The sequence below is a fragment of the Narcine bancroftii genome, chromosome 3 (genome assembly GCF_036971445.1).
Source record: "Narcine bancroftii isolate sNarBan1 chromosome 3, sNarBan1.hap1, whole genome shotgun sequence".
Classification (NCBI taxonomy): domain Eukaryota; kingdom Metazoa; phylum Chordata; class Chondrichthyes; order Torpediniformes; family Narcinidae; genus Narcine; species Narcine bancroftii.
Genome location: NC_091471.1, coordinates 64,005,981 through 64,208,742, shown reverse-complemented (window position 1 = coordinate 64,208,742; position 202,762 = coordinate 64,005,981). Strand labels below are relative to the sequence as shown.

Here is a 202,762-nt window from a genome sequence, read left to right as displayed (position 1 = left end):
TGCTTTTCGACATCCTGCTGTGTTGAAGGTTTTTTATGGCAATTATCAATCTCAATTTTTTGAGAATGATCATGATACATTGGTTTTTGCTAACTCATTACCGGATTTACGTGGTCAGGGAAGAGTCTCGCCGTTGTCGCCTAAAAGAAGGGCCAATGGAAATGGAAATGGACAGAATGGAAAGAATGGGAAAAATGGGAAAGATGGAAAGAAGGAGGTTTTGACATACAGTCTTATTGATGTTGAAGATCCATAGGAACATAGGAACATAGGAAGTAGTAACTGGAGTAGGCCAAAAATGGCCCATCGAGCCTGCTCCGCCATTCAATACGATCATGGCTGATCTAATTTATGACCTAACTCCACCTACCTGCCTTCTCCCCATATCCCCTAATTCCTCTATCATGTAAACATTTATCTAACCGAATTTTAAATATGTTTAATGAGGCAGCCTCAACCACTTCCCTGGTTAGAGAATTCCAAACATTCACTACTCTCTGGGAAGAACTATTTTTCCTCATCTCTGTCCTAAATCTACTCCCCCGAATCTTGAGACTGTGTCCTCTCGTTTTAGTTTCCCCGGCCAGCTCAAAATAAATTCCTACATCTATCCTATCCATACCCTTCATAATCCTATGTTTCCATAAGATCTCCTCTCATTCTTCTGAACTCGAGCGAATACAATCCTAGATGATTTAATCTTTCATCAGAAGTCAACCCCTTCATCCCAGGGATCAACCTAGTAAACCTCCTCTGAACCGTCTCCAAAGCCAGTATATCCTTCCTCAAATATGGAGACCAGAACTGGACACAGTACTCCAGGTGCGGTCTCACCAGTACCTTATACAGTTGCAACATTACCTCCCTACTCCTGAATTCAATTCCTCTAGCGATGAAGGCCAACATTCCATTTGCCTTCTTAATAACCTGCTGCACCTGCAACCTAACTTTTTGTGATTCATGCACAAGCACTCCCAAGTCCCTCTGCACAGCAGCATGCCGTAGTTTTTCACCCTTTAATTTTTCTTGCCAAAGTGGATAATCTCACACTTACTAACATTGTACTCAATCTGCCAGACCTTTGCCCATTCATCCAGCTTAACTATATCCCTCTGCAGACTCTCCACATCCTCATTACAATTTGCTCTTCCACTCAATTTGGTGTCATTCGCAAACTTGGCTACACCACATTTTGTCCCCTCCTCCAAGTCATCAATGTAAATGATGAACAGTTGTGGGCCTAACACTGACCCCTGTGGCACCCCACTTACCACTCTCTGCCAACCTGAAAAACTCCCATTTATCCCGACTCTCTGCCTCCTGTCAGACAACCAATTTTCAATCCAGGCCAATATACTTCCCCGTACTCCACTTTCCTGTAACTTACTCTTGTCTCTTGTGCGGCACCTTATCAAACGCTTTCTGGAAATCCAATATACAACATCAACCTGCTCCCCTCTATCCACCCCACCCATTATATCCTCAAAGAATCCTAACAAGTTTGTCAAACAAGATCTTCCCTTTCTAAAATCATGCTGCGTCTGCCTGATTGAACCCTTACGTTCCAAAAGTTTCACTATTTCATCTTTAATGACGGCTTAAAGCATTTTTCCAACTACAGACATCAAGCTAATTGGCTGATAATTTCCAGTCTTCTGCCTACATCCCTTCTTAAAAAGTGGCGTGACATTTGCTGTCTTCCAGTCTGCCGGGACCTGCCCAGAGTCCAAGGTATTTTGGTATATGACCACCAATGCATGAACTATAACTTCTGCCATTTCCTTCAGAACCCTTGGATGCATATCATCAGGACCAGGTGATTTGTCTGGCTTTAGTCCCATTAGTTTCTCCATCACTACTTCCTTTGTAACAACTATTTTATCAAGGCCTTCCCCAACATTCGCATCCTTAACTCCGCACTTGGGCATGCTGGACGTGTCTTCCACCGTGAAGACTGACACAAAATATTTGTTTAATGCCTCAGCCATTTCCTCATTTTTTGCTACCAGTTTTCCTTTCTCATCCTCCAAGGGTCCTATGTTAACTCTGGCCACCCTCTTCTGTTTTATATATTTATAAAATTTTTTGCTTTCTGTTTTTATATTTTGCGCCAATTTACTTTCATAATCCTTTTTCCCATTTTTTTTACCCGCTTTGTAACCCCTTGTTGTCTCTTAAAGTTTTCCCAATCTTCCAGTTTCCCACTGCTCTTTGCAGCTTTGTGCACCTGCACCTTCAATTTTATACTTTCCTTTATTTCCTTTATGACCACCGCCAGTGGGCTGATATCGCCTCCAACCGTGCATCTTGGCGCCTCACAGTTCGGCGGGCAGCAACCTCCTTTGAAGAAGACTGTAGAGCCCATCTCACTGACAAAAGACAAAGGAGGAAAAACCCAACACCCAACCCCAACCAACCAATTTTCCCTTGCAACCGCTGCAAATGTGCCTGCCTGTCCCACATCGGATGTCAGTCACCAACGAGCCTGCAGCAGACGTGGTCATACCCCTCCATAAATCTTCATCTGCGAAGCCAAGCCAAAGAAGAATCCTACAGAGAAAGATTTTTCTTTTCATTCTTCTCAACGTGATTGATTTTCTAGAATAGATTTTTGTTAATATCGGCACATTTACAAGGCAAGGTATTGCAGGCAGAATATAAGAGTAGAGCTATATCAGTTCATTCTTTAATATTTTTTTCTTATGTAAGTTCAGAGGTAGTACGTTCATCCTATAGATGGAGATTTAATACAATGTTGTTGAAAAAACCTGAGTTTGTTACTTTTGTTAAGGAACAGATTGTTTTTTTTCTTAACCGAAAATGTTAATTCAGTTAAAAGTCATTTTGTGTTATGGGATGTGTTAAAAGCTTATTTAAGATGGCAAATAATTAGTTATACTACCAAAATTAAGAAAGGGTATATGGCTGAAAGTCTTAAATTAGAGAAGCAAATTGATGAACTAGAGAAGGAATTTCAGAAGAGAGTGACAGAAGATCAGAAAATAGCTTTAACTAAATTGAAATTGCAATATAATACGTTACAGACTTATCAATTTGAATGTTTAATTAATCGATCTAAGCAAACATATTATGAGTTGGGTGAGAAGGCACATAAAGTACTTGCATGGCAGTTAAAGAAGGAACAGACTTCACGGGTTATTAATGTTGTTAAAAAGAATTCAACAGTTACCTATAAATCTCAGGAAATTAATGACCAGTTTTATTCATTTTATAAAAAATTATATACTTCTGAGGGGAGATGGATCAATGGATCTATTGATTCTTTTTTATCTACACTAACGTTATTGGCATTAGAAGAAGAGGATATTATAGATTTAGAAGTTCCGTTTACAGATTTAGAAATTAAGACAGCTATGTTGGAAATGCCTAATGGCAAGTCACCAGGCGATGATGGGTTGTCAGTGGAATTTTATAAAGTTTTCTATGAAGATTTATCTTTGGTGTTTGGGGAGGTATTACAATAAGTGACTGAACACTATAAGTTACCAGAATCTTGTTCCAGTGCTCTAATTACTGTAATTCCAAAGAAAGATAGAGACCTGTTAAAGGTGTCTTCATGTAGACCTATTTCTTTATTGAATGTGGATTATAAAATAATAGCTAAAATGTTAGCAAATCGACTTTCTAAATATTTGCCTAAATTGATACATGTAGACCAAACAGGTTTTATTAAAATAGACATAATTCAGATAATATTCTTTGATTAATTAGCTTGGTCAATGCATATTGGTGGTTGCACTTGATGCGGAAAAAGCTTTCGATAGGGTCGATTAGGATTTTTTTATTTAAGGTTTTGCAGAAGTTTAAATTTGGCCCTTTTTTATAGATTGGGTTAAAGCTTTATATACAAACCTGACTGCTAGGGTGGTGACAAATGGCTAAGTTTAATCGTCATTTAAATTGACACGTTCTACCCGACAAGGTTGTCCATTGTCATCAGCCCTGTTTGCATTGACTATTGAACCGTTAGCTCAATTAATAAGGCAAAATGAACAGATACAAGGGATGACAGTTATGGATGAAGAGTATAAGATTAATTTATTTGCAGACGATGTCTTGATATATTTAACAAACCCAGAACAATCTTTGCCACATTTATGGGAATGTTTATTACAGTACGGATCATTATCTGGATATAAAGTTAATTGGGATAAAAGTGAAATTCTACCAGTTGGTGAAGGAGATTATTCAGTATATAAAAATGTTATTAATTTGAAATGGTCGGATAAAATTAAATATTTAGGATAATTGTGAATACTGAGTATCAATCTTTATATTAATTAAATTATGTTCCATTATTGAAAAAGATTAAAGCAGATTTAATTAAGTGGAAGGACCTTCCATTAACTCTAAATGGTCGGGTTAACTGCATTAAAATGAATATCTTTCCACATATTCAATATTTGTTTCAATCAATACCATGTTTTCTTACAAATAACTTTTTTTCAGGACTTAAATAAAGTCTGACAAGGGAAGTCAAAGCCAACATAAAAGCAAAACTGAGGGCATAGAAGGAAGCAAAATGTTAGTGAGAGGATAAAAGATTGGTAAGTTTTTAAAAACTTGCAGAAGGTAACTAAAAAACTCAAATGGAGGGAAAAGATGAAGTATGACAGTAGACTAGCAAATACAGTAAAACATTGAAACATTTTGAATGTTGAAAGACAGAGTAGATATAGAAAGGTTGTTTCCTATGGTGGGAGAGTCTAGGACAAGAGGGCACAACTTGGATTGAATGGCATCCACAGATCAGAGATGTGGAGGAATTTCTTCCACCAGAATGTGGTAAATCTATGGAATTTGTTGCTACGTGTACTTGTGGAGGCCAGGTCATTGGGTGTATTTAAAGCAGAGACTAACAGATTCTTTATTAGCCAGGGCATCAAAGACTAGAGGGAGAAGGCTGGGTCGTGGGGCTGAGTGGGAAAATGGATCAGCTCATGATTAAATGACAGACTGAACTTGATGGGCTGAATAGCCTATTTATAGTCCTATGTCTTATAACAACACCTTGCATTTATTTAGTATTTTTGGTGGAGGAGGGTGGGTGGGGATTTAACTTAGATTTTTTTTCTTTATTATTTTCTTACAGGAAAATCATCAAACATGTGGGCGGCATGGATAGCGTAGCGGTTAGCCAGTGATTGGGAATGGTGTTCAAATCCAGCGATATCTGTAAGGATTTTGTACATTCTCCCCGTGTCTGCATGGATTTTTACGGAAAGGTAAATTACCAAGGGTAGCATTAAGTAAACTTACTTGGAAGTATTCATTAGGTGGATACAATTACCTAATTTTCAGAACTATTATGAAGCAGCCCAACATAAATTTATTAGTGGTTTGATGGATTTGGATCGGCCTCCCAGATGGGCTAAAGTTGACATGGCATGTATTTCTGAAATTGCAAAGCATCAATTTATATTTCAGTGGAATATAAATTTGTTACTGGAGTAAAATATGCCGATATTAAAACATTTATTGATGTTATGGACAAAAAAAATTATAGGATCAAAAGGTAAATTGTCTATTTTAACGCCATTATATAATAATCAGCGTATTCCTTTTTTAATAGTCATTTAAAGAGTTGGGATTCTAAGGGTATAAAAACATTACAGGATTGCTTTGTAGAAAGACAGTTTCTTTCTTTTAATCAATTGAAATAACATTTTGATATTGCAGAAAATTCTTTATTTGTTTATCATCAAATTTGATCTTTGGTGAAAAATATGTATGGAAGAGATGATTTTACCTGTATTGTTGGAATTCGAGTCTTTGATTTCCTCTGTACCAAAAAGTGCTATATTTCTGCTATGTATCAAGTATTACAAAATAATATGGATAAGCCAGAATGGGAGAAATCTAAACTTAAATGGGAAAATGACTTAACTTTTGTATTTCCTGAAGAATATTGGACAGATATGTGTTATGATAGGGTTACTAGATTGACGAGTTCATGGTATGGAACGGTTAATTATAATTTTTTACATTAGTTATATTTAACTCCTGAGAAATTGAAAAAATATGGTTTCAGTAATTCAGATTTCTGTTTTAGATGTGGTACATGTATTGGAACTTTTTTTTTTACATGCTGTTTGGTCTTGTACAACCATTTTGGGAATAAATTAAGCTAATTTTGGAAAAATTTTATGTTTAAGTTACCATTAGATCCATCCATTTTTTTTCATTGGGTTATGTGATTCCTTTAAAGGGATTGGGATTGGATAAATTTCAAATTGCATTTGTATATTTAGCATTGTCCATAGCTTGAAAATGTGTAGCAAGTACATGGAAAGATAATAGTGATTAACATAATGCGATGGCAGAATGAAATGAAAGCTTGCATTGTTATGGAAAAATTACATATGTTTTGCATGGTAATTATTCTTTTTTTGTTAATAAGTGGTTACCATATTTGGAGGAGGGTGGGTGGGGATTTAACTTAGATTTTTTTTCTTTATTATTAATTTTTTTCATATAAAAATGTTGTTATTGTTTGTATTTTGTATTATTACTAACAATTTTTCAAGTAAATAAAGTTTTAAAAAAATGGTTATTTATATACAGTTTGGTTTGATCATGTAACAATTACAGCACTTATTATACATAGTTCCCCATTGCAGGACACCATTATGTTTGGGACATTTGGCTTCACAGGTGTTTGTGATTACTCAAGCATGTTTAATTGCTTCATTGGTTCAGGTATAAGAGAGCTAGGCTTGCTTCTAAACTTTTGATCATCTCTGGAGTCTGTAGTTCTCATTTTTCAAAATGAGGACTAGAGTTGTGCCAATGGAAGCCAAATGTAACAGATGTGTTAATGTTAATATTTAAAGTTAAGTTATAGAATTATATATATATTTTGGATAAGGTTATTATGGGTTTGGAATAAGGTACACAATACACTCAGCATTATGCTGGGAGCTGTTTCAAAACTCAAATACTATTTGAGTGACCTGTACAGACATAGGTGTCATCCACCTATAGTTTTGGACTAAGATGAGGTCAGATGTTTTTGAAGAAGTGCAATGGAATCAGTGATGATGTCAAGTCACATGATTTTGAAAAAGGATATTACTGAACAAATCAGACATTGTGAGTCTGTTGAAAGAAACTGTTCCTCCTATGAATACAGGATTACTTTCTCCATCAAGAGAAGTTTCAACATCCTTTGAAAAGGATGTGTTCTTCTTATTAAAAGAAGGAACATCCAGTGATATTTTAAAAGAAAATAGCCACTCTAATTGCACTTTTAAGAGAGGCAGCCTCATTTGCGTCCAGATGAATGGTCACTTTTGATTAAGAAGTTTGAAATCATCGTGAAAGATTCCGTAACTCTGAAGGAAAATAGGAGGAAGTTTGTGGAAAATCGCTCATATGAATTTAGTTCGTTTGAAGGAACATCGCTTTGAAAACAACTCTACAAAAGAAATTTGAGTTTTAAAGAAGTTTGATGATTTGATGTTTCAAATACTTCATTATTGCTTTTGAGCAACAATTTAAAGAAATCTGATGCTTCACTGTTGCTTCATAATTACTTATGAACCACAGTTAAAAAAAAATAAAGTTCAATGTTCGAAACTGGACTTCAAAATGTACTTTTTTTAATAATCAAGCTTAAACTGTAATAGTTTAGGAAATTCATCACACACACATACATATACACATTTGCGCATAGTGAGGTTAAGGTTCTTTTTCTTTGGCTTGGCTTCGCGGACGAAGATTTATGGAGGGGGTAAAAAGTCCACGTCAGCTGCAGGCTCGTTTGTGGCTGACAAGTCCGATGCGGGACAGGCAGACACGATTGCAGCGGTTGCAGGGGAAAATTGGTGGGTTGGGGTTGGGTGTTGGGTTTTTCCTCCTTTGCCTTTTGTCAGTGAGGTGGGCTCTGCGGTCTTCTTCAAAGGAGGTTGCTGCCCGCCAAACTGTGAGGCGCCAAGATGCACGGTTTGAGGCGATATCAGCCCACTGGCGGTGGTCAATGTGGCAGGCACCAAGAGATTTCTTTAGGCAGTCCTTGTACCTTTTCTTTGGTGCACCTCTGTCACGGTGGCCAGTGGAGAGCTCGCCATATAACACGATCTTGGGAAGGCGATGGTCCTCCATTCTGGAGACGTGACCCATCTAAAAACTATTATGTTATTAATAGTGTAATCCAAACTATTATTTTGAATTTAACATTGTTGCTCCTTCGTTAGTTCATAACACAAAGAAACCATTACGAGGCTGCAAAACAAGAATAAAACAGTAAGAAACATCACCAAAACCTTAGGATTACCAAAATCAATTATTTGGAATATCAGTAACAAGAAAGAGTGTACTGGTGAACTCAGTAAAGCGACTAAATAGGCCAAGGAAGACTTCCAGAACTGATGACAAAAAGAATTCTCATCAGAATGAAGAAAAACCCCAAATGCCTGCCCGAAAGATCAGAAACACTCTTCAGGAGGCAGGTGAGGATACGTCAATGACTACTGTTTGCTGAAGATTTCATGAACAGAAATATAGAGGCTACACTGCAAGATGCAAACAACCAATTAGCTCCAGAAACAGGATGGACAAGGAGTATTTAAGACTCTGCAGAATTCTGGAAAAAGGTCTTGTGGACAGATGAGACCAAAATTAACTTGTATCAGAATGATGGCAAGAGCAAAGTGTGAAGGCTATAGGAACTGTCCACAATCCAATGCATACCAAATCATCTGTGAAACATGGTGATGGGGGTGTTATGGCCTGGGCATGTATGGCTAATGCAGGTACTGGTACACTTGTCTTCATTGATGATGTGACTACTGATGGCAGCAGCAAAGTGAATTTTGAGGTGTATAAAAATCTGTTCAAGTTCAAGCAAATGCCTCCAAACTCATTGGGGCAGCACAGACGGTGAGCAGAGAAGACGCTCAGCACCTGGTGATGTCAATGAATCACAGACTTCAAGCAGTCATTGCATACAAGGGATATACAACAAAGTACTAAACATGACTACTTCAATAATATGGCATTGATATATCTCAAATATTATGGAGTCCTGAAATGAGGGGGCTCCATAGAAAGTGTGGTAATTTTTACATGGTCAAACCAAAAAGTACATAAATACCCTTTATAATATAATCTGGAATGTGCACTTTAATCACATTACAAATTTAAAATTGTGGAGCACAGGGGCAAATAAAGGAAAATAAACACCTTTTTCCCAAATATTATGGAGGACACTGTAGGTTGGCACAACGTTGTGGGGCAAAGGGTCTGTACTGTGCTGTAATGTTCTATGTCATACAATCTCTGGTTCTAGACTGCATTGTCAGTATAATCCAGATAACCAAGGAGGAGATGATTTTGGCTACGATTCAGACAGCTTCAACCACTGAATATGTGAATTTTTTTATTAATTGTACAAAGTTCCCAGCATATTAGTTAACAATACATCAATTATGCCCACAAAAATTATATACAGTACTTGTACTGAGCAAAAGTTACAAGCATTTCATTGTGAAAAACAGCTTTTGGCAGATTACATTGGACAACAATTTTTTTTCAAAAGGTTTCCTTCCTGAAAAGAGATGAAAAATTATGAAAGACAACCAAGTTGAATACAAAGATAATTTCAGATTTTATGTATCATGCAAGAAGTTGAAACATTTATTTAAATTGAATTTAGCATGTTTAATCGCATAATGATGGCGACATTGTTTTAGTTCAAATGACCCAAAAATGTTTTGCTGGTGATTTTCATTTTTACCCAACATCTCGTGTCAGTGTCCAACAATAGTTGGCCTGGATTGATGAATTCCATTGACCCTGATACTGCTTTTCAATGATCGCAATGTCCTGGTGAAAACTTTCACCTTGTTTGTCACTGACTGCACCAAGATCAGCAGGGAAGAAGTCCAAGTGTGAATGCAGAATAAGAATTTTCAATGACATGCTACCCTTCATGGATTTGTATGCTTGAAGTAGACTTAAAATGTCAAAAATCACAAAAAATAGATTATATCTTAAAAAAAAATAGAATGTGATAGGAAATGTTTGATGATTTTGGTGATCAGCAGCCCAAAATCCATAAAATATACCCAATAGTGTTCAGAATGCAAAATCTTCATTATCCAGTGCTTTTGACAACAAAAAAAACTGTTCAAAAAAAATGTGCAAAATACTCCGTGGAATCGTCTTGATTCACATACTGATGCAGATAAACTTGGCATTGTTTTTCAGTAGACAAAAATTAAAAGACATCGTGGTGTGCAGTAAACATATCAAAAATATTATCTCTTCATATGTGTGTGGATGTGTTCTCCAAATCTTCAATCTGAAAGGCAAATATGTAAACTTTAACCTGCTATGTAATTGTGCAGCTTCTAATTTTGCAGCAGGTGCAAAACCAACATTTTTTGCTTGCTGTCCTAAAAGCAAGGGAATTTCCCCCAAGCATCCTGTGTAATGGACCATGGACAATTTTATTTCTGACTAGGGACAGTGACTGACTATACACCAAGATAAAGGAGCACATGTTGTGTGGAGTGCCAGAGCAGCAAGCTGGGAGAATGAACAGTTGTGTGGAGTGCAAGAGCTGCATGCTGAAGCAGGTGGGCTCGCTGAGAGTGCACCCACAGCTGTCCACCCCTTTCCTCCAATCAGGAGTGCTGAAGACATGCACTGCAGCAATTAAACCATCCAGTGCACTGAGGAACAAACTGTCAGTGTGTTCACCCGGCAGCCCCAGCTAAAAGACAGGAGGAGGCTGAGCTGCTCTGTTAGCAGGTGCCAGCACTGCTGTTCTGATGGCAGATTTTACACTCTGATTCCCAGTCTCCTTTCAAGGGCATTGTGTGACAAAAGTCACTTAGTGAAACCCAAGGCAGGGTTTTGGTGGAGAAGACTTTGTGAGACGGAGGGTCACCTGATGCAACCCCAAAGAGTGCTTCGGAGGTGCGGACTTTGTGCTAGTGATGAGGAGGTCACTGTGAGAAACTCCCTTGTGAGAAAACTGAAGGTGGTTGTTACCACACAAGAAACTAAGGCAAGTCTCCTGCATTCACCTGCCAAGTTCGTAAGACTGCTCAGTGGTAACAGTCATCTCTCTCCATGTTCAACTCAAAGACCTGTGCACAACTGAACTAATTATATTATTGACATAAATTTTGAGTTAAACTTAATTCACCTGCTTATGCATCTTTCAATTACTGTTGGTGAGGTGTAACACCTGGACAACAATACCTAGTTAATAATAATGGAAGGTTACGTGACCGACTCGAAAGCACTTTGGGACTTTGAGTAAGACACTGAAAAGCACCATATAAATGCAAATCTTTCATGAAAGGAGGGGAAAAATTCTTAGCATTTTGCATTGTGACAAATTATAGATCAGTTTTTGGGAGATAAATAGGGACAGTTTTTTTTTAAATGTAGGTCACATACAAAGACATTGAAACAGATCTTATTTAAAATACTGGAGGTCTGCTGCTAGACAGGCTGGCTCCAAGAGCCTTTGCAAAAGCTTTGGAGAGTGCCCAAAAGACTTCACTAATGGATTGTTGTTTACAAAAAGGCAACAGAACTCGTCAGAGCCGCAGGCTGTCTGGAGTGGAACTTGCTGTTCTAAGAGGGTCAAGCAGAGAGAGAAAAACAGGCTTTCCTCTGAGAGAGAAGAGAGAGGATTCAGTTCTGCAGTTTTACAGTTCAGCAGCAGCTGGGACTGGAAGATGGGTTGTGAGTGCTTAGATCAGCCTGGTCAAAGTCCTAGTGGTTCATGCAAGAGGAGAAGACTGGCTCCCTAATGTTTCACTTGAAATAAGAAAAACAAAAAGGAACTCTGTGGTGACCTGAAAGAAAGAGGTTATCATCTGTAGAACCCTGAGGGGGCAAGTTTCTTCAGCAAGACACTGAAGTGGAATCAGTTGTGGGTGTCCAGTGTACAACAAATCTCTCTCTGAAAACCAACAAGAACCTTCCAGAGTGGTAACTTGGTGCTTTCAAGCACCAAGGCCTGGTGAAATTCATAATTGTTAAATTATGTGCACGGTATAAAAATTGCCTACAACCAGTGAACTTGATTGGACTGTGAATCAAATAACTTTTCTGAACTTGTATACACATTACATACATGTGTGTCTACACTTAGAAGGGTGTAAGTTAGGTCAGTTAATAGTAATATGTTAAAGTGTGATCCTGTTTTCATGTTTAAAGATAATTAAAAGCAACTTTTGTTCAAGTAACCATTTGTCTTGGTGACTATCTATTGCTGCTGGGTTTTGGGGTCCTCTGGGCTCGTAACAGCATCAGTACCAGAAATTAGTCATGCTGCTTCTGACTGACTGTGATGCTCTGCACCTGTTGCAGCAGACTGGGACATGAATTTTCCATGAGCAAATTAGGCAGCAAAACAATTTATGTCACTCAATACCGATATTGCCATTGCAGTGAACTGATAATGAGGTTATTGTCATATACAGTACACAAGGTACACTAAAATTCTTACTTGCTGCAGCCAAATAGGCAGTTGTAAAATAAATCTATAATTGTAAACTTAATTTATATAGCTTATATTTTTTTAAAATTCAAGTTTAAAAAATCTTAATAATTGGTGCAATTTCTCCTTCACCATTCAAATTGCTTTTCGTTAACTTAATTGGAAAGAGGACAAAACAATGAGGAATTTATCACCTTCACTTTTAGGATGGCACGGTTGGCGTAGCGGTTAGCACAATGCCTTTACAGTGCCAGCGATGGGGACCGGGGTTTGAATTCCGCACTGTCTGCAAGGAGTTTGTACGCTCTCCCCGTGTCTTCATGGGTTTTCCCCAGGGATTCCAGTTTCTTACCACCCTTCGAAACAAACCTGGAGTGTAGGTTAATTGGGTGTAAACTGGGCAGCACAGACTCATGGGCCAAAAGGGCCTGTTATTGTGCTGTATGGCTACATTTAAAATTTAAATTAAAAAAATTAATTTCATATCAGGTACTACTTATTGTAATTTAATAAAACAGAAATGTAAAATTACAGAAAATTGCCTTTAGTCTGTCACAAGGCAGACAAAGCTTCACTATTCACATTAGCATTGCCCAACATCCCTTGCAGTAAGAGAAAGAGAAGCATAAGAGAGTCACCAAGTGTCCATGGATTCACGTCCAGTGTTCCTGCAGCAGTACAAGACTGCAATTCAGTTCAAACCATTGGCAACCCGAGCTCAGATCTAAAACTCCAACATGATGAGGAAGCCTTCAGTGCACAGAGCCCTTCAGGAGCCCGCTTTGCCCTCAACATCCTCTTGAATCTCCCCGTTCCAATACCTGGCTCTCATGAGTGTCAGCCTCCAGCAGCCCACAGTCTGGTGCAAGCCAGCAGCCTGTAACTTGTGTTGGTTCCTCGCCTGCAAGTTGCCAAAGCTCGCCCCCTGCGCACGTCTTTCAGTCGTAGAGCCCTTGGCTGGTCCATGGTTACTGTCCTTGGGGTCATGTCCTCTGCTTTTTTTTCCCCAACAGGTGGCTCTCCCCCAGTGTTTGTAACCCCTTGAGGCTACTGCGGAACATTATGGAGGGCACTGCCATCTTGGGTCCAGACCCTGTAGTCGCAGGATTTTAAATAAAACGTCGTTGGCTTTTAAACAGGCTGTTTAGAGCCTGTACAGAGCCATTGGCAGTACGTGTGGGTGGTAGGACACTGCTGGGGAAGCACTGTGTCTCTGCTCTCCCTGGATCTGCACCAGTAGCAATGCTGCCATACAGCAGCTCTGGCAGCAGTGCCTTTTTTTTTGTAGATTATACATCTTTATCTCCTATGGACTCTGCAGCACCTGCTAAATTTCTTCAGTACTTGGGTATCAACTACAATCATACTGTCTGAAGACTTTTATTCCCCTCAATTCTTGGTGCACATTTCTGCATCTACAGTGCTGCATATGAAAGTTTAGCCTGGTCTCCGTAGTCCAGATCAAAATATTTGCTTTTGATGGTTTTTACCTTTCAACTTGCTTCATCTGCAAACACTTTTTCCCGTGTCTCCAAATACAAATGAAACTCCAACATCTCTCCTATTATTACATTTACTGGTCCTTTTTTATTGTTAGATGTACTTATGCCCTTTCTAGCATTTTGTCTAATTACTGTTTAAAGACAATTGCTTGTATGAACTAGAGAAAGAGATAGAGGTGCATAGAATCATGAGAGGCGTTGATAAGGTGGACAGTCAGAATCTTTTCCCCAGAGCAAAAGTGATGCACATTAGAGGACAGGTGCTAAAGGAGAGGAGGAAGAAGTTTAAGGGAGATGTGTGAATTAAATACTTTACACAACAGTAGGTTCCTGGAATGGGCTGCTGAGAAATGGTGGAAGCAGATACATAGTAGCATTTAAGAGACTTTTAGATGAAGGGAACGGAGATTTTTAGTTTGATTTTTACATCATGTTCCCCAAAGACACATGGGTTTAAGGCCCTGGTCCTGTGCTGTATTATTCTATGTTCCATATAAGAGTTGGATGCAGCTCCCACGTAGGATGAGAAGTTTTGAACATCCATTTTTGATTCATAATTTAAAAAAATAAGACAATTATCCTCTAATTTCACCAACTCTATCATCCATCTTTGCCTTTAGATTTTGACCAACATTCTGGTCACATGCTCAGCCAGTGAGCTAAATTCAACCTTTTATTTACAAACCATTTATTTTGCCATGTAGTATTCAGATGTCGCTCTTTAAACTGCTTTGGAGGGAGTTCTGGCACCTTCTCTCTGCTGTTTGTTTCCTTTTTACATCTCTGTTTCTGTTTAACAAAAAAACATAATGGTCAGACATTAGTTATTCTTTCCAAACGAAAGCTTCACATTACTCAGAAGAATACCCCATTTTAATAAAGAAATTCAGCTAATTAAAAATAGTTAATGTCAATATTTTCTTCAATTTTCCAACATCCCTTGTTAATAGAAATTTAGCAGGCCCAATCAACTTACAGATATGTTACTCAATGGCCATTTTGCATTGTTAAATACATCTGAAAATTTTGAGAAATATTTAAAAAATAAACCTATCTAAAGATAAGTCAATCAAAAAAGTCTTGGAGTTACTGAGACATCTATTATAAAAAAAAAACAATTTATTGATTATATTGATAGCCAGGTATTTCTTTATGCTCAACAGGATTGAAATAGAGAACCAGAGCTTGGCAGCACAGAAAAATGGTCACCTTCTAGTCTGTGCCAAACTAGTTCCATTGACCTGCAGCCAGTCCACAGCCCTCCCTACCCCTCCATCTATGTATCTGTCCAAATTTTTCTTAAATGTGAAAATTGAGCCCACATTCACTACTTCATCTGACAGCTCGTTCCACACTCCCACTATTCTCTGTGAGAAGAAATTCCCCCGAATGTTCCCCCTAAATCCTCTGGTTTGTATCTCACTTGACCTCAGTGGAACAAGACGACATGCATTTACTCTCCCTATACCCCTCATAATTTTGTATACCTCGATCAAATCTTCCTCATTCTTCTATGCTTCAGGGTATCAAATCCAATTCCATTTGACCTTTTCCTGTAACTCAGATTCTCAAGTCCTGGCAACATCCTAGCAAATCTTCTCTGCACTCTTTCTATCTTATTGATTTATTTCCGGTAGTTAGGTGACTAAAATGGAATACAGTACTCTAAATTTGGCCTCACCAATGTCTTTATCTTCAGGTCCCAACTCCTATACTCAATACTTTGATTTATGAAGGCCAATATGCCAAAAAGCTCTCTTTACAACCTTATCTATCTGTGATGTCACTCAGGGAATTATGTATCTGTATTCCCAGATTGCTCTGTTCTACCGCACTCCACAGTGCCCTACTATTTACCATGTAGGTTCTACGTTAGGTTGTCCTTCCAAAATGTAACTCTGTGGTGGCACAGTGGATAGTGTTATCAAGAGAGTTTTTGGCCTTGGAGCGAAGCAGTCCCACTAGTATCGCCACGTTGGCGGGGCAGCTGCAGGAAGATGGCACCATCGGGGCTTACTGATTGCCTCATGGCTTAGGCCACTGCTCATGCCCCGGGCAACATGATGACGTCACCGCTGCATGGGGCAGAACTCCCGTTGGCCTTAAAGGGGCACGTGCGAAATTCAAATAAACAGTTCATCTGAAACCTCCACCGTGTCCTGTGGTGTGTTTCTGTGTGTGTAGCAGCCACTACAACACCTCATTTAAATCTTTGGCTTTTTAAAAAATATACAGTTTAATCAAAAGAATATTTTGTTAAAATTATTTTACTCACAAAACATTATTGCTGAAGTAAAATCTTGAAATTCAGTCATGATGAAAAACAATCAACGTGTCTACATACCTCATGAAGCTGCTGAATTTCTTTCATTGCTAAGCGTATTGATGGGTAAAGTCTTGGGAATGCACGTTCGCTTTCTTGATGCTCATCTTCATACCAGTTCTCTGAATTAATTACACATGTTTCTCCTAATGCAGGAACCTGAGGTTTTCTCTCTGCGATCTTTCTCATGACTGGTGAAACTTGAGGCTGCATTGACAACTGAGATTCAGGTGGTATAAAAAGTTTAGACAACTCATTGTGCACACGATCATGAGTTGAGACATCAGCCCCAGTATCAAAATTTGTAGTTTCTTGTGGTTTGACTTTCACTGAAAAGTGCTTAAGTTCTTCATAATCTGTTTCACTGTCACATTTCTAGAAGAAAATAATAATAGGATTATTGCAAAATCATGAAAACATAAAAAAGATTATCTAAGATAACTTTATAGATGCGATAGGAACACCAATACCCCCCAAGCTCAAAGCCCTGCAAAAGGTAGTGGACACAGCCCAGGACATCTTAGGCAAACCCCTTCCCACTATCAAGAACATAGAGGGGGAACACTGCAATCGAAGAGCAGCAGCGATCATCAAGGATGCACATAATCTGTTCTCACTGCTGCCATTAGGAAGAGATCTAGGTGCCACAAAACTCGCACTACCAGGTTTCCACCATCAGCCTCTTCAACAATAAACTCAATCAGGGACTTATTTAAGATCTCTTACTTTTGTACTTTATTGATTTTTTTTATCTCTGTATTGCACAGCTGTTTACATTTGTTTATGTGTTTACATGTGCATGTTGTGTACAGTTTTGTTTGCACTTCCAATAAGTGGTAATTCTGCCTGGCCCGCAGGAAAAAGAATCTCAGGGTTGTATGTGATGTCATGAATATACTCTGACAATAAATCTGAACCTTAAATGTTAGTCTGAATTGCCTTCAGACTCAGAATATTGACTATGCAATTTCTACTACGAGTGCTAACAATATATAGTGTGACTTTTCATTGCACTACTGTGTAATTGCAGTATGGTTGGAAATGCTAATTAAAAAAAATTATACATAGAGCATGACTCTGTACTGCCCAAATTTCCCAATTATCCTTCAACCCCCATACGTTTTGAACGATGGGAGGAAACTGGAGCACACAGAGGAAACACACATAGGCACAAGGAGAGCAAACAAATTCCTTACAGACAATGCCGAATTCAAACTCAGGTCACTGGCCCTGTAATAGCGGTGCACTAACCACTACACTAACCAGGCTGCCCAAATCTGCCCACTGTTCATTCATTTACTATATATATGGAAATTTACTCAAAATAAATCATATACAATCATGGGCATTATTAATAAATAAAAGAATTACTCTAAACCTATCTGAAACACTATTTGTCCCTAATGCTGAAGTTGTCTCCAATTCCAAACACCAGTGTTTACGAAGTTTGTTATTTGGGGCCGACAAGAGAGACTCATCTTGTGACACACAATGCCTTTCCTCCACCTTGGAAGGATAAATGGATAGGATGGATTTAGGGGGATATGGCCACACGCAAGCAGGTGGGACTGGTGAGGGTAGGACATTTTGGTCCATGTGGACATTGGCCTGAAGGGCCTGTTTCCACACTGTAGGACTATGACCCAACAAGGCAAACTTGAATATAACAGAATATTCTATCTTGGATGTTGTTAAATTTGTTGGAGTTGCACTCATCCAAACAAACAACGCGCTTAATTGGTGCCCCGTCCATCATTCAATCTTCTCCACAACTGGTGCATCGTAGCTGCACTGTGTTGTTGCGACAAAGTGTACTGCAATTACTTAGCCTGGTACACTACAGTCCATCGCGAACACTTAACCTGTACCACTGATGTCAAGGGCAGGCTCCTTTCCAAATCGTACACCATCCTAATCTACCAATATAGCTTTGTCCCTCCGTTGTCACTGGGTTTACCCAGTAGAAGAATCTTCAACTGAAGGTCTAGACCAATGGTTTCCATATTGTCCCCCTAAACTCAAATTCCACCTTAAGCAATCCCTATGCCATAAGAACTCTGAGATTAGTAAGGGATTGCTTAAGGTGGTATGTGAGTGGAAAGAAAAAAGTTTGAAGACCACTACTTTAATTGTACCTCATTGACTTGTTACGTGCACAGTTTCATAACTATAAAGGAAATGGGCCAATGACAAATTTTCTCAAGCAAAATATTTCAGTAACAATTGGATCTAGAGCAGTGGTTCTCAACCTTCGCTTCCCCCTCACATACCATCTTAAGCAATCCCTTACTAATAACAGAGCACTTATGGCATAAGTATTACTTAAGGTGGAATGTGAGTTTAGGGTGCAGTTTGAAAACCACTCGAGCAGTTCGAATGTGGTTCTCCATCATATTTAAGGGTAATTATGGATAGTAAAAAAAAAACATAATTACCATGTCAAGGACAAAGAAAAATAATTCATACTGTTTTTCTTAATATAAAACTATCAAAGTGATGCTTAAAATTTCTTTTCTTTGGCTTGGCTTCGTGGACGAAGATTTATGGAGGGGGTAAAAAGTCCACGTCAGCTGCAGGCTCGTTTGTGGCTGACAAGTCCGATGCGGGACAGGCAGACACGGTTGCAGCGGTTGCAGGGGAAAATTGGTTGGTTGGGGTTGGGTGTTTCCTCCTTTGCCTTTTGTCAGTGAGGTGGGCTCTGCGGTCTTCTTCAAAGGAGGTTGCTGCCCGCCAAACTGTGAGGCGCCAAGATGCACGGTTTGAGGCGTTATCAGCCCACTGGCGGTGGTCAATGTGGCAGGCACCAAGAGATTTCTTTAGGCAGTCCTTGTACCTTTTCTTTGGTGCACCTCTGTCACGGTGGCCAGTGGAGAGCTCGCCATATAACACGATCTTGGGAAGGCGATGGTCCTCCATTCTGGAGACGTGACCCATCCAACGCAGCTGGATCTTCAGCAGCGTGGACTCGATGCTGTCGACCTCTGCCATCTCGAGTACTTCGACGTTAGGGATGAAAGCGCTCCAATGGATGTTGAGGATGGAGCGGAGACAACGCTGGTGGAAGCGTTCTAGGAGCCGTAGGTGGTGCCGGTAGAGGACCCATGATTCGGAGCCGAACAGGAGTGTGGGTATGACAACGGCTCTGTATACGCTTATCTTTGTGAGGTTTTTCAGTTGGTTGTTTTTCCAGACTCTTTTGTGTAGCCTTCCAAAGGCGCTATTTACCTTGGCGAGTCTGTTGTCTATCTCATTGTCGATCCTTGCATCTGATGAAATGGTGCAGCCGAGATAGGTAAACTGGTTGACCGTTTTGAGTTTTGTGTGCCCGATGGAGATGTGGGGGGGCTGGTAGTCATGGTGGGGAGCTGGTAGTCATGGTGGGGAGCTGGCTGATGGAGGACCTCAGTTTTCTTCAGGCTGACTTCCAGGCCAAACATTTTGGCAGTTTCCGCAAAGCAGGACGTCAAGCGCTGAAGAGCTGGCTCTGAATGGGCAACTAAAGCGGCATCGTCTGCAAAGAGTAGTTCACGGACAAGTTTCTCTTGTGTCTTGGTGTGAGCTTGCAGGTGCCTCAGATTGAAGACTGCATCCGTGCGGTACCGGATGTAAACAGCGTCTTCATCGTTGAGGTCTTTCATGGCTTGGTTCAACATCATGCTGAAGAAGATTGAAAAGAGGGTTGGCGCGAGAACACAGCCTTGCTTCACGCCATTGTTAATGGAGAAGGGTTCAGAGAGCTCATTGCTGTATCTGACCCGACCTTGTTGGTTTACGTGCAGTTGGATAATCATGTTGAGGAACTTTGGGAGACATCCGATGCGGTCTAGTATTTGCCAAAGCCCTTTCCTGCTCACGGTGTCGAAGGCTTTGGTGAGGTCAACAAAGGTGATGTAGAGTCCTTTGTTTTGTTCTCTGCACTTTTCTTGGAGCTGTCTGAGGGCAAAGACCATGTCAGTAGTTCCTCTGTTTGCGCGAAAGCCGCACTGTGATTCTGGGAGAATATTCTCGGCGACACTAGGTATTATTCTATTTAGTAGAATCCTAGCGAAGAATCCTAGCTTAAAATTACAGTTTGGACAAACAGAATTTCTCTTCCATGGTTGAAAATGTCTATGATTGGAGGAAACAGGTTTAAAATGCTTAATAGAACAATCAAATGCAAAACATTTGTTTCTCTTTACACAATTTTTTTTAGGATTTAACATATAATATCTGCTTGGGTGTTGGAAACAAATTTAATTGAGCCTGTAGAGGGCCGCCAAACGTGCCATGGCCGAAGCAGCATGGGAGCCCGTGGCCTACACAGCCTATACTCTTTGAACTCAGTGCCCAACTCAGCAGCATGCGGCTGCAGTGCCCCACTCCAAAGGGCTGGCCAGTAGCAGCCAATCGGGTGGAGCTAGGGAAGCAGCCACCCCTAGAGATGAGAGGGGCTCACTGACTGGCCACTCCCCGGATAGCACTAAACAACCAATCCCAGGAAGCGGATCATAATGCCAACAGTTGGGTAGCATGAAGACATCAGAGATGGGGGAGGAGTCACGTGATGGAGTAGTGGCCGGACGGTGAACTCCAGCCCTCTCCAGAAAAGTCGGGAAAAACAAGAGAAAATACAAAGGCACAGAAATACAAGTTAAAGAAAAGTGAGTATAAAGGTGGAAAGAAGATGGAGACAAAAGGAGAAAAATCAAAATCAACGGAAAGAAGAGAGGAAGAGAAGACAACGGAGGAAAAAGGTGAAGGCCTTACCTGTCCGAAGAGGCCCGCTGTGGAGAGAAGACCCCACTACCTCAGGTCGGTAGAAAAAGAACTACAACAATGGCTCACAGAGCCGAGTAAAAGTGCGCAACCGCGCATGTGCGACTGCTCGCGCATGCGCGATGCGCATGAAAAAAAACACACCGACGGGAGGGGGGACCAGCTGGGGAGTCGATCTCCACAGCCGGCAACGACAGCTGCAGAACACCTGCAGCAAGAAGAGACCACAGAAGACAATGGAAACAAGAAAGAAGAGGAGGAAAGGGCATCAAAGAAACAACAGATGGCCAACCCAGAGGAAGAAGAAGAGGAAGAATACAGTGAAATAGATAAAGGGAAAGGCAAGGTAAAGGATATACATGCTCTTGTTAGAGGATACATGGAGTCATTTAAAGAATGGCAAACACAGGAATTCAATGATTTAAGAAGAAGAATAAACAACACAGAAAAGAAAATAAATAAAATGGAGATGACCTTAACAGAAATGGGGAAAAAAATGGACAAGATGGAAGAACGGGCAATAGCAGCAGAAATGGAGGTAGAAGACTTAAAAAAGAAATTGGAGGAATCTAATAAAAAAACTAAAGAGACACAAGAATTACTAGCCCAAAAAATAGATATAATGGAAAATTATAACAGAAGAAATAACATAAAGATAGTGGGCCTTAAGGAAGATGAAGAAGGCAAGAATATGAGGGAGTTTATAAAAGAATGGATCCCTAAGGCCCTAGGATGTCCAGAACTACAGCAAGAAATGGAAATAGAAAGGGCACATAGAGTATTGGCCCCTAAACCACAACCACAACAAAAACCAAGATCTATTGTAGTAAAATTCCTAAGATATACTACAAGAGAAAAGGTACTGGAGAAGACAATGGAAAAAGTAAGAGAGGGCAACAAACCACTGGAGTATAAAGGGCAAAAAATCTTCATTTATCCAGATATAAGCTTTGAACTCCTAAAGAAGAGAAAAGAGTTCAATACAGCAAAAGCGATTTTATGGAAGAAAGGATATAAATTTACACTGAAGCATCCTGCGGTATTGAAAATATTTATTCCAGGACAACAAAACAGACTATTCTCGGATCCAGAAGAAGCACGAAAATTTGCAGAACAATTACAAAAATAGACTGAGGGATGAAGACGGGTAATGAGAGCAAAAATGATCACGATTGATATGTATGTGGGTAAAGACAAAAATAGACTGAGGGATGAAGACGGGTAATGAGGGTAAAAATGACCACGATTGATATGTATGCGGGTAAAGAGGTATAAGAGTGAATAGAGACAATGGGCATATGTGAAAGTATCTGTAATTAGAGGAAAACATAGATAGTATAGACAAGAATTAATAAGGGAAAGTAATGGAATAGAGAGAATAAGGAGGGAATTAAAAGAGTGACCTTTGTGACATATAAAAAGCGAAATCTTTTCTGGGGGGGGCTGGGTGGGGGAAAAGAGCGGTCACTGCAAAATCAGTTGACGCTTGCGAGTGGATTCGCAAATCCAAATGGAGAGGGGAGATGTGGTTGTCCGACAAGGGATAAAGGACAACTCAGGAGGGGAAGGGGAGATTGGGGATAAAGAAAATAGAAATAGGAGAATAAGGAAAATGTTGGATGTTGTAGGAATGTTGTCTGGTAAAGAGTTGAAAATAAGAAAACAGAAATGGAAAAGGAGGAAAGGTAATGATGGAAAAACGGAAAGAGAAGATAAACAAAATATAAAATGGCTACGCTGAACTATATGACTCTAAATATTAATGGAATACATAACCAAATTAAAAGGAAGAAACTACTAAATTTACTGAAAAAGGAAAAAAATAGATATAGCATTTGTCCAAGAAACACACTTAACTGAATTGGAGCACAAGAAATTAAAGAGAGATTGGGTAGGACATGTAACAGCAGCATCGTATAATTCAAAAGCAAGAGGAGTGGCTATATTAATTAGCAAAAATGTGCCATTTAAAATAGAAGAGGAAATAATAGATCCAGCAGGGAGATATGTTATGATAAAATGTCAGATATATTCGGAGCTTTGGAATCTACTTAATATATATTCACCTAACGAAGAAGATCAAAAGTTTATGCAAGATATCTTTTTGAAGGTAGCTAATACGCAAGGGAACATACTAATAGGAGGGGATTTCAATCTGAATTTGGATCCAAATATGGATAAAACGGGGAAAAAAATTAACAGGAAGAACAAAGTAACCAAATTTATAATTAAATCAATGCAAGAAATGAAACTTGTGGACATATGGAGGAAACAAAACCCAAAAGAAAAGGAATACTCATACTACTCGACTAGACATAAAACATACTCAAGGATAGACCTATTCCTGTTATCAGCCCACATTCAAGGGAGAGTTAGGAAAACGGAATATAAAGCTAGACTATTATCGGACCACTCACCCCTGTTATTGGCAATAGAGCTAGAGGACATCCCTCCAAGAATGTATAGATGGAGATTAAACCCCATGCTACTTAAAAGACAGGATTTTAGAGAATTTATTGAAAAACAATTAAAAATGTACTTTGAAGTAAATACGGAATCAGTGGAAGATAAGTTTATACTATGGGACGCAATGAAAGCATTCATTAGAGGGCAAATAATAAGTTATGCAACCAAGATGAAGAAGGACTATAATCAGGAAACAGAGCAGTTGGAAAGGGAAATAATAAACATAGAAAAAAAATTAGCAATAAAGGAAGATACAACCAAAAGAAGAGAATTGGCGGATAAAAAAATAAAATATGAAACATTACAAACATATAAGGTGGAGAAGAATATAATGAAGACAAAACAGAAATATTATGAACTAGGTGAAAAAACACACAAAATCTTAGCATGGCAGCTTAAGACAGAGCAAACTAAGAAAATGGTATTGGCAACAAGGAAAAAAGACAAACAAATTACATATAATCCAAAAGAAATTAAGGAAAACCTCAGAGAATTCTATGAACAATTATACCGAACTGAAAACGAAGGGAAAGAAGGGAAAATAGATGAATTTTTGACTAAAATTGAACTACCAAAACTACAAATAGAGGAACAAAATAAATTAACAGAACCATTTGGAACAGTAGAAATACAAGAGATAATAAAAAATTTACCAAATAATAAGACACCAGGAGAGGATGGACTCCCAATAGAATTCTACAAAACATTTAAAGACCTAATAATACCGCCCCTCCTGGATGTAATCAACCAGATTGATGAGACACAAAACTTACCAGATTCATGTAAAACAGCAATAATTACAGTGATACTAAAACAAGGGAAAGATCCACTCTCACCAGCGTCATATAGACCAATATCTCTGCTAAACACAGATTATAAGATAATAGCTAAACTACTAGCAAACAGATTAGCAGAACAGGTACCGAAAATGGTAAATTTAGACCAAACTGGATTTATCAAAAAAAGACGCACAACAGACAATATTTGTAAATTTATTAACTTAATTCATGCAGTAGAAGGAAATAAAGCACTGGCAGTAGCAGTTGCTTTTGACGCAGAGAAGGCCTTCGACAGAGTAGAATGGAATTACTTGTTCAAAGTATTGCAAAAATTCAGTTTACCGGAGAAGTTTATTAATTGGATTAAAGCATTATATAAGGGACCGTTAGCGAAAGTGACAGTAAATGGACATGTATCAAAGCAATTTAACTTAAGCAGGTCAACGCGGCAGGGATGCCCACTATCACCATTATTGTTTGCGCTAGCTATAGAACCACTAGCAGAATCGATAAGAATAGATAATAATATAAAAGGAATAAAAATAAAAGACAGGGAATATAAAATCAGTCTGTTCGCGGATGATGTGATAGTGTACTTAACAGAACCAGAACTATCAATAAAAGAACTATATAAGAAATTGAAGGAATATGGAGAAGTGTCGGGATACAAGATAAACGTAAATAAAAGTGAAGCAATGCCTATGAATAACGCGGATTTCTCAAAATTTAAGGAAGAATCCCCATTCAGATGGCAAACGCAGGCAATAAGATACCTAGGTGTGCAAATAAACAAAAATCTAGACCAATTATATAAACTCAATTACAATCCACTAATGAAAAAATTACAGGACGATTTAGAGCATTGGAAAGAGCTACCACTAACACTGATAGGAAGGATAAACTGTATTAAAATGAACATTTTTCCAAGGATACTATACTTATTTCAGGCATTGCCAATACAACTGACAGAAAAATTCTTCAAAGAGTTAAAGAAAATAATAAGGAGATTTTTATGGAGAGGGGGGAAACCGAGGATAGCACTAGATAAATTAACAGAATGGTATAAACAAGGAGGCTTACAATTGCCAAACTTCAAAAATTATTATAGAGCCGCACAATTAAGGTACCTATCAGATTTTTATCAAACAAGGGAAAAACCAGACTGGACGAGACTAGAATTAGATAAAATAGGGGAAAAGATACCTGAACACATATTATATAAATGGGACGAAAAATTGGTACAACATAGAACTTCTCCAGTATTACACCATCTCCTCAATATATGGAAGAAGATTCATGTAGAAAGAAATAAAATAAATTACCAAATACCAAAACTAATATTGACGCAAAATAAGCTACTCCCTTTTACAATAGACAACCTTGCCTTTAGAAAATGGGAAAAAAAAGGGATTAAAAGAATAGAAAATTGTTTTTCAGGAAGTAGATTCTTATCCTTTGAACAAATGAGAGATAAGTACAATATAACTGGAGATACAGCGCTGGCATATTACCAACTGAGATCCTACTTGAAAGATAAATTAGGAAGCAATTTGAGTTTACCAGAGGGAAGTAACCTTGAATATGTGATTACAGATACAATGTTAATCAAAAGATTTATAACAAATATGTATATTAAACTGCAAGAAAAGGAGAATGAGGAAACAAATGGTAAAACTAAACAAAAATGGGAACAAGATTTAAATATAAAGATAAAAAAGGAAACATGGGAGAAGTTATGCTCTGGAACGATGAGAAATACAATAAATACGAGGCTGCGTATGATACAATATAATTGGTTACACAGACTATACATTACACCGCAAAAGTTAAATAAATGGGACCCAACAGTATCTGATAGATGTTTTCGATGTAAAAAAGAAAGGGGAACAACAATTCATGCAATCTGGACATGTGAGAGAGTAGAAAAATTTTGGGATGATCTCAATCAGATATTAAATAAAATAACAGAAAACAATATACCAAAGAATCCAGAGATCTTTCTCCTAAGTAACATAAAAAATAAAGAATTTGGAATTGACTTGGAAGATGCACAAAAAAGATTTGTCAAGATAGCCCTAGCCGTAGCAAAAAAATGTATTATGTCAACCTGGAAATTGGAAGATAATTTGAAAATACAACAATGGTATATAGAAATGAATAAATGTATTCCATTAGAAAAAATAACATATAGTTTAAGAAATAATATTGAAATATTCGAACAAGTATGGGAGCCTTACATTAAATACAATAGCGAAAACCTACCGGGAACAAACATTACCTAAGTTGATGGAAGGAGAAGAAAAGAAAAGAATGGACTCAGTAGAATTTCTGGTGTATTTTTGTTGAATGACAACATTGTCTGACTGAATTAATGCAACCTAGATTGTATACCTAAAATGGATGAGAGGGGGGGGGGTGGGGGGGTGGCTTGGGAGGAGTGGGGGGGAGAAAAAGTCACTGTAAATGTGTGGAAAAGAAAAAGTGTATATCATGGCTATTGTGATTTATGGTGTGAAAAATAAAAAATTAAAAAAAAAAAAGACATCAGAGATGGGCTTCTGAGCCCCTTTATAAGCAGAGCTGCCACCAGAATAATCAGTGTTGAATTCACTCCCATAGTGTGTGTCTTTTCTTTGAGCGTAACCTCTTCAGCAGTAGCAGTAGCTACAAGCCAAAAATTTGAGCTGAATACTCACTGAAAAAATGTCAGCACAGACTTGAGCCAATTAACAATGTGCTATGCTGCGATGAAAACAAAACAGGCCAACATGATGGAAAATGTAATAAATAATTGTAAATGTAAATGATTTCCTTCCTGGCAAACTATCACAAGATATAGGAGCAGAAGTTGGCCCAAGTTTTTAGAATTATTATTTCAAATGTTCTTCACATTTGTCCTATTTGTAAAACCCAGAATTGAAGGTTCAGGAGTATAGATTCAAGAACGTGCCTGTTCTTGACTAGCCTGTTAAAGAGAGCCAGTCAATGTTGGAAAGGAAAGAAAAGCTAGATGGGAGGCTTCTCAAACCACTAGTTGGCCTAAAGCCACATTTTTAACTTGTCTCTACCTTGTCCTCTCAAACATGCCGGCTCAACAGATGTAACTGGTGAGTTAAAAAAAAAGAACTGCTGCCTACATTATAAAAACAAAATCACCATTTTTTGGCTATTAGGTTGAACAAACTGGGGCGGCAAGGTTGGCGTAGTGGTTAGTGCAATGTCTTTACGGCACCAGCAATTGAGACAGGGGTTCAAATCCCGCACTGTCTGTAAGGAGCTTGTACGTTCACCTCCGTGTCTAAATGGGTTTCCCCTGGGGGCTCTGGTTTCCTTCCATCCTTCAAAACATATGGGTGGTGTAGGTTAATTGGGTGTGAATTGGGCAGCATGACTTGTGGGCTAAAAAGGCCTGTAACCATGCTGTATGACTAAATTTTTTTTAAATTGTTTGAAAGAACATTTGGATTATTCCACAGGTGATATTACACTGGCAGCTTCTGAAAGTTTTGACGGTGGGAGGGTTTTATTTGGATTGGCTCCAGCAGCCTTCTCTCATCAATCTTCAGGCACTGGCCATACAATTTTCAACAGTACTGAGGGCAACTGTATGTGGGCAGAATTTTTCCTGCATTGAAACCTTAGACATACATATATATAGGCACAACCTATTACTCTCCCTGCCAAATTCTTCAACACTTTTTTCTCATTTCATTCCTCTTCTCACTGTCCACCTCAAACTATCATTCTCACTCCACTGTCCCTCTCTCAGACTCTGCATATCCCAAAAGATTTTCACATCACCCTTCATGTAATCTCTCCTAAACGTTCCTTTCTTGTAAACAATAGCAAATGCTTTCAAAGGCATAGAACGTTTTTCCTCTCTTGTGTCAAGAAAGCTGCGAAGGAAGGAATATGTCATTAAGATGGCTTACAGTGAAATCCCAAGCCTAACTCAAGAAAAGCAGAGGGCAGCAAGGAGTTGGAATTGCCAGAGATAGTTAAAACCACAATTACAACAGGGCTACATGGAGGCCTATAGTTATTAACAATTGCAAAATAATATAAACAGCTGATGGAGCAGCTATCATGACCCAATTTTAGCTTTGCATTGAGGAAATGCTGGAGATTGCTCCCAGCAAAATTATGCCAGACACACAAATAGGCTGGGTACCTCTGTGTGCTATTCATGCAAGGTCATATGACATTGTCCAGGAATCAACTTACAGTTCCGCATATGCCAACACAAGCTGGAACAAAGCTCCCCACCACAGTTGTAGAATAGCATCAGTGGATAGCGCACTATTCCATTGAATTGCTTTTTACACTGAGATCTGATGGGCACCTTCAAAGCTGACAGCAGGCAGCTCAAATACCTTCCAAGGAGCACCAAAGTGTGATAGGATTAACAAGTCCTTTCTCCAGCAATTAGCTGCTGATAAAGCATTCAAAGGGTGCATAGGTGGTGACCACCTCTACATTGCAATTCCCCATGTAGGTGGGGAGTGGATGTTGGGGGTGTACACTGGCATGCCAAGGGATTCTGGGAGGGAGGCAAAGACCCCCGCCTTTCCCCTCCCCATAGCTGTCGCAAAGAGTGTACTCCCAGAGTGGTTACAGAAACATCACAATCTACCTGACCCCTCTGATGAACAAAGTAGCTGCGGGATTAGAAAACAGCCACTTCCAGATGAAGAGGAGCATAGCTCCCAGTGTCTGATTGCCATGTGTTGGACTCTGAAGAGCAGCAGGAGCAAGATGATAGTCACTAGTGGATGCTCCAGTTTAGCAAGTGTAGCCTCAACCCCAGCTGAGTCCATCTTGGAATAGGCTCACATTAAAGAGCACATTATTTGAGAACTGATCTTCATAAGGAGCTGTAAAATTAAATCTGTCAATACAACCCATGAAACCTTCTCCACCCTACAATGCACATCAGCACATTAAATAAACAACCACCTGTAGAACAGTAGAACACTCCAGCACAAAAACAGGCTCTTTGGCCCATTTAGTCCATGCAAAACTATTATTCCGGCTCATCCTATTAACCTGCACTCAGACCATAGCTCTCCATACCCCTCCCATCTATGTAGCTATCTGAATTTTTCTTAAATGTCAAAATCAAGCCCACATTCATCACTTCAGCTGGCAGTTTGTTCTACACTCTCACCACCCTCTATATGAAGAAATTCCCCCTAATATTCCCCTAAGATCTCACCAAATATCTCACCACGCCCTCTTGCTCGTTTCATGTGAGGAAGAAGTCTGCTTGCATTTACTTTATCAATATCCTGCAATTTTAAACACCTCTATCAAATCTCCCCTCATTATTTTCTGATCCAGATAATAAAGTCCAAACCTATTTAACATTTCCCTGGCAACATCTTTGTAAATGAGTTGGTGCCTGAATGACGGACTAAATCCCCTCAATTCCTGCTGTGTACATCAACCTACCATGAATAAAAGACTAATCCCTGTTCCAATCAACTTTTAGGCTTGTTATGATATTTATCTATTCCAGTGGTTTTCAAACTGCCTCCTTAAACTCACATTCCACCTTAAGCAATCCCTATGCCATAAGTGCTCTGTGATTAATAAGGGATTGCTTAAGGTGGTATGTGAGTGACAAGATCAATGTTTTGGGAGGATCTTCACTCTGTAGGTTGAAGCAGTGATGTAGAGATCACTTTGACATTTTTTACAAAATATGACATTTCTTTCAGCTTTGTTTTACTCTCAACCCTGAAGGTGACTGTAGCTGTCTTCTGCCTTCTTACAGTCATGCCATTTAATGAGCTGAGCTGGAGTGTTCCTCTGAGTGAATCTCGGTGCTGTCTCCTTTATAGACTATTCCCTCCACAGTGGCCAAAATAGTGTTGCTGTGTGGCTGCCACAGGCAGTGTGCCTTTAACTGATGGACCCCCAAATTAATAATACTGTTTCAAGGAAATGTTTATGTTAAAAGTATCCATATTTTAACATACCGAAAATATATTCAGTCCAATTACTAAGCAATTATTTTTGAATTTAAGGTTTGTAGAAAGCTTCACTAGTGCATTGTAAGTTTTATTTACTGTACTAAAAATGGATTGTGATTGGAAATCAAGAAGTTGTGTGTCATAACTGTATAGACAGAGCAGACTTTAATCCTAAAATGGATGAAATTTATGCTAAACGCAATCTGCTGGAGGAACTCAGAAGGAGGAGCATCATCAGTGAGAGAAAAAAAAGCAATGGTCGACATTTCAAGCTTTTGAAGTCTTGATAAAGAGCTTTGACTTCAAACATCAACCATTTCCTCCCACTGACACTGTTTGACCTGATGTTCCTTAAGCAGATTGCATTTGGCTTCAGATTCCAGCAACTGCAATCTTTAATGTGCTTGCATGAATTTTATATATATAGTGATGTAGAACATTTGCAAGGAAGATTTTTAAGCAAGTGGTATGAAACCTATGAAAGCAGGCAGCATGCTGTCAAATGATAGGTTAGTGATTATTTTGATGTCGTAGCCCACAAATACAAGGCCTTGCTAAAATCTGACAGGGACAGGTTTCCAGTCCCAGCCTTGTTACAGAGATCTGCTGAAAACTGTAATTAATATTCTATGTGGAATTTGGTTAGATACTAACAAGAATCAATCAGCTCATCAATGAAATAATTACAACATTGCTATGTTTCCTAATTGTTCTCTATCCATGAAATCCACAAAAAACTTAAAATACTTATGTCACCACATAAACTTACAAAATTGCACCAGATGCTTAAGATTCTAACATTTTTTTTTACCTGTCCACAAGGTACTGTGAGGACCTCCATGAATGGCTGAATCCCAACAATTTTATAGTACTCTACCAAGTCTGGTAATGACGAATGGACCCTATCTTCTCCCAGTATCACATACTTTCCATTCGACTGCATTTCAATCATATAGTGTCTGCACCGATCTACACCTCTGGAGTGTTTGGGAGAAAGAAAAAAAAAACTTTTAAGAAGCAGAAGATTTATTACAAAGAGCTCCAGTTTTGATTTAAATAATTCAATCACACAACTGAACTACTCATCTTTCCTCATTTCTTGAATTGTGAATTTACTGAGACTTGTAGTCAGCTTAAAGTTGTAACAATCTTAAACTAGATTACAAGCTGCCAGAGGAAGTTGTTGAAGCAGATACTATTGCAACGTTTAAGAAACATTTGGATGGATAGGCAGATAGGATAGGTTTAGAGGCAAGGTGGGATTCGTGTGGGTGGGACATTTTAGTTGCTGTGAGCAAGTTGGGCCGAAGAGCCTATTTTCAACCTATATGTCTCTATTGCGAGGATGTAGCTTTGTATGTTTCCAGCGTATGGTCTGTGATTTTTGCAATGTCAACATCACTCCCTGACCATGGTGGTTCAATATCAGGTATCCTCCCTTTTCTTTATCATTACTTGCAGTCCCCATATAACTTAGAAATGGAAATAGGCATTTGAGCCCAGGATGTCCATGCTGACCAGGTTGTCAACCCAAGCTCATCCACTTGCCTGAATTTGGCTCATAACCCTCTAAATCTTTCCTATCCTGTCTCAATGACTTTTAAACTTTATAATTCTACTTGCCTCTACCACTTCCTCTGGTAGCTTATTATTTACATTGTGGGAAAAAAGGGCCATTCAGGTCATTTTAGATCCCCTCCCCCACTTACCTTAAATAAATGCCCTCCAATTTTAGTTTTCCCTACCCTGGAAAAAAGGTCATGACTATTTGTCTCATCCATGCCTCTTTACATTATATACCTCCTCCATGGTCAAATGTATTTCTACAGATCAATCCCTCTTTTTAAACCCTCTTCTTTAACCACTTATTTTTCTTGGAGTGCTTCCATGTTTTGATCACATTTTAAGTGAAACACAAGATGTAGATACAAAGCCTCATTTCTAAATCATTTTGATGAGAGAATGGGTACAAGTTGTTCAAAAATCTTAAGTGGTAGTGAATTGTTGCTTTCCATGGAAAGACAGCCGTGGTGGTGGATGGCACGAAGTGAGAAGGAAAACAAAAACCAGGTGTGGTGCTTCCTGTGGTTGTGGCAAAAAAGTGCCACGTGACGGGGGTGGTGTCTGGAGACAGAAAAGTGGACCAGGGTTTAGTGAAGCAAGTGATCCTTACAGAATGCTAAAAGATGGGATCACATGTTTGGTTATGAAATCTTGCTGAAGCTGGCAGGATCTGTGAAAGATGATTCATTGAATGCAGAATCTGATGGCGTGGAAGGTACAGGAACTTTGTTCTTGCTGTTTAGAAGGAGCAAGACAAGTGGTGTGGGAAATAAATGAGACGTGCACTTGGTCGAGGGCAAGCCATAGATAAAGATGTTTCCGAGATAAGTGCTGAGAATATCTTATCACTGGAGCAAATAGAAGAGAAACACAAGAGGAACTGAGAGAATGGAATAGAGTCCTTGTATGGGACTGAAGTGGATGTTGGTGGCTAGCCCATCCCCTAAGATGGAGACAGAGATGTCCAGTGACAGAGGGGCGGGGGGAGGGGGGGGAGCAAGAAATCGCAGAAGGACCAAAATGGCATAAAAATATTTTATAGCTCTCGTGACAATTTGCATAGATTCCTATGATACTCTGTGGCTTCCGAATAATTAGTCAACTAATCTCAATTAGTGTAGTTTAGAACAAACAACTGCCTAACATTATTTCAGAGGTGAGATTCCATTGACCAAATCACTGTGCCATCCACTTTCATCTGGAAATAACATCTTCAACAATCGTTTGTCAAAACCTGTGCAACATATTCAATATTCAACTCTGATTCAACAGAGAAAGGAAAATTTACACTGACACGTAGACCTGGCACTGTTCTGTATTTGCAGAATTTCTTTCAGGTGAGACACCAACTAGCCTACATATTTGGAATCCAAATGTTTTGAGATTTTTACCATGTGATGTTGCTCAAATATGAAGGTCTCAGTTAGTAAAATGGCTGTCATCTTCATGTCATCCACTCTTTGCTGTTTTAACCGTGACTACACTGCATATTGTGCGTGGCTGCAAAACCTTGTGGGGAAGTCCCAAAGGACAAATCAAACCAACATTTTTACTTTTATTTTGACACAACCAATGTCTTTATGTTTTATCTAGATTGTGTTCATATGATCATTTTTCGATAAAAATGTGGTCTAGAAAAGGGTCTGTCAACCTCACCACAATGACTGTTGGATTTCTGTGATAAATGCTCACATTTTTCACATCTGATGAACCAGCATCTATCTGCTAGACTTTAAAAAGAACAGAAAATAACTAAATGATCAGATTGAAGGTTCAGGTGTAAAAAGAATATTTAGACTTTATGCAACTGGAAATCTGAAATGTAACCCCCCCAATATCACTGGGTTTTTGGAAAATTACCTGAGAGCTTTAGACCAAGAGTATTAATGAGCAACTAACATTGGCTAGGTCTCTTACTCATTGTTTACAAGACAACGAGCAAGACACCTAGCCAAAGAAAGGGAAGAGGATTGATCATACAGCAAAATGTTGTTTTTGGGGAAGGAAAGCAGCCGAGAAACTCTGAGGATTCTGCATCTATCTTCATGAAAGGAGATACTGTCAATTCAGAAAAGAACAACAGAAATAATTTAAGGACAAGTATGAAAATTTGGTAGGCGCCACCTTAAATTGTAATAAGCAATATCTTGCACAAAATGAGGAATCATTATTCAAACTGAGAGTAGAGCACCAATCTTCATCTGAAAAAGTTCAGATCAAGTCTCTTTCCAAATCTCTTCTGATCCTAGCCATTGGGACTGAATTTAAGTCCAGTAAATTATTATAAATACATGCTATTTATTAATCAACCATGAAAATAAAATTGTATGTTAAAAAGCAGATCAAGGATCTTAGTATTAGAATTTTGCAGAAAACTTGGACTGAACAAAATGCCTAATTTGTAAATATCTAAAAAAAGTGGCTATTGCAAAGATTAAATTTGGCTAACAATTGTTCAAAAGAAGCTAAATTATTTTGAATAAAAAGATCTTTGAAACTTTGAATACCTTTTCTGTGCCATTCCTTGAAGCCTACATCTACCAAAGATCGATGAAATAGATAGTTATCTAAATTTGGACTCTTGATCCTTCTTGTGAGAAATGTAAAATTTTTGAAGCCTCTCTAATTCCTATGTTCTGGCAATGCCCAAATATAGAGATTCTGGAAAGAGATTTTTCAAACTCAATCAACAATTTTCATGATTAACTTGGAAACCTGTCCATTAATTGCTCAGTTTGGTTTTTCTCAGATGAACCTCTATCAGCATCACAAAAAAAGGTCTTAGATTTTACTATATTGGCAGCCAGATGAGCTATTTTATTGAAATGGAAAGAAGTTGCATCCTCTACTCATATACAGTGGCTATATGATATAATGTCCTATTTAAGTTTAGAGAAAATCAGATATAATATTAAAGATAGAAAGTTTCAATCAAATATATACTTGTTGAGTAGGTAATTTTTTAGGATGAATTGTAGGGGTCAAATTCCCATAGGACCTGATGTTCTTTTTACGGAGTGATATTAAGGTTACAAGGCCAAAATTAAATTTAAATATTTATCAAACTGAATTTGTGTTAATTGCTTTAGCAATTGCTAAGAAATGTATAGCAATATCATGGAAGTCAGAAATAGATTTAGGCACGGAAAGATGGCATGCAGAATTTTGTAATTGTATACAATTATGGAAAATTGCTTATAATTTGCAAGATAAAAACATTTTTTTTGAAAATATGGAGTCCATATTTCCAAAATTTTGGTTTGCACATATGAGTGAATCTCTGAAGACCTCACTTCTTGGTAACCTCCAATAGATTTTTCCGTACAAACTCTTTATTTCTTGGCATTCTGCTGTTTTTTCTGGGAGGGTGGGTTGAAGGGGATGGGAGTATATTACTTCAAATAATAATAATTTTTTACAAAAGTAGTTTACAATTTAATGTAATTTTATTGTGGTTTAAAATTTATAAATAAAGCATCCAAAAAAAAAGTTTTAATTGAAATTATGGGGTCCATTCTTAGAATTAAAAAAAAATATTGGAAGAGTCAATAAGTATTATATACACCGGCAATTCTTTCTTTTCTCTGGGTGCCACCTCATCATTATTGATTTCTTTTTCTTCTCCAAAAAAAAGTAACCTTGATTAGAGAGAGGGAGGGGATTAAATTATTTTAGTCCTTCTGTTTTTTTCTAGAAATCCTTATTATTTTAATATAACGGTCTAATAATGGGTTGGATTGGTGCATATTGAAAGGAACACGAGATTTGGTGACGGCCATAATGGTTCCATTCATTATGTTTATTACTAGATTGAGTTATTAATGTAGATATGCACATTGTATGATTTTTTTTCCCCTTCCTTTGGCATGTATTTGCTTGTGTAATCATCATTTAATATGTATTTAATGTTAAACAATAAAAATAGATTAAAAAGAAAAAAAAAATCGGTAGGCAAAAATTAAAGTGTAATAGGAGGCAGGGCTTCAACTTAAAAAATCCACTCAAGAGATAAAGGAAAATTTAAGCACAGTCTTTCAATCCTGATACAAGGGAGGAGTGCCAGATGATTCTAAAGTAAAGGGAAAATGACAACTGGCCAACTCCTTTATAAAGGTCATTAGAATCAAAAAGAAATGGCGCTATGAAAATGTGTCTCAACAAAAAAAACCCAGCAAGAATTAAAGGCAAATTATATGAATAAATTGAAGGGAAAATTTGCTAGGTCATGGGGAAAAAGGAACAGGACTAAATGGATAGCTCTTTCAAAAAAGTACCCCATGTTTATAATAGGCTGAGAAGCTTTCTGTACTGCAGTACTCTGTAAGTGGTGAGTGATTGATGTGGACAAAGTTTTTTTAAAAAAATCACCTCTTATAGGGATAATAGTGAAAACAATTTAGTACCAGATTGTTGGAAATTATGTGTCCATGATCTTAACTACTCATTAGCAGGGCAGTGACTCCTCCAAGAACTTGGAAATACAATTGTGTGGAGCATTAGATAAAACATTTTTTTAAATTCACTTCTCCATATCCATGTGGTTAAATTAACTCTGACTCCTTACAAAGCTGCAATTAGGAAAATTAAAATTGACATCAGATTGGCAAAATAAAAAAAACCCCACTAAAATCAGATTTTCTACCATGTTATGTGGATTTATTTTATTTTAAACAACAGATTTATTACTCACCTTACCAACCTTGGAAATATTTTCAAAATTTGGTAAATTAAAAACAAAGAAACAAACCTCATTTTATGCAAGTGAAAGCTTTAAAGCTTTTCCTTAATCCACCCACAGACACATCACGCTTCCACCCTCCCCTTCAACTTACAGCAAACAAGTTTGAAAAGCTGATAGCGTTTTTTTTGTCACCCAGAAAGCTCTCAATTTCCACCACCCTCTCCACATGCCTTACAAATGCAGTGCACAGGTTTGATAGGGAAAAGAGTTTGTTGATTGCATTAAAAGCTATGAAGAAGATGATTAATTAGATCTAGTACCAATCACTCTAGCTGGCATTGGTGTTGCTCAATGAAAAATGTGAACAGGACAGGTAACAAAGGAGATTCTGAGCAAACCTCATTACAGGTTGGATTGGTGCATATTGAAAGGAACACGAGATTTGGTGACAGCCATAAACCTATGAAAGGAGCACAGCCAGAGCAGCTAGGGGACTGGGGAAAGGAGTGCACAATGCAAACTGGAGAAAGGAAGAAATACAAGGTGGGCAAGAGAGAGCAAAATACAAGTGCAAGAGATGTACAAGGGAGGGAGAGAGACCATTATTTGAAAGATATGCTCGATTAAGAGTTATCCAGTGGTAAATCTTTGGAATGGGGTGTTTTCAGGCAAAGCTAATGATTTTAAATTACAGGAAAGTCATACCTGAAAGTCAATGTGTACCCTTCCCTGCTTTCACTGACACGTATCAGGAAGCAACCCAAAGGTTGGTTTTCTAATAGATTTTCACTTTCACTGCAATTCAAGGTATAAAAATACATTATTGTGGCATATATTCATGATCAAATAAGAAACATTCAAAATCAGTCAGGATATTAAAAATAACAATGACATTACAACTTCACTAAAGCCTTGCACTAAGCATGGTTAGAAGAAAGTTGGCCGCACATTAGGTCTGCACTTCCCTTTAATGCGTCATCCTATTACCACCTTCTTTCAAAGTTTCACATGAATTATGTGATGAAATGTTTCACAATAGCATGGGATATCTCAAAAAGTTATGCTTACAAAACCAAAAATTGTTTTAGCCTTGTGTTCCTTTATATATCTGGCAGGGTTTCTATTTATTTTGTTGAAACAGAAAATGATACATGCAACATGGGTTTATTCCCCTGGGCTGTTTTAATTATATTTACATATATATTGGATTGCATAATGATTTTTTTTTTTTTTGCATTGCTGTAATGGAGGATTAAAACCATGTGCCCAGATGCTTTTTGCTTATGTGGAACTGATGACACTGGGTCCACACTCAGTTCACCTTACTTTCAGAACTAGCAGATGTAATTAAATTCAGCCATGGGGATTTATCTGAAGATACACTTTGAAATGGAATTCCACTGTGAGGCCCAGGGAAAGCAGTTGTCAAATGCAACACTCTGAAATTGACGAATTGGTCACAACCTGTCTTGCTCGAGAAGTTTTAATAAGTCTTTGTAACTACAAGATAAACCAGGAAATCATAACATCCTGGTTCAATAATAATTAATCTTCTAAATTGTAGAATAGTATGTTCAGTTTTGATTTTGACTGACAAATGTTAGAAGGAGTAGGCGCATGATTAATTGTTTTTGGGGTATACAAGGCTGTGGTCCTGCTGCTGAAGTTTAGACTCTCTGAGAGGTGGGAACATCCCTTGTCAAAAAGGAAGAACAGCCAGAGTCCGAGCAACGTCCCGGTCAGGGGAGGTGGAGAATCTGCTACCGGCGCCCTGTCAACCTACTACAAGTGTGCAGTCGTTGCCTCGCTTCGGCAGTTGGGACCAGTCCAAGCATTGATAAGTATAGTTGGGAAGGGCTTGCATATTGTACTGTGAAATCAGCTTTTGAATTTGTAATAAACATTTGTATAAACTGAACTGCTTGCTCTTGGTGTGTGTGTCTATTTCTTTCGGTAGCTCAAACACTGTGACCAATCTAAAATGAACAAAATGAGAGGTATAAGTTTACCCAAGACAATTGCATATTTCAACTTCAATGAAAAATAAAGTCATGGGAAACTGGGGAACTTGGCACACTGCAAATATGTGATTGGCATTCTATGTCCCCATGTGCCTGACATATAATATATAGGACATGCACAATGACATGGAACACACATCAAGCCCTTCCTTAGATCTCAGCAGCATGTTCACAGCCAGTTTCAGAAACGGAAGTCTTCAAGTGGCAGTTGAATGCTACTTCAACATCGCTGGTACAAGAAATCTCGCTCAAGTCCATCCAATTAGGTCTCTTTTGCCTTGGGCCTCATGAACTGCAGTGGAACTCAAACAACAACAACTGACTAGTTCAATGTTATTGGCATCTTCAAACAGAATCGAATATCTGAACAAATGTTATGTCACTAAAAATCACAGAATGCCACATTTTTCAATAATTGACATGGACTCAGGTATGAGTGACTCCGCATTATGGACTTCCAGGAAATGGAAATTCATCCTTACAGAATTCGCAGATGTTTGAGATATTTGAATAAAATTTGGAGAAAAGGGTTTTCCCACCAACTCTCTTTTCTTGATGCCTATGAAAATGACATAGCACTAGATGGTGGAAAATTTCAATACAGATAATCTTCCCCCTTACCCCCTCAATGGAGGGGTTGCTTGTATTGTAATTATAATCTTACAGGATGGTTCCCACCCAAATTAGCTTAAACTATACTCACCGTCTTGTAATCATCCCATGAAACCAACAGGGGAATGTGCCATTTTGAACTACTTTTCGAGCCTGAGTTTCTTTGAACCATCGAATTGTAGCCCTTTTCTTGTTAATTCGCTGCTCCTTCTCCGCCTGCCCCTGAAGCCACGTGGTGCTCATGTGTTCCCGAGAATTATCAAAGGGAGTTGCCTAAAACAAAGGCTTTGTTTATAGTAGACACCTTAAATCAGTCATAAGGATTCTGTTGACACCGTGGTCAAGTGAAAAAACACACCAATGCTGGAGAAACTCAGCAGGTCAAACAGTGCCTTTATGTAGCAAAGGTGAAGATACATCACCAATGTTTTGGGCTTGAGCCCTAAATCAGTCAGATCTCCCAGCAAATTATTAAACAATGGAAGATACTATCACTGCGCCCAATGCAATGTAGTTGAAAATCAGTGTCTAGAGACTTTTGTGTTTCACTTTCCACAATTAAAATCTGACTAGTTCTTTATTTAATAGAAATATTTGTCACAAATGGAGAACTCACACAATAAACATACAACTTGCTTTAGATAATGAAATTGAGAAAATGGTTGGGAATTCAAAGTAGAAAAACATACCTCTGTTAATTTACTCCGGGGTTTTGGAACAGGAGGCTGGACAGCTTTGTGAAATTTATCTACAGCAACCGAACGAGGTCGAGGGAGTGGCTTCTTTTTCCTTGGAAGTGGAACAGGTGGTGTCACTGGCCCTGCACAGCACAACTTTTGATTAGCAATCTGATTTTTAAAAAATGAATCTGCTTACTGATTTTTCAATGTTTATATTTATTGTAATGAACATGTCATGAAATTTATTGTTTTGTGGCAGCATATCAGTGCAAACATTTATATAAACCACCTTACAAAATAAATAAAAATAGCGCAAGGAAAAGAAAAAGACAAAGTAAGTGGTTCATTGTTCATTTAGAAATCTGATGGCAGAGGGGAAGAAGCTGTCCTTGTGCCACTGAGTGTTCATCTTCAGGCTCCTGTACTTTTTTTCCCAGTGGTCGGCAGCCTTGAGGATAGAGGCTGCTTTCTTAAAACACTGCCTCTTGTAGATGTCCTTGATGGAGTGAAGTCTGGTGCCCGTGATGTCGCAGGCTGAGTTAACAACACTATGGAGTTTTTTCTTGTCCTGAGAGTTGGCACCTCCATACCAGGGAGTGATGCAACCAGTCAGAATACTCTTCACGGTACACATACAGAGGTTTGAGCCTTCAGTGACCTACCAAATCTCCTCAAACTCCTCACAAAGTATAGCTGCTGGGAAGCCTTCTTTATGATTGCTTTGACATGGAGGTTCCAGGACAGAAACTCAGAGATGTTGACACCAGGAATTTGAATTTCCTGTCCCTCTCCCCTCTCCTGACCCCTTGATGAGGACTGGTTCGTGTTCTCTTGACTTCCTCCTGAAGTCCACAATCATCTCCTTGGTTTTGCTAATATTGAGTTCAATTTCATTCTAACAATTAAACTGCTATCATGTGTATACGGTCCTGCTGAACTATTACATTCTTAAAATATTGGTTGCTCAGTGAGATAGTTTGTTATGGCCATAATTAGCCCTGGTGTAAAGACTAAAATGAGTTACATGCTTGCATTTTTCTATAAGTAGTTTTTTTGTTGACAAATTTCTTGATCATAGAGTTCTTGCTAGAAATCAGATAAGCAGTTCAGGTTTTTGTACTGCGAAAACGGAGGGGCTTGAAATGGTCTGAAACCCTTTATTTACAGTTTTAAGCATCATTTTAAGCATCATTTAATCATGTAACAAATTTGTAGTAATGTCATAATTCATATAAGGTTTAATAAACCTTGGAAAGCTCAATTCAACTTTGGTATGGATCTCGTTTGAACGAGTCATAAATAACCACATCATTCTAGTCTCTCCAGGAGAATATAAAGGAAGATAGTTGCAACATTTAGTCAATAAAAGTAGAGTTATTGATTTGTTAGTAAATAAAAGAGGAAATTTAAGACAATAGAAAGTTGGAACGTGGATTTGGAATTCAGATCAATTGGGCTCTGTTTGGAACATTTCGAACAAGGAGGCACGATCATCAACAGCATTACCAAGGCCACTGAAGTAGCAGTAAGCCTTACTAAAGGATTCTTTCTGTGTATTTATTCTGGCTGGTTACATCACTGCCTGGTATGGAGGCTCCAACTCTCAGGACAAGAATAAACTCCAGAGTGCTGTTAATTCGGCCTGTTGACATCATAGACACCAGACTTCACTCCATCAAGGATATCTACATGAGGCAGTGCCCTAAAAAAAGCAGCCTCTATCCTCAAAGACCCCCACCTCCCAGGCCATCACTATGCTACCATCAGGGAATTGTTCAGGAACCTAAAGACCAGCACTCAGCGGCACAAGAACAGCTTCTTCCCCACTGCCATCAGATTCTTGAATAATCAATGAATCAAAGACACTGCCTTACTTTTCGTGTGCTATTATTGTTATTTTGTTTTATTTTATAGTAATGTCGCAAGATTGTTATAATTTGTGAGTTTGCACTATGATTCTGCCACAAACATCAACATTCTTAACTTGTTGATAACAATACTTCCTGATTCTGATTCTGGGTTAGAACACAGTTTGGAGAAACTGCCGCTTGTCTGTTGAGGACTGCTTTGGGTTTGGAGTTATTGTTGTGAATGTTTGAAGTACGAATGCAATGGTCGGCTGAATGGACAAGATAGCAGCCCTCACTGAAGCTTCTGCACTTCAGGAGCTACGTGTTAAGAAGATGAAGGTCACAAACTTAAAGAGAATTGCAAAGGTGACAATTAGATGAAAGTGGAAACAGAATGACTCTTCAAGTACGACTAAAGTGGAAATAGAAAAGTAGAAGGTAGAAGTAGAAGCTGCTGGGGATGCAGATCCCACAGAAGTACTGCGAAAAAAAAAATTAATAGAAACTAAGATCAGCCACAAGGTAATGGCTGAAGCTGAGCCACAAGATGGTGGTGAGGAGGATGGGCAATTCAAAATGGAGACAGTCAGATGTGAAGGTGATATCTGACTTACAGGAAGAAATAGGACCCAAGGATGGTGTGTCAAATGCTGGAATCAGGAGAAGTAAGAGGAGTTTTAGATTAGGCTCCTGAGCTTCAAGTATAGCATCTATGCGTGTAAAGATTCAGGCAGCCATGGCGGCTTTTGAAAGGAAAAAACAATGCTTCAAATTAAACTGGACTTAGAAAAGTGGGAGGAGCAGGTAAGGATAACACAGGAGCAGCTACAAAGAGGAGCAGAAACAGGAGCGGCGACGAAGAGGAGCAGAAACAGGAGCAGGTGAGGATGGAAAAGGAGCTGCAGGAGGAGCAGCTACGAAGGGAGGAAGTACAGTTTAAAAGGCAAATAGAGTTACTGGAACTGGAGAAAAGAAATGTCGTTAATCAGGTTAGGGCAAAGGTACTAGAGGCTCAGTGGTATTTGGTGCCCAAAGTAAATGATATAAAGTGTCAGATTTTGAGGAAGGACAACAGAAAAAGAAATTAATACCAAGGTTAAGCCAATGCTGCAGCCACATGATGTGCTTGTCATGAACTAGACAGGTTAAGGCATGTTGATGCCAGATCTCAAACCCCAATAATGATTCCATTGGACGAAGATGTGAGCTTGATGCCATCTTGCGAAGCAGAATACCACCCACTCCCGGCAGCTAATAGATATCTGGGCAAACAAAGTAACGTACACGCAGGCATGACAAGACAAAATGCAATGGCTGCGTCATTTACAAATTCAGTTACAAACTCTCTCCTCTCTGCCCTAGATTCTAGTTTTTAAATTCCTTGAATTCCAAGCGTTTGTGAAAAGCTTTGAACGTGACAACTGGAGATGTTTTTCCACATTAAATCACCTGAAAAATTCTACTGCATTCAATTATTGAATTTCATGCCCACTTAATTTTTCTTTCTTTAATTTTTTATGTTAAAGATAGGAAATTCAAACTGCTTTTACAAAGCTAACAGAAATAATAGCTGTTCCAACAATTATTATTCCTGACAAATTCAGCCCACTGAATCTGCACCAACAGTCAACTACCCATTTTACTTTTCCATACACTAACTCGTTTGATTTTCCCCACTTTTCTATCAAATGTCCCAGGCTTCATTCATCTCCCCATGAGTGTCAATTTACAGTGCCCGATTAACCTACCACCCCACATTTTTTTGGAATGCCTGAGGAAACAGGAACATACGGTCGAAGCCCAAGCAGTCACGGAGAGAATGCAAAAATCCCACAATGACAGTACCAGAGGCCAGGATCAACCCAGGTCATTGGCGTTCCGAGGTACCTGCACTATTGGACCACTCAACTTAACACTAGTGTTATTCAGTTTCTCTGGAGCAGATGGTGAAAGCTTTGCCAACCCAAAGGCTAAAGAAACTATTTTCTTATTCATTAGTGAATTTTGATTAAGTATATAAACAGAATTGATTTGGAATAACTTCTCGAGAACACTTTCAGAATGTTCTGCAGCCATTGCCTCTGACTGCACTCTCCCAAGGAACCATCAATAATAAATGGAGTAATCAGTTACAAAGCAAGATTTTTTCCCCAGTCGACTCATGCACAATCTGGGTGCTCCTCTGTCTCCTTTGCAGAAATTCATTCTTAAGCCTCTGATGCAGCTACCAACCCCCCACATACTCTCCATAATGTTCTTTACTCTGAATAGTTAAAACTTGATTGGTCAACACTGGGAAATTGTAACACTGCTAATAAATACACCCAAAACCTACTTTCATTTTTCCATTCCATTTCCAGCCTTTTTCTCTCCATTTCTTGCTCTAATTCAATCTGACGCCTTTCTTCAATTTGCCTTTCCAATTCCAGCTGTTGTTGATGCTGTAGTTCGGCCAACAAAACTTTATACTTGCTTTGACAGTGGAATCTTTTATAGTCTGAGGAATAAACAGTGAGGTAAATTTGGCCAATTTAATTACACAGTTTCGCAAGTCAATTATTTTTATTAACATAAAAGTAAAAATCAACAAGAATTATTTGCAGGAGCAGAGAGAAGATCCAACTTTTAACAGGTCCCTTGTATGACTAAACAATGAACCATTTATGTAGAATATTGTTACAGCAACAAACCACTTGCTCAAACCACTGAATCTGTTATTTATGCTCCACTCGAGTATTTTTTCATCCATCCTAAATTTTGGGAAAAGGTGGAAGAACTCATGCTCTGTTTAGGACATAGAACATTGCAGCACAGTACAGGCCCTTCAGCCCACAACCTTTTTTTCAAATAAAAAAAAATTAGACATACAACATGGTAACCAGGCCCTTCCAGCCCATGAGCTGTGCCACCCAATTAACCTACAACACCTGTATGTTTTGAAGGGTTGGTGGAAACTGGAGCAATCGGAGGCTGGGAGAGTGAACAAACTCCTTACAGGTAGTGCTGGATTTGAACCTGGGTCAATAGTGGGGTATTAACATTATGCTCCTTAGAGACTGCTCGGACCCATTTTAAACATTTCCCACTTAATCATCTTCAATCTTTAACCAAAGTGGCTTAAACTTGGTCCCTTCAATATTTAACATCATTGCTTCTGAAAAATGACGACAACCAGAGGTGCAAAAACTGCTAAAAGTGGTAAAGAGGAGACAGCACCTCTGACCACAGACTTCGTTTCAGACATGTTGAAAAAGCAAGCACAGGCAATAGATAACACAAGAAATAACTGCAGCAGTGAAATAAAGCCAATGAGAAATTGACTCTAAGCTTGAAACACTCCTACAATCAATTTCAGCAATTGTGGATCACTTGGAAACTGCGGAAGTTGGTTTGGTGTGTTAATGACTTCATAGATAAATTAGAAACTCAATGTGAAGTATTGTCTGCCAGAAACTCCAAGTTAGACTCGAAGTTGTTTGTTTTGGTGAACAGGGGCTTATGCCAAAACGTTCGGATCTTGGGCTTAAAGGAAGATAGTGAGGAAGGAAAGTTAACTAATTTTTTTACTTGTGGAAGTGTTTGGAAGAAAGTTTTTTGCTACTAAGCCCAAACTCAACAGAGCACACTGGTCTCTGGTTCCCAAGCCAACTTTGGAACATCGTTCACTTTCGGAATTTTTTTGTTTTCATTACTACCAAGAGACGAATTGTGTTATTTGTGAAGCTCATCGGAATAGAAATTTGAACCATCAGGATCAATAAATTAGTATCGTTGAATATTTCTGCTTTGAAGTTATGGAGATGCAGAAAGAATATAGAGATCTTATAACTTAATTATATAATAAAGAATTTAGACCTTTTTTGTTGTATCCAGCCCATCTGCAGATCACCTTGGAAGATGCCCAGAAGAAATTTTTGAATTCAGTGGATGAAGCTTGTAAAGTTTTAGTTGACTCCATCTCAACTTCAAGTGTGTCTGAAGTTGTTCTCATCTTGAATGGGTTTTTTTTTTGTTTGGGAGAAGTCTGACTGGTCTTTTCTGGTGTTAAATGAAGGGTTAATTGACTTAATAATTATGTGTATTTAATTTTAATTTTGTGTATTTAGTTTATTTTGTTTTTCTTTGATGTTAAAAAATTTAAATAGATTCTATTAAAATTACTTTACTAATGTGGACAGTATTGACCTATTTTGATTATTCATTTATTAATATTGCAAGTGATATACTGTATGTAGTTCAGTATTTGACTGTGGGAAAGTAAATATGCACAATGAGTTTATTATATGACCACTGGAAAATGTGGTCAGCTGTCAAATAACATATATGCACTTAATCTATTTTAGGTTTGGAAAATTTTATAATAATCAGATCTATATTTTAGTGTTCATGTTACTGAGCTTGGAAAGTTAAATGTGGATTTTTATAGTTTAAGGAGTTTTTTCTAATTACTAATGATTTCATATTCTGAAGGTTTAAGGTTTAAATGTTTAGATGATGTTAACACATCTGCATATGCATTTTTTATTTTTGCTGATAGTGAGAACAGGATATATTTCTACTGTGCATGTACATATATTGTCTATCTTTACAGCTAACTGAAGTTTTTACTTTGGTTACAGTCCCTTTCTATCAAATACTTTGTTTGCAAAAAAATTTTTTTTAATATAAGGAGCTATATTAAGATTTACAATAGAAGTGCAAAGGTTAAAATGTATATTTTAGAGCTGGTTGCAAATTTGTCTTGCAACTTTCAGAGTTGAGAAGCTTGGGCTGGAGAAGTTTTTGATTGCTTTTTTTGGATTTGCAAGGTTATATTTGTTTCATAGTTTACATATTTTGTGTTACAGCATGGTTTCAAGATGACAGATCTTGGAATGGTGACAGATTCAGTTAGATCATTTTCATAGCAATAATTAACATTAATTAAGACACTAATTAAGCCTAATTAGGCTTGTATTGTGGAATATTCAGGGTATGAATGGTCCAATTAAATGCCATATGCCTTGCTCATATTAGGCATCTAAAGATTGCTTTTCTTCAAGAAACCTATATCATGAATTTTGATATGAGGAGAATTTTTTTTACCCAGAGAGTTGTGGATCTCTGGTTGCCACAGAAGGTAATGGGGGTGAATTCACTGGATCCACTGGATAGATTTAAGAGGGAGTTGGATAAGGCTCTTGTGGGCAGGGGAGTTAAGGGTTATGGGGATAAAGCTGGGATTGGCTATTGAAAGAGAAAGATCAGCTATGATCCGATAAATGGTGGTGCTGGCTCGGTGGGCCAATTGGCCTACTCCAGCACCTATTGTCTATTGATAGGCTCTTTTATAAATCACTTTAACAATCAAGTTAGTTATATTATTCTTTCAGGTAACATAATAAAGTGGTTGTTTTTGCTAATGTATATGCCCTTAACACTGATAAGCAAGTAATCTTTGAAATTTTTTTTCAGCCCTATCTGATTTAAGTCCATACTCACTGGAATTTCTAAGGGGTTGGAAACTTTAATTGTTGGCTAAATCCTGTTCTAGATCACTTCTTCTAAACCTGTTGCTCGAAGTAAATCTACAACTATAATTCGCTCTTTTTTAAAAAACATTTTGGTATTTCAGCTGTTTGGTATTTTTTATATCCTAGCAGCAGAGAATATTCTTTTTTTCCTCTAAATGTGCATTGTAACTATACTTGTATTGATTATTTTTTAATAGATAATCAATTGACCTCACCGACCAATTCATGAGAATATCAAGGAATAGTGATGTCTTATCATGCTTCTGTTATCTTGTATTTGAACTTTCCTGACATTGCTTTTACAAAGAAGCTCTGGCATTTTAATTCTACCTTACTCTCAGATAAAGATTTTTTTGAACTTTATGGAAGAGTAGATTCATTTTGTCTTTACTACAAATTCATCTCCAACAATTTCTAACCTGATTGTTTGGGTTACTATGAAAGTATATCTGAGAAAACAAATTATTTCTTATACAAATAATATAAGGAAGACGAATAAGGAAAAAATAAATTTAATCAGATTAAACAAATTGATTTACAGTATGCACAAGTTAAAAATGCCTATTTATACAAATGAAGAGTTGAACTTAAAACTAAATTTGATCTTTCTACATTGAACAGCAACTTTTGAGATGTAAGAGTCAGTTGTATATTCATAGTGAAAATCTGGCAAGCTTTTAGCTAGCCAATTGAAAGGAATGGCTGCTAAGAGACAAATTAATAAGATTTGGTTGAAGATGGTACACATATCATTCTAAAATTATGATACATCTACAGAATTCTATACCAGACAGTAAACTTCTGAATCTAATAATGATAGTACTTCAATGTCAGATTTTCTGGACTGCCTTAATTTGCCGAAACTTTCTCAGGATAAACATATGAGTCTGGAGGCACCCATATCTCAAGAGGAAATACTTTATGCAATTTCCTCTTTACAATCTGGTAAATCTCCAGGACCTGATGATACCCCGTGGAATTTTATAAATCCTTTTCCAAATTTCTTGTGTCCCAACTAAGATTTGTGCTTAATGACTCATTTAAACAAAGGAATCTTCTATCATCTTTTAATGAAGCTTGTATTTCTCTTACTTTGGGGGAAAAAAGGTTAAAATCCATTTGAATAGGTCTTATAGACCTATTTTTTACTTAATTGGCAATAGATTGGAGAATATTTTACCATTAATCATTTCTGAAGATCAAACCGGTTTTATTAAAAAAAAAAGTTATTCTTATTTTAATATACAGCGTTTATTGAATGCTTTACATTTATATCCTACTCCTGCCACTGAATATGTTCTCTCTTTGGATGCAGAGAAGACTTTTGATCTGGTGGAAGGGGTTATCTATTTGCGACTTTGGAAAAATTGAATTTTGGACCATGTTTTAATAAATGGATTGAATTATTATATTTATGTCCTACTGCCTCAATTCTTACTAATTTACAGCAATCAAAACATTTCAGTCTTCAAGGTTGTCCTTTAAGACCATTATTTTTTGACTTGGTATTAGAACCTCTAGCAGTTGCTTTTCATGAAAGTAGAGATTTTATAGGGATCCATAGGAATGGCATTGAACACAAAGTTTCCTTATATGCAGATGATCTTTTGCTTTTTGTCTTTAATCTAGATGTTTATTTACCAAGCATATTAGCTTTGCTTTCTCATATTAGTCAGTTTTCTGGGTATAAGTTGAATCTGCATAAAAGTGAACTTTTACCTTTAAATGGTTCTTTATCAAGATATTCTAATTTTCCTTTTAAGATTGTGAAGGATCAATTTACCTATCTTGGCATTACAATGAGTTAAAAACATCTTCTCAAGGAAAAAAATTCTACTTTATTTAATCAGGTCAAATTACTGCTATCAAGATGGTCACCTTTATCTATTTCCATGATTGGTCTTATCAATTCTATTAAGATAAACATTTTACCCAAGTTTTTGTATCTTTTCCAATCTATACCAATTTTCATTCCCAAATCCTTTTTTGACTCATTAGATTTGATGATATCTTCCTACATATGGCAATGAAAATATCCCTGCTTAAATAAAGCTCATCTTCAAAAAGCTAAAAGGAATGGTGGACTGGAATTTCCTAATTTTAGAATTTATTATTGAGCAGCCAATATATGTAACTTGTTCTTTTGTTACACTTCAATAATCTACTTGACTGCCCTCCATGGGTAGAATTGGAAGTGAATTTTACTAAAAGTACTTCTATCTTGGCAATTTTAGGGTCTTTTTTTTATCCTCTTCTTTATATAAATTAACTGATCATCTGATAATTAGACATAGTTTGAGAATATGGCACAATTTAGAAGGTTTTATTAGATTTCAGAGTTTTTCTCTTGCCAGCCATTCTTTGCAAGATATTGTCTTTAATAACTGGCATAGATTGGATATTAAATGTTTTAAAGACTTTTTTTTATTTGAAACAATTTTGCTTCCTCTGAGCAATTAGTGGTAAAATTTAATTTACCAAACATCATTTTTTTAAATATTTTGTTCCACCCAGATCCCTGACTTTCCTCAAATTCCCATGGCAAAGATTCTTACTATAGTTTTTGATTTACAACTTTCTCATATCTCTTACTTAATATCTCTTATTTATAACAATTTGCTTGATTTAAGGAAGGCCTCATTCGTTAAAATCAAGAACAATTGGGAACAGGATTTGAATCTTTCATTCTCAGATGAGGTGGGATTCTATTTGCAATCTGATTAATACGACCTCTTCTTGTGCACGACACTGTTGCAATTTAAAGTGGCCCATAGAGCACATAGGTCTAAAGCTAAATTGTCTCATTTTTATTTAGATTTAAATCCTCCAGGTGACAAATGTAAAATTGGTGAATTGGTTCATATGTTTTGGACTTGCACTAGTTTATAAAAAATTTTGAAAGATATCTTTCAAACATTATCGGTGATTCTCAAATTCAAATTAGAACTTTGCCCTTTAATTGCTCTATTCAGATTATTTCAAGAAGATGATTTATGGACTTGCATCATAACCTAAATAATTAGGGTTGTTCTGACATTTTGGTGCTGTGCTGTCCATCTCCAGGTTGTTGTCACTTGATTGCTGCGTTGTTAGCTTTTAACCTTGCTTAGTAGCAGTGGTTGAATTATAAGGGTATTTTTTAAAATTTTTTGAATTGTACATTACAATATATAACTGTACTGTTCAATTTTGCATAATGTAAACATCAAAAGAATAAAAACATTGCACTAACTGTTCCACCTACTGTATATGAACCTAATCAGCCACAATCTAATCCCTTCCTATTTCACACTCATAATCCTTTATTTTGTTTACATTCATGTGCCTATCTAAGAGTCTTTTGTCCCTACTGTACAATTTTCTTTGAAGATGCTTAGGAAGATTTTCAGGGAGCTTGTTTATGCTCCTACTTCATTGTTAGCAAATTGTCAGGAAATGATTCTGACTCTGGCTGGCCATTTCCCTCCATGGATGATGTCTACCATGCAGCTTCTCATTGTTTGTAGAAAATTTGCTCTGATCAAGCTGACACACATCTAGCATGTCCCTGCAGCTGCTCCCATCTGAACAGCTAGCATTCTATCACACTTCTACCTCACAGGTAGCAAGGCTTTGAGGGATCAGGGAGTGAACCACTTGTCATCTAGACTCTACCCTGCTCTTGTATCCTTGATATCACTACAGGTAGACTGATTAAAATTTCTGTTCAATGGTCACTTAGGCGTCGTTGTTAGCAACTTTATTTTTTTTTAAATTAATCTTGTGAATCCCAAGCTGCCTGATTACATCCAATTGGCCTACCAACCCCATGAGTTTTCACTTACTGATGATAATGTCAAGTTGAAAGAGAGTCTGGAATGGTTATTACTTACTGTTTCTGGAGCAAGTTGTCTGTTATTTGTCAACTCACAAATGGTTTCCAGAGGAATTCAGCTTTTGAATTTGGCACCAAGAAGAAAAATTAGATAACATAGATTTCAAATTTATGGGTCTGTGCTTGTTTTCCAGGTGCAAACAGGTCAAAGCACTTAAAGATTTATTCCAAAATCTGAACTGAAATATTGAATATAAAGGAAAGCAAATTGAGAATCTAATTTTAAGGCTTAACTCTGGGCTGCATTTCTGGTAAAGGGACTAAGATAGCAAAAAATGATCAATTCACAGAAGAGACTTGAAAAGATATATGATAGTGGGTTTTAAAATGAATTTCCTTAAGACAACTGGACCACATACTCTTAACTGTTCTAATAACATTAGGTTTGCTATTCATTAGTCGTTTCTTTGATCAGATTATACTATTATTAAAAATTTCAATAAAAGTAAATTCACCCCCAACAAGAATAGCAAATTTTTAAGATTGAAACTGGGATCCTTTTCTTACATTTCTGGATAATTAATGCAGCTTTTTCAAGTTTTTCAATGCACTTTGCTAGTTGATCCTGATGCCAGTATTTAAAGAACAGGCGCGATTTTCTGCACAAAATGGAAAAGAATCCTTAAACCTCATACAACACTAACTAGGTTCACAAACAGACAATTTGTTCACATAATCAGAATCGTCTTACAAGAATGATATATAAATCAAAATTATGATGGGAGAAAGATTTAAATATATAAATTCAGCAGGAAATATGGTCAAAATTGTGTCAAGAGAGTGTTACAAATACAGTTAATGCTAGATATCAAAAGGTTCAATATAATTTTCTTCATCATTTATATTATACTCCACATAAATTGAATGGACTCAATTCTAATTATTTGGATAAGTGTTTTCGATGTACCAAAGAAATAGGGACTTTTTTTTAAACATTCAGTATGGCCCTGTGAGAAAGTAGAATGATTTGAGTGTATTGTTAAGACAAATTATGAAGATAAAGGTACAAAAAGATCCAAGAATATTTTTACTTGGGAATATATATGAAAAAGATATAAAAATGAAATTGGATAAATATCAAGACTTTAAAAAAATGTAGCAATAGCGACTGCAAAGAAATGTATAGCGGTAACATGGAAAACTGAGAGTGTGGTACAATTAGTCAGATGGCATATTGAAATGCAAAATTGTATACCTTTAGAAAAAATTATATATAGTTTAAAGAATCAAATTGAAAACTTTTATAAAATTTGGGAATCATATGGATTTTATGAATAAAATTCCATCCACATCTTCCACCTTACCCACCCCTCTCAATTAGAAATTATAAAAAAGTTAATGAATATTATATATGTTAATAATATTATATATTTAGAACTAAATATTTTGGGAGGGGGTTGGGGAGAAAAATACTTTTTAAAATATCATTTTGTATGATTTATTATAATTACTCTATTATTGAATTTATATTTTGTATTGATGCAAATGATACATAATTTTTTCAAAAAAAGTGATATATAGTTTATTTAAAAAACTTCATTAATATCAGTTCAATAAGAAGAATGAGATTTTTAACACCAGAATTGGAGGAGTCAGGAGAAATCCTCAAAGTGCAAACTATTACCCAGTAAACCCTACATTCAAACTGCAATTTGTCTGTTGCGATTATCCCTACAATAAGACCAAGGGCTACCCTGTGTCAACTCTTCTAGCATTCTGCAACCCCAACATATTTGGACTTCCCATTCGATACCATTCAATCCTCATCATGTGATCTGACCAAGTTCAGAACAAAAGGCTTCATTATCTCATCAGAAGCCCTGCATGATCTCAGCCTAGCACAGACATGGTCTTGTTCTGCAGATTTCTGATTGACAGGTAAGACACTCTCTCAAGTAGGCAGGCTTTCTAATTAGATGAAAGAACATTTCAATAATTCTTGTATGTTCACATTCTCCAACCTCTAACCATTACACCCACTCCTTCCTCTCCCCCTCACTACTTCCTTGCCTCAAAACATTTAGCTCAATGCTTCCTTATTTATTAATATGTCAGAATATGAAGTTGGAAATAAAAAAATATTACCAAGTACTAGTTTAAAAGTTTGGAGACAATGAACATGAGCAAGTAGAGTTTAATGGAGGCCACCTCAATGGAGAGTGAAGGATAGAATACTGATAAAAGGCACTGAAATAATTGCACCTGGAAGATGTCAAAGAAATGACAGAGTCAGGAATGGATTCTAAATGAAAACTAAAAAAAAACCCAGGAAACGGATGGAACAAAACACAAGAACTCTGAACACCAGAAACCTGTACAACAGGAAATTCCACAGCTGGTGATAAAGTATCTGATACAACACAGGGGTATTCTTTGGATTAAACAATAAACAAGGTAGATTAAAGATCAAATGCCAGTAACTTTTAGATCATAATTGAGCTATAATTTATTTTTGTGGATTAGGACATTTTCAATTTAACTGAAATCTGAAGCAGGTAAAGCACTTGGTATCCATGTGATAAAGAACTAATAATATAGAATGCAAATTATGCAAATGTTTAGCCTGTGCTTTCAATACACTCAGTAAAGTTGCCTTTGAATTGCAACTTACCCAGACTTCCAGTCATTCAGGCCTGTAGTTTGAAGAATAGCAAGGCAACTGTGAGTTAAAGAGAAAACTTAATTATGCCATTAAGAATAAACACATTGTACACAAGGATAAGTTTCTAAAGATTATATAAACAAACAAAACCAGAAAATACTTGTCAATCAGACAGCAACTGTGGAAAGAAAACAAAGTTTATGTTTAAGGTTCCATCATCCTTCATTTCCATTTCAAAATGACACCTGCAGTTTTTTAAAACTTTATTTACATTGAATTAAACAGTTTTATGAAACTAAAGATGAGAGGTGTCTGAAAGAGAAGTTCCTACCAACATTGAATGTAACCAGTAATCTGTTTAAATAAAGAAGATAGCAGGAAATCTTGCCATTCTAGAGTAAAATTCCGTGTTTAATTACTCATTACTTATTACACTTGGAGGAGAGGAGAGTAGATTAATTAAAGCACTACTTCTTTTGAACAACAACTTAAAGTGTGTGGTAAAAACACAAGGCTGGAGAAACTCAGCAGGTCAAGCAGTAAATATGTAACCAACATTTTGGGCTGGAGGCCTTCATCAAGGTATGGAAAAATGTCAGCAGGCATCCCAACAAGATGCACGGGGAGGTGTGGTCGCAAAGGCTGGAGCTGATAGGTGGAGAGAGGGAGGGGACGACAGCGATCGAAGGGAGGAGAGTTGGCTCAGAATAGAGGGGGAAGGGAGGGGGGAGAACTTAAAGTGTGTGCTCACTTCTCAGAGATGAACTGGCAACTTGCTAACTCAATTGGGTTTCAGTCTCGATCACATTAAATCCTGCAATGATTAATAATTGGAAATTGTATCATGTTGGCATTTTACTTTTCTAATTTACATCTTTGGTATGTTTGTACATGCGATCACACTATTGCTTGGAGGAGGAAGAGCAAAGATATTATACACTGATTTTCTTGTAGGAGTCAATATAATGTTATTCATTTCTTAAATAACTATAGCTTCTTCAGTCATTTTCATGATTTCTTTATTGTCATGAAATGAAAACAGGTGTGATATTACAAGGACTTTGGCCGGCCATAAGCCAAAGATTTGCCATCAGCAGAAATTGCCTGGCGCCCCCTACAGTCAGAGAAAGTGAGACTCCCCTCCAGAGTCACTGAGTGTCCATGCACCCACACAGACTTCAGTCCAAACCATCAGCAACTGGAACTCCAGATCCAAACCTCCGACATGATCAGGAAGCCTTCAGCGTCCTCGGCACCTTCTCATATCCTGTACCCCTTTAGCTAGTCTCCAGCAGTCCTCAGCGTAATGTGAGTCTTTTGACCTCAGTCGCCAGTAGCTCACAACCTGCATGTGTTCCTCGCCTTGAGTCACCACCAGCCTGCGTTTTCTTCAGCTGCAGAGCCCCTCACTGGTCCTCCTCCTTGGTCACCATCCCATAGTGTAGCCTCCTCTGCTTCTCTCTCTTAAATGGGGTTGGGGGATGTGTTCTCCCTATTTCCTGATGCCCTGCGCCAGTCCTCTGCTTCCCTTGAGTTTGCAACCCCTCGAGGCTTCTGCTGAATAGCTGCCTTCTTGGGTCTAGACCCTGTGGTCACAGTATTTTAAAATAAACCATTATCAGGCCATTTAAAGCTTGTATGGGCTGAGTGTTGGAACTCTGTGGAGGAGCGCTGTGTCAGTTAACTGATTTGATCATTTTACTGATATCAGGCAACTCTTATCTGCTTGGATTCTGTACATATACTTCAGTTTCTCTTATCTTTATCAAAAGGCAGCTGTAGGAAATTCTTAAAATTAGAACATTTTAAATAAATATTTCCTGCAAGTAGAATCTTTATTTAAAATCAAGAATAGACAGGCTGCAAGCTGATTCTGAATGATTCATTTGACTCATCTTTAGTGGGGCCTCAGAAACTTTGTTGAAATGGGAGCAATAGGATGGGAAAAGAGCTAGGAGAATTCATCCGGCACAATTTATCCTTCAGCCTTAAATGACTCAAGACAATGGTACTATCATCGTTAACGGCATCAGGTTGCGTAAAGAACTGATTTGATATGTAATTATCATAAGTTTGTTGCACAAGTGCAATGTACATATGCTCCAAAATCTTGCTTGCTGCAGCTAAACATGTAAGATATACTAAGTACAGTACTGTACATTAAGTAATCCCAGTAGAGAAAGAGATAGTTAATATAAAGGATGGACATAAGTACATGTTCAGTTGTAACGTATGCGCTACATGAAGAATGGTGTAAGAACGACACACATACAGTCGAGTTGAGGTCGAAGACTGATTTATTGCACTGCCAGCTCTGTTTATATTCACTCCCTGCCTCTGATGACAGGAGTGACATTATTACAGCGCAGGCCTCCGACTGGCCGGCATTCTCACTGCGTGGAAGGTCACATGGGGCGAAGGCCATTGGTCCCTGCGGGGCCCTCGCTATTGCTGCGTTTGCCAGCCATTTTGAGAGCCGGGTCCCAACTCTGTTTGCGGGCTGTTACACAGTTAGTTATTACAAGAAAAAAAAAGGTATTTCAAAAGCAAATTAGAAAAAGAAAATATATCTGGCAGAGAGATAACATTGTTCAGCAGTAGTATGGTTCACAAATGCTCAGCTGCATCAACTTTTTTTGCATTTGTTAACATGATACATAGAGTGCTGCACAAACACTTGCATACAAATGCTTGTGCATGCTTGCAGACACTTACATGAACTCTCACTCACTCAAAACAGAGAATGTGAAGAAATTTGACCATGGTGTTGGTTAAGTCAGGACTATCCCATTAAAACCGACTTAGCCAGGAGTAAATCAAATTTGTGGTGGTTTTCATGTCAAATCACAATTAGGAAATTTAATGTGACCTTTACAACTGCAACTGATTTCCACATCAGGGATTGGACAACACGCTCATAAACATACAATGCTGCTCTGGGATACCTGCAGGCATGTGAGAAACTTAACCAAATCACCACACATCTCTTCAACCCAAATAGCAAGAAACCTTGCACTACTCCATCACCTTCTGAGCTCTCACTTGCCCTGACCCCTGGTAAGAGCCACACAGCATGAAAGCAAACTGCACAGTCCCCACGTCCTCATTAATCCCATATAGCCTTCTATATCTAGGTGATTCAAGTGCTCATGTAAACCCTCCTTGAATGGTGCCAGCCACTCTGCTTCCACATCTCTCTAAGACATTCCATATACTTGCCATTCCTTTTGATTATAATTTAGTTTTGTTTTACCTTTCCTTGGTAAGTGGTACATTTGGGGTAATAAGCAATATTCCGTATCTGTGAATAAAATAAACCAATCAGCAGGGTCCATACATCAAAGTTCTTGAACCTCATCTGCATGCTCCTTTATATATATATTTTTTGAACTGTAATATTACAAATAAAATTATAAAAATTCTAATCAGAAAATTTCCTTTAATCAGTAATGGAAATAGAAGAAAAGTTTTGAGTTCAATTCACTGCATTGCTTTCACATCGTTCTGACATCCAAAATTCAGTAAACGGAATACAATAAAAGTTCTAAAATCCAAACTGTTCAGGGATTGGGTTGATCCGGAATTTTGTAATTTCTAGATTCTTTGGCAGCATTTTTAAAATTCAAATTTAAGGAAAATAAAGAGATGAACAGGTAAATGGTGATTGTATTTTATGTGAAGAAAAATGTCGTTAATAATCTACGTACAAAAAAACAAATAGATATTTATTTGTTCATTTCCGCAACTTCAGATTTATTGTCGGAGAACATTGTTAGAGTAATGAAAATGCAATTAGTGTGTTGCATCCAGGAAAGATCCTCTGAGATAGTGAATCCCAAGAATTTAAATTTGCTCACCCTCTCCATCTCTGATCTCTGACTTCTCTGCATCCGTGGCTCCCGGTAAATTTAAAAAGTTTGAGGGATTTTGAGAAGACTGGATTCTGGGTGGTCTGGATTTCTGGCATCCAAATTTTTGGACTTTAATTGTATTAATAATATGCAATTCTTCTTTATCTGTTTTTATTTGCCTTCATTTTACTTGTTGTAGCAACCTTCAATTAACACATCATCAGATTGAAATCATATTCTCACCTACAGAGCCTCCATAGCCTGAACAATATTTGAATCCTCTCTCATCCTTCAGTCCACAACTTTATCCTCTTGAGGATCTCCTTGGCTGCAATATTAACTGCACTGATCCTACAAATGCTGTCAACCTCTTCTTGACTTCTTGCCTGTAAACCTTTTTTTGATTATGCCTTCAATAATTTCTTTCAAATTCAGCACCATTTATTTCTCTCATTTTTGCACACAATATTTAGTAAAATTGATTGCAAAAATTCTACCTTTTTACAAATTCCTCGAAGAATGGTCTCCAAGAATATCCATCTTTGCGAATTCGAGTAGTTTCCAATAATCCATTATATCGCAGCTGAAATAAGTTGGAATCAATGATGTGTGTGAGATACAAAAATCACTGGACAGTATAAACATTACAATAAAGTCACAAGGGTGGCCTCATCTTAATAGTTCACTTTTTTTTCTATCCATCAGTGTGAAGATGGCATCCAAGTCTTCTGCAAGAATCAACAGTGAATACAGAATTTTCTCCAGAATTTCCTCCAATTGATCATTCCAAAATACAGTAAAATCCCTGTTATCTGGGACCTACGGGGATCAGTAAATACCAGATAAGCAAGTTTTCCAGTTGCTTGAGACTCACTCTTGCAATGCCTAAATAATAGACCTGCATTAAAAATAAACAGCTTAAAAGACAAAAAATACTATATTTACACTGAACAAGCTTTACTTGCTTGAATATATAAATCTAAAGGAATTTTACTGTATTTTCAGTCACTTTCTTTGAAAACATTTAACTGTTGCTACATCTGCAGGTTCCTCCCCACCCACGGATCCACCCAAAAGACGAACAATAACTTTATAGATAAGTAATCCTCTCAAGTTTACAGATAAAAACTTACTAATATATATAATATACTAATAAAGATAGTCTCTTACTAAGCAGGGATAAGGAGACACTTTAAGAGAATCATCCCAATGGCGAGTGGCATCAACCAGCCCTTCATCTGGGGCAATGCCATTTTATTCAAACAAAACTTTATTCAACAGCTGCTACAAGCAAAGCATAACTAAGTCACTCCACTGGCTGAATATTTGCTCCCATCTTCATCAAAAGTTTACGTATTACTTCAGAGAACATTTACAATTTTAAGTTTTCACTCAATTTTAAAATTTATTCTTACTTAAATAAAAATATTTCCTTGATTTTTTTTTGCCGATTGCTTGATAACAGGGGTTTATTGTATTCATTTTATAAAGAGAGTGAAGGCTGAGATTTGGACGGAAAGCTACATAGCTGCTTTACTACTGCAAATGAAGAATAAGATTTTTCTTTACATTTCTAATTCCACATTTTATTATTGGTAAAAGTTGATGCACAAAATAATTCAGATCCCTCTGCCCCACTTTGTGAACAAATTTGAGTCTATAACCTGGTCATGATACATTGAGATTTTTAAGCCCATCCTAGGTTATCATTGCAGCAGTTCCTCAGGTGAAGTCTGAGGCCCAAGATGTAAGAATTGGGGATACACAATTTCTTTTGCTTTTCTTCATCAAATGTATCAGTCCATATCTGCACACATCATGGCCTAGGCAATGTTAAGAAATGAGCTGATAAGTGGCAAGAAACATTCACATCACAGATGTGCCATCAAGGACCAGTTCCAACAAGATTGTGGCTAACCATTTACTTTTGACAACACCATGAGCCTACTGTCAAGTTCTGGAAGTCTACACTGACTAGAAAATCAAATGACCCAACATCAAATGATTAAAAATAATAAGAGAAGATTGAAGACTTAGAGAAATGATCAAGCTGCAGTATAACTGCAGGTAGGCAGAGATAGACTGAATGGCTACTTTTAATTTTTCCTCTCAAACACATTTTCCTGCCCACACTCCCATAACCTTTGACACCCTTACTAATCAATAATACATGAACCATTGGTGTAAATTTACTCAATGACTTGGCCTCCTCAGTCATCTGTGGCCACTCCCTGGCTCAAGAAATTCCTCTCTATCTCAGTTCTAAAGTGATATCCTTTTCTTCTGAGGCTGTGCCCCGACCCTTGGAGAGGATGTATCCAGTAAGAAATCCACTCTATCCAGGCCTTTCAATATTCTGCAGGTTTCAGTGAGATTCCCTCCCATATCCTTTGAAACTCCAGTGTATACAAGATCAGAGCTATTAAGTTAACTCACTCATCTCTGGGATCATTCTCACTAACCTCTCTGCACCCTCTGCAACACCAGCACATCTTAAAACTGGTGGAAAGTATGCAGAATTTCATGTTTCACTCAATCATTTTGGGTTTACCTTCATAATCTAACCTAATCTTAATTTGCAATTTACTAAAATGAATGCAAAACTGGAAGACTCACCTGATCCATGAAAACTTTGCTGTCCAGCTGATCAGACAGTTTATTGTTATTTGGTTTCACACATCGAATGAAATGTGGATTTGCTGAAAACATCTTCTCCATCAGCACGGCCAAAGAATGCTTGAAAATAAAAATTGAAGAGAGTGTTCATGACAGTGTTACATTTCAGTGTTATGAGCCCAGAGGACCCATAAACCCAGCAGCAATAGATATTCACCAAGACAAATGGTTACTTAAAAATTGCTTTTAATTATCTTTAAACATGAAAACAGAATCACACTTTAACTTAACACTATTGACTTAACTAACTTTACTTAACCCCCTTCTAATTCTAAGTGCACAAGTTCTCACTTCTCATTCCTCCAAATTCACTGGTTGCAGGCAATTCTTATACTGTGCACAGAATTTAACATTTATAAAGTTCACCAGGCTTTGGTGCTTGAAAGGTAAATGGTTACCACTCAGGAAGGTTCTTGTCAGTTTTCAGAGAGAGATTTGTTGTTCTAGGACACCCACAACTGATTCCTTTTTAATCAGCTACTCCAGTGTCTTGCTGAAGAAACTTGCCCCCTTCAGGGTTCTCCAGATGATGACCTATTTCTTTCAGGTCACCACAGAGTTCCTTCTTGTTTCACTTATTCCATGTGACACATTAGACAGCCAGTCCTCTCCTCTTGCATGAACCACAAGGGCTTTGACCAGGCAGAATCAAGCACTTACAACCAGTCTTCCAAATGGGGTTTCTAGCTTATCCAGTTCCAGTCCCAGCTGCTGGTGCTGGCTGCCACACTGTAGAAGTGATCTCTGTGTGTGTGTCTCTCGCTCTCTTTCTCTCTCTGTGAGACAAAAAGCCTGTTTGACGTTCTCTGCTTGCCAAACCACATGACCCTCTTAGAACAGCTCCAGGCAATCTGCAGCTCTGACAAGATCTTTCATCTGTTGCTTTTTTTGAAAACAACAATCCATTAGTGAAGTCTCTTGGGCACTCTCCAAAGCTCTTGCAAAGGATGTGGGGCCGATATGTCTAGCATTAGCAGAGCTCCAGTATTTAAAATAAGATCTGTTTTAAAGTGTTTTTATGTGGCCTACAACTAACAAACCTTTCCCAATTTATCTTGCAAAAACATATCTATATACTCTGTCTCATCGGGAAAACACTGGGTTTAAACTTACAAAATACCCACTGCAAGACAATTAAACAGACAGCATAAAAACATAATTAACAGGAAAGGAAATTTAAGTAGTGAAACATGAAAGTGTGTGGATGTGGTGATTGTAGTAAAAACAGAAATGCTGGAGGAATTCAGCTGGTCTCGGTAGACAGGTGTTTGAATAAAATACTGGGGAGAGAAAGAACGAAGAATGGGGAGAGGGGAATACAGACCAATAGACAAAAGGCATTAATTGCATATAATGAGAGGAGAGTTAAGAATTGATTTTGGCTCTGAAAAGAGAGGGAAAAGGGAAGAGAGAGACAGACTTGGAGGTAAGGCAATGGGGGAAGAAGATGGTGGGGGGGGGTTGGTTTAAGCAGCACAAGTTAAATTTATTGGAGTATTGAGGGCAATTCTGGTCACCCCTCTACAGGTGAATGCCATTAAGCTGGATAGGGTGCAGAAAAGACTCACGAGGATGCCACTGGGACTAGTGAGCTTGAATTACAGAGAGAGGCTGAATAGCATGGAACTTTTTTCTCTGGACCATAGGAGGCTGATGGGTGACCGGATGGAAGCATACAAATTCATGAAAGGTATAGATAAGGTGAATGGCCAGTAATTTTCCAAGCATTGGCAAGTCCAAAAGAAAGAGCCACAGGTTTAACACAAGAGAAAAATTTAAAAAGGACCCAAGAGGCAACTCTTCACAAAAAGTATGGTGGGTATCTAGAATGAGCTGTCAAAGGAAGATGTGGGAGGTGGGTACTATTACATCCCTTAAAGACATTTAGACAGGTACTGGTACTTGGATAGGAAACCTGCGAGGGATCTAGGCCAAATTCAGGCAAATGGGATGAGCTTGGATGGACAATCTGATTGCGATGGATCACTTGGGCCAAAGACCTGTTGTATAACTTCATGGTTCTACAGAAGGGGATTTTCTAGTTGACAGAGCTGAAGCATGATCCTAACTGCAATGAGATTTCCCAGGATCAATCCATTGGCAAGTGCTGTTACGTTTGACAAAGTAAACATACTTACAAGTGACATGAAATAAATCAACAAATTTAAAGTTGACTCTTCCACTACCAGTTAGCCATAGAATATGTCTCATATTAGTCCACTAACTTGCTTGGTGTGTAGTGAGCTTGTGCATTGCTGCACAGATGGTGCCTGAGCAGAACAAGGTCTTGTAACTTGATGCACATTTGTTTGAAATTAATCCTATCATTCACATGTAAAGAAGACATTTTATTCAGTTGCTCACAAAAATGCCTGGTTGACCCTAACATGTTTCATTTTTAAACTGTTCAACTGATTTTGGCTGTTTCCAATTCTTTTTCATGCTGACTTTCCCCCTCATCCCCCCCAAAAAAATCACTTGTATCAGTGATCAAATCATGCAATTCTGGATTTTAAGAGAATCAAGGGAGAAGAGGATCGTGCAAGAAAATGAAACAGAGGCAGATAATCAGGCAAGAACTCAGTGAATGATAGACCTGCCCCTATCTCTTATGAGCTATGTATACAAAATATGATTCTGGAAAATTCCACGATTATGATTAAAAAAAATTTATTATTCAAAATAATCCAATAGTTCGAGTGGAATATTTACAATTTTTTTGTGCTGACCAATAAATATGTTATTAGAACAAACCCAGATACCAAGCGCATGACCAGGAAAAAAGGGGATAGAAAAGAGAATAAACAATGGACACCGGATGCCAACAGAGATGCAGAACAGAAAGTGAGATCAAAGGTCTTCAATTCAACTTCATTCACAAACCAGAGTGGAGCAAGAATTAAGTTTTCCATCTGAGCCTTACTTCAGCAGAGATCTCAGAGCCACTGACTGTGCCTGGGACCAAAGCAACAAGTTGCTTTATTGTTTAAAAAGGTGTTACATAGTTATGTGTTGTGTATTGGCCTATATGTTGTGTGGTTTTATGTTAAAAAGTGACAGTTTGCCTTTAAGAGCCAAGGTGAGGGTGGACTGCTGAGAGAGTGGAAATCGGACTGAGCATGTGCAGAAAATGATCTAAAAATTCCAGACTTGGACGATAAACCACCAATGGATGGTGCTGTGGGGTGGAAGAAGGCCCAGAGTACGAGTCTGGAGGACAGTTTAGAATGTTGGGATTTCAAAAAGGACGAACATTCCGAAGGCAGCCAGAAAGTTCCGGACCAAGCCATTGTTCCTCTCTCTGCAAGCAACACAAGACAACTTTGAATTTTCTGCTCTCTCTCTCTCTCTCTCTCTCACAAAGATCTTTTGGCTTCAGTTTACCAAACAAACTGAATTTTGTTTATGATCTTTGCTTCGATTGAGATCGAAGTTTTGTGAGTCTTGTGTGTTTTGTGTCTTTAAGTTTTTCTGTGGGCTGGTTGGAAATATGACTTGGACTTTAAATTGTTCATCTTTACCCCTGTGTAATATGCCTTCTTTGTGGTTGCTGGTTTGATCTTGTAACAAAAGGCAACTCTAAACTGCAACTTCCTTGAAACTTAATTACCATGCCACAATTTCTGGCTGACTATAATATTCACAAACCACATGCTGCAATTGATATTTTGATAAAAGACTGGGTGAAGAAGGCTTCACTTTGAGAAGACAGATTGACAAGACTTAATTATTCAAGAAATCCAATGTTTGAACACCATTTTCCCTTTCTCTTAACCTGCCTACATCTCTGCAGATGTGCTCTCCTCATAACTTAGTTTATCAATTCAATATTGGCACCAAACTTGCTGATGAGTGTGGTGCTGTTGTTTCTTGGTGAACACTGCAGAGACAGAACACACACTCTTTGAATCTCTCCCTATAAAAACTCCCAGATAGGTATTGACCTCATTTCCACACAAAATATTCCCTTTTCAGACTCCAGCCTTGCACTCACAACCAAATCCAGTAATTTTTTTCATTCTTTCCAAAATTCGCAAGCAGGATTATCCCAATAGTACCATGTCAAGTCTGTTCCAGTCCCAAATACATTTCTTTGCTTGGCTCTGTTCTTTCTCCCCTTGTATAGTCCTTTCCTGCATGGACCCATGGCACTTCTCGTATCCTTCCACCACTTTTGAGTTTTGCGCTTCCTGGTTCCATTTGCACCACTGCTATCCAACTCAGCTACATCTCTGAGTGGGTTATTTCATAGGTCTAACAAGTCCCCTTCCATGACAATCCTCTTTTGACTGGGAGAACATCTCTTATACCAAACAATTCCTTGAATTCCATTCACTTGTTTTAAATTATAGGTGTTGAAAAGAAAACTGGTATGTTATTCTATGTTTGTCATTTTTGCTGAAACTTGGAACAAACTTTGTTTCAATTCATCTCAGTTCCCCTCATTTATTATTTTCCAATTAAGAGTGACCCACTCTTATATTCCCTACCCCTACCCCCAGTCCACACAGGGTCTCTCTCATCATTCTCCCCTACCTGGTTTTGTCTGCCCATCATCTACATACCTTTTTATCTGGGTCTCTTCTTTTGGTTCACTTTTACTATCCCTGTTCCATCTTTGACACCCTTCCATTATATGCTTCACCCATCACTTATCAACCTCTCTCACAAACCTTCCCCCTCCTCTTCCTTGCCCCACTTCTTCTGCCTATTTTTTTCCTTGTGCTTCCACCATTCACCTACCAGCCCCTGCTTCAGCATTTCCTCCTCCTCTCTCCCACCTGACTCCACCTGCCCATCATCTCCCCCCACCCTCTCCAATCTGGTTCCACCCACCAGCCTCGACCTCACCCCTTCCCTTTATGTGCTGCTCAGTCCTAACGCAACCTCTGGATCTGAAACATTGACCATGGTTTTGCTCTATAGATGGTACTTGATCCCTTGAGGAAACCCATGCAGTCATGAGGAGAATGTACAAACTCCTTACAGACAGTGCGGGATTCAAACCGTGGTCCTGATCGCTGGCGCTGTAAGGTGTTGCGCTAACCGCTACATCAACCTCGTCGCCCTTCTTGCTCTTCAAATTTAAACAATACTTGGATACATACTTGAAGAGTTGGGAACTGTTAAGCTATGGACCTTGTCTCAAATTAAATGGGGGAATTCCTTAATTGGCAGAGACATGTTGAGCCAAATGGCCTCTTCCATTCATAAGTTTTCTATGATTCTAGCTACTTTGAGACACTAAAGGTTCCTTCTTATCAAATGCTAATTGATACCCAAATTAGATTTTGGTCAAGGCTACCATTGCTTTTGGACTCAATTTAAACGAGTTGCAGAATGATGCTTCTTTCTTTTTTAATCTTTTTATTAATTTTCCACAAAAAGAAAAAAAATAAAATACAGAAAACATGAAAAATTAATGTATATTGTCCTTGAATATAACAATCAAGTACTTTCAAATTAATTCAAAATTTCTATACATTGACAGCTACATTGAGTAAGGAAATAAAAACAATGGATAAAACAAAAAAATCAAACTCAGATGCTAAAATACAAAAACATCTGTCATCCATTCTGAAAGAAATTTCAAAAAAGTAGAAAAGAGATTCTTCCAGAGTAAACACAATGCACTTGGAGAAAAAAAAAACAAACGAACAAACTGGAAGTGGTTCAGTTTTGTTTATTAGTTTGAGTCATACGAAAATATTGAATAAATGATCACCAGGTTTTTTCCAAAGTTAAAGGTAGTTTCAAATGTCCATTGAAGTAAAGTCGGTGGATTGCAATCTTTCCATTTGAGTAATAAAGCTCTCCTTGCCATCAATGTTGAAAAGGCTACTATTCTTTGGTCTGAACTAGGTGCAAAGCCTGATCCCAAAAATAGCTGCAAGTTTGGCTGTAAATCTAGGTTCAACATTTTTTAGGTAAAGTTTCAAAAAACACCTTGCCAAAAATGATCTAACTTTGTACAGGACCAAAACATACAAGTCAAAGTGGACTCTTCATATTTACACCTATCACAAAATAGAAGTTATATTTAGAAGAATACTGGCCCATCTGTCCTTAGACATGTGTGCTCTATGCTCTACCTGGAACTGAATCAAAGAGTGACGGGCAAAAATTGAACAAATATTGACAAGTCGAAAAATTCTTCCCCATAAACCATCAGAAAGTTGCTGCTCAAATTCCAGTTCCTAAGCACCTTTAATTTTATCATTGGATATAGGATGTAAATTAAGTAAGCTGTTATAAATACCAGGTATCAATCCTTTTCGGGAAGGATTTAATTGAATGTACCAATCAAATTAGTTGAAAAGGCAACTGGGAAGTTTGGCAGAAAAGAGTGTAGAAAACTCCCAATTTGAAAATAACTATGAAGATTTGGGCAAATGGAACTTTTCAGCTAATTGATCAAATGGCATTAAACAGTTTCCTTCAAACATATCAAGAAAGATTATTATTCCTTTATCTTTCCATAGAGCAAGAGCTTGGTCAAATGATACCTTAAAAAATAATTTGGAATGAATTTAAACTTGACAGAACAAAATGATTTAAATCAAAAAATTTACAAAATCGAAACCAAATCTTTAATGCACGTCTGAGGATTGGATTAAAATTTTGTTTAGATAATGCAAAGGGGAGTACCTAATAGAGAAGTTAAAGAGTATCCTCTAACCACATTCTTCTCCAATTCCACCCATAAAGGGAAATCATGCATCTTAGAATAGCAAGTCCAAAATGTGTATCAATTGCCCAGTAATATAAAACCTGAAAATTGGTTGTTGAATGATTCTTGTTAACAAAACACAGCCTACAAACCTAGCCTAGCTTCTGTGCAGGATTGCATGAAATTATGTTGATTGGTTTTCCACTGCCAATTCTTCTTTGGCTTGGCTTCGCGGACGAAGATTTATGGAGGGGGTAAATGTCCACGTCAGCTGCAGGCTCATTTGTGGCTGACAAGTCCGATGCGGGACAGGCAGACACGGTTGCATACATCTTACATTTGGTAATTAAAACAGCTAATGAATAGGAAAAAAAACATTGATACCTACTCTAAATTGAGCTCCAACAGACTGTTTCCTGGTACTGTTAAAGCTGTCTTCTGTTCTTTGTGCATTCTAATAAAACGAAGATGCAGAGAATTCAAACTTCAGGTCCAAATCAAAACTTTACGACATTTCTCAATACAGTGGCAAATAAGATTCTTGGTGTGAAACATGAAAGTTTGCAGATGTTGTGATTGTAGTGAAAACACAAGAATGCTAGAGGAACTCAGCTGGTCTTTTCAGCATCCAAAAAAAATATTGTTGACGTTTTGGGCCTGAGCTCTTCTTCAAGGAATAAGAAGAATGAGCCAGAAGCAGGAAGTCTCAGAAAGATTCTTGGTGTCAATTCAGCACAGTTGTTAGTTCATGATAGTCAAGGACTGAGTCAAAGATAAATCTAAGACCAATCATTGTTACTTACTCTAACAATCATAGAATTACAAAGATACAGAATGGAAGCCATTCAGTCAATCAAGTTTGTCAATCGAGCAATCTAATTAGCCCGACTTCTATACTCTCTTGCAATTGCCTTATTATTGACTGTCCTTTCAGACTTTCATCTCGAGCCCTTTTGCATCCAATGTAAAACTCAGACCATTCAATTCGGATAAAATGTAGCTGAGAGCAAAGTTTATGAATTCCATATGCACCTGATTTGTCAATGGTTAAAATCTTCTATGGTTCTGCCCCACCTGCCCAAATGCAAGCAACATATGAGCAGTACTTTCAACTTTGCTTTCTTATACATTCACTTCCTATACTTCTGGGATCTGGCCTTAAACTTCTATGTACATGCTGTACTTCTTCGACAAATACTAATGAAATCCAGCCATAACACAAAGCATCTTTGCCCGATCAATTGGCTGTATGACAATAAGTTGCAGGTAATTTAACCTAACAAAAGCAAATTTTAATCCCTGCCATAAAATTTGCCTCCACTGTCACCAGACCCCTCCATTAATCAACTGCTTGGGGTGAAGAAAATTGTATAGAATTTTGGCATCTAATCTGACCCAGTTTTGAGCTTCAATGTGGAAGTAAACATTTTCCTGAACAATCTTGTTGCATGACAAACTTTGGTTTCTAACCTGGAAATGGAACACTTATCTAGGCGCACACAAATTTTTTTTCTTGCTAATCTCACTTCAAACTAACTAACAAAAATCCTACCAGGTCCTACGAAAATCTCTGCTGATCAATAACTTTTTTCTTCATTAATCCTTTTTGGCTCAATATTCTCCAATGCACTAAATTTAAAAGGCTAATTTTCAGTTCTTCCATGCCTCCACACCCCCCTCAATCCTCCTTGATGCCAGTCTTTTTTTGTTTAAAAAAAAACAAGCCTGGCCCCACCTTTGACTTTTACTCCATTTCCAAACTGAATGGTGGGAGCAGTGCCCTCATTTAATGGCATTAATCCCTGCATCCCTCTTTCTAAACTTCAGCCTCTTTTCAGCCATTTAATTGCCTATAAAGACAATAGTTTTCCAAATCAACTTTCAACCAAATTGTGAATTGTATTCCCACTTACAGACGCTGCTATTGATCCATTTAATTTAATACTGTCAAAGCATTACATAAATAAATCTACTTTGGAGTAAGTACACTAGGGGAGCTAATCATACACCAACTTCATCTTTATTTTAAAGGAATGCTGCAGTTTCTTTCACACCTCCTTCATAGATTGAATCAAGCAGAACTCATTATTTTTCAAAATTTCTTCCTTTATGTAATTATTACTCATCTATTCTTGTAGTTCCTAATGACAATTTTAAAGCTCCCATTATTTCTATCCCTCATGCAGGGAGAAAATATCAGCACTGTTTTGAGTTCTATCTCCACTTCTATATTAATATTTTATTCTCACTTGCATATGTCACAGATTCAAAACAAGAAAATGATAGTTCTACAATTTGTTCAAGATTAAAAATATGGAATTACTCAAAATCAAGTACCAATGGTTTGACTGATGGCTGTCCGGTGGCCTAAAGCAATGAGGGTAAGGATTATAGAACATTATAGGACAGAAACAGACCCGTCAACTCATCTAGTCTATACTGAACTATTACACTGCCAAGCTCCTCCATACCCCTCCAATCCATGTACCTAACCAAATTTTTCTTACATGACAAAATTTAGTGGGCATTCACCACTTCAGCTGGCAGCTCTTTCCACACTCTCACCACTCTCTACATGAAGAAGTTCCCTCCAATGTTCCCTTTAAACATTTTACCTTTCATCCTTAATCCATGCCCTCTTATTCTTTTCATCTAACCTCAGTGGAAAAAGCCTGCTTGCCTTTTTAACTCTATCCCTCAATTTTATATTCCTTTATCAAATCTGCCCTTGGATGCTGCCTACTAACCTTCAAAGGTCAAACATCCTGATGTTAAAGCAAATAGGACCAGAATCCCAAATAAGAGCAAAATGTCCACAGACCATCAAGACAGAATTCCAGACTATTAGTACATTCAAGGAGTAAATCAGATTGGAAGGGAGTGAACAATGATGATAAAGTTTGGCTTCAATCAGAAGAATAGGTGCCAGGTCTTGTATCAAATAAAAATAAATTTGTTGTTTACAATTCTGGGAAGGATGTGGAGGCTTTGAAAAGGGTACAGAAGAGATTTACCAAAATGTTGTCTGGATTGGAGGGTATGAATTAAAGATGGACTAAAGGTGCTTGACAAACTCAGGTCGTTTTCTCTGGAACTTCGTGGCCAGAGGGGAGACCTGATATGTTTATAAAATTATAAGAGGTATAAACTGGATGGTTGGACAAAATCTTTTTCCCCCAGGGTAAAAATATGAAATACTAAAGGACATAATCAAGGAATTTTAAGGAGTGGTGCAAGGCATACTTTTTTTAAAAAAAAGAGTGGTAGATGCTTGGAAAAGGCTGCCAGGGGTAATGGTGGAAGCCAGTAGGATAGTAACATTTAAAATAGTTCTAGATGCAGATAATTGAGAGATGTGTATCACAGGAAAGCAGCGATTTAATTTGGCATCATGGATGATGTAAACATCGCAGGTTGAGGGGCCTGTTCAGTACTGTTCTAACCAAATGTAAAGTGTATTTTTGAAATAAAAAAGGAAACAGTACGATTTTTCTGGAAATTGTCAATTGAAGGCAAGATTCAAGAAAAATAAACATGCAAAGCATGAAATCTGAAGAGAACACAAGCATAACCAGAAGAAAGCTTGTCAACAGAAGGGAAAAAGAGACCTGCACACCAGCCAGTTTGTTACTCTGGAGGAACAGGTTGTGTCGATCATCTTTGTTAAGTATTACTTCTTATTTCTGGAACAATCAATTGGCTTGTGGCCAACATACCTGGACCCACAGTAATGTGCTGACACTCATTTCTAAAAGTGAACCAAACTGCAACTTGGCAAATCTTACAAATTTTTGAGTTTGGAGGTCATCAAAGTTTTTCTTATTTTTAAAACTTTACTTCCACACAGTAGAAGCCAATTCTAGCCATTAAGATCCATCACACCCCATTTCACCCAATTAACCTACAACCTCTCATATTTTTGGAGAGTGGGAGGAAACCAGAGCACCTGGGGAAAAGCCTTGCAGGACATCAGAACTTACAAACTCCTTACAGACAGTGCTGGATTCAAACCCGGGTGGCTGGCGCTGTAATAGTGTCCTGCTAATTGTTACCGTGATGCCCACTTGTGCAGACTGGGGAAAAGAACCAAGGTGATGAAATAATGAATATTATTTATTAATCTTGATTCATAATGTAAATAATACTCTGAAGTTACAAGTGAGATTGACATTCCACTGAAGCCTTGGAATGAAAACAAACTCAGCAGTAGGCTGTATCTATGGAGTTTAAAAAAAAACAAAGCTGATATTTCAGATCAGTAGCCTTTTGGAAAAACTGGAATAGTGAGAAAACAAGGGTGTTTTAAATTGTAGAGATGGAAGGATGATGTCTACAATAAAGGGAGGAGACCTAGATTTCCTGTGGTGATACAAATGTTGTTCACAACATCTACAAGATGATTACAAATGCTTGTTAACACATGGTCTTGATGAATGACGGCATAGTTTTGAATGGTCAGATGACCTTATTCTTGCTTCTCTCTTGTATATTCTTAATCATAGCTGATCTGACCGGGGGGAGGAGTTAAATGGAGAGTAACAAGGACACAAGACAGAAACTATGAAATGCAAGAAACAATAGTTGCACTCTACCTTCACCCAGTTCTCTATAGGGGATCCCGACTTTCCATCTATCTACCATTTTAATGCTAGATACTCTCACTTTGATCTCTCTTCAGCCCCTCCACTGTTCCAATGCAGCTCAATGTAAGCTTGAGAAACAGCACCTCAATTTTCACAAAGGCATACTGCAGACACTGAATCTTGATAATGAATCAACAATTTCAGATATCCAGTCATTTTCATTTGTTTCAGAACACAGAAAATACATGCTAATTATTTGTTTTTTGTTAAAATGTGGTCTCCTTATTTGGAGTATATGAATTTGGAAATACTTTGAAATATTCTTTATATTAACTGTATTGTTTTTATATTTGGCTCCCCTTAAGGGAGCTGGCTGAAGGGGTGGGAGGGTTTTTTTTAATATATAAAAATTTGTTCTTCACTTTTCTTTGTTATGTTTAACTGTATTTTGATTAGTTTTTAAATAAAGTTTTTTTTAAAAAAACACAGAACAGTTTCTTTTCCTCCATATTTGTTAATCACTCTACTGAACATTTCTTGCATCCTTTTGTTTCAGATTTCCAGCAATATGGTAATAATAATCATTTTTCTCACCTTTCCATTTCTGATCAATGACCTTTCAGGAGAAACGTTAATTGTTTATCTCTCCACAGATGCTGCCTGACCTGCTGAGGATCTGCACATTATTTAAGATTTCCAGCATTAATATTTGCTTTACTAGTTTTATAACAACTTACCCTTGGTCTTTGATGAGCCATTAATGTTCCTGTTCTTGAGACTGTAGCTGTAATGAAGAATTGATATCAGCATCAAATAAACTAGAATATTTTTTATTTATTTAATCGATCGATGCAAATTTCTTTTGAGAATAATTTCTCCTTTTCCTGGTTTCTGCCATGAATGAAGCTCAATGCAAAGATGGCTCACACACAGCATTGTAAACTGGAATTAAAAAATCTTCAGCACTACGTACAAACAAACCCTCCAGCTCAACAATGCATTGCTATTAAATTTGCTTCTATTTATCTTACTCAAGGTGTCCTGCCAGTACTGACTTTCAGAATCAATAATTCTAATGCTTTTAATCTTGCTGTCCCTCCACTCTTTCAATACAAAGATCCTCCTGTACCTCCATCCCATTCATTTAGCCATGTCTAGATTATTTGTTCTTCCTACCGAAAAGTACCATCTCCTAAAATTAATTTGCCATTACACACAAACTTAAAACATGGAAATCTACAGGACAGCACAGGCTCTTCGGCTCAGTGCTGTGCCAACCCAGTAACATAGTACAGGTCCCTTAGTCCCCGATGTTCCTACCAAAAAGAAATCTAAATCCTTCTATCTCATAATCCTCTATTTTTCTTTCATCCATGTGCCTCTCTAAGAGTCTCTTAAATACCCATAATGTTTCAGCCTCCACCACCATTCCTGCAAGGAATTCTGGGCAACCACAACACCATTAAAAAAATGTACCCCTGATGCCTCCCCTGGTATAGATGTCCCATAGTGTTTGCTATTCCTGTCTGGAGAAAAGGTGCTGGCTTATCTATGTATTTCAGAATTTTATAGACCTCTATCAAGTCTCCTCTCATCTTTTCTCTAAAGAGAAAAGTCCCAGCTCTGTTAACTTCAAATCCAAACTTATTTTCCCTCCAGCCAATATCCTGGAAAATCTCCTTCTGCACCCTCTCCATAGGTTCCATATCCTTCCTGTAATGAAGTGACCAGAACTGAACACAATACTCTAAGTGTAGTTTCACCAGAGATTTGTAAAGTTGCAACATGACCTCTCGACTCTTGAGCTCAATCCCCCTATTAATTAAGCCCAGTTTCCCATAGGCCTACCTAACTATCCTATCAACCTGTGTAGCTACCTTGAGAGATGTATCGATTTGAACCCCAAGGTCTCTCTGTTCCTCCACACTGGTAAGTATCTGACTATTAACCCTATATGGCTTCTGATTTGACCTTCCAAACTGCATCACCACATACTTATCCGATTGAACTCCATCTGCCTCTTTCATGCCAACTCTGCATCCTGTCTATACCTTTTTGTAACTTATGACAACCTTCAGCTCCATCCACAATTCCTCCAACCTTTGTGTTATCCACAAACTTGCTGACCCATCCTTCCACCTCTTCATCCAGGCTATTTATAAAAATCACAAAAAGCAGGTGTCCCAGAACAGATACCTGTGGAATTCCACTAGTCAGTAACCTCCAGGAGAACCACTACCACCACTACTTCTGTGTTTCCTTCATGTAAGCCAATGTTTAATCCACAGAGGCAAAGCTCCAGGGATCCCATGCCTGCTAACTTTCTGAACGAGTCTCTCAAGTGGGATCTTATTGCCCTACCTTCAATTTCTTTGTCACCTCCTCAAAAATCAATTAGGCTTGTGAGGCCTTCCCTTCACAAAGCCATGCAAACTACCCTTGAGAAGACTGTATTTCTCCAAATGCTCATAATTCCTATCCTTAAGAATCCTCTCCAATCATTTGCACACCACTGATGCAAGATTCATCAGACTATAATCCCTAGGATTCTCCCTATTACATTTTTTTAACAAATGGACCACATCTGCCATTCTTCAATCCTCCAGTACCTCTCCTGTGACCAAGGAGGACTCAAAGATCATTGCTACTGCCCCAGCTATTGGTAACCTCACTTCCTCTGGAGCAACTTGGAGTATATCGCGTCTGGCCCTGGGGAGTTATTAGCCTTAATGTTTTTAAGTAGATCCATTACTTCCTCTTCCTTAATCTCAATATTGTCCAGCACATAAGTCTGTTCTATTCCTCCCTTACCCTGATCAAGGTCCTTTTCTTTGGTGTATACTGAAGCGAAGTATTCATTTAGGACTTCCCCAACCTAGTCAGCACCAGGAGCACGCTGCCTCCTTAATGCTTAAGTGGCCTGACTTTCATTCTAATCATCTTTCTTTTCTTCACATACACATAGAACACCTTGGGGTTCTCATTAATCCTACTTGCCCCCTTTGAGTTCTTCCAAGTCCTTTCTTAAGTTCCTTCCTGGCTACCATACAATTCTCATGAGCCCTTCCCGTTTCCTGCTTCTGAAATCTAACTTACTCCAAGTCCCTAGAATTTATTACTGTATAACCCTCCATTTTACTCAGTTCCATGTACCTATCTAGCGGTCTTTTAAAATATCCTACTGTTGCCAGCAGCACATTCTATGTACCCAACACTCTCTATCTGAGGAACTTGCCTCTTACAACCCTTGTACTTACTCCCAAGCACATTAAAACTCCTCAAGCTAGCCATTTCAGCTCTGGGAAAAAGCCCCTGATCATCTACATGAACATGGTCTCACATCATCTTATACACCTCTGTCAGGTCACTCCTCATCCTCCATCGCTCCAAGGAGAAAAGACTAACTTCTCTCAATCTATCCTCATCAGGCATGCTCTCTAATCCAAGCAGCATCCTTGTAAATCTTCTAGGCATCCTCTCTATATCATCCACATCCTTCCTGTAGTGACGTGATCAGAATGGAATACAATATTCAACGTAGGGTTGACAAATTTAATAATTTCCTGCATTTTTTCCACATTATTTTGTACGCCTTTCTCAATTTTGTTGTAACATAGTTTCAAAATTTGCAAGATCAAAGGTCAAATTTACATCTTTATGCTTCAGGCCTCTCATTGACTCATTCTGCCACAAGCCGTAATCCCTGCCACTGCTCACGTAATCACTCCTAACCTTACTTCTAATGATATTGAATTTGCGCCATTAGCACGTGGCAACCAATTCCAATACGCAAACCCATAGCGCACGCGCCAATGAACACACACATGTGCACAGGTAGCAAGATGGTCATGTCCAGCCTAGGGACCCCGGAACGCCACATTTTGCCTCTTACATGCCCTGTATTCCTTTTATAGTTGGTCCAAATACAACATAAACTGCATAAAGTTTATATTATTTCTTATATACATTTTAAAAAAAATTTGGTTGTATATGCGGATGGACGCAAGCCGCATGGGTCGGAAGTCTGTACTACCTGTACTTAGTTTAATTTGGCACCTTAAACAAAGATTTAATTTCCAGCAAAAAGGGATATGGAGCACATTTAGAAGTCTGCATTCCAAACACAGATCCTTAAAATTGGCAGCATTTATTTTTTGATTGGATTGGTGGGAAGGAGTTTGCCAAACAAACTAATTAAAATGGGGAAAAATTCTGAGCTCTGAAGTTGATTTACTGTAGTTCCCGTTATAAGAATATTGTTGTAATAATGGTGTTCTTTAGGAACTTGACCTCTAACTAGGTGAGAACTGTTTTAAAACTTTTAATCAAAACTTCTAATATTTCCTTTTTACTGTGTCCTTTTGTTAGTCTATGTCCAATGAAATACTGTCACAGAGTCAGAGAGAAATACAACACAGATACAGGCTTTTTAGTCCACATTGACCAGAGAGCACCTGTTATACATTCTTTGGCTTGGCTTCGCGGACGAAGATTTATGGAGGGGGTAAAAAGTCCACGTCAGCTGCAGGCTCGTTTGTGGCTGACAAGTCCGATGCGCGACAGGCAGACACGGTTGCAGGGGAAAATTGGTTGGTTGGGGTTGGGTGTTGGGTTTTTCCTCCTTTGCCTTTTGTCAGTGAGGTGGGCTCTGCGGTCTTCTTCAAAGGAGGTTGCTGCCCGCCAAACTGTGAGGCGCCAAGATGCACGGTTTGAGGCGTTAATGCCACATTAATTCCCATCAACTGCCCAACATTTTAACCATTTTCATACATACTATAAGCAAGTTGCATTAGCTAATGTACACGCCTTTGGGATGTGGGAGTAAACTGGAGTACCCAGTGGGAAATCCACGTGGTCACAGGAAGAACTTGCAAACTCCTTGCGACCAGCACCAGAAGTCAGGATTAAACTGGCTCTACTAAGTGTACAAATGTGCTATCCATTTGTTGCAGCAGTTATCTAACAGTCAGAATGCACAAAGTAAAAATGTCTTTGCTAAGTAGTGGAAAGCACAACACTGTTACAGTGCCAGTAACTGGGTCCAGGGTTTGAATCCCATCAAGTCTGCAAGGAGTTTGAACGTTCTCCCCCTGTTCTGCCATGGGTTTTCCCTGGAGGTCTGGTTTCCTCCCACCATTCGAAACATACCGGGAATGTTGGCCACTTGGGTGTAATTGGGTGGCACGGGGTTATGGGCTGAAAGGGACTGTTACCGTGCAGTATGTCTAAATATAAATTTAAAAGGCAAGATGTTACTGCATTTAACTGCTCAGCTTTGTCTAAAATGTTTGCAATGACTTCTACCTGTAAAAAGTACACTTAGCAGTGGAGTGACGCTATGAATAAACAGTCCTCGAATACTTGCTGGAATAGTGTCTCTATTTTTTTCCAAAAAACCAGATGCATTGTATTGGACCTGCAGAAGAAGAAAAAGAAGCAGTCAAAAATTGTTTTACAGGCCCAAGTTGTACCAAAAGCTCAAGCTAATACAAGATTCTTTTGCAAGCAATTCATTTAGTCTTCCCCTTTAGTGACTTAGTTCTAAAATAGTACATGTGCACACACACAAAATTGAAAAGCAAAATAAAGGGATTAGGAATGAGGTAGGTGAAGCATATTGGAGGACAAGGGGATGAGATACAGAAGGAGCCATAGCAAGGGTGGGGGGGGGGGGGGGGGTGGGGTAGATATATAGCAAGAGCCAGAGCCAGGGAGGGAGGGATGTGAGAGATAGGTGGAAAGAGCCAGAGGTGGAGGGAAGCAGTGGGAAATACATGGAAAGAGCCAAACACTGCTAATCATTTTACCAGAAACCACAGCCTTGTATTTTCATCAGATTTGCTTTTATTATAATTACACAACGAACAAGCTGTCAACCATTGTTCTTAAAAAGCAGCTGTGCCAAAGATGAGCATATATTCATATACATATGAATGGGAGACGGTCATGTCAGTATTAGGGCAGTTGAGGGTCTGCTAAGATAGCAATGAAAAATTTATGCCAACTCAGAGGAATGAGGTGAGAATGGAGTGAGTTCAGTGAAGGGTTAAAAACACAGATATTGCTGGAGGTTTCAGGCCTGAAATGTTGGTGATATTTCTTTGCCTACTGCAGATGCTGCGAGACCTGCTGAGTTCTTCCATATGATTTTTACTGAAATCATAGCATTTGCAGATTGTTTTGTTTCCCTCCCCTCAGTGTAGGATTAGTACAATTGGGTGCTCAATGGACAGATATGAGGGCCAAAGGCCTGTCAGGCTGCATGCCTTTATTCTCTCTGGCCCAGGCTTCCCCATCCAGGAGCAACACTGCAGCAACATTTACACATCAAATTTTAACTGGTTGATCTCATGTTCCTTTCGTTTCAAGGCTTCGTGTCGGTTCCGCAGGAAGACTGTCAACAGCCAAATGATCCCTCTATGGCTCCTCTTATGTCCTGTGAACTCCTTTTTGAGGAGGGACAAGAGATGGTGGCCAATCTCCTCCCAAGTCCACGCTATCTAACCATTCCACTGCCTTGCGATGCTTCTCCAGTATGCTGGCCAGACTGCTGAATCCAGCAGTACTTTTGATTGACATCGATACTCTGTCCCCTGTACACATGCGGCCCTTCATTTTTAGCCTTTTGCCAGAACATCACTCTCACCCAATTACCTAGCCGTTCTTCCTTGAACCATTCTCATAGTGTCAATCTGTGGTAGAAAAATGATCAAAGGGTTCAAAAGGTGGCAATCCTCTCTACGTGTCAGTACAAAACGTCGAACTTTATTTACACATGACACCAATACATAACAAGAGACACACATGCACCTGCATGCAAACCAGTAATGTTCTGATGCAAGTTTGAAAAACAATACCGATACTAATTCGTGGGTTCATACAATCAGTACCTTCCACCCGTATCTATCTACAAGTTACAAGGACGAAACAATAGTTGTTTTAAATTTGCAGTGGACTCAATACCCAGAAAGAGGTGTGTGTTTGTTGTATTTGTGGTGTGTGTGTGGTTGGGGGGAGGGGGGGGGAAATGAGGCACTAGAGATGTGGCCTGGAAGCCAAAGGGGTGGCAGCTAGAAAAGGTTTGGGAACCACTGGAGTACTTGAAGCCAGCATGATTTTCTTAAGGGAAAATCTTGCTCGACGAACCTACTGGAATTCTTTGAAGAACAATGAATCACTGACACTGCCTTTGACTTTTCCTTGCATTATTTTTAGTTAATTTGCAAGGTGGTTCTTATAAATATTTGAAATGTGATGCTGCCACAAAACAACAAATTTCGTGACATGCTCATGACAATAAATTCTGATTCTGAAGTGACAAGCAGGCTAGATATATATTCTGTGTACTAGATGTATGAACTCTTACAATAAATCTGGATACTTTGAGGATTCAGCCTCTTGAATGTTCTGTTCACATCTGCCTAAGAAACAGGTGCCAGAATCTATGAGAGCTCACAGTGTTCCTCATTGTTTTTCGTTCCTTGAGCTCGTCCCAAACAGATGCATCAATATTAATGATTTTGCCTATGGGATCTGATGGCATGCAAGCCCTGCATTTGCTGTTGAAAGTCCAGCTGACTGTCTGAGACTCCAGCTTGGTCCAAATTGTCATTTTTGTGTTGTTAAAACTTTCCAGAGGTTACACCTGGTCATTCTGTACATTCCTTAATCTTCTGATTCAAATTCCATTGATCTAATATTCAGTTTACAGATCTCTTGGTTCATTTTTGGCTTCCAATTAGGATACACCCAAAATGGCCCATCAAACCTCTATAGGTGCACTATTGAGAGTATACAGACTGCGAATTTGAATGACCAGGAATGTAGAAGGGCCAAACATAGCCAGATCCATCACAGATATACAACCTCTCATGCACTGCCTCAAATAGGCTTTTAACATCCATAAAAGATCCTCATCACACTGCTACCTTTGGGCAGAAGGTACAGAATCCTGAAGATCAGCACCTCTAGGTTCAAGAAGGGTATCTAACAACTATCAGAATCTTGAACCTCTTGTTACATTCATCATGTACGGCTTCACCAACACAAAAGGATTGTCTACATTACTGCAATGTCACTTTTTTCTTGTGCTTATGGTAATTGTTAACATTATCTATCTTTTGTATTTATTGCTTTTCATTTAATGTATTCTATTGTCATTTTCTTCATGAAGTACCTGTTTGGCTGCAGCAAGTAATAATTTTGATGCATGTGTACATTGTCCAATGTACATGATAGTAAGCTTATTGTTGTCATTAATTCCATAGTAAACACAGCTTTGCTCATGTTATCTCCATCCAGAGATCAAAGTAAAATTTCAGGAGTTTACTGAGTAGGTCAAACAAACACTTGATCATGTGGACTGGGGCCAAATTAATTTTTCCATGTAAAAAGCATTGATAGCATTCACAATAGGTTACAATGTGCAATATCTGTAAATAGCTAATTTTTTTAAATTTGAGAACCAGCAGCATGTTGATGTATTCTGACTTGGATTTTGAAGATAGACTATTTTTGGTTAAAAAAAACTTTCCCTTCGCACCTAATAGAGCTATACACATTTACTGTTCTTTGACTGACTTCCAAGAGGAAATGCAGAAAAGCCATTGTGATAATGACTAGCCAGAAATGCAGACCAGGATTAATATATCAATTAAGATTTTGGCTGCAGATTAGTAACTAATGCCATCTGACAAAGTTAACTAATTGATAATGCCAGAGAAACATTATTCTAAACAGGATGGGTGGGATTAAGCCTTTGAACTAAACATTCTCAAGATATGGGAGATGCCTAATGCCAGCAGTCTTCTATCAATTGCAAACCATATTGCAATGCATTGGCAATAAATGTTCACAGAAGCTGCCAGTTTTCAACAAAATTTGCTCCTGCTAAATTTAATCCATAGAAGCAAAAGAATTTTTACTAAAATATTTTATTTTCCATTTTCACACAATCTTTAAACTTTTATGCAGATTAAGTATACAGTAGTTCCCAGTGTATGACCTCAAGTTGGAGAACTGGGACCTCTGTATACAATATTTTTAATACAATGTACTTGTACAGTCGTTATAATAAATTTTTTTTTTAAATTTGGTCATAAGTGCGGGTGGACATTACTTGCAAAGGTCGGAAGTCGAGGACTACCTGTATTAAATATTTATAAAATCTATGGGATTTTCCGTCCTCATCCCTCAAATACAAAAATATAACTTGACGTACTATTAGAGCTCCCATTTTTCATAATTCTTTTTCGGGGATATCACATTGTTACATACATTGAAGGGTCAAATTTATAACTGCGGCTCTACATAATCCAAGCATGGTTACCCTATCTTAAAGAATGTATTGTAGTGGGAGGCGCACCTTTGGCCAGGGAATGACACCGTGACATCACTTCCGGAAGCTGGCGCACATGTCACCAGAAGTGGGTGTTCCCTTATGTACAGCGTGAGGGATTCAAATAATAAAGTCAATTACTGGTTCACCCTCACACTGCATGGATGTTCTTTATTCCATAGCGCTGCCATAGCAAATGCTGCAGTATCATATTTAATTAAATTGTAAGAAATTTTCTCCATGGGTATACAACTATGTAACTCTGCCGGTCATCAAGCAATAAGAAGGGGAGAGTTGGATTTCCAGGTGATTGCTATACACTTCTTGGCCACAGCTACTTTAAGAAAGCAAATTTGAAATTTAGTCAGTTTGTAGCTCACGTCCATAAGTTTGCCCAGAAGGTACAGCTCTGGGTCGTGTGGGAAGGTCCCTCCTGTTACTCTTATTAGTGTTTTAGCGATATCATGCCACAATGGTCTTACCTTTGCACAAAACCAGGTAGAATGTAAAAAAAAATTAACCAAATTATCTGCTTCAAAGCTAATAACTCCAGGGTGAACATTTCCCAGGATTATATGTGGCACTTTCTTTAAACCTTTGCTTTGTTCTTAAATTTTCCTCCTCTCTCCTCAATTAAAGAGCCAATTGTTAGCACTTCTGCTTGCACCTAGTGTTCATGGTGACAGTTCCTTTTTTTTCTCCTCCCCATCGCCTACATCCATCTGCAAATCTGGGCTCCTCCTCCTTCCTCTTCAACCCCACCTTCTTATTCAGGCATCTGTCCGATTTCAGGCTTTCCTGATGAAAATTTCTGGCCCAAAACTTCAAAATGTCATACTTTGGTAGGTTAAACCAAGACCGAACTTGCACAGCAAATGGTTGGGGCCTGGAGAGTGTTGTAGAATAGAGACAGACACCTAGGGGTACAGGAACATAGTTCCATAAAATTGTGACAGAATGGTGAAGACCTGTTTGGGTTGCTTGCCTTCATCAGCCAGATCGCTGACTACAAGTGAGACATCACGTTACAAGACATTTGTGTGACTGCACTTGGACTATTGTGCACAATTATGGTTGCCCAGCTGTAGGAAAGAGGTCTCAAAGCTGGAATGGATGCAGAAAAGATTCACAGCCACAATACCTGGATTGATGGGCTTGAATTATAAAGAGGCTGGACAGGCTGAGATTTTGTTCCCCAGAGCCAAGGAGACTGGAGGTGGTGTTTGGGGTGGGGGGGGAGGAAGGAGTGTTAGGAAAGTACAAGGGCATACTTAAATCAGCCCTTGCCCTTTCTGGTGGGGTAGAGGCAAAGGGGAGAAGGACAAAGCAAGATGGGGTCATTCGTTTGGTGTTGAAAACCATAAGATTTAGCCACATTTTAAAAATTTGATGCACAGAAGTGCTGGAGAAACTCAGCAGGTCACATGCTTCAGACCCAAAACATTGGTTATATATCCTTGCCCCCTAAGGACTCTGCAGGACCTGCTGAGTTTCTCTGGCACTTTTGTGTTTACTATAATCACAGTATCTGCATACTTTCTTGTTCCACTCGAAAAAAAAAATTGATATTCTGTCAATTATTAATTTCAAAGACCTAATGGATGGCTGGATTGATAACATCTTTGCTTTGAAAATTTTTCTTTAAGTTCTGCAAAAACAGTACTCTCATCAAAAAATTCCTGATTTATACCCTTGACATTCAATTGACTCTAATGTAACTTTAATAACAAGAACAAAAAAAAATACATCCAGGTCACCCAATTAGTATTATCAAGGACCATGTCAAAAAAGTTACAAGATTATTAACACACGCTTTATCTTTGGATGTTAGCAATACCAATTAAACATTTTTTTATTGTAATCTCTTCATTGAAACAAAAGTAACACCCTTACCTTTCCTGCATAGTGTACCACTGTGAATACTAGATTATGACTTCTGCCTATTTTATAATGTGGATTTCCTTTGAAGCTACCATTTAACTTTTCCACAAAGGTCTTGTCAGTGGCCTGCAATGTACAAAAAAGGCATTTGCTTATTTCACAAATATTACCAATGATCATTTTTTGTTAGCAAACATGCCTTAGATTAACATCAAAATAGACTGGTTTCAAATGCAGCAAAACCCCTGTTAATCAGAATTCAAGCAACCAGCAAAAGAAAATTGAGGAAAATAAATAAATAAGTTGGACTACATAAAAAATTAAATAAAAGTTTAAAATTGTAAAAGTAAATGTTCTCTGAAGTAACAAAGCTTTGATGAAGATGGGAGCAAATATTCAGCCAGTGGAGTGACTTGGTCATGTTTTGCTCATAGCAGGTGTTTGAATAAAGTTGCATTTGAATAAAATGGCGTCTAGGATAAAGAGCTGGTTGATGTCACTCGCTGTTGGGGTGTCTCCTTATCCCTGCTTAGTAAGAGTTATCATCTTTATTCGTGTATTATTAAGTAAGGCATTATTTGTAAACTAGGGAGGGGGGGGGTTTAATTATTTATAATGTTATTGTTCATCTTTCAGCCAGCTCCATAGAGGGGATGATATCTGCAGATATAGTTATGGTTAAATGTTTTCAAGGAATGTGATTGAAAATAAAGTAAAATGCTTTAAGGTTAATATATTCATGCAAGTGAAATTTGTTCAGTGTAAGTGCAGTATAAGTATTTTTTGTCTTTTAAATTATTTAAGCAGGGGCAGGAGTTAGGTATTGTAAGAGTGAGTGTCAAGCAACAACCATAAAACTCATTTATCTGGCATCCACTGTTAGGTCTGCTTTGTTCATGAATGAGTGAGACAAACACCAGGCTGAGTCGAAATCAGGGTTCTTTGTTCTTTATTACCGGATTGTAACACTTGCAACTAACCATGTTAGTCGGAGAATGCATTCTGCCGTTATCAGCAAAATGGTGATTTTTTATACCCTTGGATATGTGCTTAGAACATCATCATATCATTACTTGTCCAATGACTAAAACTGTTGCTATCCTTTCCCTGCTAGCTTCCTGCCTCTCAATCCATCAATGTCTCTCTTATCTTGTAAGTACAAGGATGCATTCACATCTTGTTACAGCCCTGTACATTCCCATCTCATGATGTTTTACCTAACAGGAGTACAAGGACACCTCCCCTTCTTGTTACAGCCCTGTACCGGGTAACTCCCTACACATTCCCATCTCATGATGTTTTACCTTACACCACCCATACCTAGAGGTGCCAGATAACTTTTAACGGTATAAAAGTTACCTAAACTTTAAGTCTACAATTCATAATTTTAAAAAAATTATCAATGTAAAATTAACCAGTTAAATGATGAATGATTAAAAGTATCCTCCTAGTTCAAGGTGCATTAATTCCATAATAGTACAGGACGGTAGGGGCCAGAGCATGTGAAGGACTGCAAGCTTAGTGCTGGGTTTGAGGTTTTTAAACATTTTGTTTGGCCTTAATCAGTTCTCGGGCACAGGATTCAGGGCTGAATCCTGTCATCAGTCTATTTTCACTGAGATGCAGATTCCCATACATCATGGGTGTCAAGGGATAGATATTTTGTTCAAGACCCATCTTCTCATGAATTTCAGTGGCAGATTTTGCTCAGCTTGTAGATTAGTACTATAAATTGATGATTAGGGCTAGGCTGATCTTGGTTCTGGAACAGAGAAAAATTTAAACACAATCATGTTAATCCAGTAGGCCAGCTGCAATTTGGCATGAAGCTTTTCAAAGTGAGGTGCATTGTTATAGCCAGGATGATTGAGAAGAAGCTTGTTGTAAAGACACAGCATTTGGGTCTATGGTGGACTTACTGGTTAGGATCATACCTTGGGTGGAATTGCTAGCAAAGACATAATAATAATGACTTTCTGAGGACAGCCAGATTTATGAGAGATTCTTCATAATCACTCAACAGAAGGAGACAAATGACATTAAAAAGACCATATTACTATGGTTGGGACTGCTCAACACTTGGATCTGTTGAACGGGTAAGATTATTTCTATTGTACTTCTTGAGTTACACAGCATAAGAGGAAGGGGATGGAGAAGGGAATTACCTGCACCTTTTTTTTTTAAATGGAAAGGAGCTTCTACTTTGCTTTTTACAAATCATAAAACTGAATTAAATGGGAAGCTTGAATATTTATAGAAACAATGTATTCTGGAAATACTCTACAGGTTAGTCAGTATCTATGGGGACAGATTTAACAGTTTGTTTCATGACCTTTATCAGCAAATTCTGATGAAAGCTCTTTATGTTAAATTCTGCTTTTCTCTCCACATACTGCTTTCCTCACAAAACCAGTCAATTTGCACCTTCATTAAATTTTCAAAAATCTGTTGCATTTTAATTCTGAATAATTATTTTTGTTTTAATGGATTCCTGACAAACCAGTCATGTTTTCTTTATTGTTCAGTTCCTCACCTGTGGAAATGCACTTTGTTCATCCAGTAGGGAAAATAGTCCTAATGGTTTTGCTAAAAACAGATCCTGTAAAGAAAAGATTTATTCTTTAATAAACTGAGGCAACATATTAATAAAGCTAACTAGAAATTAATGCTCTTAAATTTACCAGAATTGATTTGTTGTCTTTAAAAGTTATCGTTTTCCATTCAATTTCTTCTTGCTTATACTCATTCTGTTGCATTAAAAATATGTGCTGCAGGAAAAAAAATAGCATTTCATTTGTGATTTTAATTTCAAAACTATACAACAAGGTCACTACACACACACATGCACACACAGAACAAGGAGGAGAGGGATGTACTGGTAACAGAGATCAAGCAATAATTGCAGTAGGTATTGTTTTGCATATTTGGACTGGCCTTTGAGGCTCTTATTATTTAGAGATAAGCTTGCAGCATGAAACTCTACAAGCCAAAAGCAGAGTGCAGGAAGCTTACTGCTTTCCTCACAAAACCAGTTTCTTTATTTGTAAATTATGGTGGCAAGGAGAACCAATTTAAATACCTTTGTTATTCATTATACAGGATATGGGCATGACTAACAAGGCCAGTCGACACATATCCTTATTTGTTCAGGAGGTGGTGCTGATGAGAGACATGGGTTTGGGAGATACTTACCCAGACAAATAACTGCCATGTATTTTGCAGATGATACAAACTGTCACCATGGAGAGGCCGTGGTTAAAGCATACCATGAAAAAGGCTGCACTTGAATGCTAAGCTTTCCAAGTGACGTTGCAATTGCACACATCTAGAGAATACTCAACATAGCTAGGCTTGTGCCTTGCAGGTACTCACTACAATCTGCCTCATTTCAGAATGCTTTTGATAAACATGTTTATATCGCGAGCCCAGTCAACCTTCTGATCAATTCCAAGAGACCACAGGAAGTTTACTGCTTGAATAATGCAATTATATGTGGACCATAGAGCACTGAAAGAACCTGAACCCACTAAGTCTGCACATCACCCATTTGCATTTATCTTTTTTTTAAATTCTCATCACATTCCCATCAACAACCTCTAGACACCCCCCTCCCTTCCCCAGCCCACCCTCCCCCATGGACCCCCCCCCCCCCCGTGATCTACCGGAATCATTGTCAGAAAAGGGTGTGCAAAACCATTGCGGACCCCTTCCACCCTGCACACAGCATCTTTCAGTGGCTGCTGTCGGGGAAGAGATAGAGGAGGATCAGAGCCAGCATCACCAGGCTGAGGAACAGCTTCTTCCTATAGGCAGTGAGACTGCTGAACGACCAAAGGACCTATTCACATTAACCATCTGACACTCATTTGCACAAAACAATATTATACATATAGCTATAACACTTGTTCTGCATAGGTGTTATTTGTCTGTACATGCGTTATGTCTGGCTGTGTCTCCGCAGCTTTTGGCACCGAGAACCGGAGAACGGTGTTTCGTCAGGTTGTACTTGTACAATCAAATGACAATAAACTTGACTTGACTAGATTGAACCACTCAACCAAACACCAAGGCAATTTAGAATACCAATTCAGCTATCAACCTGCATATCTTTAGGATGTGGAGGAAAATGGGAGAACTTCGAGGAATCACAAACCATCACAGGAAAAACATGCAAGCTCCACAGAGACCACCAACAATCAGGAGTAAACCTTGGTCACTGGAACCATGAAGCAGAATCTCTACTAGCTGAATACTGCACTGCCCATTGATGACTCTCCAAATGCTAATGCTGGAGAGTCATCAATGTCACATTAACGTTAATACTTAGAGTCACTTACGAGAATTTGGGTCTACTGATTAAAAAAATCAACAGAAAGAAAAACAAATTCCTACAGCTCAAAATAAAACAAATATTTTTTCCCTCTTTCCCAAATCTTGAAATATAGAATTAACTAGCATAAAATGTCTTCACATTTTTCAAATGCTAACATTTACCCAACACCAACCTAGTAACTCTAAGTTTACTTACATGGTTAAAGAAATACTGAAGCTGTTCATTTGCCAAATTAATACACATTTGTTCATACCGGTTAACCGCAAAGTTTTCAAATCCAAAAATGTCCAATATACCTAAAAATAAATCAAAATCCAAATCAAGAGTTTTGTTTGCAACTTCATTCAAATTGAGGAGATTTTGATGGGTGGAAACAGCAAAAAAACATAACCATCTAAACTGTCATGTTCCCCATATTCAAAATGACACCTTTTAGAGTATTTCTAAAGGTAAACAAGAGCAAGATGCTGAAAAGCAAATTCATTTTACTTTGCAAACATCTACTATCCTGTGTGCACCAACATTGTTTGAATCTCTGCAGCTTAACTCACATGATTTCGACACTCACAGCATTTGGGTTACATACCGATCTCCCGTAGCTCATCAATATCCATGGCCTCTTTCGCAGCTAGAAGTTGGTTGATTTTGCTGACAATCCATCCGAAAACTCTGCCATAAGCAACCTTTGCAATAGAATCCCTGGCATCTATAATAACATTTAGACAAAATGAGAAAGTCTACACAGAGAGCATTGCAACTCGTTCAGCACCAAATGTGACCTGCACTTTAATCCTCGAGTCCTCATTCTGCAGCTTCTGGATTACATCACAGATGTATCAACAGGGAATCATTCATTTTTATACAATTTAACATTCATGAATCTTCACCAGGCTTTGGTGCTTGAAAGCTAAATGGTTAGTGCTCAGGAAGGCTCTTGCCGGTTTTCAGAGACATGTTGCTCGTTGGACACAAACTGATTCCCTCTGATCAGCCACTTCAGTGTCTTACTAAAGAAACTTGCCCCATCAGGGTTTTCCAGATGATAACATTTCTTTCAGGTCATCTCATTGTTCCTTTTCTGTTTCCCTTATCTCAGGCGAAACACCACACAAACAGCCATCTCCTCTTGTATGGACCACAAGGGCTTTGAATAAGCTGAAATCAGAACACACAACCCATCTTCCAAAATGGGGTTTTGCCACAAGCTTGCCACCTTGTCATGTTCCAGTCCCAGCTACTGCTGCTGGGCTGTAGAACTGAATTCCCCCTTTCTCTGAGAAAGCCACATGACCCTCTTAAGAACAGCAAACTACACTTAAGACAGATCGCGGCACCAGACCAAATCTCTTGAGTCCGTTCATCTGTTACTTTCCAAATCAATAATCAATTACTCCACAGCATGTGCAATTAACACCTACTTGTGAAGTCCTTCAGCAAAGCAATTTCTAAGGCACTGGGAGCCAGACTGTCTGGCTTGAGCAGAGCTCTGGCATTTTAAATGAGATCTGTGTAGTGAAATGTTTGTGTGTGCCTGTGACCTACACCACAATTTATCTCCTTTAACATTATATATATATATATATATATATATTCTTCATTTCTTTGGCTTGGCTTCGCAGACGAAGATTTATGGAGGGGTAATGTCCACGTCAGCTGCAGGCTCGTTTGTGGCTGTCAAGTCTGATGCGGGACGGGCAGACATGGTTGCAGCGGTTGCAAGGGAAAATTGGTTGGTTGGGGTTGGGTGTTGGGTTTTTCCTCCTTTGTCTTTTGACAGTGAAGTGGGCTCTGCGGTCTTCTTCAAAGGAGGTTGCTGCCTGCCGAACTGTGAGGTGCCAAGATGCACGGTTTGAGGTGATATCAGCCCACTGGCGGTGCTCAATGTGGCAGGCACCAAGAGCTTTCTTTAGGCAGTCCTTGTACCTCTTCTTTGGTGCACCTCTGTCTCAGTGGCCAGTGGAGAGCTCGCCATATAACACAAACTTGGCAAGGCGATGATCCTCCATTCTGGAGACGTGACCTACCCAGCGCAGTTTGATCTTCAGCAGCGTGGACTCGATGCTGTCGACCTCTGCCATCTCGAGTACTTCGATGTTGGAGATGAAGTCGCTCCAATGAATGTTGAGGATGGAGCGGAGACAACGCTGGTGGAAGCGTTCTAGGAGCCGTAGGTAATGCCGGTAAAGGACCCATGATTCGGATCCGAACAGGAGTGTGGGTATGACAACGCTAATCTTTGTGAGGTTTTTCAGTTGGTTGTTTTTCCAGACTCTTTTGTGTAGTCTTCCAAAGGTGCTATTTGCCTTGGCGAGTCTGTTGTCTATCTCGTTGTCCATCCTTGCATATATATATACGTGTGTGTGTATATATATATGTATATGTATATATATATATGTGTGTGTGTATATATATGTATATGTATATATGTATATATATACATATACATATATATACACATATATCAACCAGTTTACCTATCTCGGCTGCACCATTTCATCAGATGCAAGGATCAACAATGAGATAGACAACAGACTCGCCAAGGCAAATAGCGCCTTTGGAAGACTACACAAAAGAGTCTGGAAAAACAACCAACTGAAAAACCTCACAAAGATAAGCGTATACAGAGCCGTTGTCATACCCACACTCCTGTTCGGCTCCGAATCATGGGTCCTCTACCGGCACCACCTACGGCTCCTAGAACGCTTCCACCAGCGTTGTCTCCGCTCCATCCTCAACATCCATTGGAGCGCTTACACCCCTAACGTCGAAGTACTCGAGATGGCAGAGGTCGACAGCATCGAGTCCACGCTGCTGAAGATCCAGCTGCGCTGGATGGGTCACGTCTCCAGAATGGAGGACCATCGCCTTCCCAAGATCGTGTTATATGGCGAGCTCTCCACTGGCCACCGTGACAGAGGTGCACCAAAGAAAAGGTACAAGGACTGCCTAAAGAAATCTCTTGGTGCCTGCCACATTGACCGCCACCAGCGGGCTGATAACGCCTCAAACCGTGCATCTTGGCGCCTCACAGTTTGGCGGGCAGCAACCTCCTTTGAAGAAGACCGCAGAGCCCACCTCACTGACAAAAGGCAAAGGAGGAAAAACCCAACACCCAACCCCAACCAACCAATTTTCCCTTGCAACCGCTGCAATCGTGTCTGCCTGTCCCGCATCGGACTTGTCAGCCACAAACGAGCCTGCAGCTGACGTGGACTTTTTACCCCCTCCATAAATCTTCGTCCGCGAAGCCAAGCCAAAGAATATGTGTATATATATGTATATATATATATGTGTATATATATATATATATATATATATATGTGTATATATATATATGTATATGTATATATATATATATGTATATGTGTATATATATATATATGTATATGTGTATATATATATATATGTATGTATATATATATATGTGTATGTATATATATATATATATATATATATATACACACACACACACTAGAAAATATAACAATCTGTCACAATATTAAGTTCTGTAATCCTATAACAAAACCAATGACTAATAGTACAACACTGGCACAGTGCAAACATTTTAAGAAGACATTTGTCCTTTAGGTGGAACAAACATCAAAATAATTTGCTCCTTTCATTTCCCCCCCCAAAGGAAAACTACAAAAGGTTACTAATTCTTCATGGTATCTGTAATAATCAGCCTCCAAGAAACTCCTGCAAACAACCCACAGCAAAACCTGAAAATTTAAAAAAAAATACTTTTAAAAATAGTTCCTTGAACATTGATATTGATAAAAGTATTGGAAGCAAATCTGCTTGACTGGAAGTAAAGGGTTCATCCAATTGAGCCATGGGATCAAAGTTATGAAGAGGATAAAAATAGGTGTTTCACATCTGTGCTGACTGTTGCACCCATCTATATTGTTCTCATTGAGCTGCATTAGACTACACCCTTAGAACAGTGCAGCACAATACAGGCCCTTCTGTTGACAAAGCCTTGGTGACTCAAGATGTTTCTTAAACGTTGAGTGGAAAAACAAATTGTGCAGAGGATACTGAGAGTCTGCAGAGAGATAGAGATAGGTTAAGTGAGTGGGCAAGGGTCTGGCAGATGGAGTACAATGTTGGGAAATGTGAGGTTAGTAACTTTGGAAGGAAAAATGGTAGATGAGATTATTATTTAAAAGGAAAGCAATTGCAGCTGCCAAGCAGAAGGATTTGGGAGTGTTTGTGCATGAATCCAAAAGGTCAGTTTCCAGGTGCAGCAGGTTATCAAGGAGGCAAATGGAATGTTGACCTTCATTGCCAGAGGGATTGAATTTAGGAGCGGGAAAGTTATGCTGAAACTTTACAATGAACTGGTGAGGCCACATCAGGACTACTGTGTGCAGTTTGGTCTCCTTATGCGAGGATGCATGTACTGGCTTTGGAGGCGGTGCAGATGAGGTTTACTAGGTTGATTCCAGAGATGAGCGGGTTAGCCTATGAAGAAAGATAGTTATCTGGGACTGTACTCGCTAGAATTTAGAAGAATGAGAGGGCATCTCATAGAAACATTTAAAATTATGAAAGGCATAGATAAGATTGAGGTAGCCAAGTTGTTTCCATTGGTGGGAGCGACCAGAACTAGGGGACATAGCCTCAAGATTCAGGGTAGTAGATTTAGGACAGAGATGAGGAGGAGCAGCTTTTCCCAGAAGGTGGTGAATCCATGGAATTTGCTGCCCATTTAAGACAAGGTTGGATAGATTTTTAATTTTTTTTTACATAGGAGGGGAATTAAGGGATACAAGGAAAGTGGAGATGAGCCTATCATCAGATCAGCCATGACTCATTGAATGGCGGACCAGATGGCCTACTCCTGCTCCGATTTCTTATTTTCCCTTGAAAGTATCAGCCTTCACCACTTTCTCAGGTAGCCCTTTCCTGATTCTAATCACTGTGTGAAAAAGTTCCCCTCAGATCCTCTTTAAATCTCCTACCTCTTGTCTTAAACCCTTATTGTTTTGTCCTGGACAACTGCACCACGGGAAAATGATTCTTCCTGTCCACATTGTCCTCATTCGGATCACCCCTCAACATTCTCTGCTCCAGTCATTTTGAGCTGGTGAAAATGGTTTGTACACCAAGCTGTAAAAGCTACCAATAACAGAGGTTTGGGATTACTGCAATAGAATTGGGATGGTGACTGATGAAACCTCCAGAAGACAACCAAAAATCCTCACTCATGTGATTGTATTCTGCATTCCTTGGACTGATTTACTGTGAATCCTTTTCCTTAATCCCAATATTGGAAAGTGTGCTTTAAGCCACTGGAGCTCCAATTCTGCTGAAATTTTATCAGCTCTTTCTTCTGCTATAGAACCATCTCCCAAATCTATTTCTGACCATGTTTCTGATCAACTACCACTGATAATATATCCTTCTTTGACTATCAATTTTATTTTTGATTCCATCCATGAAACAATGTGGAAAATTTTTCCACGTTACATTATCACAAAGGCAAGCTGGCATAGCTTTCTACAATGGATTTGCTATAAAATGTTGTGAACAGCAATAGAAATCCTTTTCCACTTTTTTCCCTCTCCCAAACTCAAATAGCTGGAACCAAATTCGCAAGAACAGAAAGAGCCCACCCTCTCTTCCAAGAGATGCACCTACCATTTCCTCAAGCACTCATGTTTCACATTGGTAATGAATTGAGCAGACAGCACCTTCAAGGAGTAAATTTATTCAGCAATCCAGTTCCAAGCATACACCAAAGTACTACCTGATCTGCAGAGGGTTTGAATCATTTTTTTAAAATTTCATTTCAAATTTCCAGCAACTGCAGTATCTTGGCTTGGTCCAATCCATGCAGCACAGACCTCAAGATGCCAAGTAAAAGCCTTTCAATTATTACCAGATTAAATGAGCGTCCATACCTTCAGCTTGCTGTTTGGTGTGGTACCGTTGAATGGATTCTCCTCGAGTTACTGCCATTGTACAAATCAAACATTTTAAAAGTTCTTCTTGCTCAACACCAAACTGACCCTATTGAAATTAACATTAATTAGTATGGCCCAGTGAGTTCCTAACCAATATTTTCAAATATAATATTATCACCATAATATTAAGTGAATTAATTTCTTCCACATCCACATCCATTTTAAAATATTAAGTTTATCTTTTAAATCGCGAATCATACAACATGTCTGTAGGAGTTACAACACTGGTATGGACAAACACTTCCCTGCAATATCACCATGGTGGACAAAACATTTGAATAGTGTCACCAATTCAGCATTGATCAAATGTTCCACTCATACCCAAAATGTCCTGGTCACAGATTCCTTTCTCTCCACTTCTCTGGTCTAATCTCCCTTTGAAGCACAATCTTAATTCTTTATATTTATAATTCCTTAGAATTATTTATAATTTCACACCACTTTAATTATCCCATTTGTGAACCTGGATGATTTAATGCCTGAGCCCATTCCTTCTGCCTCCAACGCAAACTCAGCTTTGTCCTCTCTCCACATATCCTGCTTGGTCTGTGTATTTATACATATCAATTTTTTAATTTCATATTTCCAAAATCTGCTATTTTCTGTCTTTAGTTCTTTTTGCCCACTCTCCTTCCCTCGGTTGCCCTCCATTTACATCTCATATGGACAGATCAGCTGCAATCTTCAAGTCTTCAACACCCTCTCTCACCTGGAACCAACACTATGTTAAGGCATTCTTACTATCAAACACACTACTCTTTTTACCCTTTTCTGAAGCTTAAACTGTCCAGTGCAGAGTACCCCTGTGGAAGTGCCCCTCAGCAACATGTATTCGGCTTTGGATATTGTTGGGGGGAACAGCCTATCAGGGACGAGTCGTGGGGGTCAGGTATCTGGCACAGGGGCTGCCCCTGAGGTTCAGAAGGGAAAGAAGGATAAGAATAGGATTCTTGTAGTTGGGGACTCATTAGTCAGAGGGACAGATAGGAGGTTTGTGGGAAGAGATCGGGGATCCAGTTTGGTCTGTTGCCTCCCTGGTGCCAGGGTCAGGGATATCTCTGATCTAGTACATAGCATTCTGCAAGGGGAAAGAGAACAGCCTGAAGTCGTGGTCCATGTGGGGACCAATGACTTAGTTAGAAGTGGGGATGAGGTCCTGAAACAGGATTATGTAGAATTAGGTAGGAAGTTAAAAAACAGGACCTCCAAGGTAGTAATCTCTGGATTGCTGCCCGTGCCACGAGCTAGTGAGGGTAGAAATAGGAGGATGTGGAGGATGAATGTGTGGCTAAAGAGATGGTGCAGGGGGCAAGAGATAAGATTTCTGGATCATTGGGATCTCTTCTGGGGAAGGTCGGACCTGTACAAGAGGGACGGACTCCACTTGAACTGGAGGGGGACCAATGTGCTGGCAAGTAGATTTGCTAGAGCTGTGGGGGAAGGTTTAAACTAGTTTGGCAGGGGGGTGGGGAACAGAGGGTGAGGAACAGAGGGTGAGAGCAGTGTCCAGGGAGTATGGCCACCTAGCTAGGAATAAAAAAGATAACAAAGGTAGGATGGAGATTAGGGTAGAAGGTTAAAAAAGAGAATATATGTGAGGGTCACTCTCTGAGATGCATATATTTTAATGCAAGAAGCATAGTGAACAAGGTAGATGAGCTGAGAGCATGGATAGATACTTGGGGTCACGATATTGTGGCAATTAGTGAGACCTGGCTACAGTAGGGGCAGGATGGGCAACTTAATGTTCCGGGATACATTTGTTTTAGATGTGATAGATCAGGGGGTAAAAAAGGAAGAGTTGCTCTGCTTGTTAGGGAGGACATTACTGCCGTGAGGTGGCAGGATGGTATGGAGGGATCGACCAGTGAGGCTGTTTGGGTGGAATTGAGGGGTGGAGGAGGCAAGAGGGTGCTAATAGGGGTGTTTTACAGACCACCAAATGGGCCAAGGGAATTAGAGGAACAAATTTGTAGGGAGATAACGTATATGTGTGAAAATCATAGGGTAGTGATCATGGGAGATTTTAACTTCCCACACATTGATTGGAATACCCATACGGTTAGAGGGCTGGATGGGCTGGAGTTCGTTAAATGTGTTCAGGATTGTTTTCTAAATCAGTTAGTAGAAGGACCGACTCGGGATGGTGTAATACTGGATCTCCTGTTAGGGAACGAGCTAGGTCAGGTAACGGACATTAATATTGGAGAACCAATTGGGTCTCATGATCATAATTCTGTTAGTTTTAGGGTAGTTTTAAGGAAGAGCAAGGAGAGGCCTAAAGTTGAGGTTCTGGATTGGAAAAGAGCAAATTTTGAAGGAATAAGAAGGGATTTGGGGAGTATTGAGTGGGACAGGATATTTTCAGGTAAGGATGTCAATGAAAAATGGAGGATATTCAAAAAAGAAATTTTGAGGGTACAGAGTAGTTATGTCCCAGTCTGGATCAAAGGGAAGGCTGGAAGTCATAGGGAGGATTGATTTTCGAGGAATATTGGAAATTTGGTTAGGAGAAAAAGGGAGGTGTACAAGAGGTATAAAGAGCAGGGAGCTGAGAAGTTGAAGGAGGACTACAAGGAGTGTAGAAGGAATCTTAAGAAAGAAATTAGAAAGGCCAAAAAAAGGCATGAAGAGGCTTTGGCTGACAGAGTAAAAATAAATCCAAAGGGTTTCTATAAGTACATTAAAAGTAAAAGATTAGTGAGAAATAAAATTGGACCCCTTGTAGATAGCGAGGGTAGGCTGAGTGAGAAGTCTGAGGAAATGGGGGAAATTTTGAATGATTTCTTTGCCTCGGTATTCACTAGGGAAAAAAATGTTGAACCAGTTGAAGTAAAGAAAAATAGTGGGGAGGTCATGAAGCATATAAGGATAACCGAGGAGATAGAGATGGCTGTGTTAAAAAAGATAAAGGTGGATAAATCTCCCAGAGCGGACAAAATATTCCCTAGGACACTCAGAGAGGCTAGTGGACAGTTAGTGGGGCCATTTGTGAAATAAAAAGCAAATTTTATTAACTGCCAAATAAAAATTTAATGAATTTCTTGAATGCAAACTCCATTTCAAGTGTTAAAATCTCTATTGTTTATAGGCATGCTCACTAGTTGAGGATGATGCATCACTCAGACCTCCACTTGCACACTTTTTTTAATAAACAAGTCACAAATGCTTTCAGTCATTCATCACCTGCATTTTGTTCCAACTTGTTCCACATTTTGTCAACCAATGAAGCAAATTTGTGAGTATAGTTGCAAGAATCAAAAGGAAGTACATAGCACCATTTCTCTTCTCCTTGTCCCCTACCCAAACAATCTCATTGCCCATGTTTTCAAGCTTTGACACACTGGTGATGTCCATTTTCTCATCCTCCTTTGGTTGTAGGCCATTGATATCAACCATCTAGCTCAGGTTCTGAAGTGAACTGCCACTGGTTGCAAAAATATGCATTCGCTTTAGTGCTTGTGTAATTTATACATTTCCTCTGAAATCAAAAGTTCCTTTGCATATGTTATGACAAATAACAGCTTATCTTGATTACACAACTTGAGGAAGAGCCCCGTTTGGAAATGTTGGTTGCCTTTTACTTCCTGACTACCTGAGTTTTTCCAGCACATTTGTATATTGCTTACACAAACAATGAATTATCAATCATAATCAGGAACATTTTGGGTGAAGACTTGATTAGGGCAGTCATCACAACACTGATCCTTTTAAAAAAAATTTCATTCTCATTGCCAGCATAAAGGATGACTATTGGGTGATGAGAAATATTGCATGATATAGTCCACCTATCCTGGTAGGAATCCTAATGCAAAGAGCACCCTACTGTCATAAACAATGTTAATGAGCAAACATTTAAGATGTCACTGGCCACGGGGGTGGTACCAAAGGATTGGAGGGTGGCGCATGTGGTTCCTCTGTTTAAGAAAGGGTCCAAATGCAAACCTGGGAATTATAGGCCTGTAAGTCTGATGTCTGTGGTGGGCAAGTTGATGGAAAGTGTTCTGAGGGATGCTATTTACAAATTTTTGGAGGTACAGGGATTGATAGGGAGTAATCAGCATGGTTTTGTCAGGGGTAGATCATGCTTGACAAACCTGATTAAGTTCTTCGAGGGGGTTACAAAAAAGGTTGATGAAGGGAAAGCTGTGGATGTTGTCTATTTGGACTTTAGTAAAGCTTTTGACAAAGTTCCCCACAGGAGGTTAGGAAAAAAGTGGAGGCATTAGGTATAAATAAGGAGGTAGTGAAATGGATTCAGCAGTGGTTGGATGGAAGGTGTCAGAGAGTAGTGGTAGAAAATTGCTTGTCCAATTGGAGGCCGGTGACTAGTGGAGTTCCTCAGGGTTCGGTCCTGGGTCCACTATTATTTGTTATATATATTAACGATCTGGATGTAGGGGTGGAGAATTGGATAAGCAAGTTTGCGGATGACACAAAGATTGGTGGTGTTGTGGACAGTGAGATAGATTACCGTAGATTAAAAGGTGATTTAGGAAGGCTGGAGGTGTGGGCTGAGAAATGGCTGATGGAATTTAATACAGATAAATGTGAGGTGCTACATTTTGGAAAGGCAAATTTAAATAGGTCATATACATTGAATGGTAGACAATTGAGGAGTGCAGAGCAACAAAGGGATTTAGGAGTTATGGTAAATAGTACTCTCAAGGCTGATACTCAGGTAGATGGTGTGGTGAAAAAGGCATTTGGAATGTTGGCCTTCATAAATCGGAGTATTGAATTCAAGAGTAGGTAGGTTATGATGAAATTGTACAAGGCATTGGTGAGGCCAAATTTGGAGTACTGTGTACAGTTTTGGTCACCAAATTATAGGAAAGATATAAACAAAATAGAGAGAGTGCAGAGAAGGTTCACGAGAATGTTGACAGGATTTCAGGGTCTGAGTTACAGAGAAAGGTTGTGCAGACTGGGGCTTTTTTCTCTGGAGCGTAGAAGATTGAGAGGGGACTTGATAGAGGTGTTTAAGATTTTAAAAGGGACAGACAGAGTAAATGTGGATAGGCTTTTTCAATTAAGAAAGGGGGAGATTCAAACTAGAGGATTTAAGATTGAAGGGGGAAAATTATAAGGGGAACATGAGGGGAAATTTCTTTATGCAGAGGATGGTGGGGATGTGGAATGAGCTTCCGGCAGACGAGGTCGAGGCGGGATCATTGGTTACATTTAAGGAAAGACTGGATCGTTACATGGATAGGAGGGGACTAGAGGGGTATGGACCGGGTGCTGGTCAGTGGGACTAGGAAGGTGGGGATTTGCTACGGCATGGATTAGTAGGGCCGAACTGGCCTGTTCTATGCTGTGTGGTTATATGTTCCAATAATACCAAGTTTTAAAGATCATCAAATGCAATTCGTTTTTCTATGTGCAGATGCCATGCAACTTGTTGAATAGCTCCCGCATTTTGTTTTTATTTCCCATTCCTTAAAAGACCTATAACCTTAGATAAATCACCCAAGGATATGTTACAAACATCCTAGAGATGAGATGATGGCGAGGCTTTCCCAATGCCATCCTGTCTAGTTTCTCCCTTTACAACCTTCATAAAAAAACAAGCCCACTAAAAATTCTGCCACCTATTTAAAGCGTACCATGCTGTGTTCCACCACTAATGTACATGGCCTGATGTTGAAGTAATCTATCAAATACAGTGTATAATTATTATCATGGTTTTCATGACTTTGTCATTCAGTTTCTGATTCCTGACTCAAACCAGCAGAGACATGGGGGATCCTACAATGGGAACTTCCTGCTTGTCTCTACATTCCTGACATTGCCACTGGAAGCTAGGTCTTCCCCTACTTGTGTGGCAGTTTCTCAAATATCCTCCCAAAATATCTCTGCCTCTACTATTTTCATTGCAGAACTGTTCAAATCCTACTGCTCTGACCAAACTCACAGCAACCTTTCATAATCTCACCTGGTTGGCATTAAAATTTGAATTACCTGGGGATATTTTACTCTGTTGGAGGTGCCATACAAATGCAAACTTTGTGGTCTCAGGAAGAGCAAACAGTTGTTTTGCCATTCAAATTTTGCAATTAAAATACTTGCCAAGCAAATTAAGATCAAAGGTTGGAATCAATGTGAATACAAAAAGAGTCATGAGTCATAACCACTTGGCACTGAACAGGCAGTTAAACTTTTTTGGATTTAAAACCATACCATTGGTGTAATCATTTTAACTTTGTTTATTGGTGTCTGATTTTTGTTAGTTTTACCAATGGCATCAGAAAAGTGCAAATATAAATAGAGTGCCCTGAATACATGGTGTTCTTTTATTCATTTCAGTGGTTCACAAGACAACAATTATCAAAAAATTAAAATCAAGGAAGTCGATACAGAATCTGGAATACACACTTTGTCCTTTGCAATAAGGTGTAAATTCTACAGATTTTTTTTGCCAAACATTACACTTGTTTGGCTATATATACTGATGTTATTTAAGGATTGTCTAATCTGCAGTGACAGGAATACAAAAGTTATCTTCATTTCCTCTTGGTGATCACTGAGCTGTCTGCATGCTGCTACCAGCATCAATGAACTGAACTCTCTCCACATATGCTGTTTGAGATGCTGAATGCTCCTAGGATTTTTTTTAATATAAATTAAATTTCCAGCATCTGCAGTTTTTTTTTGTGCAATCTTTTCTTGAAAGAAAGTAGAGGCCAAACTTGCATTTGGACAGAAAGAAATGCAATTAAATGTTGGTTACATGAATGGTAGAAAAGGTAGTGCAACTGTAAGGAATGGGAAATTTGTAAGTACACTTTGATGCAAGTACATTTCACCCAAAATGTTCCTGATTATGATTGATAATTCATTGTTTGTTTAAGCAATATACAAATGTGCTGGAAAAACTCAGGTAGTCAATCAGCATCGAAGAGGAAGTAAAAGGCAACCAACATTTCCAAACGGGGCTCTTCCTCAAGTTGTGTAATCAAGATAAGCTGTTATTTGTCATAACATATTCCTTCATTAGGAAGCATCGCATTTCTAGAAAATTGCTTATATTATGGATTTCCATAACGCAAACTCTTCTATTCTACTAAATCCCATGTTACAAGTGGGGTTGCACCCTATAGCCCCTTTCTCATTTGCAAATGATCCCAGGAATCAAACACCAATCGGCCTCTAAAGTACCTAGTATGAAAGCAAAATCAGCTCAATGCCAGCGTCAGATGACATCATCTCACGCCGAGGATTGATGGCCTCGACCCCTAGTATAATCCCCAGCCTCTGTAGACATTGGTGTTACTATCAGGCAAGTGTGAAACGGGTAACCGCATTGTGGGATTGAAATGACCCAAGTTTTTGCATGAGTGCAGAAGGAAAATTAAAATGAAGGTATAAACTTTTCCATGGGAAAGTTGCAGTGGGAAGAGAGAGAGGAAATAAATAGCAATAGAGACAATTTTTAAGCAGCGTTGGAAAATTGGTAGTGCCATAATGCACAATTTATAAAGACTGTGGGGGGGGAGGGGAAAGTAATGGTGGACCTGACTTCCCAGAAATCCATGCAGCAGAGAAACCCCTCTATGAATGCTCCATGTATGCAGCCAGGCATACAGCCCCTTCTCTGCCGCATTCTGGGAGGGCAGGTCCACCATCACTTTTTTCCCCCACGGTATTTATAAATTGTACACGACAGGGCTACCAACTTTCCCACCCTGTTTAAAAATTGTCCACTTTTGCTATTTATTGCTCACATTTTCCCACAGTCTCTTATAAAGATTTCTATAGGTCAGCCCAACAACAGCAGGGGCTGACGGGCTCATACTGTGCTGTACATAAAGCTTAATTATGTTATAATTAACGATGTATTTAACGATGCATTGTGACATCACCAGTAGAAGGTAGAACAGTCTTAACCCCGGGGATGACTCTTTGCAAGTGTGAAAGCATTCAGTGTCCTAGTTAGGAGTGGTCAAGTGTGAAAAGTCATTCCTATCCCATGACAGTGAATGGCCAATTTAGTGGGATGCAAGTGCAAAAGGGACTTGTGAGAGATTTTCCTCTCAGCAGTAGGTGAGGGAATCCTGGTTGTATTGTAGGTAAAAGAGAAAGAGTTTTTGTTTTAATTAGTTAGAGAATGATGATACAATTGTGCAAAAAGTTTGATTTTAATAAAAGTATATCTTACCAGTTTCTGTATAACCAAAAATAGAAAGAGACCCAAGAGACTGCATATGCTGGAATACATAGCAAGAATCAATCTGCTGGGGGAACTCAGCAGGTCACGCATCATCAATGGGACAAAAAGAATGCCAAAGTTTTGGGTCAGAGCCGTTCGTTAAGTCATGTACAAAACAGAAACACCTTTTTTTTTGTTATTGCAAAAATTCTTTCACAAGCGGGAACTTCACATGCCTTCAATTTCAATAGTTGATTTGAACTACATATTGAAGATATACATACTCCTGCTGCTTTCAGCCATCCTTTTGACTGATCTGTCACTTTAAGGATTCCAGTGTCTTGAGGCTCAAAAAGGATATTGCCCAATGATAGGATTCCTGCTAGTATTGTCATCATGTCAACCTGCTCCTATAAATAACGGCAAAATATGATTTTTTTTAAAATTATGCATTATTATAGGATTAATGCACTCTATAGCCAGAGATAAAAACAGTGTTAAATAATACCATCAATCCATTAGATTATTAGACATTGGTACAGATTATTAGGTTACCTGCAGCTGGAATAAAATGTGGAAAAATCAAATCATTGCCTTTGGTAACATAATAGAAAGACTGAATTTTATTTGAGATGGTGAAAAGTTTAAAGCATTAGTATTTAAGGGGCATAGGGTCACACCTACATAGTGTTACTCTCGTATGCAGCGAGTGAACCGGGGACAGGAAAGCAACTGATGGCATATAGTACAGTCTTAGACGTGGGGAGAACCTTGCACCAGAAGCCCATATCACTTCTGCCCTGCCAGACACAATGGTTAAAGGGAAAGGCCGCGGGTGTTTAAATTATGAGTTTTTGGTTTCGAGTAATTTCCATTGCTCGTTGAGGAACACCACCATATTGGTGACCCTGATGGTTCAAAAGTGCTTGAACCCAAAAAAAAATAAGTGATGCTAACGCAGTTTCACCAAAGCTACCAGTATTCTGGACAACTCAGCCACTGGTATGGTTTCAGCAGGCAGAAGCCCAATTCCGGGTCAGGAACATTCTTGCAGATGAAACCAAGTAGCTTCGATTCGCAAAAGATGAGTTTCAAAGGATGGAGGAAAAGGAGATTGTATGGCGGTCTGTGGGCCTATCCACTCCACATGGTTTCTAAATCCATGGGACGATGAAGGCTGTGCAGGGACTACAGGAGGTTGAACGATGCAACAGCCTCCTATCGATACCCAATCCCTCACATACAAGATTTCATGACAAACTTACAATGAGCGCATATATTCTCGAAAATTGATCTGGTCAGAGGATATCATCAAGACCCGGTTAACCAAGCAGACATTCCATAGACGACTATCTAAGTTCCTTCAAATGCCTTTTGGTCTTAAAAATACAACACAAACCTTCCAGCGCCTCATGGATACTGTAGGGCATATTCATCTAGTTAGATGATATCCTGGTAGCCAGTCGCTCCCACCGGGAACACCTGCGTATTCTCTGCTGCCATGTCAATGATTTTGGACTCAATCAACCCAGCAAAGTGTCAATATGGGCTGTAAACTATCGATTTTACAGGACATCATATCAACCGCCACGGTGCCATACCACTACAGTCTAAGGTGGAAGCCATTCAACAATTCACTCGGCCTGACACATTTAAAGGACTACAGGAATTTGTCAGTATGGTTAATTCCCATCATTGGTTTATTCCATCTGCGGCCCAGATCATGCAACCTCTATTTTACCTGATGTCCACAAAATCCAAAGAGGTTGAGTGGTCAGATGAGACAAATGCCCTGGCCAAAGCTATCTTCCCCATCCACCCACAAGTAAACATCCCTACGGTCCTCACAGTGGATTCCTCTGAAGTGGCAGTAAGCAGCATTCTAGAGCAGTTGGTTGACAGCCAATGAAAGCCACTACCTTTTTCAGCCAGCTTCTGCGACCCCCGGAGAAGAAATACGGTGCATTTGACAGGGAGTTGCTGGCACTGTATCTGGCAATCTGTCATTTTCAGTATTTTCTCAAGAGTAGGGAATTTACGATCTTCAAGGATCATAAAACCCTGATCTTCACATTTGCTGAAGTGTCGGACCCATGGTCTGCTCGCCAGCAATGTCACCTGTCATACAGATCTGAATTCTCTATTACAATCAAGCACACCTCGGGGAACAGCAACATGGTTGCCGATGCACTTTCACCGAGTGCAAACCAGTCAGTGTGCGCCTTGTCGTCAGGAGTGGACTTTACCACTTTAGCGAAGGCACAACAACAGAACAAGGAGATACCTACGTACCACACTCCGGTCAATGGACTCCACTTAAAGGACGTACCCATGGGACCAAGGGGTATTAAAGTTCTGTGTGACGTTTCAACAGGACAACCCTCATCCCATCATTCCTGTTGCCTGAAGACGCCAAGTTTTCGACGCCTTGCACGGGTTAGCCCACCCTTCAAACCAGGCAACTGTCAAAATAATTTCCAGTCACTTTGTGTGGCACAGGGTCTAGAAACCGGTGAGGCGCTGGGCCAGAAAATGCACACACTGCCAAGAGACAAAGGCAAGTAAAAACACCGTTACAGCCTTCAGCCTTTTCAGTCAACACATAGGAGGTTTGATCATGCAGATATCGTTACCAGTGTCCAGAGGATCAAGGTACCTGTTTACGATAGTGAACAGATTTACCAGGTGGTCTGAGGCAGTTCCCATAGCAGACATGATAGCGGGGACATGTGCCAAAATGATCATTGCAACCTGGGTTGCATGATTCGGTCTCCCTGCCCACATTACTTTGGACAGAGGAATTCAATTCATGTCAATCATATGGTCTGCAATAGCACAGCTGCTGGGAACTCAGCTCCACAGGACGATGGCGTACAATTCACAGTCCAATGCCCTGGTGGAATGGTTCCACAGGCACCTAAAATCAGCCCTGATGGCATGACTCCAAGGACCATAGAGTGGAAGAACTCTCCTGGGTCCGCATGGCACCCAAAGAGGATTTGGCGGCATCTTTCGCTGAACTGGTCTATGACACTGCGCTTACCATATTGGGAGAATTCCTTCCAGCATCGTGTAAGACGACGCACCAACAGAGATCCACGCAAAACTCAGGGAGAGGCTAAGGAATTTAGCCCCGATACCCACTTTGCACCATGGAATAGTACCATCGTATGTATCTGACGACCTGCAACGGGGTGGATTAGTGTTTGTTCGCAGAGGTCCACACAGAACACCCCTGCAATGGCCATATGAAGGGCCTTATAAAATAATTCAGCACAACGAGACGACCTGTGTCTTGGACATTGGGAGCTGGGAAGAAACTTCCAAAGTGAACCGCCTCAAGCCAGCACACAGTGATATTTTAGAATTCTGAGAAATATTTCACTTTTTAAAAAAAATGATCTACCAACTTTTCAATACATATCTATATCAGGAAAAAAAAACAAGCATTTTCAAAATCCTATGATTTCTGACAGTTCAAACTGCACTTGCATGCATTGAAGTGCTCCATACTATAATGTCGGAACCCAGTTTGCTCCTATTTTAGCCAGCTTGAAAATTAATTTTTCCTTCCATGCACGGATGTGCATTTTAAATTTATCAAGTTTTCCAGATTGGTCTTCTCATTCCTACTAAGTATTGGAATGGGTGTTCATGATAGGGTGTGGTGAGGATCATGCTTGGGGAATGGAGAACACTTGGTCTGTTATTTCAAATTAGCATTTTCTCTTTCCAGAACTTCCTGATGCAGTAAGTTGACCTTGGAGTTTTTTTTAATTGATAATTGAGAACAAAAGAAATGGAAATACAAACAGGCCATATGGCATATCATTTGTGCTCTTCTGTTCAGAAAGCTCATAGTAAATTTGTATCTTGGCTTTACTTTTCTAGACTAATTCTATATAACAATGGTTCTAATGACAGAACAAAAAGTTGGGATACAGAAGTGCCTGAGGAAGGAAAAGATGAACTTTGAAATGAGATGAGCAAATAATATCAAAAAGGATACCCAAAGCTTTCTAAAAAAAAGTATATTAAGAGTTTTTAAAAAAACCCCAGAGTAGATATAGGACTGATTAAAAAATTACACTAGAGGAATTATAATGGGAGACAAGGAGATGGCAGAAGAACTGAATTAGTTTTTTGCATCAGTCTTCACTGTCGAAGACATTAGCAGTAATACAGGACTTCCAAGGGTGTCAGGGAAGAGACACAGATGCTGTCATGATCAACACAGTTAAGGTGCTTGGGGCATTGAAAGTTCTAAGCATAGATAAATCTCCCAGGATAGATGGAATGCACCCTCAGGTTCTGAAATTAGCAGCTGATTAGAGGCTGATCTTCCAAGAAACAATAGATTCTGGCATGGTTCCAGAGAACTGGAAAATTGTAAAGGTCACTCCACTATTTAAAAAAGCAGAGAGGTGGCAGAATGGCAATTATGACAACAGTGGTTGGGAAGTTGTTGGAATCAATGGTCAAGGATGACTTTATGAAGTACTGGAGGTGCACAGAAATTTTTTTAAAAAGGCCAACGCCAGCATAGTTTCTCCAAGGGAAAATCTTGCTCGATAAACCTCTGAATTCTTCGAAGAAATGTTGGAATTTTTTGAAGAAACGTCAAGCAGGTTGGATAAAGGAAGATGCAGTGGATGCTGTATATTTGGATTTTCAGAAGACCTTTGACAAGGTGCCACACATGGTTAGTGGTGTTCCACAGGGGTGAACTTTTTTGTTGTATATTAATTATTTAGATTATGGAATGAATGGCTTTTTGGCCAAGTTTTCAGATGATATGAAAGTAGGTGGAACAAGTAGCGTTGAAGAAACTAAGAGGCTGCAGAAGGTCATAGACAGATTAGGAGAATGTATTTTATTTGCCACTTCTCTGCCCAATGTCGGAAATGTACGATCATGCAGTTTAATAGAGAGAGGAAAAAAAAAATGGACTATTTACTAAAAGAGGAGAAAATTAAAAACATCTTGATGCAAAAGGAGTCCTCGTCCAGGATAGCCTGAAGAGGAATAGAATACAAGAATATGATGTTGAGGCTTTATAGGGCACTGATGAGAGTTTTGAGCTCCTCATTTAACAATAGATGTGCTGACATTGGAGAGGGTTCACAGGGAACGTTCTGAAAATGAAAAGATCATCATATCAGGAGCCTTTGACAGAGCTTGGCCTGCACTCACAGGAATTTAGGATAATTTGGGGGGAAGGGGGTCTTTTGAAATATTTCAAATGCTGAAAGGTAATGGACAGAGTAGATACAGGAAGATTGTTTCCCCATAGTGAGAATATCAAGGACAAGAGAGCACAACTTCAAGATTGGAGGGCACATGCTTAGAACAGAGATGCGGAGGAATTTCTTTATCCAGACGTTGGTAAATCTGTGGAATTCGTTGCCACAGGCAGCTGTAGAGGCTTTCGATGGGTTTATTTAAGGCAGAGATTGATAAGTTCTTGATTAGCCAGGGCAGTGGGGCTGTGAAAATTTATCAGCTCATGATTAAATCGTAGGGCAGACTCAATGGACTAAATAGCCTTTTTCTGCTCCCGTGTCTTATAGTAATTTTGAAATATTGCTTACAATTGGATGCGTCCAATTACATTGACCCCAAAAATTCATACCTTTACAATGGGAGGTACCAACATATCAGGAAATATCACTGATTTACCTGCTCATGAAATCCAACCATGTCCAGTGCATTGCACACTTCATGGTATTTCTTGTTCCACCGCTGGATGGTTTCATCAGATCCATATTTGTGATTTAGGTACCTTGAAAAGATTAGGTTGCAGCATCACAAATGAATTTCCAGATCTTACATTATACTATTACACAGCAGGTGAAATGAATGTGCAGGTGAAGCCTTTCAAGAGTTATTTAAACATTTAGATGAATGGGTGGTGCAGCTTACAGTGACAAAGAACAACTACAGTAACAGTTCTCTGGGAAAATTGAAGCAAATAAAATAAAGCACAAGTTTCTGGAGCTAGGTTAATGCCTTGCTTTGCCACAATAGGGGACTGCAAGAAAACAAATCTTTGGAACCAAATGGGTGTCAAACATTGGAATGTCTTAATTTTTTTAAAATATTTCTTTGTAGCCTCATTCATAATAGCCTCCCACAACCCCAGTGAGAAGATACGATTATGTTTGTTGAATGGCACTCACTTTTAATTATTTTTATTTTGTTTCCTTTTTAGTTCTCCTGTGCCCGGGGGGGGGGTGGGGGGTGGGGGGTGGGGGGAGGTGCTATTATTTCTTTCTTTTCCTCTTATAACCACATTGTATATTGATCAATATAATTAATCAATGTTAAGTTTAAGAATGTATGTATATTCAATGTGGAAAAATCTATAAATTATAAAAAACATTGGAATGTTTATACACAAGTGGACTTGTGTGTCAAAGATAAACGTTCAATTCACTGACAAACACAAATCTTCAATTTAAAATATAAATGTGAGAAATAACATGATTGATTTATCATTTTCACACAAAAACATGCAAATGATATTCCTAGAGTTGAGAGAGAATAAAAAAATGCAGATCAATAGGACATTTAGCTCCAACATTTTTGTTGACCATTGTGCCTATTTAAACTAAACCCATCTGCCTTTTCATGATCTACATCCTTCCATCCTCTGCCTGTTCATGTGCCTGACTAAATGCTTCTTCCACCTCCCCTGGCAGCATGTTCCAGGCACATATCAACATGTAAAAATAAACTTGCCACACAAATGTCCCTTAAACTGTCCACCTCTCACCTTAAACCTATGCTCTCTTGAACTTGACACAACTTGTCTGGATTAAACTTCATCTGCCATTTTCCTGCCCACATTTTCAAATTTCCTCACCATCCACAACTCTGAAATTATCATGTCATCTGCAAAATCAACTGGCCTACATTTTCATCCAAATCATTTATTTTTACTGTTATGATATTAATGGGAGGACTCTGAGTAGTGTGGACAAACTGAGAGATCTTGGAGTACATGTGCAGAGGGCACTCAAAGCTGCTGCACAGGTTGATAGTGTTGTTAAGGCATGCAGTATGTTGGCCTTCATTAACTATGGAATCAAGTTCAAAAGCTGTGAGGTAATGTTGCAGCTATGCAAGACCCCACTTGGAATGTTGTCCTCTGTTCTGGGCACCTTAATACAGGAAGAATGCAGATTCTAATAGAGGGTGCAGAGGAGATTTACAAGATGCTTCCTGGATTAAAGAGCATGCCATAAGAGGATAGATTGAGTGAACTTGGGTCTTTTCTTCTTGGAAAATGAGGGGTGACCTGATAGAGGTACACAGGATTATGAGGGGCTCAATCAGTGGATGACCAGAGGCTTTTTTCCTCAGAATTGAAACGGGTAGCACCAGGGAGCATAGTTTTAAAGTGCTTGGAAATACAGGGGGATGCAAAAGGCAAGTCTGTCCACAGGGAGTGGTGGGTGCATGGAATGTATTTACAAGATGCTTCCTGGATTAAAGAGCTTGCCGTATGAGGATAGATTGAGTGAACTTGGTCTTTTCTCCTTGGAAAATGAGGGGTGACCTGATAGAGGTACACAGGATTATTAGGGGCTCTGATTCAGTGGATGGCCAGAGGCTTTTTTCCTCAGAACTGAAACGGGTAGCACCAGGGAGCATAGTTTTAAAGTGCTTGGAAATACAGGGGGATGCAAAAGGCAAGTCTGTCCACAGGGAGTGGTGGTGCATGGAATGTATTGCCAGCAATAGTGGTAGAGGCAGGTGAAAAATGATCTTTTAAAGGGATTATTGGATAGGCACATAGAATTCAGAAAAATGAAGGGTTGTGCAGTAGGGAAACTCTAGGCCAGTAGTTCTCAACTGTTTTCTTTCCACTCACATACAACTTTAAGTAATCCCTATGCCATCAGTGCTTTATGATTGGTAAGGGATTGCTTAAGATAGTATGTGAGATGGAAGGGAAAGTTGAGAATCATTGCTTCAGAAAAATTGTCATTGGCCCATTTCCTTTGGAGTTATGAAACCGTGCACATAACGAGTCAATTAGATATGATTAAAATAGTGCCTTTCAGACTTTTTCTTTCCACCCACATACCACCTTAAGCACCTATGCCATAGGGAATACTTAAAGTGGTATGTGAGTGGAAAGAAAAAGGTTGAGAACCACTGCTCTTGACAGTTGTTTGAGTAGGTTATTAGGTCAGCACAACACTATGGGCTGATGGGCTTGTAATGTGCTGTAGATTCCTATATTCTATAATGACAGGAGGTCCATCATTGATCCCTTAAACCTCCAGTCTGAATAACACTCCATCACTATCCTCTGCCTTTATGACCAAGCTAATCTACCAAGTCTCTCATATGTCTTAGTCTTCTGAATTAGCCGACCAGCTGGGACCTTGTAAATGCTTTCCTAAAATGCATGAAGACAACATCCACTACTCTACCGATAATCATCTTAGTCACCACTTCAAATTAAAAACTAAAGTTTAGAGACCATGACATTCCCCACAAAGCCATGCTTTTCCAAATGTAAGTAAATTCTATCCCAAAGTAGCTTCTCCAATAATTTCCTTACAACTGATGCAAAGATCACCAGGCTGTAATTTCCTGATTTGTCCTCATTTCCTTTCTTGAACAATGGAAGAACACTCGCTACTCTCCAGTCCTCTGGGATCTTGCCTATGGCTAAAGAGGACACAAGGATCACAAGTTCCCAGCAGCCTCTTCTCTTGTCTCTCGCAATAACCTGGGATCAATCTCATGAGATCTTGCATATCCTCACATGTACAGAGGTAAAATTAGAGAATGTTGATTTTGCAAGCAGTCCAACAAGTCAACTCATTCATAGCACAGTAATGGAAGTCTTGCTGGGAGCAACATTTAAAATATCACCATGCTCTGGCACCTACTGGAAAAGACATGATGAATAGGGATTCTAATCCTACAGCAAATCTGGCTGGTTGACCAACTCCACGTGGAGTTCAACAATGGAGCAAAGTAACAGCCAACTCTCCCACAATCTACAGCCACTCTGCAAAGTGTAGGATCAACTTGCCTGCCTGCAGCTGAACATCAGGAACCATTGGCAACATTCAGCAAAATTCAGCCTTAATTTTCCTGGAGTAAGCATGCTTTATGCATGCCATTTAACTATGTACTCATATACAAAATTCCTGTCAGGTAATCTGCTATACAATTCTGTTCAGTGGATAATTTTATTTTAGCACCCTGTGGAATTGAAAATTTGATCTCAAATTAAGTTTCTGAAACTTGTTCTTCAACATTTGACATCACTGTAAATATCTATCAAAAGTGGTACCACATAAAGAGGGACATTTCCCTTTAGAATATATTATAAAAAAAATAATTTTCTTTGACAATAAGAACAAGATAAAGATGCATGCAATTAGATCCTGAAATAAAGTTACCTGTAGAACTCTGGCTCCAGAAGCCCATAGACCTCTTGATTAGCAGCAGATATTCCAGCAAACATATAGTAGAATATATGGAAGTTCTTCTCTCCTTCATCCTGATGCACAACTCGCGATTTCTCCAGTAGATACTCATTGAGTTTAGCACTTCTTACTGAATAAAAGCACAAATTTATTCGATGGAATCGTACTGTTGACTATGATGCAGTGTCTCAGCTCGAAATGTGAACAATTTTTTCCCCACCAGAACTTCCCCGTCTCCCACAGATCCTGCTCAACCAGAGTTCTTCCAGCAGTTTTACTGCTCCAGATTCCACCATATGCAGTGTCTGGATTATCATAAACTCATTCTTGAGAGTATATAATTATTATCCTTAAATCCTCACCTCATGAACTGTAAACGGATTCTAAGGAGATCGCAAATGAATTTAAATCACTTCACTAGTTTTGTGTAGTTGAAGATGGAAGGAATAAAGTTACACTGAGGAAACCATGCTGTAGTTTCCATATTGTCATTCAGCGAAGTGATAGAATCTTAGAGTGTTTTAAACATATAATAACTATCATTCAGGAAAAACAGGTTTCTAATTTGCCATCAGCGACACAAATTTTAATGGAAATTAAGTGCAATGTCACATTATAAAATTATGCTCCAGTTGCCTCAAAAGCCTTTGCTTTGGAAAGGTTTTCAATCTCACACAAACCTATCACTGTGGCAACCCACAGATTATTTCCTATCATCTGGTGCGCTTTACTCAATGAGAATTATCGTCAAAATTCATGAGATCAGATTGGCAGAAGTGAAACATTAAAATTCATATGTATACAAGGAAGGTGGTTCACCTGATTCAAACTATGCAATATGCAACCACAGAATTAGCAAGCTTACAGTTGTCCAAAAGGAAAAAGGACAGTAACTTAAAGTTAAGCAAGGAAGTCTGTGGACACTTGGGCTGAGTTCAATACACAATGTGCTAGAGAAACTCAGCATCCATAAGAAGTAAAGCGTAACCACTTTGTACCTCAGCCCTTTGTCAAAGTATGAGTGAAAAAAAGGTGTCTGAATGAAAAAGTAGGGGGTTGGGGGGGTGTGAAGAAGGGGAGAGCAGGGAAGAAGGAGCAGTAGGAAAGAACACAGGATAACAGGAGGTAAGAAGTCATAGGTGCAAGGGTAGAAGAGAAAAAAGCTGAGAAGTGAGAGGGTAGCTCTGGGATACAAGAGAGAAGGCAAGAGGGTGGGGAGCTGGAGAAAAGTAGGGACAGGGAAGGAGAGAAACTCAGGGAAGGGATTTAATAGAAATTGGAGATGTCAATGTTAGTGTCATCTGGTTGGGGAGTTCCCAAACAGAAATCAAGGCACTGTTCCTCCAGATTGCAGGTAGCATCTTTTTGGCAGTGCATCATGCCACAGACGTACATGTTGGCATGGAAATGGTGTGTGAAATTAAAAAGATTGGCCACTGGGATGTCCTTGCTATTGCAGCAGACAGCGAAACAATCTTCCAGTCTACATCAAGTCTTACGTAGTTATCTACCACAAGTTGACAATTCCTACCTTCACACAGGTTACTAGCTATATGGAGAGAAAATGGTGTATACATATACACACACAATAATCACATATACATAATTATAACATTTAAAATAAATACATCTTGGGATGATTTACTTGGTCACATGATACTGTTCATTAATCTTACAGCTGGCAGGAAGAAGCAATTTCCCAGGTGGGAGTCCTGATTTTGATGCTCCTGTACCTCCCCTTTGATGGTAGTGAGTCAAAGTTACAGTGTGCTGGATGGAAAGGATCCTCTATAATTCTTTGAGCTCTATTTTAGCAAAGTTCTTGGTAAATGTAGTCAATAGAGGAAAGGGAGACCCAGTGATCTTTTCAGCCTCTTTGATGGTCCACTGAATTGACCTCCAGCTTGATGCTTTGCAGCTACAAGGCCAGACAATGATGAGGCCAGACAGGACACTCTTAATTGCCTCACACTCCAGACACATTATTATAACACTCCAACTTACTTGTCCTAAAACAGCCTTAGGCAGGAATTATCATCCACTCTGCTCCATTTTTAAATTCAAGTCACATTACTTCAGAACAATCTTGCCAGTAATGATTTAACACCTGCAACCATTGCCCAAACCAGAGCATGAGGAAAAACAAGGATTTTTTTTTAAAAGTTCAGGTTTACACATCTTAAGATATTTTAAACATTGTTGGAGACATTGACCATTTCTTTCCGCAGATGCTGCTGAGTTTACCAGCATGTTCCATTTTTAATTTCAGCTTTCCAGCATATGCAGTTTTTTTAAAGAAAAAAAAGTTATATTTGGTCTTTAAACAATTCGGCAAGAGTAGTTTAACCAAAAGTGCTAGTCCAGATTCTACCTCAACACGACTTCTTAGAAATCAGCATCGATGTAATGATTCCAGTTTGAGGGATTTGGGTTATGTGGTTAGGGTGGAGAAGTTGGGCCTGTTATCCTCAGAATAGAGCAAGATGCATGAAGTTCTGTTAAAAGCATTTAAAATCATGTGGAGATTAAGCACAAGTAATGGAGGAAACTACCCATTACAGAAGAGTCAACAGGGACCCCTGAGAACACAAGACACAGGAGGAGTAAGTTATCTAGCACTCAAGATCGTGACCAATCCTCGACCAGCTTTGATCTCCCAATATCCAGAAATCAACTATTTTGAATGAACATAAGAAACCTGCATGCCCAGATCCAAGATTATCCACAATCAGAAAAAAGTGATTCATCTCAGCTGTAGCCAGCTTACTTTTTTTTAAATTTTGAAAGTGCTCCGAGACTCTACAATGGAAAACACCCTCTCTGCAAACACTGAGTTTTCAAAATCCATTGTAATGATCTAACAGAGGCTTTAACAAGGAGCCTCAGGGACATGCATGTTACTCTTCCAGCATCTGGTCTATTCCGTGTTCAAACACCTGGTTCTTGCAGACATTGGCATCAAAAGCAGAGCGTTGGGCCATAGGGACAAACCATTACAGCATGGAAGACACTAGCTGATCTACAAGCAAGCTTCAGCCCTGCTAGGAATGCTTAGAATAATTTTGTACAGTGCCATACCAGGAACAAATTTCACTTGCAGCTTCTGCCTAGCTTCCTAGAACTCGGGTAAGCTCCCAAAGCAAGGAGGTGTGTGATTTCTCTGTGAATGGGATCATTCCACCCAATCCAAAATGCACCTACCACAGACCTACCAAGTGTCTGGAACAGTCTCAATTGATCCATTGATTACACAGAGCTGAAGTTCTGCAAACCAGTTAGACTTGTTCTTCGAGGACACAGGAACAACTCTACAAAGATAGAATATATGTAACTATCTGGTTTGGGGTATCCCAAACATTCTCCTCCCCAACATGAAGGGGTATATCAAAGACCCATCAGCTTTCACCAGGTACTCTGCAACAGTGAACAAAAGTCAGACCCAGACCAGAAAATATATTTCAAGCTAAAGTGAATAAAATTCTAAAACTGTGCATGTCACCCAACCCTGCTAAATGCCTTCTTTTGGTCTCTGAACAGAAGAACATTGCCATGAATGGACCAGCCCTGCACCACATAGAACTGATCAACATAGATCATATCAATCAGAACATCGCAGCACAGAAACTGGTCCCTTCAACCCTTCTAGTCTGTGCCAAATTATGTTTTTTTTTGGCTAGGCCCATTGACCTGCACCAAGTCAATACCTCTCCTGTCCAAATTCTCCTTAAATGTTAAAATTGAAGCTGCATTGTTCACTTCAGCTGGCAGCTCGTTCCACATTCCCACCACTCTGTGTGAAGACGTTCCTCCTCATGTTTTCCACTTTCATTCTTAATCCATGTCCTTTGGTTTGCATCTCACCTACCCTCAGTAGAAAAAGACTACCAACATTTACTCTATCTATACCCCTCATAATTTTAAATACCTCAATCAAATCTCCCCTCATTTTGCTATGCTACAGGAAATAAAGTCATAACATGTTTAGCCTTTCCCTGTAACACAGTTTCTGAAGACCCGGCAACATCCTAGTAAATCTTCTCTGCATACTTTCCATCTTATTGATATCTTTCCTATAGTTAGCTAATCAAAACTGCACACAATACTCCAAATTTGGCTTCACCAATGCCTTATACAACTTTAACATTACATCTCAACTCCTATACTTAATACTTTGATTTATGGAGGCCAATATGGCAGAAAGTCTCTTTATAACCCTATCAACCTGTGACACCTCTAAGAGAATTGTGTAGCTGTATTCCCAGATCCCTCTGTTCTACCACACCTCAGTGCCCTACCATTTACCATGTATGACCTTTCAAAATGCAACTCCTTACACTTGTCAGGATTAAATTCCATCTGCCATATTTCAGCCCATTTTTCCAGCTGGTCCAGATCCCTCTGCAGGCTTTGAAAACCTTTGCTGTCCAGAACATCTGCACACTTTCTGATCCAATTTACCACATTATCATCCATATCATTGATATAGTTGACAAACAACAATGGTCCCAGCACTGATCCAAGGGACACCACTCGTCACAGGCCTCCACTCTGAGAAGCAATGATTCACTACTACTCTCTGGGTTTTCCTGTCCAGCCATTGTCGAATCCAGTTCATTAAACTCCCCTGTGAGACTTTGTTAAAGGCCTTATTAAAGTCCACGCAGACAACATCCACAGTCTTTCCTTCATCATCTTTCCTGGTAATCTCCTTGAAAAACACTAAGATTAGTTAAACATGACCTACCACATACAAAGCCATGTGGACTATCTCTAATGAGTCCATGGCTATCCAAATAATTGTATATCTGATCTCTTAGAACACCTTCCAATAATTTACCTAAAACTGACATCAGGCTCAATGGCTTATAATTTCCAGGGGTACTTTTGGAGACTTTTTTTAAACAATGTGAGCTACCCTGGGCACCATACCCATGGCCAAGGACATTTTAAATATTTCTGCAAGAGCCCGTGCAATTTCTACACTAGCCTCCCTCAAGACCCGAGGGAATATCTCGTCAAGCCCTGAGGATTTATCCACTGTTATTTGCTTTAAGAAAGCAAGCACTTCCTCCTCTTTAATCTGTATGGGTTCCATGACTTCACTGCTGGTTTTCCTTACTTCTCATGACTCTATGGCCATTTCCTGAGTGAATATTGATGAAAAACATTTAAGACTGTACTCGACATTAAGCTTCGACCTCACAGCGCACCTGATTGCAGACTACTGGGTCTTGGTCAATCTCCTTCCCCACTCTTGGCATAGGAGACAGATGCTAGTCTTGCTCATATCCCACTACTCAATATGGGATGGGAAATAAACTCCTCTCTTCCACACAACATTCATATTCTGTGGACAACAATCTCACAATTTTAAAAATTGTATTTGTGCAAGTGGCCACTGTTACTCAGGTATGCAAGTTAGTCAATGTGGGTGTAATAAGCATTTAAGAAAGAGAGGTCTGAGTTAGGGCATATCAGAGGTTAAAGTGTAAAAAAAAAAATTTAAAAAAAAGCGGGAATCAAAAGCAAACTAGCATCGAGAAGGTTTATTTTTATTGAATGACAACATTGTTTGACTGGTTTAATGTATCCTAGATTTTGTACTTTAAATGGACGAGGGGGGGAGGTAGGGAGGGTGGGATGGGAGGAGGGAGGGGGGAGAAAATGGCACTGTATATATTTGAAAAGGAAAAAGTATGTATCATGGTCAATGTGGTTTATGGTGTGAAAAATAAAAAAAATTTAAAAAAAGACACCTGCCAATTAGTCTGCCTAGGGTTCGAAAACTCACATAAAAAGGAGCTGAGAAGTTAAATATCGCAGAACATTATAGAAAGTGAACTCAAGCTTAAATGCTTTAAAAAAAGTAGAGCAACAGTGCAAATGTAATGACATTTTCAATGAGTGAGAGTAGCTGAATAAAACACAGTTCATTCTGCACAATCTAGGTTTGCCTTTAAGATGCAAGGGAACAGGTTAGCATTAAGAGGATGTGAAAATTCCACTCCATCAAGTTGCAGCACAGAAATGTTAGTATTTTAATGGAGAAAAGCCACAAGGCCGAGTTAGAGAACATTAAACCCAATTAAACCATTTCATTGATACGATATTTTACAAATAAGTGTATGCACGAAATGTATGTAGAGGATCTCAGCATTAAAAATTTGATACTATAATCATTCCATTTTGATTATGTGTCATTGGAGATGACAATTCACATTTCCCGAAAGATCACTGATGTATAGAAAATTATGGTTTTTTTTTTTACCTGTTGTACCATGAAATCTCAGCTGAATATATTTCCCAAATCTGCTACTGTTGTCATTCATCACTGTCTGGGCATTCCCAAACGCTTCCAGAAGTGGATTCACCTGCAAAAGGATATTAAGTTTTCCCTTTAAATAAAATTCTTAAAAATTAAATGCAAGAACAGGAAACCATAACAACAAGGCTTAGAGCTTGATTTAACCTACAGTGCATAGTGGACCAATCCTTACCATATGCTTTTGTCTAATCCATGAAGGATCCGCTGCCTCTGGTGGAAAAAAAGAAAGATCGCAGCAGGGCAAAGTTTGGAACATGACAGACACATGACAGAAGACAGTATTGCCAGGAAGATAGATAATGTATGTTGTAGCCATGACTGCTGAGCCAAAACCTGTCTTTTCCACCAATAAAGAGCTTGGTCTGGAAACATAAACAATTATTTTTCTCCCACCAATGCTGCTTGACCAGCAGAGTTCCGACAACAGACTGTTTGGCTTCAGTCTAGAAATTAGACTCTGATGTTGTGGCAGATGATGTTTGTGTTCATATGCCATCAAGTTGAAATAACAAGACCACAAATGTCAGCCAGCAAAGAGAGAAGCGTTCATTACAGTGTTATCAGGCTTGATATAGACACATAACTTGACTGGCATCATGACATCTGAAGTTTTAACAACCTCATGACGTAGCCACATTGAGTAGGCCAGGGCTTCTCAGTAGACCTACAGGTGCTGCTGAGTACTATGCCTCATGGCTGTAGTGGCTAGTTGCCAATAGATAGGAGGCTGTTGTGTCTAGCTATCACAAGACAGGAGCTGTTAGCGCTGGTTCTGCCCACTTCCGCCAAGTGTACCGCTACAATGTGTTGATTTGAGTAGTTAGTATGTCAGGGGGAGGGTGCAGAGAAAGGAGCTGGGAAATTATAGGGGACAGAGGCTGAGAAAGATGCTCTCTGACACAAGAAGTGAGTGACAGGCAGGGGAAAGAGAAGGAAAGGAATCAGGGTGAGGGAAAACAAAGGGGGGGAGGGGAAAGAAAGGTGTTACCAGAAAATGGAGGTTGATATTAATGCTATCTGGTTAGAGACTGCCCAGACACACAATAAAAGGATGCTGTTCCTTGAATTCACAGATGGTCTCAAACTGGCAGCAAATGAGGCCATGGACACAGTCAGTGTTGGAATGGGATGTGGAATTGAAGTGATGGTCTCTGGGAAGTCGCTGCTGATGCAGTAGTCAGAATGAAGGAGTTGAACGTAGCGATTCCCCAATTGTGCCCAGTCTCTCTGATTCACAGAACGCCACATTGGATGCAATAAATAACCCTGACAGATTCACAAGTATTGCTTCACTTGGAAGACATGTTTGAGGCCCTGAATGTTAGCGAAGGAGGACATTTGGTTGAGAAGGGATGAGTGGACTAGGAAATCACTGGGAGAGACCAATCCCTATGGAAAGCAGAAAGGGAAGGGGACAATTTGTTTGGTGGTGGGATCACATTGTAGTTGGCCACAATTGCAGAGAATAATATGCTGTATGTGAAGGTTTTTGATAGCACCTTGCAAACCCGTGATCTTAACCAGCTAGGAGAAAACCAGCAAAAGGATCTGAATAACATCACCCGGAAAGTTGTCCTCCAAGCCACACCACATCCATTGGCAATATATCATCTGCCAGTGGATCAATATCCTGGAACCTTCCTGAGCAACTTTGTAGCAATACCCACATTTCAAAAACATGGTTTAAGAGGCAGCTCATGGTAATTTCTCAAGCACAATTAGGAATGGGCAGTTAATCCTTGCTCAGCTTGCAAAAAAAATGAAAAGGCTAATATGCCTCACAAGCACCATACTAATTGGATAATAATGATAAAAGCTTTTTGTGATCTATTTTCCCAATCAGCCCTTCTCCCCAGAACCTTTGATGCCCTGTCTAAACAAGAACCAATCAATGTCTGCCTTAAATACACCCAATGTCCTGGCCTCTATCACTGCCTCTGGTTGAAGAAGTTCTGATGCATCTCTACTTTTGAATCCTGAAGTTGTACCCTCTTGTCCTACATTTTCCCACCTTGGGGAAACAACCTTTCAACATCTACTCTGTCCACGCCTTTCAACATTCCAGATGTTTCAATGAGATTTCCCCCCTCAGTCTCCTAAATTCCAAATACAGGCCAAGAGCTGTCGAACACTATTCGTATAACCCTTTCATTCCTTGAATCATGCTAGTGAACCCTCTCCAATTTCAGCACATACTTTCTTAAATGAGGTGCCCAAAACTGCTCACAATACTCCAAGTGTGGTCTCCAGTGCCTTATAGAGCCTCAACATCACATCCCTGCTCTTCTATTTCTCTTTAAACAAATGCCAGCATTGCATTTGCCTTCTTCACCACCATCTCAACCTTCAAGCTATCCTGCATGAGGATTCCCAGGAACACGGAGGTACAATGCACGCAAGCCCCAAAATTCTGACTTGCTCCAGCCAAACAGGTATGACAGCAAAACTCCAATGATCTGAAATCAGATTTTCCAAAATCCTCATTTATCCAAGGTTCAAAATTGAGACTCTGGCGTTGGAAGCTCTGGCAACTGAAGAGACAGGAGCACGCCGACTCATCAGTGAGTGTTCCACCATCCTGGGAAGCCTCCCCGGGGATCAGCAGCAGCAGTGGGGATGTGTCAGGGATTGGGGGCGGAAAAAAATATTAGCAGTGTCCACTGAGAGGTCTTGGTGATCGGCAGCGGCATTGGGTCAAGTGATCTGCTGTTGCTACTGGGCTGTTTTAAAATATGACCAGTTATCCGAAAATAAAACATTTATCCAACAACAGGTCTGGTCCCAACCACTTTGGATAATCGGAGTTGTACTGTACTTCAAGAAGCTTAAAGAGACAGGCATCTGTGTTCAAAGATTGGGGGTAAAACAGGAAGAATGGGAGGAAAGTACAGACCAACAGACAAAAAGTGTTAATTGGATATAAGAGGACAGGAAAGAGGAAGAGAGAGGATGGATTTTGGCTCTGTGAAAGGAGACAGAGCTAGAGGACAGTGGATGTGGGGGAATAGGTGGAGGGGGGGGTCTAACTGAAATTAGAGAAATCAATGTAAATACCATCTGGTTGGAGGGTGCCAAGACTGAATACGAGGTGCTCCTTCTCTAACGTGGGTGATCTTAATCCAGTAGTGACGAGACCATGGACAGACATGCCAGCAAGGGAATGGGGCGGGGAATTCAAATGGTGGCCACCAATACCTCCAAGTAGCAAGCTCTGCTGTACTAGGCTGTGTCCATTGAGAAAATTTACATGGAACACTGCTGCCAGAGAGCAGCAGAAATATTCAAGGATCCACGCCTACCAGGACATGCTCTGTTCTCACTGATGCCATCAAGAAAGAGGTGTAGGTACCATACGACTCATTCCACACTATTGATAATAGAAATTCTGCCTGGCCGCAGGTAAAAGAATCTCAGGGTTTATGTATGCACTCTTGCAATAAATTTGAACTGTACCTCATCAGTGAGTGTTCCACCCCTCTTCCCTGGAACCATCCTACTAAATCTTTTCATCTTTCTTGAGAGCCTTTATCTATAATAGCTAAAATTGGATGGATGGATTGAATAGGAAAGTAACATACAAATTCCTGCTTTGTTTTTGGTCTTTACTTACGAATCTCATAACCTTTACCATCCACGTTCAAAGAAAATGCTTTGTTAGAATAAATTGTAAACAATAAATTAAAAGGGAAAATAATTCAAGTTCTCAAACAGCTGCAGTCAAGCAAGAATAAATACCATGCTCTTTTCTAGTCAGGAGCTTGGCCATGGCCCAAAAGTTGAACAAGCGAATTTGCTTCAGCAAACAATTTGTTACGGTTGATTAAACACCACTAAATAAGCCACATTGACATTAAATTGAATCTAAATCATTAAATTTCTGCCTTGAAAAAAAATATTTGATCAGAAGAAAGTTTTGTGTTTAGCTGACACCAAGACTTTAGGTTTCGGCTCCATATGCAAGGTACAAAAGTATATTTTTAAGAACCTTGATCTGTTGCACCACCAGTTTAGTCTATAGTTAAGAATGTCCTGTTGATAGTGCTGCCTGATCCCAGTGATAGTATTTACAGGATCAGAAAAGAAACCTGCACTGGCAAGTTTTGGATGTTGCTGTGTGAGAAAATAACACTAGATTCATTTTGGCAAAAGCCCTTGAAGTCAGAGCAAGTTTTCCGAAGAAAGCTAGAAACAGACATGAGATACAATCAGATCAGATTCTATTTATTATCATGTAATAAAACAGAAATGTAATTTCAAATTTAGACATACAGCATGATAACAAGACATTTCAGCCCATTTTGTTGCCCAATTAACCGACAACACCCAGTATGTCTCAAACAGTGGGAGGAAAGTGAACACCCAGAGAAAACCCTATGCAAATGTGGGGAAGAACATGCCAAGTCCTTAAACAGCGTAGGATTCAAACCCCAGTCCCGATTGCTGGCATTGTAACAGGGCTGCTCTAATCGCAATGCTAACTGAGCAATATTATTCTAAATTGCCTTTAGTCTGCCATAAGGAAAAGATTTTCCATTAGCTTGTGCTTCTTACAGTCAGAGGAATAGCAAAATGTACTCAGAGTCACAGTGTCCGTGGATTCACCTCCAGCTTCCTCAACCTACGCAGCTGCACATGGATCTGGTTCAGCTCAAACCATCCGCAACCTGAGCCCAGATCCAAACTTCCAACATAATGAGGAAGCTTCAACACCTGGTGAGGAACCCATCTTGCCCTCACCATCCTCTCAAATCCCAGTTCTAATACCAGATTCTCATGAGTCAGTCTCCAGCAGCCCGCAGTTTGGTGTGAGTACTTTGACCGCGAGTAGCCAGCAGCCCACCAGATTAGAACTAGATAAAATAGGGGAGAAGATACCTGAACATATACTATATAAATGGGATGAAAAATTGGTACAACGTAGGAATTCACCGGTATTGCATCATCTGTTCAACATTTGGAAGAAGATTCATGTAGAAAGGAATAAAACAAATTACCAACTACCAAAACTAATATTGACGCAAAATCAGCTAATCCCTTTTACAATAGATAACCTTTCCTTTAGAGAATGGGAGAGAAAAGGGATCAAAAGAATAGAAAATTGTTTTTCGGGAAATAAATTATTATCCTTTGAACAAATGAAGGACAAATATAACTCACGATACAATGTTTGCATACTACCAACTGAAAACCTATTTGAAGGACAAATTGGGAAACAGTCTGAGGTTACCAGAAGGAAGAAATTTTGAATATGTGATTACAGACACAATGATAATCAAAAAATTTGTAACAAACATGTACATCAAACTGCAAGAAAAGGAGAACGAGGAAACAAACGGTAAACCTAAACAAAAATGGGAACAAAATCTAAACATAAAGATAAAGAATGAAACATGGGAGAAGCTATGCTCTGGAACTATGAGAAATACAATAGACATGAGGTTACGCATGATACAATATAACAGGATACACAGGCTATACATCACACCTCAAAAGTTAAATAAATGGGACCCAACAGTGTTGGACAGATGTTTTCGCTGTAAAAAGGAAACGGGAACAACAGTACATGCAATTTGGGCATGTGAGAAAGTGAAAAAATTTTGGGAAGATCTAAACCAGATAGTAAATAAAATCACAAAAAGCAATATACCAAAAAACCCAGAGATCTTCCTTCTAAGTGATATAAGAAATAAAGAATTTGGACTCGATTTGGATGGAGCACAAAAAAGATTTGTTATGATAGCCCTAGCTGTAGCAAAAAAATGTTTTATGTCAACCTGGAAATTAGAAGACAACTTGAGAATACAACAATGGTACATAGAAATGAATAAATGTATTCCATTACAGAAAATAACATATAATTTAAGAAATAACATCACAGTATTCGAACAAATATGGGAGCCATACATGAAACACAATAGAGAAATCCTACCGTGGACATCTACCACCTAAAATGACAGAAGGAGAAGACTACGAAAAGAACTGACTCAGTAAAATTTCTTGTTTATTTTTATTAAGTGACAACATTGTTTAATGGGTTTAATGTATCTTATAGATTGAACTTCAAATAAATGGGGTAGGGGGTGAGGGAGGGAGGGGGAAAAAGGGGGAGAAAACGACAATGTATATATTCAAGAGAAAAATGTCTCTGTATCTTGGTCAATATGGTTTATAGTGTGAAAAATAAAAAATTTTAAAAAAGTTAGCCAGCAGCCCACACCCTGTGTGGGTTCCTCGCCCACACGTGACCAACAACTCACCACCAGTGTGTGCCCTTCATCCACAGAGCACCTCACTGGTCTGCCACCATGGTCACTGCCCTTGGGGTTGCCTCCTCCACTTCTCCTTCTCAATGACAGGAGTTCTCCCTGTTAATGGTGCCCTGCACCAATCCGCTGCTCCCTCAGAGTCTGCAACCCCTCAAAGTTGCTTGGACCCAGACCAGACAGCTGCAGGATTTTAAAATTAAAACACCAACAGTCTGCTCCTTTAACAGGCTGCTTAAAGCTTGCATGGAGCAGTAGGATCCTGCAGGAGAATGCTGTCTCGGCCAGCAGCAGATTTACTACCACTTGGGCCACAGGCTGAGCTTTACTAAGGCCTCCCCTGACCTCACCCCCCTGGTTAGTTGAATAGAATAAAGTGAAATTGTTCCATTTATTAGCCTTTAGGCATGATCACATAGTTAGCCACCGGGTATGTGCTGGGAATAAACCAGTATTAGTGAACCAGTTGGAGGAGGGGAGGAAAAACTTCATTAAAAATAATAAAACAAAACTTTACCTTACAGAAGCCATCTGCTAGCCCCAAATAATTTGAAAAGTCTGTTAGTTACAAAAGGATAAATAAAATCAGTTCTAAAAAAAGTCTCAATACGAAATAACACAGAAGGGAGAATCTTTTTAAAAAAATAAATATCTCATGGAGAAATCCTGCATGAGCAGTGTAAATAGGTTTTGATCCTCTTCAAGGCTGAAAATGAATGCTCACCTGATCATTAAGGACAGAAAAATTCTAAAGCAAATGTATGTATCTGGATACACCTTGTGCAATCAATTTCTAGCAAGAGCTCAATACATCCCAGTGACATCAACAGATTGTCCTTGAATTAACTTCTGAAAGCAGACGAGCTCTTCTACAAGGACCAAGTCAAAGACATTGGATAAACTTGTACGAGTGCATTCACGGCCTTTTTAAGAAAGCCAAATCAGTTGGACACCGATCTATAGGCGTCAGTGCATTTTTAAGCTCTGCTGATAATTTGTCTAAGACCAGTAAATACATATTAATCTTGAAACTTCTCTGGTGAAGTGAAAAATCTGTTGCCTGTGCTTCACTGTTATATCTTGTTAGCCTGGTACTAACTTTTTTCTTCCTTTGTATTTCTTCTTTGTAAACTGATGACCCAGCCTTTGCAATATGCCTTCTTGCTCAAAGACCTCAAATGAGCCATTGCAGGCCTATATCTCAAACCTCAGGACCAAAGACTGCAAAAGTTTCACGCTTTCTTTAGGATCTATTTCTAGCTTTTGTAAATTCACAGAATTTACGTGATGTATTTAGATCTTTGCTACATAAAGGACACTGTTTGACCCGCTGAGCTTCTCCAGCATGTTGTGCTTTGTAAATTCATCGCTGCAAAATTGTAGCACAAACACTGAAAGTATGCCATACTCCAGAGATTCCATTTTGCTCACAAGACCTCTGGCTTCTTGTCACGTGTTTGACTTTTCATCTGGATTGTTAGCAATGCTTTCTGATGCTGATTTCACTTTCTCGTATCCCTGATCTGGGAAGACTGTAACGCTTCTTCACAACTGCAAGGTTCTTTCCAAGCTTGCCCACAAGTATTTCCCACCAAAGACCATTATACTTGCCATTCGTGTTAGAGACGTTGACGTAAGATTGACCTCTGCAGTTCTCTAATTTTTCTTTTTGTAGAAACATTAGAATACTGTTGGCAAGTTGTTCACCACTGACATCTGCAATCAAGAAATTTGATGAATCTTTCAATAGGACCACTCTCACACATCGAAATATGCAGAGGTCAAATCCACAGATATTGAAAAATATTTGGCTTCTTTAATTTCTGAAATAATTTTCTCTAACACTTTCCTCTCCCCCTCCAAGTATTTCATTGAGTTCATCACATACTGTGGATGAAAGGTAGGACACAGAATCTTTACCCTCATTACCATTTTTTTCAATATGTGTTGCCAAAAAATAGAACTGTGCTAACAATTCTCGCATCTCTAGAAAATTGCCATTGTTTGGTGATCTGATACACTAAAGGCTAGTCCTCACTCAGCAAGAAATTTAGTTGTAGCAACAATCCTTTCCAGATGTGCTTTCATGTAATCATGTCCCAACTGGTATTGTCAAGTAATCAAGCCGTTCACACATCCAATACCTCAAAAACCTTGTAATGAAGTTAATGGTTGGATCCCAATGTCCTTGGCTGTTCTCACGACTTTCTAATCTTTGACTTGATTTTTACAGTCAGGGAAACCAAGGCTCAAAATAAGCTTGGCCCTCAGTCAAAAATGGCTTGCAGTTAAAACAGAATGTCCGACCTATGCTTGGGAGAATAACAGGCAATTTCTCCTGATTTTTCTCGCCATTTGTGAGGGAGCGGTAAAACATGGACTTACTATAGTAATATTTCAGATTCCCATCATATTTTATAAATTTCATAATAATGGCATTCATATTTGAACAGGCCTGTTCTTTGACCAGTATGTGCACGTCTTCTCTAATTTTGTCAGGCCACATGCCCATAATCACTCTCGATGACGACGACGACTTGTCTGCGATTTCTCCATGATCGTGTCTAGAATGAACTTCATATTGTGATTCTTCGCCCACATTTTCATCATCCATATCAAGTACTGTTTCTTCTTTTGCTGGCTTCAAAAAGTCAAGCTTTGTAGACTCTCTTGTTCTCTCCTTTTTATTCCTTTGTTTTCCCAATTAGTCTTTTTGCAGAAGAAAAACTGTCAACAATACAAAATACTGGTATGAACATTGGTACATCTCTTTGGCTTGGCTTCGCGGACGAAGATTTATAGAGGGGGTAAAAAGTCCACGTCAGCTGCAGGCTCGTTTGTGGCTGACAAGTCCGATGCGGGACAGGCAGACACGATTGCAGCGGTTGCAAGGGAAAATTGGTTGGTTGGGGTTGGGTGTTGGGTTTTTCCTCCTTTGCCTTTTGTCAGTGAGGTGGGTTCTGCGGTCTTCTTCAAAGGAGGTTGCTGCCCGCCAAACTGTGAGGCGCCAAGATGCACGGTTTGAGGCGTTATCAGCCCACTGGCGGTGGTCAATGTGGCAGGCTGTAATGGAGGATTAAAACCATGTACCCAGATGCTTTTTGCTTATGTGGAACTGACGACACTGGGTCCACACGCAGGTCACCTTACTTTCAGAACTAGCAGATGTAATTAAACTCAGCCATGGGGACTTATCTGAAGATACACTTTGAAATGGAATTCCACTGTGAGGCCCAGGGAAGGCAGTTGTCAAATGCAACACTCTGAAATTGACGAATTGGTCACAACCTGTCTTGCTCGAGAAGTTTTAATAAGTCTTTGTATCTACGAGATAAACCAGGAAATTATAACATCCTGGTTCCATAATAATTAATCTTCTAAATTGTAGAATGTAATGTTCAGTTTTGATTTTGGCTGACAAATATTAGAAGGAGTAGGCGCATGATTAATTGTTTTTGGGGTATATAAGCCTGTGGTCCTGCTGCTGAAGTTTAGATTCTCCGAGGGGTGGGAACACCCCTTGTCAAGAAGGAAGAACAGCCAGAGTCCAAGCAACGTCCCGGTCGGGGGAGGTGGAGAAGCTGCTACCAGCGCCCTGACAACCTACTACAAGTGTGCAGTCGTTGCCTCGCTTCGGCAGTTGGGACCAGTCCAAGCGTTGATAAGTATAGTTGGGAAGGGCTTGCATATTGTAGTGTGAAATCAGCTTTTGAATTAGTAATAAACATTTGTATAAACTGAACTGCTCTCAGTGTGTGTGTCTATTTTCTTTCGGTAGCTCAAACACTGTGACCAATCTAAAATGAACAAAATGAGAGGTATAAGTTTACCCAAGACAATTGGCGCTGCGAGCAGGATTGGTCTCAAGATGTTTCGCCGAAAGAAAGAGGTGAGCCCTGAGCAGTTCTTGATTCCTGGATGGACTTCCAAAGACGATGGGTTTGGCATGTTGGCCAATACCCTGTCTTTGTTGGGACCACCCATTAGTTGGGATGAGAAGTTAGACTCATCAAGTGCACCTCTGGGAGAGCGGGTTGCCACTCTCCTTCGAGAAAATAAATTTCCTGATAAAAAGGGAACGCTGACGAATGGTTTTTGGTTGCTGGCCACAGCATTACGCCACTCCGTTCAGCGTGAAGCAGAATTAATTCAAAGAGAAGTAGAATCTCAGTGCAAAAGAAAGCAATTAGAGGAGGAGCTAGAAGTCCTGCGACAATGCTGTTCCATGATGAGCGAGATTGTTCGCACCAGTCAGGACAGAGCCAAAGAATGGGAAGATAAGCATGTCCAAATGATTTGCCGTAATATTAAACTCCGGCAGCAGCTCTGTGCAGATAAGGAAAGGCATGGAGTAGAACCCGATCCATATCGTATTCATGCCATGATAAGGAATGGTGACGATCCTGATGTAATTGAGGATTGGGATGGGAATATCTGGAATGACAATGGTAATAATGCAGATACTCCTCAGCATGTGTCTAACATACTACCCTCTCCATCTGCTGTTCACGCCCGCCCTATAAGGCAGCAGATTTCCCAAACAGACAGAAGGGGGGATGATGTAAGGGTAGAGATGGAAGGGATAGATACCCCGGTTTCCCATGTGGACCCAGGGGAAAATACCCAAACCCCTGCTTATGCTCTATGGCCTACTCCCTCTGTTGGATGGCCTCCACCTCCTCCCCTAGACTGGGTGGAGGACCCTGTGAGCCTAAGTGGGAACAGGGGTCGGAAGGAGTCAATGATCCGTGATTTCTCTGTAAAAGAGCTGGCTGCCATTGGAGATCGATTTAGGCAAAAAGCAGGGGAACATCATCCCCAGCTGCTGAGTCCTCCTGGCCCAGCTGTGCTTTCTGCTCCCAATGCTGCTTCTATCGAGCTGGCTTCTCCTGCTCCAGTTACTCATGATGAGGTAAAACAATGGGTTAAACAGGCTCTTAAAGATAACAATAGCATGTGGTCCTGGAAGCCCCCAAACCCTTCTGAAGCCTGAAGGTGTGGGCAGGATTCCCGTGTCTACTCCATCGAGACACGGCGCACACACGGGGATCCGCGGCCCTACATACCGTTAACAATCCACTGGGGTGGGGGTAATGATCGCCAATACTTGGCTTTGGTCGACACCGGTGCAGAGCACTCGGTGATTCCTGGTAATCCCGACCTCTGGACTGGACCGGCCTTTCGAATAGAGGGGTTGGGAGGAGCGGTCACCCTGGCAAAGGAAATAAAAGTCTGTGCCATGGTGGGTGATAGCCCTTCCCCTGTCTGGTTACATGCCCTGGTGGCTGCTACTGACGAGTGTATCCTGGGTATTAATATGTTGGCCGGTATGGCCCTTAATACTAGCCAAGGGGGATTTGAATTTGGAATTCGAACTATTACAAAAAAACTAGTAGTGGGTCAGGTTAAGTGGGATCCTGTGATGGTGCCAGCCCCCATGAAACCAGTGTGCATTCCACAATATCGTCTCCCTGGAGGGCAGGAAGAGATTACTGCCACCATCGATGCTCTGCAAGAAGAAGGGGTAGTGAGGCCCGCAACGTCGCCCTTTAATAGCCCTGTTTGGCCGGTCCAGAAGCCGGACGGCTCCTGGAGAATGACAGTTGATTATCGTTTTTTGAACAAACATGCCCCACCACTTGCTTCAGCAGTTCCGGACATTGTCACCCTTATTGAAAACATTGCTACTGGGAACTCAGGAACATGGTATGCTGTCATTGATCTTGCTAACGCCTTCTTCAGTATTCTTATAGCTGAGGACTCACAGGATCAGTTCGCCTTTACCTGGAAGGGGCGCCAGTATACCTTCACCCACCTTCCAGTATCGCCTTCCCTCTCAATTCACCATTATATTGATGATGTGGCCTCCTGGAGCCTCTGGCAGAAACAAGAGGGTCGCCGAGTCCCACTGGGATTCTGGTCACGTACCATGCCTGAGGCTGCCACTCGTTATTCTGCTTTTGAACAACAGTTACTAGCCTGTTACTGGGCCCTGCTAGAGACTGAAAGAATGACAGGCGATGCAGATGTTCAATTGCGACCTACACTTCCTATAATGAATTGGGTCCTGGCTAATGATGCTAATCTAAAGATCGGGCGGGCTCAGCAGTCTTCTATTGTTAAATGGAAGTGGTATATTCAGAGTCGTGCGACCAGAGGGCCTGAAGGGGTGGGCCGCGTACACGAACAGGTGGCTTACCATCCCAGGTCAGGAACTCACTTATCGGAGGAGGGGGATGGTGGCTCCAGTCAGTATGCTGAGTTGAAGGCAGTCACTTTACCACTAGATCCCCATGATCACCCTCTTCGCCTGTTTACTGATTCCTGGGCTTTGGCTAATGGACTTGTGGTATGGATGCCTGATTTGCAAAAGAACAACTGGATGATACATGACCGCCCAGTATGGGGCAAAGAGTTGTGGCAGCTGTTGTGGGATGCTTCCCACCATCGTGAGATAACCGTTTATCACGTTGATGCCCATACCAATATGGCGACTAACATGGCTCAACATAATGCAGTAGCAGATCAGCTTGCCACTATCAGCTGTGCTGATACCGTCCCCCTGGCTCGATGGGCACATGAACAGAGTGGTCATTTGGGGGAGAAGGGATCAGCTATGTGGTCCCGTACACATGCTTTATCCGTCCATCAGGATGATGTCCGCATGGTCGTACGTACATGCCCAGAATGTCAGCTTGTGAAGTTCCATACCGTTCCACCTGGTCCACATGGCCGAATAAAACGGGGTGCTCACTCAGCTGCGGTCTGGCAAATTGATTACATAGGCCCCATGCTAGACTGTATGGGTAAATATTACATCCTAGTAATGGTTGACACCTTTTCGGGCCTGGTTTTTACTTTTCCCACCAAGACGGCTGACCAAGCTAGCACTATCCAAGGACTAAACCATTTGATTTATCGTTATGATGTTCCAGAGGAGATTCACTCTGATAATGGCTCGCACTTCTCCGGGAAAGCAATCTGTGATTGGGCAAATGACAACGGTATTTTATGGGTCCACCATATTCCTTATTACCCGCAGGCTGCCGGGTTAGTTGAACAAATGAACGGCTTACTGAAGGAACAAATTCGTTTGGAAACATCACTGGGGACCCAGAAGGGATGGTGCCATGTGCTGCAGCAGGCAGTCGACAATTTGAATCATCGCCCTTTAAAAGGAGGTACACCTTTCTACCGACTTCTTCACGCTCCTGAATTACAGCCTATTCCAGAGGAATAACAGTCATTGCCCCCCATCCCCGAACTAGAGAATGTTGGACAAAAGGTATGGGTGGCACCACCAGGTAGTGGCCCTCCTGTAAAAGGGGAAATAGTGACACCTGCCCAGGGTAACACTCGGTGGGTAGCTATTGAGGGACAGGATGATTTAGTCTGTTTAAACACTGAACGCTTATGGTATCGTGAGTGACATGTGTCAGGCTTCTTTGTTCCAGGTTCTCCATTTTACACTCATGGTGATCTGGCTTAACAGCTGCTTTGATGCCAGCAATTGGATTTGTAATGTCGAGGACGTTCCAAGGGAGTTCCCCGTGGGAAACACGGTCCGATGCATTACACCAAGGAAGTCCTCAGTCACCAGCCTCAAGTGCAGCTTATATAAATATGTTATTGTTCAGCATGTTTCAAAATCTGTTCGTGAGCTCCAGTACCTGGGTATTGTGGCCAACAAGGATAATTTGAGCCTTGGTTGGAATCCTTTCTCATGGCTAACTGCTACATTTGGGGGAGTGGGCCACACTATCCTCCGTTGGTTGCTCGCGTCATTGCTTATCTTTGTAATTGTTGTTTTGATTTCTCTTTTTTCGCTCCCTCTGTACTCAAATACTGGTTAGGCCTCGCAAATGACAGATTGTGACCAAGGGGTGGAATGTAATGGAGGATTAAAACCATGTACCCAGATGCTTTTTGCTTATGTGGAACTGACGACACTGGGTCCACACGCAGGTCACCTTACTTTCAGAACTAGCAGATGTAATTAAACTCAGCCATGGGGACTTATCTGAAGATACACTTTGAAATGGAATTCCACTGTGAGGCCCAGGGAAGGCAGTTGTCAAATGCAACACTCTGAAATTGACGAATTGGTCACAACCTGTCTTGCTCGAGAAGTTTTAATAAGTCTTTGTATCTACGAGATAAACCAGGAAATTATAACATCCTGGTTCCATAATAATTAATCTTCTAAATTGTAGAATGTAATGTTCAGTTTTGATTTTGGCTGACAAATATTAGAAGGAGTAGGCGCATGATTAATTGTTTTTGGGGTATATAAGCCTGTGGTCCTGCTGCTGAAGTTTAGATTCTCCGAGGGGTGGGAACACCCCTTGTCAAGAAGGAAGAACAGCCAGAGTCCAAGCAACGTCCCGGTCGGGGGAGGTGGAGAAGCTGCTACCAGCGCCCTGACAACCTACTACAAGTGTGCAGTCGTTGCCTCGCTTCGGCAGTTGGGACCAGTCCAAGCGTTGATAAGTATAGTTGGGAAGGGCTTGCATATTGTAGTGTGAAATCAGCTTTTGAATTAGTAATAAACATTTGTATAAACTGAACTGCTCTCAGTGTGTGTGTCTATTTTCTTTCGGTAGCTCAAACACTGTGACCAATCTAAAATGAACAAAATGAGAGGTATAAGTTTACCCAAGACACAGGCACCAAGAGATTTCTTTAGGCAGTCCTTGTACCTTTTCTTTGGTGCACCTCTGTCACGGTGGCCAGTGGAGAGCTCGCCATATAACACGATCTTGGGAAGGCGATGATCCTCCATTCTGGAGACGTGACCCATCCAGCGCAGCTGGATCTTCAGCAGCGTGGACTCGATGGTACATCTAGACGTGTACATAATAACTCATATGTCCAAACAGTTTAAGGGCAGTATAATCCAAATTGGTGCCATTCTTAAATCAGAATTATTTATTTATTTACATACATATAGTAATCAAGAAATAATAAACATTCCATAAAAGAAAAACTAGAAGTTACATACATGATGGTATTTACCCCCCTCCCCAAACCCCCTTCCTCAAAATAACCAATATAAGAAATACAATATAGTTATACAAAGAAAAAGAATCTTTCAGAATTTCACATAGGGATTTCGTCTAACACGCATGTTTAGGGAATTCATTAATACAATTCAGAGGAGATTCATGCAGGTCCAGAGGAATAGGGACCATTTTACAAACTTAAACCTAATATTTGGGTATACGGGTGCCAAATTTGCAGAAACATAGCATATTTATTTCTCAAACTGCATGTAATTTTTTCGAAAGGAATATCACTTTGAATTTCTGCCACAACTAGAGATGTATCTGATTTCCAAGTAACTGCAATACATTTCCTTGCCACCACTAATGCAACTTTAACAAACTCCAATTGATATATTGACAGTTTTAATTTAGGTCTTGTTCCTTCAAAATTTCCTAATAAAAAATAACCTGGATTTTGCAGAAACTTGTTCCACAATTTCCCTAAATCCACCCAAAAAGGTCTTGCCTTTGGCCAAGACTAAGTTGAATGCAAAAAAGTTCCTACATTTTCACCACAACTAAAACATTGGTCTAATAAATCTGATTTCAATCTATTCAATTTCTATGATGTACGAATATAACCAATGTAAAAATTATACTGAACTAATCTATACCTTACATTAAAAGTGTTACATAGATCTGTCCATCTTTGTTCATTATCTACAATGTTCAAATCTGTCTGGATTTATGAACTCCACACTTCGGAGCTCCTATTTGTTGTAAAGAATACATCATAAAAGTAAATTTCTTAACAATTCCTCTCCTAATAAGAAATTCTACTTCAGCACAATTATGCAACAACATGGTTGCTTCTAACTGATCCCTCAAATATGTTCTTAATTGAAAATAAGAAAAAAAAGTGCCATTCTTCAACACCTTTGGAACTTCTTGGTCCCCTCCCTACAAGTCAATTCTATGAACCAGCCTAGTATAGGAATGGGACAGAACTGGGCGATATGGTTGATGGCAAAGGGTCACATAATAAATAACTGCTGGTTAGTACCTGTGTATCACAATAGGGTGAGATGGTTATTTTGTTAGTGATTTATCAGTCACATGCTGCCCCAGATTATTTAATAGATGGTGCTTGTATGGGAAGTGAGCAATTGACACATTGGTGGATAGGTAGTTCAGTGCTGGGTTGTGCGGCTCCTTGTTATTCCAACATCGATTGGAGATTACGGGCAAGAGGATTGGTTGCTCCTGCAGTAGTTAGGTGGGTGGTACATTTCCAGCCTCATTGCCAGTAACCTTGTGTCCCATACCTTTATCCGCTTCTTCACATCTTTACTTAATATTCTCTCATAGTTTTCATTTTTAGCCCCCCCAATAAAAAAACCCGCTTCAACCCCTTTCCTGCATTGTCAGCCTCACATCATGCTCAGCAGTCAGCAGCTCTCCGAAATTGACATTAAAAAATCTAATAGTTTGGTGGGAAGGTGGAGGATTGAGGGGTGGTGGGGGCGAGAACTAAAACAGCTCACCCAGAACTGGAGACAGTTGGTGGTGGGTGCTGTATTGACTCAGAGCCCACTTCACTGTGACAAGGGCAATGATCCAGAACAGAGCGACTGTACATCTCTCCCGAAGAGAGTAATAGTGGCTGCAGAAGCACAGGCAGCAGGACTGACAACATTTGGGTCATCCACTCTGGCACTAGGTACATAGAGAGGGAGAGAGAGTGAGAGAAGGAGAAACCTCTGATAGGGACTTTCAAACTGGAGATCGCTTCCATATCGCTTGTATGCAGCTGTTGCCTGTACGAACTATGAAGCAAGTCCCAAAAAGCATTACTTGTTTACTTCTAAATGTTTAGAGCCGAATTTAGATAAAATAGTATTTGTAATGAAAAAAATATGTACAAAAGTACTGAACTATCTCGGGCGGCCTGGGCCCTTAGGCTACAGCCTCCTCAGCCTAATGGTTAATCTGCCACTGGTGTCCACGCACCACTCTCCCAGAGTCTGTACCAGTGCTGCTGTTACAGTAGAGCCGAGAGCAGCTCCAATTTTTTGTTTGTATGAGTAGACAGCCATTTTTGGAAAAAAAATTCCCAAACCTTACAATTTCATCCACTTCTTCAAGTTTGCTGCATTTTTCTGTAACATGTCATTCTATGCAGCCAATATTAAAGCTATAAATAAACATCCAGTTGGTTCTCACACCAACACATTCAATCCTGTTTAGACAAATGAATTTAATTTTTTATGTTCTTGCTGCTGCCATCAGGAAGGAGGTACATGTGCCACAAGTTCAGGAATAGGTGCTCCCCCTCAACTATCAGACTCGAACAGTAGATTGATTCAGAGACTCATTTAAGGACATGCATGCTCATTATTTAAACTCCAAGATGTAGGAGCAGAAATAGGCCATTCCACCCATCGAACCTGCCCTGCCATTTAATCACCAGCTATCCATTTTCCCACTCAGCCCCACAGCCCAGCCTTCTCCCCATAACCTTTGATGCCTTGGCTTACTGCACATTCTTACATCTGTATTTGCAATTTACTGTTCTTGATGAGTACAATTACCAGTATGGAAATTACTGAGCTGGGCCCACAGAAAGATAGAATTTCAGGGTTCTATGCGATAAATAAATTTGAACTTTGTCAAGGCTAATTACCACTCAAGTTAATAAGAAAATACACAAACTGTTCACTGAAATTTAAAGGAAATACTTTTTTGTACAGCCAATTATTTAGGAGAACCGCATACATCTACTGTTTGCATTCCAATAGTCCTTATTCTCCTCGGAACAGTTTTATTATAAAGTTGTTGGACTACTGCAGGTATCTGTTGGGACAGTTTGATTTATAGGTTGATGTCCAATACAGTCTCTCTTGCAGAATTAACAGAAAGGCAAGACTACCAATTTTGTCATCTCCATAGCAATACAAAAAGTCCATCCTGTTAAATAAATGTTGATGCATACCATCTTTGAGATGCTGATTTCAGCTAAATAAATTCAGATGTTAAATGTTTCGCATTTTACTTCCCAAATCAGATTTTAATTTCAGATAATGAAACTTGTTCTTCTCCTGCATGAAGGAGTCCCTGATTGGGGGAGTGGTGGTGGGGGAGAGAAAGAATGGGTTCTTTTTTCAAAAATCACACGGCAAAGGGATAAAAAAGACAGAAGGATCCCTGGCTGTACTCCCAGATATTTTCACAGATTGAGTGACTCCATGTGGATACTTCCAGATGAGACAACTAGTGTTTCAAATGTTACACACAGCACATTTGGGGGAAAAAAAATGAAAATTTTTATACTTCTCTGTAAACAGGGTCCTAATATTTAATTGGACAGGTTTTGAAGAATTTTATTTTGAGGGGGGTGGAAAGAGAAGATGGGGGTGGAGGATGAAGGACTTGTGGTTGAGATGGAATTCCCCAAACTTGGATGGTATCAAATCAATGTATTTGGATTTTTCCTCCCATGGGTTCCTCACCCATCTGACAGCTTAATTAATGGTCACCAGCCAAACAGACAGGGAAACTGTAGGCAGGATAGCAATGCAAAAATTTAAATGCAAGAGGGATAGAATAGGCTGGGCAGAGGAAATATTCAACCCCATTATACTTAATAAAAAGTTAAAAAAATACTTAACCTCTTAAATAAAGTTTCAATGAGGAACCTGCCTCTTAAAATCAAATGTGTAGGAAATATTACAAGGAAGTGAGTCCAAATCCTTTCAAGCTACACAACTCCTCCCACCCAAGTTCTTGGGTTGGCCTAACTGCATTTGAAATGAAGAAAATTCCTCCACAAATTCTCACTTCTCATTGTTCTGGGGCCTTGCATTAATTTTGGTTTACACTTGAGACAATGCACCATTTTACTCCACAAATCATGCCATAAATGATACGAATGCACCCCAGTGTCAGACCTAGAGACCAAATGAATTTCCATGTTAAATTATTAAAAGGAATTGAGCAGATAACTATCACTGAACAACAGGAATGGAAAAAGTTAGCCCGTCATCTGCATATTTTTGGATTTGGTTCAAAACACAGGTCAGACTTTCATCATGAGAATTATTTCTGGGCTAGGAGCTTCCAGCAGGTTTCCATTTTTGCACAGCCTAAATTACCTCAACTTGTCAAACAATGGATCATAAAACAGAAATGCACCATCAAACTTTGCAAACTTCTCCCACAAATTCATACATTTTGTATTTTATTTAAACTCTTTGAAGACAATTAAAAACTATTAGTAAATATTTTGGGGATTTTTTTTTAAACTTTGAACAGGGCATACTTATTGTTCTATAATTCATGTTTTGATAAGGGAAGAACTGTAAAGGCCTGAAGATTTAAAGATATAATTTTCCATCAAACAATGCATTGTACAATCCCCATTTTAGACCCTTTCACTGTCATCCCCTCACCGAGGCAGAACACTCCCTTGGTTCTCACTTTTCATTCCATCATTCTTAACACTTCTGCAAACTACACAATTTCACTACAAGCTCATCTTTCCCTTCCAACCCCCATTTGATTGGCAGGGATTGCTCTTTTTGTGGTTCCCTGGTTAGCCCTTTCCTCCCCACCCTTCCTTCCATCCCTTCGAACACATACCATTGCAATTGCAAATAGTGTCAGGCTTGTCTTTGGGCCTCTTCACATGCTAAAGTGGCATGTGAATGACCAGTTTGGAAATACTGGTAGGGTCATTCACACTGGACCTCAAGAAAAACCGGTTCCGTGTGCCCTCTCACATTACCAACCTGGTACAGGTATTGGAGAACTAAGGGGAGCCTAACCTCCAGTAGTGACATACGATAGATTTCCCATGGTCTTTTATAAATGTGTATGTCTTATTAAATTGTGCACATGTTTTAATCCCACTATGATTTTCCCATGCCCTTTTATTAATTGTTGTGTGCTAATGAATAACATTTGATAGCAAACTCTTGTGTCTAGACTCATCTCTCAGACCTGACACTTTCTCAACACAATGACCAGTGAGGGGACTGACAGCATTATTGTTGACGTTAGCATTATCTGATTTTAACCTGGCAAATGAGACCACGGGAATATTTTTAAGATAATTTTTGGGGAAACAAGTAGGACTAACATGCTATCAAATACGGCTTGCTGTGTGAAAAGATGCAGTGACACGGCTTTGTTTGTTTCAGTGCGGTCGACCAATGTCAGCATATCGGAGGCTCTTCATAATGGAAAAAAATCACGCAAATTTTGCTCTTTCCATTTCCTGCCTCCAAGAACCTCATCAGCAAGTCACTAATGGGACCCAGCATACTGGGTCACCTGTTCACACTGGAGCCAATTTGAAACAGATAAGCTTTGATACTACCTTCCTAGGGGGTTAATTCCTGGATTGATTTTGGACACCCCCTCTCTCCCCTGGGTTGGGAGCGTTAACACTGGCAGGTGACCCTGTAAATTGCCGGTTAATTCCCACTTTCAAGTGCCAGTGTGATCTTCCCCTCACTCCCATTCAGGGACATTGGCACATGGTCCATGTGAAGCACTTTCAGATGTATTTTAACCAACCTTGCTGACCTCATTTGGTACACTCAATGTGGCCTTCTCTACACTGGAAAGACCAAATGCAGATTGGACGACCACTTTGCTGAGCACCTACCTGCACTCTTCCTTGAGGTGCCGCTTGAAATCACTTTACATCAGTCATATTAATTGCTATCAACATTCTAACTCATCACAGAGCGAGGCCAAATGCAAACTTGAAGAACAGCATGTCATATTTTGCCTGGGTAATCTCAACCCTATCAGTTTCAATTAATTTTCCAATTCCAGTCTTCCCTCACCACAATTTGGTTCCAGAATTTCCATTTGTCCTTTACCTATTCCCATGTTCATCTTTTTCTCAAATTCAAACCAACTTCCTCCCCCCCCCCCAAAAAAAAATTGATGTCTCCTCAGTCTTCTCTCCACACTACCTTCAACTGTCCAATATCCCATCACCTCCTGGCCCCTCCCCACTCTTTCACTCTTTAAAAATCTTGCTATCCCCTTCTGACTAGTCCTAAAAAGAGTCACGACCTAAAATGTTGATTATCCTTCTCTCTCCATATCCTTGCCTGAAATACCGAGTTTTACGTGCTCAAGATTCCAACATCTGCAGTTTAGTGTTTCTTTAATATATTCACTGATTATTCCTAAAACATATCCAATACCAGTCATTTTACTTCCATCCATCATGACAAAAAAAGTTGATTAATATTTCTAATTTTGTAAAGCCAAGAACCAATTTGTTTAGCTGTGCTTTGTATTCCATTATTTGAAATTAAAATCAGATTTTGGAAGCAAGGAGCAAGCATATAACATCCGAATTTATTCAGCAGAGAGGCTTCGGTGAGCAGAGGCTGAGATGGTGGTGCAGGACTTGACGTAAGGCAAAATCAAACTTGTAGAGAAACAAAAGGATTCAGAAAGGAGACACAGATAAGGATGGGTTTTTGTAACTTTTAGTTCTATTTCAGTGCAATGCAGCCAGGGCAGGGACATGCTTCACTGGAGAATGTGGATAGCCCATATCCCTGACGACTTCATCTGTGAGAAGTACATCCAGCTGCAGCTCCTTATAAAGCATTAGGGAATTGGAACTGGATTTAGATAAACTCTGGATCATTCAGGAGTCTGAGGGGGTGAAGGACAGGAGTTACAGGGACAATCACACCTTGGAGTTAAGGGGAAAGTAGCTGCGTGAGAGTCAGAAGAGGGAAAGGGAACAGGCAGTTAGTGCAGGGCACCCATCTCTGATTAGGAGAAAGAACAGTTCAGAGATAGGATATCCCAACAGAAAACTGCCATAATTTAACTTCATACCATACAAAATTGTTTCAAGAACAATAAGGAATAAATTGGAATGTAAAGATCAAGGTAGAGAACATGCCTTCATGAAAACCTTAGCGAGGGAAAGAGTCTCTAACAGGACCCCAAACAAGACTAAATAATTAGCCACAAAAGGTGAATGCAAGGTCATTGTCCTGCAGTAGCAGCAGAATATTTCAAGTACTTCAAATTGACTAGTTAACTTTCTTGAATCTCATATCGTTAATTTGAATGTTTTAGGGAAAGGTTGTGGTTTTGAAAAGTAGGTGTGGTTTAATGTTAAAGAAACCAAGAACACTTTTCCTTTTAGGATCCGCTGAATTTAACAGCAGAACAACGAGCAGGAACAATTGGATCATCAAGTATTTGCTAACATGCGACAATCAAGGGAGTAGAAATAACAGGGATCTGAAAACAACAGCAGAAGCCGAGAGAATGTCAAGATCTGGAGGCTGCAGCCAGCAAATGGAAGAGGTGGGCAAGAACAAGAGAATAAAATGACAGATCAGTGAGAAATTATGGCTCATGGTAGAGCAAAATATAATGGATATTAGGGAGACAAATTTTATGATTTTTTTTCAAAGATCAGCTTGAGGAAAGCACTCATTTCTTCTAGACTAGAAACCGTGCTTGAATGGATCTTAGTTACTGGAATTCAGTGTTTAATCTTCCATTCTATATTGTTCATGTTAGAAAAGTTGAAAGTGAGCAGAAATGCAGTATACATTAGCTGCTGAAAGATCTACAGATCATCACCAATTCTTTTGGTGGTGGAAAAAAAGTTATGATCCCAATTAAAGTTCCTTTCCCAAGCTAAAAAGCTCAGTTATCAATTTTGGCCCTTCCCACATAGTTGGCACCTCCAGAGATGTGATAACACAATACTTCTTCACATTACAAGCCAAGTTTAATAGTATCCCAAAATAGAGCACAGCTCTGAATGTAATATCAGATTTTTAAAAAATCTTTCAACTTTTACAAGACCACAAGATGAAGACTTGCAGCCAATTTTAATGCTATTGTTAGAAAAGGGAAGAAAAGTAATTTCACTTGAGCCCACAAACACTCTTTTATATTTTAAAAGCCTGCACACTATAAACATCCTCGAAACCAGTGGTTTTCAATCTGTCCCCCTAAACTCACATGCCACCTTAAGTAATCCCTATGCCATAAGTGCTCTGTGATTATTAAGGGATTGCTTAAGGTGGTATGTGAGTGGGAAGGGAAGGTTGAGAACCACTGTTCGAGACCCAATTGTTACTGAAATATTTTGCTTGAGAAAAATTGTCATTGGCCCATTTCATTTGGAGTTATGAAACTGTGCACATAACGAATCAATTAGGTTTGATTATAATGGTGGTTTACAAACTTTTTCTTTCCACCCACATACCACCTTAAACAATCCCTTACTAAACACAGAGGAACTATGGCATAGGAAATACTTAAAAAGTAAAAGCTTGAGAACCACTGCTCTAAATTATTAGAGACCCCTGTATATTATTCATTTCAAATCAGGTAATAAGAGGCTTGCAATACTGGTGACAAGTTGAAGGGCACATTCTTTACCAAAGCCAGACATACAGATGTAGCTGTCATGCACATTCCACTGTGGAGATTCTTGTGCAGCATTTCACTCAGAGCAGCCGATGGTCACCTGCATTGACTTAGTCTTATTCCACTTCAAAACTAGTGACTACTTCTGTTGCTCAAGACCCAAGTGTGAAAGAATTGAGTGGTTCCAGAACAACAATTTTGCTTTCAATGTCACCAAGACCAAGGAGCCGATTGTTGATTTTAGGAAGGTGACTGTCTGCACTGATGGGACTGAGGTGGAGAGAGGGTCAGATCCTTTGGAGTTCCAAGGTGTCCACATTTCAGAAGACCTTTCTTAGAACCAGCACATCAAGGCAACCCATCTTCCAAGACCCCTTCCTACTATTCTTTAATACACAAGTTCATTTACATTCACCTGGATGCCAGATTGAGTCAAAGGTATAGACATCAACAATGACCCAATAGCACAGAATTGCTGCAGTACTACACAAAGGTCTACCTTTAAAAAAAATGGGGATTAAATCCACACTTTCCATTTCAGAAAAAAGTGGTATCTGCTGAATAAAAGCCAATGTATGCAAAATATTCAGCTTTAAACAATGATTGTGACAAATACAATATTGAAGGAATACCATGCCTTTCAATCGAAAGCATTCCACAGCAGATGCTAGTTCTAGTTCTCCATAAGGTTCTGCAACACGTGGCTGCTGTGAATACCCACGTTGGACTACCAGTGCTCTACTTTCAAAACCATTGTCCCTCGCAACCTCATCCCCAAACTTCAGGCCTCAACTCCCCCCTTTACAACTGTCTAACAGATTGCATTCAGTGAAGATGGGAGACTACATTTCCTCTATGATCAGTCAACATTGGCACTCAGTCCACTGCTATACATCCTCTACACCCAAGACTCTACAGCTAAATACTGTTCCAATGCCATATTCAAATTTGCTGAAAACTCCACAGTAGATCTAGTATCAATGAAGAGTCCAAATAAAAGGCAACTTCCCTCAATGAAAGATGGAATGATCACCGACTTCAGGAGAGGGGCAAAGTGGACAGAAGCTTCAAGTGCTTAGAAATAAACTTCTCCATCGACTTACCTGTGAGAAGTATATTTGCCCATCATGAAAGGACATCAAAAGCCAAATACAGCACATCTTCCCCACCCCTGAGAAACTCCACATGGTTTCTTTCCTGCAGATATCAGGTTCTTAAGTGAACCTCAAAGCAATGCCATCATGTTGCCCTTGCTTGGGGCCAATTGAATTTTTGTCATTACAATTCTATTCTCTGTAAACAGTCTTTACTTGGCTGTATGAATGTTAGGGATAACCTGTTAGCAGAAAAAGTTCTCATAGCAATAGGTTTTTTTTTACAAACTAATTAAAAACTTAATCTAATATCTCAGGAGGCAGTCTAAGGTTAAGGTATCTTCAAACTATTTAAAATAGCTTGTTTTCCAGTGAATCTAGTATCTCAGGAGGCAGTCTAAGGTTAAGGTATCTTGAAACTATTTAAAATAGCTTGTTTTCCAGTGATCCAGCCAATATCTCTTACAGAAAACACATGAACACACATATACATGAGATTATCTGAGAATTGTAATTGTCGATCTGGCTGGATAAAAGCTGGCTTCTGCACATTTCCCATTTACAGTGTTCATGTTGCAATATTCTTTCAATAGCTGAAAAGCATTTTGTGATTTAGCTGCTTTATGAATCAGTTCTTTCCTTCTGTTATTCATTAAATCACAAGCTTTTGGATGCATGCAAAAAAAAATTTAAAGCTTCAATTCACCAATTTTATCAAGAGCATGCTATTTTCTAGTGGAATAGAAAAAAGTGCTGCTTTAAATACTCTGCAGGTCGCATAGCATCTATAGAAAGTAAAGGGTAATTAACGTTTTGGGCCCGAGCCCTTCAAGGTAATAAACAAAAAGCATGCAGGAAGAAAGCCTTAACTGAAAAGAATTTGGTTGTAGATCTATTGATTAATAGTCTTCTTGCACACTATTTTATCTAGACTACACACAGACTACCATGTGGCAATTGATCTCTGCCCAACTGCATTCGAGGAGAGAGGAAGTTGTTTAAAAAAAAAGCAAACTATTTGCTATTGATACTTCTCTTGAAGATCACACATTTTCTGATATGCCAAAATTGCTGAGCAACTGTAGCCAAGATACTCCAAATTGCATTGTTCAAATGCAAACTTCAAATCTCACAACTATCCTGAATGCTCCCTCACCATTTAGAGCAATCATGGATCAAGTATTCATATGAATCATTTGGGTTAGTGCACATTTGCAATGAACTTTGAAAGACATACTCCAATCTTTTATTCCCCCCCCCCCGGTAAAATGCTTGAAATAAAGCACCAGTTTCAAGACTCTGGTGTCACCCACATGACCAAGGTGGCTGTCCAACAGACCTACTGGAATTTCAAAGATCAGTCAGAATGTTGATCTGGAAGTCGACACCAACACTGGTTCTTCCACGTTGAAACCATAGCCACGAAGGTGTAACAAACATTTCTACTTCCTCAAATACCCAAGAAAACTCAGCATTTCTCTTTTTTTAATCTTACTAACTTTTAAAGGCATCATAGAATGTATCCTGTCCAGATGCATCACAGCTTGGCAAGGTAGTCCAAGCCTCAAAGTGTAGGCAGGGAAAGCAGATTATGATTTTCTACATGATTATATTGATCTACATTCATTTATTTTCTCAATGGTCCACAGACTCTGCTGGGAAATTTCATCTTTGATGTAGCCCTTCACTGTAAAGTGACTCGAGATCGAAAAACAGCCCACTTTGGAGTCTTAGCACAACTCTAGTTCAATGGAATCAGAGTCCAGACTGGCTCTTCAGCCCAAATCATCCATGTTACTATTCTAAGTTGGTCCATTTTGCCTACATTTGGTTCATTAACTTATAATCCTCTTCCTCTCCATAAATCTGCAAAAATCTTTTGAATATCAGAAGAATTGTCCCAACTTGTACAGTTTGCTCTGGCTGCTTGTTTAAGATATGGGTGGAAAAGTTACTCCTCGTTCCACTCATGTTAAGCCGATCTACCTCCAGTTCAAGAATGGTCTTCCCTCATTAAAAAGGCAGAGTACAGTCAGAGGACAGTATCGAGCAGACAGCATCTTTGTCTTCTCAATGACCACATTAAAGTCTAAGAGATATAGATCCTTTGGCACATTGAGTTTAACATCTGTAATGGAAGATTTAAACCGTGTTTTTTTTTACTTTTGCAGCCTTTGCTTCTGCAAGGCTGAGAACCTGCTTGTTTTTTAGAATCACCAGACATAAGCTAAATTCCACCGAGGGGCCAGAGATGCTTTTATCTGACGAAAGGACATCTGTGTACCAAGAACATTTAATCCTGCTTGTTTTGGTCACAGACTGTCAGAGGATGCAAAATAAACCATTGTATTCAAAGTGATAAGCTGAAAATTATGTTATTCGATAGAACCCTAGCATGCTAGCTTCCTCGCTTATCTTTCTTGCCGTGCTGGGAATAAGTGCTTCGGTAAGCAGTTTTTGGGTAATATAAGCCATGGTCCCGCTGCTGAAGTTTGAGACTCTCCAAGAGGTGGCAACATCTCTCAGCAAGAACTTCTAGAGTCCCCAGCCAACGTCCCGGTCGGGGGAGGTGGAGAAGCTGCTACCGGCACCTTGAAAACCTACTACAAGTGTGCAGTCATTGCCTCGCTTCGGCAGTTGGGACCAGTCCAGGCGTTGATAAGTATAATTGGGAAGGGCTTGCATATTGTAGTTTGAAATCAGCTTTTGAATTTGTAATAAAGATTTGTATAAACTGAACTGCTCTCGGTGTGTGTGTCTATTTTCTTTCGGTAGCTCAAACACTGTGACCAATCTAAAACGAACAAAGTGAGAGGTACAAGTTTACCCAAGACACCATCAAGCACTTAAAAAATTTACACTAAACCTACTCCAACATATTTTATACATCCCAGCTTACTATCAAGACTCCCCAGATTCCAACACTTACCTACACACTAGTGATAACTTGACGTCCTGCTTTGCGGAAACTGCCAAAATGTTTGGCCTGGAAGTCAGCCTGAAGAAAACTGAGGTCCTCCATCAGCCAGCTCCCCACCATGATTACCAGCCCCCTCACATCTCCATCGGGCACACAAAACTCAAAACGGTCAACCAGTTTACCTATCTCGGCTGCACCATTTCATCAGATGCAAGGATCGACAATGAGATAGACAACAGACTCGCCAAGGCAAATAGCGCCTTTGGAAGACTACACAAAAGAGTCTGGAAAAACAACCAACTGAAAAACCTCACAAAGATAAGCGTATACAGAGCCGTTGTCATACCCACACTCCTGTTCGGCTCCGAATCATGGGTCCTCTACCGGCACCACCTACGGCTCCTAGAACGCTTCCACCAGCGTTGTCTCCGCTCCATCCTCAACATCCATTGGAGCGCTTACATCCCTAACGTCGAAGTACTCGAGATGGCAGAGGTCGACAGCATCGAGTCCACGCTGCTGAAGATCCAGCTGCGCTGGATGGGTCACGTCTCCAGAATGGAGGACCATCGCCTTCCCAAGATCGTGTTATATGGCGAGCTCTCCACTGGCCACCATGACAGAGGTGCACCAAAGAAAAGGTACAAGGACTGCCTAAAGAAATCTCTTGGTGCCTGCCACATTGACCACCGCCAGTGGGCTGATATCGCCTCAAACCGTGCATCTTGGCGCCTCACAGTTTGGCGGGCAGCAACCTCCTTTGAAGAAGACCGCAGAGCCTACCTCACTGACAAAAGGCAAAGGAGGAAAAACCCAACACCCATCCCCAACCAACCAATTTTCCCCTGCAACCGCTGCAATCGTGTCTGCCTGTCCCGCATCGGACTTGTCAGCCACAAACGAGTCTGCAGCTGACGTGGACTTTTTACCCCCTCCATAAATCTTCATCCGCGAAGCCAAGCCAAAGAGTGATAACTTGCCATAATCAATCAACTCAGCTACCTGCACATTTTTGGGAAGCGTAAGGAAAGCAAACTATCCCGGAGACAGTTTCATTTGGATAATGTTCGAAGTACACACAGTCAGCATCAGGTTCCTGGTGAAAGATAGTGTCTTGACTAGTTATGCCATGGTTCGTGCTCATCTCCTCCCTCCCCACCCCACACTTTAATCAATGATGGCTTGGATTCCAAACATGCTCAAACAAATATCTGCATGCTGTGGCTAATCCTGATCGCACGCCACCTGATTTCTGAAGTGAAATGCTGTAGCATTTAAAGAATTTCAAATACTTCTATAGGTTAGCTTCATGCATGGTGGCAGTGCCAGCTGTGCCATGTTTGACACCATTCTTCATCGAGTTTGGCTCTGACTGCCTACATGGGAGCTCAAAAAGACAACTGGAAAAAAAGCACAACTTCTTATAGTTAGAGCATGCAGATATGGAGGGAAGAGGACAAAAATGCAAGGATTTTAAAATAATGAGTGGGAACTTTAAGAACTCACTGTTTAACTGCAAGCCAATAATGTCCAAGTATTGAGGTGATGGGTAAATTAGGCAGTGGAAGTCAAGTCTGAGCAGCCCCATTTTGATCATGTAAATTTAAAGAGATGTTGGGAAGCTAGCTAGGAATACATGTTCAAGAGGCAAGAAATTCCTGAAGAAGAGCTCAGGCCCAAAATGTTGACTCTGTGGCGGCTACCACAAGGCAGGCGAACCGGCCCTGCTTGTAAGCCACATGGTGGGGCAGCAGACCAAAATGGCGCTGCCAGTGGTTTCCCTTCCTTCCAGCTCGGGGCTCAGAAACCCGCGCTTGGGGACCACATGATGCCCGGATGAACTTCAGTGCGGTTCTCAGCCAGGTCCAGGCTGGGAGTACAAGTGCAGCCGAGCAGCCTGCAATAAACTAGTCTGCTCACTGAGCTCAACCCATCTGGTTGTGTGTGTTATTGCAGGAGCAGTGTAGCCGCCACTACAATTGGTGACCCCGACTGGTTCAAATGTCTTTGAACCCATCATGAGCGAGCCTGGGATTAGTGCTATAGCCATAAAACTACCTGAATTCTGGGTTCAGGAGCTGGAGACCTGGTTCGTCTAAGCGGAGGCCCAGTTTCACCTCTGCCAGATTTCGTCTGACGCGACCAAATTCTACCATGTGGTCGCTGCCCTGGGCCAGGCCACCACCAGACGTGTGCTGCACCTTGTTCAGCACCTACCCGCCGAGAACAAGTAGTACGAGACCATCAAGCGAGTGCTTACCGGGTCCCTCGGACTATCCAAACACCAGCGTGCCACTCGGGTGCTGCACCTCGACGCCCTGGGGGACAGGTCCACAATGGAACTGATGGACGGGATGCTCGAGCTCAAGGGTGAGCACACCAACTGCCCACTTTTCGAGCACATCTTCCTCGAACATATGCCCGGGGACATCCGCCCGCTGCTGGTTCAGGAGAGATTCACCAACCCGAGGAAGGTCATCCAGAAGGACCAAGAGCTATGGGTCGCACGATTCTCGGAAGGATCAGTGGTCCATGAGGCATGGGCACGACCACGCCAAGCCCGTCCCTAGTGCTGCAGTAGAGCACCCAGCCACTGCAGGGGCCCCCAAGAGCATAACCAAGGTCACACTATCCGCTTCAGGACTCTGCTTCTACCACCAGCGCCGGGGAGCCAAGGCTCGGATGTGTCGTCAGCCCTGCTCGTTCTAGGGAAATGACCAGGCTGGCCACTGTTAATGGCTGCGGTGGCTGGCCAAGGACACAGCCATCTCTACCTGCAGGACTCAGTGAGCGGCCGGCGGTTCCTCATTGACACTGGAGCCCAGATCAGTGACATACTGGCCACGGCCATAGAATGTAGGAATCGACCTCGTGGACCTCCCCTCCATGTGGCCAATCCGGACGTATGGAGACAGTCCACTCACTTCCAGATCGGCCAACAGAATTTCGCGTGTAGGTTCACCGTCTCATCCCTCCCAACTGCCATCCTGAGTGCAGACTTCCTCCTTGCACACGGGCTTCTGGTGGACATTCGAGGTAGGCACCTGGTGGGCACCCATACCTTCCAGGCCATTCGCCTCGACGCTTCCTGCTCAGAGTAACTGCAGATGGCCACGATCAGCACACCCAGAGTAGAATTCCAGCAGATCCTGGATGAATTCCTGACACTCCTCAAGCCACAGTCTCCGCTGCCTCGCTGCGCCACAGGGTGTTCCAACACATCCCTACTCAGGGCCCACAGGTTCACGCCAAGGCACGCTGGCTCCCGCCTGACAAGCTCCAGGTAGCAAAGGAGGAGTTTTCGCACCTGTTGGAGCTGGGGATCATTCGGCGGTTCAACAGCCTGTGGGCCTCGCCACTCCACCTGGTCCCGAAAGCCTCCAGCAGCTGGCATCCCTACGGTGACTATCGACGGCTCAACGAGGCAACCATTCCTGACAGTTTCCCCATCCCTCACATCCAGGACTTTACAGCCAACCTGCACGGTGCGAGAGTCTTCTCCAAGGTTGACCTGGTGCGCGGATATCACCAGATCTCAGTGCGCTCTGAGGACATACCCAAAACGGCCATCACCCCATTTGGCCTATTCAAATTCCTGCACATGCCGTTCGGACTCAAGAACACCACTCAGACCTTCCAGTGCCTCATGGACTCTATGGGCAGGGACTTATTTATTTGGACGACATCCTTGTTACCAGCAAGGACCGAGCGCAACACAAGGCCCACCTACGTGCCCTTTTCTCACGGCTGGCCGACTTTGGCCTTACCATCAACCCGGCCAAGTGCCAGTTTGGGAAAGAGTCCATGCCGTTCCTGGGCCATAACATCACGGCCGAAGGAGCCATGTCCACCGCTGCAAAAGTTGCCACCATCAGGGAGTTCCCACGCCTGGATAGCCTCAAGGGGCTGCAGGAGTTCGCGGGTATGCCGGGAGCTGCGCGCATCATGCAGCTGCTATTCGCCCTCATCGCAGCCAAGCACAAGATGCTCACTTGGAACCCAGAAGCCTGCACTGCATTCGAGGCCACCAAGGACGCCCTCGCGAAGGCAGCCATGCTCGCCCACCCGCACACTGACTTGCATATGGCACTCTCTGTCAATGCCTCCGCCACAGCTGTCGGTTCCATCTGGAGCAGCAGGTTAATGGGCATTGGAAGCCGCTGGCATTCTTCAGCCGCATGCTCCGCCCACCAGAATGCAAGTATAGTGCCTTCGACTGTGAGTTATTGGCCATGTACATTCGTCAATTTAGTTATACTATCATAACACATATCCTCCCAATTATCTTCCAGAAAAATATACATTTTCCCATTTAAGCCTAGATTTCTCCCATTCCAGTTTATTCATACTATCTTGTAACACTTGATACATAAATGAAATACAACCCTTCTTTGGTATAGAGGAAATCAAAGATTCAAATTTTGTCAATATAGGTAAATTCATCTCTTTATCATAATTATCTTTTACCAAAGCTCAAAGTTGATAGTACACAAACAAAGAATTTACAGATATATCAAATCGTTCCTTCAATTGATTAAAGAATCTGTCCTTCCTCAAAACAATCCTGCATTATCTTTATACCCTTAGAATCCAACCCTTTAAATGATTATTAAACATTGAAAAGGAATAAGCTGGTTATTATATAATGGAGTTAAAATTGATAATTTACCTTTCGATCCTAAAACCATATTTATTTTAGTCCAGACCTTTAACAAATGTTTTAATACCAGCATATTACATTCCCGCAGCAAATTCATATTCCATTGAAATATAAATTGATGTACCTCAACTTCAGAAATACAAGCCATAATCAATCTACTAACAAATTTCAACTGAGCTGCTTCAGTTACCTTATTTTCAAAATTATTATGAAGTCCACCTAATGCATATTTCCATGTACATTTATACAATGCTACTCAAGGTAATTTACCTTTCCATAAAAACTTCCTCACCACTTTATTTAAATCCTGAAAAAAAAAAACCCTTTGAAAGGAAACATGGTATCGACTGAAACAAATATTGAATTCGAGGAAGAATATTCATTTTAATACAATTTACCCGACCAATTAAGGTTAACGGAAGATCTTTCCATTTAATTAAATCCGCTTTAATCCTTTATATAAATTAAATTATGTTCCTTTAATAAAAAGTGTGAATTTTTGACTTGACCAACCTCAAAGCATTTTATCACAGTAGAAGTTAGTGCGACTGGGCAATAGTCGTTAAGGCAGATCACACTACTCTTCTTGGGGACCGGGATGATTGATGAACTTTTAAGCAGGTGGGACTCTCTGACTGCATCAATGAGAAGCTGAAAATGTGTGCAAACACTCCCACTAGTTGGTTGGCAACCTCCAGAATTGGTACTTTGCTTCAGAGATAGCCTTCCGCAAGTTGCACCTGAACTTCTTGGAGATCTGACTTAAATGCCCTTGATTTTGCCCTCAGCAGCTTGTTAATCCTTTGATTTATCCAAAGCTTCTTTCTGGTTGAGGAACACCTGGTATGTACACATGGGCGTAGACTCGTCCACATAGGTCTTGATGAAGTCAGTGACACATGATGATTTTCATTTAATTCCAAGAATACAATCAAGTCCACCAATTCAAAGCAGGCCAGCAGACGCTCCTCTGCTTCCCTCAACCAAACTTTCACTGTCTTCACTATTGGTCCTGTGGTCCTCAGTCTCTGCTTATATGCCAGGAGTAGAAGTACAGCCAGGTGATCAGACTTGAAGTGTGGTCACGATGCCTTGGTAGGCATTCTTCATGGTGATGTATCAGTGGTCATGTGCTAGCTCCTCTAGTCTTGCATGTGACATGTTGCTTCAATTGGAAGAACTGTTTGGGACCCAGAATAGTGGTGGAATAAGAGGTGTGGGTGCATGTAGCATTTCCTGCAGTCATAGGAGTGGGTCTCAAGGGGACGATGGTGGGAAGGGATAAGCGGATGAGGGAGTCACATCTGGGGAAGATGAAAAGGTAAGTTGTGTCTGGTGGCGAGATCACTTTGTAGGTGGCAGAAATTGAGGAGGAGAATATGTTGGATGCAAAGGCTAGTAAGATGGTAGGTGAGGACAAGAACCACCCAATCCTTGTTGCATCTGGGCCCAGGACTGTGCTGGGATTTCAGGTTCTACAGCCAGCTCCACCCTGCAGGACGGCAGAGTAGAGGCCTCCAATACAATGGGTCCTGTTGGTAATGCAGCAGTCCATCAGGAGCACAGTATCATCTTGAGAGCTCAGTGTAGCCAGTGGGTGAGAACAAGTAGGATCCAGTCCAAACAATGTGTCAGAAAGCTTCCCATTCCTTAAGTCTAAACAACTTTTTGTCATTTAGACCTTCATGGCAACTTTCTTTTTTAAATATATGTATCTATCTATATATTCATATACATCTACTTATATTTCTATATTTATTTTAACATACATTATATATTATACACACATTAAAAGTGATGATCCTGTACAAGCTACTTTTGTGAAGCTCCATGTTCACATTGAAATTGATAGCCACATCACATCAGCAGTAAATGTTTCCAAGAACTTAATACAAGAACATGAATGAATACCACCTCCAACTGAAAGTCACTTTTGAGCAATGATGAAACAAAACATGACCACGTCCATTCCTGCATCTATTCATTTGTGAGACAAGTTTACTGAGCCAAACTCTTTTCTGCCCGAAGTGGAAAAACACCCTCAGTCTTGATTCTGCAAAGCTCTTTATTCCAAGGGGGGAAAAAGTATCGTCAAACTGCTTGTGATCATTGGCTTTTTTACCTGCAGAACCTGTCGTTCCAATTGAGAGTTTCCTTTGCAGAGCTCCATGATCTGGCGCAGCAACAGCTTTGTACTCTCAGTTTTCCCAGCACCACTTTCCCCGCTGCAAATTCAAAAGAGAATAAAACTGAAGTTGTGCAATTGTCTCACATCAGCATTAAGATTAGATAAAGAATATGAAACATTATAATGAAAAATTACAGAAATACAAAGTTCAGTTTTATTCAATGAATGTTGAATTCTCAGTGGAATCTGGAGAATTTAAATTAGGAAGCAAATGCTAGAAAGGAGTGAAACCATACTGCAATAATCTATCAGATCGTCTCATCGTTGAATGAAATAGTGGAACCAAAAAACAAGAAAGGAACATACTTCTTTACTCAGTACATATTAAAGATCACTTATTGTACCTTTATTCAATAATGACCCAATATTAATGAATTAAACTTACTCAACCAGCAGACTTCCATCCTCTATCTGATGGAACTAAACATTTTACATCACTGCCTAAAATAAACTAACTTGGTACATAATCTGAACCTAGAACATACACTGGCATTATGTACTACTGAAGAAATTCAGAACATGCTCTTATTTTCCTGTTGGTTGAAGATCTGTCATTTAACAAGGGAGGCACCAGATCAATACTCACCACACTACAAAGTAACGTATTGCACAATAATTTATGCTGTTGATGTCATGTTCCAGGTGAAACAAGCTGTCCTCCCATATAACAAGTCGGACTCAAAAAATTAACTTCTTGTGCTACCTTACCAGTCTTAACTCTGTAAAGAAATATTACACACACACTACTCTAGAAAATTTTTAAAGATAATCTTCCAAAAAAAAAGTATCACTTGGAGGTGGCCTGCAAGCCATCTTGAAAGAGTAGTTAGTAAACAGTAGGCCAAATCAGATTTTATACCACATTGAATATCCCAACTGTTCGAATACATCTATGATGCTCTATAACCACCAAGGGACTGAAATAACTTGTTGGATTTGATCATTATCTATAGTCTGCCAAAATATTCAGGTTCAGATTGTGCCAGTCAAACTCTATCATATCCAAAGCAGAATGTTTTGTCTGGAATGACCATACATGTACTTGATCAACAATGTAATGTAGCCAAACAATCGTTCATTCCTCCCACTTCTCTCCAAGTGGTCAGGTAGTAGACATCACAAGCAATCATGATAATTTCAAATTTGGATTGGCCACGATTAGATCAGGTTTCAAATTTAAATGCCTTTGGCCAAAAATTGGGACAGGGTAAATACAAATTAAGATCCCAACTTCTACTAGAAAGCTCAGAACTGAGTAATTTTAACTGCTTGGAAATTATTACAATTAAGAAGTCTAAAGGGTAAAGTTTGCAGCCCAAATGGTGCCAATGTGAGGAACTTTTCTTTGAGCTTATGCAGAGCATTCCTTGGTACATTTAATATTAATAACCTGGTATTGTATGACCTCATGAAAATAAATAAATAGATTAATCTTAAAATAAGAATACCAACTTTAAGTAAATTCAAAATTACATTCAAGAATTTAAAAAGCCTTCTCACGTACCTACAAATGATCAAAATTAGATGAAATACATAATGGTGATCAATTTGTTTGGGGCATAAGGCAAGTTGTTGGCAAAGAATACAGTTTGTGCTGAAAGTCCAGCAGTTAAAATTCCACAATAATTTCTGTTTTGGACAAATTTAGGCAAATTCTGCTGTGGGGGAGGAAATCAGAGAAGCTCCAGATGCCTGCAAATTTTGGCGTAATCACTTCCAAAAATGCCATTTTGCAGTGGGAGGTCTGTGCATGTCCTTCCGAGTATAAGCCATCCAAATTCACCAGACATCTGCCTGCTCAACTCACTTGAGCAAGTCCAACAAAAGCTTCTTCCAGATTCTCTGATTGGGAAGGTCCTGGGCAGTTCAGAGTCATCTGATTGCAAATCTTCACCAAAATGCTTTTTTAAATTTTATCTTTTGTAAATTTATTTTATGGTCCCAGGCCGAACAGAGTATCATAATACAATGTCTGCAATTTTTTCTTAAATTTAGACATACAACATAGTAACAGGCCATTTTGGCCCTCTAGCCTGTGCCACCCAATTAACCTACAACCCCTGTATGTTTTTTGAAGAGTGGGAGGAGACCATAGCACCCAAGGAAAACCCATGCAGACATGGCGAACGTACACACTCCTTCCAGACAGTGCGGAATTTGAACCTCAGACCCAATCTCTGGCATTATAACAATGTCGTACTAACCGTGTCGCCCCTGTCTGACATTCAAACATAGATTACAAATTACATAATATTTCAATGATTTACACAAAAATAAATTTACATATTGAAAGAGCAATACATTTAAATTAACTTGGTTAAATCAAAAATATGAATTGCTTCACATTTCACTTTCTCCATCACAGCCATTTTCCATTCAAAAGAATGGAAGTGGTGCTCCAAGGAAAGGTCTATGCTGATGTAGCTTAGTGGCCTCAGAAAGGCTCTAACTTTTGCTCCATCATTGGGCTTCATGAGGAGACCACAACTTGCAAATGTAAAACATTTAACTTTCAGCATGAAATTACCAGCAATTCTGAAAGAGATTTGGGCCATTATTTTAGAATAATCCTCAAAAATCCCTCATTATATCCTTACCTGATGACTATGCACTGGTTATTGCGGCCAGTGGCCAACCGACCCAACATCGATTGAAAGGCACGATTTGCTACTGCAAAAATATGAGGAGGTAGACTGTCTTTTGAACAACTTTTGTACTTTTCTGATTCCTGAATGCAAAACAAAGTTAAAACATTTTCTTAGAGTTTTATTAAAAAATACTATAATGTTAGTGGTAAAAACAATAGATTCAATATTTCCTTTGAGAGTTGGGGTCACATTTGCTTTGTCTAGTACTGTACAAATATTAGCTTGTAGCCAAACGCTCATTCCTTTATTAGGGCTGGAAAGGCTGCTTTTATACTGTTCAAGTTCCCGCCATTTTTGCTGATTGACTGAGTCAACCATATAACACTAGTGGGTGGGAATGTCCATGCACATGAATACCCTTCTTCCCCAGCCTATTTCTGCTGAGTTAGCTGGGCAGCTTGACCAATGCCATTTTAGAGCTGATGGTCAGATGCTGCCCCAGCTTCTACCCCTACCAGTTCGTTGTCCTGGGAGTAGTTTTAGCGATCTCTGACAGCGTCTGCTGCTGCGCGATGTGCTGGCCCGATCTCCACAATTGCAGGCCGCCACAAGCTAATTTAGAAGTGAGCAGCCTGCTCTCATCTAAATCCTTGCACATCAGGTATGTGCTGCAGAAGATGAATGGCTTTTCAATTTGAGAATGCTTCAAAAATCCATTCTTAGAGAATCTTCTGCTAGGAAAGCCTGCTTGCTCAATTCCCTTCACTACCTATGCACTGCATTGCTCTCTTCCCCAATGCTCCAAGTCACAGGGTCCATTTCCAAGCCTCTACAAGCCAATTTTGTTTAGCTTCCCTATTTGTGTCTTCAAAACTAAATCAATAAAAATATAAAATTAATTATATTTTTAAAGAACCAAGTCTAGCTATAATTTTAAATCAGGGCGAACTAAAGTCATCAGCCATTACTTCTGGTACTCTTGAAGCGCAATATACTAATAATTCGGTAGTTTTTGCATAAAGCTGTTAGAGCTTCAAGTATTATTTGCATATTGACAGAGACAATTGCAAATATATATATGCATATTAAACAATGCTGTTGTGCAGAGGGAACTTTGAAAGACAAATTCTTCTCATCTATGCAAATCCAAACCAAGCCTCGAAGTCAGTTTTTATGTAACCAGTTGTTTGAAAGGTTCCTTTTTAAAAAAAAACTCTTAAAAGTTCAACTTGTTCAGAGAGTTACTTTGAAATTAATGTTGAAAAATTAATGCAGTTGCATGACATCACAGACATCTCCGAGATTCATTTTCCTCTGGGTGAGGCAGAATTACCACTGTAGATACAAATTGATATCTAACTATAGATACAAGTTGATACATTGGAAAAACATTCACATGACCAATCAGCACAATATTTTTCAAATTTGAGAACCTTTAACTCCATAAAACTAGGATTCACTTAAAATTTTCAGCCAATTATTTTTATTTAATAAATTTAAACTTACCGATTTTTCAAACAACGGCAAATACTTGAAAGGATTGATGGCTACTAGAATATCTCCAATGTAAGTCTAAAAAGAAAACAAGTTAGGTGCTGTAAACACATTTTCAAAATGAAACACTTGTATTTTCAAGTATTGTTAAAAGGAAGGTAAAGACAAGATCAAATAAAATCCATGCCTAGAGCCTGGTGGAGAGAGAAAAGAGGAGGAAGTCCCCATCTGATAGGTTATTTAGTTTAATGCTTCCTTGCAGAAAGTGAGCCAAGCTGGAAATGAGCTATAGACTAAGGAACCTCTTACTGGAATCTGTGGTACCCAAGATGAAAGGACTCTAGCAGTTATGAAGAATATTTCATGATTTCAACCAAGCAAGAAAGAAGGAAGTGTGCTAATACAACCAAGTCAGGATGGTGCACAACCTGGAGAGAATGGGACATCCTTAAATCACCTAGATTTGTCTTTCTCCGAAGAATGCAATGATTGAGATGCTATGAAGGAACTTTGAAAGGTTTTTGCAGTGCAATCTGGGTATGATGCACACTGGAGCCATTGCACACCAATAGCAAAGGTGGCTGATGAGCCAGTTAAGTGTTTGTTAACACTGCACTAAAGCAGAGGAACAGTAGGTGTTCCACCATACTCTTGTCACAACATTTAAAAAACCCTTGTCAATTGTCAACAAAGCCTGTGTACATTCTGATCTTGGCAACCCAGGACAAATAGCCATTCACTGATGAAAACTAACTTTCATGCTTGTTCAGTGCAGGAGACCAAGAGGACAAGTTTGGAAAGGGTGATGTAAATCAAAACAAAAAAAATCCCATAAAAAGCAAAAATGTGGTTCACCTTGCGTTGAGGTTTTTTAAAAAAAAACCACAGAAGGCATCATGTGATTTCTCCTGGGCATGTGAGGTGTACAACACCAGCATGGTAATTTAAGGTTGCAGATTTGTCTCTGTAAGACATGTACCTCGGCCAAGAATCACAAGGGACATTAAAAAACAGCACCACAAAAGGGATAAAAATGACCTAAGAATTGTTAGGTTTTGAAAGATTATAAAATGAAAAACTGAAATGTGTCAATTGTGCAATTCAGACAATATTGGTTTATAACAGTATAGCTCTCATCCACAGCATCTGTAGATTTTCTTGTTTAATAATATCACATAGCTAATGTGGGTAGCTTGAAAACAGTGCACCTGAAGAACTGATTAAAGGAAGCTTCCGTACATACCAGAACATCTGAAGAAATTAAAAGATTCAGCAATTTAAAGGTAAAGGTAAATATTTCATATAGAATGGAACATGCATGAAATTTTTTGTCAACTTTTATCTACCGTAAGGTAGACAGCATCACCACTTTGTCCAGCACCCCTCACAGAAACCTACAGCACCTAGTGTTCCTAGGCAGTCTCCCCTCCAAGTACTGAGGAGTCCTAAGCCTGCTTAGCTTCAGAAATCAGACAATTATTTAGTCTATTAAGTGTTGTGGCTTAGCAGGAGGTCCCGTCAAGTAAAATGGACATCATCAATTGATGGAAAAGGTACCGGATGCAGATTTTGCTTAATCGATAACCTACAGAAAGGAGCTATTCCTTTCTGCCATTGGGACTTCCATCTTAGACTTGGAATCATATGGCAAGTGCCAAGTGTCAGTGCTAACAGGCCAACAGCAGTAACAGCAGGGAAAAAGCAGCTGTTAAACCAGGGGTTCCCGTACATTGAAAAGGGGTAGTTAAAAAGTATTTTCCTTCTGTATTTTGTTCAAGCATCTGACAAGTAGTTTTATGTAATCAAAATAGTTTTTAGCCTTCATCACATGCATATTGTCACCTTTCTTTGTGAATGCCTCTTATTGCTGGAATAGAAAATTAACAAGGAATAAATTTAAAAATACTTTAGTTTCACTTCATTCTCACCAACCACCCTATCAACTTGCACATTTCAGATTTTTAACCAACCTCTTCCCCCAAGCATTTCAAAAGGATCGCTTCCTCTTCAGCTTCCCAATTCACTTTTCTAATTCCACCTATTCTCTACCTCCTTTCCTCACAGGACATTCCATTCAAGCTCACAAGATTCAATGCCTGTACTTTTACAAAGTTAAAATATTTTACAGCACTTTTGATTCAAGTTTCCTTTGAATATCAAGAGGGGCCAACAGCCCTTTTCTCTAGGTATGCCGTGGAGTGCATTCGGTCTGGTTGATTCACTGTCTGGTATGGAGATACTAATGCCCAGGGCAGGAAAAACTCCAGAGGGTTGTTAACTTGGTCAGCAGCATCATGGGTACTAGTCTTCACTCCTGCAAGAATATCTACAAGAGCCAGTGTTTTAAGAAAGCAGCCTCAATCCTCAAGAATCCCACCACCCAGGCCTTGCCCTCTTATCACTGCTAACATTGGGAAGGGGGTAGTCGAACACCCTGCAGCACAAGGCCAGCTTCTTCCCCTTTGCCATCAGATTTCTGAACGGACAATGAACCACAGACACTACCTCACTTTATCTCATTTTCTTGCACTATTCATTTTTGAAGTGTAATTTATAGCAATATTTGCTCTCTAATGTTGCTGCAAAGCAACAAATTTCATGAAATGGTCATGACAATTGATGAACTATCAATAACTCCAAGAGACTGGAATTTATGTAAAACTGACAGGCTTTATTCGCAATAGAATGGAGCCATGTTCATGCTGGTGGATTGTCCTGAACTAGGGAGGGGGCTGTAGGACAGTCACCTTTATTCAGGAATCTGTAGGTGGAGCCACAGGTACAGTCAGCCAATGGATGTGCCCTGACAGATAAATATACAGATAGTGGTTTACCGGCAGGGTGAAGTGCATTAGATCCAATCACGTCTCTCGAGCGGTCTGATTTTCCGCTGCGACCATCGTAGCACCGGCTGTGAATGTGGTGCAGTGATGGAGTCCTGGATAGTCTGGGCGCCTGTATGCAGTCATCGATGTTGGCTTGGAGGGTGCATGGCATTCAATATGGCATGCATCCAATGAGGATAGGGTAACCTGCCATGGCCCTGGTGCATCGTGGATGGCAAGAGGTTGAAAGGGGTGTGGGGTAGTGGTTTCTGGAGCCCCCGTGGGCACTAGATCCCTAATAGAGACTGTGTCTTCGTGGCACATAGGTGTATTGGGGGTTGGCATGGAGGAGATGGACCCTTTCGACCAGTGGATCGGAATGACTCCTCACGTTTCTGGAGTAGGACCAACCCTGAGGGCGTCAGCCATGCTGGCAGTGTGGTCCCTAAAGCGGACTTCCTGGGAAATGAAAACATTAGATTTTGTGACGTCGCATTGGTGGCAGTACATAGGAATGGCCTTATCAAGTGGAGTGCTTCAGGGAGGACCTCTTGCCACAGGGCTAGCGGTCAGCCTTCCAGACTGTGGCATTCTCCCTTTCCACCTGCCCGTTCCCTTGGAGGTTGTAGTTAGTGGTCCTGCTTGTGGCAATGCCCCTGGCTCAAAGGTACCGGCGCAGCTTGTCACTCATAAAGGAGGGCCCCCAGTTGCTATGAATATAGCAAGGAAGCCAAACAGGGTAAAGAGACTGAGTAGGGCCTTTATGATTGTGGCAGTTGTCATATCTAGGCAGGGAATGGTGAATGAAAAACAAGTACGCGTCAATGATGTTGAGGAAGTACACATTGCAGTCCGAGGAGGGGAGGGATTCTTTGAAATTTATACTCAGTCATTCAAAGGGGAGGGTGGCCTTTATCAACTGTGCTCTGTCTGGCTGATAGTGTGATTTGCACTAGGACGGATCTGGCAGTTTTTGGTCATCGACCTGATCTCCTCAATGGAGTAAGCCAGGTTGCGAGCCTTGAGCCTGGTAACTCAAGGGTGGCAGAGATCCAATTTTCCACCTCAATATTTTGTCATTTTTGATTTTTACCTCATTATGAGCATGTTGATCAGTCAACAAGGTCAATCGTTTGCCAGCCAGGTAGTGCCTCAACAATGGCTTTGGCCTCTTTTCGACAGAGGAATGCCAAATTTTGGGGGCCTGGAAGGTGCAGGAGAAAAGGCCATGGGTCTGCCTGTCTGGTTAAGTGTGGGAGCCAGGGTGAAGTCAGATGCATTGCTCTCCACCTGGAATGGGGTGAATTTGTCCACAGCATGCATCGTAGCCTTGGCGATGTCTGCCTTGATGAAGCTGAAGGCTGCATGGGCATCTGGTGTTAGGGGAAAACGAGAGGGTAGGCCTTGTCCACATAGTGGGAGACCAACTGGGCATAGCAAGAGAAAAAGCCCAGTCACCCTTTCAGAGCTTGAAGGCTGTGGGGAAAGAGGAAGTTTCAAAAGCAGATGCAGGAGGTCAGAGTTGGGGCCAATGACTCCATTCTCAATGACACAGCCAAGGATGGCAAGGCGAGTAGTGTGAAATATGTTGAGGAATCTGATGGTCTGTAGGAATGTTTGGAGGTTGGCATCATGGTCCTGCAGGTCATGGCCGCAGATGGTGACCATCCAGATATGGGAATGTGGCCTGCAGCTCATACTAGTCTACCATGTGGTCCATCTCCCGCTGGAAGACCGAGACCCTGTTGGTGACACCGAAGGAGACCCTCAGGAAATGATAGAGGCAGCCATCCACCTCAAAATCAGTATATTGGTGGTCCTCTGAGCTGACGGGGAGCTGGTGGTATGCCAACTTTAGGTCGATGGTGGAGAATACCTGATATTGCGCGATTTGGTTTGCCATGTCAGATACACAGGGGAGGGGGGTACACATCCAGCCATGTGTATCTATTAATGGTTTGGCTGTAGTCGATAGCGAGTCTCTTTTTCTCCCCATTCCTCACCACCACCACTGCTCTCCAAGGGCTGGTACTGGGTTCAATGATACCCTCGTTGAGTAGTTGCTGCACCTCTGCCCTAATAAATGCCCCATCCCCAGCACTGTACCATCTATTTTTTTGGTGGTGACAGGTTTACAGTCAGGGGGGAGGTTGGTAAATAGCAGTGAAGGGATGATTTTGAGGGTGGAGAGCCTGCAGGTCATGCATGCTGACTGGTTCTGATGCTGGTGGGAGGGGAAATGGCTGAAGGATAGTTGCCGTAGAGTGCAGAGGGTGATTTAAAAACAGCTAGTTACCATGGGTGGAGGGGGAGGAAAGAGGGAAGAAATAGGGCCCATCGTCACACTTTTAAGGTGACATTGAAAGGCCAGTCACTGTAGCACAGCAGCACATAGCTGCAACATGACTAGGAGTTTGAAGTCCTTGTGGTCCATATCCCGTAGGGTCAAAACGTAGAAGCCGTGGACATTAACCGTATGGGATTTTGGAGGCCAAGGAAACCTTTTACTTATTGGTCTTACCACAAGGGAAAAGCGCTGCACTATATCAAGGTGGATGAAGCTCTCCGTGCTCCAACTATCGAATAGGCAACTCATCATGTCGCCGTTTACCTGAATGTCCATCATTGACTTGGAAACCTTTTCCAATGTGATGGAGACCAGTGGTAGGTCACTGCTTGTCGATACAGCAAAGCATTTGTGTGTTCGGTCGGGGAATGGTGGCATCTAAGATGGTGGCCCCCACAGCTTCCATGCGGTGCAGCTGGGTCTCAAAAATGGCACCAAAGATGGTGGCCCCTCCACAACTCACACATGGTGCTGTTGGTTCCCGGGGATGGCAGTGTCCAAGTTAGCGGGCCCCACGGTTCACATGCAGTGTTGCTCAGTAGGGTGGTTTGGATCTAAACATCATCTTGTAGTGCCCCTTCTTCCCACAGCTGGAACAAACCACATCTTTTGGTGGGCAGAGTTTCCTCGGGTGCTTGCCCAGGCCACAGAAGTAGCACTTCGGGTGCTCAGAGTACAGTACAGCGGCCATGGTCGGGTCATTGATGGGACATGGCAGTGGTGGTGTTTGGTGCTCGTGGAGCATGGCTGCCGTGGTCGGGTCACTGGCAGGACATTACAGTGGCTGTGCATCCTAAGTTGGTGGTGCCCAGGGTAACCACAAGGCAGCTACATTGTCACTAAGTAGGCTTCCATGTTCTGGAGGGCCACCTCCATTGTGCCTGCCAATTCGACCACGGTCCACAAGTGGAGCTCACTTTGCTCTAAGAGTCTTTGACAGATGTAGTTGGATCTGATGCCTGCAACATAGGCACCTCTAATCAGGTCCTCTGTAGCCGTCATGGCCTTGCATTCGCAGGCCCATCCAAGGGTTCGCAGGGTCCAGAGATACTCAGCATTCGATTCCCCAGCTCCTGGTTTTCGGGTCACCAGGTGTTTCACGCAGACTTCATTTACTTTTCTCAGCTACTGGCCTTTCAAGATGTCCATCGCCTTCAGGTACATCATGGCATCCCTGATCATCAAGTACACCAGGGCCCTGACCCGCGATTGCAGTACCTGCAGCTTGTCCTCTTTTCGAACGGTGGCCGACGATGCCTGCAGGAACACTTCAAAGCAGCGCAGCCAGAGTTCGAAGTTAGTTGAGGCCTCAGGCGATTGAGGTTCGATTTCCAGCTTCAGGATCTGCTCTACTGTCAACATTTATTGTGAAAAAAATTGATGCACCATCAATAACTCCAAATGTCTGGAACCTATGCAAAACTGACAGGCTTTTATTCACAATAGAATGAAGACATATCCATGCTGGTTGACTAATCTGAGCTGGGGAGTGGGCTTTGGAACAATCATTTTATTCAGGAGTCTGGGTGGAGCCACATGTATAGCCAGCAAATGGGTGTGCCCCAATAGACAGTGGTTTACCACAACAATAAATTCTGATTCTGATTTGAGGTTTCAAATATAAAAAAGCAATTGAAGAAATTCAGCATCTGTGATGTGGGGAATGAGGAATTGTCAATGCTTCAGGTTGAGATTTGAAGGAAAATTCCTTTCTCCCCACAGATCCTGCTTGGTCCACTCAGTTCCTCCAACAAATGTTTTTGCTCAAGGTTCCAGCCTTTGCTGTCTTATATCTCTGATGTTTCAAGTGCTCCTCTCCACAAGCATCTATCCTGGCACCAAACTACACCTTCAAAACCACCTCAGCCTCCCACCCCCATTAATTTTGACTATCTAATGCATCATGAACATTAAATATGTGATTCAGAATTCCAGAAGTAAAACTACAAATGTGTATTAATAGGACATGTCTTGCCAACAAATAAAAATTGACATTACTTTAATAGTGCGGCACTGGAAATTAACTCACAATAAAGATTTGCTTAGAAGCCAATTCTTCACACATGGCAGTAAAAAACATGCACTTTAATCTTACTTTTCAGAAGACATTACATTGCTGCCAATTCCTTCAATCATACTTTCATAAACAATGTCCAACTCCCCCTTTTTAAAAAATAACATTTAAATTCTAGACAAGAAAAGGTATTATTCATGCTATACTATACAGACTGTTCATGACTTTTATAAGTTGATGAATTCTATTTGATGTAGAGTTTGCAAAAGATTACACTTTTGGTAAATTGAGTCGAGAGGAAATTTAAATTACAGTAGTTCTGTTTAAAACCTAATTGTATGCAATGTGACAGTTTGTAAGCACTTAATCTATACTCTCAAAGACAATTCTAAAAACAAACTATCAGGAAAAATGGAAGTTAAGAAACAAGCAAATTGCAGTCATATTTTGTATTGCCAACAAAGTAAACAAAAATGAAATTCAAACATTTGACAAATTTGCTCGAGTTCCTTAAAGTTGTATCAAACAAAGTCGACAGGGAAATCTGCAGCACTGGAATACATAAGTGTACTTCAGGTTGGTGATTATAAGAAAATACATGGTAGGGACGGATGCCAATGAGGATATTTGGACTCTGTAGCAGGATCAATGTGTACAAAATAGCAAGAGCAAATACCAGAGAACATCAGTTTAAGGTGAGTGGAGGAAAGTCTAGGAGAGATGTCAGAGCCATGCTTAAAAAAAAACTCAAGTGGTGGGTACCTTGAATGAATTGCCAGGTGTGGTGATGGAGGCTGGTACAAAAGGGGCATTCAAAATCCATCTTCATTATGCAATAAATGAATCATCTACTTCCTCTTCAAGATTGGTCATCAGTGTTCTCAAAGTCCACTGATTTCCCAGTTTACTCAAAGTATGCCGTCCAAACTGACAGACACGAGACTTCAGGTGTTGGAATCAGTTTATCACTTTGTTGTAGGAACTTAGCAAGTCCAGCACTGGGAGGAAAAGAATGATGAAGGGCTCAACCCAAAACATGGACAACTCTTTTTCTCCAACTCATGATGCTCGACATGCTGAGTTTCTTTAGCAGTGTTTTTATTTGCTCCAATTTGACATTTTCAACACAAACCTGTTTGCTGGTCTTTTAAACTACTTGTTCTAATCATGCATTAAAAAGATATTTTTTTTGCAACAGTCACTTCAGCCTACATCACATCTTTCATTGTGTTACCAACCATCTCCCTTGTACAGCTCAAAGTGATGAGAATATTAACCATGGCTTCCTTTAGGGTACCCAGAATCAGCTCTGCCACAGAAAGTTTGACATTCAGCCACCTCTTCAGTGACATTATCCTGATTACATCTATGCTACTGACACACAGTTCAACATTAAATCATTTCTCAGTTCCAATTTTGGGTCTCCTGAGGTTGGTACCAGGAAGCCAGGCTCTGCATTTTTTGGCTCAAGACTACATATACAACACTGCCTTTCCCCTCCCCTCCCCACCCAACCCAAGCAGCAGCAGCAGTCTGGAGAGGACGCATCAGAGTAGGAGACCACAGCAGAGAACCAGCAGGTGCTCAGAGGTCAAAAGCCTCACATCAGGCTCTGGCTCATGGGAACCAGGGTTTGAGAGGGTGCTGAACACTGCCAAACCATAAATTGGAGTTGCAACATCTGATATTCTATCTGGGCACTCTCCAACTGGACCTTTGAATTCTGCTAGACCACTCCCCATTCTCCTCTTTTCTATCCATCCATCTCCTTTCCTCCAACTCTCCACCCCCTTCCCTCTCCATTCACAGAGCTAACAACATCCCCGTTTGCTGTTGTATCCTCCCTATCCACCCATTACCTCTTGCCTGTGGGCAAATGCTCCTACCCTACCCCCTTCCTCCATTTTATTCAAGCACCTGCCCTCATTTGATGAGGGGATCAAAGCCAAAACGCTGGTTATGTATCGTTATATTTGCTATATAAAGTATGCTGTTTGACCTGCTGAGTATTTTACCAGCATGGTATTTTTACTTCAATCACTACATCTGCAGACTTGCATGTTTTACTCCTCTCAGCTGTAATAGGTGTTTCGAACCAGGGGCCAAGGATAACTTGGATGCCTGGAGACTGGTTTCATCGCTAGAACAGACGAATGACCATTCATCTGTGGAAGTGCACAAGGTGGCAGCATCAAAGAGGATGCCTGTATCTACGAACAATGTCAACAAGGGACTCTCTCTTACTTCTCTTTCTCGCCTGGATAGAGCCACTGGACTAGTGACACCTCTTTGTGCCTCTACATGGCAAGCAAAAGTAAACAAATTTTGTGTGTTTGTGGACATGACAAAAGGAGTCTAAAAATGCTCTCTCTGATACCTCCTTTGAAGAACTGCTTTATATGTTCCAAATGAAACATGCTTTCCAGAGGCCTGCTCTATTCACAAAGCAGAACCAAGGTTCCATTAACCATGAATCAACCAATCCTTCCGCTGAAACCAACTCAATCATTTAGTATCACCCGAAAAAATTTCCATATTAACTGGTCACAAAATGAATGTCTGATTAACTACTGATAGTACGCAAAAGCCATACAACCCCCGAGATTCTTTTTCTGTGTGTGAGGCAGAATTACCATTTGTTAATAGTGCAAAAACAAAACTGTACACATGCAAACAAATAAAGAACTGCAAACAAATAACAAATGTAAACAAACCAACTGTGCAATAGAGGTTTTTTTTTAAAAAAATCAATAAAGTGTACAATAGTCCTTAAATGAGTCTGATTTTCAAGTTTGTTGTTGAGGAGTCTGACGGTAGAGGGGTACAAGCTGCTCCTGAACATGGTGGTGCAAATCTTTTGGTACCGATACCTCTTTACTTTTTTTTTTATAAATATTTTATTTTTCACACCATAAATCACAATAGCCATGATATACACTTTTTCTTTTTCACACATTTACAGTGACTTTTTCTTCCCCCCCCTCCCTCCTCCCAAGCCACCCCCCCACCCCACCCCACCCCCCCACCCCACCCCACCCCCCCCCTCATCCATTTTAGGTATACAATCTAGGTTGCATTAATTCAGACAGACAATGTTGTCATTCAACAAAAATACACCAGAAATTCTACAGAGTCCATTCTTTTCTTTCCTTCTCCTTCCATCAACTTAGGTAATGTTTGTCCCCGGTAGGTTTTCGCTATTGTATTTAATGTAAGGCTCCCATACTTGTTCGAATATTTCAATATTATTTCTTAAACTATATGTTATTTTTTCTAATGGTATACATTTATTCATTTCTATATACCATTGTTGTATTTTCAAATTATCTTCCAATTTCCAGGTTGACATAATACATTTTTTTGCTACGGCTAGGGCTATCTTAACAAATCTTTTTTGTGCATCCTCCAAATCAATTCCAAATTCTTTGTTTTTTATGTTACTTAGGAGAAAGATCTCTGGATTCTTTGGTATATTGTTTTCTGTTATTTTATTTAATATCTGATTGAGATCATCCCAAAATTTTTCTACTCTCTCACATGTCCAGATTGCATGAATTGTTGTTCCCATTTCTTTTTTACATCGAAAACATCTATCAGATACTGTTGGGTCCCATTTATTTAACTTTTGCGGTGTAATGTATAGTCTGTGTAACCAATTATATTGTATCATACATAGCCTCGTATTTATTGTATTTCTCATCATTCCAGAACATAATTTCTCCCATGTTTCCTTTTTTATCTTTATATTTAAATCTTGTTCCCATTTTTGTTTAGTTTTACCATTTGTTTCCTCATTCTCCTTTTCTTGCAGTTTAATATACATATTTGTTATAAATCTTTTGATTAACATTGTATCTGTAATCACATATTCAAGGTTACTTCCCTCTGGTAAACTCAGATTGCTTCCTAATTTATCCTTCAAGTAGGATCTCAGTTGGTAATATGCCAGCGCTGTATCTCCAGTTATATTGTACTTATCTCTCATTTGTTCAAAGGATAAGAATCTACTTCCTGAAAAACAATTTTCTATTCTTTTAATCCCTTTTTTTTCCCCATTCTCTAAAGGAAAGGTTGTCTATTGTAAAAGGGAGCAGCTTATTTTGCGTCAATATTAGTTTTGGTACTTGGTAGTTTATTTTATTTCTTTCTACATGGATCTTCTTCCAAATACTGAGCAGATGATGTAATACTGGAGAAGTTCTATGTTGTATCAATTTTTCGCCCCATTTATATAATATGTATTCAGGTATCTTTTCCCCTATTTTATCTAATTCTAATCTCGTCCAGTCTGGTTTTTCCCTTGTTTGATAAAAATCTGATAGGTATCTTAATTGTGCGGCTCTATAATAATTTTTAAAGTTTGGCAATTGTAAGCCTCCTTGTTTATACCATTCTGTCAATTTATCTAGTGCTATCCTCGGTTTCCCCCTTCTCCATAAAAATTTCCTTATTATTTTCTTTAACTCTTTGAAGAATTTTTCAGTCAGTTGTATTGGCAGTGCCTGAAATAAGTATGATATCCTTGGAAAAATGTTCATTTTAATACAGTTTATCCTTCCTATCAGTGTTAGTGGTAGATCTTTCCAATGCTCTAAATCGTCCTGTAATTTTTTCATTAGTGGATTATAATTGAGTTTATATAATTGGCCTAGATTTTTGTTTATTTGTACACCTAGGTATCTTATTGCCTGCATTTGCCATCTGAATGGAGATTCCTTCTTAAATTTTGATAAATCTGCATTATTCATAGGCATTGCTTCACTTTTATTTACGTTTATCTTGTAACCCGACACTTCTCCATATTCCTTCAATTTCTTATATAATTCTTTTATTGATAGTTCTGGTTCTGTTAAGTACACTATAACATCATCCGCAAATAGACTGATTTTATATTCCCTGTCTTTTATTTTTATTCCTTTTATATTATTATCTATTCTTATCAATTCCGCTAGTGGTTCTATAGCTTCTTCTTTCTTCTTCTTTGGCTTGGCTTCGCGGACGAAGATTTATGGAGGGGGTAAAAAGTCCACGTCAGCTGCAGGCTCGTTTGTGGCTGACAAGTCCGATGCGGGACAGGCAGACACGATTGCAGCGGTTGCAGGGGAAAATTGGTTGGTTGGGGTTGGGTGTTGGGTTTTTCCTCTATAGCTAGCGCAAACAATAAAGGTGATAGTGGGCATCCCTGCCGCGTTGACCTGCTTAAGTTAAATTGCTTTGATACATGTCCATTTACTGTCACTTTCGCTAACGGTCCCTTATATAATGCTTTAATCCAATTAATATACTTCTCCGGTAAACTGAATTTTTGCAATACTTTGAACAAATAATTCCATTCTACTCTGTCGAAGGCCTTCTCTGCGTCTAAAGCAACTGCTACTGCAGGTGCTTTATTTCCTTCTACTGCATGAATTAAGTTAATAAATTTACAAACATTGTTGTGCGTCTTTTTTTGATAAATCCAGTTTGGTCTAAATTTACCATTTTCGGTACCTGTTCTGCTAATCCGTTTACTAATAGTTTAGCTATTATCTTATAGTCTGTGTTTAGCAAAGATATTGGTCTATATGATGCTGGTAAGCGTGGATCTTTCCCTTGTTTTAGTATTACTGTAATTATTGCTGTTTTACATGAATCTGGTAAGCTTTGTGTTTCATCAATCTGGTTGATTACATCCAGGAGGGCCGGTATTAATAAGTCTTTAAATGTTTTGTAGAATTCTATTGGAAATCCATCCTCTCCTGGTGTCTTATTATTTGGTAATTTTTTTTATTATCTCTTGTATTTCTACTATTCCAAATGGTTCTGTTAATTTATTTTGTTCCTCTATTTGTAGTTTTGGCAGTTCAATTTTAGTCAAAAATTCATCTATTTTCCCTTCTTTCCCTTCGTTTTCAGTTCGGTATAATTGTTCATAGAATTCTCTAAAGTTTTCCTTAATTTCTTTTGGATTATATGTGATTTGTTTGTCTTTTTTCCTTGATGCCAATACCATTTTCTTAGCTTGTTCTGTCTTAAGCTGCCATGCTAGGATTTTGTGCGTTTTTTTCCCCTAGTTCATAATGTTTCTCTTTTGTCTTCATTATATTCTTCTCTACCTTATATGTTTGTAATGTTTCATATTTTATTTTTTTATCCGCCAATTCTCTTCTTTTAGTTGTATCTTCCTTCATTGCTAATTTTTTTTCTATGTTTACTATTTCCCTTTCCAACTGCTCTGTTTCCTGATTATAGTCCTTCTTCATCTTGGTTACATAGCTTATTATTTGCCCTCTAATGAATGCTTTCATTGCGTCCCATAGTATAAACTTATCTTCCACTGATTCCGTATTTACTTCAAAATACATTTTTAATTGTTTTTCAATAAATTCTCTAAAATCCTGTCTTTTAAGTAGCATGGGGTTTAATCTCCATCTATACATTCTTGGAGGGATGTCCTCTAGCTTTACTGTCAATATTAAGGGTGAATGGTCCGATAGTATTCTCGCTTTATATTCTGTTTTTCTTACTCTATCCTGCATACTAGCTGATAACAAAAATAGGTCTATTCTTGAGTATGTTTTATGTCTAGCCAAGTAGTATGAGTATTCCTTTTCTTTTGGGTTTTGTTTCCTCCATATATCCAAAAGTTTCATTTCTTGCATTGATTTAATTATAAATTTGGTTACTTTGTTCTTCCTGTTAATTTTTTTCCCTGTTTTATCCATATTTGGATCCAAATTCAGGTTGAAATCCCCTCCTATTAGTATGTTCCCTTGCGTATTAGCTACCTTCAAAAAAATATCTTGCATAAACTTTTGATCCTTCTTCGTTAGGTGAATATACATTAAGTAGATTCCAAAACTCCGAATATATCTGACATTTTATCATAACATATCTCCCTGCTGGATCTATTATTTCCTCTTCTATTTTAAATGGCACATTTTTACTAATTAATATAGCCACTCCTCTTGCTTTTGAATTATATGATGCTGCTGTTATATGTCCTACCCAATCTCTCTTTAATTTCTTGTGCTCCAATTCAGTTAAGTGTGTTTCTTGGACAAATGCTATATCAATTTTTTCCTTTTTCAGTAAATTTAGTAGTTTCTTCCTTTTAATTTGGTTATGTATTCCATTAATATTTATAGTCATATAGTTCAGCGTAGCCATTTTATACTTTGTTTATCTTCTCCTTCCGTTTTTCCGTCATTACCTTTCCTCCTTTTCCATTTCTGTTTTCTTATTTTCAACTCTTTACAAGACAACATTCCTACAACATCCAACATTTTCCTTATTCTCCTATTTCTATCTTCTTTATCCCCAATCTCCCCTTCCCCTCCTGAGTTGTCCTTTATCCCTTGTCGGACAACCACATCTCCCCTCTCCATTTGGGTTTGCGAATTCACTCGCAAGCGTCAACTGATTTTGCAGTGACCGCTACTTCTCCCCACCCAGCCCTCCCCAGAAAAGATTTCACTTTTCATATGTAACAAAGGTCACTCTTTTAATTCCCTCCTTATTCTCTCTATTCCATTACCTTCCCTTATTCATTCTTGTCTATACTATCTATATTTTCCTCTAAGTACAGATACCTTCATGTATGCACATTTTATCTATTCACTCTTATACCTCTTTACCCACATACATATCAATCGTTATCATTTTTACTCTCATTACCCGTCTTCATCCCTCAGTCTATTTTTGTAATTGTTCTGCGAATTTTCATGCTTCTTCTGGGTCCGAGAATAGTCTGTTTTGTTGTCCTGGAATAAATATTTTCAATACCGCTGGATGCTTTAGTATAAATTTATACCCTTTCTTCCATAAAATCGCCTTTGCTGTATTGAACTCCTTTCTCTTCTTTAGGAGTTCAAAACTTATATCTGGATAAATGAAGATTTTTTGCCCTTTATACTCCAGTGGTTTGTTGCCCTCTCTTACTTTTTCCATTGTCTTCTCCAGTACCTTTTCTCTTGTAGTATATCTTAGGAATTTTACTACAATAGATCTTGGTTTTTGTTGTGGTTGTGGTTTAGAGGCCAATGCTCAATGTGCCCTTTCTATTTCCATTTCTTGCTGTAGTTCTGGACATCCTAGGGTCTTAGGGATCCACTCTTTTATAAACTCCCTCATATTCTTGCCTTCTTCATCTTCCTTAAGGCCCACTATCTTTATGTTATTTCTTCTGTTATAATTTTCCATTATATCTATTTTTTGAGCTAGTAGTTCTTGTGTCTCTTTAGTTTTTTTATTAGATTCCTCCAATTTCTTTTTTAAGTCTTCTACCTCCATTTCTGCTGCTACTGCCCGTTCTTCCATCTTGTCCATTTTTTTCCCCATTTCTGTTAAGGTCATATCTATTTTATTCACTTTCTCTTCTGTGTTGTTTATTCTTCTTCTTAAATCATTGAATTCCTGTGTTTGCCATTCTTTAAATGACTCCATGTATCCTCTAACAAGAGCAAGTATATCCTTTACCTTGCCTTTCCCTTTATCTATTTCACTGTATTCTTCCTCTTCTTCTTCCTCTGGGTTGGCCATCTGTTGTTTCTTTGGTGCCCTTTCCTCCTCTTCTTTCTTGTTTCTATTGTCTTCTGTGGTCTCTTCTTGCTGCAGGTGTTCTGCAGCTGTCGTTGCCGGCTGTGGAGATCGACTCGCCAGCTGGTCCCCCCTCCCGTCGGTGTGTCTTTTTTCATGCGTGGTTGCGCACTTTTACTCGGCTCTGTGAGCCATTTTTGTAGTCCATTATTTACCGACCTGAGGTAGTGGGCTCCTCTCTCCACAGCGGGCCTCTTCGGACAGGTAAGGTCTTCACCTTTTTCCTCCGTTGTCTTCTCTTCCTCTCTTCTTACCGTTGATTTTGATTTTTCTTCTTTTGTCTCCATCTTCTTTCCACCTTTATACTCACTTTTCTTTAACTTGTATTTCTGTGCCTTTGTATTTTCTCTTGTTTTTCCCGACTTTTCTGGAGAGGGCTGGAGTTCACCGTCCGGCCACTACTCCATCACGTGACTCCTCTCGGGGTGGGGTAGTATTGATGGTGAGAGAAGGGACCGACACGATTGACAGGAAGGATATTAACTCAGAAGATGCGGAATCTATATGGGTAGAACTGAGGAATAGCAAGGGGCGGAAAATGTTAGTGGGGGTGGTATATAGGCCTCCAAATAGTAGTGTAGAAGGCATTAAAAGAGAAATTAGAAAAGCGTGCAATAAGGGAACAGCTGTCATCATGGGAGACTTTAATTTGCATATAGATTGGACTAGTCAAATTGGTAAAAATACTGAGGAGGAGGAATTCCTTGAATGTTTACGGGACGGTTATCCAGACCAATATGTCGAGGAACCAACTCAGGAGCAGGCCATTTTAGATTGGGTATTATGCAATCTATCTTTGGCTTGGCTTCGCGGACGAAGATTTATGGAGGGGGTAAAAAGTCCACGTCAGCTGCAGGCTCGTTTGTGGCTGACAAGTCCGATGCAGGACAGGCAGACACGATTGCAGCGGTTGCAAGGGAAAATTGGTTGGTTGGGGTTGGGTGTTGGGTTTTTCCTCCTTTGCCTTTTGTCAGTGAGGTGGGCTCTGCGGTCTTCTTCAAAGGAGGCTGCTGCCCGCCAAACTGTGAGGCGCCAAGATGCACGGTTTGAGGCGTTATCAGCCCACTGGCGGTGGTCAATGTGGCAGGCACCAAGAGATTTCTTTAGGCAGTCCTTGTACCTTTTCTTTGGTGCACCTCTGTCACGGTGGCCAGTGGAGAGCTCGCCATATAATACGATCTTGGGAAGGCGATGGTCCTCCATTCTGGAGACGTGACCCATCCAGCGCAGCTGGATCTTCAGCAGCGTGGACTCGATGCTGTCGACCTCTGCCATCTCGAGTACCTCGACGTTAGGGGTGTGAGCGCTCCAATGGATGTTGAGGATGGAGCGGAGACAACGCTGGTGGAAGCGTTCTAGGAGCCGTAGGTGGTGCCGGTAGAGGACCCATGATTCGGAGCCGAACAGGAGTGTGGGTATGACAACGGCTCTGTATACACTTATCTTTGTGAGGTTTTTCAGTTGGTTGTTTTTCCAGACTCTTTTGTGTAGTCTTCCAAAGGCGCTATTTGCCTTGGCGAGTCTGTTGTCTATCTCATTGTCGATCCTTGCATCTGATGAAATGGTGCAGCCGAGATAGGTAAACTGGTTGACCGTTTTGAGTTTTGTGTGCCCGATGGAGATGTGGGGAGCTGGCTGATGGAGGACCTCAGTTTTCTTCAGGCTGACTTCCAGGCCAAACATTTTGGCAGTTTCCGCAAAGCAGGACGTCAAGCGCTGAAGAGCTGGCTCTGAATGGGCAACAAAAGTGGCATCATCTGCAAAGAGTAGTTCACGGACAAGTTTCTCTTGTGTCTTGGTGTGAGCTTGCAGGCGCCTCAGATTGAAGAGACTGCCATCCGTGCGGTACCGGATGTAAACAGCGTCTTCATTGTTGGGGTCTTTCATGGCTTGGTTCAGCCTATCTCGGCTGCACCATTTCATCAGATGCAAGGATCGACAATGAGATAGACAACAGACTCGCCAAGGCAAATAGCGCCTTTGGAAGACTACACAAAAGAGTCTGGAAAAACAACCAACTGAAAAACCTCACAAAGATAAGCGTATACAGAGCCGTTGTCATACCCACACTCCTGTTCGGCTCCGAATCATGGGTCCTCTACCGACACCACCTACGTCTCCTAGAACGCTTCCACCAGCGTTGTCTCCGCTCCATCCTCAACATCCATTGGAGCGCTTACATCCCTAACGTCAAAGTACTCGAGATGGCAGAGGTCGACAGCATCGAGTCCACGCTGCTGAAGATCCAGCTGCGCTGGATGGGTCACGTCTCCAGAATGGAGGACCATCGCCTTCCCAAGATCGTGTTATATGGCGAGCTCTCCACTGGCCACCGTGACAGAGGTGCACCAAAGAAAAGGTACAAGGACTGCCTAAAGAAATCTCTTGGTGCCTGCCACATTGACCACCGCCAGTGGGCTGATATCGCCTCAAACCGTGCATCTTGGCACCTCACAGTTTGGCGGGCAGCAACCTCCTTTGAAGAAGACCGCAGAGCCTACCTCACTTACAAAAGGCAAAGGAGGAAAAACCCAACACCCATCCCCAACCAACCAATTTTCCCCTGCAACCGCTGCAAACGTGTCTGCCTGTCCCGCATCGGACTTGTCAGCCACAAACGAGTCTGCAGCTGACGTGGACTTTTTACCCCCTCCATGAAAGTATTATGCAATGATAAGGGGCTAATCAGCAATCTTGTTGTGCGAGGCCCTTTGGGTAGGAGCGATCACAATATGATCGAATTCTCACTCCACATGGAGAGTGAAGAAATTAAAACCGAGACTAATGTCCTGAATTTAAATAAAGGGAATTATGATTGTATGAGACGGGAGTTGAGTAAGATTGATTGGGTGGTGTTTATGGGGGAGTTGACTGTGGATAGACAATGGAAAACATTCACAGATCTAATGGAGAAATTGCAAAAATCATTTATACCGGTTTGGCATAAAAATAAACCAAAAAAGGTGACTGAACCGTGGATAACAAGGGAAATTAGAGACAGCGTTGGGACCAAAGAGAGAGCATATCAATTGGCCAAAAAAAGTACCGCAACCGAAGACTGGGAGCAGTTCAAGATGCAGCAAAGGAGGGCAAAGGGATTAATCAAGAGAGCAAAAATAAATTACGAAAGTAAGCTTGCAGCAAACATAAAAACTGACTGCAAAAGCTTTTATAAATATGTCAAGAGGAAAAGATTGGTGAAATCCAGAGTAGGTCCTTTGCAGTCGGAATCAGGGGAATATATAATGGGGAATAAGGAAATGGCAGACCAATTAAATTCTTACTTTAGTTCTGTTTTTACAAGAGAGGATACAAATAACCTCCCAAGGATGTTGGGAAACATAGAGACTAATGCAAGGGAGGAACTGAAAGAAATCAGTATCTCTAAGGACATGGTCTTGGGGAGATTGATGGGATTAAAGGCAGATAAATCCCAAGGGCCTGATAATCTACATCCTAGGGTACTCAAGGAAGTGGCCATTCAGATAGCAGATGCTTTAAGAATTATTTTCCAGAACTCGATAGACTCAGGATCAGTACCCATGGATTGGAGGGTAGCTAATGTTACCCCACTATTTAAAAAGGGGGGTAGAGAAAAAGCGGGGAATTATCGGCCGGTGAGCCTTACATCAGTAGTGGGCAAAATGATGGAATCCATTATTAAGGATGTAATAGCGGAGCATATGACTAGCAGAGAAGGGATCGGACGAGTCAACATGTATTTACAAAAGGTAAATCGTGCTTGACAAATCTATTGGAATTCTTTGAGATGGTGACAGGTAAAATAGATGGGGTGGATGTGGTGTACCTGGACTTCCAAAAGTCCTTCGATAAGGTCCCGCATAAACGACTGGCTTCCAAAATCAAGGCTCATGGGATTGGGGGCAAAGTATTGATATGGATTGAGAACTGGCTGGCAGGTAGAAGACAGAGAGTTGGGATAAATGGCTCGTTTTCTGAGTGGCAGGCAGTGACCAGTGGGGTGCCACAGGGATCTGTATTGGGACCCCAGCTGTTCACAATTTACATTAATGATCTGGATGAGGGGATTGGATGTAATATCTCCAAATTTGCAGATGACACTAAGCTAGGAGGGGTTGTGTGCACGGAAGAGGGGGGGGGTCAGGAAGCTCCAGTGTGATTTGGATAAATTGAGGGACTGGGCAGATACATGGCAAATGCACTACAATGTGGATAAATGTGAGGTTATCCACTTTGGTAATACAAACCGGAGGGCAGATTACTATTTGAATGACAATAGATTAAGAGATGGGAAGTGCAGAGAGACCTAGGGGTACTTGTACATCAGTCTCTGAAGGCGAGCATGCAGGTACAGCAGGCGGTTAAAAAGGCAAATGGTATGTTGGCCTTCATATCAAGAGGGTTTGAGTATAGGAACAAGGATACCTTACTGCAGCTGTTCAGGGCCTTGGTGAGACCCCACCTGGAGTATTGTGTGCAGTTTTGGTCACCTTATCTAAGGATGTTCTTGCAATGGAGGGAGTGCAGAGGCGATTCACCAGGCTGATACCTAGAATGGCAGGAATGACTTATGAGGAAAGATTGTGCAAATTGGGATTGTACTCCCTGGAGTTTAGAAGGTTGAGAGGGGATCTCATAGAGACATATAAAATTCTGGCAGGACTGGACAGAATGGATGCAGATGGGATGTTTCCAATGATGGGAAAATCCAGTACCCGGGACCATGGGTTGAGGATAATAGGCGAACCATTTAGGACCGAGATGAGGAGGAATTTCTTTACCCAGAGGGTGGTGAATCTGTGGAATTCATTACCACAGAAGGGAGTAGAGGCAGGTTTATTAAATATATTAAGAGGGAATTAGATATATTTCTTCAGTATAAGGGTATTAAAGGTTACGGAGAGAAGGCGGGGACGGGGTACTGAACTTTAAGATCAGCCATGATCTCGTTGAATGGCGGAGCAGGCTCGAAGGGTCGAATGACCTACTCCTGCTCCTATCTTCTATGTTTCTATGTTTCTATAACGAGCTCTTTTAGCCCACGAGCCTATGACATCCAATTAATCAACAAGCCCGGTACATTTTGAATGGTGGGAGGAAACTGGAGTGCATGGAGGAGACCCAAGCAGACATACAAACTCCATACAGACTGTGCTGGCTTCAAACACCAGTCACTGGCACTGCAATAGCATTGCATTAACCTCTATGCTAACCATGCAACCAACATAATAGTAAAATGCAATTGCTTTTTCCTCAAATTGGAGAGTCTAAAAACACGTGCCCTTTCAATTCCGTCCAAGTGCTCCTTGTTATTTTCCTTATTCTGATGTACTTCTGGGAATATATGTTGGCTTTGGAGTGCAGATTCACCATTCAAACCAGAATCAGAATTTATTGCCATGAACAGGTCACAAAATTCATTGTACTTCAGCAGTATTTACAGATTCAAATACTGCTAAATATTACATTTTAAAAATAAATAAATAGAAAAGAAAAATTGATGTGATTCATTGTTGGTTCTGAAATCTGACGGAGGGGAAAAAATATATTTTTGCAATGAGGGGTGTTTATCTTTAGACCACAGTACTTCCTTCCTGATGGTCATACTGTTGTGTGAAGAGAGCAGCCTGGGTGCTGAGGGTCTTTGATAATAGAGGCTGCATTCTTAAGAAACTACCTCCTTCTGGAGTGGAGACTGATGCCCATGATGGCACTGGCAGAGTTCACAACTCTCTGTAGTCTTTTCCTAACCTGTGCTTTGGCACCTCCATACCAGCAGTGATGCAACCAGTCCACAGTACACATTTGCAAGAGTCTGGTGACACAAACTCCTCACAAAGAATAGCTGCTGGCAAGTCTTCTTTGTGATTGCACAGACATGACAGCCCAAGAACAGATCTTCAGAGATGCTGACACCCAGGAATGTTAACCCTTTCCACTGCTGATCCCTCAATGAGGACGAGTTCATGTTTTCCTGGCTTCCCTCTCCTGAAGCCAACAATCAGCTCCTTAGCTTTGCTCAACTGGCTGATCTCTCTCATTCCTGCACACTTCCTCATTGCAGTCTGTGATTCTGCCAACAACCAAATTTGTGGATGGCATTTGAGTTCCACCTCGCCACAGTCATTATTTAAAGCAACCATTCTCAACTTTTTTTTTGGCTATGGACTCTTCACGACTCTGCTCAAAGTTTATTGCTTCCCTTCCCTGTGAAGTATTCAGTTGGTTTCTACTGTATTCTCTCCTACTGACTGCATAAAAAACATGATTTCAGTTTGTGGCTCCTGTTAAATGTGCAGTGGCCCTCATTGAGAATGGTTGGTTAAAAATATAAAAAGCAGGACAGCTTGAAACACCTGATTTTGATAACCTAGGGATCAAAAGGTCAGCAATAACAACCATCAATCAAGTAATCCACCCGCTGAAATCAACCTCAGTCATTTACTTTCATCTTTCAAATGTCCATATTGACTTGACAAATAAAACAAGCCTGGCGAAACCATTAATTTTATATATATATAAAATGACACACAAACGTCATTTACAAATTAGCATAGCTAATTTTTTCATGAAAATTTTACAGCATTTTGGAATGCCACTTAACATTTGAAATGTGACCAACTGACAAGAAGGAACTTGATAGGCTATTCATAGAAGCTATATCTCTGGTGGGGAAATGGAGAATTATGGGGAATAGCCCAATTAATGCTGACATTCAGGAACTTGCACAAAATCTCTTTGAAAGCCTTTCCTGGCCTCAACCAAATAAACTGGACTTTTGCTGGGTGGGGGGGGAGGAGGTGGAGAGTCTGATTGGAGTATTAATTGCTAATACACTTGGGTTCTGCAGATGTGACCACACAAGAGCAGAATTCACTTTCTCCTGAAGTTTTATAATAGCTCTCAGCACAAAACATCACATTTTATAAATTGCTGCAGCCTCAGGCCACCCGCAGAAAGAATTTCCAAGTGTAATAGGAATAATTTTCTATTTCTAACCCCAACAAGGCACACTTGGTTATAAATCTCTTGGTCTAGACCCAACAATGCAACCAAAGAATCTAGAAATAACAATTCAATCTTATTGTGTATTCCATCCCAAACGAATTCTTACATGATGGAAAGTGATTTTCTACTAAAAAAAAGGAAGGCGCTGATGCAAATGATATCACACCTTTTGAATGGGCAGAAGAAACAAGGCTGAGCAGTAATGGGGGAGGGGGAGCCCTTGAATGGAGAGGGAAGGGGGCGGGGAGCAAGTAGAAAGGAGAGAATGGAAACTGGAGAAGTCAATGTTAATCTCATCTGGTCTGGGAGTGTTCTGCTGGTTTTTAAATTCTACCAGAAACAATAACTCTTCACTCAGCCTACCAGGTCCCCCAGGAGATTACATTATCACTCGCTCGAGAGCAATATCTGCTTCTAGGTAGTTAACACAACTTTTAAACTCTTCTTTCTGCAATTTAAAAAAAATCACGTCAACAGCAGCTGTTCCTTCAGCGGCTCAAATCAATGTGACCACCTCCTCTGTGGAAGAGCCATGTGCATTCCGTTCGCTTAAAGCGTGGGAAGGGCTTTCAACGCCCTGGCGAGTCGTGGTGACCTCGGGGGCTACGTATCCTGCCGGTTCTCACTTTCAATCCAAAGAAACGGGACCGACGGCCCTTGTGCTCAACCAGGAATTTGTGAAAGCTCTTTAACTGCTCTCCTTGCGGAGGTGGGGGGGGGGGGAAGAGAGAGGGGGGGGGGAAGAGAGAGGGGGGGGGGAAGAGAGGGGGGGGGGGAAGAGAGAGGGGGGGGGGAAGAGAGAGGGGGGGGGGAAGAGAGAGGGGGGGGGGAAGAGAGAGGGGGGGGGGAAGAGAGAGGGGGGGGGGAAGAGAGAGGGGGGGGGAAGAGAGAGGGGGGGGGGAAGAGAGAGGGGGGGGGGAAGAGAGAGGGGGGGGGGAAGAGAGAGGGGGGGGGGAGAGAGAGGGGGGGGGGAAGAGAGAGGGGGGGGGAAGAGAGAGGGGGGGGGAAGAGAGAGGGGGGGGGAAGAGAGAGGGGGGGGGAAGAGAGAGGGGGGGGGAAGAGAGAGGGGGGGGGGAAGAGAGAGGGGGGGGGAAGAGAGAGGGGGGGGGAAGAGAGAGGGGGGGGGAAGAGAGAGAGGGGGGGAAGAGAGAGGGGGGGGGAAGAGAGAGGGGGGGGGAAGAGAGAGGGGGGGGGAAGAGAGAGGGGGGGGGAAGAGAGAGGGGGGGGAAGAGAGAGGGGGGGGGAAGAGAGAGGGGGGGGAAGAGAGAGGGGGGGAAGAGAGAGGGGGGGAAGAGAGAGGGGGGGAAGAGAGAGGGGGGGGAAGAGAGAGGGGGGGGAAGAGAGAGGGGGGGAAGAGAGAGGGGGGGGAAGAGAGAGGGGGGGGAAGAGAGAGGGGGGGGAAGAGAGAGGGGGGGGAAGAGAGAGGGGGGGGAAGAGAGAGGGGGGGGAAGAGAGAGGGGGGGGAAGAGAGAGGGGGGGGAAGAGAGAGGGGGGGGAAGAGAGAGGGGGGGGAAGAGAGAGGGGGGGGAAGAGAGAGGGGGGGGAAGAGAGAGGGGGGGGAAGAGAGAGGGGGGGGAAGAGAGAGGGGGGGGAAGAGAGAGGGGGGGGAAGAGAGAGGGGGGGGAAGAGAGAGGGGGGGGAAGAGAGAGGGGGGGGAAGAGAGAGGGGGGGGAAGAGAGAGGGGGGGGAAGAGAGAGGGGGGGGAAGAGAGAGGGGGGGGAAGAGAGAGGGGGGGGAAGAGAGAGGGGGGGGAAGAGAGAGGGGGGGGAAGAGAGAGGGGGGGGAAGAGAGAGGGGGGGGAAGAGAGAGGGGGGGGAAGAGAGAGGGGGGGGAAGAGAGAGGGGGGGGAAGAGAGAGGGGGGGGAAGAGAGAGGGGGGGGAAGAGAGAGGGGGGGGAAGAGAGAGGGGGGGGAAGAGAGAGGGGGGGGAAGAGAGAGGGGGGGGAAGAGAGAGGGGGGGGAAGAGAGAGGGGGGGGAAGAGAGAGGGGGGGGAAGAGAGAGGGGGGGGAAGAGAGAGGGGGGGGAAGAGAGAGGGGGGGGAAGAGAGAGGGGGGGGGGAAGAGAGGGGGGGGGAAGAGAGAGGGGGGGGGAAGAGAGGGGGGGGGAAGAGAGGGGGGGGGAAGAGAGGGGGGGGGGAAGAGAGAGGGGGGGGGGAAGAGAGAGGGGGGGGGAAGAGAAGTATTGTTCCTAAAAAATCTAGTCCGTGTACTTGAACATCTGCTGGTTCAACTAAAGCGCTTGGCCTTTCCAATGCTTAAAGCGGCATCCCAAGTCACGTTTAAAGTTGAAAACAAAGTGTGCTACCGTTTCCCTCCCCCTGTTTCGTGCACGCTGGCTGAGCAAAGCTGTTACCAACGAGATCGCTACCGGCAGCTGGAGAGTTGACACTCAAATCTTCCCCGTCGGCACCGCTCACCTCTCGGGTGGAAGGAAGGCAACACTCCGCGCTCCCGTTAAGCTGGGGCTTTGCACTGCCACCTGAAGCCCGGCTCCAACGGTCGTGATGTGAGACACTTACATATATTTGGTCCCGCTGGAATCTGCGGCTGAGTACTTCCAGGAGTATGGTCTCGTCCATCTGGGACAGGGTGGCCAGGTCCTCCGGGCCGCTGAAGCCGGCAGCCGCGTACATCTTCCCCGGGCGTCCCTTCGCTCGGCTCCGCCGACAGGACCCGAGTTGATCCCGGGGAAACAAAAAAAGCCGCACCGCGCCTGAAGAGCTACTTTTCTGCAACAAAAGGTTCTGTTCAATTGCACTCGTGCTGTGCTTTTAATAGTGGCTCGAGGGTTACAAATGATACACTATTCACAGCAAACAGACCCACTCATCGCAGCAGTCAGCCCCGTTCGGAAGGTCTCATGAGCAGCAATGGGGGGCAGCTCATGGGCGCCACCTCGTAGACTTTCGGCCAATGGCCTTTGACTAACCAATACCAACTGATACCGTCAATAATCACAAAAGGCTGGAGTTCTGAAACCTTGACTGATCAAAGCAGAGAAAGGGGGAGCATGGGTAGGATTGGTCTGAGCAGCAGCCAATCATGGCACAGTCACCCTTCCTTTTCAAGAAGATTCATGTGGGGTGAGTGTTTCCTCCATTGGATATAGTTATTGTTGACTACTGTATATAAGGAACTGGCCTGCCTACTGATGACTCATACCCTATGACTCCTCCTCTGAGCCTTAAAGGTCGAGCCACCTCTCCCTTCCCACCATTCCTATACCTGGATCCGGGCCAGCAAGGTTCTTCTGTACATAAAAGCCTATGGTGACTGGTAGTGCACTACAATTTAATGTACAGAAATGATCTCTTCAGTAATGGAGAAGCTGCTGCGCCCTGATCGGTTAGAATTGGACCCCCACCCCCCCCCCAATCCCCAGGAGCATCTGAACAGTATGAGCAGTGGATCAGCTGCTTCAGCAATATCCTCAAGGCTGCTGTCGAACTGGTCGACTCTGATGAGAAGAACCTCAAAGTTCTACAAACAAGAGTCGGTCAGAGGCCTTTCCAAGACATCAGGAGCAGTGCGACTTACGACGAGGCGATGGCTGAGCTTCAGGCCCTCTACAAACCAAAGGTCAACGATGTGTAATCGCGTTACCTCATGGCATCCTGAAAGCAGCAGCCTGGTGAGTCGGCAGAAGAGTTCATTCATGCCTTGCTTGTACTGGGAAGAGAGAATAGGGTAGATCCACGGCTCCTGTAGCAGTGGCCCAGTGCAGCGAAAACCTGGTCTGGGATGCCTGTGTGTGTGTTGCGGCTAAGATCCGACTACATAAGGCAGAGCCTGCTCAAGGAAGACCAATTGCCACTGGAGCAAGCCATATTGCTGGTAAGGACTCAAGACTCGGACCAAGCGCCACACACAATCGATCGTGGCCAAGAGTGAGCCCTCTGTGTACGCACCAAAAATGCCGCCATCTTTGAATGTGGCCTCGGGGATGGTCCACACTCCTGTTCGGCTCTGAGTCATGGGTCCTCTACCAGCATCACCTATGGCTCCTAGAACGCTTCCACCAGCGTCGTCTCCGCTCCATCCTCAACATTCATTGGAGCGACTTCATCTCCAACATTGAAGTACTCGAGATGGCAGAGGCTGACAGCATCGAATCCACGCTGTTGAAGATCCAACTGCGCTGGGTAGGTCACGTCTCCAGAATGGAGACGCCTTCCCAAGATCGTGTTATATGGCGAGCTCTCCACTGGCCACCAGAGACAGAGGTGCACCAAAGAAGAGATACAAGGACTGCCTAAAGAAATCACTTGGTGCCTGCCACATTGACCACCGCCAGTGGGCTGATATCGCCTCAAACCGTGCATCTTGGCGCCTCACAGTTCGGCAGGCAGCAACCTCCTTTGAAGAAGACCGCAGAGTCCACCTCACTAACAAAAGACAAAGGAGGAAAAACCCAACACCCAACCCCAACCAACCAATTTTCCCTTGCAACCGCTGCAACCGTGTCTGCCTGTCCTGCATCAGACTTGTCAGCCACAAACGAGCCTGCAGCTGACGTGGACATTACCCCTCCATAAATCTTCGTCCGCGAAGCCAAGCCAAAGAGATACCAGATTGTTCTAAACATTCTTGCAAATAAATTAAAGATCGTTCTGGATTAGTTAAATATATCAAAACTTCATCAGCAAATAAATTAATCTTATATTCATCATCTACTATCCTTATTACCTCTAATATTCTCATTCTGCCTTATTGCTTGAGCTAGTTGTTCGATGACCAACGCAAATAGAGCTGGTGACATGGGACAACCTTGACGAGTTGAATGCAATAATTTAAATAATAAAGAGGTTTGACCATTTTTCACCACCCTAGCAACTGGATTATTATACAGTGCCTTTATCCAACCAATAAAGGGTCCAAACTTATATTTCTCCAAGACTTTAAATAAAAATTCCATTCGACCCGATCAAAAGCTTTTTCAGCATCAAGAGCAACTACCATTGGTAGGTTGGGTTGCTGACATGATGCACTGATCAGTGAAATCACTCTAAGAATATTATCAGAAGCATGCCTATTTTTAATAAAACCAGCCTGATCTACATGTACCAATTGAGGCAAGTCTATTTGCCAATAATTTCGCTATTATTTTATAGTCTACATTTAATAAAGAAATTGGCCAATATGAAGCTACATTAAAAGGGTCTCTGTCTTTTTTTGGTATAACCTTCATTATTGCACTCAAACATGAACCTGGTAAAGCTAGTTCCTACGTCATATCATATACTCCATCAGAAGTATATAATTTCTGGTAAAATTATAAAAATTGGTCATTAATTTCCTGAGGTTTAAAAGTAACTGGGTTATCTTTCCTCACAGTGTTAATAGATCTCGATGCTTGTTCTGTTTTCAATTGCCATGCTAGAACTTTATGAGCTGTATCCCCTAACTCATAATAATGTTGCTTAGATCTTTGAACCCAACGTTTATACTGATATGGTTGTAATATATTATATTGTAACTTCAATTTAGTTAAAACTGCCTTAATATTCTCTGTACAATTCCTCTGAAATTCTTTTTTCCATATCAGTTTCCGTTTTTCCAACAACTAACTCTCCACCAAAAATTTCTACTTTTCTTTTGATGCATAACTAATAATTTGACTACATAAAAACACCTTCAAAGCATCCCATAACGTAAAATTACTCTACAATGTGTTCCAATTCAAGTTAAGAAAAGAAACAATTTGATCCTTAATGAATTTTACAAATTCCGGTTTTTTCAATAACATTGCATTAAACATCCACCGTAAAACTGATTGTGTAACTTACAGCCCAACACAAGAAATAAATAACAATGAATGGTCAGAAATTATTCTACTCTTATATTCAGCTTGAGTAAAATGAGGTTGCAAATGTGCTGATGACAAAAATAAATCAATCCTTGAAAATGAATCATGACACAAAGAATAAAATGAAAAATCTTTCTCAGTAGGATTTAATCTTCTCCAAACCTCTATCAAATTTAAATCTTTCATCAAAGAAACCAATTGGACCGCTGCTTTTGATTTTTTTCAAAAGTTATCAGAGATTTATCCAATAATGGATCTAATACACAATTGAAATCTCTCCCAAGCAAGATATTTTCCTTAGTTTGAGACAGAGTTAAAAAAGTTTCAGACATAAATTGTTCATCATCAACATTAGGCACATAGGAGTCACGTGATGGAGTAGTGGCCGGACGGTGAACTCCAGCCCTCTCCAGAAAAGTCGGGAAAAACAAGAGAAAATACAAAGGCACAGAAATACAAGTTAAAGAAAAGTGAGTATAAAGGTGGAAAGAAGATGGAGACAAAAGGAGAAAAATCAAAATCAACGGAAAGAAGAGAGGAAGAGAAGACAACGGAGGAAAAAGGTGAAGGCCTTACCTGTCCGAAGAGGCCCGCTGTGGAGAGAGGGCCCCACTACCTCAGGTCGGTAGAAAGAGAACTACAACAATGGCTCACAGAGCCGAGTAAAAGTGCGCAACCGCGCATGCGCGACTCCTCGCGCATGCGCGATGCGCATGCAAAAAAACACACCGACGGGAGGGGGGACCAGCTGGGGAGTCGATCTCCACAGCCGGCAACGACAGCTGCAGAACACCTGCAGCAAGAAGAGACCACAGAAGACAATGGAAACAAGAAAGAAAAGGAGGAAAGGGCAGCAAAGAAACATCAGATGGCCAACCCAGAGGAAGAAGAAGAGGAAGAGTACAGTGAAATAGATAAAGGGAAAGGCAAGGTAAAGGATATACATGCTCTTGTTAGAGGATACATGGAGTCATTTAAAGAATGGCAAACACAGGAATTCAATGATTTAAGAAGAAGAATAAACAACACAGAAGAGAAAATAAATAAAATGGATATGACCTTAACAGAAATGGGGAAAAAAATGGACAAGATGGAAGAGCGGGCAGTAGCAGCAGAAATGGAGGTAGAAGACTTAAAAAAGAAATTGGAGGAATCTAATAAAAAAACTAAAGAGACACAAGAATTACTAGCCCAAAAAATAGATATAATGGAAAATTATAACAGAAGAAATAACATAAAGATAGTGGGCCTTAAGGAAGATGAAGAAGGCAAGAATATGAGGGAGTTTATAAAAGAATGGATCCCTAAGGCCCTAGGATGTCCAGAACTACAGCAAGAAATGGAAATAGAAAGGGCACACAGAGCATTGGCCCCTAAACCACAACCACAACAAAAACCAAGATCTATTGTAGTAAAATTCCTAAGATATACTACAAGAGAAAAGGTACTGGAGAAGACAATGGAAAAAGTAAGAGAGGGCAACAAACCACTGGAGTATAAAGGGCAAAAAATCTTCATTTATCCAGATATAAGCTTTGAACTCCTAAAGAAGAGAAAAGAGTTCAATACAGCAAAAGCGATTTTATGGAAGAAAGGATATAAATTTACACTGAAGCATCCTGCGGTATTGAAAATATTTATTCCAGGACAACAAAACAGACTATTCTCGGATCCAGAAGAAGCACGAAAATTTGCAGAACAATTACAAAAATAGACTGAGGGATGAAGACGGGTAATGAGAGCAAAAATTATCACGATTGATATGTATGTGGGTAAAGACAAAAATAGACTGAGGGATGAAGAAGGGTAAGGAGGGTAAAAATGACCACGATTGATATGTATGCGGGTAAAGAGGTATAAGAGTGAATAGAGACAATGGGCATATGTGAAAGTATCTGTAATTAGAGGAAAACATAGAGAGTATAGACAAGAATTAATAAGAGAAGGCAATGGAATAGAGAGAATAAGGAGGGAATTAAAAGAGTGACCTTTGTGACATATAAAAAGCGAAATCTTTTCTGGGGGGGGCTGGGTGGGGGAAAAGAGCGGTCACTGCAAAATCAGTTGACGCTTGCGAGTGGATTCGCAAATCCAAATGGAGAGGGGAGATGTGGTTGTCCGACAAGGGATAAAGGGCAACTCAGGAGGGGAAGGGGAGACTGGGGATAAAGAAGATAGAAATAGGAGAATAAGGAAAATGTTGGATGTTGTAGGAATGTTGTCTGGTAAAGAGTTGAAAATAAGAAAACAGAAATGGAAAAGGAGGAAAGGTAATGAGGGAAAAACGGAAAGAGAAGATAAACAAAATATAAAATGGCTACGCTGAACTATATGACTCTAAATATTAATGGAATACATAACCAAATTAAAAGGAAGAAACTACTAAATTTACTGAAAAAGGAAAAAATAGATATAGCATTTGTCCAAGAAACACACTTAACTGAATTGGAGCACAAGAAATTAAAGAGAGATTGGGTAGGACATGTAACAGCAGCATCGTATAATTCAAAAGCAAGAGGAGTGGCTATATTAATTAGCAAAAATGTGCCATTTAAAATAGAAGAGGAAATAATAGATCCAGCAGGGAGATATGTTATGATAAAATGTCAGATATATTCAGAGCTTTGGAATCTACTTAATATATATTCACCTAACGAAGAAGATCAAAAGTTTATGCAAGATATCTTTTTGAAGGTAGCTAATACGCAAGGGAACATACTAATAGGAGGGGATTTCAATCTGAATTTGGATCCAAATATGGATAAAACGGGGAAAAAAATTAACAGGAAGAACAAAGTAACCAAATTTATAATTAAATCAATGCAAGAAATGAAACTTGTGGACATATGGAGGAAACAAAACCCAAAAGAAAAGGAATACTCATACTACTCGACTAGACATAAAACATACTCAAGGATAGACCTATTCCTGTTATCAGCCCACATTCAAGGGAGAGTTAGGAAAACGGAATATAAAGCTAGACTATTATCGGACCACTCACCCCTGTTATTGGCAATAGAGCTAGAGGACATCCCTCCAAGAATGTATAGATGGAGATTAAACCCCATGCTACTTAAAAGACAGGATTTTAGAGAATTTATTGAAAAACAATTAAAAATGTACTTTGAAGTAAATACGGAATCAGTGGAAGATAAGTTTATACTATGGGACGCAATGAAAGCATTCATTAGAGGGCAAATAATAAGTTATGCAACCAAGATGAAGAAGGACTATAACCAGGAAACAGAGCAGTTGGAAAGGGAAATAATAAACATAGAAAAAAAATTAGCAATAAAGGAAGATACAACCAAAAGAAGAGAATTGGCGGATAAAAAAATAAAATATGAAACATTACAAACATATAAGGTGGAGAAGAATATAATGAAGACAAAACAGAAATATTATGAACTAGGTGAAAAAACACACAAAATCTTAGCATGGCAGCTTAAGACAGAGCAAACTAAGAAAATGGTATTGGCAACAAGGAAAAAAGACAAACAAATTACATATAATCCAAAAGAAATTAAGGAAAACTTCAGAGAATTCTATGAACAATTATACCGAACCGAAAACGAAGGGAAAGAAGGGAAAATAGATGAATTTTTGACTAAAATTGAACTACCAAAACTACAAATAGAGGAACAAAATAAATTAACAGAACCATTTGGAACAGTAGAAATACAAGAGATAATAAAAAATTTACCAAATAATAAGACACCAGGAGAGGATGGACTCCCAATAGAATTCTACAAAACATTTAAAGACCTAATAATACCGCCCCTCCTGGATGTAATCAACCAGATTGATGAGACACAAAACTTACCAGATTCATGTAAAACAGCAATAATTACAGTGATACTAAAACAAGGGAAAGATCCACTCTCACCAGCGTCATATAGACCAATATCTCTGCTAAACACAGATTATAAGATAATAGCTAAACTATTAGCGAACAGATTAGCAGAACAGGTACCGAAAATGGTAAATTTAGACCAAACTGGATATATCAAAAAAAGACGCACAACAGACAATATTTGTAAATTTATTAACTTAATTCATGCAGTAGAAGGAAATAAAGCACCGGCAGTAGCAGTTGCTTTAGACGCAGAGAAGGCCTTCGACAGAGTAGAATGGAATTACTTGTTCAAAGTATTGCAAAAATTCAGTTTACCGGAGAAGTATATTAATTGGATTAAAGCATTATATAAGGGACCGTTAGCGAAAGTGACAGTAAATGGACATGTATCAAAGCAATTTAACTTAAGCAGGTCAACGCGGCAGGGATGCCCACTATCACCATTATTGTTTGCGCTAGCTATAGAACCACTAGCAGAATCGATAAGAAGAGATAATAATATAAAAGGAATAAAAATAAAAGACAGGGAATATAAAATCAGTCTGTTTGCGGATGATGTGATAGTGTACTTAACAGAACCAGAACTATCAATAAAAGAACTATATAAGAAATTGAAGGAATAGGGAGAAGTGTCGGGATACAAGATAAACGTAAATAAAAGTGAAGCAATGCCTATGAATAACGCGGATTTCTCAAAATTTAAGGAGGAATCCCCATTCAGATGGCAAACGCAGGCAATAAGATACCTAGGTGTGCAAATAAACAAAAATCTAGGCCAATTATATAAACTCAATTACAATCCACTAATGAAAAAATTACAGGACGATTTAGAGCATTGGAAAGAGCTACCACTAACACTGATAGGAAGGATAAACTGTATTAAAATGAACATTTTTCCAAGGATACTATACTTATTTCAGGCATTGCCAATACAACTGACAGAAAAATTCTTCAAAGAGTTAAAGAAAATAATAAGGAGATTTTTATGGAGAGGGGGGAAACCGAGGATAGCACTAGACAAATTAACAGAATGGTATAAACAAGGAGGCTTACAATTGCCAAACTTCAAAAATTATTATAGAGCCGCACAATTAAGGTACCTATCAGATTTTTATCAAACAAGGGAAAAACCAGACTGGACGAGACTAGAATTAGATAAAATAGGGGAAAAGATACCTGAACACATATTATATAAATGGGACGAAAAATTGGTACAACATAGAACTTCTCCAGTATTACACCATCTCCTCAATATATGGAAGAAGATTCATGTAGAAAGAAATAAAATAAATTACCAAATACCAAAACTAATATTGACGCAAAATAAGCTACTCCCTTTTACAATAGACAACCTTGCCTTTAGAAAATGGGAAAAAAAAGGGATTAAAAGAATAGAAAATTGTTTTTCAGGAAGTAGATTCTTATCCTTTGAACAAATGAGAGATAAGTACAATATAACGGGAGATACAGCGCTGGCATATTACCAGCTGAGATCCTACTTGAAAGATAAATTAGGAAGCAACTTGAGTTTACCAGAGGGAAGTAACCTTGAATATGTGATTACAGATACAATGTTAATCAAAAGATTTATAAAAAATATGTATATTAAACTGCAAGAAAAGGAGAATGAGGAAACAAATGGTAAAACTAAACAAAAATGGGAACAAGATTTAAATATAAAGATAAAAAAGGAAACATGGGAGAAGTTATGCTCTGGAACGATGAGAAATACAATAAATACGAGGCTGCGTATGATACAATATAATTGGTTACACAGACTATACATTACACCGCAAAAGTTAAATAAATGGGACCCAACAGTATCTGATAGATGTTTTCGATGTAAAAAAGAAAGGGGAACAACAATTCATGCAATCTGGACATGTGAGAGAGTAGAAAAATTTTGGGATGATCTCAATCAGATATTAAATAAAATAACAGAAAACAATATACCAAAGAATCCAGAGATCTTTCTCCTAAGTAACATAAAAAATAAAGAATTTGGAATTGACTTGGAAGATGCACAAAAAAGATTTGTCAAGATAGCCCTAGCCGTAGCAAAAAAATGTATTATGTCAACCTGGAAAATGGAAGATAATTTGAAAATACAACAATGGTATATAGAAATGAATAAATGTATTCCATTAGAAAAAATAACATATAGTTTAAGAAATAATATTGAAATATTCGAACAAGTATGGGAGCCTTACATTAAATACAATAGCGAAAACCTACCGGGAACAAACATTACCTAAGTTGATGGAAGGAGAAGAAAAGAAAAGAATGGACTCAGTAGAATTTCTGGTGTATTTTTGTTGAATGACAACATTGTCTAACTGAATTAATGCAACCTAGATTGTATACCTAAAATGGATGAGAGGGGGGGGGGGGGGTGGGGGGGTGGCTTGGGAGGAGGGAGGGGGGAGGGAGAAAAAGTCACTGTAAATGTGTGGAAAAGAAAAAGTGTATATCATGGCTATTGTGATTTATGGTGTGAAAAATAAAAAATTTAAAAAAAAAAAAAAAAAAACATTAGGCACATACACATTTAACAAAGACCATGATTTGGCAAACAATTTACAATTAATCATTAAGATTCGACCAGCTGTTTCCACCGAGGATTCAAGTTCAATCAGTATTTTCTTATGAATCAAAATCGCCACTCCTCGTGCTTTGGAATTGAAAGAAGATGAGATTACGTGACAAACTCAATCTCTCTTCAATTTTAAATGTTCTTTTTCAGTTAAATGAGTTTCCTGCAAAAAAAGCAATATCCACTCTCATCTTTTTTATATCAGCTCTAACACGTTTATGCTTAATCGAGTTGTTTAAGCCTTGAACATTAAATGTTGCAAAATTCAAACTAGACATTATTTTAACAATTAAAAAAAACTTTCTATTCACTCAGTCCGTTTAAAAAAAACCCCTCTCTTCAATAAAGTAAAATGAAGCTCCCCTTGCCAAATAACCCCTAAATTAATCAACCCCCGTTTTTGTAGTTTTTAGTTGTATCTAAAAAACTTTTTTTTTTAAATTTGTGTAATCTTTATTTTGTTTATTGGGGGGGGGTGTTTTTCTAATAACTATCAAGCTCTCAATCCTCCTCATATGACCCCCCAACACAAACCATAGACTACACTGAGACCAGCAAAAGATCTATCTGCACTATTGAAATGTACTTTTTTTTCTTGCATGCTAAGCAACTGTGAATATTTATTTTTCCTACCCTTTTATATTTATTATATACTTTCTTCCTTGCCGTATTGTAGCAATTTAATTTATGTGATTGTAGTTAGAACATCGAAATCTACAGCACAGTGCAAGCTATTCAGCCCACAGTGTTGTGCTGAACTAATAATCTACAACTACATAAAAGCTTCAGTTTTTCTCAATTCCATGTACCTATCTAATAGACTCCTAAGGGATCCTTGTGTATGTGCCTCCACTACCACTGCTGACAGCGCATCCATGTACCCACAACTCTCTGTTGGGGAAAATGTGCCTCTTGCATCCCCCTCTTTAGTTACTCCCAAGCCCCTAAAATGTTGACTCCTCATGTTATCCATTTTGGCCCTGGGCTAAAGCCTCTGGTCATCTATACAATCAATGCTTCTCATCATCTTATGCACTGTATATAAACAGATAATTGCCTTATCTTGCATACCCTTATGGCTGCAGCAAGTAAGAATTTCAGTGCAACCATACATTTTATTAATGTATATGACAATAAACTCTCATCTCATCTCATGCTTATCTAATTGGCACTGCTTAGAACTGGAAATGCATCACATCTTCTCTGTTTGCTCAATTATAACTTTAAATATTTGAGATAATTCATCTCTCTTTGAACCTCTGTCTACCAAATTACACAATTTGAAGTCTATTACAGGTGTGTGTTTTTAAACCTATTTTGAGTTTGACCAGGGCTTGGGCCTACTTGGTTCAGGCTGTGAGTCAGAGGAGGCGGTGACTGGAGTTCGGACGACTATCTGGAGGAGGAGGAGCTTGAAGAGAGTGACGGGGTTAATTGGTAAAGGGGCCAATAAAAGGAAGGTAAACATAGGGGAGCGGCCAGCGAGGAGCAGCCCAGTGAGTAAGTGGCACAGTGAAGGAGTGGGTCTTTGAGGCTTTGGCTCAAGAGGGTTAGGCGAGCAGAGGCTGAGGATGAGCAGGCTGGACTAAAGGTAAGACATTCAGTTAATTTAATATATATCTGTTTATTTTTTACTTTGTAAGGTGTGAGAAGAAGGAAGAAGAATGAGTGTGAGGGCAGTTTTCTGCTCTCAGTGTCACATGTGGGAAGTCATGGAGTCTTCATGTCTCCTGGACATGCATGTGTGCACAAAGTGTGCTTGAGCTGCAGCTCGATGACCTCACTCTGGTTAGGGAGAGTGAGGCCATCACAGACAAGGAGTGTGGCCTGAAGGACCGGGTCAAGGAACTTGAGCTGCAGCTCGATGACCTCACTCTGGTTAGGGAGAATGAGGCTATCGTAGACAAGAGCTACAGGCAGGTTGCCACACAGGGGCCATGGGAGATGGGGAAGTGGGTTACCTTTAGGAGGAAAGGGAGGGGTCAGGTTCATGTGCAAGCACCTGAGTTTGAAATCTTCAGAAATTGGTACTCCACCTTGAGTACTGAGCAGGGGGATTGTCAGACTATGGTGGGCAGATGTGTGGTGTCAACCTCTTTGACCCAGAAAGGTAGGGATAAAAGGAAAAGGGTGATAATCATAGGGGATTCAATGGTTAGGAGGACAGACACGATAAGGAAAACCAGATGGTGGTTTGCCTCCCTGGTGCCAGGGTCCGGGATGTGACTATGTGCATTCAGAACATCCTAAAAGGGGAGGGTAAGGAGCCTGAGGTTGTGGTACATGATGGTACCAATGATGTTGGAAGGAAGGTGGAAGTGGTCCTGCAGAATGAGTATATGGAGTTGGGTAGGGATCTTAAAAGGAGGACCACTAAAGGGGTCATCTCTGGATTGCTTCCTGTGCCATGTGACAGAGAGGGCAGAAATAGTATTAGGTGGAGGTTAAACACGTGGCTAACGGGGTGGAATAAGAGACAGGGTTTCAAATTCTTGGATCACTTGGATCTTTTTTGGGGAAGATGGGACCTATACCGTAATGATGGGTTAAATCTTAATCCCAGAGGGACCAGTCTCCTGGTGGGGGCACTTGCTAGGGCTGTCGGGGGGGGGGGGGCGTTTAAACTAGTATGGTTGGGGACAGGGTTTCAAGTTAGGTGGGACAGGAGGGTGAGGGTTTGTAGGCTAAGGAAAGAGAAGTTTAAATAATTTGAGGGAGGAAAAGCAGGAAGTAGTAAAAAGATGTTGTAGTGAAAATTGTAAGAATGGTTGAGAGGAGGATATGCAGAAGATAGGATGTAGGAGATCCCTGGGATGTATTTATTTTAATGCGAGGAGCATAGTAAGGAAGCTGGATGAGCTAAAGGTGTGGATTGACAAGTGGCATTATGATGTTGTGGCCATTAGCGAGATGTGGTTGAAGGAAGGTTGTGACTGGCAGTTGAATGTTCCAGGATTTCACTGCTTTAGATGTGACAGAGTTGGTGGATTAAGAGGGAGGCAGTGTGGGTAGAGCTGAAAAAAATATGTGAGGTTACTATTATGGGGCGTATATTATAGGCCTCCAAATGGGGAAAGGGAACTGGAAGAGCAAATGTGCAAGGAAATAGGTGAGATGTGCAGTAGAAATAGGGTGGTGTGGTTGGGGAAAGTAAAAGGGCAGGATGGCTTAGTATTCATTGTGTTCAGGATTGCTTTTTGCAGCAAAATGTTGAGATGCCAACTAGAGGGGGAGCTGTGTTAGATCTGTTGTTTGGGAATGCAATGGGGCAGGTGACTGAGGTAAGCGTTGGAGAGAACTTTGGATCCAATGATCATGGGTCCATTAGCTTTAGCTAAATGATGGAAGGGGATAGGTCAGGTCCGAGGTTGAAGGTCTTCAAGTGGGGTAAGGCCAGATTTGGAGAAATGAGAAGGGATTTTCAGAGAGTTGTGTGGGCAAATCTTTTTGCCAGAAAGGATGTAGAGGAAATTTGGAGGGAGCATTTAGGGGTGAGATTTTGAGGGTACAGGATCTTTATGTTTCAGTCACGACAAAAGGGAAGGCAAAAGGTTCGAGGGAGCCACATTTTTCTGGTGAAATTAAGAAGTTGGTTCGGGACAAGAGGGAGACCTATACCAAATATAAAAACAAGGGATTGAGGAGATGTATGGTTGTTACTTAGATTGCAGGAAGAACCTTAAGAGGGAAATTAGAAAGGCAAAAAGAAGGTATGAGGTGTCCATAGCTAATAAGGCGAAGGTGAATCCCAAGGTTCTTTACAGATATGTGAACAGTTAAAGGAGGGTTAAGGATAGGTCCACTGGATGATGGGATTGGTGAACTATGTCACAAACCGTATGAGATGGGAGAAATATTGAACAATATTTTCTCGTCCGCATTTACAAGGGAAAGGGACATTGGGCTATACTAGATAAGAGAGGCAAAGGGCTTAGTTATGGAAAGGATAGGGATTAGTAAAGTGAGAGTTTTGGAGCTTCTAGGGTCAATTAAGGTGGCTAAGTCCTGATGGGATTTTTCCCAGGACTTTAAGGGAGGTCCAGGAACAAATAATGGGGGCACTGACAGTGATTTTTCAAAGATCACTGGAGGAGGGGGTGGTACCACAGGATTAGAGGGTTGCAAATGTAGTTCCGTTGTTCAAAAAAGGCAGTAGGTGTAGGCCAAGTAATTATCGGCCAGTAAGTTTGACTTTGGTGGTAGGGAAGGTTATGGAGGGTATTCTTCGAGATAGTATATAAGCATATCTGGATAGGCAGAGATTGATTAGGGGCACCCAGCATGGGTTTGTAAAAGGAAAATCATGTTTGACGAACCTTGTTGAGTTTTTTGAGGAAGTGACAAAAAAGGTAGATGAAGGTAGAACGGTTGATGTGATCTATTTGGATTTAGTAAGGCTTTTGATAAGGTTCCACATGCAAGGTTCAGTCACTAGGAATTAGTAGAGAGATTGTGACATGGGTTCAGAGGTGGCTGGGAGATAGACAGCAGAGAGTCATGGTGGACAACTGTATGTCAGATTGGAAGCCTGTGACAAGCGGGGTGCCTCAGGGATCAGTGCTGGGTCCCTTGTTGTTTATCATTTATATTAATGATTTAGAGGAGGGTGTGGTTAACTTGGTAAGAAAATATGCAGATGATATGAAAATAGGGGGAGTGGTGGATAGTGAGGAAGATTTTCTTGGATTACAGAAGGATTTGGTTTGTTTGGAAGAGTGGGCTAAAAGATGGCAGATGGAATTCTATGTAGACAAGTGTGAGATGTTGCATTTTGGTAAAAATAACCAGAATGGGACATATACAGTTAAGGGGAGGGCATTGAGGCACGCAGAGGAGCAAAGGGACATGGGGGTTATGGTACAGAGTTCACTGAAGGTGGATTCCCATGTAGACAGGGTGGTTAAGAAGGCATATGGTATGCCGGCCTTCATAAATCATAATATAGAGTATAGGAGCAGGGAGGTGATGCTGCAGCTGTTTAAGGCATTGAAGAGGACAGGTTTGGAGTACTGTGCTCAGTTCTGGTCTCCAAATTATAGAAAGGAGATAGATAATTAAGGAGACTGGGACTTTATTCATTGGAAAGTAGACTGAGAGGGGACTTGATAGAGGTATTTAAAATTATGTAAGAAATAGATAGGCTAGGCATAAACAGACACTTTCCCCTGAGGGCAGGGAATGTTGGAACAAGAAGCCATGAGTTAAAGGTAAGGGGGCAACACTTTAGGAGAAATATTGGAGGTGGCTTTTTCACTCAGCGAGTGGTGGCAGAATGGAATGATCTTCCGAATGAGATAGTTGTGGCAGGGTCCCTTCTGTCATTTAAGAGAAGGTTGGATGAGGCCAAATATGGAACATTATGTGATGCTTTGGTCACCTACCTACAGGAAAGGATTCAATAAGGCTGAAAGAGTGCAGAGAAATATTTACAAAGATGTTGCTGGGAATTGAGGAGCTGAGTTATAAGCAGTGGCTGCTCAAGTTAAGACTACTTCCAGGAGCATCTGAGTGTGACAGGAATGAGAAAACATGGGCTAAGGGTGAATGGTGAAAATTTCTCACTAATGGTCCAGTTAAACATTATTCAGAGGGTTGTGAGAGTGTGGAATGGTTTGATTTCAACATTGAAAAGAAATTTGGATAGATACATGGATGGTAGGGGTATGGAGGACTATGGTCTAGGCACAAGCCAATGGAACTAGAGGGAATAATAGTTTACTAGGTGGGCTGAAGAACCTGTTTCTGGGCTGTAGTGTTCTGTGGTGCAAACTATTTACATACATTACACTATATTGTCAGTTCACTATTTAAATATATGAAATGCAATACACTCATTATTTTCTGAGATATGTTCATATATTTACCATTATCAGATTCTTGAATCATTCATTACATACATACATAGTGAATGGCACAATTAGCAGTTAGTGCAACACTTTTACAGCGAAGACAACCCAGATTTGAATCCACCATTGTCTGTAAGGAGCTTGTATGTTCTTTCCCTCCCCCTTTACTATCAACCCCAACATTGTCCCAACCACTGACATCAGGCTAACTGGCCTATAAATTACTTTCTGCTCCCTCTCCACTTTTTTGAATAGTGGGGTATCATTTGCAATTTTTCAGTCCTCCGAGAACATGCTAGAATCTATTGATTCCTGAAAAATTATTACCAATACCTCCACAACCTCTGTCGCTACTTCTTTCAGGACTGAAAGGTGCAATCCATCTGGTCAGGGAGACTTATCCATGCTTAGACCATTCACTTTTCTGAGCAACTTCTCTCTCGAAATAACTTCCTTTCCCTGATACCCTTCGACATCTGGTACACAGGTAGTATCTTCCATAGTGAAATCTGATGCAAAATACTCATTTAGTTCCTTTGCCATGTCCTTGTCTCCCATTATTATTTCTCCAGTGTCATTTTCTACTGGCCCTATATCTACTCTCACCTCTCTTTTATTCTTGATATACTTGAATAAACCTTTTGTATCCTCTTTAATATTATTTGCTCCTTATGAGTTATTTTAGTTACTTTCTGCAAGTTTTTAAAAACTTCCCACTCCTCTATCTTTCCACTATTTTTTTTCTTCCTTGTTCTGTATGCCCTCTCTTTTTCTTTCATGTTGGTTTTGGCCCCTTGTCAGCCACAGTGGTGATAATTTTCCATTTGAACATTTTTTGGTAGGTATCTTGCACCTTCCCCATTTGTTGCTGAAACTCCAACCATACATCACTGCTCTGCCGCCTTCTCTATTAGTGCCTCCTTCTAACTACTCTGGCCAGTTCCTCTCTCATGCTGCTATAATTCCCTTTACTCCACCGAAATATTGACACATCTGACTTCAGTTTCGCCTTGTTAAATCTCTAATTGAACAAGCTAAAGTTAAATGTGTCAGTGTTTCACTGAGGTTTAATCGAACTTGCTTCAATGTCAGGCTCTGCTTGTGACTTCCTTTTGCAGGTTTGCTTCTCACTTTTGAGGTGGGTTCTGCAGAATCTTCTGTAATGGATATCTGCTTTCCAATGATCTCACTCCCATCAAAATGCAATATTTGGTTCACTTACTGCTCGTAGCAAAATTGACATGCACTTTAACATTGCTGGCAGCCAAATGAATGGTTAGTTCTACAAGTCCTTTACCATTTGGAGAGTGCCCTTAATACTTTTGTGTCATGCATAATACATTTGTAGATTTTGTCAACTCTCAGGATTGACCCACTTACCATCATGTTTCACTGCAGCTGTGACATGATCATGCCTAAGGCTCAGGGTGACCACGAGGAAACATAAAGGAAGGTTCAGGGTCCCCCGTGGCAATCCTCTCTAGCAACTTTGGATACAGTTGAGGGAAGCAGCAGCAACTGGGTCAGCAACACCACAGACAGTTCTGAGGCTCAGCAGGGAAAGGTGAAGTCAGACAGAGCAATAATGGTAGGAGACTCCATCATCTGGTGGCACAGATAGCTGCTTCTGTGGCTGCAAGATAGACTCCAGGATAGTGTGTGGCCTCCCTGGTGCCAGAGTCTAGGATGCCTCTGAGCAGTTACAAGACATTCTGAGAGAGGAGAATGTGCAGTCAAAGGCCCATAGTGGTCCCGAAACCATAGGTTGGAAGGCCAGAATGATTTTAGGGAGCTACGTAGCGAGTTTAAAAAAAGCATCCAGGATTGAAATCTCAGGATGACAAGCCATGGCCCATGCTATGGGGCAAGAAATTGGAAAATAGTACAGTTGATTATGTGGCTAAGGAGCAGGTGCAGAAGGAAATGCTTCAGATATATGAATCTTGCAGGGCAGTTGTCACCCATACAAGAAGGATGAGTTGCACTTAACAGCAATATCTTTATAGGGAAGTTTGCTAGTGTTACTACAGTAGCAATGGGATGAGAAGCAGGGTAGCATGTGGAGGAGCTGAGAGGATGTTAAGGAAAGTAAGTCTGAAGGAAGGACAGGATGGCATGGGTAACTAAGCACAGTGAGGCAAAATGCTGAAGGGTGTTTAATGCAAGGAGAATTTTGGGTAAGGCAGATAAGCTTGGATCCTGGATCAGGGCATGGAATTATGATGATGTGACATTCTAGAGACTTGGCTGCAAGAAGGACAGGACTGGCAGTCCACTGTTCCTGGGTCTGGAATTTTAGATGGGATCGAGGGGGAGGTTAAAGAGGTGGAGTGGTTCCATTACTAATCAGGGAAATTATCTTAGCTGCGCTCAGAGAGGATGTACTGTATTTACTAATTTTTTTGTGTACATAACAATAAATTGAATCTTGAACATTCTCTCCAACAAGAGAGAGTGTGATCACCTGCCCTTGAAATTCAAGCACTATGGGCAGGCTCTACCATCATCTTTGACTAGAATTTCAATTGGATGAGCCACATAAATATTCTGACCACATGCTCAGGCCACAGGCTGGGCATCCTACAATAAATAACTAAGTGCACCAAAACCTTCCCGCATGCAAGTCACAGTGTGATTGAACACTTGCTTTTTCTTGGATGAATACAGCTGTAATAAGACTTATCTGGATTGCTTCCGTTATAAAGAAGTCAGTTTTATAGGTGTTCTATTCAAACCATAAACATTCATTCTTTCCACCAGTGATACATCATGGCTGTATGTTTCAACAACAAAATCTCCAGTCACTCAGCTTGGCTTGCTTATCAGGATTTATCAAATCTGTGACCTGCATCATCAAGAAGGATAATATTTTTCTAAATATTTATTTTTATCATAGTAGAAGCCATTTCCAGCCATTGAAGCCCATGCCAGATAATTGCTCCCAATCAACCTTCCAACCCCAAAGACTAATAGAGGGTGGGAAGAAACTGGAGCACCCAAGGAAAACCCACATAGGTCACAGAGGGAACATACAAATAGACAGCACTGGATTTGAACCCAGGTCATTGGCATTGTAATAAAGTTGCTCTAACTGCTACGCTTACTGTGCCGCCCTAGAAATGGTAGCAGGTGCATGGGAACACCACCTTTAATTTAATTTCCTCTCCAAGTCACACACTTTTCTGACATGGAACTATCATTCATAAGAAATAGGAGCAGGAGGAGGCCATCTGGTCTGTCAAGCCTGCTCCATCATGGCTGATCTGATAATCGTGCCTTTTCCCTTGTCTTAAATATATTTACTGAGGTAGCCTCCACTGCTTCAATGGGCAGCGAATTCCACAGCTTCACCACCCTCTGGGAAAAGTAGTTCCTCCTCAACTCTGTCCTAAATCACTACCCTGAATCTTTTTTTTATTTTTTTTTTAAATTTTTTATTTTTCACACCATAAATCACATTAGCCATGATATACACTATTTCTTTTTCACACATATACAGTGACTTTTTCTCCCCCCCCCCCCTCCTCCCAAGCCACCCCCCACCCCACCCCTCTCATCCATTTTAGGTATACAATCTAGGTTGCATTAAGCCAGTCAGACAATGTTGTCATTCAACAAAAATACACCAGAAATTCTACTGAGTCCATTCTTTTCTTTCCTTCTCCTTCCATCAACTTAGGAAATGTTTGTCCCCGGTAGGTTTTCGCTATTGTATTTAATGTAAGGCTCCTATACTTGTTCGAATATTTCAATATTATTTCTTAACCTATATGTTATTTTTTCTAATGGAATACATTTATTCATTTAAATTTAGTAGTTTCTTCCTTTCAATTTGGTTATGTATTCCATTAATATTTAAAGTCATATAGTTCAGCGTAGCCCTTTTATATTTTGTTTATCTTCTCTTTCCGTTTTTCCATCATTACCTTTCCTCCTTTTCCATTTCTGTTTTCTTATTTTCAACTCTTTACCAGACAACATTCCTACAACATCCAACATTTTCCTTATTCTCCTATTTCTATCTTCTTTATCCCCAATCTCCCCTTCCCCTCCTGAGTTGTCCTTTATCCCTTGTCGGACAACCACATCTCCCCTCTCCATTTGGATTTGCGAATCCACTCGCAAGCGTCAACTGATTTTGCAGTGACCGCTCTTTTCCCCCACCCAGCCCCCCCCAGAAAAGATTTCACTTTTCATATGTCACAAAGGTCACTCTTTTAATTCCCTCCTTATTCTCTCTATTCCATTACCTTCCCTTATTAATTCTTGTCTATACTATCTATGTTTTCCTCTAATTACAGATACTTTCACGTATGCCCATTGTCTCTATTCACTCTTATACCTCTTTACCCGCATACATATCAATCGTGGTCATTTTTACCCTCATTACCCGTCTTCATCCCTCAGTCTATTTTTGTCTTTACCCACATACATATCAATCGTTATCATTTTTACTCTCATTACCCGTCTTCATCCCTCAGTCTATTTTTGTAATTGTTCTGCAAATTTTCGTGCTTCTTCTGGATCCGAGAACAGTCTGTTTTGTTGTCCTGGAATAAATATTTTCAATACCGCAGGATGCTTCAGTGTAAATTTATACCCTTTCTTCCATAAAATCGCCTTTGCTGTATTGAACTCTTTTCTCTTCTTTAGGAGTTCAAAACTTATATCTGGATAAATGAAGATTTTTTGCCCTCCAGTGGTTTGTTGCCCTCTCTTACTTTTTCCATTGTCTTCTCCAGTACCTTTTCTCTTGTAGTATATCTTAGGAATTTTACTACAATAGATCTTGGTTTTTGTTGTGGTTGTGGTTTAGAGGCCAATGCTCAATGTGCCCTTTCTATTTCCATTTCTTGCTGTAGTTCTGGACATCCTAGGGTCTTAGGGATCCACTCTTTCATAAACTCCCTCATATTCTTGCCTTCTTCATCTTCCTTAAGGCCCACTATCTTTATGTTATTTCTTCTGTTATAATTTTCCATTATATCTATTTTTTGAGCTAGTAGTTCTTGTGTCTCTTTAGTTTTTTTATTAGATTCCTCCAATTTCTTTTTTAAGTCTTCTACCTCCATTTCTGCTGCTACTGCCCGTTCTTCCATCTTGTCCATTTTTTTCCCCATTTCTGTTAAGGTCATATCTATTTTATTCACTTTCTCTTCTGTGTTGTTTATTCTTCTTCTTAAATCATTGAATTCCTGTGTTTGCCATTCTTTAAATGACTCCATGTATCCTCTAACAAGAGCAAGTATATCCTTTACCTTGCCTTTCCCTTTATCTATTTCACTGTATTCTTCCTCTTCTTCTTCCTCTGGGTTGGCCATCTGTTGTTTCTTTGGTGCCCTTTCCTCCTCTTCTTTCTTGTTTCTATTGTCTTCTGTGGTCTCTTCTTGCTGCAGGTGTTCTGCAGCTGTCGTTGCCGGCTGTGGAGATCGACTCGCCAGCTGGTCCCCCCTCCCGTCGGTGTGTCTTTTTTCATGCGCGGTTGCGCACTTTTACTCGGCTCTGTGAGCCATTTTTGTAGTCCATTATTTACCGACCTGAGGTAGTGGGCTCCTCTCTCCACAGCGGGCCTCTTCGGACAGGTAAGGTCTTCACCTTTTTCCTCCGTTGTCTTCTCTTCCTCTCTTCTTACCGTTGATTTTGATTTTTCTTCTTTTGTCTCCATCTTCTTTCCACCTTTATACTCACTTTTCTTTAACTTGTATTTCTGTGCCTTTGTATTTTCTCTTGTTTTTCCCGACTTTTCTGGAGAGGGCTGGAGTTCACCGTCCGGCCACTACTCCATCACGTGACTCCTCCCCTAATTCTTTTTTTTAATGTTCTTTTTTTTTATGGCTCTCCTTAAAGAGAGTTGGCTGAAGGGGGGGTTCTTTTCTTTTTTTTCTTTTATATATATATATATATATATATATATATATATAACACACACACACGTATATATATATATATATATATATATACACACACACACACACACACACACACACATATATATATACACACACACACACACACACACACACACACACACACACATGTATATATACACACACACACACACACATATATATAATATATATATATATACACATATATATTATATATATATACATATATATTATATATATATACATATATATTATATATATCCATACCTGCTGCTTTGCCACTTTTCAGTTGTTCGATTGCCTTATATGTCTCATCCAGGGTGGGAACCTCATCCAGCTCTAGCCTTAGGGGCTGTTGAGGGAGCTGGAGCAGGGCGGAATCTTGGACTGAGCAGTTGGCACTGAAAAGAGATTGGAAGTGTTCTGACCATCGGTTGAGGATGGAGATCTTGTCGCTGAGGAGGACTTTGCCGTCTGAG

The 202,762-nt window shown here is 40.2% G+C and overlaps 1 protein-coding gene across 3 annotated transcripts; it reads right to left on the bottom strand.

Annotated features, from left to right (window-relative positions):
• Nucleotides 1–9,387: 9,387 nt before the first annotated feature.
• Nucleotides 9,388–181,351, bottom strand: LOC138757217 (myosin-IIIa). 3 transcript variants are annotated; one of them, XM_069924199.1, is made up of 30 exons: nucleotides 180,814–181,340; nucleotides 155,555–155,620; nucleotides 154,058–154,188; nucleotides 151,395–151,497; nucleotides 116,862–116,964; nucleotides 110,567–110,723; nucleotides 106,818–106,920; nucleotides 101,423–101,548; nucleotides 92,924–93,032; nucleotides 87,601–87,720; nucleotides 87,210–87,310; nucleotides 85,363–85,449; nucleotides 85,215–85,280; nucleotides 82,694–82,807; nucleotides 76,768–76,879; nucleotides 72,201–72,247; nucleotides 67,269–67,334; nucleotides 60,151–60,270; nucleotides 58,032–58,117; nucleotides 56,937–56,984; nucleotides 53,693–53,740; nucleotides 51,589–51,680; nucleotides 44,030–44,191; nucleotides 39,854–39,984; nucleotides 39,256–39,437; nucleotides 37,237–37,326; nucleotides 31,099–31,264; nucleotides 16,331–16,684; nucleotides 14,672–14,775; nucleotides 9,388–10,324 (listed from the first exon to the last, which is right to left on the bottom strand). In XM_069924199.1, coding segments are annotated over exons 1-30 (3,309 nt in total). In that variant the 5' UTR covers nucleotides 180,928–181,340; the 3' UTR covers nucleotides 9,388–10,323. The 3 variants fall into 3 exon arrangements, with proteins under 3 accessions (XP_069780300.1, XP_069780299.1, XP_069780301.1); XM_069924198.1 differs by lacking the exon at nucleotides 9,388–10,324 and adding an exon at nucleotides 12,685–12,853 and having other exon boundaries at nucleotides 180,814–181,343; XM_069924200.1 differs by lacking the exons at nucleotides 9,388–10,324; nucleotides 14,672–14,775; nucleotides 16,331–16,684; nucleotides 31,099–31,264; nucleotides 39,256–39,437 and having other exon boundaries at nucleotides 37,253–37,326; nucleotides 180,814–181,351.
• Between the last annotated feature and the right edge of the window lie 21,411 nt (nucleotides 181,352–202,762).

What these genes read in the sequence shown, in the direction of transcription:
- LOC138757217 (XM_069924198.1), bottom strand. Translation starts at nt 180,927, where the DNA reads ATGTACGCGGCTGCCGGCTTCAGCGGCCCGGAGGACCTGGCCACCCTG. An exon ending in CTGAATGACTGGAAGTCTGG is followed by an intron (nt 51,681 to 53,692) that starts GTAAGTTGCAAT and finishes CATTTTGTGCAG; the next exon opens with AAAATCGCGCCTGTTCTTTA. An exon ending in TCACAGTACCTTGTGGACAG is followed by an intron (nt 16,685 to 31,098) that starts GTAAAAAAAAAT and finishes ATTTTCTTCTAG; the next exon opens with AAATGTGACAGTGAAACAGA.